Source organism: Labrus bergylta, chromosome 5, assembly GCF_963930695.1.
Source record: "Labrus bergylta chromosome 5, fLabBer1.1, whole genome shotgun sequence".
Taxonomy (NCBI): domain Eukaryota; kingdom Metazoa; phylum Chordata; class Actinopteri; order Labriformes; family Labridae; genus Labrus; species Labrus bergylta.
This window is the reverse complement of record NC_089199.1, coordinates 26,834,786-27,123,143: the sequence shown is the minus strand read 5'-3', so window position 1 is coordinate 27,123,143 and position 288,358 is coordinate 26,834,786. Positions and strand designations below refer to the sequence as shown.

General features: G+C 40.2%; 2 protein-coding genes across 10 annotated transcripts; one reads left to right on the top strand and one right to left on the bottom strand.

Annotated features, from left to right (window-relative positions):
* Nucleotides 1-16,027: 16,027 nt before the first annotated feature.
* cldn19 (claudin 19) lies at nucleotides 16,028-31,536 on the top strand. 2 transcript variants are annotated; one of them, XM_020632722.3, is made up of 5 exons: nucleotides 16,028-16,770; nucleotides 23,228-23,392; nucleotides 23,708-23,792; nucleotides 26,837-26,983; nucleotides 30,000-31,536. In XM_020632722.3, exons 1-5 carry the CDS (start codon nucleotides 16,548-16,550, stop codon nucleotides 30,034-30,036), a joined length of 657 nt encoding a protein of 218 aa, XP_020488378.1. In that variant the 5' UTR covers nucleotides 16,028-16,547; the 3' UTR covers nucleotides 30,037-31,536. The 2 variants fall into 2 exon arrangements, with proteins under 2 accessions (XP_020488378.1, XP_020488377.1); XM_020632721.3 differs by having other exon boundaries at nucleotides 16,030-16,770; nucleotides 30,572-31,536.
* A 63,485-nt stretch (nucleotides 31,537-95,021) lies between these two features.
* Nucleotides 95,022-220,625, bottom strand: epha8 (eph receptor A8). Of its 8 annotated transcripts, none has more exons than XM_029277109.2 (20): nucleotides 220,084-220,625; nucleotides 185,311-185,375; nucleotides 162,182-162,235; nucleotides 159,734-159,877; nucleotides 159,391-159,540; nucleotides 154,721-155,036; nucleotides 127,437-127,592; nucleotides 126,784-127,224; nucleotides 122,779-122,903; nucleotides 117,523-117,700; nucleotides 114,682-114,814; nucleotides 112,719-112,786; nucleotides 112,269-112,394; nucleotides 109,572-109,757; nucleotides 108,042-108,103; nucleotides 106,596-106,823; nucleotides 101,092-101,241; nucleotides 100,814-101,004; nucleotides 99,770-99,928; nucleotides 95,022-98,470 (listed from the first exon to the last, which is right to left on the bottom strand). In XM_029277109.2, the coding sequence occupies exons 1-20, from the start codon at nucleotides 220,169-220,171 to the stop codon at nucleotides 98,356-98,358; spliced, it is 3,135 nt and encodes a 1,044-aa protein (XP_029132942.1). In that variant the 5' UTR covers nucleotides 220,172-220,625; the 3' UTR covers nucleotides 95,022-98,355. The 8 variants fall into 8 exon arrangements, with proteins under 8 accessions (XP_029132942.1, XP_029132944.1, XP_029132945.1 ...); XM_029277111.2 differs by having other exon boundaries at nucleotides 106,614-106,823; XM_029277112.2 differs by having other exon boundaries at nucleotides 114,718-114,814.
* Nucleotides 220,626-288,358: the final 67,733 nt, after the last annotated feature.

The window sequence follows — 288,358 nt, the reverse complement described above, 5'->3', positions numbered from 1 at the left end:
CTGTATATTTGTGGGCTGTTGTTAAAACGCAACATCTTGTTTTTCCTTTACTGTAAGTGTCAATGTTTAAACATGAATAAGAAAAAATTGATCACAAAAAAAATGTTCCAGACTGACATTTTAAAATAATTTAACATGGCAGCAAAATAGTTCGATCTGTCTTCAGCTATTATTCTAACACATAAAATAAATCTGAGGATGCAAGGACACCGTACTGACAAGGCATTTGGGGCAAATTTGTAAAAATAAACAAACTATTTGGTGATTTTACTCGTATTGGAGTATTACTTTGTAGTTGAACTGAAAGGCCTCTTTAAACTGTGAGTAATTTGCAGTAATTTGTGAATGATTATAAATCCCCTGTTGCGTTAGTGATGGGCCTGTACAGTTTGGTTTCCGCATCAAGTACACACAAGATGTTACTCAACAGTGCATTTGTTTTTAAAGTTCTGTTTCTGGCACTGTATTAGTGTCGATGTTTGCTCAGCGCTGTGTGGCGGACCTAATGGACCTAAATAAACAAGCACTAACATCTGAATGACATTTTTATTGGCCCTCATAAAACAGGATGTAAAAATAAGGATTTTCTACGAATTCCATGCAATCTATCGTTATCTCACAAATGCACAGTTTCAGTGTGAGTGAAAGCAGAGGTCCATCTGTTAGTGTGTGCATGCTCGTGCTGCAAGGTTAGTGCTTGAGAAGGCATCAGCTGCTCTTTTGGGAACAAGATCACTGTGCCGGGGGGTATTTCAGAGAAGTTAAACTTATATGTTTAACTATATATAGATATATGTTGATATATCGCTCCACTCCTTCAAGGCAACTACATTCCCTTTCCTACCTGTACCTTCCTCTACAAATCTCTGGCTTAAAGCCCAACGGCTGCTGCCCAGCACCCATAAGCCCCCTCAGGGAACAGCAGTGATTCTTGGAGGCCCTTTTGTCCCTTCAAATGAAGACATCTCAGCTGGTTGTTCACTGAAGGCAGACCGGGCTCACTGCCATCCACAGAGACAGATGGGAGATTACAGTTGGTGGGGGGGAGTAGAAGAAGATTTGGAAAGTTGGGAAATATTTTTTGCATGAGAACAAACAAAATAATATAGTATAAAAAAAAAAAAGGCTCCTGTATGTGACAAAAAGGCAAATGGTTGGTGGGAACGCCAGCAAAAGGGGAAGTGAGAGAGACGGAGAGGGGGGGGAGGGGGGATTCTCCTTCACGAGACAGCATGAACTTGACAAATTTTTGGAATAGCAGCCAATAAAAAGGTGGCAAAGAGTGTGAGAAAGGTTTTGTAGACACTAGTATCTAAACAGTTGGAGAGCGCTCTCAGACAGTGTTAACATGTTGTCACATTTATCCATGAGATGTATCTCTGTCCCGGGTTGTCGTTCAGATAAGTTTAGCATTGTTTTTCTTTCTAGTAAAGGCTTCTCAGCTGCCTAGAATATTTCAATTTCATGGCTGGATTGCGTTTTTCACCCTGCAGCATTCCAGATATCTGTTAATCTTATAAACATATGCACATTTTTTTCCTGCTTTGTCAGCATTCTAAAAAGTTAGACTATGTTATGTTTTTTTGAGGGATTTCTCAAAGTTTCACATTGCTACAACTCAATATTTGTATTGGATGGTTCCCACTAGAGTGTTAACCCTTTGAGTGCACGTCGAGCACATAAGACAGTCTCTGACTAAGGATTGGTGGGAAAACGTGTCAGTTTCCGGCAGAGGTCACGCATTTGAACTCAAGCAGTGCAGAATTCTACCTACTTCTCTGGTATAATGTGGATAGAAGGAGAGTTGAGATCAGAAGAAAGAGAGAGGGATTTAGAGACTCAAGATGCTGATGGGGCCCTTTTCATTAGTAAACAAAAAAATAACAGAAGCCATGTTCACACATGCACAAAAGTTCTTAAAATGTCCTGAAATCTTCAGGAGGAGCTGCATGTGTGAACACAAACAGCCTAAATTTCAGGCCAATTTTATCTATATTTTTTTATTCCTGCTCCATGCAGTATGGATCGGATGCGTGCTTTCAGGAAATTAATTGTATTTTAACTCCCAGAATGCATTGCGAAATTAAACGTAAATCGTCACTTCACGTGCGCCTCCAAATCAAAACAAACGAGCGTGGATTAATTGAATCAATTTTTAATGTAGAGTTAAAGTCCCGACTGAACTCACTACTTTTAATTAACAACAGAAAATATAACAAATGTCTGCATTATTATAAAACCTTTCCCCCCTCTATTTAAAGAATGATTTCACTATTTAAATGCGTCTTTATTGTTTATTTTATATTCTGTATATTACTGTCTTTCATTTGTTCTTTCCTTTATGAAGGCTACTGTATGTTATTTAGTTATATAATCTGTCTTTTACTTGATTTACATTGTGATATTGTTTTTTGTTTACCTGACTGTATATGTGCATTACTCTTCTTGAATAAAGATAAACAAAAAACCCCCCAAAAAAACAGGTGAATTGCGACCGGTTCGGGTAACGTAAATGACGCCACTTCCTTACTGAATGAATCAGAAGAAGTAGGAACAAATATCTGCCTACTGTGCGCGCCTACTGAATAGTAGGTACTAACAGTATACAGCACGGATAGTAGGTACTGCATACTGAAAGATTGAGTATGTACTTGGTAATTCGGATACAGCCAAGAAGTCAGAGTGAGCGGATGTGTGAATGCAGCAGCTAATATTCAGGAAAATTCACTGTGAGCTGGTAACCAGTCGATCTTTGTGCATTTAATAAAACTGCTTCATGAAATGTTCTGCTAACCTGCATGATCTTCCCCACTCTACCATTTATACTGTGAATATGTTGAATTACACATGGCATTAATATGAAGACAAAAACTGTCATCCTAGTGTCAGACGTTGGATCAATCAGCCATCTTGATGAAACCTTTTTACATCACGTCTTGAGTGCATGTTTGAAAAGTTCATCTATTCAACACATTTTATACCTTCATTATGTCCTGCAGCGTTGAACTTAATCTATATGGGATTTTTTTCCAAAAAGATTAAAAGAAAAAGATTGATTTTACTCACTCAAGACGAACTTTGACCTCTTAAACCCTAAGTCAACATCTACATCATTATCTAAAAGGTTACTGTCTAACATACAGGGAAGTTTTGTTAACATGCTTACACGACTCTTGAGCGTCAAGTCATGCTTACACTCATTTTGTGAGATAATTGTGAGGTAAGAGCTGAAGGCATTGTCGGGAAAAGATGGGGAGTGTGTGGAGGTGGTGGAGGTTTTGAGGGGCAGAGGGCTGCAGCCGATCAGGGTCGAGGGGCTGTCGAGTGTTTGGTTAAGGCCAGATGGCAGGAGAATGGCGTCTGTAGCCCCTGGTCTGTGTGCTGCGTAGCGAGGGCTGGAAGGAATGCTTGTCTTTTCTTTGCTTTCTCTCAGTGAGTGGAGACTCAGAGGACTGCAGTATAACAGTGGATTAAGTCCCACATTCCCTTTTTAATCTCTCTATAGTCACCCTTAGCTGTTCACCCTCAAGCCTCGGCTTCTCTACCTCCCACTGCCTGTCTGTTGATGTTGGGCTCACATACAGTATACACACACACACACACACACACACACACACACACACACACACACACTCACACTATGACCAGACATGGACAAAATCCCATCACTCAAGTGAATGTATCACAGATTTTACTGAAGGACACCTCAAGAAATATTTGCCAACGTTTTCACCTACAGTCACTGTGTTTGTACGGAGCTGATATTGTACATTTTTTTTTGATAACACATGGACATATTTTATGATTTGTTAAAAAAAGGCATGTCATGAAGTTGAATGGCACAAAGAAAACAAGGACGGATAAAAAAAATAAAAATAAACCGCTTCTTCTTCTTGTTTTTGGGGATTAATTCATGAGTATATTGTGTTTTTAATAACTCAAAACCAGGTAGACAGCATCTGAAAAAGGAGGCATTAGCAACATACAGTGGCCTAAGACTGAAGATAAATATTGAGTATTAAGCTAGCATGCTAATGCTCATTGTTGATTTTAGCTGAGTTGAAAAAATGACACTATGATTATATAAAACAAGTTTTTTGTTGAGAAGTATTCAGCGGTTCTTGTTAACTATAGTTCAAGAATGTTTTTAAGATGGTAAAGAAGCGGTGAGGTGAGAAACCTCAGGTTTGTCAAGAAGCTAGCAGAGCAACACAGAAACTTCAAATAGGTAAGGTTATACAAACATGTTTGAACATTTATCTTTAAACATTACAATGAGGCCCCAGAATGACAACAGAAATACACAAGTTTCCTGATTTCACATTGAGTTTTCTCATACTGTATGCTCCTCCTCACCAGCTGTCAACCCAGATGTGAACGTTTTTGCAAGCTCAACATCATAGTGGTTCGTCTGGTTTTTAAAACAATTTGACTTGGGACTTTGGAAAATCCGAAGCCTGAAATGACGCTCCATCATTACGCAAACCTTTGTGCTTTTAACCTGAATTAAAGAACTCTGTCATATTGCTGTTCCAGTGTCATTGTATTGCAGAAGCAAAAGAGGTGCAACATGTAAATGCCACAAGCTTTGCATACAAACACGTGTTGCGTTGCTCTGCCATTTACACAGATGTGATTTTGCTCCAATAGAATATCTTCAACCACCTGATACTGTAGTTTTTACACAGGTGGAGATGTTCGAACACCCAGTGGAAAAGTGGCAAAAGATGAAAGGTTAATTGTAAGAAAAATGTATTTCTCTGATGCAAGCTAATTTTAATACACATTTAATTCGGTCTTGCAATCAAAAGCAGCTAGACAAAATGGTGATTAAGGCTAGCTGCTCATTTAGACTGCTCAGTGGTGTTTGAGGTTATTGCTAATGTCATGCATGATAAAGTGCTACCAAGAAAATGATTACGAAGGTTTAATGAGTGGGCTACCATGTTCTTGGTCTACAAAACAATGGCTACTTTGCATTAACATTAAGACCTTACTTAACACTACTTACAGGTATTTTTAGTAACAAATAAAAGCACTGGATAAACTGAACTACTGACCTGGACGAAAAGGTAAGTAAGCAAATGATAACTTATCATCTTGATGAAGGGATAAATCGGTTAAATGTCACAGTTATTGGGGTAGAGTAATAGAAACAACTTTGATTCTCTATCCTGTACTTTCAGCTAGATTCATTTCTAGGTTAATCTATTATTACATTGTGCCCTGGAAACATGGTGACACATAAAAAGCAGAATCCTGATTTAGCTAACAGAGCAACACATTTAGCTATCACTCAAAACAAGCTACAAAAGATTCTGCTTCTTGGGGGGGGGGGCTCTCTAAGAATTTAAGTATCAGGTTATTTTGGAGGTGAAACGTTTCCTTGAAAAACGTACATGCATGACAGTGACCGTCTCATTTATCACATATGTTGGTTATTATTGGGCGAAAAAAACACATTTTATAAACCTGAATAGTTAAGGCTCTTTAATCTTAGTTAAAGTCAGGTAAATGTAACACGTAGGTAGGAGCAGTCGGGGGAAATGCTGAAGTTTCACTGTTCCTCTACATTATGATTAAACATAACCGATGAGCTGTAATGACCTCGTCATTGTTATGAATTAAACATCTGATGTGAATGCATGCCTGCTTTAGTTTAAAGTAAGAACTTATGCTTTGCTAATGTTGTCCTGTCCTTCAACAAAATATTCGACATATCTTGCAAATACATGGTATTGTGTTAAAGCTATATTACAGTCCTGTATTTCATTTCATCGAAATTTAGTCCTATGTTATTGCAATAAAAAGCTGGCATTGACATCCTGTAGTGATGCCCAGAATGTGCTCCAAAATCAATCTGTATGTGACTTGTGAGCCAAACATAATGCTAAGAGGAAACTGTACTGTTACAGAGGAACTCAGGGGCCCCACTCCAGACCAGGGGACCCTGTGAAATGCAGTTATTGTCCTGAGCTCTGGGTTAACCCTGGACTTCAATAAAGCTCTTTCTGGCTTAAGATAAATGCACACTAATAAGAGACACCCTCCCCTCGACTTAAAAAAAAGGGTTCCTGCTTTCCTTTCTGTTCCCCCTCTCTTTCCCCTCCCTTTCCCCCCCTCCAGGTCCCCGATAGTGCTTCCAGGAATTCAGGGCACCGGATAGAGCCTGAACAAACAGGTGCAAGAGGTTTGGTTCCGGCAACTGCATGCGACAAGGAGAGGCGAGTTATAAGGTGCCAAGAGGTAAGGGGCAGGAAGGGAATGACGGAAGAAGAAACAGACAAAACATAGGCTGGATAATTCATGATTGTTGTGTTGGTAAAGAGGAGGAGACTGGCAGATGACAGAGCCAAATTAAAGAGAATTGAAAAAGTAACTAAGCATATTCAAGACAATGGCTGTTTTTTTTAAATGTGCTGTTAAAGTCCCCATGAAATGAAAAATGCATTTTCCTGGTTTTAATCCAGCATCCTGTGTCAAAAGTTATATATGTTTATATATGTTTCAATAAAGTATCATCTGATCTCAAAGTAACTGTATTGTCTTTTCCTATAAAACGTTTCAAATGTCTGACGGCTCATCTTGCACTTAGAAGCGTATTCATTTTAGTACTAAGAAGTTTTGTAGAAGCTAGCGATCCAATCAAATTCATCCCAATGTTTTGTCCTTCCTTCTGTCTTGTGATTGGTTCTATTTCGTTTCAGTAGGAAATATATCAGGACACAGCAGTTAGATACTCCCGAAGTTCTGTTTCATTGAGACTTTAACATTTCCAATCTCACCCTGGTCATGAATAAAGGAAGAAGACAACTTAGATCGATCATGTCTATAATCTATATGAAGCTTTAACCGTCATGTCTATAATAGTTACACACTAGAGAAGAAGACAAATCCGAACTGAAGCTTCACTTAGGCCTACTTGATGTTTCTGGAGTGATTTTGTGGTTTTTCTTTTGAATTACAGAAACTCCATCTCATTAACATAGAGACCTGGAGATGCTGCTGAAAGATACTTGAAAAAGCACATAACTGGACCTCGAGTTAAGCTTTACTACAGCAGCCAATCAGAGTGACTCCTCTCACCAACACTGATTCAACATGTCGAATCGGTCGAAAAAAGGCAGACGGGTGCCGACAGGTAGCGACAGAGCTGGACACACCGCAAAAACTAAGGCGACGACCGCTCACCATCCGTCCTAGTTGGACCGACGGCCGACGATCACCTTGGTGTGTCAGTGCCTTTATCCTAAACCACTACGTTTAACAAATGCTATGTCATGGTTGAACACATTTCTATGAACATACATATTCCATCAGCTGTGAATCTTTCAAAAGACAATACAACTAAAAAACTTAAATGATGATCTTTTGCAGATTAATTTGAGACCAAGCTCTGAACATAATTTACCACAGTTTCCATGGTTACCATGTTAGCAGGTTAAAAGAGAGCCGGCTTTGTCACACTTAAAGTCTTCTTCAGGCTAAACATATCAGGCTTATTGATTAATCTTGCTTCAGAAAACTCTTCTGGTTACTGACAGGCTGATTGCCTATTGAGAAATCCCATTGACCCAACATCTTTTCAATTTAGGCAAATCATTGCAGATCAAATGATGATGTTGTTGTCACTTTACTTTTTCCATTACTCATTTTTCTTCCAAGATATAGTCTACAATCATACATACATTTTTCCAGGGATTAAAGTTTCATTCCTGCTGGCGTCAACCAGCTGCCTACAGAAGGGCTACAGTTTACACTATAAAAGTAAAAGGGAGTAAAACAGATGAAAAGGTCATAAAGGACAAAGGAAAAGAAAGAGAACAAATGGAAGAGGTGAAGGAGGGAAAGCCTGCTAGGGCTAATTAGAGTGATAATAGGGGGCCAGAGCATGCGAGCAATTGAAGGGGTTGACATGCCAGGGAGAGTGGTACATCTAGAAGAAGGAAAAGGCGGGTTGAGAGGGATGAGAGCGTTGGGAACAAGACCTGGGCCTTCCTTTCACACATAAGGGGAATGCTGGGTAATGGAGGGTGGCTCATTCTGCGGACTCAAAGTCACCCGAGCAAACCGTCAAATTGTCCTGTGGACCTCAGGTCAACCTCTGAAAGAATACATTTATTTTCTAAGTAAAACAAGCGGTCTGTGTATGTCTACCACACAACTACTCATGCAGTCACACGGGCGAAGTGTATAATCAGCTTGTGTCCCCTCACGTCGATTTCAGTTACAGTAGGTCTATAGTGGTGGAAACCCCTGGGAGGTCCTGTGTCGTTGGGAACTCTCGCCTCTAGTTAGCCACTACATGACTACGGTCTTTGATCAGCTCAGCTGACTCTTAAGCTGAGCTTAGTGCGGCAGGGGTCTGGAAAATCTGGGGAGAGGGAGAGAGGTAAGAGGTGGGGAGAGGCGATGGAGAAAGGGAGTAACTGATGGCGCCCACTGAACCATGTATCCTGTAGGAGAAGGAAGAAATGGATAGAAAAGTGATTGGTGGAAGGTTTCAAACAGATGGACGGGAGGGTCTTCTTCCATTCCACCTCAGGCATTCACATGCTTCATAACGACCATCACCAGAGGCCTCTGACCTAACAAACGAACTGAAGCCAGGCATGAAAGAAAGGTCAACGTTGTGAGTTTAGGAAACAGTGGGATGAAAAGAATTCGAAGAAAGCACAGCCTCCTTTAGGCTTTACAACATGCATGGAAGTGCTGCTCTTACAGTACTTTTAGGATTCAAGTATCCAAAATGACAATCGCGGCAATTAGGACACCAGCCAAAAACAATTACCTTGCCAAACATCGACACATCAACAACTTTCCTCCTCAACATTCTTAATGTGTTGGTTTTGTTACAGCACTTGATGTTGCCCTGTCTACGGGAAAGATGTCCTATTCCGCCTTATAATGAGCAGGTTCTTTAAGAACACTTGAAGCCCGACAAAAATGAACTCTCCTCAGGGCACAGCCATACATCATTCATCTCTATGCAGAGTTAGCTTTAAGCTTCTTTCAGACACCACCTTCTCCTAGTTAAGAACATTAACAGAAAAGGCTGATTTGAGAATGACAAAATGGGAGTACTGCTAATTACAATTACCTTCCAGGGTCATGACTGCATTCAAATATTCTTTATTTTACATCAAAGTGAACCACCTGCCTGTTGTGTTACATAATTCTCGTCCAATACTGTTTACATGTCCACATGTCTCTCATGGTTACCCTGACAACACAGGCTAATCTGATAAGCCTGATGTCTTCACGGGTATGAGACTGTGTTAACCACATTTTCTGGTTTCCTGTTTGGAAGAGTCATTTCAAAGACAGAACATTTTAGATAAGAGAAGGGGTGGATCTAAACTGTCATTGGTAGGGAAGCCTAGACAATCAGTGCCAGAGTTTTGGGTGTAAATCAGACAAAGAGAGCAGGAAGTCTTTTTGTAAACTCTGTCTATAATTGCACCTGGTTGACCACACTTATTTCAAGCTGTGAGCAGTGAAAAAAGAGTTAAAGATGCATGGCACATACAAACATTTACCCAACCTGCCTCAGGTGGTAACAGGTCCGCCAAAACCACCAAAGAAATAACCCCTATAAAAAATGACATTATGGTTTGTGGATTATCCAGAGTAATGGCTAAATAACATCTGGAATTTAATTTAGGTAACCATAGTAAAATGAGATATTTTGGAAAAAAGATCATATGCTACATATAAAAATACAGCAAGTCGCCAGTGGGCCTTCCTTACCTTGACTTTTGAACCCTTTCTTCACCCCTGTTGTTTAAATCAGTGTTATCCTATATATTTATTCAAAATTACAATTATAAAATTTCAGGCATTTATGCATGGGCTAGTCGTGGCTTTCATTCCCACACGGTGCACGCACGATAACACCATAAAGGTGAAGCTCGTTCTGAAGCGCTTCAGTTCTGTGTTTTGATCCGTGCTGGACCGAGACCTGCTGCCTTTTTTCACTCGTTCACTCGTGAGCTTTCTCCAGCCCGCTGCAGACTGCAGCTGACAGGTATCCAGCGCTGTGGGCTTTTGGCAGTAGTAGTTTTGATGGTTCATGCTATTCTGTGTTATCCCAACAACACATACACAGCAGCTCAGACGAGCTGAATGAAAAGTGACGATCAGGGATTGTGCTGCCGCCGTAACGCGTTTCAACACGTCGCAACTGCGAATGCGTGCCTTTCTTCTGTGATAGGGTGCGTTTAATTGTTCAGGGATGCTCGATTTAACAACACTTGACCACGGACGAACGACCTCGGGAGACGAACCTTATATGGAGTGGAAGGAAATCAGAACAAAAATTGACAATGTGTATAGAAATATATATTTTTAATGGTTAAGGTGCAATCTTTATCAGGCAAATGGGAAAATTGACAACTTTCAAAAACATGTTTTCTGTTGTGCTGGTGGCGAAATGGTCAGTGCGCACGTCCCATGTATGGAGGTTATAATCTTCCAAGGGGGCAGCCCAGGTTCAAATCCAGCCTGTGGCTCCTTTTCTGCATGTCTTTCCCCACTCTATATCCCTGATTTCCGACTCTATCCAATGTCCTATCTCTCCATTAAAGGCACAAAAAGCCCCCCAAAAATGTTTTCTTTCATTCAAAGAATCTTAATTTAAAATCTTCAGTGTTCTTCTGTCTTTGACTTTTCAGAACACTAGACACCAAAAGAACAGATTTTTGAGCAAAATAAACATAAACATAAACTTAAACATAAGCCTATCTCAGTAAGGCTGTTTTTGGAAAATCTTTTAAGTGTTCTGTTTTGGTGGATGGAAAAATCCATCATTTAGCACATTGTAGGAAATATTTGAAGAGATTTTGCTCATAAAAATTATGATCTTTTTGTGTCAAATGTTCTGAAAAGTCAAAGACAGAAGAAAACTGTTCAGATGTTAAATATGCTTTGAATAATAAAAAAAAAAACAAGTTAACAAGTTTTCTTCTACTCCATACGGTATCCTTAAATATTGAAGTATTTTTTTAAGGAGGCCTGAAGCCAAGGAGAGTTTACCAATATGCAGAGATGGAGGTTGTGTTAGTAGTACCGGCAATAATTTTAAACTACTTTCACCCCTGGCGAGATATATCTTGAGAGCAATCCTTGGTTGGCCGAGGGAAAGGAGGACGTATTTTTCAGCAGCATTTGAAGGAGTCTTGAATTTTGACAGCTTTCTCCTCACCCTCCAAAGGATGCAGCCTCTTACAGTAATTGGGGCAAAGTGGGCCTTTCTCAAACTACTCCCCACTCACTTCCACTCCGTTTGTGAGCTCGCGTGGAGGGTCCTCCACACTAAGTGCAGTCCAAAACCTGGGAGTGTGGAGTGAGAGTGGGTTATTAAACCCTCTAACAGCAAGTCTGCACTGATGCTGTCTTATTAAACAGGTGTTACACCTTTTCATTGTTCATCATGGAAGACGCTCGGTACACGCTCGGTACACTTTTAAAGGAGATAAGAATATAAGTATCATACAAATGTTTATATCAAAGGGTTAACATTGTAATCAGGATCTAATTAATTATCTATTAGTCTTGAAAACAGTATTTATATACTGTGGAGTGTTTAATGTTCACAGGGAATTATCTTATCAACATCAGATCAAAATGATAAGTTTAAAAAATGGAAAGAGAGATTTGAGAAAGGCCCAGTGTGTGTGCATGTGTCTGTCACCTTGTTTGCAGGTGTTTGCAGGTGTTGCTGGGTTTCATCTAATCTCTATAATCAAGCCTCTTCATACCGGTAACTCTGTCATCTCCATACAACCAGGTTGTAAACTCAGTTGCTGTGGATCCAGATATATCGGTAAACGTTGCCATTCTGCATTGAGTTCCTTTTCCCCCTCTCTTATTGCAGCCTTCTGTTCTGCCCGAGTTCCTGCCTGCCCCCTGCTCTGCCTTGGTTCCAACATCCCTTGGAGCTCTCTCTCTCTGGACCTACTCACTTGGCTCCAAGACCAATTGGAGGTCTTTCCCTGGAAACTTTCCACTGGTTTCCCTAACCATCCCCACCTGCAGTTTAGCAACTTCCATACCAATAATCCGGACATCATTTCTGCATCCTCAAAATATTCTGAAACCAGATATCTCAGCAGGCAGTGGGAGAAAAAGTTTTTTTTTTTTTTTTTTTGCTGTGGTTTGTGCTCATAGCCATACTAATGTGCCACTCCGATGTGATGCAATAAAAGATGCACCATCATTTTTTTGTACTATCAACTTGGGTTCACATTGTAAAGCCCTTACTGCAAACTGGTAGGCTTGAATAGCATACTTGCAGGCTATCAGATGCATCAGTTCAATAAAAGTCCCCCGGTCTAAAACTAAAAACTATCTCCTGTGTAGCAGAAAAACAAACAGAATCTATGAGACTCCGAGGATTTTTAAAATTGAATTCACCTTTCCTTTGTAAATGCCAATGCCCTGCCCCCATTGTTCATTCAAAACCATTTAAAAAAAAAAACAAATCTGACTCAGAGTGGGGACCACTGTTTTTGGTGCTTGGCCAAACAACATAGTTTAAAGGCCCTGACACGCCAAGCAGAGGGCAAAGAAGTAGTGGCGACGAAGGCTGCCTGTGCTGCGGTGCACAATGCCTTTTGTCTTGGCCAAAAAGTTGCACTAGAACACACCGCAAAGACTACAGCCGACGGCCAACCACCACATATGTTTCGCGCATGTGTGAGAGGCAATAACTCTACATGCCAGAAGGTGGCGGTAGTCTGTAATCGTCATTTCAAAAAGGTGAAACCGTAAGAGGACGAGGAAGAACGCAAATAAATAAATCGTTGTTGTGATACGAGAAGACAATTCTCTCACCGCTGTCACATAACACTCGTAATATAGATACTTCTAATAGAGAATAATGTCTGATAAAAAGTTGAAAATGGCACTGCCGTTGTCAGCCCTTGGTCTTTTATTAGTGGAACAAGAATAGAAGAGGCGCTTCCATATTTCTTCTCGTGCACTGGCTCTCCTGTTTCGCTTAGCTGAACAGCCAATCAGAGAGATTACTACCCCCAAACCACACCAGCGACTGCTCACTCCGATTCAATATGGGGAAATGATCAAAAAAAGGTCAACTGTGGCAGACTGGTAGCGACAGAGCTGGACACACCGCAAAAACTAGGGCGATGACGGCCGGCGGTCTCTTTGGTGTGTCAGGGCCTTAAGTCGTTTCCTGCAACAGTCACGACCTAAGGTGGTTTCAAAGTGGGGACTCGAGGCTGGATACGAGTACGCTTGACCCCAAAGTTTGGTTCATTTGATCAGTGTGAAGACAAATGTACATAATTGTACCGTACTCCGGTACTGTGCCCGAGTCCGCTTGAAGAAGTGGTCTTGCGCTCGATTCCAGGTGTTCCTCGAGTACGGTCCGTGAGAGATGTGAATGCAACCTCTATTTAACCTGTACTGGATTTTCAGCATGAAGAGTGTTCTGTTTTCCATTTGTACTCCAAGTTGTATTGACCAATCAGGTATCGGCACGCTTGTGTCTAAGCAGTAGAATCTGTAGAACCCATGTTGAGCAAAAAACAGGCAGAAAGTATCCGCGATAATAACCTGCTAGCGATAATGATTTACCAGCTCCCACTGACAGTATTCTGATGGTGATTCATTTATCTCTATAATCAGATAGCTTCAAGAGTAAAGCTAACAATCTGTTCTAGATTAAAAATGTAATACTTGAGCCACAAATCTGCTGCTTTGTGTCACTAAGCCAATCAGCTTTTAGATCCCAACTACCTGTAATGCAACGGAAAGGATCGATCCAACCTCGATTCAACAAACAAACATTTTAAAAGCTGTTCACTCCTCTTGATGACAAACCTGACAATCTGAAATCTTTACAAATCTGGAAAATGGTGTTTTGTTTTTTCGGCCAACTCCTGTAACTTCAAGTAAATGGTTTTCTTTTTACAATAATGGGTAAAATCTACAATTTCCAATAATTTATTTTGGTGGCTGGCGACCGCTGGGGGGTCCAGACCCCCACTTTGAGAACCATTGCTCTATAGCACACAATGATAGATAATAATTGCTGATGGCTTCAAAGATTGGTCCAGACTCTAATGCCTTGAAACAGCAAATAAAAAAAACAGAACTTCTTGTTCATTGCAGAACATGTAAGGCCCAGCCTTTATTTCTATATTTCTGTTTGAAAACGCCTTTATGTCTCTTTCTTTGTCAAACACTCCTAAAGGTCAACTGTTTCATGCTATGTTAGAGGTACCATTATGTCATTGGGCTCACTGAAACTGTCTAAAAGTACAGGGAATAAAACAGTTGGGATGAGTGACAATTCACAAATCAAGAAATGTCATGAACTTAAGAAACCTATTCAACCAAATAAAATTAAATAAAATTCCTTTTCCAATTGCATGCCAGATCAAAAACTATTTAATGAGTATTAAGGCGTTGACACACAGTGAGAGTTTGACATTTAAGTTTCTCCATTGAGTTCCACACTTACAAAGCCATAACCTCACCAACTGTAATGTGTTGTTATGATTCAAAGTCAGAAAGACCTCCAAAGCCTCAAAGACGCCCCCACCGCTCCACCCACCACACTGGACCTAAGCACTTGTTTTGCTTCTCTTTCATCTCTTCTCGCCTCTCGGGCTCAGCTGACCCCTTTACTCCGACCAAAACTCACCCCATATGTCAAACCCCTCATTAGACACAGAAAACCTGTACACACAAGGTTTGAGCACACACGTACAAACACCCTGAATATTAAAATCTGTAAGACCAGAGCAGATGAAAGGCTTTGAGGATAACAAACCAGGAATGGTTTGAATCATGGGTTCACCTCTAAGTGAGATTCTTTCTATCCATATACGTGTGCAAATGTGTGTGTGTGATGAAGGGAGTTCACAGACATGCTTGGTGCCAGATAAGTGAGGTCACATGCATGTTCACATGCTCCTGTTGTTCTAATGGTAGAAAAAGTTCAAGTTCAGGGTTGAAGGAAACACAATGGCAATCAAAAGGAATCAGCTATGAGAAAACCAAAAGTGGAGAGAGATTATGTCAAAGCAGAATAATTTCACCACCAACACACCCAACTTTTCCAAATGTGTTTTACTTATTTCTAACTATTCCTGATGCTGAGGTGGATGAGTAATCTTTTTTTTCCAAATCTTAGTCAGTTGAAGAAAAGCTGGAGAGTGCATGCAAGAACATGGATGTGATGTAGAAAGGCTGGCCATATGTGTGTGAGTGTGTTTGTGTCTGTGCAGGGTGGGGGTGAGACATGTCTCTTACAGATGTGAGAAAACGGCCATGTCCCCGAGAGCGAGTGTGTCCACAGCCTAATTGGCCGAATAGAATTATTGAGTTAGTCGGTGGATTGAAGCTAATTTAATGAGTGGAGTTGAAGCGGAGCTGATAGGATGTGCGACTGTGGGAAAACAGGTTTCTGCGCTCTCCACACACTCACAAAGGACTGGAGTGTGTCTGCGCTTACAGGATGTACAGTGGGGGGAACTCTTACTCGCTCTGTCTCTTTCTCTCTCCCTCCATTGGTCGGGGTTGCCATGGTGACCGGGGAGGCTTGCCTCGGCGGCCCATAATTTCCAGAGAGTCTGTCTGGATGTGACATGTCCTTTTCAGCCGGCATTGTTTGGATGCTGATTTACGCGTGTTTGTTGCACTTTACCACCACCTCCTCCACACCTCCAGCAGCGGCTGCAAACTTTAGAGGATCAAGGAACACAACACCTGCTAAAACAGCATGATGACGTTTTGGGAAGAGTTTGATTTGAATGAATAAGATGCAACGATGAATTTATTATTTCAACTTCATTATTTAATGAAGTTGCTACATCTTTTTGCCTTTTCTTTGCCTCCCTGTTTAAAACAGTAATTATTCTCTCAACCAGAGCTGCCCTCTTCCCTCCCAGTAGGCGTTCCTACAATCCTGAGGAGTCCAATCACAGACCAACCTCTTACTCCATCCCTCTGTGGTCATCCTGTTAAGGACTTTTTGTATTCACATGCTTTTTTTTTTCTTTTTTTCCCTGCTACCCCTCATTGAGCCACTTGAGCCTAGAGCAGATGGAAAGATTGTAGAGGGAGGAAAGTAAGCAAGCGGCAGAGATAGAAAGAACTGGCAGGAGCCATGCAGAGAGTGAGGCAGCCCAGCGACAATGCTTGGTGAACTGAATCACTGAACATCAGAAAGTCATTTTTTTACTCCATTTCAGCCCACTAAGAGACCAAGGAATCAGACAGGACAGCCTTGAGCGGACACATCAACTCACCGTCCCAGCCAAGGACGTGGAAAGCAAAGGAAAGAAGGAGTTAGAGACAAGGAGAAAGAGGGGAGTTCTACAGATGACAGTGAAAGCAGAGAGGTAGACGGAGGTGATCAGAGGGACCAGATAGTGAAGAGAAAGTGACAGGATTGCTACAGGTGTGTCCGCAAAGACTGCTCAAAGGAAGGGGTGACACGCCAGTCGACAGAGCGAAAGCTGTTGCAAGTCAAGCAGGGAGTAAAAAGAGCAAAGGGAAGTCAGAGCTAGATAAGGATGGCCAACTCAGGTCTCCAGTTGTTGGGTTATTTCCTGGCTTTGGGCGGCTGGATCGGCATCATCTCCACCACCGCCTTGCCCCAGTGGAAGCAATCGTCATACGCCGGAGATGCCATCATCACTGCCGTGGGTCTGTACGAGGGGCTGTGGATGAGCTGTGCCTCGCAGAGTACAGGACAGGTGCAGTGCAAGATCTTTGACTCCATGCTCTCGTTGGACAGTGAGTACGATGTTTGACTTTGGCTTAACCTGACTTGTAGTGGCTGTTTCTCATATCTCGCCTTTGAAGACTGTGAACTGATGCAATTGAACGCTACTTGGTTAAACTGGTGAAGAACTTCCAAATGGATTTTTATTAGAATATTATCAATTTGCTTGTTTTATCATTTTTTATTAATAAGTAACATTTTTAAACAGACAAAATATGCAAGATGTTAATGGGGCACTGTGTTGGAAGAAGACTTTCATCTGATAATTAATTTGATAATTCAGGAAAACTTTTGAATTAAACTCAGGCAAAAACTGCCTGTCAGGCATCACCAGGGAATTTATTTTCCCCCCTGGTAATTCTTCTTTTGAACGCACACTACTTCAGATTTTATTGCTGCTCTCATTAGATTTTATTAGTAGTCATGTTTTACATTAAGCATTTCTATATGAGCTGTCATTGGCCAAGATGACTAAAGAAAGATTTACTGGAAACTTCTCTCTTCCCTTTGTCCTTCTAAGTTGCCATGAATAAAAATAAAAAAAATCCATGGAGCTCTAATATAAATCACAGCAGTTATTACAGTTGGCCCATTCATTTGGCCACACTTATAAATCAGCAGCAGACGCAAAACAAGCTCTCACTATCTGGGACGGATTATTTTCAGGAGCTGTAAATCTCCCATATAATGCTGCTTCTTAAAATTTTAATGAAGTTCAATTAAAACTCGAGAACAAAATGAAATGTAAAATGTGAGGAGTGGGAGGGGGTCAGGAATGTGGGGTTCAGACATAAATTAGCTCAGAATATGAGCCTCCTGTCATCTCTAATCTGTAAGTAGGACCCAGTGACTCATAATTAATGACACACAGATTATAGGAATCCATCCATCTACTGTCTGCTTGAATCACCCTATTAGTGATTCTAATGACGGACTAAAAGGGGGGTGGGCATCGGTCAGAAGACATTTTCTTGAAAGCCTTATTGAAGACCTTAAACACGTCTGTTTTTCTCCCTTGTTTGATCATGTTTTGGTACACTAGCCATTAGAGCAACAGTTTACAAACATTTGGGTGTCTTGTGAGTCATTATATCAAAACATTTTCTGAGGCCTTCTGTCTGTGTGACGGGTGCCCGAGCTGATCTCCCATCTCCTTTGGTTAGTTGCAGCAATAAGAACAGCGTATTGTCCTGGCGGATGAATAGAGGCTGTTAGGAGAAGAAAAGGGCAGTGTTGAGCCAAACACCAGAGATATTCCCAGAATGCGCTCCGTCTTCCCCACACGCGCACATTGTTCCATTTGTTCATTAACACACCCAGTGAATACAGATTTAGACAGAAGACAAACATTGAAGAAAAAAAACCCCTTAACTACATGCACATCTGAATGAACACTGAACTGGAAAATCATGACCAAACATTCTCAGGTTCATTCAGGTGGTTTCCCAGACAGATTAGGAAATGGAGCAGATCAGCATCCAATCATGTGTCTGGGGTTCACAGAAGGCACCGCAGGTCTGGGTCTTGATTAAACACCCCTCAGGTGTTGGTTTGATCCAGCCATGAGACTGATGTGAGTTATGAAGGAACTCTTCTCCCTGGTTACGTTTCACAGCAGGATTCAGCATGTGATGGTGGGTTGAATTGTTCACCAGACTGTGCTGCGCCTTTCTGATGTGGCGTAGCAAGCGTAGCGGAAGCTGCAGGTTAACTGACCATCGTGCTCAAGAAGGAGCTGATGATCGGGATCATTCACGGTCGAGCAGGTTGGCTGTTATTATCACAGGAGTGGATGGTGGTGCTGAAAGGACAGCTCTTCAGAAGTACAAAAAATCTGAGCATGATATTAAAGACACATCGCCCCCGACAACACCCTTCATTAACTTAAGTGTTGTGTGCCTTGCAGACGACTTAATGCCCAGTCTGCGTTAACATTCATGTTGAAGATAAATTCTGCTAACCAAAGCTTGACATGAGGACACACATTTTACTTTATTGAGTGTTTTGAAATGTCTTTATCTAAATTAGACAGTACATCTCATTTCACCACAACTTACAAGTAACATTTGCTTGTCCCACTGGTAGACGTTTTTACTCAATAGAAGCAATTCAGGCCATATGTTTTGCTTTGTATATCTTGAAAAAGGATGTTTTTCTGGACTTTGTAGGGGAATGTGGCTTATAATAAGTGAAATTAGATATTTTGTACTAGAAATTAGATAAATAGACTTGATGTGATTTGTTTTGTTGTGTAGATGAGCTCAGTAAATGAGAGACCATTTGCTACTAGTAAAAAAGTACAAAATAAAATGTCGCTTTTAGCGTCTGTAACTACCATAGTAGTGATTAATAGTAAGGTCCACACAAGTTTACAAGTATCCAGTGGAAATGTACCATGCGTTCAAAACTGAAAAAGTTATAAAAAGCATATAGGCAGAAGTGAAAAAAATCAAAAGCACTTGAACTACAGGACAATGGGAGTTTTAATACAACTAAATCAAATATAATTAACCAGTAATCCATCACTATACAACACCATTGCCCATTGATTTAACTTTTAAGAATCCAGCAAGTATAGATATGTGCCCTATAATTATTTCAAAAGCCAGAAACAAACCATGTGTAGTACGCCTCACATTAATGTCTGACTTTACTTCACAGTAATACAAAGCTCAAAGCTCATTGGTGCTTACTAAAGACATACATCTTTGAAAAATCACTAACAGTCTTTTTAAAAGACGATCTGTTTTTTCCACACACATCACACAAATAATCAATTGCTTTGGACCAATCTCATGTGTGATTTAAATACATTTGGTGGGCCAGTGATTATTTGTGCAACAGGACAGTGTGGTGAGGATATTTGAAAATGAACTGCTGTGTTATTGGTAATGACCAAACATGCTACTATATGTAAAAATGAGACTCATTGATGAGTTTTTCAATCGTTTTAGAAGAACAAAGGAGCTCTTTGGCTCAGACAAAGAATAAACATCACACTATCATTTAAGTTTGGATCAATCCATCGCTGGTTTCTGCCTCTAAATGGGATTTGTTGATGTTATAGAACATTACAATCTTTATCTTTTAACATTGAAAAAGTATATGAATTGAAGAGGTTCAGTTAGGCCAAAATGGTCCTCAATTGTGTTAAGTGAATGGTTCCCATCCAAATTGAATAGTGCTGTAATGTGCGATGATGAACAATATCAACATCTACCTGAAAAATACCTCTTTGTCTTGTCTGTTTCAGTTTATAACTTTTAGAGGTTAGTATTGACCAGTTAGGATAATCGATTAGGACAAATTGAATGTCCACATTGGCAGAGTATACATGCATGCATGGTTCTGTAGTGAGTGGGCAAACACAAATTACGTACGACAGAGTCACAAGTGACCTCACAATGGGACCTTACAGTGCCTACACACACACCAGCTAGCACACACACTCATTGAAAGCTTGTGGCTGGCACCACCAACCTTGGCACTGGAAAGAGAGGCGAGCCCTCCCACACCTCCCTCCTATCCCTCCTCTTAACCTCTCCTTCACCCCAAAGGCCCCTGGACACCCATACTGGTTTGTCACTGATTGAAACTGGTGAGAGTGGTGTCACTATGCAATGGGACAAACACCCGTACACGCTAAGAAGAAAAGAGAAACCCCCCCCCCAAGTGGATGAAAGAGAAGGAAATCAAACCTCTCTCTGTTCAGACACTCCATCAAAAGGAGCTCTGGAGCCATAAATCAGACTTCAAACATGTTGTACCCTCTTTCCTCCATCATAAGTCCCCTCAGATCGGCTTCTGAAGTTCTACTTCACTGCCACACCATGAATGATGGTGTGTGTATTTCTGTCACAATGACAAACGATGACTTTAGGAGTACTGCTAAGGCTGTTGTTCAACAGCTCCCCTTGAAGTGATCTTCTTTTTCTTCTAACACTTTGGCACAAGAGATACCTCCATGAAGAGTCACGACAATTAAAAAAGGCCTTTTCAGAATTCCATTGAATCTTCGGCTAGTGTATTTTAATATTACTGTGAATCCTTGAGACAGCAGTTTGACAAAAGAAATCATGTTAGTGGACCCTATTTAAAGCTCAGACGTAGAACTTTCTGATTGTGTTGATTTTGGCGCCCCCTGTGGACAAACCTGTACCTTATCTCTTTTTTTTTATATGGTCCTGTAGATGTGTAAATTTCATCGTCCATTTTTTTAACTGTCAAATATATCATTTATTGTGAATCTTTGCCATGGAAAATGTAAATAATAAGAAGGTTGTTTTTGCAACTTACTGTCAATTATTTGTTCGACACCAATCCCATGGAAGCATTTTCAGGCTTAAAAAACTACCATATAACAATTATAAATCTTTATGCCGATGGGCTTGTTTGCTTCAGGAAATCACTTTTAATTCCAGTCTGTTTCATAACCAGCTAAAACCACCTTCTGTCAAACTAATCTAGTTAATGTGAAAGTAAGTAACCCTGACCTTAAAAAATGTACATGCAAAAATGTTTTACATTGATTCCCTTCCTGCTCTTTATTAAGAGTAATGAAGAAAACCATCTGTTGTTGAAATATCAAAGAAAAAGTTGCTATTATTTTCTGTTGTATGCTGATAAGCTCTATGCATTTAAGTGTAATGCCAAAGCTCAGTCTTGACTATGATATAAATACCATTAGAAAAGTCACTAAACATCATTAAGTTGTTTGAAATTTAATAATTTGGCTAAATGATGAAATGGTGTGGTGCAATTAGATAAAGAAACAATCAAAAGAAGATATGTATGAGGGCTTCAGGATTGTCATACTTTCATTGTAGAAAAGTCAAGATGTTCTTGATTTATTGATGAATGAACCAAGCTGATACTTAACGTTAAGCATTGAAGCTGGAGCAGATGCTGTGTTGTCTTATCAATGTGTAAGCTGGTTAAAACAGAGAAACTGTTTAAAAATCAATTTGTCGATAATAAAGGTATAACAGCCGGTGTTTATTAAAGATGCTAGCAAAGGATGAAAAAATGACTTTAAGCTTCAAACAATACAGTAACAACTTCACATGACATCAGGAATAAACAAATATATCTATTGCGATGTTATCTTCTCAGGTCTCTAGTTAACCATGTGTCTAAGCTACATGGGAGGCGGCACGCTCATTTTCATGGGACATCAAGGTGATATAGTTTAGTTTAAATATGTATTTGGATGTATGACCCCAAGTATGAAAAATGAGATCATTTACTGGCTAAACTGAAGACTGAGATAGAGGGTTAAGGGCTAACTAGTATCCAAACCCATTGTTAACTATTCATGTGAATTAAGAACATTAGTTGCAACCCCCCCCCCCCCCCCAAAAAAAAAGAAGGAAGTGGAAGTAGTAAAACAGTTACTGGCTTTGTGGCTCTGGAGAAAAAGTCAATAGGGAGGGAATCTTGGATTTGTCAAATCAATCTGTTGTATCTCTTTTTTTCTGTGGCTTTGATTCAATTTGTATTTTCTCTCTTCATGCTCAAACACTGGATCACGCTTTAAGTCATTATTATTTGAAGTTAATGTCTGAGACCTTGTGTGTGAGGAACTTTGATATATTGACTTTAATTACCATATTTGTCAGCTTTGTCACATATCAGACTCAGGTTATTGGAGTTTGCATGTTTACCGCCGCTGCTGGGATTTCGACAATCCCCTCGGTTTTTGTAAATAAGACGCTCTCCATCAGTATTTTGACAGTGTTATTAAGCGCTTAGCACTGCTTTCGCTTCAATACAGTTGTGAGCGGCTGCGTTTGAGGCAGTAATGTCTGATCGCTGTGGCGACGGCCCCGTGAAAACAATCTTGCTTTGTGACAAAGCCACACTAATCCCACTGTGTGAAGCATGTAAAGCAGGCCCTCCTACAGCTGCTCAGTGTGAGAGAGAGACTTCTGTGTTTCATCCATGTCTCTCCCACCTACAGTTATTGCCTGTGTGCAGATATTGTGCATCTGCACATATGTGTTTGTGTAAATATGTTCCTCCCACTGAGTTATGTGATCTGACGCCTGCGTGTGGGCAGCACATTAGATTTTTGAAAAGGCAAAAACCACAGTGGAATGATGTGGTGACGATTTAAAGGATCGTTTAAGGTCAAAGAGTTTGGCCAAGAGGGTCACCTATTGAAATTTAAAAGAGAGGAAAACATCCTGCTGAAAAGTAGGACAGTGGTGGACTCGCCCTAATGAGCTTTTAGCCACAAATACATGTGGTCGCCCATCAATCCTTCATGCTGTGACGCTTTATTTTCGTAATGGTCATTTTGTTTCTAGAAATGTTTTCTTTATACTAAGTGATTGACTAAAGCACTATTTGTTTTCTTATCCTCCCTTTTCCCCCTTATTTCCTCTTTCCTTCCTTTGTATCACTATCATCCATCATTCTGTGCTCCCCTCTGTGCTCCCTGCCTCCTGTCTCCTTTTCTTTATCTAGTCCACATCCAGACATGTCGGGCACTCATGGTAGTGTCAGTACTGCTGGGCTTTATCGGGATCATCGTCAGCGTGGTGGGCATGAAGTGCACTAAGGTGGGAGATAACAACCCAACTACCAAAACCCGCATTGCTGTCACTGGAGGGGCTCTCTTTGTTCTCGCAGGTAGGTTTTCTGTTGCGCTGTGTCAGTTTGAAACCAAAGATAAACAGCTGTAATTCTCTAAAGCAGTGCATTAAGCAAGAGTGGTCTGGAATTTTTCCTAGCCTGAGTCTCTCACCGGGGGTCTTTTCAGTAATTAGAGTCCCTGCTGTAAACAGGAAGTGGTCATTTTAGAGGCATTAGCCGCTGACCTCAGATATAAACCACAAGACCCAGAGGAGAGAAATTAACAGAGGAAGGATTTATCTTATTCATTTGTGTGTTGTTTTAGCTATAAGTAATGTAACACACTTTAACTTATTCTGTCTCTCTCGACAGGGCTATGTACACTGGTTTCTGTGTCCTGGTATGGCACTCAGGTGTCCTACCAGTTCTTCAACCCAAATACACCGCCCAACGCCAGGTATGTAACCGAAGTGCTGAACAACTCTAACCTTTAACACTTTCTATGGATCTAACTCGGAGAGAGAGTTTATGTGTAACCTCCTTTATAGTGACTTGTGTAAAATCCAAATATTGTTGCCAATCAAATGTCATTACAAACATTGCTGTCAATATTTGAGATCAACAGTAAAAATGGAAGTTTCGATAATTTTGACGTTTTTTTTTTTTTTTTAGCATTGGAGCCCCTTTAATGACTGATGTTAAATTTGACACAATCAGCTTATTCAGCTTTGTCTGTGAAACAATATGATCACCTGTACAATCTAATCCAATACAGCAGCTCTATAAATTCTACATTTACGAAGCTTCTATATTTTTTGTCAAATAGTCAAAAAGGTGATGATTCTACTTCATCTTTAAAGAAGTCATTGAAGTCATTGTGGGTGGTGTACTGGAACACATTACATTAACAAGTGTTTTTAATGTAAATGGTAAACAGATTTGAGCTTGTATAGCGCTTTTCTATTCAATTCAATTCAATTCAATTCAATTTATTTTGTATTGCGTCAACTCATAACAAGTGTTATCTCGAGACACTTTACAAAAAGCAGGTAAAATACCTTACTCTTTGTCTGTTAACATTACAAAAGAGCAGGTAAAAAGACCTTACTTATTGCTATATTACAAAGACCCGGCCTATCCATCATGAGCACGTCTAGGCTGCTGACTACCCAAAGCGCTTTTACACAGCAGGTCACACCGACACATTCACAAACTGATGACAGAGGCTGCTACGTAAAGTGTCCATCAGTGTTAGCGATTTCCATTCTACACATTTATACACAGCTGACGATGCAGCAGGACACAATTAGGGGTTAAATGTCGTGCCCAAGGACACATAGGAAATTGGCTGTGGAGCTGGGGATCATACCCCCAAACCTGGATGAGAGACGACCGACTTTACCACTAAGCCACAGCCGCCTCTTATCACCATTCTGACCATATCGACAGAAAGCTTTGCACAAGTTGAGCTTTTGTATTTGATTGTATTGGATTGCACGTCATAATGTTTTGGCTCATCAGTGTATGCCAAAGTGTCTTTTACATTGGCAGAGTATTCAGTCGACTGAAAACGTGTTAGTTCGGTTTGAGGCATAAAAATCCAAATATTCAAATTGTATCTAGAGAAACGAAAGTATAAAGCACATTGGATAAATAACCCATTTTAAAAGTTCTTCCTCATGTCACTTATTATGCATATAACAAGCTGTGTGACTGTTGTGCAGCTGAGCGATGAATTCATGTTGAGAAGAGGATGTGCAAAAGACGAGAAGAGAAACTGATAGAGAGGAAAGACATCTGTCTCCATGCTTATCTGTTGAGTGTTTACATAATGGCAATGCAATGATTCAACAACTCTGGCCCCATGTTATACAATACTGTTATATCACTGTACTATATTATACTAATGACATTCAGTCATTTCCCTCAGTCATTATGCATGCTTTACATTAGTTAGAATAGATGTGAGGCTTGTACTCAACAGTGATCCATGCTTAAGAGTCTGTGTCAGTCAACAGTGCTCATGACCCCATTTTCAGAGCGTTTCTCATCAGCACCTATTGTTGCTATGTTACGAAAACTAACTTCTACTTTCATCAGTAGTGGCCGATATTAGCAGCAGCTCTGGACCTGGAAATTGTAACATCAAACAGTCGAGTCAGATTAGTTTTTCCTCCACCAATGTTGTTTAAAAAAGCTGATTAGTGATGTTTCAGTCGCAAAAAAGCCTCCTCTGTTTAATGAACGACGGAAGCTGGCTCCTGTTTTTAGCTTGTTTTCCTTTTTCGCCTTTTTTGTTATTATTTAATACAAAACGGAATAAAACAATGACCGTTTTTTAACACCACTCGCCCACAGGCACACCTAGTGCTCAGTGGTATAACATTAATGTTTATATCAAACATCATGTAAAATAGTTTTATTCAAGGAATAGTACGGTTTGGTATAACTAGATTGAAAAATGTCAAGAAAATACATTCATACATCTCAATCATAGGTGAAAACATTGCTAAAGTTGGATGATTTAGTAAGGACAAAATGGTAATAAATGAAGAGCCATTTGGAAAATGAAAGCCGGCTGGTATTACTGAGCTGAAATAAAATGTCCCTGCCCCTCTTTATTATGATTGGTCGGTAAGGAAAAAGATTACATTGAGTGCAGCGGCAAAAAATACAGGACATTTCTGCACCCAGGATGTTGAGTGCTTTACTACATTATTGGTTCTGTTTTTTGTTGGTGCTGCCAGCGAAAAGACCTTCATTCTGTGATTAATCACCTTAATTGTGGTGATTGATGATGAACTAAAGCGTCTAAGATTGCTTAATTGTCGGTGATAACCATCACTGCTTTAACTGCTACCAATTACTCAACTGAACAAGTGGTTAGCTTAGCTCAAATGGTTACTACTACTTATATTAAGTCGGTTGATCAACATATACAGCTTCAGTTGCTATAAAAAAAACTTGCCAAGGAGAAGCACAGAAAATTATTCATTATCCATATGGCTTGGTTTATCTGCTTAAAGTTCCTTATTAAAGCTGCTAATCATGCAAAGCGTAAGTTTTCAACAATATCTAAATGATGGCTGTCATTCATAGAACAACTGCTAATGTTTCCTTATTATGGCTAATGAATATGGCTAGCTTAAACTAGTATTTTTTTTCCAGTGTGCAGCCCTCAATACCTAAAACCAACCCCAAAGAAAAGGTTCCTTTTATAGCATTAGTTGGGGATGCTTTTGCTTTCCATCAGACATTGACCTTCTGAAAATTAGCAAATGCAGAAATGTTGTGGGAGAAATCTCATGACAGTTTCATTGGCTCTTTTAAAAGTCAGGTTTGTTTGGGAATCAGAGAGGTTGCTCTCGATCCTTCTTTACCTTCTTTTATAACTTTTCTCGTATCTTGGTTCTTGGAATTACACAAATGATGTGAAAGCAGTAAAACAGCCGACACTGTATGTATCATCCTAAAAGCGTTTCCCTTCTCTTTCTTCCACAGGTATGAGTTCGGCTCGGCCCTGTTTGTAGGCTGGGCAGCAGCCAGTCTGACGGTTCTGGGCGGCTCCTTGCTGTGCTGCTCGTGCTCTAAAGAAGAGATGCGAGGGCAGCAATATTACCGCCAATCACAGCCTTCCACAACCAGGGAGTACGTCTAAACCCACCCACCCCTTCAATTAGCCTCCCAAACAGAGAGCATAGGACACATTTGGCACTACTGCCCCTCTTCTTCTTAGTATTATAACTGTAAAAAAAATAATAATCATGCAATCATGTAGGTACTCACTTACTGGCATGTACAAACACAGGTGCTCATACAGTACATACAGTATAACACATTACCCAGTACTGGGACTTTGCAAATATTATTAATGAAAGGAAAAGTATAACAAGTATCAGAGAAGATACAAGGAAAGACTGGACATTGGAGCTAGAAATACTGATATAGTACCACTGAACTTTCGTTAGCATGTCCTCTGCTTCCTGGTTGGCGCTTCAATCTGTGGTTTGCCTTCATATTGCTCTGTGTGTATTCACACTCCACTGGTGCAGTTCAGTTGTGTCAAGCAGGAGCCCCAATCACTGCTCAGAAAAACTTGGGAAAGTTACAAAGCGGCTCCTCTGCAGTTGTGGGAGAAACAGAGGCTGGCCTGTACAATCTCACCTGAGAAAACAGCAGCGATTGCAGAGGACACTGATTTCACCTGCTCAGACTCAAAGCATATAGCTGCAGCTTAACAGAGAGCAATACGGACTCAGGATAGAGGAACCTTTGCAATAAGTTTTACTCTGGTGCAAGTGCAAGTATCTAGTTTGTTGTATTTACGCTGACGTTATGACGAAAACATGTTTTTAATCTAAAGCTAAGCAAGATGTGGAGTAATTAAAACTAAGAAGACAAAATACAGACTTTACTCAGAAAGACTACCCGGTTGTTGCCTGAATTTCTGAAAGAGATTTTGATGAGGAACTGCTAAATACTTAAAGTCTTAAAAAATAAAACTATTACCAATGCAGAATTCTGGTAAAAAATAAAATAAAAAACCTATTGGAAAGAGACCATAGCTTGATGAATACAGCTAACGTGGGTCAAGAGTTTAAGAGTTGCATTGTGTGTATTGCCACATTAGAAATAAACAGATTGTCATACGGCAAATTAACTAATTGATAAATATATGAATTACACCAATTATTTTCTACAGCCTCCATCGTAATGTTTTTTTCTTTCTTTTTTTTACAACTTATATATTCATCATGACTTCTCATTATTTCAGTCTGACAGAAGCAGACAGCCGGTGATCGAACACTTTCATAAGGTAGAAGAGTTTAAAAAATGTGAGTTTGTGTGAGAGAGAACACAACCTTGAAGCAGAAAGCCAGAATTAACTGAGTAAAAAAAACATAACCAGCTTTTTAAACCCAATTTCCTTAACTACAACTTAAGCTTTGGCAATCCAGCTTACTCAAAGACAGCTCCGGGGTGCTTTCAGTGTCCTGTGTAATTAAGACTTCAGGCAGCCATTTGATAATCGCCGAGGAACGTCCTCACTTTAAAAGGACCTAGTCTTGATATAGTCCTGAATCATACAAGAATTAGGCCTACTCATTGAGAGCTGCACATCATACACACAGTCTGCACTGCAGGAGTGGAGGTGAACTGCTGGTTAAAAGATGTGTATTGAGTTTGTCCTTATTATGAACACTGTCAATGATCATTTCAACACTTTACACTTGGACAACGTGAAGGTTCTCACTAACACACATAACTGTTCTCCATTTACTAACACCATCATTCTACGTTGATTTCATTATCTCTTGTACAAACACATGAGTGACAAATATTTAAGCTATTTCATCGACTTCTCACACAGGTCTGATCATCATAAGCTATAGAACAGGAGTGCGATATTTAACATTACTTTAAAAGTGGACCATAAGCTAATCATGTCATATCTAACTCCACTGCAATAGAATTAACTACTTTTTTTTTTTTTTTTTTTTTTACAAATATAGACTACTACATGTATTACAATAGACACAACCAACTTTTTAAAAACCTTCCCATCATAAGAGCCTTTAAAACTCAACAGCAGGCCTAAATTGGCTCTTGAGTTCCCCCTTCATGCTCCCACGTCACGGCCCCTGTATTTGTGTTTTTTTCAAAAGAGCTTCTCCATCACTGTTCAAGATAATGAAGCCATTAATGCGTCTTAGAATCGCCCCCAGTCCCCCCGTTTCCGGGTCATACAGCCTCTCTTCTTGGTAGACACTTGTTTGTGGAGTGCTCTGTTATTCTCAGATTGGGGGTGGGGTTGTGCGTCTATAGGAAAGTCCGTGTGCCCTTTAAATAAAGGCGGATGTCAGACGTCACTGGTCTGTCAGTAGCAGCTGTGCTTTGAATAGCAAAGGCTCAACAACACGCCTGATGGAATGACCTGGTCAGATATGTCCAAAGAAAAGAAAATGGAAAAAGTACGGAAGCCCTGAGCGAACATGCATCCAAATTATTTATACTTGGGATTTTCAGTGATAAAAATAGATTGCAGTCGTTTTCTGAAGATCTTGTGAAGTGAAGTCAATATCATGGGAAACCAAGCGAGATAGGGAAATAAACAAGTTGAGATATCGAGAAAGCAGCCAGTAAGTCATTATCACTAAAAAGAAAAAGGGAGTATAATAAAATGTATGGATGCGTGTCCTCTTTGGGCTTCAGTATAAAATACTTTTTGAGGTATTATCATATTTTACTGTTTTGCTTGAACCCAGATCTTTTCTAAAATGAGTTTTGATGTGATAGTTAGCATGTAGCATAGCTTGTCAATGGGTTTTTTCAAGCAAACCAAAAAAGGTCTCAACCAATGAGATCAAACTAATCCTTAAATATATTTTAGAAACCATCAATTAGCTTAAGTTAAGCATTGTTTGTATTTATTTGAAGTAATCTAGAGATTACCGCTGGCCAACATGTAGCAGCACCATCCACGCTCTCTCACTGACTTTCTGCTCACGTCTTCATCGTCATACTCATCGTTCATCTGTTCCTCCTTTCTAACACTTCAAAGCTGTTTGTGAGAATCTGAGAGGTCTTGATGTGTCTCTTATTTTCCCCTCGCGTCCTCTAATCCTGTTCTTCTCTGACTGTCTTCTTCTCTCCTCTAATTCAGGGCAGAGTTGTTGAGTGAAACTAGTTTCCCTGACTGATCAGCCCCCGCCTTTTTATCGAGGACTGTTCCGACCACTGTCTTCCCCCCCCTTCTTTCCTGTTACCTCTTAGACCCCTAAATTTGGACCTCTTGTAGCAGAATTTCCCCCCTCTCCTCATTACTACAGATGCACCTTATCAGTTTTAGTGGGAAACTAGATGAATTGTCTTCTCCCATTTTCCCCCTACTTTCTGAGCCTTTTTTCTGTAAATATGGACTCTTTAAGGATACATGATCTGACCTTTAAACTCAGAGATAAGGTGACCGCCTCCATTTCAAACCTGTCAACCCTCTGCTACACCACCCACAAGCCGGCTCTGTTCATTCACTGGTCGAAAGTTAACAATTTCTTGAAACCCTTTGTGGTTTTGTTGCGCTGATTTATGAGTTCACTTATATCCTATGACCTCTGGGTTTTGATTTTTCTTGAGTTTTTATGTGTGTGTGTGTAAATGTCTCTTCTGCGGTTTGTTTTGTTTGCTGTGACTGTACTTTGACTGAAACATGTCTTTTTTTTCCCTTTTGAATTGCAGACCAAATGTTAAAAGTACCCCACCAGAGAAAAGGGAGCAGTACTTGTAGTTTGGGAGAGTCTTCTGGCCTTACCATGGTTTAGATTCTGTCAACAGGCAAAAAAAAAACCCTCTCACAGAGGAATTCAAAACAGACAAACAGACACCATTAATGAAAGACGTAATGCACAGCAACCATACAACATGAATTAAACTGTTTTTCAATGTTCAATTTGTTTGGGTGTTTGAGAAATAGTCTCGGCGGTTTGACAAAGATCAGATTCTGTCTTGTCTGTTTTGTTGACTTTGGGAGAGACATTCATTCAGGGTATGTTTTCTATAACATTGTTAAAATGCCCGGGTGTATATACCACCTTATTCTTTTCTTCTTCTTTTTTTTTTTTTACTACATATATAATGTTTTACTACAGTGCCTTATAACACATGTTTGTGCACATGTTTGTTTTTGACTTCAAGGATTCTTTATCCCATCCCGTCTGAGGGATGTGTGTCTATAGTTCCTCTGCCAGCATTTCTGGATGGCTTTTTCTATTGTTGGAATTCTGAAACTGAATGTGAAGCTACTCTACAGTACCACTTATGAAACAACGAACACATACACATGCTAGATCTTCAGCATATAGTGCCTTATGCCACTGTTTGTGAGACGCTGTGTGCCTGCTTCAATGTAGCCTGGATTGAGGATATACCCAGTAGATTTTGTTTTTGTAATGTGCTGATTATGATTTGGTGTGAATGACAGAGTCGTTGTCTTATCGGCTCTGAGGATGTACTGTACTGTGCCGTCTCCTGTACTAAAGAGCACCAGTTAGCTGAGTGTTCAAAAGCCCTTCTGATGCCTGCATTTATTTACCATGCCATTCCTTTCTCTAATATTTACCTCCTTGATGTTGTGTATCATCTCATTTACAGTATACCCCTGTCTGTTTCTTTTAGAATAAAGTAAACAGAGACATAAAAATAAATGTGATCAGACTGAGTCATTGCTTTTTTTTTTTTTTTTTGTTATTTTCCTAACTTTCTTGCCCTTGCCTGACTTCGTGCGCACTCCTCCCACTCGTTCCTCCTTTCCAGCTCAAATACTTCTTTTGCACCCTGTTGTTCAATAATTGCAGACGTGGAATTCCACTTCTGCTCCACTGGTCTGTGGCACATTCTCTACGGTGGGCTCACAAAGTTAACACCGCCGCTACGACTGACAACAACACTTCAATTTGTTTTTTTTTTCTCTTGTTGAGACTCTTTGTTTATTTGTTAATTAGAAGCTCGCGTGTTAAACCTCTTTGGAGGGTAGCTGCATTTTGGGAGCAGAGACTTTACATCCCAGCTGATGAACCTGAAGCAAAACCTAATTTTATACTGTGAAATGTTTAGTGAAAGGATAGGTTAAGATAATACGCCTTACATGTAGTCCAACATGTTTAAACAGACTTTGAGGGTTAAAAATGACTGGACTGTTTTTCTTTAATTTGACGCTTCAGCAGTCTGAGTTTGATAAATCAAGTCTTTCAGTGCAAACAGTGTCAGTGTTTTTTTAAGGGGGAGAAACGGACAGTATTTGAGTTTGCATACGGTGTAGAAATAAAGCAGTTTGAGTGAAAAAAAGTCACAGTGAAGACACCGGTGATGTGAACGCAGTGTGGGTGTGAAATCTCACATACACCTGACATGTACCGATGCACCTACACCACCTATGACGATACAGTCTGTTCAACCAATCTGATGTGCAGCTTTGACACCCTGTATGACTATCATGAAAAAAAGAAAAGCGACATTTGCTCCAGCTGTATGAACCATATACAGACTAATATTAAAGAAACTGTGATTTATGCTCAACCATAAAACTGACATCCAAAGAAAAACACATACATCAGCATCTTTCTCCTCCACATTTTCCTGCTAATCTCAAGCTATGCAAGTGATATTTTTATCCCTCTTATCAGACATAAACTTCTACAGATATGGAATGTAGAGCTGCAGAGACGATCACAGCGCAGATCCACTGTTACGGTGAGTGAATGAAGTTGACACACAGAGCAGAGGTTATTAAGATAATTATGCCGATTAACTGAAGTTTGCGGCAGAAACCGAATCATTATAGTAAACACGGGAATGTGTTTTCCTCCCCATAATGATTGATGATGTGTAAACATGCATTTGATTGGATGCGCACTGTGGTAATATAGGAATGCGAGACTGGAATCTACTATTATTGCTAAGCCGTAAACATTACTACAACAACATAACATGTTTACATGGGGATGCTCGTTCATACTGTGGAGGAAATGAGGGGGCAGAGATGAAGACTTTTTTAACTTATTGAACTGGAGCTTGATTTAAACAACTCCTCCAAAGAGCGGATGAACATAACGCATGCTGAATGTAAGGAGAAACATTGGAAACACTGTTGATACATATTAATTTAGGAGAACATCAAAGTCCCTGGCAACCCAAAATATTATGTTATGTAGCCTACATAATGTGTTTTAAAGTATTAGAAAATTGTTTCACTCCAGTTTTTTAAATCTTATTCCGTATCAAAGTCCTTTAACTTTCCTCGTCATTAAGTTTGGATTGGGCTTTTTTAAGCTTGAATATTTATATTAAAATGACACAATTATTCTGCTTACAAATCATAAGAACACTGGCAGCAATTTACATCAGTTGTGAGGATCTCCAGGGAGTTATTTATTGATGAGAGGGATCCAGTTAGCTGCAGATGCTAATGCCGGAAGTTGATTATATATTTTCTGTAGTAGTTTTTTTTTTTTGTGTGTTGCTGAAATTCATATATATATATATATATATATATATATATATATATATATATAAAACAAATTTTATACAGTTCTTAAAACGTGTCTTTTCACTTTGATTTAAGTGAATGCTTGAAAAGACTAAAGCATTAACAGAATGAACAGGAAATAAGTTTGCTGAAATAAAAACATCATATTGAAGATTTGTAAAAAATAAAAAGTCAAGATTTGTCAGGTCTGTCCTTAAGAGGAGAAGAAAACTACTTTTAAAAAGTTTGTTTGTTGAATGGAGGTCAGATTGATCATTGTTGCTCTATAATCGGTTGTCACCTGCATCTTAAATATATCTGCTATGTGTGTCATTTTCACAGATCATGTTACACCTGTTTGTTGCTGTCCACAAGGACTGTTTTTCCTGCGTACATATAAGGCTGTCGACATGTAATTGCCCGACACAGCTCAGCACAAATGTTCTAAAAATGAAACAAGAACACTTGTTAGAAATCCAGATCTCACTGAACAGATTCTAAATTAATGTGTAGAATCTGTTAATAGAGATGGACTGACTGAGAGAGACACTCTCCTAAGCTGAGGTAGGAGTAAACTTCCCTGAGCCTGACTCAACCTAACTCAAGTGTTATTTTCAGCGTCCCTGGATTAATCTGTTGGAAAGGTCTAAAAAATAGGGAAGTCAGCACATTATGTCTTCCTTTGAACAAGTCTTGAAACCATTCAAACTTTCTACTTGTGTTTTTCCTGCATCTCTCTCTCTGATGGATTTATTAGAAAGTCAGTCAGTGGGAAGAAAAGAAGGGAGCTGCTGTTTGAAAAGAACCTCAGCCTTCATTTCTCAGGTTCTTAGAAATATATTTGTGAACTGCATTCGATCTTTGCTACAGGTTTTATCTATTTATCTCTCTCTCTCTCTCTCTCTCTCTAAAGCCGTTTTCACATATGCTCCTCACAGCGGGGGACTATCCCTGTCAGAGGGGGAGGGGGGATCGGGGGATTTCCTGAGGTAAAATGTGTTGTAAAAAAACGACGGGGAAGTAGCGGCCGAAGCAACAGAGTCTGCTACCCAACGTTATAATGAGAATATTTGCCTTTATATCAATGCTATGTGTAATTCAATGGAATGAAAACATCCACAAAAGAGAGGAGAACAACATACTGACGAACAGAAAACAGAATGCAGACGTTTATTTACGCGCACAGAGATTGTAGTGATCGCGTGCAGACACTTTCAGCAGTCACTGTAGAAACCCAGAGTAAAAATTTGTAACAGAGCATCTTTAAACTCAATATGTAAGGTCTGTTTATTGTTGCATTATAAAGCTTACTTAGGATGTAAAGTAGTTGGAATTGAATTATACAATGTGGGTGTGAATGTAAATCTAGGAGAGGGAGGGAAACAGCTGATTCATGCTAAATCAACACAAAACAACAAAACACCCCCAAGAGCCTTCATGCCGCTGCTACACTTCCCCTTGCAAAATCGGCAGAAAACATTTCATTTGACATTGTGGTTCATGATCTAGATATCTAAAGATAACTCAGTTTTGCATCCTTAGTCGTATAGAGGATTTAAAAGTTGTCCCTCTGATGACATACAGCCTCTCAGTAGCTGAACAGTTCATGGGTTTATTTCAATGGCTAATATACATGATCTTATATTTTATCCACTTTGGTCTTGTGTGCATCACAGCTGCAACACACACACTTTTTCAACCAAGACACAGATATGAGTCAGAAGTTCAACATCACAACAGTTGCTGCCTGAAGTTCAAATAACAACAAACTCCATCATGTGGAAATGTGTCTAAACCACAGAATGATATGAATCTGAAGTAGTCGCCCTTTTGAGCACAAACCACAAACCAAACAAACTGCTTCTGGCAGGATTTGATTAAGACTGAGCGTGAAGAGCTGCAGTGAAGACCTCCACACAGACAGAGGGCAGCAGACACCTGCAGCAGCCTGACCCGCGTCTGCATGCAGGGGGGATCCATGTCCCACGCCTGTTATCTTATTGTTTTCTTATTGGGCAAATCCCTACACTACAGTTAATCCATTTAGTTTATTATTCTTTAATTAGTTTGAACATTTAAATCAATGATATGGAAGCAAGATACAGTATTTCCAAATTGTTTTTTTTATATTATTTTGGGAATAACCGAAATATCTTGATATTTATTAAAATAAATTGACATTTAAGTTGAGATCCTTTTAATTTACTTGATTTTTTCAGGTCAATATTGCCAACGCTACTGACCTGTATTTCAAAGGCAAATATCATCTTTTTTCTATCCCTCGTCTTCTAGTTTTCTGACTACTCAAAGCGCTTTTACAACGCCGGTCACACCTACCCATTCCCACCTGATCACACACTGAAGGTGGAGGATGTAGTGAGACCATCAGAAGTAACTAATCCCATTCATACACATAAACCCTAAACCACCGACGAAGCAGCGGGAGCAAATTGGGGCTAAGTGTCTTGCCCTAGGACACATTGGACATTTAGCTGCAGGAGATGGGTATTGAACCCCTACACCTCCAGGTTAGGAGACAACCGACTACCAACTGAGCCACAGCTGCCCACCATGACTACAACTGTACAAACAGGGCGAGTCACTGAACAGATAAATATATAGATTTTACACATAATGAATTGATACACCGTAAACAAATCTAAATTCTGTAATGTAGTAAAAACATGTCCTTCCCATCCAGCTGCAATATTAGAATACTGCATATACATCATCATTACCTATTATACGTTTTAATTATATCACAGCATATTTTAATATGGCCTGTCACTGACCCTTAATAAATACTGCTTTATTTTGGGAACGATATGCACGAGTGAACATGTTGAGTAGCAGAAAGCTGCTGCGCTGTACTGAGGCTCACAGATTGTGCCTTTAAATAAAGTTAACTGTGATATTTGTTGGATGGAAACATACCATCTCCACAGGGGATGTAGCTACTGTTTTACCTGGCAGATGCTCCATGTAAGATACAGATACATCTTATGTCTTCAGGGCCGGGGAGCTGTCAAGAACACGCTCCCCCTCACTTAGGAGAACTCAGACCTGCTGAGGTGAGCTGATCTTCAGTGCTTTGCTCGACCATGAGACACAGTGTGTATGTGATGTTTAAAAAGCCTGATCATTAAAACTACATATGATTCATGTCCATTTAGACTGTTTGTGGTAAGATAGGGGTGTTTGAAAATAAGAGAAAATATCGAGAAGCCTTCTAAGCGCATGTCGAAGCTCAGAGTTTACCCACCAGTGTGTCACTGCAGTCAGATAAACTACACAGTAGTGCAGCCTAGTGGTTGCTCTACATGCTTTCTACATACAAGGATTAGCGGTGAGTGCAGATGAGAAGTTGAGTGTGTACGTGCATGCAGACATGTTACCCTCCAACAGTCCTTTCCAGCAGCAGCGATTAGCAGCAGAAGGCTTGTCAGCGCTATCAGCAGCCCCAGGACCTGAGTCTGTCCTCTGATCATCCTGTCCTCTAGTCAGCTGCTGGAAAAATTACCAAATACTTCCATCATTAAAAGATCAGAAGTGACGGTGCAAAAAAAAAAAAAAGCCTCCTGAACAAATGCAGCTGGTATGGAAGGAGAGAAGCAGCTGTATTTCTAATATGATTATTTTAAAAAGGAGTTAATGACCCGTATGACACAAGTCAGAACAAATCGAAAAAGAAGTCTTCACATCGGGCCTCTTACGTCAGAGTGCATGTTCAACAATGTAAAACCAAAGCATTGCAAGTCCATTCAAAAGTGGGTGTTTATTCTGGACAAAAATAACTCCTGTATACAGCTGGAAATAAAGATTTTTACTTTAATAGAAAACGTTAAGTTCCTTAAGACGTCTTGTAAATCTGTATTTCTAAAATCACTGCAATGACAGCATGCCTCTGTATTAAAATATTTGTAAGAATTGATAAGTCATCGTGTGCGTAGTATTTGTTTTAGTTAAAGCATGCTGGGAAGAAGGTAGGTTTCACTTTTCAAGCCCAACACAGTTCCAGCAGATGGTCTGGTCCTGCTCGAGGTTTCTGCCTCTTAAAAGGACATTTTTTTTGTTGCCACTGTTACTTTGCTAAATTATTCTTAATGTTGGGTCTTAGATAATAAAACTAGAGTAAGGTAATTTTACCTGCTCTTTAGTGTCCTGAGATAACAACTGTTTTGAATATGTGGCTACACAAATAAAGATTGATTGAAAACAACAGTTCAGCATGTTGGGAAATATGTGCATAGTTATGTGGAGGGGCAAACAGAACACAGATCATTTGTGCTGTACTAAATAGGAACCCAATTTGGCCAATGATTCCTCTGAAGCTTTCAAACTAAGTCAGTATAATTTGCTTGTTTCATCCGGGTATTGGTAGACACATTTCTGCATTAGAAGGGTGTATCCAGTTTGCTGCAGTATTTCCTAGCTTGGACCACCAGGAACCGTGCAGAAACTAAACCGAATTTGCACATTCCAGTGTTCCAGCTGTTTCCCTTTGCTGTGAGGTCTTTGTGCTAAGCTAAGCTAAGCTAAGCTATCTGGCTGCCAGCGTTAGCATCATGCTGAAAAAAAAAAGACCTGAAAGCATTATTGATCCTACCATAACATTTTGAGCAAGGAAAGTGTCCAATGTGTATAAAAGATGATCCTGGCATGTCTTTGATTATAAGATGGTGACTGTGCTTTCAACAAACGCTTCAAACAAAAATGTTTTCAAAGAGCTGACATTATCTTTTAATGAGAACAATTTCTTCCACACTTTAAAATGTTCTCCCTGTGTGTTAAAACAACCTTTCTTTACATATCTCTAAAAGATAATCACAGAAGTAATCCTGCAGCTGTCACGAGGGTAATGAACACTACTGTGGAACTATGGTAAAAAATAATAAAAAAAACATTTCCCACTTAAATGTTTTTCTTTTTTCAAGGCACTAACTTTCAAAGTGGCTCTGCTCATTTCCAAAAGAAGGAACATGGGAGAAATTTGGAGCGGAGGCACAGCGTGAGAGTGTGTCCACGAGTGTGTGTGTGTGTGTGTGTGTGTGTGTGTGTCTTTGCCCTTGATCATGCTCAAAGTAAGAAGTGGCGTTGGCCTTTTTAAAGAAAAGGTTTTGGCAAAGAGCTTAAATTAAGAGTCTAAACACATTAACCACGCATGACCTTCATAACTGCACAATGACTTTCTGTTTTTATCCTCTAAGAAATTTTTAACCCGTCTAAACTTTGACTGGAAAAATAAAAATCTTCCCCTCAGAGAGAGAAAAAAGAAAACCTGCCTCTTGTATTTGAACACTTTGTTTGCACAGATGTGTCGGGCATATTGGTGTTGAGGTGAAAGGAGGAAAAGTGTGAGCAAAGAGACAGACACACAGAGCGCCATATTGAGACGTTCACATCTCATGGATTACTGAGTGTGTGACACTGTTGGCTGCCTGTGAGCTGCTGCTGCTGCCAGGCTGAAGAGGGCAGTGTTCGCCTGCATACTGCATAAACGCATCACTCTGAGGTTTTGAGTTGTTCGGAAAAAAAAAAAGAGAAAAAGGAAAATGCTCTTATCCATAATTACTTTCAGTGATGTATACTGAACCCAGAAAGCTCTCTGCATATTAATATGAAACATTAATAGGTTTCACAATAATTAAAAGTGAAAAATAATAATTTACAAAGATTAGTTCAGGACTTATAAATAAATGTGCTTTAATAAAAAATAGAGGGATGTGGTTGCGAGCGTTTCTGCTGGGCCAGTCATTAGTAATGAAACACGGTGCGTCACAGAGCTAAGTTATTCATCTGTGTGTGTGTTTGTGTGTGTAATCAGAGAGTTCTTCTCAGCTGCATCAGTGTGAATATGAGTTTAATTGTGTGTTTTGGTGAATATAGGCATCCGTTGGCATGTTGTTTTGTGTCTATGTGCTTGCATGAGCTCCTATCTCTGCATGTGTGCGTCATTTAGTGTCGGTTGTTTTTATTCACGCCTCTATCTATGTGAATCCTGCCAATAATTTCAGGTCTCACAACCTCCCAATCTTCTCTCTGAATTACTCTGCTCCATCTCCTAACAATGTGGCTTAAAGCTTCATAATCACCTATTGATTCCTCATCATCATTACCACAGTTAGGGTTGTATGTGTAGCCTGATCTGCATGGGGTGCTGAGGCGGAGAACTGCACGGGACAATCGCACTCTCTGCCTTTGATTTCGAACAAGGTCACAGGAATCGATCTCTTTTGATCGGAGACTCGCTGGGGAGAAACAACCATTCCCAACATGCACGGCTGCCTGGAGAGTACACAGTCTGAAGCCTCTCCACATCAGACACATGCATGCAGCCAGTGTCTGCTGGTAAAAGACTGCGAATGAAAAGAAGACTGCACATCTGTGTTCCAACATGCACAGTGTGTGTTTCATATCTACACACTACAAATACATTTTGGCTAGTGAATAGTCAAAAATATCTCATCACACTGATTAAAAGCCACATTCAGCTGACAAGTCTAGAATAACATCTTATTACAAGACAGAGCAAAGAATAAGGCCTGCTTGTAATATGTAAAAAAAAAAATTATATACCTCATTGAATTGTTGAGTATCTTGAAATGCGATGAAAGACTCATTTAGACTTTTCAACACTGTTAATAAGTTCATTTACTGGCTGCATTGGCAGATATTTTTTTACTTATTACAAGTCATTCAGGCCTTAGTTTTTGCTTGATATATCTGGAAATAAGCCGTTATCTGGAATTGCCTAGTGAATGTTGTTTAATATTATAAATGCAATTAGATCTTTTTGCATTGAAAATAGACAACGTGCTTGGATTTTAAATTTTGCATTGCATATATCCTTTTATGGTCACTTTGAAGTTAAGGTCTAAGTTTTTTTTCTTCATGTTACATACTAAAAACTCACTGTGCAATATTTATATTTTAAAGCTGTTATTCTGTTTACCAATTTAAGGATTTATTTGATCCTTTCTTTCCTTTTTGTGTGCTACTGCTGCTCTGTGTTTTTTTGCATTATGTGTTGAAAAAAAATGCCACTGGCCACCGTGGCATACACAAAACCTGTTTTTGAGTTTTTTAATACGATTGTAGTGACATTATAATATTTTATAATATTATAACTGGAGGGTAAAAACTGAATATTATGTGTGCTGCGCTTTCAGCTCCATCACTTGGCATTAGAAAATGTTCAAATACATATGTAGAATAATCTAAATGACCAACAGGCTACCCCGTGCACAGCCTACACACCGTCCTCAGGTACACACCGTTGCAGGAACATACCATGAAAAATAAATCAAAACTCGGTGGCACACTGAAAATAACTTTTTTGTATTTGATTATGAGCTAACAGCGCGTTTCGCCTGTAGCTTCCTCAGGTTCGCCCAACACATATAATGATGTCAACATGCAGTAAAAAGGAGAATCCTCTGACAGACAACGGTCACAAACAGATCATTATTATTTCTGTTAAAGTTTTACTACTTTTTTAATTTATATTGGATTAAATGAGCTTTTTTTCCCACTAAATATTATCCTAACTCTAAAAAGTCAAGGTCAATCTATCGACTTCTTTCTTTTTTCCTGTAGAGCATCACGCCCCTGCTGCTCGTTGTTAAGGAGAACCAGAGGTGAAACTCTTTGAGTGACATTAAAGCTCTTTGTATCCAGCAGCTTCATCAAAACATGCAGACAAAGCTGACAGTAAAACCTAACGTCTTTCACCGTCTCCTCTCCCATCAGCCTCCGAGACACAGACAATTAGAAGATTCAGACGAGTGTGAAGTAATGAAGTCCTTCAAAGTTTCACAATGCAGACAGCGATGTGTTTGTGTGTGTGTGTGTGTGTGTGTGTGTGTGTGTGTGTGTGTGCTGCTTGAGGCTGTGTTGCCTTGGGCAGCATCACAAATAAAGACATCTCTGCATCTGTTCTGTTGTCTCTCTGATCTTTGAAGTCTTTCCATTGAGAGACAGCATCAGTGGAAATGCATGCTTGTTTTTCATACTCCTGTTTTGAGACTTTCCAGAGTCTAGTTCTCTCGTTTCTACATGGCTAAAGGCAGATCTGTGCTCACCATGCCTCACTGCACCTATACAACCCAAAACAGCCCGAGGATTTGGGAATAATTATCTAAAATTGCCTCCACTTGTCGTGCTGGACCACAGAAGAGGTCTTTTTTTTTTTTCTATTCCACCGAAAATTTCACACAACAGCTTGAAAATAAAGCTTTTATTTTTTTTTCTCTCACAACTGTTACCTGCTGCCAAACTTTGAGTGATGCCGGGAAGTTGGCTGAACTCTGGACTGCGTTTTCATTTCTTCCTTCAGGTTTGCTGTAGCAGTCGGGCTGACTCGGACAACTCCATCATAAAATTAACTGCGCACAAGTGATTACTTCCAGCCGCAATCACCGGAATCAAACTTTGGCAGGCATTCATGCACAGATGCACACACAAACACACACAAACACACACACACACATACACACAAACACATAAATACAAGAGAAATACAAACACAGTTGAACCCACACTAAGTCAGAGTTCCAGTTAAAAGTGTGTTTGGGAGATCTCCACAGCTGCAGGCCCGGCAGCTGACAGCTGGAGAGATGTGTGATAGAGAGTGTTTGTCAGTGTGTGTGTGTGTGTGTGTGTGTGTGTGTGTGTGTGTGTGTGTGTGATGTGTGCGCATGATAAGCTGTGAGTGATTATCATTGTTGTTGTATTGCAGTTTATCACACCACAGGAGAACGGTTACACTCACCTGGCCATGTTTTCCCTGGAAGCATCATCATTCAGATATGCACACACACTCACACTCACTCACACTAAACTTAATCTAATCTGTGTGTTTTCTCTCTTCTGCAATAATACGACGGCCTAATTGGCTCTGACAACTTGGCCAACTCAATTCCAGCCAGTCTCGTCCAGAATGCCTCTCTATGTCTCTAATTAGGTCCAATCAGCCGGAGTGATATTTATCGATTCACCTCATCTCTCTTTCTCACACTCACTCACACTCTCACACACACACACACACCGTCTCTCCTTCGCAGCGGCTTCCCTTCAGCGTTCCTGCGTTGCTTTCTGAAGGAGACTGTGTTCCTCCTTTCTTTGGCTAATTTTAGTATGAGTAAAATAATTATGATTGATGCAGGTGCCTCTCTGTTCCTTCAAAGCCTTTTAAATAGATAAAACGTCCCCCACCTTAAAAAAAAAAAAAAAAAAAAAAAAAACCCACGAAGCTAATTAGCTTGTGAGGATGAGCGAGGAGAGAGGCCTTATCGAGCCGTTATCAGCTCGCCTGCCCCGCAGCTTTAAACATCATATTAGATATCTTAATCGTTCATTCTGACAGGGGCGTCAGGGACAAACTTTCTCATTTTCCCGTCCAATTGATGTGCTCTATTTTCCCCCCTTTGGTTCCTAACTTGTTTTTTTTTTTTTTTTGTCCTTTTCCTTTTTCTTTTTTTTTAAAGACAGCCGTCAGCTACGTGTTGGGAATGTTTGATGCTTTAATTCATCTAAACAACCTTTTAGCCTCGCTCCGAATGTAATGCTATGATTGAGAGTCTGAGCTAAGTCGACGCGTGTGTCATTTCGGGAGTATTGACGTGCCAACCTCACTGCCTAAGACATGTCTGCAATGACATTGGAGCTGATGGTTATTTCTCTAAGACTGTGATGGGATAGTTTCCAGTTACAGACAAAAGCAAAGGTTAGAAGAGATTGTCTGCACATACAGCTTCAAAATGCAGCACCATGATATGATCAGGGGAGCCGCACAACTAAATCACTGCGGCACTTATGATGGAAGTATTGTTAGTTTATAAGTCATTAGATAAAGAGTGAAACGCTTCCATTTAATAAACAAATATTCTAAACAAAAATCTTAATTTGTTTTGACAAACAGGGTCAGATTATGTCAGAGATATTATTCATAATGTAAGAAAAACAACACTTTCCTCAGATAAGTTTTTTGTACTTTTATTTTCATTTTACTTAACTTTAACTTATTTGTCCTTCAAATAAGGACGCCGTTTATTTTCTTTTTTCTTTTATGAAATGCTAATGTAAACCTCAAGGTCCATCATGTTCATTATAAATGTTAATTACTGTTTTCAATCATTCTTTTTGTGCGCAAATAAACAGTTTCCAAGCTGCGTTGATTTCTTAGATTTTATAAATTGTAAAGTGTCTTGAGATAACATTTATTATGAGTTGGCGTTATACATATAGAGATTGATTGAATATATATTTATGATTTATATTTACATTTCTACAAAAGTAAATAAGAGGTTGTTTTTACTTATATATAATATTTTTCTGTTCTAATAGGAATAAAACATTGATTTAAAATGGCAGTGAATTTATATCTTATTTTGGTAGTTTCAGACTTTGCTGCAACAACACAACAAAACTAAAAGCTGCACAAATCATTTTCCTAATACAATAAATGAATCACACATACAGTATACATGCACATGTTGAAGGGGATTACCTTTGACTGATAAAATAATGAGTATTTGATTGTCTCTCAGCTCATTGATCATGGACAGTTATAAGTAGTGTGCTCACCTTGATCAGGGCAGGATGAACTTCTGATGAAAAGTTGTTTCCTTGATCAAATTGATGGTTATTGAATGGGTAAGTTCAAAATACATATAGGGACGCTTAAAAATCGGAAACATCAGCATCTCTGCCGTGATTTTTAAATCCTGACAGGTTGTGTAGGTCACCTGTAAACCTCAATCTAATTATTAAAGGCTAATACAACACGGTTTTCTGTAATCTTTATCACAAAGCAGCAGGATGCTGTCATCACTTTCTCCACATCGGAAGACTCCAACCTGTCTGCTTTCACTCTTACTCGCTCTTTCATAGTGAGGTGAGTGAACAGTAGTTCTCAGCGAGGCTTCGTGACCTCTACATAACCCTGATTTAAGACAGAATGATGCTTTCTGATCTCTGCGGCTCTACCCAAACGTGCCTCTCCCTGTCTGTATCAATGTCTCTCTCCCCCACTCCCTCCCTCTCTCTCTCTCTCCTCTCTGTTCTGTGCAGAGTGTGTACAGGCTGGCTGTTTGTGTACCTGCAAACTGACAGACTCTGCTTTGATCAGGTCCGAGCCCCGGGGGCAACACACCGCTGGCCCTCCTCTCTAGTCGTCTGTGCATAGACACACTCACACACACACACACACACACACACACACACACACACACACACACAGACACACACAGACACGCTCATCATTCACATACACTCATTCATGCGCACATCACAGAGGCAGAGCGAGGTGATGTGCGAGAGATAGCGGGAGAAAGAGGGAGAGAGCGAAAAGTCTTTGATGTGCTTCAACATTTTCTGTGTTCATGTTTCAAACAGCAGCCGTGAAAGAGGAGCAGGCTCAGAGAAGATTGGATGACGGCAGATTGACCCTTCAAACCTGGCCTATCTTAACAGGGGGTGATGGGAAAAAAAAACATAGGGGCGGGAATGTCGTCTGGTTTCCCCTCGACTTCCAGATCTGGCCCCTGCTAACCCCTCCAACTGACAGACATCTTCTGCCTGAGCACCCTGCTAGGTGATTAGCAGTTTTCCCGTTACCCTGCTGGTCTGTGTGTGTGTGTGTGTGTGAGTGTGTGATGTGACCGAGGAGCTGGTACTCGTAGAGATTTTTAAAGTGCCGAAATTGGCTGCTCAGATGCTCCAGCCATGACCCCTCTCCGAGCAGATGGCGTTCAAGTAGTTAGACCGCGGGTGGATGGAGCGGAGGTTGAAGGCGTGGTCGGTACAATGAAGTGTTTGGTTACCTCACTTCTCCTCTCGAATCCTTTTAGGACGGACATGGAAGACTGCGTTAAGTGATTTTTATTTGGGCGATTAAACTGTCTATTCAGTGAACAAGCTCAATTCGACCCCTGCTGTGCCACAGACATGAAATTATGGAGGTTAGGGATGTCACTTTTCCTATAGCAGATCTTCTCCCTCCATCATCTTGAAATATCTGCTCACCATCCCTTCATCCACTCTCTATCCGCGGCATCAGCCTGGAGTTGTAGACGTGTCATTTATTCCCCAACTGACGTCTCACTGATGTAAAAAATGATTTTGTGTCCAGGTAAACGCTTCATAATCAAGACGCAGACGCCGTAGGGGAAATTAAGTCCCCCTGGACGGTTTTCTCCCGGCTGGTGAAACACTTGAAAGGTCCAATCAGAAATAACGATCCCCAGCGCTGCATTGAGCGTACAAGACGAAGATTGTGCGTTTTCTATCTTGCTTGCTCCCAGGTTGCAGGTTATTAACTGACGACACAGGGTGATGAGAAATGAAATGTAGCTGTAGTTTTTTCCACATTGGATTTAGGTCAGGATATCTACACGAATAAGAACGTTCTGGTAGGAGACGGGCTTTGGTGCTAGAGGGGGGGAAGCAGGGAGGTAAGGCCCAGAGAACATCGGATTTATTTTTTTTATTTATTTTTTTACATTTTTTCCTGCTCAGCAAATCATCGCAGCCTGAAGCCAGATGGGACAGAGCCAGTGCATTCTGCAGAGAAAAAGCAGGTGTCTACTGTATGACTCACACTAAATAACACACTCCCATCCCTCTTGCTCACAATTACACTCTATTTGTGTGTGCTGCTCACAATTAGAAAAAGGAAAGGAGGAGGGGTTGCTTTTCAACAGCCAAGCTTCTCCAGGTGCAATACAACGACTGATTGTCTCGGCTGACCTGCTGGACGGCGGTCAAATCGGCTATTGTTCTATTGAGGGCTGTATTCAGTCCTGGCTGTTGCAGTTTCATGTCAGATCTGCAGGTTTCATTTTAGTCTCGATGGTTAATATGTACAGGGGACGTGTGGCCACAATGTAATAGCTGTATTTTGTTTTATTGTGTGGCAAAACTCACATTCTGCAGCAATGGCTGCCTGTGTTAAAAAAGTGTAACCATGCTCTAAGGCTAACAAAGCCAATGCTTACATGCTGTTGTCAAGGTCTATAGCCAGTTTGCATAATTACATTTCTTACACATGTTCCGAAAAATACCATCTTCTTTCTTAATCATGTTTCTTGTGTTACATGAAAAGAGTACGCAGTATAGTACCTCCATTTTACTAACTACAAATAACACAGACTCATACATCCACATACTCACACAGTCAACATACGAGGTTGTCAAACCAAACTAACAATATCAATACCATCATTTTGATCTTTAATGGAGCCGAAAAGTCATCTACATGACCTTCTTAGATATGTTGGACTATCAATAAAACAATCCTCAAGCTCTCTGCGCTTTATTTTCGATGATGGAGCATCCAAACTCTTTGTCCACTTATATTATACTTGAATCTTACCAAAGTCTAGATGTTGTGTTTGTATTGATTTTCACTTTAATTTCAATACAAACAAAAAATGGTTTCCCCACCCTTCATGAGCTAGAGCGACTACTAATGATCATCTGCTGTTACACAGGTGCTGTGTGTGTTTTTTTTTCGAGTTATGTAGATGCTGCAGAGACATGTGCATTCATCTTTTTTGGGTCACTTATCAGGTTTTTAGGTATAAGGACAGACAGCAGGGAGGCATGGCACAGTTACAGTTGGTTGTTAAGATACCTGGGTTGCATCCATCTGCCACATTAAAGCCTGTTCATCACAAAGGAAAAAGGAAGGCTATATGCGTTATGTCAGCATAATACTCATATGTTATGTCATCAACACCATTAAAAATGAAAATAGTTGTTCAACATGGACCAAGGTGTATTCTAATGATGTATTCTGAATACACTTTGTTTTTATTAGGGCTTAGGCCTGTCACTTCCAATTAAAAAAAAATAAAAACTTAGACCATATGTAAAACATGACACAGTATGTTCAGACATTGGGTGGGCTAAATGTAAAATGACTGCCAACAGGAGAGATTTCCAAAGGCTTTGAAATCGTAGTAATATGAGCATTAAAGCAACAGCCTGTTGACAATCCGAAATGGTAGTTATTTTTTAATATTACTCGCAAGAAGTTCAAGTCTTTCAACTTGATTGGGATCGAATGCAGGTCTCTTTTATTCACCTGCTCACGAGAACACCCGTTCAGATCGAATAGAGGTTCGGGGTACACACACTTAAGCCCCGATTCCACCCAGCGGTCAGGTTTGCTTCAGTACAGTTTGGTATGGTTTGGAGTGGTAAATCCTGCTTACGTCTCCACAGCCAGGCGGCCCATTACACAGCACTTAATCACAGTGGCGCGACATAGTGTAGACAGACAATAAATTCAACAAAGAAGAAGATGTAATGTGACACAGTTAACAAAACCCAATGATTACGGTCTGCATCTCCGAGGTCGTCCATGGGGCGGTGCTACTCGCTGACAATAGTTGCAAAAAAAACAAAACAGTCTTGAAATCACTCCACAGGATTAAATCCACAGGATATTTAAACATTGTGAGTTTTGTATTACCACAGTAACACAGGAAGTGAAGATTCTTTCAGCCAATCAACAGACTGCAGTGTGTCTAGCTCCAACCTTTAGGGTCGGATCATTATGCTTGGCACCCCAACAGTAGGGTATAATAAAATGGTAGGGTACGGATCAGTTATTTTGGTACCAATCCCAACTTTTGACAGACGAAAACTGTACTGTAACCAGACTGAACCTGACTGCTTGGTGGAAGTGGGGCTATAGTTGCGAGCCAGCTTGGAGGGTTTCAGGTATCTCACACACCCTGTGTCTCCATCTAAGCAGTGTGTTGCTGTCTACAGAAAGAGAAGTCTCCCTCATTTAAGTTTGCATCACCTGAATCGTGCCCCTGTTGCTTTTGCCACAACATTACTGTCTTAATCAGTTGAGGTCAGGAGCGCGTGCAATGTTGAAGTTATGCTGAGAGCGCCCTCTGCTGAAGCAAACTGCAAACTACTTCAGACAGCCTGATGCGCTGATAGACCGTACATTTTAAATTTGAACGGCTCATTACAGTTTGAGAGTGACTTTCTCCCTCAGGTTCGAATTTCAATTTACAAAGTGACATCTCAGGGCTGCAAAACGATTACAGCTTATATTTGCGATTAATTGCCTGAATAATAGTTAATCATGATTAATCTTTTTCTCATATTTGAAATTGAACTGTTTGTGGGGATTTTATTTTAAGTTTTTGTAACTTCTTAAGCTGAGGGTACTTAACTTCCTGACTGAATATAAACCTGCTTTCATTTTGAAAAAATCAGGAACTTCCAGTAGAACAATAGTAATTAGTAAAGTAAATGAAAACAGCTAAAAGGAATAATAAACAAGTTAAATGTTTGATGTGATAAAGTGGATACTACTACTGAGCTGTTTGAGATTTTTTTTAAAGTGAAATGAGCCATTCAAAGGCACAGAGGTGTCGTTATTTTTTAACACTGCGCCTGCGGGGAGAGGCTACGGAGGCTAACCTGTGGTGCGCATAAACGACAAATTAGCATTTGATTAAAATAATTTATGCATTAAATTCAGAAAATCGCATCCTGATCTGCCCAACAATTGCTTTTTCTGTGTGTTGATATTTTGGATCAGGTTTGATAGAATTCCTGCTTCAATTGGAGGTGTAATATAATAGTTTGTAACTGAAAAAAACATCTTATAGAAAATGCTAAAACTTCACTGTCAATGCACACGAAGGAGTGGAAAACAAAGTGATATTTGGGAAGAGAAAAACATTTTCATTTGTTCTGCCCTCTGTCTTTTTTCCTGGGTCTGTGTCTGACTGTAAGGCACTTTGGGAACTTGGTGCAAAAAGGAGGATAACAGGATACAAATGAAATCATCTCTACATTATTATGCAAACCTGCTGTCAAAGTTCCCTAAAGATAACACGATAACTATAGCAAAGTAATCTTATTAGTTAAATTGTGTGATCCCACAGCAGCAGAGTTGCAGCTTTTCATGCATAATAAGAACAGCATTGATTGATGTGCTATAATCGCACAATCTCTGTAATCTAGAGTTGCACATGTTCTGTTTACTGGGTGAATCTGGACTTTGTTGGTTGATAGTATCCCTTCAGGTGGTCCAGACTTCATTACTAACAGGGAGTCCATCTGCAAACAGCAAAAGTCCCCTCATATTACCCTCATACATGGCCTGTGTGTTTCAAAATGAGACTGGAGACTGTGAGAAAAGATATGTGGTTGCTTTAAGATTATCTCTGTCTACAAGATGCATGTGAATGTTCCAGTTTGTCATTTCTATGATTTAAAGTTCACGGCTGAAAAAGAGGCTGATGGCCTTTTGAGCTTGAGCAAAAACACAAAACAGCTGTGAGTGTGCGACTTTCCGTTGCTCTTTTGTTTTGGGGACTGCAATTAACCTAAGAGAAAAAAAACCTCTTTACTTTAAATCATGTAAATGAGTGAGACCATGGAATAGAGGCTTGGAGATTTCTCTCACAACATCTGGCTTTAAGGCGCCAGCTAAGGGACGTCACGTCCTTTTCGGGGGTCAGAGGTGAAGTTATTGAAGTGGAAATCAATGGCAGATTCCCAGGTGGCCTTAAGAGGACTAGAAAGGAAAGGTACATTTCAAACAAATAAATAGCAGCATTTTCAAGGTGCCCTCAACACTTCACAGCTGTGGATTGATCTCGCTGGTTTAACCCAAAGGAGGCGGCAGAGAATGGGAGAAGCAAGGAGAGCCCGACTCTGACTCGCTCTCTTTTATGTAATTGCTACTTTTTCACCTTGTTGCTGACACGCTTCTTCTCTGTGTTAGTGCCAGCCAGGCTGGGACTGCAGTCAGTCCAGACTTACAGGCGGCCACTGAAGGGTAATCTACTTCACACACAGCCTAGGCCAATGTACACTTTAAAACAGTCACGTCAAACAAGTCTTTGAATTTCTTTTTTTTTTTTTAAGTTCAATTAGTGTGGACAACTTTCTGATGAAAAGTGATAGGCAGCTGAGGCTCACATTTTATCAACGCAAGAGGCCTTAGAGGGAATAGATGTCACAGTCTTGAACGAGCGCAAAAAGGAAATCGCAACTGTGCTTCAATTTGTTTTTTAAAGCAGGGAGAACGGGAGAACTGTGAAAATGAAGTAACGATGAACAGTAGGGATGTAGCAATAATCAAAACCTCACGATACAATGATATCCCGACAACAAGTCCATGGTAAAATATTTATTGAGATTTATTTTTTTTAATTGAGAAATGACGAGAAATGGGAAAAAAGTATTTTCTAAAAACAATGATAGGACGTTGAAACTGGGGATTAGACGGGTCAAATGACCTAAAAGAGAACAATTGCATGAGCTTGACCTTTTAAAACAAAATAATAATAATAATAATAATAGATTTGATATATATAGCGCTTTTCTAAATACTCAAAGACGCTTCAAACAAGTCATACTCACAGTATAACATTTAACGTTTTTTCTCCCTGACCATCCAGGAGGTGTTATATGACCCTCAGAAGGTCAGGGAGTGAGTCAAAGTATTTATTGAATTCAAAGAACGATCTACACAGAATTTAGAGCTGTTTTGTAAAAAGAGCACAAACACTAAAATAAGCTGAATAGGATGAATCCATGCAATTTCTGTGCATATTTCTTTGCTGAGAGCAGGCTGTGATGTCTGTCTCAGAAGGTCATCTGATCGCAGATACAGCAGTGTCCAACTAGCCGAGAGAGCTAACAACAGAAATTACGCTATTTCAGTAAAATGTTTACAAAAATCCTCACGGATTGCCTTTGTTTTTTTGGGGGGGTTGGATCAGGGCAGTCTCTGAAAATACATTGATCTTTACACTGATCTTCTCAATGGGATAGAAAAGCCCCCGGATGTCACAGAAACACAGAGCAGAAAGCTGCTGATCTCGTCACTTCAAACCATTCTGTTTTTAGAATATATTGTAAAGAAGACAATATTCATGTCGTATAAGACAGCTTTGACCTCAGAGCCGATGGAGCAGCCACAATTTCAATATGGTCTCCTTGTTCCTCCTTCCCACTGATGCTGGTGTCCGCCATTTTTGCTGAACTAAGGCAGTTAAGAGCGCACAGGATGATTGTGTCTGTAGTTACAAAACTTTTTGTTTCAAACCGTCACAGATCCTTGACGGTATTGAGACGCTTTTGTTTGCAAATTTACGTTACCATTAAATCCCTAATGAACAGTATTTTATATGTCATTGTTGTTGTTTCAAACACATCATTCAAGCAGTGATTTCTGCTTTCCTTGTCATAGTACCTTTCTGGGGTTTGGATTTTGTCTACCAAATAAAAAAGGCCTAACCCAGACCAAACTGAGTTTCTTTGGGTTTATTCTTGGCTACATCCCCGATAAAGTGCAGTGTTTGAAAATGATCCAATCCCACCCCTGCCAACCCTTCCATTTGCATTTGGGTACCATTTTCTCAGATTCTCAGATTGCTCCTGGAAGCCGATCTGTGATCTGTGGTGTTATCTCCCTTGGGTGCATGCATCTATATCAGTTTAATACCAGGCCACCGACCTGGGAGACCTCTCTGGGTGACATCTCCTCGGACAGATAAATATCAGGAAGAAAAAAAGAACCTGCCTCAAATATCCGCTCTGACTCCAATGGACGGAGCAAGCTCCAGTCCCTTTAAATTGTTTTTTGTAGTAATCTGTGCCCTTGCCTGAAGCGAGCCCAGACAGAGGGGGGTTTGTGTGGATAGGTTTGATTATGGCTATCAGTAACCCTAAACACTGTCCTCAGCCAAGGTGACAAGCCTTCAAGCGTCCCCTATTTGTATGAATGACACTCCCCCGAAAAAGTGCCTACCAGATTGCCACAGCCATGACAAAAGGGTTGAAGATTCAGTATCCTAGCATTAAGGTGAGACGGCTATTTGTTTGGTCGAGAAGGCTCCAGTCCTACAGTTCCCTGGAAGGTTTCCTCTGTTGTCTGATTTTTTTTACTGTTTTCCTGTGTGTTCATAGTTCATAGTTAAGTCATGTTTAAAGCCATTTTAAAATCATAAAATGAAAGAAAAAGGAGATTCATATTCAGTAAAATTCACTTACAGTAGTAGTTTAGAAGCAGACATTTGATAAAGCAATTGATATTAATCTCACGTTAGCGTTTAAAATACAGGATGGGGCCATAACAAACTACAGTAGATGGTAACTGGGCAAGCAGACAACCTGATTTTGTCCTGGTGCATGTCAACACTTAAAGTACCTCAACTTGATACTGATACAAACGATTTATGTTCTTTTACTTAGGTAAGATTTACATGAAAGACTTTTATATTATTATTATACCCTGACTAATGTTTTAGCATGGAAGACTTTAAGATTAAATCTACCACGATAATAAACATAATTCATCTTTGTAAAGAGATCTTAAACTCATCATTTAACGACTCTTGATAACCTTGCAGGAGTCATGGCTGGACCAGCCAACTGTCAATAATCGAACGAACTGACCAGCCTTGCCCCTGCTTAGTGGACCTGTCATAAGGAACAAGTTTGTTTATTATAAATATTATATCGCTCCTTGTTTCAATCATTCCACTAGGAAAATGTCCAGTATTTCAGATTTTCAGTCCATCCCTGAGAGTTTCACATATTTCTATGAGACTTCTTTGTTCTTATGAATGTCCAACTCAAAAAGTCAATTAGCTTGAGAAATACGAGCAAAAACACCTCTGAGTGTTTATCTGGCGACGGAAATGGAAGCATGCTGAACTCAAGCAACCAATGGGACCATGTGTCCACTTCTTATATGCAGTCTATAAGGCTAAAAAGTATACGTGGAACCACAGCTAGAGTCTGACTGACTCTTTTTGAAGTTGACTTAAATGTATTTTACTTTAGTGGTTAGTGGGTTTCAGAACTTTTATTGGATTTGATTCCCCAATATCATTTGACCCCGCAGCTGATCCTGTCAAAGGTATATTTCATTACAGAACAGAAGACAGATTCAGGCCTACAATATTGGAACAATATTGGACTGTTATTGAAACTCAGACATCATCCAGGCACTTCACAGGTCATCTGATGGGGGTCCCTTCACTGACCACAGCTAGTATTAACCACTTGTAGTTTGTCGTAATTATGTTTCTATCAGGTGTCTGAGCATAGAAATTAGTCCAGTGTGACAAGAGTCAGATCTTTTTTCTGCAGTCAAAGTAAAACCTGGCTGATAGCATGCCTCCCTCTCCACCACTGTCAGATTCTGTATCAGGGTCCTATCAAAAGGATCTAAATTATGTAGCGGCGCTGGTTGCGCGGTGGTTGGAGCGCGCGCCCTGTGTGTGGAGGCTGTGGTCCTCCGGGCGAGCGGCCTGGGTTCGAACCCGACCTGTGGCTCCTTTCCTGCATGCCATTCCGCTCTCTCTCTCTCTCTCTCCCTGGTTTCCGACTCTGTTCGCTATCCTGTCTCTCTAGTGGAGGCACAAAAAGCCAAAAAAATAAATCTTTAAAAAAAAAGGCTCTAATTTTGATTTTCTGCAAATACATAAAGTAATTAAACCTATAGAGTTAAAGCTGTATAATCTATGTGCGTTTGGATTTTATATTTCCATATCTGAAACTAAATGAACACAGAAAGAGAATATTAAAGGAAGCAGGAGGAGTATGAGTGTCAAATGGCCTTCAAATCAGCATTAAAGGAAGCCCAATATAATATATAATGAGAGTTTATTCATACTTTATTTAATTTTTTTTTTTTTTTACAGAACTCAAGAAAACAAAAAGACTGCCAAGCAGCTTTCCAGGGATTGAAAAATTAAATTGTGATATTTCCAATAAATTAGCAATAGATGTAGATGTTACAGTACCACACAGCAGCACTCTATTTGACAGCCATACACTGTGGAGGGTTATGAGTCTCAGCAGGGTTGTTTAGACAAGTATAATGCCCCATTAGCAGGAGCTTTAGTTTCATTATGCTCCAACAGATGAAGCGACTCAACACCTTGAGCCTAATGTTAGTGTTTTCTGAGTACAAACGCTGAGACGATCATAGAGCTTCCTTCCAAAAACACTGAGCTTTACATCCTCCCTTTCGACTCACTTTGTACACAGACTGTCCTCTGAATCAAAGCAGTTACATGAATATGAAAAGGATTCTCTCCACCTGTTCATCCATGCATTGTAGTCATTGGGAACCATGATACATTTTTATAAGCTTGCAAATAGTGTTGTTGCTTATCTGCTGCTTATTTTAAATAAGATTGGTTTCACTGAATGACACAGATATTGTTATTGTCACATCGTGGACAAATACAAGAGGAGGACCCACATGCAGAAAAACCAAACCTATATGTAATGAACAAAAAGACCAAAAGGCAAAATCAGGCTTACCCCTTTAAAGTCCAACTTGAAATAGAAAAGACAAGGCGCCACCAGGGAACAAATACTACATACCACAGGAGCAAGGAACACGGGCAGGAAGTCGTAACACGTACACAGGCGGGTTAGAGAAATGAACTGACACAGAAAAGACGACACACAGAGATACACCAGAGGGGAAAACAGACAAAGGTGAGACTAGTGACACAGGTGAAGAAAATGGAGGGAAAACAGACAAAGGGAGGAAGAGAAACACTGAAGAGAAGAACTACAAAATAAAACAGGAAACACTAAAGGCACACAGAGAACTCCAGAATATAACAGTAACAATACAAAGAGGACATTGAGAAACACGAGGAGAAGAAATGACAAAATAAAACAGGAAAGAAAATCAATCAATCTATATTTTTATAACCCCAATTCATGGCCAAATGTTATCTCAAGGCACTTTACAAAAAGAGAAGTTCTAGACCGTACTCTTTGTTATATTAATAACAATATGAAGTGTCAAGAGCTCTGATTGGCCTGGAAACTTTGGGCAGTTTGAACTGAGCACTGCAAAGTAGCTCAAGACTCAGTTTTCCTATGAGTTGAGGACTGATCAGGTTCCTTGACAACTTCTCTTTAATGTCTGAGATTGTTGTTTTGATAAATTTCACGTTCTATAAATGTTGAATGGTGGTTTTAGTGAAAGGCAGGAGCTCTTGTTTATTTTCTCCAGATACACTTTTTAAGAGTTTGGTTGAAATTGTCCTGTCCTGACAGAAATTAATAATTAATGAGCTCTGAAAAAGGAACAAAGAAAATCCATCATCTGTTGTAGTTGTAAGCGTGTAAAAACTGACCAATGTCTTCCACGAGGTACCAATCTGATAAACCAATCACGCGCCTCCCTGTCTCCCTTCTCGCTCTCTACCCCTTGCGTGCACTAGCCCACACTTGTTAGTGCATGCTAGTGAGGGGCGTGGCTTTTGAGGGTGGGTGCAGACGAAGCACTGAGGGAATGCTACTTTCAAAATCATGCTAGTTTTCAAAAATTACCAACCCTGCCTTTAAGTTTAGGCAACTACCACATTTGGTTTAGGTGAGGGATTGTGGTGCAAACTCTTACGATAAGAGTGCTATAAGTTTAGCTTTGCACTGAATTCATAAAGAATGGAACTGACCAATTTCCAGGGTGTTAAGTGCAGATCACTTTGCCAGGAGAGTCTGTTTCCATGAGGGGGGAGTTCATTAAAGTTTCATAAAAGAGAACAGCCCTCTACTGCAGCTTCCTCTCCATTTTGCTCTATTGAGTAGCTAAGAGGAGTAGAAAACAACTCCGTGCTTCAGATCTGTGAGAGACTCAAAAACAAATGGTAAGTGGTTGTTGCCAGGCTGTAGATCCTGCGTGCCAGAGACTATTTGCATAAAATTGAACCTTTCACAACCTTCACTCAATGTGAGCACAGTTTGTGAGTATTGCCAGGCAGTGCCAGCATTTTTTTTTTTTTTTTCAAAAAGGTTCATCAGCTAAAAATGATTGCGTTCTGTCATGTTTCCAGACTTTCGTTTATATATCTGTGGAAATGGTCTAAAAAGATCACTGCTTTGAGGTTTGTGGAAAACATTAATTCTGCCAGTGAATAAAACTTTTAATTGTAATGACCCTAGGGCCTTTCCTGTGGTTTCATCCTCTCACAAACTTAAGTATGAATGGAAGGTGATTTAGGCTATTCTTCATTTTTAGCCACAACCTTCCTGTGTATTTTTATAGCCCGATACATTTCTATGTTACTGTATCTATCCATTAAAAAGTATTGAAGGTTTAATTTCATATTCCAAGGATGAGTGTCATTAACTATATTTTTAAATTGACTCGTGGGTGATTTGGAGAGGACCTTCGGGTGAATGACATAACACATCTTCTCATAGCTTTTGGCTTGTGTGAGCATAATTAGTGCAAGTACTCAAAACTCTGGTGCGGATCCAAGAACTGAACTCTGGTCTGCTTGAAAATGGGGGTCTCTGTTCAATTCCAAGTGCAAAGGTGTGAACGCGATCCAATCCATATAGGGAAGTGAACCAAAAGGCAAACAAATTTGACTTTTTCTACTGATCCCTATAATGCAGCCTGTCTTTTTCTGTTCATCTTTATACTTGAAGTTTAAAAAAAAAATAAAAAATGAACAGTACAGAGAGTAAATATGCATACTGGTACATTTCTTGAATGCTCATTGAACACTTGGGTCAGTTACATTTTAAGAATTATATTGGACCCGTATTGTGTACAGCGTGCTGAACCTATATGTGGTCCCCAGAGAGAGCGCATCACTTTTGAGTTTCACAAACTATCATTGAAGTTTGGTGAGGCCGAGCTGCAGCTCTGCGGAGGTCAGTTGTCCACTCTCTCACCCTCCAGCCTTTTCCACTGGTCACACTCAAAAAGTCCCCTGCAGTACCCGTCCCAATCCCTATTCAACCCGTGGTTACTCCCCACTCCTGTCAGCAATAAGGTATGGATCCTGTGGAGCAGTAATGTTATGCTACAATATGGCAGCTTGCTGGATGAACTCTCCATCACCCCGGTGTGCTTTAAGGTGTGTCTGCATGCCTTCGCCTCATCTCCGTCCCTCACTCTGAGGAGACTTTGAATTAGTCTAATTATCATCGCCTGTGTCACGGAAACATGAAGAGGAAGGTATCATCCCCAGGAGGCCTTCTTAGATTTAATGCCATACGTGTGTGTGTGTGTGTGTGTGTGTGTGTGTGTGTTTATGTTAATATGGGTGCGCCTGTGTATCTTTTATGAATTGCCACAGCTGTGTTAGACAGCTGCTAGAGGGGCTGTATTCAGCGCAGGCACCTCCCCTTTCGTCGCTGCTGAAAACATGCCGCTCTTCCCGTACACAAACAATTACAGGCACAGTCTATCGCACACACTCAGGGCTTCACATAATTACAGAGTTCAGCGCTTACATTTAAGAATATATGCAAATTCATTCTGATCACCCTCAAGACGAGTTGAGAGGATGATGGCAGCCGGTGTTTGAGCACATTCAAGTTTATGTGTGTGTGAGTGTGTGTGTGTGTTTTCTTGTTGATATAGGCTGACACTATGAAGACCATTAGCCTTGGGATATGTTTCTGACAGGACATGAAGGGAGTGCAACAGTGGGGAGAAAAAAAAAAACCCTTCCCTTGTAGCATTTGTGTAACATCAGCTGTAGGCGATGGTGGCTGCTGTGCGTCAACACCAAAGGAGTGTTTCTCTCCCGGCTGTGATCTGTACGCTGCAGACTCAGCACATTGTTCGTCTGTCATCTTGAAAAGTTCATAATGTTTACCGTTCGAACTGCCAGATCTGCTCACACTGGACCTCTTATGAATGATCGAAAGGGATACATCTCTCCCCTGTGGTGGACTTTTGGAGCGCTCTCGGGCTACATAGTTGTGCTGAACCACCTCGCCGCCTCTGACATTACACATCGGCAGCTCGATTCCACCCTGTGAATGGTGATTACAGAGCAAAGAAATAACAAATAACAGCAGAAAACACTGAGAAATAACTCTAGTTTAATGAGGCAAATACGACAAGTTCAAAAGTACATTTTTTAGACCTTAATGTTCAAAATCAAGGAATCACGTGGCATCGATACATGAAGCACTGGCTTTAACTTAAATTAAATAAAAACGTTATATCAATTAATGTTTGGACGAAAATGTATTAATAGGGCTGCCTGTAGGTCATATATGATTTCATTGCAAAAATACTACAATTTATTTTGTGTAATTACAGAATAAGGAACTTAGCGAAAAGGGCCATACCACTATATGAGCCTAGTATAATGTTTTGGGGGGTTTGATGAAGAAGAAAGAGCGTCCACTGATTGGCAGTACAGTCCCCTGCTCACATGGTCTGCATGTCAGAGCCAAGGGCAACACTAAATCCAAAGTTGCTCTGTAAGGTAAGGCATTTGTTACGGTTCGGTGTGTGAAACAACGAGTTGAGGTGGACGCAAGTGCAAGAAGAACTGAAAGTCTTTAATAAACAAAAAGGCAAACAAAACTACTTCCAAGATTCAACAAAACACACACGGATCAAAAACAGGCAGCCACAGAGGAGCACGAGCAAAAACTGACAGACCAAGGAACGACATGCAAACTACATACCACAACATGCAACAATGAACTGACACAGAAAGGACGATACACAGAGACTAAATAGACACAGGGGTAATCAAACACAGGTGAGACTAACAAGACACAGGTGAGGACAATCAGGGCAATCACACAGACAGGAATACAAGAAACACAGAGGACAACTACAAACTAAATCCTGAAACACTAAACACTGAAAAACCAAACGAGAAAAAGACCAAACCATAACAGCATTTGGTGTTTGAATGTCTCGGCTGGTTTTTATTGCAAAGTCATTTGTATCTGTATATTTGAAGCTGCAAAATCCAGGAATAAAAAAACAAAGCCAGTGTGGAAGAGGTCAAAACTGCAGTTCCTCAAAAGGCCACTCAAGGCTGTCCATCCCCTTTATACATCATCTTCAGTAACTTACTTTGCAACACAATTAATCCCAATTACTTCAGTCTGGTACAAAAAAAATACTATTGATCTCTAAAGCGCATTTTCTGTTTGTGACAATACAGGTGAGAAATGTTAATTTGTGTCAATGGTATTAAGATTTGCAGTTTGGGGGCATAATCGCTTAGAGTGTCATACTAGCTGTCTGCTAGGTGTCACTTCTACTAATTCAAAAACCTTATTTAATTGTTTGTGATGGTGCCTCTTGGATAATTTTTTAATGCATTGGATTGGATTTTTGTGGGGTTTATTGTGCGAGCAGCAGACCGTTAAAGAAGTCTACATGTTGATATTAATCAAATCTTAGGACCAATTATCAGGCATTAATGTCTGCAGTCACTCAACCTAGCTTGTCCAATGCATGTCTAACAATGATTTACTTGTGAAGTAAACATGATTGCTGGCTTTTGACTGCAGAGGTGATGGTGGGCTGCAGAGATGAGAAGAATATTTTCAGTTACCTGCCTTGTGTAGTTCACCTGCGGTCTCTCCTACACGAGATGTGGCCAGCAAGTGCGTTACGCTCCTCAAGCTCACTTTAGCGTTTTTTTTTAATTCCAGGAAATAAACTGAATTCAGCAACCCCCTTTAATAGAATCTCTATGTTGGAGAAACGTTAAGATCAACTTAACTTAATAGCCAGCTAGTGTATTAGCCTCAGGCGCAGACTGTATTGCTTCTCTTCAGGGATAATCTATTGTCCAAACAAGGTCTCCAAAAAACCCAGAATAGCGATAACCAAAATTCAACACTTACTTCAAGGCTTCAAAATGGCAGTATAAGGACTGATATTTAATAACGCCTGACAGCCTTTGTTTTAATTACCTTGTCAACTATGTACAACCTTTAATTGTTTTTACAATACCTCTGTGAGTAGAGATGAATTTGACTTGAAAGCTTTAGTTCAACCCTTGCAGCAGACTGCTGCTGTAGTGATGGTTGCTGTGTTATTTAAACATACCCTGATGGGTGGGAGGTGATGACTCCCTGATGCTTTTCTCCACCCACAGCCCATTTTGATGCCCTGATGATTTCCTCTGTGGTGAATGCTAGAGGAGAGATGTGCTCCCTGCCATGATGCCAATTTCCAGGTGCTGCCTTGCTGTGGTAAATTACATAGCTGTGAATCATATCGGTATGTCTTGGAAATATGGACTTTTGCGAGATTGTTACTGAAATGAAATCTATTCAGGTTACCAGATTTCATGAAACAAATCTGTTTTCCAGGTTTAACATTAAAGGTGGATTGTACACAAGACTAACACAAGACTTATTTGTCTAACTCAACTATTCAAAGAACAATCTGGTATTTGTTCACAGCCTCTGTGTAATACAACCAGGGCTACACCCTTATATTCATAAGCACTAGCCCCATGGGGCCACCAAGCCCCTAAAGTCAGTGGCCAAATGTGTTTGATTGCACAAATGCAGCCTTCTAGTTAAAATGTAAAAAATTGGTTTGTTCAAAGACACGAAAGAAGAAGTCATATCTCATGAATTAGTAATTAAATTTAAAAAAGCCTAATAAACACAGCCTTCATCTTTTTTCATTAACCTCAAAATCAAATGTAATTGTTTAGTCTTTAATTTCATGTAATGACTGAACAATGCACAATTGCCTGAGTCCTCATACATCTCCTGAATGCTTGCAAAATATGTGTAAAATGTGCTAATTGAACTTATTAATCCAATCTGAAGCCTTCGAGTGAGGTCAGAGAGTACACGGGAAGTTGTTGTTATTCTCTACAAAAACTGAAAGCTGAATGCATGGCCGAAAAAAATAAATGTTTCACTTCAAAATGCCTTAAGGCTTCCAAAATATCAGCGGGCCACCCAGCGGTTGCTTTGAGAGAATTTCCTCTGCCCTTCTTCAGTTCATTTGCTGCTGCAGCAGTTCATTAGCCTTTGCAGGATTAGCCTTTGCTTACACGAACACAAAGGAGTCTGGATGTTTGTAGACTGATACATGCGATGGCAAATGCTCACAAAAACACAAAGATTTGTGGCTAATGTTTAATTTGCTGAAACTTTGTGGCCACCTGTGGACATTGGTCAGTGTTGAATCCTGACAACAAAAAGGTTTCAAGAGCGCCGCATAACAGAATTCTGGCCAATTAGCAACAGGTCCCTACACGTCCCCATCGATCAGCGTCATTCTCCCTCTTTCATACCGTCATCCTGAAGGACCATAACTACGATAGGGGTGATAGGGGTCAGAATACCTTTTTGCATTGAGGCTTACTTACCCTTAGGCATTAGATAAGATAAGATAAGATAAAATAATCCTTTATTTATCCCACAATGGGGAAATTTACATTGTTACAGCAGCAAAGAGCAAAGATTGCAGCTGGTCATGATACAGTCATTGCTCAGGGATGGTTGCATTTGGTTGACTGTTGAGTTCAGATATCTATATCTATTTTTGAATCTACATTTATTTTAAACGCCAACAGGGATGACTGGTGCTCCTGCTTTTAAACTATTAGTAAAATTACTTTAGTACTTAAGTAATAACTGCCCAGTCATCATGTTGTATTTTACTTGTAAAGCGTATGTGCTGCATGCATTAAAGGGATGGGTTGTTTTCAGACATCTGATGTACTCCATCTGCACTGAGGCTGATGGTGCGATATGTCCCTGTGCCTCGCAGTGTCTGGGTGTCTTCTCTTGGTGATTTTTTACTTTGCTGCTTTCAGAGGAGAACTTGTCTTTGGTGTAGAGTAATTTCACAATAATTGTAGAGGGACACTTGTAGAAAGCTTTGCTTAGGCTATCACTTTTCATTTCTACCTGAGAAGTTATTTTCTCCTTTGCAGACTCAAATATGTCTGATATTTACCTTTTCTAAAGAGATGAATGCTACCTACATCCCCCTTCCTTCAACTTATTTTAGAGATTCCTCCAGTGAAAGTACTGTAACCATCAAAATGTCAATGCAAGTGCCTGGATGTGCTTCTGGACAAAATGAGCTTTTGCAATTTGCTGATGACATTTTTCTTGCTGCTTTTCCTTCAAAAGTACACTGGACATTTGGCCAAAGAGTTAGGAAGGATTAAAAGGTTTCTCCAGCCAAATGTTGTTTGTATTTCCACTGATCTTAAGGCCCGTGATAATTAGGCAAGAGAGTCCTCCAAATGTAGCAAATACTCAGCTAATAAAAAAATGTTCAGCACAAACATTCCTACTCCCCAAAGTCTCTGTACTTTCAGAAAGTTCCATCCCATAGCATTGACTGAAGTCCCAGGGACTTCATTTAGGCCCTGGGCCCGGTGGTGGAAATGTCCTGGGTACGCCATAAAGCCCCCTGTTTGACCCTAAGAGATGGACCGGTTGGAGAAGGTAAGTCAGGTGCACGGTCATCTTTCTGTGGAGGATGCTGTAAAGATCAGTGAAGTGCTGAGCCGCCGGAGGGCGTCTCAGGTGCCTGAAGAATGTCAGCCCCAATTAAGTAGAGTTCCTTTTGTCTGTGGTTCTCATTTCCCATTAATCCTTTGGAAACTATTTAATCCATTTAATCCATTCACACTAATCCTGTCCACTGTTTTTAACTGATGGACCAAACACGAAAAACGACCTCATCTCCATTAGTTATGAAGGAGACCATCTTATTTCCTTAATCCTGCAGTCAAATCTGAAGATTTCAACTGAAGGTCAGTAAGCAGAAGGGTCATTGAACCCAAACTGTGATACAGTGCTCCTAACAATTAGTTTACATACATTATGTTTCCTGTATATTACAGAAGTGATGTGATTTCACAAAGAGTTGTACTGTAGCCAGATTTACCTTTACAATGTACAGTAAGAAATGTTTTCGCTCTTTTGAGATTTGACCAAAAAAAAAGTGATTAATAGAAAGGTTTAATTTAGTGTCAGCTGCATGTTGAACCTTAACTCACAATCTACATTTAAAATACTAGTTCAGAATCATTTGGGTTGTCAGAGTCTAAAGAGGTAGAGAGATTTTTATTAAACACAAAAATGTTTTCTTAAATTCTTTCTTTTGACAGCAGTAGTATTTCATCAACTCAGAGCATTATTGGAAGATTAGTTTCAAGCACTTCAAGCTCAGACTTCCTCGTCTGGGACTCAGAGAGGCTCCAAGTCATGGAACATGAATCAGTAAGAAACATTAAGACAAGTTGCACAGAACAGCTGTGGTACTGTGTTAGTGTCAGTTCTCTAATGGATATGCCGATCAACAACCCATAAAGACACACACACGCGCACACACACGCACGCATGCACGCACGCACGCACGCACGCACGCACGCACGCACACACACGCACACACACACACACACACTGTACTGACTGAAACACGATCGTTAGTAGATGTTAAAACAGTCAGCTGAGTGAAATTAAGTTGGATATAAAAGCCGTTTGTAAACACACACACACACACACACACACACACACACACACACACACACACACACACACACACACACACACACACACACACACACACACAGTACTACTCTTACAGATTTTTTACATTCATCCGACTAAGTGGAATAATCCAAGTTGTGCTTTCTATCATGTATTTGTGTGTTACTGAAGAGACCTCTTTAGGGTTAGGTCATGCCATCACATGCAATCATCCAGTTATTCACCAGTCCCCTGCTGTCATTACACAGTGATTTAGAGCCCCCCCCCCCCCCCCCCCCCATAACCCCTCTGCACCCAACTATTATTACTCCTCTTTATTCAGTTCAGCTCAATCCGTACTCCTATACAGTAACAGGGGTCATATGTCCTACCTGTGACTCACTTTGTCACTCAATGCATTTCTTTTTAATTTCCAAAGTGAACAAATCAGATTTCCACGCAGGCACCCAAAGTAGGAGAGTGTATCCTATTCAGTAAGAAAAACTGTAACATAGGGCTGAGTATTTCCCTTAACCTCACGATAGGATATGTATCACATTACAGAGGCCATGACACGATATGTTTCTTGATAAACATTTTGGATAGTGACCATGTCGTCCATAAAATTCATTCAAACAGCTTTTCTTTAATGTTGAGAATAACAGCAGGCATCATTATAATGAACCAACAACTTAAAACACTTTAAATTCCATCATAACGCTTTTGTTTGGACATGAAATCTTAAAAACTTACCAATCAGAATCCAAACACAATGTTTTTAAAGGCTTTATATGTGATTTTTCACACTTAAATGTAATATAAATCAAGTATGTCCTCTGAAAATAACTCTGTGAGTCATGACTGTCTACAATGAGAAACACCCGAGTCCCACTGTCAGTGATGTTTTCAGAGTTTTCAGAGTCCGATCTTCAGTTTGTTTACATCGCCCGGACAGCCGGCCGGCTCATCCCCTCGCGTTCAAAAGTTGTTTAATTGAGGGACTAGAGAAAAGAAGAATAACATACTGTACTCACTGCTTAACTGTGTTTCTAGATCACGCTCATTTCAGCTAAATTTACATGCAGTGTGAAGATACCAGCATAATAAAGAACAATGCACCGCAAGTTGTTTTGGTTTCATGCTGGTACTCAAGGGCGACATCTGCTGGATCAAAAAAATCACTTTAAGACAAACTATTACTGGTGTGATGAGTTATCAGTTATTGTTACAGTTAAATTATAGTAAATGATAAGTACTGTATCAAATTAAAATTGACGACTTACAAACAGAATGTGTCCAAAGATCTGAACACACTGGTGGGTCTTTATGTCCCAGAATCCATGTTCAGGAGTTTTTTTTCTTCACACATGACTAAAAACGTACATGTGGGAGGATTAGATCATAGACATGATGCCTTCACCTGCTGAAGAATTTTTATTCTTCAGCACGTCCAAGTTTTGAGGCACCAGGCCTATTGCGGTGAATCAGAAACTTTTAGAACAAAAGTCTCAAGTTTTGTATACGAGGCATATAGCTGCCATACCACCTACAGTATATGTCTGGCATTTTGTGATCCATCTCACTGTCTGCTGGTGAAAGGTGGGAGGGGAATTGGGAAAACTCAGACAGGAGGTGAGATGAGATTTTAGAAGCTGCATGTCCACGTTGACCGTGTGTTTTTTTATTCCGGTCTCACACTGTCTATTGTTTGAGTGGCAATATACTCAATTTGGTCCACTTTACTTATGTTTCACACAGACGTACACACAGACGCCACTCCCACCCACGCGTCGACGCTGGCGCACACACATACAGATGAGGCCGAGTCTCCTTTCCCTGCCTCCTCTCAAAGCCCTTGGCGCTGCTTGTTTACCCTTCACTGTGACAGCTGTGTGTGTGTGTGTGTGTGTGTGTGTGTGTGTGTGTGTGCGTGTGTGTGTTTGTGTGTCGATCTGAGGAAGGAGATATTGCGTGTCAAGTGCTCTCCAGGGCTAAACTATCATTTCTGAGTGTTATCACACCATCCAACTTCCCAGGGGCTGGCTGTCTTTCTCTCTGTCTCTCTATAATACACACACTCTCTCTCTCTGTCTGTCTCTTACACACACACACACGCACACGCACACAAACACACACACACACACACACACACGCACGCACACACACACACGCACACACACAGACAGGAGGAGCCCCAGACACTGTTAGCCCAGCGAGGCGTGCAGTCAGAGGGAGAGGAAGAGACTGGAGTAACTTGACCAGTTGGTGAGCACAAAAACACACACACACACACGCACGCACACACACACACACACACACTTTCTTAGACTGGAAAATCAGTCATGCAACGGTCCCATTCAGACACAGTGCTCAAAACCTGCGACTACTCCACAGAGTTTAACTGTCAGACCACTAAAGTAAGGACAACTAATGTAAAGTTTTCACATTATACATTATAAATAGTAATAAGCTGAGGTCCTCTATAGTTCATAATCCATATCGGAGAGTTCAGCTCCAGTTGTGAAGGGAGATACTGACACTGATGCATTCAAATTTAATCGGTCTTTTTTTTTTTTCTCCCTCATGCCACTGACTGGTATTCGACACAAAAGTCCTTATCATTTCTTACGGCCATCCCTGACACGCTGAAGGACAACACACATCAAATGTGTTTCATGTGCATCAAAGACGCTCTCCTCCCAAGAAACAAAGACAGCATAAGTGGACCAGCAAATTCCTCACAAAGCATGTGGGGGGATTTAATTGGAGTGAAGAGGAGGTAGTTAAAAAAAAACATTTTAGAGCTATAAAGGAATGGATGGAAGAGTTAAATAAAATACATTACTCCAACAGTGGAAACCAAAGTTTGTTTCACATTTCATACTCAGTCTTCAGTAGTTGAATTCACCAAGATCATTCTCCTACTTTTACAGACTGTATCTTTGACCCTGAAGACAAAAGTCTTCTTTTGCTCAAACTTCAATTATGATCCTGAATGGTGACAAGTAACCATATTTTATGTAAGCTTGAAGACAAGTCATTGTTTTTATGCTCGCTATCATGGGTTGATGATGTCATCAGGATACAACTAATCACAGCACTGTTTTCATTCTTCACAGAAACACTACTTTCACAAATTTGCTTTCTGACTCTACATTTTTATAGCTGCTGTATCCTGAAGGTACTGCACGACCATTACCTACCCATGCAGGTTAGTGATGTGTCGTTCGTGAACAATTCGTTCAAAACGAACGAATCATCTGGGTGAACGAACTGAACTGAATCACTTACTGAAAAGAGTCGTTCATTTCTCAACTTCAGTTGCGCTCTCCTCTCTCCCGTCTCGTGTCTCTCTCTCTTTAGACTGTAAGAGTCGTTCAAAGCCCGCCCTCCCTCTCTCTTTCATGTCAGTGATACGTACTGACTGAACCAACAGGACGGAGTCGGTCGGGAGCTCTGTGTCGCTAAAGCCCGCCCCTACTTCTCCCTCTTATGTCTCCAAAATTGAGGAAGTAGAAAATATATTATTTAACATTTAGGTGTCACGAAAATGTTTGTGCTTTTTATATCTGCTGTCAGTTTACAAACGGCTTTTATATCCAACTTAATTTCACTCACTGTTTTAACATCTACTAACGATCGTGTTTCAGTCAGTACAGTGTGTGTGTGTGTGTGTGTGTGAGACTGAGGCTGGTGACTCGCAGTCTCGCTCGTTCACGTTCAGTCAGTGTTTCGTTCGCTGAACGTGCTGAGAGGAAGAGAGTGACTCGGAGCTCCCGTTCAGTACGTTCAGTAAATGAATGACTGACTGAGAGGGAGAGAGAGGCTCATAAAGTAGCCTAGGCCAATTTCTTTTTTTAAATATTATTATTTTTTAAATGTTTTTTTTGCCCTGCGTACATAATTTAAAATATAACTGTTCTGGCATAGAATATATTCGTTGCCATGCATATTTCCTCAGTGACAGTCAGTGAGTGATTTGTGTACTGAACTTACTGAACAGAACGGTCGGGGAAAATAAATGTGATTGTTTTAGCAGCTTTCAGTTTGCAAACTGTAGCTTTATCCAACTAAATTCTCAGCTCACTGGCTTATTATTCACCACCGGCTGTTCTCAGTACGATCGCGAGCAGAACTAAACGTTCGGCCGTGTTTCAGCTTATTAAATTCTGATTCACAGACAGAGCTGCAGAGAAGTACTGAACGATTCAGTGAACGAATCTTTTGAACGAATCACTTTATTCTGATTCTACTGATTCAGTACACTGAAAAGAACTGCTTTTCCCATCACTAATGCAGGTGATTTCACTTTTTTCGTCTGATACCTTTCCACAGCAACAACTTTGATTGACATTTTCCTTACGCCCCATTAAGGTTTGTTGTGACTAAACTGGGGTGGGAAAAATCATTCTATACATTTTTACTGGTACAATTAGTGACCCTATGTTGTCAGAATCATTCCACCACAATAACTGAATACATCTGTGTGGGCATGCACGGCTTTAAAGTAATGTAACAGGAATGTTAATATCCCTCTCTTAACTAAATGTATAAGGGGCTTCTAAAGTACTAATCACATAGGTTTGGTATTATCTGGGAGCTCTGGTAATTTGGCAATTACCCTCAAACATACATTTCTCTTTTTTAAGATAGCTGTGCAACATCATTAAACAAATGAACGATCTCCCCTCGCACTCCTCAGAGCATGAGATTGCACCCATCCAAAACTAAAAGTGCAATCATCATCGACTGGAAAAAGGTGCAGAAGAGCCCATGCAGACTTTCACATCAACACCGACCCAAATGACTGAGATGCTCTAGAGCGCCACAGGAATGAGTCCTAAAACCCGGAAGTAAAAGTCAAAGGGGATTTTGAATGAGTTTGTGGTTAGACGCCTGAAATAAGGTCTGTGGTTAACACAAGCTTAAGAGATGTTGGCGTTTTGTTAGACCACATAAACTACGTTAGGTAATAATTTTGAAGTTTTTACGTGTCTTTAAAAAGGCGGTTGCTAACAAGCGGCTAAATGTGACTACAGTGGTTGTCGGGGACATTAAACGTCATCACACCGGACACAGAGGGCGGGAACTCTCTCACTAGTCGGAGATGTCTCCTGTAGGTTTAATCTTTAGGTTAAGGTGAATACTAGGTTAGTAAACAATTTATTAAGCTACGCGGATTAGTTTATCGGAGATCGTCTGAAGCATAACGCTAGTGACGTCCCAATCACCCGACCATGGTGTATTTTGCTTTCAGTTCGCGTTAGCTTTTTACTTCTGTCGGCCGCATTAACGCTTCAAACATCATAAAAATGGTTTTGATCTTTGAAGATACGTGCGTTTGCCACAAATCTTATTTTCTGCAATGATCCAAAATCCAATGCAAAAATCCCATAGGCGAATTCTCGTTAGACGCCATGGCGATGCTACTTCCGGGTTGGCCTACAAAAATACGTCACATGGTTTGTTCTCTATTACCAGAGGACTCCTGTGTTGGCAGAAATTTGGAAGGTAATTTGCACTGGGATTTTTACTTTACAGATGACATGAGGTCGATTCACACAGGATTAAAAATGATAACACCCTCTGCAATTATTATAAATGATCAGATGGCTCCAGATAAAGCTAATTCTGAGTGAATAGGAATCTTAGAATGCTTACTTTTGTTAGGCTATTACTTTGCTTTACTGAAGATAGAAGAAGGTGTACCAAGAGAGTGATTAATGATTAATTAATTTAAACCCATTTTCCCCTTTGATGTAAATCTGATTAGTGTAATGGCTATACTGGTCAGTGAAATAATGATTGAATTAAAATGTATAATTGATATTCTCAGTTGAGCATTCAGCCTCCCCTAAGACCAAGAGACCAACGCTTGAAAAATGGCTTCATTCCATCGATGCAAACAAATTTATAATTTCTGACCCTTGAATTCCAGCCTTTCAAGCAGCTCTTTGGCCTCACCATCTGTTGTAATGTTACATCACCATCGGATGATAGCACGCACATTATTTGTGTCTCCAGTAAACAGAAAAGCTGAAGCCCAAGCCAACAGGCAAAAAGGACGAAAGTATTTCTGAATAAAAAAAGTTAGTAGTCCAACAGCCTGCTTATCTTCCTGTGGTAAGAAGGTCAAATGCTGCTCTCAACAGTCCTTATAGACTTTTTGTTTTTCCGATCCTGCCATGTTGGTAGGCTTGATGAGTTTGCCCTTTGCATGTCTGAAACTTTCACATACAATGAGTCATCTGTGGCATGCAGGAGAGGAGTTATGCAAACACACACGCAAGGATTGAGACGCTCATACAAAGTTAATATTTCAGCATATACAGTCATGGTGCATGTTGACGAATCTCTTTAGAAAGATATTGTTGCTGGTTGCAGAATATGACCCAGGCATTCTGCTCGGTCTCGGACTGCTGCTGAGAGGCACAGATGCCACTGTTTGTCTAAGGCCTGTGCACGGTTATGTGTGTTTGTTTGCAATCGCTCAGTGGTGCGGCAGATGCCTCTTGTTAGAGACGTCCTTGAAATTTGTCCCTGACTGCCAATTAGCGCTGCCTTATTTGGCCACTGCAATGCCGCCCCAATTAGCATCAAACCAATACCTGTTACAAACTGCCATGAACCTGCCACACCTCTGCTCCCCCACTTAAGGCATCCAGACCCTGGGTCATCTCTGTTAAATGGCTGTCACCAAGCATTTAATTATACTGCTGCTACGGCTAATGGGATGGCAGATATTCTTGGTCAAATTAAATGGGATGTGTTCTTTGTTTTTGTACAAATAACAAATAGCACAATAGCAGGTGTGTGAGATCATTCATCAATCCCCTCTGTGTCTCAGACCGCACTGCTCCCATTTTGAGGAAATACATGATGCATCCAAGAGATTTTAAAAAGTGACACTGATTGCCCCAAAGGAGCGAAAGGGGAAACAGACTTGAAGTGACAAAATGAAACTTGTCCTTGGTGTGCAGAAAAATGATTTACAGATGTAAGTTAAGTTGCACGCTGTAGCGGGGGTTGGCAGGTTTGGAAGAATCTGAAAAAAGGAGGCTGCGCGGTGTTGCAGTGGTAAGTGCTGTTGCCTCACTGCAACAAGTTTCCTAGTTTGAATCCCCATCGGACAGGAGCCTGTGTGAAGTTTTCATGTTCTCCCCGTGCATGCAAGGGTTCCAGCTCCAGCTTCCTCTCGCAGTCCAAAAACCTGCTCGTTAGTTTAATTTGATTTATTTGTATTTGTCAGCCCTGTGACTGTCTGCCGACCAGTCCAGGGTGTGCCCTTCCTCTCAACCAATCACATCTGGGAACGGGATATATAGTATAGATAATGGCTGGATGAGAAGGTAGGCTGAAAAAATCCAACAACAAAAAAAACCTATTAAAGTCACTCATCCAAAACACTACCTCAGTAAGTCTGTTAGAGGAGCGCAGTGCATCATAGTTATCAATCTACCTTCCTCTGCCACCTTTAAATAATAAAATATGGTTATGGCTAAATGATAAGTGACCTACAGTATGATCCAAATCTTCAAGATGTTTAATTTTCAGGCTGCTAGCACGGAGATAGGGACAGATTTCATGTATCAACTAGGATTTTGAATACCTTTAGTTTTCAAAAAGGGGAGGATAATTCTGTTTGTAGTTGGGGGGACAAACAGCAGACTATGTGTACTTAAGTATTCATCTTGTGAGTCATTGACCAGCTTCTAGCAATATTACCATGAAACCAGATCTAAGCAATTAAATCACTGATTTAAAACCCTCAGAATAAATACACATTAATGACCACAGATGTCACGTTGTGAATTGGGCTCTGTGTTTATATGAGCCTCGAATGTAATTAGAAAATGTCTAAATTACTGGAATCTATGATACTATAATGTAGTCATCTTTCATTCTTTTCTATTTAATGTGCTAATCTGCTTGTTTATTTATATAAGTGAATGAGTGTGTGAACAGTTTGTCACAGTCTGAGTGTTAAGTTGCTTCATTCACCCCCCCTCTGTGCAGGGAATATATTTCATTCATGAACACTTTCTTTTCTCTTCTGGTGAAAATCATGCTTCAGTCACGGAATGACTCATCCACACACACACACACACACACACACACACACACACACACACACACACACACACACTCTCTCTCACACGTTATAGCATTTTTAATTGATGAAGAAATGAAAGGCTGAGGAAAAAGCTGAGAAAGGTCGAAGTTGTGGAAGAGGTGTGTGGTGAGACGGGATCATCCATGTGTCAGGATGAGCCTCTCTCTCTTTCTGTGTGTGTGTGTGTGTGTGTGTGTGTGTGTGTGTGTGTGTGTGTGTGTGTGTGTGTGTGTGTGCGCGCTTAAATCGGTCATTAACCCTGTGCCCCCCCCTGAGGCAGGCTTCCATGTCATGATGTCGTGTTTTAGAGGTAGGCACACAAATGATACACACATACACACACTGGTCTGGGTCTGTGCTTGCGTGCAGCACTCTTAAACCAAGCATCAACCCAGATTAGACTGGCTTCCATGTCGTGTCTGGTAGTTCAAACAGCACACACACACACACACACACACACAGTCACATAGTCCAAAAAATATTGATGCATGAAGTAGCTTTAAACTGGAGGATAGAAGAGTACTCTTCAGCCCCCCAGTTCAGTTTGTAGACTTCGACAGTCCATGAATAAACACCCAGTCCTGAAAATGAACACTTAGTTAAAATATATTATATATCCATTGACATTTCAGGAACATGCTATTTAACGGCACAAGACCCCCCAAAAAAGGTTTTTCATTATTTCTGATTTGATTTTACTTATATTCTTTTTTGCATCATTTTAGAAGAATCAAGGTCTTCCTTTGTGTTTGAGATGTTGATCTCCATGGGATGCACCAGGCAGAATGAAGGCAATGTATGATTTATTTCACAACTTTAAACAGTCTTTATGAGATAATAACAGAAACCAACTTTGACTGTACGTGCTTATCCAGTTATTTTGACTGAAACTGTTCTGTAAATCTTCACTTGTATTTTAATTGTTTGTTTTATTGTCTTTTTTCCAAAGAACACTCTAAATGATCCAGAAAGGTACTTGGTGACACATGATTTAAGATGTGAAAAATGAAGCTCTAGCGTAAGTTCAGTAAGGAAGCCTATATAACTGCCTTCACGATCAGATCTTTCTCATTCATCTTTCTTTTCTTGCACGCTTACTCCCTTTTCCGCTGTCATTCTTGAGCTGTCATCTTCTGGGGGCTGTCATTGGTTAATCAGCTGTCTCATCAGCAGTACTCATCTAACCAATGGCATGGTGTTCCGCCCTTATTTTCAACCTGTCCTCGTACTGCTCCCCTTTTAAATATGATTCTTTCTCTCCCTTAGTCCCTTCATGCTGATGTTTTGTGCGCCCCTCCACCTCCCCAACACCGCCATCTCGCAGACTCCTCATCATCCATCATTTCTCATCCCATCTGGTCTCATCAAGTCATCAGCTTCACCACCACCAGCGTCTGGACTCCATGGGGGGGGGGATCTATTCTGACGTTGCTCAGAATTGTCATTCTACACATCGCCCACCCCATAGAGTCCAAGCGCCAAAAATGATTTCTGCTAAGGAACATTTCCATATTTAATAAATAATTGTCTTTATTGTCCCTCATGATTGAACTGAGTTTTTGGGTAGCTGGTAAAAAACACAATTAATATTTAGCTTGACTTACAGTGTATGGAGGAAAGTGTGTTCAAACTCATGAAAAGCTGAAACATAAAAACAGTTGATCAAAGTGAGACATCATCAGCCTTATTAAAGCAAGTGATTACCAATCAGCCGGCACACCTGGTGTCTCTTAAAAGTATAATCCTGACTGTGTTTCAACAATGAAGCGCATTGGAAGCATTACTTTAGCAGCTCAGCGGCTTCAATCCTACATATCTGTAAAAAGACAAATTCTTCTACAGTACTGTAGCACCTCATCGTGTATGTGTCAGTCCACTACCTTAAAGTCCAAACTGCTCCAATGGTTAAACATCTGCTCAAAGATAGTAGGCCAACAAATGCAGAGACTTTATGAATCAGCCTATACGATAAAAACATGTTAAGGCATCGCCTCTGATCCTAACCACGCTCTGAACACAGAATAAGAACTATTTCAATCAAACCGGAGATACAGAGTCCCTCGTTTAAATAAGGTCAGACTGACACACTCATTTGTTCACCGGTAAATACTAAAATTGCTGAATCCCAGATCAAAGCACGTTTAAGGCCTCTCAATATTTGTTTGGGGGTTTGAATGCTCTGAAAAATGTTTGTATCTTGTCTTAACTTTCTATGTTGCAAATGGCACAGCTGTGATGCAAGACCATTTTCAGAACATGTCTGACAATAAAGTTAAATCAAATCAAATCCTCTCTCTACAAAGTTATAGGTCTGGATTTCTGTTTCTGGAGTTGAAATAAAGTTTTACCTCTTCAAAATTGGATTCCACCTTCCTGCTTCTGAGCAATCCTTCAAGAGCCCCCCCTGGCTTCACTCAAATGTTCAGCTGTAATGTCGAGCATTGAAAATAATTCATCATGAGGTATTCTACTTTACCTGACTCTCGTTATGACACAACCACCTATGGCAACCGTTCACTTGGAGGGTGTTGTCTGATGCGGTGCCATCCAAAACTCCTTTGAATAGAGTGATGGTGGTTTAATAGTTGATAGTCTGAAATGGGGTTGTACATTATCTACTACAGGGTCCCTCTTTAAGAATGAACCCAGGAAAAACAGGAATAAAGCAGTGAATGGAGTTGTTACACCGATCCCCGTATTAAATTGATATGGAGAACATGTTGGTCCCGTTAGAGATGGTAACATATTATAATGCTGCTCTGTGTTTACCTGGGTCTGGCCTTTGTTTGGGTGCTGAGCAGGCAGTGTAAAGTGTGTTTCTCAGAGGACATGCCTCCCGCTGGTGGAAAAATGCTTGATATGACCATGAAGTTGTGTAACAATTATTCACAAAGAAACTAAATGTAAAACAGGGGAAATGCAGTGAATCCTCTGTTCTTCATCTTTTACTGACCCTTTTCTCATAACAAATAGGGTGATACATTACTCACATAAAAATCTTCATTAGTGCAGCTTTAGTTTGTTCTGTAAAGACCTTCTTCACCTTCGACCCGTTTCTAGCTTTGAACAAGACCACACAGAGGTTAAAGTCAGTACAGAGACACGGCATCGTTAAGTCAGCAGTTTCATCACTAACATGTATCGGCCCATGTTGGTTGAACTCTGGCGTTCGGCTGTGTTGTTCGAGGAAAGCAGGAATCCTGCTGATGTTGGTCATTTTTATTTTGGGAGCGATTAGTCTCTTAATTTGCATATTGGTAGCGCCTGATCTCCCCGGCACTCGTTCATTCATCCATATGCAATACATCTGGAGAGGAATAATTTTCCAGCTTTAGCTTCAGGCTGGTAGAAAAGAAACACAACACCTCAAGAATGGTGTGGCGCTTGTGTTTAATGTATGAATTATATGCATGAAGCCTTTTTTTTTTTTTTTTTTACAGTCGATTTGAATTCCAAATTACCTCAAGGATATGAAAGGAGAGGGTCAACAAGGGTTGTGCTTTAAAAAAAAAGAAAGGCTTTAATGTGTTTCTTATTGATCTCCTGGGGTTCATTGGGGGAAGAGAAGGTTAAGAAAATACACATGATCAAACAGATCATGTGATCAACAGATGACTCGATAGGCTGCTGCAGTTCGTTATCCAGATCATTAGACAAAGTGGAGCCCAAGTTTGAAAAAGTAAAAATAAAACTATGGGAGGAAAATGCTGGATATCCTAATCATTTTACATTCCACTCTTCTTTTTATAACCTTTTCTGTCCTCCTTCAGTGATTGCTTCTTCTTCTGACAATGACAGTAATCCAACTCTTAGGAGGGTCCACCTTTGATCCAGTGTCTATCATGCTTTGGGTATTTGACTGCAGCTTAGTCCTTTCCTCATAATGAAACACAGCAGAGATTTATATGCAGAGCATAATATGGAGAATTGTTTTCACATTGATGACTGCTGAATACCATTCTGAGTTCAGTTCCAGTAAAATAATACTTTACAGCAATACTTTAGGAAGAAACTTTATTCATTGAATCAGTCCAGATGTCAAGGTTGTTGGAAAACAAGGAGAGGTGGACCCAAGTGCAGAATAACAAAAGACTATTTAATTAAAACAAAAAGGCAACCAAAACTTACAATGAAAATTTCCAAACTGAAAAATCCCAAAAAGGATCAAAACAGGAAGCCACGAGGAATCAATAGGGAGCACGAGGAAAACTAACATCTGACACTAACATACACATAAGACAACGACCTGACACAGAGGGGAAGAAACACAGAGGGTGCGTTTGAATTGTCAATTTTGCTTAGGAAGGTTCCTAACTGAGTGGAATGACCTGGAAGCATTTAAGTGGCGGCCATCATAAGAGCCGTTTGAATTCTCTAAAAGTTAAGGAAAGGTGGGTCAGTGCTTCCTTTATAACCTCCTTTAGCATAGGATACACTGGATACACATAATAGGTCCCATATTATGCTTTTTCTGGTTTTATATGCTCTTTAGTGTGTTTTCCAAGTGTCCTGTGCATGTTTAGAAACATCTATGTGCAAAAATTCAAAGTCCGCGGAAACGCGGCTTCTCCTACGTCCTCCTGTTAGCTGTAGCATTAGCCGCATGTAACGCTCGGTTCTAGCCCCCCTCGATAAAAATGTGTCAGTGCGACGTCATTGTCAGTGTGAGATCACTGATCTAAGCCCATTGGCTCGTTGTGGCAAGCCCAGCAGCTCATGTTGACATTTCCAAGAAGCGTGCTGAGCAACTGACCAATAACGACAGAGCAGATCGGCAGACCAATCAGAGCAGACTTGGCCCACGTGGGGTCTAACAGTGTGGGCTCAACAGAGTGTAGCTGACGGACTCAGAGCGTAGAGGGAGCAAGGAGGAGCAGTACATGAAAACAGACACTTTTTTCAGACTTTAGCTATTGTGAACGTACAAAAGTATCTACATAGATTAAATATACAAACCCCAAAAAGGGCAGAATATGGGCTCTTTAAAGCGAGTCGCACATCCGACCGTTCACGAACATTAACTATGACCGTTAAGTGACACAGATCATGTAAGGGATAAAAGATAAGAGACATTTTTATCCAAATGATGTTTTATTGAACATATTTCATTCATTCACTGCTTTGTGCAGTTGTACATTTGTATGATTAAAACATTATGTGTAGGCTATATCCTGCATAAATGTAACAATTAATTTCATACAATCATATTTATGTTGATGTTGATTTCTGAGTGGACAGGAAGCTGATGGTTTCACTTTTCTTACTTGTAGCCCGGTGGTCTATATTGCTTTTATATCAATCCCAACCTTGTGGTGATTAGGATTATTTCACCGGTAAGAAGGCACAGGGGAAAGTTTTTTAGATGTGCTTTTAGTAGTCCATTTTCGGAACATTGTAGTTTCAACACGGCAGACCCACGTCATTAACCTCCACCGGCCCGTCGTATTTAACGACGTCGCCTTGTGGAAAATGCGGTTGGATTGTCAGAGCAACGCGATCGCCTTTTCCTACATCCTTTATGAATTCTCCTAACATCTTTCCTTAACCTCATGACGTTTTCCTCGGGGTTAAGGTAAAGCGGATAGTGAAAGGAGATAGGAGGGACAATTCAAATCCACCCAGAGACTAAATAGACACGGGGTAAGGTGAGACTAACAAGACACAGGTGAGGACAATCAGGGCAATCACACTGGGAAACACACAGAAGCAGGAATAAAATACAAGAAACTACAAACTAAAGCTGTTTTCGAAACCACATACTATACTACTAGTACATACTTATTTGGCCAAAATGCAGTATGCAGTATGCAGTATGCGAACAACTGCGAGATCCGCAGTATGCCAAAAATACCAGGATGTCATACTGATTCGGGAAAATTGTACAGTATGCATCGGGCCAGTCTACCTCGCATACTGTTTCCCACAATGCAAAGTGCCAGGTCAGAGATCAAAATGCCGGAGCGCAGCTGTTTGAACTCGTCGGTGGCGGTGACTGAATATCTTGCCACATTATGAACCAATAACAAATATGACATGTTCATATATTTATATGTCATACTACCTCGGATTTTCCTGCTTTGTAGACTGTACAGTGCATGTGCCACAGCTGGACAAGCAGCTGCAATTACAGGGTCCTTGGCTTGCTCTATTACTACATATTATTCACAGCTGAGTAAAACCAGTTTAACCGGGGCCAAGCATACTGCAAAATAACCGACGACTGGCAGTCATACTACATACAACTGTTGAACTCAGTATGCAGTATACAGTATATACTGCATACTGATTTAGATAGTAGTATGTAGTATGCGGTTTCGAAAACAGCCTTAGTCATGAAACCCTGAAGACACAGAACTCAAGAATGTAACAAAAACACTAGAACATAAAGAAACACAAGAGTACGAAGTTACAAAATAACACATGAAACACTAAACTATGAAACATTAGGACAAAAACACACAAGGGACACAATAAGAAAAACAAGGTTAATGTAACAACGGGTATCGACTGAGGGCCTTAAAATAATTAAAATATGTTTAACTTTAGAGCCCTTCAGGTCTGATATTCTAGATGGAGTTAGCAAGTGTTGCTTTTCATTGTCACTCATCTCTTTTTCTGCTGGGATTTCAAGATTTTTATATAAAAACAAAGCTGCTCCAACATAAACTTTGTTTGTTTGTTTGTTTGGTTAATACTCTGCTCAGAGAGTTAATGGAGGTAGAGAAGAAGCTGGTATATCACGCTGTTGTTGAGTTAACCAGGGAAGCAAACTCATGATGTAGCTACGATACACACAGCTAATGATGTTATTTTAACGACAGGGCAAATTTGACATTTTATAAATGGCTACTTTCTTCATTACCTTATGTTGCTAGCTGTAAATAATCAGGACAGTAAGTACTCTCATGGATATGAATTAAAAGACAAATATTGTCTTCTAACTCTACGTTTCAGAATACTACTTGATAGAATAAAGGAATCAATCAATAAATACATCATTATTTGTAGAGCACGACTTCATACAAATGTTATCTCAATAAACTTGAAGAGCAGGTAAAGACGATACACTTTTACAAAGACCCCAACGTTGATCAATCATGAGCGCTGAGCAACAGTTAGCAAAGTTACAGTGGAAAGAAAACCCCAGTGCTTTTAACAGGCAGAAATCCTGGTCAAAACCAGACTCACCATGAACAGCCATCTGACAAAACTGTGTTGGCCTTCAGAAATGGAAAAGAGGGGGATGCAGGAAGAAGGATGGGGAAGAACAGGGGGGGTCCATAGCAACAGGCCGTCCCCACCAACGATCCAGAGGAACCTATGAAACAAAAGAGCTCAGGAGCTTCCAGGAGAGTGGTTAGAAACTTACATATTACATGAAGATTTACAGATAGAGAGAGAGAGAGAGAGAGAGAGAGAGAGAGAGAGAGAGAGAGAGAGAGAGAGAGAGACCTATAGCAGCATAACTAGGAGCTGGTCCATGCCCTAAATATAAGCTTTATCAAAAAGGAAAGTTTTAAGTTCTTAAAAAGGATTTCTACTCTGGCCAGCCAGTTATATAAAAGATAGATTGTTTATTTTAGTAAGATGGGGTTTTCTGTATGAATTAGGATTGAAGTCACCATGCATTGTGTTTTTCTTTGGCAAAACCTTTTAGGGAATAAATAAATAAATAAAATCTGTTATATTATGTAATTTGTGAAATTGTTGATATATTCTGGCCATAAAAAAAATCCTAAAGTCAAGTTTTCTTGAAGAAAAAAAACATGTGTTGCTGTAGACGTTTCCTATGATTCGAGGATCTCCCCCTCAAAGTTCCTATAGTGATGAAAAAAGAACTAAAAGAAAAAAATATATATTTCACTGTCTGTCTGTTTGTTTGCCATGTAAAGATTTAATTATGTGTTTTTAAAAAGGAACTGAATGCTGAAAAAAAAAAAAAACATCAGCATGTTGAAGTGGATGTGTTGCTGTTTAAACTGTGGGCCTTTTTTAAAAAAGATATGTGAGTCAATCAATGAGAGTGTGAAAGAAAATGACTTCAATCTAATGGATGAACAGCTTAGAGGAGCCGCTGCTGGATAACAGTGTTTGAGCTCGCTCTAATACGGCAGTTCACCCTATAATAACCATTTACACAGAGGAGGCCATTTTCTGTTATTCCCCTAAATTACCCGAGTCTATACCAGTTTATTGATGTACTGTATCTCCCCGGTGCTCGCACTCCGTGTGCCTGGCATACACTGCTTTACCTGGCGTGTTTCCTCTCCTCACTCTCTTCTCACACGGCAGCAGGGGGGAGGGGGGGGGGGCGTCACATGCTGTGAACACAAAGATCTCTGGTTAAACTGGGACATTACACTCTGCCACGCTAGGCACACACACGTGCACACACACACACACACACACACACACACACACACACACACACACACACATGCTACAGAGACATGCTGATACACATTCAAACATACGTACACTTGCATGCAAGCTTGCATACATGACATGTCTAATGCTGAAACAGGCACACAATCGGTTTCCACACGATTCTTCTAGTTACTGTCTGCCTGTCTCCAGATGAAACACAGCTGGCTGCCAATTTTGTCTGATATTTTTATTAAAACTTAGTGTATAATTCTTTACATATGTGTCTGCATATTGTTTTTTTCTTTTTACAGCTCTACTGCATGAGAAACCATTTCTTCTGCTGTGGCACAAACAGCTCATGATTTCACTGTTTTTCTTTTCTTTGTTATCGTCTCTAAAGCTTCTGCTCCTGTCAAAGACACATCAAGTTACAGATTACACAGATTAAAATCCAATGTAAGACCCCCTCTTCAAAATTAGTGTGACCTATTTTGAATACCAACGAGTTGTTTGTGTTTTAAAAATTTGGTTAAGAATATAATTTGCACGGATCAAAAATCTTTGAGTAGTTAATTGAAGTAGAAGTACAAGAGCATTAAGTGCCTTTTTTTCATTTAAATATACTTTATCAGCTGAGTATGTTTTTGTTACACTTTGTCATGACTCAGGATTTAATGTTTACATTAAAACATCACGACTTTGTAAACCATCTTCACATACCTGTCATGACAGATCGGGAATTCTCATAATTATAAACAAATATTTGAATCAAAGTTATCATACATTTAATTTATGAGTTATCATTCATTAACTCTTGTTACTTTAGTTTTCTTTCTCACACAACTTAAAAAATCTCAGATCATGTCCGACACACACTGAATCGGAGGTCTGCAGTTTCTTTTGCCCTTTATTTTTCTTATTGCTTGATCTCAGACTTTAAAGATTAAGTATTTATCTTGACGGTTTAACGTTTACATTTCTCATAACCAATTATTTGCCCTTACTATTTTAGAGAATGAATTCACTGTTTGACTCCAGCTTTCCCTTTTCTTATTGCACTCACACGTCTCAAGAAAAACAAACCCAGTGTCTCATATACATGCAACTCTTGCACAACACACTACAAATGAGCACTTTCCTCTTCTGTTCTAAATATGAAACATGCCATTCAGTTCACTTCTGACCTAGAAATCTTAATAAACTCATCTGTGTATTAATTAGCCTCATGCACTCTTGCTGAGATCTTGCGTTTCACATTTGCATTCATTTTTTTTTCCCCTTCTCTGAACTCTTCCCATATCCTCTCCTCACCCTTCCTGTCCCCCCCCCACTGGAAAGAGTAAGTTTAGTCAGGGCGACATGCCTTTGGCACCGCTTGAAAATCAGGTTTCCCATTAAGCCTTGGAAAGTTGAATCTGGGGGCACGATGTGTGTGCGTATGTGCGGCTGTGGACTTTGTATTTTGGAGCTTCTTGGCGGAGCGAACCAGTTTAGCGCCAGTAGCCTTTGAGCTGCTGTTTAACATATTGCCCGCAGTCAAACGTGAAGTGCTCCTGTCTAGTAGAAATAAATGTTTGCTATATATGAAACATAACATCTTTGCTGTCAATTGGCTAAAATGGCCAGGACAAATAAAAAACAGGGTGTCATGGGTTAAAAAAAAGATCATGGATTTGATAATAAACACTCCAAACGTCCTTTATTTCTTTTGTATAATCTTCAGCCGTAATAAATCTGAATCAACATCATTTAAAGGGTGAATTCAGGCAAAGCAGCTATTTATCTTCACACAGAAGGTATTCAGATTTAACATTTCACCCTGTAGCAGTTCGAGCTGATAAATGCTGTTATCAGTTCCTCCTCATCCAGCCTTTTAAGTCTCTGCCGTGTTGAAATGACTGCGAGCGCTGGCGGTGGAAGATGACATATTGTGGAATGACAGACAAGAGCAAGCCGTCTTCTCAATCCATCTCCCAGCTTTTCATTGCAATATTACGTCCCGGTTTATTGCATCGATTTTTGTTGCAGCTTAATCTTTCTGCAGGGTTGTGCCAAACTCCTCGTGTGTTTGAAGGTGTTTTCCGCTTCTTGTGTGCCTTCTACAATCCCAAAAGCAATCCCCGGTAACCTTTTCCACAAAAAATGCAAAAGGAAGGTTGCATCAGTGCAGCTCTCTGGACGTTTTGTATACTTCCCCTCTCACGTTTGCCGGACATTTTTGTCTTTCATTCGGCAAAACAACTTTGAAAGTCACCTCTTGTCTTTTTTATTTTCTTTCTGTTGGCTTTGGGCATCTGAACTTCCCATCACACTAAGCGTGCTGTCAAGTTGGATTAGTCCATGAAGTTTAACTTGTGGGTATTTTTTTTATTCCAGGAAAGGCACTCTAGGCTTATGTCTGACAAATAAACCTTGCTGAGTTGCGAGTTCAAAGTTTATCCATTTATTTTCTGCAGGCCGTTTCGCCCCCCTCCCGATTATTTCTCCTGAGTCCAAAGTTTTCTGCTGCAGCTTAACGATACACGTGTGGCATCATCAATAGCAGGGATACAGGGAGAGAAGGAGGATGAAGAAAGAGAGGGGTGACTGGGAGGTCGGCTCCTGCTCTGCCTTTTACGGCGGGGAGGAAAAGGAGAATGATCCGGAAGCACAAGTTTAAAAAAAAAAAAAAAAATGACAAAGGAGCAGTTGTTAAACAAAATCGAGGCGATCGTGAGAACAGAGCGAGATTTGATGTTGGAGTAAATGCCAGGAGGTTTGATTTTCATGGAGCTTTGCTACATGCTTAATGTTTACTCCTGAAAGAGCATTGTTCAGTGAATTGCTTCACAGTTCTGGACCTCATAACAACACATGTACAACAAAACAAGAGAAAGTGTCCACAGCAATGCTGGCAGTTCTGTGAGGCTGTGTTTTAAGGGAGAGGCTAACACCAGTAAGATACTGAGTTGACTTTATAACTTGCAAATGGAGGTCCTAAACCTTTGTTTAGTGTATTGCAAACATTTTCCAGTCAGATCAAATCACAAAGAGCGGCTGAGGCTGATGGGAGCGTCATGTTATGAATGTATTGTTACTGTAGTTTTGCAACTTAAATTTTGACTTCATATACAGTATGGAAACATGACAAGTTGAGGATGTTTTTTATGATTCTTCCTGAGAGAAAACAAACATCTGAACCTAATCCTTATGCGAATCTATGTCGCCTACTACTTGTAAAGATTTACCATTTAAATATACAAAGGGCAACCTCGCGATGCATTCAATTAAAAAAAAATTCCAGGGCATCACCCATCATTCAGATTCATTCTCATGTTGCCATAAGTCAGTAAGTATCCTACGATTGTCAGGACATCAGAGGGTTGGATATATATGTGCATGCAGTGAAGTTCATTTTATTCTATCAGAGAAAAAGTCTGAGGTAAGATGAAAGTTAGCTCCAGCATGTAAAGAATGTGATTTATCGCTGACGTTTTGACTCTGATGTCAAACTGAACCTGAAACGACTGTCTATCCCCGATCTGAAAGCAGCTTTGGACGGCCGACTTGGGGATGAAATTGTACGTAATGCAAAACACTTTTTAACCTAGTTTAAGGATTTGTGCATCTTCTGTGCCAGAAGAGGGCAACAGACGCTAACAAGATGTGATGGTAGTGAGTGAAAGAGAGGATGAGAGCTGTTATCAGAGAAGGAGAAATCCTCAGTCAGTACTAGAGCAGACACACTGCTTAAGTTATTTCTTCCAGTTCGAGCGTGCATGTATGTATTTCTCCAGCCATTCTCCAATCTGACACCAACCTGCTCCCTCTACCTTCAGCTTTCCTACCATTTTCTCTTATCACTCCTGAACTTTTCCTTTCCTTTTCTCCTTCTCTTCGACTCGTCTCCTGTCTCCTTCCCTCCTCCTCTCTGATTCAGCAGTGCCCCTTTGGCTGTGTCGCAGGAAGGGGAGTTTATCATCATCATTATCACCTCATGTTAATTCCAGAGCCTTATCTTCCTAAATAAAGTGTGTGCTTTTGTCTCTTTGTGCTGACATCCTCAGGCTGCTCTTGAATGTAACTTGTTTCTATCTTGCTCCACTTAGCATCGAAATGAACCACTTTTTGGGGGGACTAGTGCTAGCGTATAGCTTGCATCAGCTTGGTGCAAGCTAATAGGGGTATCAGCAGTTGCCTGCATCTGAGAACATCAAAGCAAGCAATTCCCTCTGAACACAAAATCTGAGTGCACACAGCGGGCACGCATGCACAAACACACACGTACACACACACACAGACTTGTGCACAGACGGGTGCATTCAGCGGGCATGAGGGAAGGGGTATAGCTTGTTTTCACACTGCATTTCCATATATGTTAATAGCATTCTTGTTATTGTGCAGAAACAGCCGGCGGTGTGATGAAGTGATGAGCTGTCCTGACTGCAGGGGAAGGAGGAAAGACAGGGTGCAGAAAACAGTCTGTGTTGTTATTACTGCACACAGACTGTACACACATACACAAAAAAAGAGGATACACATACACACAATTGATTTCCCGCCATTGTCCGTGTTAGTGCTGATATGAATGATGTGTTTGATGTGGAGCACGTTGAGGCGGATCATTGATGTTTCTGCTAACACCACATGATTACCCGGGAACGGCTTCATTTGATGGCGCTTCTGAAAAACCTGCATGGGAACTGGGTCATGAAATTTCCGACGTTCAAACAATCATACTCCAAAGCTGGATGAGTGAGTTTTTTTTCTTTTGGAACAAGCACAGCTTTTGACCGGCTAACTGATCCACTATCAGCTGTGACTGGAGCGATCGCTGCTCCTTTATCTGCACGCCGGCGTGACAAACAAAACACATTAGGGCTATCAAAGTCCTGTAATCATGTTTGGTTAAGAAGCTTTTTCTTTTCTTTTTTATTTGCCCCATTTGTTGAATAATTTGATTTTCTTGGTGAGTGGCCGCCGGAATAATTCATAATGAATTATGTTTGTGATTTATTCTTTTATTATCTAACCTCTTTCATGTCATGAAACAAACGCATCAAACAGATAGAGGTTAATATCTTTTACATGTATGTTTTCTGGAAATAGAGACCCACTCTCTTCGTTATTTTTCATAGACCTCGTCTTCTCCGGTCGTAGGAAGCTGGAGCTGCTATTTAGGAGAAAAAAAATGTGATGCTTAAGGATTCTAATATCTCTCGCTGCCATCCCCAAAGTTTTGAATTATTTGATATAATATGCGGTAATAAGTACCACTGTGCATTCTTAGCGTGTGGAGACTCTTCAAACATTTAAGTGCAAATTGCTATGTGCTGTAAGTGAGAGAGTAGCTATGAGTTATTTCATTTCGATCATTAGCTTCTTCAGTTGAAGGGCAGGGGCAAAGTTCACCTAAAGTTCACCTAAATCTGATGAAATCTTTACACAGCCTACAGCCTTGCTGCCCTCCTGTCTCCATCCACTATCTAATCCAAATTTAGCTCCTCCTGACTTTTTCTTGAATGCTATTATGAATTATTGATACAGAAACGTGAGAATTCATGGACTCCCAGGATTCTCAAGTTTCATCTCCGATATATTGCTCGCAGTCAAGTGCAGAGTTTGTTTTCTCTGTATTTTTTCAGGCTTTTTTTTTTTTTTTTTTGGTACATTCCAGTCTGACAGCAAAGACTTAAAAAAAAAAAAAAAGACGTCTGTGTGTGTTGGTGAAAACTGATGTAAGGTGTGGTTGTGTGTGGTCATCTCAGATAATGAAAATGTGTTACCAACTTTGTACTTGTTTAGCCACACAAGACATAGCTGAAGAAGACATAGCTAAGAGCATGTCATCTCATCATGGCTGAGATAGAGCATGTATGAGGAACAACATTTTTTTTTACAAAGCTGAGATCAGGACTGTAGGTCTAAAGTGTGATTTTCTCACCTCCTTGTAATTTATTTATAATGCGTTACCTGCGTATCTAAGTTAGACTATCTAACTGTGTCTCAGTGTGCGTGCATCTGGTTTTACTGCTATTACTATTTTCAGTGCATTATTGTGTTCAGACTTCCAACAATAGCAAACTGCAGTTAATTATCAATAAGCCAGTGTATTTTTTCACATTTAAAAAGGGTTCACTAAAGGATCTTAAAGTCAAGAATTATTTTTTTTTAATTTCTTAAAAACTGAATTTTATTCTATTGTTGCAAAAAATGTATCAGGAGGCATTTGAGGTCAAATCTAATGATAAAACTCAGGCTCATTGAGATGGAAAGTGATTAAAAAGCAGCCAGCTGTTTGTCATTGTAATTACCGGTGAGTGCAACAACAGCCATGTTAGAGATGCTGATGCAGGTAAAAAGATAGCGTACAGGAATAACTTCATGTTACCTTCAACTTCACAGGCTTAACTTCATGGCAGTGCACAAGCAGAAATCTACAAATAGCGACCCTGCAGATCTTGGGGCGGCTGTGCTCAGTGGTAGAGTCAGTCGTCTCTTTACCAGAATGTCGGGGGTTCCTGCAGCCACGTGTCCGATGTGTCTTTTGGCAAGACACTTAACCCCGATGTGCTGCTACTGCTGCTCCGTCGACAGTGTATGAATGTGGATGAATGGGATTAGTTAATACTGATGGCCACTTGACATAGCAGCTTCTGCCCTCAGGGTGTGAATGTGTAGGTGTGACCTGTGCTTTAAGTAGTCAGAAGACTAGAAAAGCAATTATCTTGTGGTTTTCTCACACATTGAGCACAGTAGACTGGTGAGGTGAATTACTGTGAGGGAAATGTATCATGCAGGTTGTGCTTCTGTTGTTAGGACAGAGCTTAGCTGAAAGGAAAAGCCAGGGGAACTGACTTCATTGCTTAAAACCCTGACATAAGTTGTATGAAGTTATAAGATAGTTTTTGGGAGAATTTCTGGTCCCACTCCCACTCCAACTGAGCTGTTTGGTTATCGGATGTAGGTGTTACCCATGATGTCTCCATGTGATTGGGAGAAGACCCTGAACATGCTGGAGGGCGCAGACTGTACTCCAGCTGACCTGGAAACGCCTCAGGATCCCTCAGGAGGAGCTGGAGGCTGTGGGACTGTGGAGAGGTCTGGACTGCACTGATTAGGCTGCACACATTGGATGGATGGATGGGATTTTCTGTATTGTGGAATCAACCTGCTAATACAACAATGAATAATCATCACTTTATTAAGTTGCTAACACTTTACTTTTCAACAACATAAGCGTGTATTGCAAGGTGAAGCAGTAGATTGCAAATCAGCTGACATTGCTACCTGTGCAATAAAATGGTTTCTCATTGAAATAACCCAAAAGACCTGATACAAGATATGAACTTAGGTTTGACCTTGGACTAAATAAAACTTAGCCGAGGCCTTTAATGGCGAAGCGGAATACACCGAGGAGTGCCTTGGGGTGCTACCACTACTCCCCTTGAGTGCCACACAGAATATATTGCAGCAAAACTGGTGCATATGTTCTTTAAGGCTATGATGAGGTGGAGTGACTTCAACTTGTTGCTTAGCCTTCAAAAACAATTTTGAGCTTTTGCTTATGTGACAGAATAACAACTAATTCACAACAAACAGTTAAGAAGATCATGCACATACTCACCACCTCTGATAAGGGCCATGACAAGGAACGCTCGGCGAGAATAAAGGCGAACCAGGAGACATGGTAAGTATTAGGGCCATGTGATCTAAAACAGAAAGGGATCTTACTAATGTAGACATTTTAAGAAGATGCAGATTATAAGTCAAGGCAGGAGCAAAAGGTCAAAGGTGTCTTATTTTACCTGGCCCTGATTAGGGGGATCAATGGAGGTCACAAGTACGGGGGCTGAATTCTGATTTCACATTGCCTTTCAGCGTTGCAGAAGCCCATAGCACACCATGTGTAACTAGCAGAAACTTCACACCTACACACACACACAAGCAGCACAGTTCTGCCCTGCGCTCTGGCCTTTTAAAGCGATCCTGTCCCACTACCTCCGATGCCTGAGTAAATATCCTACCTTGAACTGGCAATGTAAAAGGGGCTTCACAGTCTTGTATCCAGCCACTTGATGAATTAAACTTTGAAACGTGGACACAGCTCTACCTCTCCAGATGTCCTCTCTGTTCACAAGCTGACCCTTAAAATGTCTGCATTTGTGGGTTTTTTTTTTGGAAAGTGTATATTGTGATAAAAGCTACAAGTAGCATCCTGCAAGTAGGATCCTGGTTCGATACCCCTCTTGGACAGGACCTTACTGTGTAGAGTTTGCATGTTCTCCCCCTGCATACTTCACCCTCCACCGACAGTCCAAAGACATTCCCTATAGGTTAATTGGTGACTCTAAAACTGAGTGTGAAAGTGTTTCTGTCTCTATATGTCAGCCCTGTGATTGACTGGCAACCAGTTCACGGTGTACCACACCTCTCAACCAATCACAGCTGGCGTGAGCTCTAGCCCCCCGTGACCCCAAACGGGATAAGTGGTATATGGATGGATGGATAGCACAGCCATGATAGCTACTGACCCAAAACTGATTTTATTTTTTTTGGGGGGGAAAACCAAAAATAATGAGTTGAAGGATACTTAAACTAACTAAGAGCCCAGAGGAGATGGGTGATCATTCTCTGTGGATTAATCAAAACAAGCTACCCCTCTCACATTACAGCATCATTAGTTAATATGAAGGTGATTTTTGCAGCTTTAATTTTCGCATGAATGCAGCTTTTTTATTTTGTGAATATAGCAGAGCACTGCCCTTCTAAAGTTTGCCAAGGTCTTTGATGAGAGCAGATCTTTACATCTTCTCCTCGTTACTCCTCCATGACATGAGCACAGCCCAAACAGCTCAGCAGGGTTCTCCCTTTTTTTTTTTTTTAAACTGATTTAAAAATTAGGCTAGTATCAGTGGGACTGTCAAGAGTTTATTCTCTGTGTTAGGGATTCTGCAGCTTCTGTTTTATTGATTACCTACATTGACTGCTGTTCTTTATAGCTCAATTTAAGGCTTGTGCTGCTGAGGCAAAATGAATAATGTAATCAAACCAAATGACTAGATAGATGGATAGATGGAAAGATAGATAGCACACAAACAAATATGATGATGGTATAAACCATCCGTAGGATATAAATTGTTAATGATTTATGAAGCTTTCCAGGAAAAAAAAAAGCTTACAGTAAAGGCATTTTTAAATTAAGTGATATTTTTTCCACTTTATCATAAGAGGTCAAATCTACGGAAGCCCATAGGGGACATACTGTACATCCATACAATCTATATGTTCCACTTTTTCCAGAATTAACGAGTACCCTTTGTTTAGTTTTTTTTAAGATCTCAACTTATCTATCTCTGTATCTCGGGATAACAAAGCTGGTTTTCTCGTGATAATGACTGAATTTCTCCAGATCTCCAAAAAAACCATCTGAAATGAATTTGTTATCAGCTGGAAAACAGGGTTAAATATGTCCACTTAGGGCCTCCGTACCACCTGCTGACATGCAGAATGACAATCTTAAGCTGTGGTGGTTTTAACTACTTAATGACTCCGTCTTAGCTGAAGTTGTGACGCAGCCTTAAACTGCCACACGGACAGGTGGTGTGTGTCCACTGAGAGAGAGGAATACTGTACAGCAGCAGAGTCTGATTCAAATCTTTCTGTCAATATAACAACTTCATGCCCGAACAAACACATGAATAATTGCACTGATGCAGTCTTAAATCTGTTACCATATGGCAAACATTTACACAGTCATTACTATTCATTTGTTGGCATGCATAGCGTTATTTGGTAAACACTTATGATGACACTTAGCGCTGACACGATGCTGCTGCCGTGGTGAACAACAGATTCAACACTTTGTTTTCTTTTCTCTCCTCTCGTGTTGAAACTAAACGTTGACCTGACCACCAGCTCTGTGACGCAGCAACACGTCCAAAGCACTCAGCACAATGTCCACTCTGAGGTTTACGTATCCTCTGAATGTATATATTTATTTTGTCTTTGTCAGTCTGTGTGTACCTCATGAATTATAAATGACTTATTTACAAAGCAGCACCATTAAGTCATGAATATGTGCACAAAATAATAGTGTTGACTCGATACGGTGCAGAGGAAACATATTGTTAGATTCACTGCTCAAAGAGTCGCTGAGAAGTCTGATCCTCCCATTACCCCGTCAAAATAAAACCATATACAGTATGATATTGTTGTTACTGTAATTAAACAATAATGTCTTAATAATATAATAACAATAAACATGAATTATGACTTACATTCTCCACTATTGAATACATTAAGTTAACAGTAAGTATAAAGAAATAGTTAAAAGAATAAATTAAACTAAATTATTCCACTTTATTTGTTTACACTTTTTGCATAAAGTATCTGTCCTTGCACAATTTGTCACATAGTTAAACAAATGTTTCTTTCTTAGCTTGTAATCTTGCAAAACTCTTATGATACATTGGTGTAAATATAACTTTTTATGTTTTATTCCCCTATGCATCTGCATTTCAGAATGTTTTTGTAATTATATATACTGCTTCTGCTCTGAGACAGTACTGTTGTGATAAATATTTGCCAAACAGTTTCTACCCTGTATCTCTAGATGTTAACCAATAACGTAAAGTTTCAATGAACAGCCTGAGCTGTTTTTCAGTTCAGTCTATGAAGTGAGTCTGCCTTTAATTGGGACAGGCAGCAACATGAGACGGACCTTTAATTATTTTAAAACAAATATCAAACATGGAAGAGAGACTCTAAAATTGTAAATTTACACAAGAAATAATATTTTACTGTGAACAAAGTTGGATATCAATAAACAAATAAAATTACAAATCAAGAATCAAAAGATTTTGCTTTTCAGACAGCACGCTCACCTGCTGTGCGGCTGGTACACACACGAGCGTCAGATGTTAAAGTTAATCTTTATTTTGTGTCTTTCAGTTAATCTTTAATTATTGTGTCTTTCTGTTTTTATTTTTTAAAACTAATTAACACTAAATTAACAGTGGCCTCTAACTGAAGCCTGCCTTTGTTTTAAAAAACATGCAGCTACACGAGGCTAGTAAAGGGTCTTAAATATTATTAGAAGTTTTACAGAATTTAAATTTCTAAATAAACTGAAGAATTTAACTTTCTTTTGAAGGTGTTAAGACTTCCCTTCAAAAAGTACACTTTGCCCTAAATAAGCAGAAAAAGATTATTTGAAGATGTCATGTTTAAGTCTCTTGTTTCATGATACATTTTGTGTTCAGTCATCAGTAACAACTTTTTTTTTTGTAACAAATTCCTAACTTAAATTAAATGTTACATCTCAAATATTTTCTTCTGAGAGATCACAGTTGTGCTGGGGATCTTGTCATAAGGACACGCTGACAAAGATCTGTTCAAACAACATTTATAACCAACAGTATTAATTAAAATGTGAACTGTCCAAAATCATGCAAACCTGAAATAATGACTTTAAAAACTGCATTTCCCCGATTAAAGCAGATATGTAGGAAAGCTTCCAGTGTCCAGCTAAAAAGTCTGCTGTGTTAAAGTGTCAGGATGGGGCTGAATAGAGACATACTGTAGTGAATCAAGCTAAAAAAAGACTCTCTATTACCTCATTCGACTTTTCCAGACTTTGTCAAGCTGCCACAGTTTGATTAGAAACAAAAATAAAAGGTGAGAAAGATTATCTGAATCTATTTAGAGAAAAACACAGCAAGACAGTTTTCAAATGTGTCCTCTACATATGACCTTATTTTAAAGTAACGATTAATTAAGGAGCTTTTTTATTGAAACATGTATCGTGTGTGTGTTGTAAAAGGGAGGGTGAATATCCCATTGCTATGACAGGCTGTTAAATAGGAACACACGCTGTTTCCTCACAGCGTGAAATGTGTCAAGTCTTCAAAACAGTCGGTGTGAAGCTTAAATGTGGAAATCAAAGTATTTGAGGAGACTACTTATTGTCAGTTTCAGATTTGACTTGACATAAAATATTTACTTTAAAAAAAACTTGCTATCCTTCTGCTGGTGCTCAGCTCTCCTCGTGCACTCTGCTGTCACAACGGTACTTTTACTTGTTTGATGCCTTTGTTAAACAAACGCCTCCTTGTAAAAAACCGAGCAGACATCTGGTTATACATGACTTAAAAATCTGCTTCATTCTTTTCTCCTACCTTGATTTCACACATCGTTTTTTGGTTTACGCAACAAATAGAGCAACACAAATATAAAAAACACACCTCAAGTTGACTGAGGCCTAATCCCTGATCACATGATTTTCTTTTTTTTTGCCAGAGAGGAAGCCTCTATCTCACTCCCCAGAAGTCATTTTATTTCCTTGACGAGGATTTCCGACCAGTCTTCAGGATGTTAAATACACATAATGCTTGGCTTTAACGTTATTGCACCTTTTTTTTTTAAACAAGCACGGTGGCATCAAGTTGAACCGAGAGCTTTGGGCTTATTAAACAGTTTGCTTTTTTAAATAAAGAGTTCCCTTCCTCTTAGAGCGTGAAAATCACATTTCAGGTAGAACAGTGACAGGTCAATCCAATAAACTGCAGGTGCTGATGGATTTGCACACCTCTTTTTTTTTGCCATTGTATCAAATAAAATGCCTTAAAATAGTGGAACTGGAAGATGTTTTTTTGTTTTGTTTGGGGAAAAACCCCCTCAGAGAAGTGTAAAAATAATAAAGAAGAAAACTAAAGAGTACCTATAGCAGCAGCCAGAGTGAGCTGACAAGGCGTCCCCCCAGAGACGGCTTCTCGCTCAGCGCTCGCCGATTGTTTACTTGATGAAATATAGTCATGGAATTACAACACTGCCAGCTATACACATGCATTGTTCCAAGGTTGTTCACAAAGACTCCATTATTATAGATTCACACATCGATTTGAAAGCCGCTAAATGAATTTGTATTGTTGCTACTTGACGATAGAAGCAAATGTTGACAATAAAGTGCTTAAATGTTTAAATCCATCTGCATTGTCTGCCGCTCCCTCATGATGTGGACCTGCTGTAAGGCGATAAGAAACCGCTCTTGTCGCGATCAGCTTTGAGCTCAGTTTGCAGTCGACCACGGGGTGTCAGGAGGAGGAGAGGACACGGACAGCGCCGAGGAGAGGAGGGTAAACAGTTGCAGATACAGAGCTCTATTGCCGCCGCTCTCACTGAAGTCAATCAGGGGACAGTGGAGATGGTCGGTGGTGATGGGGACGGGATTCTGCGGCGTCATGGGGACATGGCCGCGGCTGATAATTGGGCGTGGGACTCGGTGGCTACACAGCAACACGGCCTTAGTAATGAGATTAATGATGTTGTGTTAGGTCTTGTTTCACCAAGGAGAGGATTATCTCCTAACATCCCTCCTAAGGTGAAGGAAAGGACAATTACTCAGACACAGATTCATCAGAGCCATTCGCTATTCAGGCTGAGCTCGAAATGATGTTTCAGAGCCGGGTCAGGGCTCATTCCCACAGAAAAAAAAAAAGCAATTTACTCAAAAACTCAGCGACGAGCATTAAGGAAGTCAAAGTCAATTGTTTTCAACCTGAGAGTAGCAGAGTGAGTGTTATGGTGCTGCAAAGTTCACACTGACTCCTGATCAAACACCGCAGGGTGAATATAAAAATGCTTCTTCTCGTATGTGAGCGACCACGGCGAGTAATGACAGTTGTCTTTGTCAGAGATGACTCCTAGATTAATTTTGTTGAGCTCTGCCCTCTCTGAACACAGGAAAAAAATATTCATTACAAAAGGATCTTCGGGCCATCTGAGGCGGCTGCTCAAATGACGCACCACTTCTCAAGTGAATCTCGGTATGATTGCTTCCAGACTACATGCTGATGTCTTTCATGTTTGTTAAGATGAATCCGAAGAAATCCAAGGAAGGGAAGTTAAGTGTATTGAGAGGGTGGAAGCAGTTTATTTAAGGCCCTGCACTCCTTTCACTGGTTAAAGCTTCCTCCTGTTCCACTCGTTTTTTTTCCTGCAAAATTAAAGTTTGTGTCACTTTCGTGGGGGAACATTCAGCAGGAACATCAACAGAAAGCTGAAGAATGACGCAAATGAAGCAATGTTTTCTGAATCACGCAGAGAGAAGGCAATATTAGTATTCATTTTGTATTCACTCTGTTTTTTCACACAAACAGAGTAAGTTCAATATTCACTCCCTTTTTAAAAAAAACATATGAAGCCTAGCTTGTTTGCTGCTTTAGGGCCTGGCAGCGCCCACAACATAGCGCTTCTCACCAGCGCTCGTTGTTGCTAGGTTACTAAAGGTAACTACTGCTTCCCTTGGTGTTGTAGTTATTCTTTTAGATGAGCAGTCGTGTCCTGGCATCAGCAGCAGCTCTACGCTTGGAAATGATTCCCTCGAAAAGCCGAGTCACACTAGCGTCTCCTCCGCCATGTTGTTGACAAAACTGATATCGGAAGTCCCTCGTCTTCTTGATTCTGATTTGTCGGTGAGCGAGAAGTGACATTCTTCTTCGGACTGAGAGCGCTGTGGACGCAGCGCCGAAACAACAGCTTGAGGACACTTCAGCACTTAAGGACTGTGAGCGCTGAAAACGTTGAACTACAGTACATTGGTTTTGTATTTAATAAGGGGTGCTGCCAACGCAAATAATTCTGAATGTGGACACAGGCCATTATATCTGACATTAAATCCCAGCTAGGTTATTTTGATCACTGATCTGCGGGTACTGCCCAGTTGATGAGAATGGATCCAGGAAACCAAACCACTGAGCCAACAGGATGACATTTGTATGTGGGTTTTTCTCTAACACATTACATTTAGTTATTTGACTCACCGGTGCAACTTCAAACCAACGTGATCAAGTCGTGCATTTAACTCCCATCAAGTTTAAAGTTTGCATAAATTAAATGTTGGGTAACATCAGCTCTGAATCTTTTTAGAAACAGACAGAAAATCACTGTTGCAGTCACACACAGACAAACGTTCCTTTATTGTGTAATTATGGACAGTTTGCACATTTATCATTAGCAACAAGGATGATTCATCAACTGTAATAAAACCTCTCAGAGTTGTATTATTTGGAAAACAAACAAGAATGAATAAATAATGACATGTGAATAAATCCGGTTGTTTTTTTTTCTTCCTTCCAGTGACTGAACTTGCCGTATACATTATAAATCAATTCATCTAGCAAAAACATATGCTAACTTTATAAAATATGGGTTTTCAGTTCAAGTCCAGTGTCTTTAAAAGCATCCTAAAGAAAACAAAGAAATCTTTGAAACCAGCAGTGAAATGCCACTATGATACATATTCAAGAGATATCATGAGGTTCTTCTCTAATAAAAACTGACATCAATCATCTAGAGGAAAACCTACCGAGGTGCACAAGAAAAGACATTCTCTTGATGGCACAGAGGGGGGAGAAATCAGGGCTGGTTACGTACTTTTCAGAGCGTTTAGATATAAACATTCTACTTACATGTTCTTCTTCACTTTTCACCAAAACTGAGGCAAACGGTGCCATCACATTTAATCAGAAGTAACACTTTATTTTACAGTCTGCGTAGCTTATTTGTACTTTGTATTCCCAGGAGGCTCCCCGGGGATGTTTAGAAATATTGCACATGAATGGAATAAGCGCTGATGTCGTTCCCATAACATCCACCGCACTAAACAAGCTTCTGCACCGGTTTGTTCATAAATGCCAAGAGTAGGAAGGCTTTCAGGTGTAACACACCTTCCCAGCATTACATTAGGCCAATTAGAAGAGCTGGTGGAAAGCGCAGCTCGGGGATAGTGGACGAGCAACCCTAATGAACGTCTCATTTTGGTTGAAACTTAAAAAGCACATTATAGTTATATTTAATAATTCAGGATTTCTTAGGATTAACATCTAATGGAACTTTGAGGAAGTATAACATTTTGGATAACAGGTTAAGTCATGGGCTACATTATAAAAAGAAATCATGATCTGTTAAATTTTAACAAGTTTTTCTGGGCATGTTTATCACAACAAGTATTAGTTTCAGCTAACAGTTGTTGCTAAGTGGGTCGGTTGCAGCCATGTCGTACGCTTCAGATAATCATTTCTAACAGGCATTGTTTAGCAATGAAACAGAACTTCAGGTCATTGATGTTCTGTCCAAAAACGTATCGACTGGTTTGAGATTGAGATATTTTAGCAGCCGTTAGCCAACAAACCTTCTGCTCAGCTAATGAACCTGCTGTATGCTACATTTAGCTTACACTCTACATCATGTAGTTAGTTAGCGAGTTAGCATATACTTGGCTGTTAATAGCAGCTGCTTTGCTTGATGAACTTGTGTTAGCTACCATGCTAACAAAGAAAAAAAGATAAACTTATATTAATTTAGGTAATGAAATATTTACATTCTCGATGGTTTGGAGATTTCAAATGCACTTCAAGAATGCCTCAAAATACAAAATTAATACGTTATTCGGAAAGTGAAAGTAATTCAGGAAAAAACTGTAGGCTAGCACATTTTGGGGTATGTTGTAATGTATCAAGGAACAATGTTGTTTTCCTTCTTTATGCGTTTATTCTATTTCTGGTAGTTTCAGGTGAATTTGAATTCATTTGACGGAATAATTAAAGCTCAGTGTTTACTGGTGTTCAAGCTTTTTTTCTTTACCATTGCTAAGTTTCCTCAGATTGTGATGTAACTGTAACAGTTTGCATGTAACTTGAGTCCCATGATGATAAGCAGTCAGGTATACTAAGTGATACGCTAATCCTGTGGTTCCCAGCCTTTTACCTTAGAGCCCCCCCTATGAAGGGCTAGCGATACTATGCTGTCAAAAAGTAACCTACACTTTAATTCTTTTCACTGATTTATTCAGAATAGGCAACACACATCTTCTACCGAAAGACCTTTGCATAAACTTCCTAGCATGTCTTTTTTTTTTTTTTTTTAAATCATAATTTTAATTAATATGTGCAAATCTAATTTTAACAGAGCTTCGCGCCCCCTCTGAGATCTCTGGTGCTCCCCTAGGGGGGCCCAGACCCCATGCTGGGAACCAATGCACTAATCACTTTAGATTCATTCTTAAAGTCAACTTTAAACCTTACACTCATTTAGGTTTGCTTTGCTAGAAGTGTACTGAATAAATCAAATATATTTTCTATATTTCAAAAAGATGTTAATTGCATTAAAAGAAGCATTGCATATGAAATAAATGTTAAAACATGAATGTCCAAATATATTAGAAATGCACCAGATGCAGGAGCTATTAAAATATCTTAAATCATATTTTGTATTCCCTTTCAAATGTATTTGTATAATTTAAATATATTTTTGTTTTCAGTTTATTGTCACTGCAGAACAGAAATATTGGAAAGAAATCTCATGAGCAAGCTACTAATAAATATTAGATATCTCTGACTCATTTTAGTTTTTATACTGTTAATAATGTTTAAAACTAATTCTCTAACGGACCGACATTGTGGCTCCAGTTGTGGCTGAGAGGAGATTTGTGACACAACAGGAAAGCCTCTCAAATACAGAGAGATTGTAGAATAAAGTGCACTGTAACTGAATCATACACATCTTCCAAAGTACAGTAGTTGTGCGCCGCGCGGCTTCAAACTGGGCAGAGGGCTCCACGGCTCTCCTACAGGAAAATTCATCAAGGTTGGGCGCTGCGGAGAAATGTGCCTGTTATTGGTATTAATAGCCTTGGGTGAAATAGGTCTTCTCCACTGTGGAGATGATCTGGCAACTCAGGTGAGCCCTATCTCACTTTTCTCCACTTTGAGACACAGACTCGAGCCTCGGTGTGGGCATCGCTGTCCTCGAGCGTTTGCTGCAGGAAAGGCAGCGTGTGTCTTCAGAACATTTGAAAACAACCCCCCATCCCCAGCCACCACATCACACTTGATATTGCTCGTTCACTAAATCATATTTCTCTGATAAATTCATGATTGATAAATTATCTTCTCTTTGTAGGCAATAAAATGAAAATAATTTGTGGTAATTAAGGCAGTCTTTCCATGTACAAACGAGACAATTGAACTCAGAAAATGTAACCAGATAGGAAAAGAATTGAAAGGTTGGACTTGTCCCATTGAAGTCGTGTTTGCCTTCTCCAAAGTTTATTGTACCTTTCAAGTTTTGCTCTCCAATTTCTTGAGGAAAAAACGTCTTGTAAAGTTCCCATATATTCACTTTTCCTGTTAAACAGATCATCTTAAAATCCCACAGAGTCCCTCTAGACCTTACAGAAGCCTTGGTTTTAGATTTCAGCAGATAGAAACCTCAGATGTGGAGTTATACGTGCACCGATGGCACGCTCTTGTTGAGTACCTGCGCCCTCATCAGCTGAACGCTGGTCATGATCTTCTTCTGGTGGCCCATCAGCGTCACCCCGAGCCTCTGGATGTCCCTGAAATTGAAAATAAGGATCAATCTGTGTGGAACATGCGCAAATTCTCAAATAAAGGCCGAGCTCTCATTCACCTCAACAGTAGAGAGGACAAGCCCGGAAAGATTATATACAAAATTAAAACATCGATTAAGACAGCCCATCTCTGTGGCAATGTGTGGGAGAGACCCCTGTTAATATAATAACTAATGAGCGCTGTGCTGGAGCTGTGTCAACATATCAGAATGTCTTTACTGTAGCTATTTAAATAGTTTTTATAGAGTTACAATTTTGCACAGAAGAAAAAAAGAAAGAGAAGAAAGAGAGGAAAAAACATGATTCCATAATTTCAATATTTCTACGCAGGTAATTTCTCCCTGGGGTTAATGGTAGCATTGACTACCAAGTTAATAATGACATTTTATTCTGTTTTTAATAAACTTGCTAGAATATGAAATTTGACATAATGCAGACAATACCAGATATTTATTCAACTGAAATGCAATAAGTCGGTCTTAACAAAAAATAAACGGCAAATTGGTGCATAAAAATACACCAGCATACAATAAATGACGAGTTTGACATTCAAAATGTACCTTGGGAGGACCCCCACATCCACCCAGAGCTTGTACAAACTTTTTAATTAATACAATCAAAGTCACCTAAAACTAAGTCACCCCCCCCCGACACACACACACACACACACACACACACACACACACACACACACACACACACACACACACACACACACACACACACACACACACACACACACACACACACACACACACACACACACACACACACACACACACACACACACACACACACACACACACACACACAGTCATTTGTTGTTTTTCAGAATATCGGCTTTTATTGTGGGCACAACTCACAATATACTGCAAACAGATAAAGAGAGGAGGTCATGTGGTGTGAGATGATTATTGAAAGCCAAATGAATTAAGTAGATCATTTTAACGATCTGACCGGAGGGTGTAAAGTCTGCGTATCTGATGTCAGTAGAAGTGGCTGCTTACATGTAGCTGTGGAGGAGGTAGTTAAAGTAAATGAGTGGCTCAGAGACACAATAGTAAACAAACCGATTTTTGTCTCAATTCTAAGATTTAATGTAGTAGTATAATTACCCGAGTGTTTAAATGCGTACTTCAGTGTAACATTTAAAATGTTTAAGTTCCCTAGCTAGTAATTGCTCACCCTACAGGGTCTTAAAGCTGGTGGAGCCCTTGAGCTCACTTCTGTCAACAGCTAAGAGTTCACATCTTGATCTCACCCTCCATTACGGTCAATACTTACCCTTGGTTCATGCTTATGACATGTCCCAGAGTGTGGTACCCCCCTGCTGCAAAGTGGTCCTTATAACGGCTCATCTTTATGGTGTCCAGCCACTCGTTTACTGAGTTACAGCTACTGAAGTCTGGGATAGCTCTCTCCATCAGTGGGGGACTGCTTAGACTGCGGCCGATAGAGAGACAGATGGCCGTGGATACAGAAGAGGGAGAGAGGAAGATGAATGGGAAGACAGAGAGATTAGTCGGAGAGAGTCCGAAACAGCAAAAGAGTCAAAAAGTGAGCAAGAAGCAGAGCGACTGGGGGAATGGGGGAGGGGGGGGGGTGTCTTTGAAATGCGTTAGTAGCTGAGGCAGAAAATCAATAGTGGTTAAAATGATAGAGAAGAGGGGGCTGCTGTGGTAGCAGGGCTGCTGCTTTGGGTAGATTAATACGGGGAGAAATCCTTCACATTCCTCCTATACCTGCTACTTCTCTCACCTCGCGCACAGAAGCACAGTGTCATGCACCACTGACTCTGTAAGACCTGCGATCTGAGCAGAGCAATTTACACAGGTCCATCCTCAGCTCGGGTGTCCTTTCAAACCTGCTCCTGGATTCACTGCGGATCAATGTCAATATCGCAGCTGGGCTTTTACTTAACGCACAGCGCGTCTATCAGAGATGAGCTTATCGGAAAAACGAACGCGACTGCTCCCTACATCTGCCAGAGAACTTTGAGGGAAACTTTAGGCTGCTACTTTATCCCACTGCGCGCATGTTTGAAAGCAGCTGGATTTGATTGGATTTAGTCTGCCTCCCACACCAGGACAGTTACTTAGGAGCCTAACAGTCTGTCAACGTATATTGTCCGGGAGATCATCTTCTCAGCCCCTCGCAGGCGGTGTCTAGCTTTGATTTGCAGCCTAATCCGCTAATCACATGAACCAATATTTGATTAAATGTTGGCCAACTGTCACGCCAAATTAAATCAAAAGAGTCCTCGGCATGTGACACAATGCACCCATGTTGCCTTTCAGCGAGTAAAGATCTATTCAGAGGCCCACCCACCTGCAGAGTGTGTCCATAGACTTCAGGTTCTCTGGGTTGCGGATTAGCTTGTCAAGAACAGTGACTATCTGGCAGAAGCGCGGCCTCTCGTTACGATCCTTCTGCCAGCAGTCCAGCATGAGTGTGTGTAGAGCACCAGGGCAGCCCATAGGAGCAGGCAGCCTGTAGCCCTCCTCCACCGATTTGATCACCTGCACATGGGAAGCAAAATGTGAGTGTGCATGATGAGGAATAAAAATAACATTTCAGGTAATGTATCAACGACAAATATTGCTCACATCTCTGTTTGTGAGGTTCCAGTATGGCCGCTCCCCGTAGGACATCACCTCCCACATGACCACGCCGTAGCTCCACACATCGCTGGAGGACGAGAACTTTCTGTAGGTGATCGCTTCCGGGGCCGTCCAGCGGATTGGAATTTTCCCGCCCTGTCAGGATCATAAGGAGGAATGGCCAGGATGATTAACAGGTTTTAAGCCATGTTTGGAGGGCATTTCGAGGTTTGAGTATTAGACCCACAATTACAGTTTTCATGGTAAATCAATTCGAATTGTATGGTTTATGTTGCCAAAAATACTTTTGTATCTAAACCCTGACACATCTAATTCATTGTCACAGAGCTTTGTTTGTGTCCCAAACTTTTCAAAACACATCTGAGTCACATTGTTGCAGTCAGTGATCTTTTCCTTTATTATAAAGCCACATTACAATGAAACACACACTGTTTATTTTGACTCTATGCACCAAGAAATGTTAACTCTAACACCAATCCACAGCTGAAGAGAGTTCTCACCAAATGCACTAGTTCTCCTATTTTTCACAAGACTAAAGCGACTTAGAGCTGAGAATTTTTTGTGGGGATAGTTGTTCTTTTTCTGTAATTTCTTTTTTTGAGAATAAAAAGAAGATCAAATATTGCTTGTCCTTGCCTTTGAAGACTGTTGGGGAGTATTCAAAAGATATGAAACTCTTTGGCTTCTACATGTAGGAGGAAGACAGACTGAAGGAAGGCACTTAACCTGCAACTGTTTAAAGCCTTACTGTGTGACTTTCAGAGCAGATTTTCAGATCAAGAGGCTCTCTTTAGACACCGCTCCTTCATCCCTCAGCCCCCTCATCCCCTCATGTCTCCACACTTCCCCTCACCCTCCTTTCCTGCTCCACTAGAAGTGTTCTGTTAGGCAGAGACAGCAGCAGACAATTATAAACATTGGTTTTTACGATTTGTCTTTTTAGGCCATAGAAAGTATTTTCTTCTGTTTTGTGTGCTCAAACAGGCGAGACATGACAAAGGGCAGTAACCCCTCCCCAAAGTGGATGACACTCCCACAGCTAGGTGTTTGATCTGCCCTCTGAGGGCACGGTCACACTGGCAATCCGTACCGTGCCGTACTCAAGCACGATTGGCCCCCCACTGTGCCATTCCCACACTGGCCGGCACGGCCCGCGGTCACACTGCACAGCACTAACCGTGCCTAAGCACAATTACCACTTGTACATAAAGTTGTAATACAACACATGCATGCTATGATGAAGCTTGCTCAGTTTACAAACAGGCAGACTCTCTCTCTCTCTCTCAAAAAAAAAAAGGGACGCGCAGTCAAGTCCGCGTCTGCACATCGGAGAACAACACAGAGAGCATGACAGCTACTTTACTGACTTTGTGACTTATTTTGAGTTACTTTAAGTAAATAAAAAAAAAAACGTGCGGTCGAGTTCGCGTCTGAAGTGTGCCAAAGCCAAGGAAGTGTACTGTGCCTGAGCACGGCACGGAGCGGTCACACTGGACAAACTAACTGGACTTTAGGATTGAAGCGTGCTTGGGCACGGTACGGATTGCCAGTGTGGCCACGCCCTGAGTCTGCCTTCTCATCAGAAAGAATAGGGCTTGGAGCGAGAAAGCCCCAGTGACATCACCTTCCAGTGAGGGGGCGTGGTCAGACACAGCTCATTTGCATTTAAAGCTACAGACACAGAAACAGCCTGTTCTGAGAATGGCTGAAATAGAGGGGTTTATAGACATTAAATACAGGATCAGAGTGGATTCAGAACAAGAAACTTCACAGACATGTTTTGGGGAGCTCTGAGAATTGTTTAAACTTGTTGAAAAGGAGGAGAATATGTGATCTTTAATTGAAGTACTTGTATAATAATAATAATAATAATAATAATAATAACTTAGATTTATATAGCGCCTTTCACGAAACGTATGTAGTAAATGTATCCTGACAGCGAAAAGTCTAACACACTGGAAATGAAAACGAGCGACTCAGGGTACAATAGTGTACAAACTGATTTCATCAGAAGATAGAGATCGACTGTGGTTAAATGACCACAGGGTCATTAAATTGCTTAGCAGAGCTCCTAAAAGCATGTGTTACAGGAAAGGTCTAAATGGACTTGCAATAGCGGGCCAATATGTGATCTACTTACATTATGTGCATATAAAACTGACACTTCATTAGGCTGAAAAATGGAAACATCACATCTTAAACAAGCAACGCGCTCCCTTTGGGTTCTTTTAAACATCTGAAGGTTACTCAGAGAAGCCCATTAGAAACACTTAACGTCCTGCTGAACATTCAAAGCAGCCATCTGATCTGCTAGAATTCTCCAACCTTAACTTATGATCTTAATACTGCAGGTTCTTCAAAGTGACTTTGCAGCCAGATTCCACATAATAGGCAGCTTTATTCACTTCATTTAGATTTCCCCGGCAGTAATGTGAGCTGTATTAATCTTCGGCCACTATCAGGCATTAATTCCTGATGTGCTGTAATGATGCTATATAGAGTTTGTAATGTCATCCGTGATCCAGAGAGATGCTGCATGTAATCACCTTGCTTTCTGTGATCTGATAGCGGTGCTTTAACCGACTGTAACAGACAAATGTGTCAAAGGCGGATTTCCATCTGTGTGCGGTGAGCTGATAGCATTTGACTGTGCGAGGAGCCACCTTTGCCTTTTCTTTTAGTTGAGATTTAAACGTTTTTTTCCCGTCAGGCTGCAAGGTTTAATATTGGACTGTTCTCTCCTAAAGGACTCTGCTCTTACTTTCATGTAGCTTTGATTGTATTTGTATTGCTTTTACAGTCGTGTTTGTCTCGATGATACTCTCCTGAACAGATTTCAATGGAGCTGCCTCATTAAACATTTATATAAGAATTCCAAATACATTTTTACCTGTCAGTTAACGTCATCAAATATCAAGCCATGGATCTTCAAAAAATTAAATGTAATGGCTGTAATAACGTTCAGCAGGAAAAAAAAAAAAGCTCAACTCGCCATTTCATTTCTTTTCTTTATTATTCAGCAAATCTCAGAAGGATTTGTGGATATCTGCAATTACATCACTTCTCCAAACCAAAGCTGCCTACTTATGTCTTGCTGCAGGTGCTTGTTAATAACTACAGCTCAGTGTGCGTTTGAGTGAGAGGTCTATCTTCACACCTTATTCTAACATAGCTCTCCTCATCTCTCTTCCTGCTTCTCTGATCAGCTGGACTTCACATGTATTTCAGTTTAAACCAGCGCGATTCTGCTGAGCTCTCCTTCAGTCAATCATAATGCTGCTGTCAAACTTTAAATATGTCGTTCTTCAACCCTCCTTTGGCCCGTTTAACTCTGGGTTTATCACATCTCGTGTCTGAGCTGATCCTTTTCAGAAATCCACACCTCACCTCAGGGTTCTTCCTGCATTTAAAACACCGCCAACGGATGGCGTCAAAGTCTGAAGGGTGTTTTTAAAAACGCAGTGGTTCAAGTACAGCACCTGGTTAGTTGGTCATTTCAAACTGCAATTAGGTTTGTGTTCTTTTCTGCTACGCTGCGAGGCATGCCTTACAAAAATGTCCATGTGAATGGTAACCAGTGTTGGGAATAACGCACTACTAATTAACACGCTACTGCTACACCACTATTTGTGGTAACTAGTAGCATTTAGCTACTTTTCAACTTCAACAGTGCTGTTACAATTAGTAACGTTTAAAAAGCACTCATTACTCGTTGATTTACGTAAAATATCGGAAAACATCACAAGGCTAAGGTTTAATGACATCGTTTCAGCGAGCGAGGTTATGCTAACATGCTAAGCACAGTCAGCGCACACACACACACATGCTGATGATCCTTCAGGCTTCAGCTTTCTGTGTCGGAAATACTGACATCATTTTTTCATCATGACAAGAATCTAGCGGTGAGTAGTCTGTGTGCAGGATGGAAAACTTTGTCCACCGCTAAGGAGAGTCATTCTATTCCCACAAAGCATCGAGCTAAACAACGACACACTTCTACTAAGCTAGCTGTCAGAGAGCCACGTGCTGTAGACACCAGAGACCCAAGCCACGACTCCACAGACTGATAGACAGATATGTTGTGGACGACATGCTTCATATAAACTGTTGAGTCAGTTGTATTCAGATAACTTATTAGCAGAATTAACTTACCTACATATTGAAAATGACTCCAGTGTTATATGAAATTAGATGTGCAAGTTGTTCCTTCTCACATTGCCACAGTAACACTAGATAACGTTTACATCATTTTAGTACTCAAACAAAAAAAGTGATGCCAAAGTAACTAATATTAACTAATGTGATGTGTAACTAATTATTAGTGTTGTAGTACTCCAAATCCATCTTGGTTTCAAGACCGATGTCGAGACCACTTTTTGAAGGTCTTTGTCTTTCCTCTGAATCACAAACATTTTTCCTTGGTCTGTTCTCCATCCCAAACTGGGCAGACTCTTGATTTGAAAACAACACCGGTCAAGACCACCACTCACAGACTATTTCCACGTCATAACTGTGATTAGAAGGGAAAAAAAACACCTTTCAAAACTTAAGAATAATTTCAAATAATTTCTAATTAGATTTTTAACCCCTGGTTATGGACGAAACCTTCCCGGGGTTACGGTCTAAGTGACTGACATGTTCCCAGCACATAAGATGATGATTTCTCAGTGATATGGTCTTGGTCTTGTCTCGGTCTCGATCCCTGAATGTCTTGGTCTTGTCTTGGTCTCGGAGTGCTCTGGTCTCGGTTATGTCTTGGTCTTGGTTAGTGTGGTCTTGACTACGTCACTAAATAACTTTTAGTTACTAACCCAACACTGATGAAAACACTTTAAATCTGCTAGAATGTGACATTTGAAATCCACACAGTACCATTTTTGTTTTTTGCTGTGTTTTGTCACTATTTAATGTTTTTTAATTTCTTGATTTGTAGTCGCTGTAACGCACTTTTAATTGTATGGTAAGGTGCTATATCAAGCAGAGTATTTTCTGGCACAACTTCACCAAGGTGCATGAAGAGAGAAAGGCTTGAAGAGGTCAAGAGGCTTGTGGCCTTCATCAGGGTCATCCAGCCACAAGCCGAAACGTGTCAGTCTAATTTGTTAATAAAGTTGATCTTTCAACACTAAGTGTTGTTGGAGCTTTTTGACATCTTCGAGGTGCTATATCAATAAGGCTTCTTTGATTGATTGATTATCTACATGAAATTATTTTCTTTTTACAAAAATAAAGATAAACTATTTTTGCCAGATTGGTGCACAGAAATACACCAGAGTACAAGAATGACAGTGTTTGATGCTCAAAATGTACTTCACGTGGAGAAGTTTCTTCATCACGATTCTTTAAAAGGGGTGTGCAGATGTTAAATAGCTGAATTGTCAGTCCTTACTTCCTGTGATCGCTTCTCTTTAATGCTACTATTTCCTTGAAAGATCTGTGCATGTGTATCGAATTGCATGTGTGTGTGTGTGCGCTTCGTTAATGCTTGCCTCAATGTGAAAACTCACACTGGTGGTGTATGCGGCGTCGGGGTCATCCTCCAGTACCCGGGACAGGCCGAAGTCAGACACCTTACACACCAGGTTGCTGTTGACCAGGATGTTCCGGGCAGCCAGGTCTCTGTGGATGTAGCCCAGGTCAGACAGGTAGGTCATACCAGCTGCAATGCCACGCAGCAAGCCCACCAGCTGGATGATGGTGAACTGGCCATCGTGTCTCTGCAAGGAGGAAGAGAAGGAAGGGGAAAGAAATTCAGGAAGGAGGAAGCAGAATGAGAGAGAGAGATTTATGTGGAGATAAAAAATCATGATGGCATAGGAGCAGAAAAGACGAGGAGAGTGATAGCAGGAGAGATTTTAATCAAGATAGAGAAGAGAGTGAAGATAAGAGAATAAAACATGACAGGGAATTTGCCTTTTAGTAATAATTCACATTCATATACGCAAATACGGGAGCTGGTTGACATTGTCTATGAAGTACAATGTTAAATCAACTCATCTTGTTAAAGAAACTTTGATATCTGCTCAAAACACTGCTGCTGTTCTCGTGGCAAAAAAATGATATTCAAGAAGCCATGTGATGTGATGTGACGTCTTTCTATTCCAATATTCAATAACAAATACAAAGATTGTAATATTTACAAATATGCTAAATAATTACACCTTCATGATGAGATGGGAAATAAAAAGATTGTGGAGCCTCATACAGCTTTTAGAGAAATGCACTAAATTATCCAGAGAAATGAAACATTTTACATGAAAACTGTTGAAACATTTCTAAGAAGTTAAAAACTTCTGACACAAAGGCTTGGTTACAGAGAAATCTATGCACTCCTTAAGGCACGGGAATTTCAGTTATGCTTTTCGGTTGCTTTACAGCGACATAACTTTTTGAGGCTTAAACCTAAGTGAGAATTCTGTCGTCAATAAAAGTTGTACGCACTATGTCAACAAAGGCTGTTGACATAGTAAGTAAGGTCTTTTACCTGCTTTTTGTAAAGTGTCTTGAGATAACACTTGTTATGAGTTGACGCTATACAAAAATAAATTGAATTGAAATTGAATTGAAAGGCTGACCCAAGCGATCACAGTTTAGCTCAGCTACACTACAAATGATAATAAAACAACAAAGTGCAACATGTGGAGTTTGTTGATCTATCCCTATCTATCATGTTTTTATTAATGAGGGCCTAAATGTGCCAACAATAAAGATAGGCAAATTTTTGTTCTCAAAATTATAATTTCAATATATGTTTTTTATTCAATCTTCAACGAAAGAGACAGAAATCTCTCAAGATTTTAGAATTAGAACTGGAATTGATCAAATCTAAATATATTGTTTTCAAAGGACAGGGATAAAAATAAAAAGGAAAGAAAAAGTTGAACAAAATAAAACAAACAGTTACCTTCACTGCTTATAAACATGTAAAATCTCACCCTGAGGAAGGAGTCCAGAGAGCCGTTCTCCATGTACTCCGTGATGATCATCACTGGTTTACCTGAGGAGACAAACAAGGTCTTTGAGGATCCTTCTGAGCTCAACATGTTTGGTTGCAGCACTAATTAAAAACAGTCTTCTATTCATGTGTATGGTAGCTTCTGATTTAAAAATCATGCACAGCTTGTTTCAAAAAACAAATATAATTCAGCTCTGTATTTGGGTGTTTGTTTTTTTTGTTTTTGGTTAACATTTTCAAAACATTTTAGTTTTAATAAAAAATAAAATCCCAGATAGAAAACTTGACTTTCAGCCAAGGACACAGAATTGAAGAAAAACGAGTACTTAAGACGAAAACTGCAAAATTAGACGTGAGCAGGAATCCACTCAGCTAACAAAGCTGTGTCTACTTTCCACCCTGCATGCTCCTTCTGAGCAGGAGGTGAATACATGTGGTAGGATCATGAAAGGTGCACTGTGGAGTTTTGGTAGAGAAATGTGAAAGTTGTAGAAGAGGACAGATTGTGTAGTATATAATGATAATAATAATTCATCCTTTATTAATCCACACCGGGGAAATTCAGTTTTTATATGTCCATAAACTGAATACGCAAACTGTCCTCAGAGGAAAAGTTGGACCCTGTAACTGTTTGAAGATAAAATGCTACACGAGAAGTTATGATGGAGGGCCGCAACAGTGACACCGTAACACTCCTGTTAGCATTTTAGCTCCAAACAGTGTTCAGGGAGCCATTTTTTCTAGTTTGTGTATTCAGATCAGAAAATAAAGCATAGAATTGTTTCACTTCTCCAACTTTCACCACCAAATTCTGGGTTAATTGTTTTGCCAAAGGACACGTCAGACATGTTGCATGGTTACGTCGTCATCTGTCACCACTACCCACATTATATAGTTAATGACATTCATGTTGAAACACTCTACAGCGTTTTCATGATCACTGGGTGAACTGACCCTTGGATGCACTTTGTTCGAGAAATGAACTTTAAAGATTTTGAAAAGCAACGTCACATTTACACAAAGGAGAGATGTGTTGGATGGTTTAGGATTTAAAGGAAGCGAAGGTTCATTTAATTGTTTCCAGTATTACCATTCCAATAGGGATCATTTTAATGTTCAGCCTCATTGTTATCTTCAATCTCCAAGTAAAAAATACTACAAGTTACAGTGGTCCCATTTGAAGGCTTAAAAATGGGCACATTTTAAGCCATCTTTTTTATCAGTTCCATTCTTTAATACACCTTTACTGCTAAAGTCTTCAGCCCGAGTCCATCACATGATCACGATGGCTTAACTCAGTAAAATGTTAAGTGATAGATTAACTAAGTCGAGCTCTTTTCAGACTTTTTTTCTATTTTCAAAAGTTGTTACAACATTAACCCAAGTCCTTTCTTTAGCTTATGCTGTTAGTGATTATTACTCTGCTCATTCCAGATTTTCTGTCAGAACTGATCATTTGTTGTCCTGAACATATCTTTACATTAACGTATCGTTTTAAAAAGCTTCATACTCTGGGTCACCACTCCCTCCAGGCGGATGACGTTGGGGTGGTCAAACTGGGCCATGATTGACGCCTCAGCCAGGAAGTCCCTCTTCTGTTTCTCCGTGTATCCTGCCTTCAGGGTCTTCAGGGCCACTGGGATGTCTCGCTTCCCCGGAAGTCTCATACGACCGTAACAAACTTCCCCAAACTCCCCTGAAATACACAACCAGGAGACATGAGAATGATTTTTACCTCAGAGGAACACATGCTGTCTTAAACACTAAAACATTTTGATGTTAATTTGAAATGTGATCACTTTATTGAGATAAACATGTAAGCATATGACTTTGACTCTTTCAAAATGTATGAATCCTTAATTATATGATTTCATTTAAATTATAAAACACAAAAGAGTATTTCTACTTTAAATAGTCATGACATTTAGATTGAATGTATTCATTATAGATGAAGTATCAAATGAATGTTTGCACATCGGCGTTGCTTAGAAACATATATTTATTGTTTTATACTTTTGAAAGTATAAACGCTTTAAGCCAAAACCACCAGATGCTTCGTTTTAGAGAGACAACTGAGAGGAGAATACATTCTTTCTTATTTAAACTTTTAACCTGATGATTTGAGGAATGAACAGATATTTTTGGTTACTCAAGTTCATTTGAGCTGCAGTTGAGTGATTCTGTGTTTTTATAGTGATGGTCTCATTGACTCTTCACACAGTTACATGCAGGGTATACATGTTGGTATATGTGTCTCCTTACAGGTCCATAAAGGTTTTTAACAAAGCATTGAAATACATATTTGCAATGTCTTTTAAAGTTCACATATCCCGTGGAACATAAATGAATTTATATATAAATCTGATCTCATTTGATCATGCATCTGCAGGCTCTGTATTTGAATGAACTAATAAATATTCACATTTATTTAAATACGACTTCATGTCTAGGTTTCATCCTTCTGACACTTTTGCAAATTACAGATCCATTTATTCGTAGGTTCTGAATGGATAATTGAAATTATAGTTAATTAAATATGAACAGTCAGAATGACTGCTTTGAGCAATCAAGTGTTTCATTTACAATCATTAAAGTATAAACTTTAATCCACTGTATTCAACATACTACGCTGCATCCCAACTATATTTTAAGACCAACTACTTCACGAGAACTAATGTTAAAGGAAGAATGTGCGACATTTTACACATAAATACAGCGTGACTGTTTTTACTGTGTTAACATGGACGGGATGGCCGGCTCCTCCCTTTGTGTATAAAAGCTTTTTAAGTCAAGGACTAGAGAAAAGAAGAAAAACATACTTACTGCTTATTTAGATGTCATGTAAGGGTTTTGAGATCATAGTCATTCTGTGTCAATTTATGTGCAATGTGAAGCTACGAGCTAACTAAAGTGTGCTAACATTAGCCTGCTAAGACTACAATGCAGGCCACAGGCGATTGCAGCTTGAGCAAAGGACAATTTTGTAAAACTCCTCCATGCGAGGAGGTGTGTCGCTGGAGGAGAGCGGAGGTTTATATTATGGAGGAGGTGCAGCCAGTTTGGTTTTTGTTCTATGCTGGTGCTCAAGGGCGACCTCTACTGGATCAAAAAGTTGCACATTCTTCCTTTAAGGCAGTGGTGTCAAAACTTATTTTCTTGCGGGCCAAAGTTGTCGTGTTAGAATCACTCGCAGGCCACAGGTTTTGTTTTTTAAAATATAGTTGAAAAAATAGTAAGGCTTTGTAGATCAGAATCAAAAGGCTCGCTAAAGAAACCCTTTAATAAAAGGAAATCAAATATTTTGATTTCTTCGTTCTACTTTATTAGTTTTTTTCTCAGAATCAAACCTGTAACGTGGTTCATTTTTTTTTGGGAAAGCTTTCTGCATTTAGCTCAGATCATTAAATGGTTAAACAACAATCCGCTTGTTTGCAAAAACTGTGCATACGTTTTTTTTTTCATTTCAGTTCACAAAACAAAATGTGTAAAATTGTAAAAGCTGTAGATTTAAAAAAAACAACAACATACAAGTTACTGAACCTTTTCTATTTTAGGAATATTGTTCAGCCCTTGTTAACATGAAAAATAAAAATAAGATAATGTCAATCTTTGGCTTCGGGCCAAAATCTTTGAAGTCACATGCCGCAAAAAAATCCCCTCAAGGACCGCAAATGGCCCTCGGGCCGCACTTTGGACACCCCTGCTTTAACGTAATGTCCTAACTCATATAGAGAAAAACAATTAAAGGCTACCAGTCGGAATTTTTATGCAAATCTGAGCTGATCATCCAATGTCCATTTTGTCATCAGCGCTTATCTTTAGTTTAGAAGAACTTTTCTACGTCGATTGCTGTAATTTTATACTTTCCATTACGGTGTGAGTCTGCAGGGTTTATAACAAGCACAGTGTATAGCGGAGCTGACACACCGTTAGTATTCCCTCCCTGTCTGAGGAGCTTTGATTGACAGCCCCACGCAACGCTCTGATTCCGCTCTGCCATCCTCCTCTCTGCTGCACACCACAGCTTTTACACCGGCCAATGATTTTAAGTTAGCTCAGCCAATGATTCTTACTGTGTGTGTGTGTGTGTGTGTGTGTGTGTGTGTGTGTGTGTGTGTGTGTGTGTGTGTGTGTGTGTGTGTGTGTGTGTGTGTGTGTGTGTGTGTGTTTGTGTGTGCTGTGATAGTGTGTGAGTTCATGGTTTTACCTGAACCAATGATTTTCTCTATTTTGATCCTGGAAGCTTCAATTTCTCGGGCAAACTCGTGCACCGCCTGGCAGGGGTCCTCGTATGTGTGCGGGTCGATATAGAACCTCGTGTCGGGGAATGACACTAAGATAAACAACATTAGCATTTGGTCACATATCGGAGAATGAGCGCAACATCGCATCTGAGCCCCTGTCACTGGTGTGTGCGGAGGGGAAACTTGATGAAAAGGGAAGAAATGACTTGCAGAAAGGAGCAGACAGAGAGAGGGGGAGAATGAACAGCATGCGAGGGAATAAAGCCTGTGTGCTCCTGTAATCACTCAGCGCGTGATGAAAATTGTTTGCTCTAAGGATGAACTTTATTACATGGGGATGAAAATGCGACCTCTTTGCAAGGAATGCGATCTAATCTATTACTGGTAATAATTCGGGAATGGGCCAAACATACCGTGACCGTTCTGGTAATGCATCTTCTCCTCGTCAGAGTCCTGGAAAGCTTTGCTGTAGCCACAGTGTCTGTACAAACCACACGCATACACACACAAGAGGACACACACACACACACACACACACACACATAAACATACAGTGGGATGAATACAGGACAATCATGAAACATTTGTGCTATCAGACTCTAACCACAGCTTATAATTAATAAATCAATAATTGTTCAAGAGAAATGATTAACTTCAGCAGAGCTATTCATCACTTAGTGATGCTTAGTTATTAATGAAGAACAACCAGTCAACCTGTTCCCCCCGCTAATGAGCTTTTACATTGTTAACAAGGTAGAGGGGAGAGAGGGCAGAGAATGCTTAAAGGGTCAATGCTGGCACGTTACACTCCATACTTACAATTTAAAGAATAGAAAACAGTATTCATGTGAGGGAGGAACAATAAACATGTCTCAGGAGGGGACTTAGGAGAGACAGGGCAACACATTCAAAGCCTTCTATTAAACAGAGATTAAAATACTGGCAGCCTGCCTCACTGTCTTTATGAATCCAGAGCTTCTGAGCCAGTCATTCAAATGACTTCACTCCCACTGAGCTGGGGTTAAGTTCACTGACTTCTGCCTCTATTTCAATGTCTTGCATAAGTGTATTGTTACTGCTTATTTAACCTTTGACATTCTTTTTTTATGTTACTTAAAAACACTCAGTTCCTTCATGAAGAGAATTGGTGTGGAAATAACAGATCTATGATTTGATTTGAGGTAAGAATCTTCAATAACTGGATAAAAAACACTGGCGGCCCTTTTGAGTTCCAATTCAATTCAGACAGTATTCATACAAAGTGTCTTCATACTGCCTCCCATCAGTGTCTGGGTCAGTGTCACCTTGTCTGTGTCAAGTTTTGATTTAAAATGTATAGGGGGAATAAAAACACAGTTTTGGCCTTCATAAAAATCTTTAGTTTTCATTTTGATTGATTAATTTGATTTATTTCACAGCTGCACATTTATAGAAATTTTGAAAGCTGGCAATGCTTTTAAGATGTCTACAACCTTCAGAAGTTGGTTTCTTTCAACACAAATCACTGACTTATTCAAACTCCCAGAGACTTAGGTAGAAAGCTTATCTGCAGTTCAGGTATATAAGTACGATAGTCTCTGGTGTTTGTGGGTGTTTATTTATCTGTGAGGAGGTTATCAACCCATAACTCTCTTTTTTTTGGATTCTCCATCTCAGTATGGTTACATAAACATGATTTTGTCCGGATAATATTTTTTCTCATCCTTCAATGTTTTCTGTTATTGCTCCTCAAACAGATTGTAATGAAACAAAATGAAAAAAATGCATTGAAGTAGGAATTAATTAAGTGCAATGAAATTAATTATTCGGTGCAGTACTACAGAGATGTTAGCTGAAGACATCAAACGGGAGGAAGGGGGGGCTGATGGGATAATTGGGAACATTTGGCTCGCAATCTACTGGACATGAATCAACATAATTAACTTCAATATGAGGTGGAAATTACGAGTTAGGAAATTAGCTTGTTATTAAGACAGTGAGGAGACGTTACGGGTTGAGGAGGCGGGATAAGCTAAAGCATTAGCTTTAAAACAAAAAAAAATCCTTTCTACTCACAGTCTTTATTACTGATAGAAAAGCATGCACACTATTTGTGTGCTTAGACATTTTAAACATTTCATGATGACAAGGGGCACTAAAGGTATTTTATATTCTGAAAAGACAGGCTTAAGTGAGATCCTTCTCCGTTTCTGGAGAAAAAATGTTAGCTTTCCTTTAAAGCCTCTCTCAGATTACAGCCTACTTTCATTTGACTTGCAGGCAATACTACATGTGGGAGAAGCAGGGAGGAAAAAACAGTGCACACGGGGCTTTGATCACAGGCAACATTACACAAGAGAGATACGGTAGAGTAGTGTAAGAAAGTGTTCCACACACAGCAGCGATGGGTAGTGTGGTAAAGTGTAGCCTTGCCGTTTCCTGCAGATTATGATGGCCAGAAAGGTGACCAGGCAGGATACCAGGGCCATGCAGATCCAGATTATGGACATGGTGTTGTAGCGCAGAGGAGCTGAGAACACACAAAATAACAAAACACACACAGTGTAAGGAAAAGGTGGCGCCGACAGTGGAGAGTTTGCAGTTTACACCGACACACACACACACACGCGCTGACACCGTCTGGCAAACACAAGCGGCAGGTGGAGTGTTCTTGCTCAAACAAGATAAACAAGAATCTGGAGCTTCATTAAAGAGCTCTGCGCTTTTTTTAATTGCTTCCTGTTTGCGTTTGAAAGTTTGTCAGTGGCATTAGAGGTAGGAAATATTCAGCGTATGTTGTCATCTAGTTAGAAAGACTTAACGCTGCTGTCCAAACCTGTGATTGATCCTCTACCATTCAATACACTTTTATATTCAAAAACTCCTGGACGTGTGAGACGCTATGTATGAGGAAAAAAAAATCTTACAAGGAATCTGCCACTGTCAACATTTTAAAACCTGTTCTCTCTTCCACAGTCAGTTTGTCGTTTCAGTGCGATCGCTGCGACCCTCCTCCGCCTCAGTCACATCCATTCCAGCTCAGCAGAGTTCAGATAAAGACTCAGACACTCCTCATCCCATCCTCTATTCTCCTATCACCACCACCACCAGGTTCTAGACTCCATAAGGGGGCACCCTATCCTGCTGCTGGCCTCGCTACCCCTCTGAGTGCATGAAGTCATCATGACGGAGTCTAATCGGCAAAGACTTTGCATATTTATCTTTCCTAAATGTTTTAAATAAATAATTGCAAACTCTTACTTCAGACTTTCCTGGTGACTTGATAGTGTACTAACCTGTTTGTTATTTTAAAGAGTAGCACATAGCCTAACAAATATGTTTGAATTAAACTACTTTTATGACCCTCAGTGAATTCAGATTTCTGCAGAAATTAAAGACAAATATATAAAATCCAATAACTTAAAAGTATGAAATTACAATTTAAAAATGACGGCAGTGACTGTAACTGTTTCTGATGGGATGAGGGACTTCATTGCCTAAACCGTGAACAGTGACATTCAACCTGGTGCTGATACTGAAATGTACACATGTTTCTCATGATATTGTCCTTTTGTCATTACTATCAAATATCAAATGTAACGCTTTTTAAAATTCACCAAATTCCAAGAAAATGGCTTAACATTTTTAACTAGTATTTTTTGTTTACCTTAAACAGCTAGTTGAGGGTCAAACCTGCGCCTAACCACCCAGCACACTAAAACTTTTTATTTTATTTTCTGCCCACTGATGAACTTAAGCCACCACATTCCTCACATGTCCTCCACCTCCAGATATTTCCCCTCGAGGCTTTTTGGGATAGTTGTTCTGCAAGTACAGTTCAGCTATTAGCATCACAGGTTCCTCCAGGGAAGGACTAGGGATTGAACACCTCACTGTGTATTAGGATCCCTGCCTCAGGGCTGTGTTTAAGCCCTCTTCAGGGCTGCATGTACCAAAACTCACTGTAGCCACTTTCAGCACCAGTAAGAAATGACAGGATTACATATTGTATCGGATATGATTGCAAGAGACAAATAACTTGATGACTGACTGAATGATTAAAAGATGAGAAGTTCTAAATTCAAAACATGTTTCAGTGAAGATTAAAGTATGTGTACTTCATGCATTGATGCTCTTTATATGTTAAATAAAGAGTCAATAGCTTTTCCTAATAACTAAATATAATATTTAAAAAAAGTAATGCTATTAAACATCTGTGAGGATTAACTAAATAAAAATATGTCACTATCTTTTTGTGGATAATGATGAGTTTCACTATGTAAGCTACAGCTTTTCCTCCTGATGGCAAATGGCCATCACCTAAGGACCATTAACATCTGCTAAAAATGTCCTGAAAAGCTATCCAAATATTGTAAAGTTAATTCAGTCTTCTTGAAAATGATGGGACTGCCATTTCTTCCTTCAAATGAACATGAATATGAGGTTACCTCCAAAAATGTACTACAGATGGAATAAAAGTCAGTATTGTAGGTTAACTCCACCGTGTTTGCTGAAAGCAGACGAGGAAAAAGGCTACCCAGACTGTTTTTCATAAACTTTAGGACGTATCGATTAGTCAGCATGTAGGCTAGTGGGATTTGTGCCGTCCTCTTGCTTCCAGTGTGAAAATGAATCAGTATCAAGAGGAGGAGAGTCGGGGTCCAGTGAGCAGCGGAATGAAAGGAGACTATTAGTCAAAGAAACAGCACTGGGACTCCAACCAGGCGGGAGGTTTAGCTTTGCAGACCTAGAGTCTGTTCTGCACGCTATCTGCCAAATCCCCTATTAGGAGAGAAAAATGTTCTAATAAAAGGTTGTTTTTTTGTTGTTGTTATTCCTAACTTTGAGAGTTGTACTTGCCTCAGGTGGACAGACCCGTGAAGACTTCCACCCGACCCCGGCTCTGTGTACAGCTGTTTGAAGCTGGGATACGCTGCAGTTCAGCTGACAGGGGTGACCCTCTAACAAAGTGCAGATCAATGAAAACAGAGGGATGGACTCAGGCGGTTACCGGCCTCTCTGACACCCAGGACTCTTTAGCCCTTGACCCATGCCTGTGCAGCCTGGCCTGGCTTTGAGAAACTCTCTGTGCCAAATCCTTTAACACATCAAACCATTTTTTAACTGGACTTTTTCCAGTGTGTAACAGAACATACAGCTGCTAGAGGGTGGGAGGGAGGTTTTGAGCAGCTGCCTTCTTCCTGTTTCTGTGTTTCTTGTAGAGCATCACAAACTCACCTGCTTTCCCAGTCTGGATCTCCACGTTCTGGCTGAAGCGTCCACAGCCAGCTGATGTTCTGGCTCGGACCTGGAAGATGTACTTAGTGCCCGGCTTCAGCCCTGACACACGGGCACTGGTATTTTTAGACTTCAGAGTGGAGTAACTTTGCTCTTCATTGTCCTGTAAAGGAGACAGCTGTAGTGAAGATAACGTTTAAGAGGACTTTCTGGACAGTTTATGAGCTCTGAAAACAAAAGCTCTGCAGACACCTTATAGGAAGGGGTTTGTAATCAAGCATGTGATGTAGACTGATGTAGAGTGGTATATTTCACAACACGAAAACATGAACAAATACGTCGGATGGTGTAAAGTTTTTTATTGGTTACATTTAAATCTGCAATCAACTGTCACAGATTTGGACACATGGGAGCAGAAACAAGTTGTTTAAACCGGCTGTGGGTCAGTTGGTAGAGTCGGTCGTCTCTCAACCGGAAGGTCGAGGGTTCAATCCCCAGCTCCTGCAGCAACATGTCCGATGTGTCCTTGGGCAAGACACTTAACCCTGAATTGCTCCCACTGCTTCGTGTATGAATGTGTGTGAATGGGATTAGTTATTCATGATGGTCACTCCAGTACACTCCAGAAACCCTCAATCATTTGAGGGTTTGATTATTGATGTCTACCTGGTCTGTACAAGTCTAATATTCACTCTCTTATAGCTGCTTTGAGATAGTTTGAAGAAACGATACGGCTCACTATACTTATTGCTTATTTGTCTCTCTGTCTTTTTTCTGAAAACAAATGCTTTCAGTGGTTAAAAACAAAGATATAAAAACATTGTAAGTGTGAGCAAACAGCGCAACTCACTGAGGGGAGTTTGAGTTTGGTTGGAGACGGTTCTTCATAGTTCAATCACGATCAGAAACACCTTTTTAAATTTCCTCTTCTCACGTTGTCATTTCTTTAATTTATTGATAAAGCCGACTTGAAGAGAAGAAACATAATGCATTGAACAGATATGCATATGGTTGAACAGGAGAATAATATTAACTAGTTAGCTGTGAGGGATCTGCTGGTTACACTTAGATTTTAATGAATCAGAGTGTATTTGTGCTTTTCAGAGATTACTGCAGATAAATGAACAGGACAGCTTGATGACATTTATCTTGTGATTTTCCACTGGATAGAGTACCTTGATGTGTCAGCGGGGGTTAAATTAGGACAGTGTCTGTCAGAGCTGAGCACCGCCTCATGAATACGTCCATGGTTGCCAACTCTCACAGAGTGGTGCAGGACACCTGCTCTCAGGCTCTAACGCCAAACAAACAAACTGCACGCCAAATAACAGCGTGCCTCAAAGCAGCTCCTTCATAAGAAACATCATTTAATAAGATCAGGTAGACACTAACTTTGGTTAACCAATTAGGGGTCTGTCATGTCATTAAATGTAAGCTGGAGTTTTCCATTAAATTTAAAATGTGTCTGCACTTCAACAGAATCAGACTCTAACAGCAGCCCTGTGTTTCTGTACAGATGTGGTAAGTACAAAGTTTTAAGATTGAAAGTGAATTTATTTGGAGTAGAGCGAATATTCCTCGGCTGCATCAAAGCTGTAAAACTTTTTTTTTTTTTTTCAGAAAAGGTCAAAACACCTTTTTAAAAATCAAATATTTTATCCTGTTATGTCATCTGATGAATACATGGAGTTTAAAAAAAATTGCAATTAAATTTGTTACCATACAATACTGAGTTCACTATAAAATGTAATCAGTAATATGATAACTTGATTTTAATTACCTGACAATAAATATAACAACATATCCCTTTTACTTACTTTTCTATATAAAACAAGAAATGTTTTTACATTTTGATGTTGTATAGATACTAATAACACAATGCATATTTTGCTTTATAAAATGTGATATTGATAATATTTAGCAAAAACATTTTGAAACTTTTGTTAAAACTAATTGAGTTAAAAAAAATATATTTTCTTTTGTAGCCTGTGTTTCTCCCACTGAAGCACATACAAGTTTTAAAAGACAAATGATTTTCTCAACTTTGTAAATGGTACAACAGACTTGAGCTTTTATATCATTTTTTGTAATATTCAGACTCAAAGCACTTTTCCACCGCACCAACTCATTCACACACTGAATTCAGAGGCTGCTCTGTAAAGTGTCCATCAGTAATAACTAATCCATCCACTCACATTCACACGCCGCTGAAAAAGCAGCAGGAGCAATTCAGGGTTAAGTGTCTTACCCAATGACACATTGACATGTCGCTGCAGGAGCTGGGGATCAAACCCCCCGACCTTCTGGATGAGAGCAGCAGACTACCACTGATCCACAGTGGACGGGTTGTGTCACCTTCATTCAGGTTCTTAAAAAGTTGGGTCATTACAACTGACTCTTACATGTCAATAATTAGTCCAAATTCTAAAAACACCAGCGCACAGAGTAATCTCTAATATGTAGTCATCTCTATGCCACTCGTTCAGACAAGTAGAGTTTCAGTACTGCTCCCCAGTGTATGTTATTAATATGTTTTAGTGCGTGGAGATGTTTTACATGCTGCATCATATTGGTTTTCCAATTTGTGGCGTTTATAAGACTCTTGCAATATTTGCACTCTTATTGACTTGTTAGCTGAACTTCACATCTACTCTCCTGCTTTGAAACAAGACTCATTGTCTTCTTTGACGTCAAACAAGAGAAGCCCAAAGTAGATAGCGCCCTCTGCTGGTTAAAATACACAGTATTGCAAAATCTATTTTATTAAATCGATTTAAATTGTCAGTATATGCACCTACTGTATTTTTAATTGTATTGTGAGGTTTTGTTACATCCTAGTTGCATAATATTTATATACTGTTATAATGTTCAGTAGTCACATTGCAGCGTGCAGGATGATAATCATTCAGATGATCTGTGAACAGACATGTATTCAATGCAAGGACATGAGTTTTATTGCTAAGAAATTAGTCATTGAACCAAAAGTCTGCAAGTTAGCAGCATTGGGTGATTTATAATAGTATACAAAGTATTATTTTATTGTCTTCACACTTTTATTTCCTCATATTTGTCACCTTCACAAAAACATGTTTAAAGGTGCACTATGTCGATTTGGAATTGAAATTTTAAAGTTGGAGAAGTGAAACACTTCTATGCTATATATTCTGAAATAAATACACAAACTTTAGTCAAAGGAAAAAATGGCTCCCTGAACTCTGTTTGGAGCTAAAAATCTACCAGGAGAGTTACTGTTTCACTGTTGCGGGATCACCACCATAACTTCTCGTTTAGCATTTTATCTTTAAACAGTGTTCCAGGGATCTAATTTTCCTCTGAGGACAGTTTGTGTATGGAATTGTGAACATTTACCACAGAATCTGTACACTTCTCCAACTTTCACATTTATCTACCAAAACTCAAAAGGTGCACCTTTACCTTGACCCTTAACGTTTTCCCAGTTCTCTGTGGTTGTGGTCATGCAGATTGTCTAGTTTTTAAGACGAGGGATCTCCCTTCTGTCTTCCACACACACATCTTATCATCTGATATCTAGTCTGTTTTTTCATTCAGCTTGTCCCTTTACATTTTGCTTTAGAGCTGTAGCGAGTAATGGATTCCAGCTTTGGGGGGGTAATTGAAATACTTAACATAATCCAGAAATCAGAGGTAATATTTCCATCACTTAAGTGCTTGTAGCTTTATATTTGTGCTTCACCAGTTACTGCCAGGATTTTATTCCTCACTTCATGATGCTTGATGTATTACAATAATCTAATCTGATAAACACTTGCGTCATCAAATTCAATTTTTACAACATCATTTTACAAACAAAGCTGTGCCAAGTGTCTTCAGTCATTTGAAGAAACATCAATGGATGGGAAAGGGCAGATTGTGCTGGATCTTAAATTATCATAAATGAATAAAACGGGTCTGCCAGTCAAACGTAATTGGCAGGTAACTACCTGAGATATCTTTTGATCTGATTCTATCAGCCAGAACGCTGACAGGCACTGTGAGGAGTGTTGGTCTTATTTTCTCGCTTCCTCTCAGATTAAAGATTCATTTATGTTACATCATTTGTTAGAAAGTAAATTCTCGAGCTTACTATGCCTAACTGGCATTGATTTTTTTATAAGCCTCCAGTCATTAAAAATGGGATGCATTTGTTGTTTTTAAGGATATGTCTCTATCTGAAGTCTTGATTAATAATGAAGTTCATTTTCCTCTTCTCGTTTTGTTATCATCCACATTCTGCAGCATATTCACAAACAGCGATTCTTTCCAAGTGTGGAGGTAAAGTAAGTTCAGCACTAATAAGAAGTGCAAGGTGCATATAAACAGCAGAAAAAGTGAATCATTCATGTGTCCTTAGAAAGGATAAGAGCCTAATTATGAAGAAGTGCAAGGTGCAGAAGTAAGAGCCTTTTTGTGTCTTTATTATCATCCTCAGCTATAGTGTGCTGCTGCAGCGACTGCCAGCCTCGCTGTGACTCATGGTTGTTTAGTACAGTAGTAGAGAAGCCTTAGGATAGCACATTGCTGACTTGTCCACTTGAAATCCCCCACAGACGTCCCCCCACCCCAGGCGAGGCCAGATTAAGACACCAGTGCGAGAGACGAGCTAATCCTTCAGCACTCCCCACACCATCCTGCTTGTTGGGCTATGAGACTGCCTGTTCCCCGTCTGCTTCCTCTGCAATTAGCTGATTTCTATCGTCACATACAACTACACGTGCACATTCACACACACACACACACACACACACACACACACACACACACACACACACACACACACACACACACAGCAGCAATTAGCTCATCACGAGGCTTATTCGCTCGCCAGCCGCTCGCTGTCACTGTCACTTTTGCTAAGTTGGAATCTACACCGACTCATCCTCCTCATTGCTCTCCCTCTCTCGACCCCCATTTCCTTTCAATTAGCCGAGCTGCCAGCAGGATCTTTTTCTTGGATTAAGTTATCCAGAGTCTATCCAACCGCCACTGCTCTGCATTTAAAGTTATCTCAGCTCCGTTTAGTCGCAGCCTTTTTGAAGACAATGTTCTCAGGTAGAGTGGAGACCATGACACTGCTCTTCCTCTCAAAAGCTGTCTGAACAGTTTCCTGTAAGCCGTTTGTAGGTAAATACACTCAATGTGTTGATAAGTCCTTAGTACGAGTTTATCTATATTTTGAGGTATGTGCTTTTTAAATGTAGTTATGGAGCGGTACAGTGAAAGCAGATGGTGAAGTACCTTCTCATAGTACTTGATGTCGTACTCCAGAATCACTCCGTTTGGCTGGTGGGGTTCATGCCACATCAGAATCACACTGTCTTGACTGGTGTTCTCCTGACGGATCGCCATGACCTCCGAGGGAGCTGCACAAGAAACAGGAGAGATTACTGCTTTGTCAGCTCCAAATGTGTTGATGAATAAACTCCACATGTAAGAGAGTCAGTCATGTTAACACTTCATGAAACGTGGTGTTGATAGCTACATCTGCTGGAGCAGACTTCATGCCGTCTCTGAAAAGATGTGAACATTCTGACAGACGAGATAGCCATGTGGTTACAATCCAGACAAACCTAGCCTCAATCGTCCAGGCAGCATTTGTTTTCAGTGCATTCAGATGATAACAAATGATCATTCACGATTGCAGTTAATATTTGGTTACAGCGAGGCAGAAGAAATGTTTCAGTTTGAGAAAAGATTTAGGTTATGGACGAACCACTTCCTCCAAGACTTTCGCTTGCTATCTTAACATCAGGACACCAAATACAAAATCTGCATAGCCACAAGTTCATTCACCCTTTAGCATTCTTTCTCTCCCCTAGTGATTTCTCTGCAGAAATTGTGACTATCTGAGGACCATTTTCAAGAAAAAGAGAGAGAACGTCCACTGATCAATCACAGATGGTATTGTTCTCGAGAAAGGATAATAAGATAACCACACCAGATGCAATTTAAGTCCTTCCAGATTTACTTATATACGTATATATATATTTGAATTCGGCCTTTGAACACCAAAATCTGATTAGTTCATCTTTTAATCCATGAAGTTTGTGCCAGATTTTGAGGGTATTCCCTCCAGGTGTTCCTGTGATTTCACTTTCAAAAAAATAGGACAGAATAATGGACAGGAAAGTGATTTTCCAAGACGTTATTAAATTGAAATGACGTTGACCTCTGATAGAAAATGCCATCAGGTCATGATTTCATCCCACGAGATGATGACAAAGTGACAAAGTCAGAACATTTTATCTTGATTAATGATAAAAACCCACCACGAGTCCTTCCATTTGAATAACTTTCTAAAGGGGTTCCTCAGACATCAGACTCAAAAGAATGGAAGGTACAGACAGCTCACCTGAAATAAACACAATGCCTGCAGCCAGAGTTGTCCCTGTGTGCCTAAAAAATGAAACACAGGCTTCTTGAATACTAGTAGAGGAACCCATTGTGACTGATACACAGAGCAGTGTACAAAATACAGAGCTCAGCTACAGTTTCTGTTCTGTAGGATGATGACCACATTGATCTCTTGTCAGTGCAACATGTTTAGTTTTATTCATCAGAATGACCACTGACATCTCTCCAGTTCTACTCTATTGTTTATTTGGCTCGATCACGGTGGTTGGACTTTGATGGCAGACCACATTAGGAGGCACTTTCGTTTATTCTTTTAACACCACAACCTCAAATTCAGACACTAGTCCAGTGGATTTAAACCACTGGAAACTTTTCTACATTAAAATAAATGAGTGCTGGCTGCAGGAAGGACAGATGAAAAAAATTGAAATCGTCTTTTCAACATTTGACAGCATATTTATAGATCATACATCATTTATATTTGATTTCAGGTATGACTTAATAGAGTCAAACAACCAATGGCAGATCACTCTGCATATCCGGTCCCTATTGTTTTAGTTTTTTAGGGACAGTATGGAGAGAAAAGTCTCAGAGCTGGACACAAGTTCTGTTTGCTGACAATTGCAACTTCTCTAGCAAGTCCTTATGGAAGCAAAGCTTTTGTGCACCAACCTGTTTTCCATAATCAGCAGAACATTTCATTGAGACAGCACATTTCTTTCAAAGTTACATGTTTTGACACCTTTGCTAAATTTGACAGTAAGAGTGAGAAAGCGCTGTGGTCGGTTTCAGAGTTGAAATGAGGCGGCTGCAAGTCAGCCACCAAAAAAAAATTATATTTCAAATGTATTTTTATTTTGGATAACTCAGGTTAACGGTAACAAGCAGAAATCTTGAGCAGAACCAGACTCATGTTGAACAGCCATCTACTGCAACTGTGAAGGGCTTGATTCAGCAGAGCAATAACATAAACAATTAAAATTGTGAAAGCTTATAGTATAAGCTTAAACAACAAAGTATGATAGCAGTCCGATCACTCTAATATTAACATTAGAACCTTTGCAGACAATAATAATAATTAAATCAGTAGCTTATAGCATACAGATCGATCCAATTTTTTAATTGGACGGCATATAATTAGACTGCTTTAAAATACCTGTTGGGTCTAACCAGGTAAATTCTTGATACGTAGAATTAGCCCATCATGCCTTGTTTTCCATGATGCCTTATGCAGGATAACAAAGTCTATTCACCTGGTTGAATATAGTTTACACGTAGGTACTTACATTTTGTGATGTTAATGTCATGCTTCAGAGGATGTTGTTTTATGCAGATAAATCTCAGTTTGTGTGACTCTGTTGTTTCCCATGATGACTGCAGATGTCCTTGCAGTTGACATAAAAGCATACGTTGGCTCTAAACGCCATGAAGTGTAGCAAGATTAAAATAAAATAAAAATGTTGAGCCATCATTTTAGATACCTCAATATGAGACATGTACCACACATAAAACCTTAAATAACCACGATGGCCAGGTACTGATAAATGCTGATGAAATCTTTAAGATAGTAAGAACTTTTGATTTTAAACGACACTCGGGGAGGACCTCTTGCGGCCCGCCTTGCAGTAACCTCGAGGCCCACCAGGGGGCCACAGCCCAAGCTTTAAGAAGTTCTGCTCTACTGTGTTTTACAAACATGAATTCAGTGGAAATGTTTCACTCTTCAACATTATCATTCTGATATTCTGTTGAGCCTGACAAGAATAAAATAAGGCCCTTGCAATGAATCTCTTTCATTTTGATCACTAATGACTTCTGAACACCGGTTTCATTACTTGTAAGGAATATTCTCAGAGCCGGAGGTCTGCGATTGGAGTAGTAAACCAGACGAGACAGCTGGTGCTACGCTTGGCCTGAAAACCACTGCATGATACTGTATGTCTGACAATGATGCTATGAGAGCATGACAGTGACGCTGCAGCCAAGAAGCAAAACAATGAGCTGAAACTCTTCACAGAGCTCCATAAAGCTGAGGACAGCTGTACCTAGGTGAACAAATGTCTGTAGGCTCATCACTTTGAGAGACCTCTTTCACATCGTCACAACATAAAAAAAAAAAAAAAAAATGGTACAGCTTCTTTTTGCTTTCACTAGAAGTGTAACACCTAGAACTGTACAAACAGTCTTCAGTTATAAATGGACATGTGAATAAAAGGTAAATCGTTTAATTGCAATTTAAGAGCCAGAATAAATCCAGTTTACCAAAGCACACTTTCTTAATAGTGATTAGCTGTCCTGTTTTACTGATGCCATCTTAAAACAAAATGTTTGTTGTTTTTTTAGAATCTTTTTGGGGCTATTATTTGCATTCATTTAATAGGACAGCCGAAGAGAGACAGGAAATGTTGGGAGGAGAGAGTTGGGGTTGATATGTAGCAGAGGCGTGAGTTCGGATTCTTACCCACAGCCGCTGGGACGAGGACTATAGCCTCTGCAAATGGCGCGCGTGACAGAACCGCTAGGCTATCTGGCGCCCCTGTTGTTTTTGAGTTTGTTTATTTCTGTGTTTCCTTAGTAGACATAAAAGTGAAGAGGAACTTGTGGATATATATTGGCCTTTTTTTTTGGAGCATATACAGTTTACATATATACAGTAGCCAAATGCGATAGACATGAAAACAAGATTTCTTCATGAAAAAAAAAGTGTTTTCATTGTTTGGCTAGAAACTTGTGTTAAGGTGACAATCGTTCAACCCATTTGAATTGAAGTAGTAAACAGATATTCTGATTTAAAAGGAAAATTCAGTTTTTCTGGTAAAAACTGCTTACGTATGCAATGCAGCACAGCCTTCAAGATGAGTAATTGTCCATCACTGTTCTGAACCCTACCTGCCTGGTTTGTTGTGATGTTGGCCACGGCGTAAAGCGACGGCTCATTGCTCAGGTGTGTCACCGCGTTCATGGCCAGGATACGGAAGGAGTAGTTGGTGTGAGCCACCAGATTGAGCACCGTCACCCACGGCTCTGTCAGGCCTGTCTGCCGGGGAACGAATCGAACAGCTGCAGTTCCTGTACGCTCCACCAATCCTCCTCCACCTCCTCCTCCTCCTCCTCCCCCGACCCCTATACTCGCTCCAGTTTTCCCCCCACCGGAGCCTCCGGGGTAGGATGAGCAGTCCTCGCAGAGCCCTCCTTCCCCTGAGCATTTCTGACACAACACGCCGTACTGCAGGTCGCTGCGACCGCCGGTATCCAGAGGGCGATCCCACTCTAGATTTACAGACGTCCCATTGACTGAGGAGATGACGCTGACTGGAGCAGATGGAGGGCCTGGAGAACAGAAAGACGGAGGTTTCGGTTCATTCACACGTTTGATCGCTGTCGGGAAAAAAGTAAATTGCATTTCTTAAGGCACAGATAGCTTTTGCACAACGTTCCATAGCTGCTGTATGTTATCGGTGTATGCGAATGACTTTGAACTACTTGGAGATGTTCCTGCCTGAGGGATTAGTTGATCTTGTGTACCGTGTGTTTGCGCTTACGGGAGCAAGGAGCTGCTGCTGGGTCATCCGCTGCTCGATAGTAGTTGGAGTCGCAGGGGCAGGAGAGGGCAGCTCTGGTCTCTGAGTGGCTGTGTTGAGGACATTTACCACACAGGCCGTCTCCCGCCACCGGTTTATAGAAGCCCACCTCACATGCTGCACAGATAGAGAGAGAGAGAGAGAGAGGGGGGGGGGGGGGGGAGATAATAAATAGAGTAAATAGAGAACTTGTGAGAAAGGGCTCTGCACTGCCATAATCACTGAGGCCATGATAAAAATGAGAGCGTGCAGCCAGAGAGGCATGAATCACACTCCTATAGCAAGCTGTGCATATTATCACTGCTTCAACTTTTTTTAAACTGTGTCATCTTCTCCAAAGCATTCATTTTAGGACATGTCCCCCCCCCCTCCTCCTCCTCTTGCCCCCCTCCTCCAAATCTATGTATAATTACAGGCCTTGTAGCCGTAGAGACCATGGAGCAGGGGAGATGAAAGTCATACTTCTTTCTGCTCAGATTTGGGCTGAAAAGGCTCTGCACTGTTGATACTCCCAGTGGGACTCTCCGAATCCAGACCCTGTTTCAACCTTATTCAACTCCTCTGATACATATTCACTTTTAACTCTGCACTGATTAATAATGGAGGGAGCTCTGATAAATATATTCTCTTTCCGAGCAGTTAATAGGCTGCTGCTATGTTAAATGGGGCAGGGGTAAACCTCGCACACACTCGTATGAAGAGCAGCAGCAAGACACAGCTTGTGCTCTTCCTTGCAGGGTAATTTATGTTTCTGTAGAATGCTGAGTGTTAGTTTACAGATGTTCTGTTTTTCCAACCTTTCTTTTTTAAGTTGATAGAAGACCGTTTGAGGTGCTTAGACTTCAAAGGGGCTGAAAGGAGCATGGAATTGGATAACCAACACGGGTGAAATGCTCACAAAGAGAACATTTAGGATGTACTCTGGATTAGCGGCTGAGACATTTTTAGATGCGATTGAAAAGGAATAAAAACCTTCCTTAGCTTGTACCTGAAAAGTACACGTGAAAACGTCTACGACGGTTTGACAAAAACACACAAAGACACACACACACACACACACACACACACACACACACACACACACACTGGATGCGCAATTCAACCATGTGATTAGAGTTTATGACATCCTGAATTGGCTTAATTCATAAGCCGCCTTTTTATTTTCAGACTACCCGAAAGGAACTCTTTTTTTCTTAATTGTCATGTGACTATTACCTCATAAAGTGTGTTTATGTTCACACCATCCTTGAAAGATCTTCTGAATGGAAAAGTTTTATCTGAATCAACCGGCACAAAAAGCCCTCGTTGGCTTCTGTTAGGTGAGCGTGTTTCTTTTGTAAATGTCCGATGATGAAATCGTGAAACAGACTGTGGATTATCTTAGATTCATTCGGCCGAGGTCAGACAACAGCAACAGAGTGTGAATAGCTGACAAACTTTTTTATGTTAAGGAGTCTTGCTTATATTCTGTTAGTGGGCACAGCCTACAAATTCCTTTCTATTTGGGAATGCTTCTAAAAAGACTAAAAAAAATAAATCAACAAAATCTCTCGAAAAGGGAACAATACACCAAGATAACGCGGCTGGCGAGCGATTCACTCTTGCATGTACACGCCTCAATCGGACCCAAACTGAACAAGGTGTTCTGCACATGCACCAGAGTGTCTGCACTGGGCTTTAAACTTTTTTTTGTTTGTTTTTGTTTTACTAAAATACATTCTTTTAACCTCCGCAAACAAAAAGATAGATCAATAAGTGGCTCTTACAGATAACTGTAAGAAAAACTAATGGGTGGAGATGCTGGAAACCACAACAGAAAAACTTGGAGCAGCCCTTCTCCGTGTGCTGCTCTCTCTTCTTCAGATGATGTTGGTTTTCAGTAATTCATCTTTTTATTCAAACTGTATCAAGTGTAATTCATAGTGACTTTGAGCTTGTGACTTATATATTAGCATCTTAAACTCAGTGCAGACCTGAAGTGATTTCAGAATGAGGACAAACTGGGAAACGTGGAGTCGAGCAGGGTGAGCCAGTCGATACAAGGTGAGGAAGCAGCTTGCAGAAAAGGATTAGCAGCTTAGATTTCCTCCACTGTGTTTACCAAAGAATGGATATACAGACGTCGAGATGACATGCCTACTATTCTAGAGGGACTAGCCGTGTTTGCGTTGCACATTTGGACAAAGACAATGTCAAGACTTTTACACAGAAGTCCATCTGCTAAAAGATGAAACCCGATTGTGCAGTTCAAACATATCCAGAAAAAAAAACCGAAATCTTACATGGCACTTCCCAAGATGATCATTTTTACATTGCTGAAATTATTAACGTCGTCTTCAAATGTTACTTTTTTATAATGGTAGATGCTATTCTGTATTTCATCCAGCTATCATATCATCATACCACATGCTTAACGTTTAGTATCTGCTCATGTGTTCATCTTTAACCACATCCATCACCAGGAAATTAAGCCGCTGCTATTTATATGTCACAAAGCTGAAGCTTTCCTGCTGTAACACCGGAGAATGGACTTGCAAAATATGCTACACAAAACATAAAACAACCCACACATGCACCTGCACAAGCGCTGATCATGTTAAACACAGAGCAGATGTTCAGATAGCTACATGCAGACACACACATTCTCACTGTCGGCTGCGTATCATAGTGGACAAAGACACTGGGGCAGATAAAGCCTTCCTCTTTCACTGTCAGGACACCCATGAGAGCCAAAAAGAAACTATTCCTATTTGCAATATTTATCCCAGACTGTTTTCTCTCCCTCCTTTTTATCCCGTTAATACCTCCATCTCTTGATGTTTCTTGTGATGCCCCCCCGAGTTGAAAAGCAGGTCACGATAAACATCAGGACAGCTCGTTCATCGAGGAGAGAGGCAGTGAGCGCTTTGATGAAACTGACAGATTCACACACACACACGTACACAAACGTGCAAAGGTTATGATAATGTAAAAAAAAAAAACAACGCACACATGGGATGTCTGATGCAGCCACAGTAACCACAAGCAACATCACAACACACACACAGGTAAGAATGCAAAGAGAAGGCTGTCCGTGTTGGGAGCAGCTGATAGCCTTTCACTTCACTAAAAATAAGATGATAGGGAAAAATGATGTTGCTACACAAGGAAGTCAATCACAGCCAGCATTTTTAATTTATTTCAACACATAAAATGAATTCTTCTTTTTCATTTTACACATAAACATCAGTTTAGGCATCACCCACGGTGGTACCAAGCTAGGAAAACAGCTATAAATGTCTTCTGCAGCCTAAGTGAAGAAATATGATAAAATAAAGTCATGAGTGGCATTTTTTGGAGATGTAGGATCCAGGCAATGTGAGACAGGAGCTTATGAGTGGCTTTGATTCGTTTTTTAAGACACATTTCATGACACAGATATCCATCAACTCAATGATAGCTTTGGCCTTACAAGGTTTCGGGCTGACTGATGGCAGGTTGAACCACTTTCAACCTCTGGAATGCTGATTTTTACACGTTTGACATCCTGGCCATGAAAGATGTAAAGCCACTGAGTAATGATGTGCCGTCATGCCATTTAGATTCAAGCTGGAAAAATGTCTATTTGCTTTTATTGCAAATGTGATTTACAGAGCTGTAACAATGAGAGATCCTGCATTTTTGCAACAACTTTTGTAATGATTTGTAGAGTGGCCTTGTGTCAAACTGTTGTTTGGAGTTCTAGTTTAAGAAGGTGCATCACAGGCATGATTCAAACTAGAAATGTTGTTGTGTTTTGTATAGCGAGGCATTAAATAGGTGACCAATGTTACATTTGTGCTCCATGGAACTTATTTAAAGGAGCAATATGTAAGAAAAACTGCATGTTACAAATTTTGGTGTAGCAGTTAAATATATAACTCTGGAGTGCTGTCCTAATTGTTTTTCTAGTTCAATCATTTTTCAGGATTCCGCACCAAGTTGTTTTGCGTTGAAAGGGATTTGAGCATGTTTTTGTCTATCACTTTTTTAAAGGAGCAATATGCAAGATATCTCCTGGATTAAATCAGACATTAAGGAAACATGCTGTGTTAAAGTGCTGGCTTCTCCGACAACAACGAAGCAGAGAGTATGTCCTCCTTCCAAGTTTAGATTCTGGTGCAAAGTAGTTTGTATTTGTTTGGACTAGAAAAGTGGGCGGCACCCCCTAACAGCCGTTTTGGACGCTCCTCAATTTACCTGGCAAACTGGAAACCAACTGGTGTTGCAGCGATGGAAGCGGGCAAGCAAACTAGTTTAAGATATAACTGATTTTATCCAACCTAAAAAGCATCTGCATGGGGCTCCATGACCAGAAAAGTGGTCAAACTAGGGTAAATATTGAAGATGCTTTTGAAAAATGTACAGAAGTTAGAGCGCGGAAAGGGTTCAAGACCAATGTAGAGCTGGCTAAACACTGAAGCTTCAGTGTCCGGGGACATGGCAACCTGCGTGCACATCGTCTCGAGAGCTCTCTCAAATGTTTTGAAAGTGGACTGCAGTACCTATTTTGAACATTAGGTGTCAGAGTTACATAATGCTCCTTTAATTGATCCGGAGGTTTTTCCATTTGTTACACTGATGTTGAGAAGTAATGGTGGACAAAAAAAGTTACAACATGCTTGAGAAAATCTAAACAACAAACATCCCCTTCAGTAAAACGAATGGCCGATGTTCCTTTTGTGTTTAATATTGAGCAAACATTATGAATTTATTAAGAAATAAGCATTTTATAATTTCTTACATGTTGGGGATACAGGGTGGAACGTTTGTCAATTTCACCGTCACAGCTTTCCAGTGTCCTATTGTTAAAGCTGTCATTGGTGTTTTGAAGTTTTTACCCTGAGAGGTCGGCCTTTATGACGGAAATTTGATTAGGTTAATTATCTTACCACTCAAACATCTTTACACTTCATGCCAACATTTACCCAGACACACAAATTCATAGTGTGATGGCGTTTTCATGGCGCCAACCTGCTCAACTGAATCATATATATAGTAGCACACACCCTCACACTGATATCTAATCATTAGGGTGAAAATTTGAGCTTTAGTATCTCGTTCAACCATGGTACAAAAAATAAAATTCTCTTGAGAAACATATAACAGCTAAATAGTAAAAAAAATAAAACAATATGATAACTCTACTTGTAAAAACTATTTTGTTTCTGATTATTTATCCCATTTTACAGGGTAACCATTAAAAGTGTAGCGTATATGATGCTAAGAAATATGCCAAGAAAACTTTCAGGGCAGTAAGGGATATGAAATGTGTAATTGACAATGTACAGAAAAACATCATGGGAATGGAGAAGGTATTGGTGGTGTCACAAACACATTTTTCTCTCTTTGGTTGCACTTCTTTAGGTGAACTGTTTACAGATTCTGTAAGTTGGTAAATGTGTGTGTCTCATGCACGCGTGCGTTCACGCTGTTTGTGTGTTGCCCGGCGTGTCAGTAGCTGTCAATGCAGTGCGCTGGCTACAGGAGAATTTGCATTACAATGAATCTTAATAGCCGTGTGCGGCATTGTGTGCTGACCTTGATTTATTCCCTGTATAAGTGGGTAAATAAATACATTGGAAAAAAAGGGGAGCTGGAGAAAGCACATCATCTTCCCACGCGTGAGGAGACTGAGGGAGGAGAGGGGAGGCGCCGAGGGGGAGCAGGGTCTTAAGTGCAAACTGGGATGGCTGGGAAAAGCTCACAGTTTGCTCCCTCTTCTTGCTCAGAGTCGAATTTGCTTCAAGGATGAATTAGAGTGAATCTAGAAATCAACAAAAAGATTTAACAATGACTGCATTTGTTCATTAAAGACACACGTAAGAGCTTGAAAAAAACAAATCTATCTCTGAGTAGACAGTTAAAATGTGCCAAGCAACATTTGGACACGGCTGCCGTGGAAAGTCCCTTTAAAATGTTAAAGGGCTTAAAGGTGGAATTAAAATGGAGATGAATTATATTGAAGATGCAAAACCATCAGCGGTGCCAGAATGAAGGCTGAGCTGAAATCCATTAACGACTGGTGATGGTCATATTCCCATCAATTAACCCTCCTCCAGCATTGTGTCATTTCCTCATCACATCGCAGTGGAGGTCATGTTATTCTGCTCTGTTTTCTTTTGCTTACCTCAAGACTGTGTTCTACTAGTTGCTGCTGCTGTTTAGACGTGTTTGAATGCTCTTAAAGTGTACACAGAGACATCAGGCAGCTTCTTGCTTTTCTTTTGCTCCTGAAAGTCAAGAGAATATTTTCTTAATGCATTCTACAAAAATGTTGTTTATATTACTGAAACTAATATAGCAAATAGGGCTGTCAAACACTTACATTTTTTTATTACGAATAGATGATAAATTGTAATAGTTAGTCATGATTAACCACATTTTTAATCGCATGAGATAAATTCCATCATTTCGCATTTAAAAATATAACCTGTCAGACTTCCAGTTTGGATTTTTGTACTGTCTTAAGCTCAGAGTAATTTATTTGCTGTTTAAAATCAACCCTGTTTTTATTTTGAAATAAAGTAAAGACCCTCTGGTAGATCAAAGGTTACGACATTAACTTATCCACAGAATAAAGAACTTGTTACTGATCAAAAACTAATTGAAAACCGTTTAAAGGAACATCCAAAATGAAGACGTAAAAAGGTTTGATGTCATAGAGTGGATATAACTTTTGACTCCTCAGCTGGGCTGAGAGTTTTTAAAAGTGAAATTTGACATTCAGAGATGGTAAATGGTAAATGGACTTCAGCTTGTATAGAGGTTTTTAGTCTTCTGATTACTCAAAGTGCTTTCACACCACATGTCACACACTGATGGTAGAGGTTGTTATGTAAGAAATCCATCAGAAGTAACTAATCACATTCATACACATTCATATGATGATGCAGATGAAGCAGAGGGAGCAATTTGAGGTTAAGTGTCTTGCCCAAGGACACATCGGACATGTTGCTGCTGGAGCTGGCGATTGAACCCCATAACTTTCGGTTGAGAGACGCGACTCTACCCACTGAGCCACAGCTGCCCCCAGGTGGGGTTGTTCTTTTCCATCACAGTGGCTACAGTGAGACTCTGCAGAGGTTTATCAACGGTGCACCAAAAGGAACAAAAAAGCATGGGATTAATCGGGACTAAAAACAAGTAACTTAATTATTATCGCGATTAATAACTTAATTCTGACAGCCTGTATACACATTTTATATAAATTTTATACATGGCAATCAAAAACCGTACAAAAAAGTACAGTAGATATTTAGTTGTTACAGGAAATAAAAATACTTCACTGTAAGAATTCAATCTTAACTTCGAAATGACAGATCCTATTCTTCTGCAGGAACATTAGTGTTAGACAATTGTGCCTTTTTGACTTCCCATGACAGATTCTCTCTTTAACAATAATCTTATGTCAACTACAGCATGAAAAGGGAATGATTGGGGTGACAGCAAATAAAATAAACATCTGAAATATTGAAGATTTGAATTTGCCTCAATTAAAGAAAATCCAACAAAGAAACAACACAATTGTCAAGTACGTTTTATCTTTCTCCCCCTCCAAAAAAGTTAAAAGAAACCCCTGAATGATTGTCTTTTTAAATATGTTTTTATTAACAGTAAATATATTTCATGAAGGAAATACTTTAATACGACAATGTGTATTTTATTGAACTTTTCTGCATTTCATTTGTTTTGGATTTAACCTTTAAAATCCTCATTACTTAAATTAGGTTACAAATAATAATTCTACAAACCTGTCTGCCATGCAAGACAATAAACATCTTGGGCTTTTCATAAAATCCACAATAGTGACCAACAGGTACATAAAGGAGGAAACGTCTTACTTAATTATAATGAGAATTGGTATTGAATCCCTAAGAATGTTCTGTGTCTGCTGTTAGAGCAGCTACTGTAACACCACTTGAAAGCTAAAAAATCATGAGACAAGAGGTCAAGTTTAAGTCAAGACCACCAGACCAGAGCGAGTACAAGATAATACAAATATGACAGAACTAAACACCAAGCACGACCAGCTTATGAGAGACAAAAAAAAAAAAGCATAATCTGAAGGTTTTTTGTATTTTTGCAGCCTTCGCTTTTAACAAATTTGTTTATCTATATTTGTTAAGAATTATTGTGCTTCGGAAAAGGAAATAAGAAATCTTTTACCTACTGGAAACAATTTGAAGATCTCTTGTGCCTCCTTAATCGGTAACATCTAGTAGATAAGTAATGAAAATGCAGTAAATGTATCTAAAACTATTCTGTCAACAGCATGTGCTTCAAGGACATATACAGTCATGATGTCCTAGACCTCCTGCAGCCTTGACCTTGAAAGGAAGCGAACACGCTCCTAAATCCTTTGTGAAAGTTTGCCAAACACTCCTTAGCTGGTTCCCAGGGGAGCGCATGAATCCGCTAACGAGCCGCTGAGGCTGTCTGAGTGATGGATGAACGTGTCGGTGAGATCAGCTGTGGAAATGGGACACTCACCATCCACACAGACCCTCCTGCTCGTTCATATGCTACCAGCTGGATTGTCCCACCGTCTCAAACCCTTGTACCCTGTAAATGGTGGTTCGCCCTTCCACTTTGAGTTAGGCCTGATTCAGTCAGTGGCCTGTCCAGGTGCATGGAGATAAATGACCTTGGGTTAAGACTGGATTGGGCTGCTTAGGGAGGATAGTGTAGTTGTTTCAGCTCGTTTGTATCTGGTTCAGATGACAGCATAGGAACTAAACACGATTATTATTGAAGGAAAAGCAGTTATTTTTAATACTGAAGTGTCTGGTGGCATGGTGGGAAATAAGAGCGAAGAAACAAGGGCATGGTCCAGTTGGTTGGTTTGTTGTTTAGTTTGGGATTACTTCTGAGTCATGCTAGATATCCCCATTAAAAGACGATTCTTAGAAAAATATTTCTTTCAATAACGATTGTAAGAAAGACAGAGCTGCCCCCCCCCCACCTTCTGCATTGTTTCAAAAAAAAAAAAAAAATTAAAATGTATTTTGGGACTTTTGCCTTTATTGGACAGGAAACTGGATAGCGCAGGAAACTGGGGAGAGAGAGAGAGTGGGGAATGACATGCGGGAAAGAAGCCACAGGAATCAAGCCCAGGCCGTCCGCTTGAGGACTATAGCCTCCTTACATGGGACCTAACCGCTAGGCCATTGGCATCCCCCCCTTTCTGTATTGTTAACCTAATTTTAAAATACATCTGACTGACTGTAAGCCTCTTAGCTCTTACGTTGTAACGCCTGTTCAGGTGACTGATTAACAGCTGAGCATTAAGGGTAACAAAACACAAAGTAGACAAATTCTTGTGATTCTTTTTAGTTTATCTGCCAAAGATTGACACCGTTTTGAACGCAGGTGTGGAAGAATGAAAACCATTGGATTGAGTTGTAAAATGTTTTGTTAAATATGTTAATGTTACAGCTGAGTAGCTCCCTAGTTTGGAGTATTAAGGGAGCAGGGCACTTCACGCACGGTGGATGTTTGATTATCTGCTCGTTAAACAGGAAAAGATGCAGCACAGGATTCAACAAAGCTGTAAAGAGGACAGAAACACTGCAGACCTCATTGTGCTTTATTCTCAGTCTGAAGCTTAGCATTTGGTTACCTCTGCCTGGTTATCACTCAGAGTCAACATGAAAACATGCTGACATTCACTACTTGGAGCTACACACTCATCTTTATTTTAATAAAACAGATTTGATATCTTTTTGCACCAAACTCTGAAGGTCTTGTGAGCATGTGAACGGTTTGTTTTGGCTCTAAATATCCTTTTTATTGCAGAAAACAAAACAACAAAATAATTGAGTTACCTGCTCGGCACCAACTGATAGAAAGAGCCAGAGTTAGCGGCTAACTTGTAAACACCATGAAGCTTTTGATAGATAAAGTATTAATGGAATAAACAAAATAGAACTAGAAAGTTTTGTTTACATTAAACCTACATCCATGATGCCTTCTGGGAGACGCTACAGGTTTATTAGGTTTTTACCCAGGCGCCATTAAGGAACTGGACTCTGTAAAGAACCAGGACTGTGATCAACTATAGGTCAAAGTACAATAATCATGATCTATTTATTTTTATTAACTTATCTTATTACTGTTGTTCTGTGTAAATGTTTGCAATTTTAAAACCGTTATTTTTATTTTCTATTTCTTGTTAGAGAAAAGATGCACTGCATTGATGTATACATGTGCAATGACAATACACTATTATTTCCTATTCCATAAGTAAATGTACTTATATTGAAGGTTTATTTGCCCTTTGTTTGTTTAACAAAGTTTTACTGGCTAGGTGATAACATGTCGCTGGTGTGTTAATGTTTTTCACTGCCCTCAGGTGGAAAATTAATCAATGAATGAATATATTTAATACCAGATAAAGGTTTAATTAGATTAACTATCAACAAAGAATGTAGTGTATAAAAATAGTGAAGTTCAAAATGATCCCTTTTGGCTATTAATGTTTTGATTAAACAATCTTCATGGTACCGATTCTCCATCTGTTAAAATGTGGGTGTGCCTATAGAACATTGATCTGAGTTTAACTAAGTTAAATAACAAGCATGCATCAATGTCTTCTCTACATACACATCCCTGCCTCCCCTTGCCTCCATGTTCGCCTCCCTGCTGGGTTCAAATCAATCCCATCAATGAAGCCATCACAAAGGAAACATTAACGTGGTGTTTTCCTGTGAAAAAGCCCTGGTAATTACAAATCAAACGAGACAAATACATCCTGGTTAATGAGCATTAAACGGATGTTAATTATCCGATTGAATGGCTGTCACCATTAAACTATGTCTGACTGAGGGAGTGGGAGGCAAAGGGGAGGAGGGAGGTTTGCGGGGAGAGGGGCGAGGGGGATGGCAGCTCAAAAAAAGACTGGCTTTCTGAAAGGCATATCAGCGGCAGATTGAGGAGATCAGACAGTGTGAAGCGCGTGTGTCGGAAATGGAAGAGAGAGGGGAAAAGCGTGGGGAGAGGCAGCAGGGGAGAGAAGCAACGGGGCGGGGGAGGAAGGGACGCTAAAACTTTCTCTCTTTTTTTTCGACATTAGCAATTTGCTCCGATGCATCAGAGGGGAAATTAATCAACTGTTTTTGATTATTTATATATTTGAAAAGGACAAAGTGTGTGAGGAAAGATACTGCGGAGAGGCAGGAGTCACACTGTGCTAATATGGTCACAGCTGGTCTGCCAGGCAGCTCCAGTCATAACATATCCGTCTCCAGCATCCAAAAAAAAGAGGAAAGTTCAGACACTTAACATTCAAAACAAGGTACAAGTCCTCTCTGATTCATCAGGCAGCTCACATAACGAGGAGGGAGTCTACATTTGGATTAGGAAGAACAGACAGAACAACTTTAGAACTCATGTTTCGGGATAAGTGAGTGTATTTAAGCAGAACTTTGGTCGAATAAAAAATGCTGTCAGGACAAAAGGACACAGATAACCGAATCAAAATTACAGTTATGGGACATCTAGACAAACAACAAATGCTTAGGCGAAAGACATCAGTCCAAACTGTTCAACAAGTTAAAAGAAAGTAGCAGTTTTTCACCGCTCCAGATATCTCATGATCGAAAGTCACGAAAGACCCGTTTCAACAAATCGGTCCGGTTCAGTTTGATTCGGTACAGTACGCATTTATTAGCGTTTCCACTGTCAAAAGTTGGGAATGGTACCAAAACAACTGCTCCGTACCGTCTACAGGTGGGGGACTCGAGTCAGTCTAGTAGCATATTTTGAGGACTTGAGACTTGCTTGACTGACTGATATTAAAAGACTCGACTTGACCAGTTTTCGAGAAGCGAGGAGTTACTTCTTTTTAAGGGGGGGAACATGATTGGGTGATAAAGTGCAAAAAAGTAGGACGGTACTACCCCATAAAGGACGGAGCTAGACACTGCAGTCTCTTGATTGGTCGAAAGAATCTTCACTTCCTGTGTTGCAGCGGTAATAAAAATGCACCATTTTTAAATATCCTTCAGATTTGGAAAGAGTAATTTGAAGGCTGTTTTGGGGGGTTTTTTGCCTTGGAGACGCAGACCTTCCTAGGTATCATTTATCTTTGATTACTGTGTCACATTCTTGTGGCTCAGTTAGTAGATTTGTCTTCCTTCAACTGGAAGGTCCGGGGTTTGATCCCCAGCTCCTGCAGCAACATGTCTGATGTGTCCTTGGGCAAGACACTTAACGCAGTGTTCTAAGTGAAGCCTGACTGTTCTTCATCCAGATGTGCAGCCCAAAATTGATTTTGTTTTCTTAAAGGCTTTATATGCGATTTTTTGATCCAGCAGGTGTCGCCCTTGAGCACCAGCATGAAACCAAAACAACTCGCGCTGCATCGTTGTGTTAGCATGCTAATGCTAGCGATCTTTATTACGCTCGTATCTTCACACTGCATGTAAATTTACCTGAAATGGCCGTGATCTAGAAACGTACGCAGTGAGTACAGTATGTTATTCTTCCTTTCTCTAGTCCCTCAATGAAACAACTTTTATAAGCGAGGCTGTCCGGGCGATGTAAACAAAGTGAAGATAGGACTCTGAAAACTCTGAAAACATCACAGACAGCGGGACTCGAGTGTTACACCCATTGTAGACAGTCATGACTCACAGAGTTATTTTCACTTCAACTACAGATAGGCCGGGGAATTGTATTGTGAAGAACTTGTCGGAAATAGAATGTGTTTATCATCGAAGGAACGCAGCTTTAGTGGAGGTACACTTATTAGTGGTGATTCTCGATGACGATGTGTCGGGAGTCAACTGTGTTTGAGTGTTAGAGTTTTTTCTTGGAGTTAAGAAAGCGAGGCATCAGTTTAAACACACCTTTAGCTGTAATGAAGATGCTAATCTGTGCTGCGGTCGGCTAAAGAGACACTGAGTCAAGCCGTTTCAGCCTGCAGTGGAGCACTGTGGTCTGAGCGTGCAGGACCAACTGACTCTGCTCATAAAGTTAGCAAGCACAGGAGCGGGACTCAGTTTACATTGTTTTCTGTCACAAATCTCTCTGATAGCCTACGTTACTTTCATTACACACCACTGTGGCCGATAGGTAAAACAAACTCACTCAACGCTGTGCTAAACAACCGCAAAAGCACCGCTAAATTCACGTAACTTCAGAGGCTGTAACAGTGTATGTCCTAGGACCATGTTATCAACTATCCAAAGTGGTTTTGAATTGCCAACAGCCTGATCCAGACTGCATAAGGCTACACTGGCAGAGGGAGAAACAGGGGAGGTACTCTGTTATTATGGCTCACAATATAGTAGAGGCTTTATGCCAATGTACTGTGTTGTGAACTTTAATTATAGCCATCTGTAAAAGAGCACAAACACACAAAGCAGCATTTACTAGAACAAAATATTTATATTTGTCGGCTCGGAAATAAGAGCCAATTAAATGTGAAACTGAAATGTTTGCAGATTGGATCCGAGAGCATTTTGAGTCTTTGTAGGAAATGACAAAGTATGTCCTGGTAATATTTCAATCATTTTAATTATTCCAAAAAAGTGAAACTTTGACTTAAAGTTACCCCCCCTTTAAACAATGTCACATCATGTCCCCCTATGTTAAATGTCAACATCATTACAATTCATAACGCACACACACGCACACACACCCACACACATCCACATCTATACAAACTCTGCTCCCGTCATTGGAGGCCTGGAGGAGGGAGAAGTAAATGACAGCGCCCTGCGTGCACATCAGTTTAACTCAACAAGAAGTCGGGGCAGAAAATCATTTGAAGAAGTCCCGCAGTCCCTTCAGACGGAGGCTGCCAGCTTCTCAGTGATCTGCTATCATGTTGCCTGTCTCTTTACTGTCAGCACTAATAGCTCTTAGACACTGGACTGGGACGAGGGTGGCTACAATGGGCCAAGGGTGGCACACACTCAATCAATAATTCACCCAGCAGCGCTCGGCCTTTTGTGTGTGTGTTTTCATTCCTGCATTAAGCATTCATATGGGCTGCACATAAGAGGATTTGTTTGTGAGAGTGTGTCTTTGTGTAGCTGGAGACACTGGTATGCAAGTGTGTGCATGTGTGAGAGTGTGTGTGCGTATATCTGCAGAGTTGCTTTGTGTACTGATGTGTAGCCCTATGCACCTGCGGTGGAGATAGGGCTTCGGCCAATCACAACAGAGATTGGATGGAAGTTTGAGTGACACAATAGTGCCGTGTCTGGCTGAGATACGATTCATTCTGTTATCGCCCGCTCTCTTCCACACACACACACACACGTGCACACACACACTTCCTCAATCATGATTGCTTAACAGTATTAAAATGTTTTATTATACCATCTTTTTCCATCCACTGTTTCTTTTCCTCTTCTTCTCTAATCACTCCTTTCCCCTCTCTTGATTTGTACCCCTTGATTTCCTCCTCTATCCTTCCATTCCCCCTTTTTCCCCCCTCTTCTCTCTACTGTCCTTGATTTCCTTCTTACACTATTATTTTCTTTCTTCCCCCATTAACTTTTGAGCTTCATCCTCTGCTCTCTTTTTTTTTCACCATTTCTTCCTCTCACTTTCTCCCTCCTTTCCACTCATTCTCCTTCACTTTCATCCCCCATCCTATCCTCCCTGTTTTTGTTTCCTTCCTCCTGTATATTTCCTTTCATTTTCATTTTTCCTCCTTACGCTTCTCTCCCCTTTTCCCACAACCTTTTATTCCTTTGCTCATTTCACCTCCACTTTTTTTTCTCTACTTATCTCTCTTTCATCCCTTATCCTCTATTGCCTCCTCTCCACACTGACCAATAAAAATCCTCGGTCATCCCCCAACAAGGAACAACCAGACACACAAAAAGACTAATTAGTCTTGGCACAGCAACAACAAATCCCTCAGCACTGACGCTCACACATTCTAACAAACACATGTACACCACTTACACATCTAATGAGACACACACACACACACACTGGCGCAGCAACACACACGTTCCCAACGCCTCGTTTCCCAATGCGCAGCATGCAGACACTGCAGCTGTGATGGCTGATGTTTTGTGCTTTTGTAAAGTTTTTGTTTGGCCACATTAGTATGGTTGACATCGCTCTCTGGCAGAAACTGCTCTATGTTTGTCTGCGTATACAGTATAAAGATGATTGGGTGTTCATCAGTGAGGGAAACCTGCAGAGTCCTAATTCAGCTTATTGAGATGTTTCTATTAGCTGCTTGTCATGCCCTGCCAGCAGGTGACCAGTGGAGGGACAAAGAGGGACAGTGTGAGAAATGTTACCTTTATGCTGAGAGGTGGGTTAGACATTAATATAATATCTAAAAATGTAACACTTCCATTGAAACTGTTATCAAATTAAAAAACAATGCTTTACCACAGGTTGATTTGATTTGCATACACACTGCATTGTGCATATCTCAACAGAGGCAGGTGCAAGCACATCTGGTCGCTGCTTTTGTACATCCACAGAATCTTTTTTTTTAAGCAATTTCTGCACTTCCCGAGTCCGGAAAATGACCAGAGCCACAGTCTGTTGACCTGTATGATTGTGAATGCTACACATCTGTTGGGCTATGTTTTGGTTTCCAGAGGATTGTATCCATAGATCAACATTTCTCTTTATGAAAATGACATTTCTTGTAATTCTCACATGCAGTGTGTCGCTTCAAGTCGTATTGTCCTCCGTGCACAATTAAATAATTGTAAAAACTCTGGCAAATGTTGCTAATAACTTTCTGGGGTTTGCCCTTTCAGGAGCTTCACCAAAGAGTTAACACTTTCCCAGACTTTGTGGTAGCTGCATCTCCTTTCTTTGTTGTAGCTTCCCTCAAAAGTGCCTTGTTTTGTGACAGCGGGGCATAATAAGCACTGAGGATGGTGAATAGTTTGGCGAGCCCTTGACCCCACGTGTGCACTGATTTATAGATATCTGAAGCAGGCTATGGTGATAGCCCTCTCTTGCTTTTTAACAAATAAAAGTCAAGTTAAGAAAGATGACAGTCCAGCACTTTTCAAAAATCGGGCCAATCAAAAGCGGGACATCATCTCAATAAACGAGACACGGGACAAGCGATGAAATGCCAAAATGTGAATCCCAAAGTGTTAAGTCAAATGTGGGTAGGCATGTGTGTTTGTGCACACCAGCCAGCCACCCAAGGCTGTTAGTGTGGGTGGGTTTCTGGAGCCTCTGTGTCATTTGCCTCCAGTGTTGTTGATCAGCGGTTGTTTACAAACCACCAGGAGGATGGAACTAATTTGAACACGGCGTATTCCCCCGTCTCTCCCCCTCTGGAGACCGTTTCAATTTGAGCTCCTTATACGTTCTCGATAGCGGCCCGCCACAAGTTGATTCTGACAGCAATTATGAATATCGTGTTCCACTCAAGTGGTCGTGAGCCGGCGAATAATGAAGTTCTCACCAAATCATCTGTTTCCCAAATCACTTAACAACATCTTCATTAGGAACTTTACAGCCCGGAGGAAATCATAGCAGCACTCCGCTGAAAGATGCAAAAAATACACAATATTCAGCACATGACAAAGAATTCCATTTTTTGTCATACTCTTAAATCAGAGCTGTCTACAGAGAGGGTCGCATGGTAGTTTGAGATGTTTAAGCAGAAGCTACATTTTTAACACGTAAATCATTTGCACTTGTATGATTTTAGTTGCAATGACTTCATTTAAACAATTTTTTTTTTTTTAAACACAGACTTTCAAACAGATTCAATCTACTCTTTAAATTTAATCTAAATTCTTTTAAATGCTTTCAAATCAACTGAAAACTTTTAAATCCTGAACAATAAAGAGATACTTAAAGAGAAAAGCAGTTCTTTTCAGTGTACTGAATCAGTAGAATCAGTTCAGTAAAGTGATTCGTTCAAAAGATTCGTTCACCGAATCGTTCAGTACTTCTCTGCAGCTCTGTCTGTGAATCAGAATTTAATAAGCTGAAACACGACCACAGCCGGTGGTGAATAATAAACCAATGAGCTGAGAATTTAGTTGGATAAAGCTACAGTTTGCAAACTGAAAGCTGCTAAAACAATCACATTTATTTTCCCCGACCGTTCTGTTCAGTACGTTCAGTACACAAATCACTCACTGACTGTTTGACTGAGAGGAAGAGAGTTCAGTGAACGAACTGAACGAGAGCTCCTACATGAATCACTGACTGACTGAGAGGAAGAGCTCCGCCTCCGAGTCAGTTCGTTTAGTGAACAAAACACTGACTGAACGTGAACGAGCGAGACTGCGAGTCACCAGCCTCAGTCTCACACACACACACACACACACACACACTGTCCTGACTGAAACACGATCGTTAGTGGATGTTAAAACAGTCAGCTGAGTGAAATTAAAGAGCTCATATTCTGCCCTTTTTCGGGTTTGTATATTTAATCTATGTACCTACTTTTGTACGTTCACAATAGATAAAGTCTGAAAAAAGTGTCTGTTTTCATGTACTGCTCCTCCTTGCTCCCTCTACGCTCTGAGTCCGTCAGCTACACTCTGTTGAGCCCACACTGTTAGACCCCACGTGGGCCAAGTCTGCTCTGATTGGTCTGCTGATCCGCTCTGTCGTTATTGGTCAGTTGCTCAGCACGGTTCTCGGAAATGTCCCGCCTTTTTTACCATATTTGGAATGCAGCCACTGGCTCTGTCCGAGGGGAGCATAAACATTAGCAACTTAGCACTACTGTGCTACCGCAGGCTACGGCATATCGAGGGCGTGCTACAGAAGTTAACGGGCGTGCAACATGAGCTGCAGGGCTTGCCACAACGAGCCAATGGGCTTAGATCAGTGATCTCACACTGACGATGACGTCGGACTGCCAACTTTTTATCGAGGAGGGCTAGAACCGAACGTTACGGACGTAGGAGAAGCCGCGTTTCTGCAGACTTTGAATTTTTGCACATAGATGTTCCTAAACTCGACTCTTACGGTCTGGAGAGAGAGACACGAGACGGGAGAGAGGAGAGCGCAACTGAAGTTGAGAAATGAACGACTCTTTTCAGTAAGTGATTCAGTTCAGTTCGTTCACCCAGATGATTCGCTCGTTTTGAACGAATCGTTCACGAACTACACATCACCATAACACATTGAATACACTTCAGCTTAAGTTTCTCTTTTTGCTTACAACTAAACATCTTAAATGATTTAACTTTATCAGCAAATTTTATAATACACTACAGATGTGAAAAACACATTAGTAGACATTTTGCCTAGTTGCAGTTTTTGCATCTTCATTTTTTTCACTTGAGTACTTCAAACGTTGTCACATGTTGTGAATCTTTTTGATTTATCAGATAATGATGAAATGCCAGTGAATAGTGAAAATAATTCCTATCACAGTTTCCAAGAAGTCAGGTGATAATAACAAATTACTTTTCCTAAGACCAACTATCAAAATGTTCCATTTTCCAATGACAAGAAAAGGTTGTTTTTTTTTTGCAGTAATGAAGACAATTTGGGTTTGGTGTATTATCCTCGGAAAAAAGTCCCTTATTTTGACTTTGTTTTTTTTAACTGTGTGAAAGGAGAGGGAGAGGATAACAGCGGTGAAATCCAGATTTAAAGAAAACTGCACGCTATGCCAGAGAAATCTACAAAACCCATAATGCAATGTGCTATGGGATACAGTGGAGTTTAAAGACTGCTGGATGGAAAGGAAAATGTCAACAGACTCAAGCATGACGAGGCAGAAATCTCAACAAGGGCTGCGATGAATCATGATCTGATCACCATGGGCGCCAATGTTCAGTTTAATGTGAGTAATAACAGCTAGGTTAACTCATTTTATCCTGGCCTGAGTTAAATGTCTCAATATATCAGCTTTAACTGTATATTTTAACTGGCTATTTGTTTAGGGAAAGCAATCAAATAATGTTTAAATCAATCAAATAATTTCTAAATCAATTGTATTGTTTAAAATCATTACTTTCAAAAGTAAGTCGTCGAGTTATGAGCGAGATAATATATAGTAAACCAGTTGTTAACATGTAAGTTGTGTTTATTGTTCAAGCCTTGTCAAAGGAGAATTTCTGTCTCTGTTGGGACAGACAATAAAGTCCATCTATATCTATCAATCTAACATGAGGGAACCCTGAAATATCTTCACGTCAGGCTCCTTCTGTACGGGTTCCTTTCCCCGATAACCACCTGCACACTATACATTATCCTATATGTATATAAGCAGGTCATTACACTGGTCTAACCCCCGATTCCACAGATGAGTGTCAGCTGTTTTCACCTGTGTGGACCTTTGGGACAAAGGGCCAATGAGAGGGCTTCACCCTGTCAGTGAAGAGCTCAGTCTCTGAAGCTTCAGCAATCTCTGGGCGAGTGTGTTTGTAGGTGCTAGCATGAGTGCGTGCGTGCGTGCGTGCTCGTCTGTAAGTGTGTGTGTGTGTGTGTGTGTGTGTGTGTGTCTGTCTTGCATACCTGCATTATATGAAAAATTATGAAAGATACCAAAAGTGAGGAGGAGTGACAGCAGAGGTAAGTGCTGACAGGCTGAGAAAGGACAAAGCTCCTGTGTGTGTGCGTGTGTGTGTGTGTGTGTGTGTGTGTGTGTGTGTGTGTGTGTGTGTGTGTGTGTGTGTGTGTGTGTGTGTGTGTGTGTGTGTGTGCGTGTGATTGTGATCAAAATACATTTATAATAGAGCAATATTAAATCCTGCATGTCGCCTGCTGCCTTCTTTCTCTGATATTTCTCTCTATATTGGTGCCACATTGACAGATAATGATCACATTATGTGCCGAGATGTCACACCTTCTTCTCTTCTGACGCCTCACCTCCTTCATTTTACTTTGTTTTATAATCTCTGTCTCTCGGTCTTTGAATTTTTGAGTCTTCTCACCTTTGCCTGTATTCATGCGATCTGATTTTTATTGTGTCCCAACCTCTTTCTTTCCTCTTAAAGCCTTCCTCCTCTTTTCTCAGACAGAGAGGAGTTTTTGCTTACATGAGAGTCAAAGAGGCTCTGAGCAATCCCACAAACCCTCAGAGACCGGAGGAGCCAATAAATGCTGTCTGCTTAAGAGGGAGAAGTGATGAATTACACCTAAACACAAACATACCCATCCAGTTATATAACACACATTATTTTAATCAGTATGACAGGAACTCCCCTCCAGTCTTAGATCAGCAGAATGTGATTATGATCTATAATAAAGTTACAAGTAAAGTCATCATCTTAGACAGATATCTGAAATAAATACCTCCACACAAAAACTAACAAAACTTCCATTGTTTCACATCTGTAAAATTTCCTGAGGCAATACAGATGTTGAAATATTGCATATCATTTTAATATTTCATACACATTAGTTGGTCTTGGTCGTTTCATGATATCAGAAAAAATGTTCTTTCTAATGTTGAGATGAAGATTTCAGCTTTTCATTCCTGTCCCTAAATGTGCCATTCAACCAGAATAAAAGAAAACAAAGATAAAGGCAATGTTCAATAGAGCATAAGATAATCCTTTCAGATTCAAATGTTATCAGACACTAGATATAGCCCGCATGTTTTCTACAGGCAGTTCTGACTGACATAACTATTACCTAAATCTCCTTATTTGCTCTTGTCAGGATTTTATCGGTACAAAGGGACAAAAATACAAATCTTGAACCCTAATAATCTCAGATGATAAACATGTGGATCTGCGAGCATGGATCTGTAAGAATTATAAAAAAAACAAAGTTGGATCAAACCTCTTCAATTAACAATAAGCTTTGCAAACTGACTTTTGTCCCAAAACTAAATGCAGCAATTCGCAAATAAGCTCCACATTGTTATGCATGATCAATAGTGTCATTAGTTTTCCCTGGTACCTTTTTTTTTACTACAGTGTGTAAAAATGTATAAGAAATGTACAACAAATTAAAGCCATACCAGTACTGACCATAGTAACACATGTTATGCTAAAAACAGTCGCTCAGTCTGTAGGGACTTGGGTTGGGAACCGGAGGGTCGCCAGCTCAAATCCTGGTGCAGACCAAAAATATGGCAGTTGTCTGGTAGCTGGAGAGGTGCCAGGTCACTTCCCGAGTACTGCCGAGGTGCCCTTGAGAAAGCCACTGAACCCCCATAAGCTCTGGCGCGCTCCCTGTGTAGCAGTGCGTAGCAGCTCCCTCTGACATCTCTGCATGTCCACAGGTCCTGTTTGCGCATGTGTGTGATTTGGGCCTATGAGAAGCTCTCAATAACAGAGTGTAAACCAGAATTTTTCTCAGGGATTAATAAAGTATTTAAAACAAAAGACAGATTAATATGGTTTCATATTCAATTTTAAATTAAAGTGGCTTGGCTTAATAAACTAGTGTACTTGATATCTGATTCTGGATAACTTTTACATGATAGGCACGTTAGAATAATAGAGTCCCACCTTTGAAAACTTCATACAGGGGTCAATGTCATTAGAGATTTGATATAGAATATATATGTGATACTGTCAGAGAGTGAAATGATGATTTTAACCTCTATTAAACAGTACTTCCAGGGGAGAACTGCTGCATGTGAAAGTGATAAGTGTATATGTTTTACATAAAAAAAAAATTAAAAAAATCCACTTGCAGTGTGAACTTAACATAGTAGAGAGATCCTGTTCAGGGCTGTCAAGTGATTCACTTTTTAAATCACTACTAATCGCTGAAATTCAATAACTAGTGTAGTAAAAAAAAAAAAAAAAAAAATGAATGCATTGCTTTCTGACCTAAATCACATCACGATTAATGTGTTAAAGCTGACAGCTCTAATTGTGTTATTTCCAAACTTGACCATTTATCACGCAAACTATCAGAGTCACAGTTCAGTTCACAGAGCAGGAGGAGGGGCTGTGGCCCATTGACTGAGCAGAGGAGTGAGCTAACCCACATGTGCGAGTACACACTACCCCCTTTCCCTTGTAAGAGTGTGTATGTGTGTGTGCGTGTGTGTCTCAGGCTTGGATAGGCCGGCTGAGCTGAGTAGATGCGACCAGACTAAGTGTGTGTGTCTCATATCAGTGTGTCCTCAATCGCTCTCACTGTATGGGGCACTTTAGCCCATTCTTCACAGGCACCAGGAGGCACGCATACAGTACACAGTCACACACTCACACAGTACTAACACACACTACACATACTACACAGACACACACACACAGTACACACACTCCACACCTGCACAACTATACACACACACACACACACACTAACACACCCACAGACTTAGTGTTTTGATATAAACTCAAGTAGACGAGGGGTCCAGTCAACCACTCCACCAGTCTTCTTCTCTCTTTTTTCCTTCGCCTTTCATTGCCTCCCTCCCTGTGACACTTTTAACGGCATGTCACGCAACCCTGCGCTCACACACACACATGCACACACACACACACATGCACACCATGTCGTGCTCTCAGCCAAAGCTCTGCACCTTTGTCAGGGGAGAACCACTTAAGCACGCTCATATACACACACATATTCACGCACATTCATGTCTTATTTTCTACTCTCTCTCTCTCTCTCTCCCCTCTCTCTCTCTCCGCACACACACAGACACACACACACACACACACACACACACACACACAAGCCTGCACCACTTAAGCCGTCTTCCTTTCACCATCTCGTGCCCTCCACTCCCTCTCTGTGTCTTGTCTGGTCTCGTGTGTGCGTGACTTTGTGCTGGCTTTGGCGAGGGTGAGTTAGCACGGCGACCCAGTTTGGTGCCAGAAGAGACAAGACGTCAGCGGAGGATATATTGAAGAGCTTTTTTTTTTTTTTCTTCTATTGCAAATCCACTTTCTACTCTGGCGTCATGATGTAATGGTAAATAAAACACGGGGTGAAAACATATCCTCCAGCTGAGGATTATTATTAAAAAAAAAAGGATTTCTATTCCAAGACATTTTTATGCTTTTATTTAAGCCTCTGTAAAGATGCAATCCCCAGAACCTCAGATAACTTTCAAATGTGTGTTACAGCTTTACACAAAAATGTCCTTAAAATCAGTTCCATAAACGTAACATGACTGCAGGTGATTTTTGCCATCCTCTTCTTTGCTTTCTTTATGGGCTCTGTTTTGCATATCTGTGCTGATGCTAATTGCCTGCAACTAATTATAGAAAGTCTGAGTGGCCCTCTGACCAGGCACACACACGCGCACGCGCTCACACACAAACACACACACACTCCACCACCCACGCATTAAATACATTTTGAAGAGAAGCTCACACTGCGTTGTACCAAGTGGATCTCTGCTGCTGCCCTCAGATTGGTTAAGACACAACAGATATTCGAGAAAGCCAGAGAGAGAGAGAGAGAGGCAGAGAGAAAGTGTGTGTGTGTGTGTGTGTGTAGGTGTGTCTGCATGTTGGGAGGAGGGAGGATGCAAGCAAACCACTGTTGCGTGTCTCGTTCGGCTCGTTTAGCTGACAAACTGCTTTTAGCGTTTAATTATCCATCGCTCTGTGATTAATAGGTTTTAATTACCGTAACCCATGGCAACCTCAAATATGCACAGGTCTCCACATGAGGTCAGCTGATCAAAACCCCGTGAAAAAAAAACAAAAAAAAGATAAAAAACAAACAGAATGTGGTGTCAAAAAACAAAAGAGGATGGAGAATCTTTTGTATGTCATCATCATCATTCATCAGGGTGAAACAAGGGAAGAAACTTCAGACACATGTGGGATTTCTCAGCATTTACATGCACTAGACGGCGGTCTTGGTCAACATCTAAAAAGCTTTTGGCCAGACCTTGAACTTATTTACTTGATCCACAGTCATGACTTCAAACAGACTTCTTGATTCACTAGAAACATTCAAATCTTTCTAAAGTCATGTGTTACTTTTAAATTGAAGAGACATCTCTGCTGATGCTCAGCTCTGAGGAATCCCTGAGATAGTTCAATAAATCGGCAACTGTGATGGTTATGCGTCTTTGTTGAGAACATTTTTCTCCACGTGGAAAAAAAGGGTCAGATTTGAAAAATTTTAATCAATTGAGTCAATTGAGGATTCAGTACTTTTTTTTCAGTACATCCTTCAGATCTATTCCTATCCAGAATAGATCCATCTTCGGTCACATTCATACCTGTTAATGTGCTTCATATTCAGTCAGTATGAAAGAAAAATGTTATTATGCTGCTTTTAACTTCTGGACCGGTAAGTGTTCACCGGGGATTTCAGCATCACCAAGATGTGCAAATATAAGGTCCTCATAGATTTAAGGCCCAATTCTGACTCTGACATTAGAAATGAATTTATAGGGGGTTCAATAATACATATTGTTGTATCATAACCTTTATTTGCTTTACTATCTTTTTTATTGCTAAATGTAGAAAGATGTTTTAAAAACCCAACCTGAGACAAAATCAGCTTCGTTTCCTCTGCATGCTTCCAGTTCAGTACAGAATCAAACACAGACATTTACTTCTGGTCTACAGAGCATTAAACGCTACAGCACCTCAGTACCTTTCTGACCTGCTCACTGATACAGCCCAATCTGATCCCTCGGATCAGCAGGTATGGCTCTGCTGAATTTACCCAAAGTCAAAACTAAATCAGGTGAAAGTGCATTTAGTCACCATTGTTCCGATCTGTGGAACAAACTGCCTGATGACTTGAGCTCTGTAGAAACTTTAAAGATCAGATATTGTCGTCCTTTTCAAAAAGTTTAAATAAGTCTCAGAGCTCCCCAAAACATGTGAAGTTTCTCGCTCAAAATCCACTCTAATCCTGTATTTTATCATGCCTATCAACTCCTCTATTTCAGCCCTGATCAGAACAGGCTGTTTCTGTGTCTATAGCTTTAAAACCAACTGAGCTGTGTCTGACCACGCCCCTCTTTGGAAGGGGATGTGGCTTGGGCTTCCTCACTCCATGCCCAAATGCAGGCAGACTTAGTGGGCAGAACAAACTCCTCGCTGTGGGTGTGTCACCCACCTGGGGGAGGGGTTACTGCCCTTTGTGATGTCATGAAGGGAAAATCTCCAAACGGCCTGTTTGAGCACACATTTTCTGAAAAGTGGAACAGGAAAAAGACGGAGAGGATGGAGTTTTATCATAATTGGGGGGGGGGGGGGGTTGTAGAAAGACCAGGGACACAGGTTAGTCTTTGAAAAACTTTATGAAGTGTATTATATGTGACCTTTAAGTTCCCTTAAGAACGGTCTTAAAACATCACTTTTCTCTTGTGCCTTAGTTTGTATTGTGTTTGGGTTTTGTCTCCTGTAAAGGACGTTGAGTTTACATTTGTATGAAATGTGCTATACAAATAAAATTGTATTGCATTTTTGAAGACTTTTAAATTTAAGAGTGCACACTTATGTGTGTATAAATGTCAGCACATAAAAAATGAAGCTCATTATACTATGAATTAAGTATAAACCACTTCCTCATAACGTCTTGTTCAACAACATGGTTTATGACATTGACAGAGACAGACAGTCGCCCTGCTAAAGACCCTTAGTGTTAACAACTTAATGAGGTGACGAGACACATTGTAACTGTTAAGCTGATAAAGAATATGATGATCCGGGTTTTAATATGCAATCAGACCAAGTTGGACTGAGGCCTGCTCCAGTCTGGTCGACTTGCTGCAGAGAGCTGAGAGATGACTCATACAGTCTGTGGGGTTTGGGGCATTTTCTGTCTCTTTCAATAGTGGACTGAAGAAAGATGACCGGGGGTGTGAGGGGAGGAGGGATGGCTATTAATTCAATTGTGTTAAACAAATAAGTCTCTGCCTGTAATAATCATTAACAATATTCAAATGTGTGATCAGGACGGTTTGAATCATGAAGAGGATGTCTAGTCGTAAAACTGCTGTTTCCAACAAAGACTCAGTGAAGCTCTCTTATCTCAGATAACTTTCCAGTCTTTGGTTTTGTTTCATTTCATGTTTTCATTACTCTTGTGTGCATACTTCATCTCCCCTGGCATGTATTTAATTCTTATTTCTTTAAAAAAAAAACCTGAGGACAGCCTGGCTGAAGTTAACCTCACTCTCTTAAGGTTCACTAACTTCCAGCGTTCTCTGGAGATATGACAGTTTGTGTTACCCTCATCTCTGAATCCACCATTTCATCTTCATTTAGTCGTTTCCCTTGCAGCAGAGATTAGCAAGGCCAGCTGTGCTTACCAAATGTCTGATTTTATTTTGGTTGAGGAAGACTGGAGAATTCATTCTCAGCTAAAGTAAGGCCCATGTGAAATCACACACGGGGATACCATTTCTACGCAGTGTCTGAGAACAAAGGCGTGATGATGGCAGAACTTCATTACGGCTCTCTTACAGATTCACTATCTGTGAAGGGCAAATGATATTTAACCTGAAATGGATTCACTTAGTATGTTGAACAGCTTTATTTTAGAAAATAATTTAAAATCAAAGAATTTACTTTAACGAAGTTCCGTTGTTACGGCCCTGGTGTCAGCATGATTTGACTTCTGGGAGTGCATGCTCAGCATCCCAGCTTTGAAAAAGGCTTCCACATGAAGAGTGGCGTTCTGAGTGGCAGCTTGACTTCTCTCCTTGGATTCCAAATAATTGCTTTTTTTCTGATTTTGAAATTAGTAAACTTTGCTTGGAGATTTAGAGTTTGATTTTTGGTTTTAGTCAACTGTGGTTCTGGGTAAATCTGTAGTTTGAAGCAGTAGGGCTGATCTTCTTTTACACACATTTATCTCCTGTGTTTGGTTAAAGGTCACTTATTATCCTCCTTTTCAACCAGTTTCAATAATTCTTATAATAAAAACATGTCAGTGAAGTTTTTGCCAAAAATCCACTCCTGCCTTTAAACCCCTCTATTTCAGCCCTGCACAGATAAGGCCGTTTTTAAGTGAGCTGTTATCGCCTTTGCTGGTTAAGTAAGGGAGTTAGGTTTAGTTATTGTTATTTGGTTTAATTTGTTTTTATCCCGGGAAGGTCGTATTATAATAAGGAATAGTTATGAGCTCATTTAGCTTAACTTGTTGGTATTGCTCTTTTTATTTGCAATTAATAATTTTTAGCAGCATTTGGTCTGAAGACCGGAGAGGGAACAATTCTCTTTCTTAATTTGTTGCACCCTAGACGGGTACGTAAAACCTGCAAAAGCTTGAACTTGAGTATGATATTGTGGTTCTTTGGTTCTAACCAGCAACCACACGTGCAGAAAAAAACCCACCAAACTGGATAACAAAACGGAGCTCATTAAAACAGCACCACACAACTAAGGCAAGAAAAGTAACCTGAGTGAACTTACCCACGCAAGAGTCCCTGTGTTCCTCAAATCCTGCAGAACAAACACACCTCCCGATGGGCACCAGCCACTCCCCCTCAGCGCTGCAGTACATCTTGGGTGTGTCCCTCTCCTCTGCGTGATCCACACACTGTCCCCTCACCTCCACCAGAGAGGACGAGTCTGCTCCTGTCACCACATCAGTGAACACGGCCAGGTTTCGGCTCACACCCACACAGCGTTTGTAGTACACCCGCACAGAGGTGAGGGCGATGCAGGCTCCGATGTCCTGGAAGGCCAGGTAGAAGCCTCGCCTGCTCAGAGGGCCGACACCTCGCACCTGAAAGGAGAAGAGGAGGTTTGATATTCCCATCACAGATACTTCAGTGAATGTCGGGCTGCTTTTGAAAATGACAACAATTGCAGAGTAGGCTGCGTCATTAATAAAAGTGTACTTTTTAGATTTTTCCTTACTTTCAGGGTTTTTTTGTGAGCATGTTTCGTTCGTTTACATTCAAATGTTCAGTTTTCAAAGTGCTTTGAGTAGTCAGAAGACTAAAAAAGCGCTTTAAAAGCTCAAGTCCATTTACCATTTACCATAAGGGCAGTTGTTGTATCACTGAATGCAGTGCTCTCTTTGCAACATGATACACCTACACATCCACACACTGATAGCAGAGGTTGCTATGTAAAGTGTCCATCAGAGAGCAGAGGGAGCAACTTGGGGTTAAGTGTCTTGCTCAGGGACACACCGGACATGAGGCTGCAGGAGCTGGGAATTGAACCTCAGACCTTCCGGTTGAGAGATGATTGACCACTGACCACTGACCAGTGAGCCACAGCCGCCCCTAAAAAAAAACATAAATGCACTTGTGCATTTATTTTGATAGTTACTGTACAGTGTTTCCCCTCGGTTTACAGCGTTGGGGGGGTGGGGACAAGCCGACATGCCGACACAGCGACACAAACACTTGAAGGAATCTTGGTGTTCATGTGTTACTTTTAATGACAGCTGTCCTTTTCTATCGGAAAGGTATCCTTAAATAACTTCTTTCCCTGATTACCGACTCTATACATCCTATCTCTACAATAAAGACACAAAAAGCCCAACAATAAATCTTAAAAAAAAAAAAAAACATACATTACAAACAACACTATAACATCCTGCAAACACACTGAACATCTGTGCCTTTGATTTGACTTACTGGACAACTTACGAGAGTTTTCAAAGTTGTCTTTTTGAAAAACTCTCCAGTTCTCTAACTAGTTCATACTAAAAGCTCAAAGTGTGGTTATTGCAACAACTCGTGAACAAAGCAGGATGAACAGTGTGAACACAGCCTTAATGTAATCTCTTAACTGGTGTCTGCTGTTGTGCTCTGGCAGCAGTCATTAATCAACTGCTCCGCTTTCAACAACAACCCGGGAAACTTTAATATGCCTGTTTTTCATAAAATATCATCATATCACAGCTGAGTATCTTGTTAACACCCAGGAGCTGATTCAAAACACGATTTCACAAGTTTGTTTTGGAAACACAAGAACATCTAAGGACCTTGTTTTAACAGAAAACTTTGACTCTACCAATGGAGCCACAGCTGGACTAAAGGCCTGTCTAAAAGAGGTATTGGATATAGGTATTGGAGGAACTATAGTCGTATCAGTACACCAGTATCAGCGACCCCAGTAGCTCTATTTTAATGGCTGGTTTTGAAGTGAAACGTTAAATGAGTCTGTGGTTGAGTTAGTGTTCACACCGACATCATGGAAATATAACATTTCACCATTGACAAGAAATGTGCTGATCTTTGGTGAGTGTTTCCTGAATGTTTGAATACTGATTCTCACTCTTCACACGCTTGATTTTGTATTCATTCAAGATGTGAAAAACAAGCCGTATGCTGATGTACAGATTGCAAACATCTAGTTTGTTTTCCGGCCTTTAAAGGAGCCGTCTCTGCATGCTGAAACATCATCGCTGCTGCTCGATTAGTAGATTTGTTTACAGACTGACTCAACGGATTGAATGGATTTTGCAGAGTCAAACTAACTCATAAAGCTCCTGATGAACGCTGTGTGCTAATTAGACAGTTAATTATGAATCGTGAGCTTACATGGGCCATTCTTTTTGGGTTAGAATGGGGACTGTTTTGTTGCTATTTAATGTAAATGCCAGAAATTAAACATGTTGTATAGTCTCAATCAACAGTTACTATTCGACTCGCCTCAGGCATTTTCTCCACCCTGCACTGTGTGATAACAGTTTGTGTTATATGCACACATTGTATGGTTTCAGCTATGTTGAATGCATTTTTTTTTTTGTGATTCACTGTTCTTAAAGTGGCAATACTTGTTGGATGGAAAACATAACAAGAATAGGCTGCCACCAGGGTTCTCCAAGTTATATTGAAGACCATCTTAATACTGTTTAGAGTTTATTTAAAGGCCAACTGTATGGCCAAACTGGAAACAGTATAACAAATATAAATGGAAATGAGGAACACAAAGACAAGGAAAACCGACCTGAAACAGTTCTTAAAGAGGACTGTTCTGTTGGTTTTGCTTGTTTTCTTGTGTTGTTTGTGTCTCTTTTATTTAGTGTTTTTGTGTTTTAAAGGCCCATCTAGGGACGGTCATTGCAAATTAGGCTTTAAATGCTGTAGTGTTGGTTTACTTGCTCCATGCTTGTCCTGATACAAATAAACATGAAACTATAATAAAAGTGCACATCAGAATAAAAAGAATGGATAACAAGAAGGTTACATCATAAGGAGTATATTTAGAAACTGGCTGCAGAACAATGCACAAAGTACAGACCTAAAAAAGTAACTCAGCTCCCCCGACAAGATCAAACTGGTGGAAGAGCATCATTAGCAGAAGTGGCTGGTAGACCAGTTTCAGTGTTTCCCCTAGGTTTACAGCGTTGGGTGGGGGGACATGCCGACACGCCGACACAAGCACTTGAAGGAATCTTGGTGTTCATGCGTTACTTTTAATGACAGCTGTCCTTTTCCATCGGAAAGGTATCCTTAAATGACTTCTTCCCCTGATTTCCGACTCTATCCACTATCCTATCCCTACAATAAAGCCACAAAAAGCCCAACAATAAATCTTTAAGTTAAGAAGTTTTAATTCAATACTTTTCAAAGCGTTGTATTTCAGCCCTGTATGTATTAGTATTAACTCCCGCTCTCTGTAACAGTTCAGTGTAGCACACATGAAAATCTCAGCTCACAGGAACTGTTTCATGTCTGGCTCTGAATCATTTTATAAGAAATATCATCTCTTGGTGCAGTACAGAGGGAAAATAACAGAGTTTGCGTAAATGGACATCTGCTGGAAGTAAATTACAGAACCTTTTCCAAAAATGTAGCTTTATTTAGCTGCTTTGGAATATTTGTGTGTTCACACTCAATGGGCTTCAGGACTGGAGCCATCGAATGGGGAGGAGAAACTGTAAGTATTGAGAGACAGAGAACATCCTCGTTTAAGTTCTTCTCCTGGGAGCTCTAAACTGATTAAAAAAAACAAAAAACATTTATCCTTAAAAAAAAGCCTCGATGAGATTATAACTCAACAAAACTTCCTACTTCCAACACATTCTGTGTGGTTGCCTTGTTTAAAAGTGAAAGTATACAATGTATCTGCTCATTCAACCCAAACAGACTTTCATACTTTAACTAATTGTTCAACAGTTGAACTTAAAACATAAATAACTCCAAAGCAGCTTAGTTAAAGATGTAATATGTCAAATTTATGCAGTAAAACATTTAAAAACATTTAAAATGGACTTAACCTACATTATATATTTTGTTGTTGAGAACTTAAGACTACCATAAATATTTCCAACAGTTATCAAAGCCAGAGAAATCCATAACAGACACGACATGTTTATCGTTGCCATGGAAACACTGGATGTAACATCAAAGACCGCTGCATAAGGAAGCGGGAGCTGCTACTGAAAGCTGCCGTACTGTTTCTGTATGTGCTGTTGTGACACAGACTTCATTTAAATGATACTCGGCTACATCGTCAGTAAACATGTTCTCTTCCTCAGGCGTGTTTCGCACATTCGTCTGGACTGAGGTCAACTCGGAGTTCGTTTTCATCGACTGGAGGTCGAGTAGTCGAGAGAATCTTTCCCAGCCTCAACGTCATCTCTTGTTCTTATTTTGATTGAGCGCCAGAATTTACATGCTTTGGGTTTAAGAACCTTTTGTAGCATTGTTTAAAGTTTAACATTTGGCACTTCAGTACAAACAAAATTAAAAAAAAGACTGGGTTGAAAGTTTAATGGTGAAGCAATTTAAGATGGTGTAATTGAATTACACCATATCTTCATATTTGCAGCTATGTAATCAATAAAAGAGAAGCTCCACTAGTTAGTTTCTGATTTGAACCTGTTATCAATATCAAACTCTTTTCTGAACTGAGCCTGGCTGTTTGTTGTCTTCTACAGATCTGCAGAAGTGAGCACAATAAGCCTGTGAGTGACGAGGCAGGAAGAGGCTCTCAGGGGCTCTGCGGGGCTGGGGATGTTTCCAACTTGTCTTGAACTCCTGTGGAGGAGTACGTGCTTAGAATTGGAACGGACTCACAATCCAAAGTGAAATATTTCTTCAAAGTGTCTGGACTGCCATTTACCTTATTATATTAATCAGATGTCATTCCCTCGTTCAGCGTTTTCATTTTACCTCAGTGTTCAGTTTAAGCCGTCGGACTCCCAGGTCCACCCCGGTGAAGCTCTCATCAGCAGCGATGGTGTCAATCTTAATGAACTGGTTCTCCCGTATGGATGAGCCCACCGCTCTGTCAGACTCGTAGTAGTACATGTTGAAGGTTTCCTAAAGAACAGATAGGTTGTGTTATTTACCCTGTATGTGTGTTCATTGTGTTTCAACATGTATATACAGACTAATACACAACAGAAGTTACTTAATGTGATTTAAGAACTCTGTTTTACAGCGTGAACGTCTTCCACACATGTATATTCCTCTGCTGGCTTCCCCACCCTCTCCTCTGTGTTTGGCTGGTTACCTTGCAGGTGCCCAGTACTCCAGGCATACTGTTGCAGTCCCTCAGGGTGAACTTGACCTCGATGTAGATCCTCCTCGCTCCCTCTCGAGGGATCCAGACCGTCCTCAGCCAGTTGTTCTGGCTGGGGCTCATCACATTACAGACCTGGTTCAGAGTAAGTGTTATCATCAGCGACTGTAGCAGCAACGTACATCATCCATCAGCAACTATTACAGCGTGTTAAAGAAGCTGTGTGGCTTTCAGCAGTCAGTAGTAGCTCTTCACAACGACTTATTTGTATTCAGAAGAAAAAGCATAGGCTGACATAAAGATGAACCTGAACTCAGAGGGGTGGAAATGTGTTGCTCAAAAATCCTTCAGTGTTTCCTGGTGTGTGCCATTTATCAATTTACCAAATTGTCCCAGCATCACTAAAAGTTAAAAGCAGTGTAAGTGGAGATACTGTCTGCTGACTTCATTTAATTAACATGAATATCTCTATCTCTGTCCTTATCTCTACGTAACTTCCTATCTGATGGTAGAATTCTCCACACATCATCTGTTAACACTGGTTGAAGTTACATTCACCGAAGTTACATGCGGTAAACTGATGTAATGTCTGTATTTTAGAGATTTGCTGTTTTTCAGATTGTGACTGGGGTTTATATCCTACAATTAAATACGAGCACTTTTGTGTCTTTATTTTATGGGCTTTTATAGGTCAGCGGATTTAAGTGTGACTCAGCATTTTAATGTTTCATTCTAGATAAAAAGTCACACTTTAATGAGTTTGTTCTCTCACCAGATTTGTTGGAGAAAACTTCATAATGCCATTTAAATCTTCAGATTGTTGAATAAAAGTAAGAGTATCCAATTCCCAATTATTTCCATGATTCATTTTTGTGGTGGTTTATCCATTAATGACTGTTTGGTCTACAAAGTCAAAAATGGTAAATTGTCAATCACAGGAGAAACATTCAGCATTGGAAAAGCTTTTTAAGCATGTGGTTTTCTAGCTTACAACCATTCATCAGATCTAAGAGCAGAGCAGTCTCAACCATGAATTGGACACATGATAAATCTTCTCTTAGTTTGGAAATGTTTGTAAAAGTTAAACGTTAAAGCTCTCTTAGATAAACTTTGTAATAACTGTTCAAATTTCCTGTGATAAATATGATTTATAAGTCAGCGTTCTTTAGAGGTTGCCCGATATAATAACACAGTCCATGCACGGCCTGGGTGGACTGAATCTCTTTCTAGGATAAATACAGTCTTCTGAGTCTAAGTCTATAACGGAGGTCCAGAAAGTGGAAGTGCAGCTGAAAGTCTTTGCATTTAAAGTTAATTTTGGTATCACTGATGAACTTTTAAAAACCATTCAGAAACGCCTTTCTCCTTCTTTTTAAACTGTCTTTCTTTGATTTGACTGACATGAATGATTTTCTTTAAATGCTGAACATGGATGGAGGGATGGATCAACACAGTTGGACCTCATGGACCAAAGAACAAAATACGCCTCTCATGTTTCTGTAATGTTGTTTCTATTGTCTTAGCAACTATTTCTCTAGAGACAAAGTCTGTCTTATAAATAATAGTATAGATATTCTAAATATGATCACATTTGGGATGGGGTGTTTTACGAGTGGGCTACACATGAGTGCTGTCACAGTTCTGCTTAACTCCCTGCTTTCCTCCCTCTTTCATTAATCAATGAGGGATGATTCTCTGTGAGTGTATTTTAGCTTTTTTAAATCTCTACCTTTACTGTTTGTTCTGAGGAAGACGCTTACGTGTTTTGTGCGCTCCAGTACTTTCTCTGGATCCTGTCTGAAAGAAGAAGTCCACTGAATTCTATTTTGACTGATTCATTATTTTTCCTTTATTGTAAAGCACTTTTAACTGTGTAGATAGAAGAGTAGGTTAAAGTGGAGTACTGTTTTGTCAGGTCCATGATTCATTGTTTATGTGCCCAAACAAACTGAGAAAGATGGTCTTAACATAATGTTATCCCAGACAAGAGCAAATCCAAAGAAAGAATCATCAGACAGAGACCAAATGCACATGTAACCTTTGAGTCAGCATGAGATCAGGTTTTTTAATTAACGTTAACGTGAACCAGGCTGCAGAAAACAGGTTTCACACTGTTTCCTTAAGAACGAGAAAGACATCTGAAACAAACTCTTATTGCCATACAGTTGGTACCACAACAGATAAATACATTAAGTTGCTGAGGTTGTTGGATTACAGCTTTTTCATTATTTAATGAAAATTCTCAGGATATGATTTTTTTTACAAATACAATATAAACTTCTATTACTTTAACCCAATTCATGTTTTGAAAAAACATTTAAATACATTGGGGAAATAACCCACCCAGCAGTGACCAAATGTATTTATTTATACATTATCATATAGGAGTTAATTTAAATAAAACATCCACCCGCTCCACACACTGAAAACACTACATACCTGGTACGTGTGGATAGGACTGAAGTACTCATCCATCTCATTAATGGCATCCCACTGTGCGGAGAGACAAAGAGAAAAAAAATGTTCCCGGGGTCAGTCACACGTTCACACGGTTTCAGATTCATAAGCAGCAAATCATTCAGCTTCTGTCTATATTTCCCTCATGATGGTCCGTGCCTTCGTGGCTCCCTAACCGCATCGGAGGATTATTAGCTTTGACTTCAAATGAAACATGTGACGATTCCTGTCACACATGCAGCAGTCATGTTAGTGTGGACGGTATGAGATGTGCTATATATGGATCTCTCTGAAGATATAGTGTGATTTAAGTTTCCAGATGATTGGTGGTGATTTCAAACCTCGTTGTCTTTATCGCTCGGTTGGAGTTTGACTGTCAAAAGCAAGCAGAAGAAAGTTTGTTTTGGCATGAGGCCCTACACTTTGTGATTCTGTGTCAAAGCATTATTTTATATTCTCCATAATTACTGTTAAACTGGGATTCATTCTGGTTTTAAAAATGCTGATAGCTCCCCCCCCCTGGAGTCCTGATGAGAATTGGCTTCCATGTGCTCTACATTTTAGCATGTTGGAATTCAATTAGTGTAATTCCAACAGGGCACATTTCCCCCTTAATGAGATGCCCCTCATGTATGTGATTGGACTTACACTGTTTACTGAAGGCCGTCAGCAGCCAATAATAGAATCACAACAGGGACCACTAAGTAAATTGTGTTAGCATTTCTAACTGCGTTGATGTGCATTACACCTCCCTGCCTGCACCAAGTTTGTCTGTACATCTACCGAACTTAATTAAAAGCAGCAGTCTGATCTGCTCCTCTGAGTGTACTGTGAGATATGAAAAAAAACAAAAAAAAAACTGTACTGTATGGACAGATCAGGAGCTCAGAAAATGCTTAGATTTCATGTAGTAGGATGCACTGGAAGATTTCTGTTAAAACTCTGATTTATTCCATCAAATCAGTTTGCAGGTAGAGGCATAGTTTTCACAGTGTATGACAAGGTGGGTGGGTGGATGCACAACAATACAACATAAAGATCTGTACAGAGTAATGATACAGGGTTTGCAGAGACATTAAATTGGGAGATAATTTAGTGTCTTTGCAGTCATTTTACATTTCTTTAGTAATTTTAAACTTCCCATTAAAAATGTGTTTCATGTCCTTCATCCTTATCACATGAATAATCACTCCCTTAATTAGCCATGTGCCGCGTTACATAACCTCAGCACTGAGCAGGAAGAAGTGTAGTCAGAACAAAGGAAGTAGGTCCATCATATGTATGTAGACTATGTTAGTCAAAATAAATGTAGACATGCCCATCCTGATAAGTCAGGGTCTAGTTTCCACCCTCTAGTACACAATGCTGGTGCAGAAAAAGTCACTGAACACATACCGACTCATCTGAACTGTTTTCAGAAACACAAAGCATAATGAGGAGAGAGTCCCAAAAACAGGGTCTGAAACTGAATCGAAATGAATTCTTATAATCCAGTTGAAGTGTGGTACTATCTGCACAGACTCTGGCGTCTGTCTTTTTTTACTGGAAGGTTTTTTTGCCAATTTGTGAATTTGAACGGCTGTTCATCTGTGTTTGTGTTTCTGAGTATGCGCCTCAGTAGATGTATGTCTGACTGGACACAGACACATAAAAGCATATGTATATAAAGAGCGCTGCACACAAACAAATCTAACTCCGTCTGCCGAGCTGTAGGTCTTTCTTTTACCTCCTTATTTACACCACTGCTGCTCTCTCTCTCTCTTGCTTCTGGTAGCTTTAGGATCAAGGAACCAGCCTACTCACCAGAGACATCTACAGGCGGAGGGATCGTTGTAATTACAAGAATTTAAGAAGAATAAAAATATATTTTTATTTCATTTAATGTACCGAACGGGGGACGGGGGGAACAATGTAGCACAGTGAAAACGAATACCATGATACTTTGCTGGATTGATTGTTTTTGCACGACCCTCACATTCACACAGGTGTGCAGTACATTTAAAGAAACTCACCAGAGCTCAGACATTATTATAACTGCAGGGATTTGATGACATTCAGAGAGCATCTTTCTATTTTTTCTACTTTTTAGTAATAAATAACTTAAACACCCCTTTGAGAAAGTCATTGTGCCATTTGGGTTTGGATTTTATAATTGTTGAGGGGGGGGGGCTAAGTCAGCATTTAACCAAAGCTCCCAAAATGACTAATACTGTCCCTGTGTGTCATAAGATATCAGGCCAATAAATGAACGTTTACTCATTTCCTGGAAAAAAAAACAATACTAAAAATACCATCTCAGCGGAAATAAACAAATCCTGTGACTCACTCAGTATCAAACTGTATGCCTTTCTACTCCTCATCCAAGAGAAGATAAATTCTCCTGGCCTCTCTCCTTCAGAGGAGCCATAGTGAGGATTTACAGGTGAGTTTTTAAAATAAATATTCATAAGATTCAAACCTGGGGCTTTCTTATATCATCGTCATGATGAACTTTAGCCTTCAACAATACTCTGTAGCTATGCTGAACTGATTTTTAAGTGTCAGCACAGTCAATTTGTATGCATACAAGAATGGAGATACGCATGTGTGTTTAACCCCAGTATTACCCATGATCCTCCTTGGCTGTGGATACTTGTGCAAACGGCGGAGTAATTGAAAGGGAAAGTGTCGACCCCGGAAAGCTTTGGGACGCCCCTAGCTGAACTCAGCCCCCCTGATAAGACATCCAGGCTTTACACAGAAGCCCTCCAACTCATCTCCTGAGCCCCGAGTCCCCCTGCTCCCCCCCCCCTTCGCCCCACTAACACACACTCCCCAAGGCGACACCAGCCAAAAAACCAGTGGGATAATTATGATGTGAAAGTCTCACCCATCTCACCCTTTTCCTCCCGTCTTCATCCTCTAATCTTTATCAGCTAAATTGAATCCGTCCTTGAACTTGTGAAGACCTCGGCTAATTAGCGGGGTGTATAACCTCTCTATCTTCCTCATTATTCCCGTCTTGCCATAGCTGCACTCTTAACCCCTCCTTTTTTTTTTTCTTTGCTTGGGAAATCTGAGATTTTTCCTAAATGTAATTTCCTCCAGAAGTGGAAAACCACAGCAGCTGAAGTCAGATTGCTAGGAAGTAGCAATAAGGCCCAATGGGAGGTGATGAAATTTGGCCAAGAACAGTAGTTAAGTCATGTAAATAGAGGAAATCTTCTGCTCTTCCACACCAACCACACAAAAGAAAGAAATCAGAGAGTCTGTAATGAGTGCAGATCTTTTAGGAGAGAGATTGTGTCATGTTGACCACTGAAAGCATGCGCTCCAACCAAGCCGCAACCTCCAGACTTGAAAAATGAAGCCAATGTGGAAGTGCAAAATCCTAAAGTTTGGAGAGTGTCCACCTGAGGCTGGCTCCACGAACACCAGAAGTCACATACACATAACTGGCAAAAAAGCTGTTTTTACAGCATCAATGAACATGTTTACAGCTTGGTACAAAAAACCAAATAGGTCAGTAATTAGTTATTGTCATTACTGGCACACACTGTACATATGTATATATTTTTTTAAACAGCTCTGTTTCAATTTTGAAAACAACACCTGTTATCCATCAGGTGCTAGCTGACATGATTGGCAGGTCGGCGCGATGTAACGGTGCTTCAAGAGGATTAAACCCCGCCTCAGCTCCAGCTCTCAGCCTGACGTTAGGTTGACTTAAAGTTAGGCTGAGACAGCATAATAATAACCACCCCACTGTTGATGACATCCTCACCCACACTCTGCTTTCTAAGCTGTAGAATAAGCAGCTTCCACAGTACTCATACTTTAAATATAAATAAACTATTGTTCATCCTTGCCCTATGGCCCATTCATTACTTATTTTTTAATTTATACAATATATCGTTTTTCTTTTTTGCTTACACTTGCTTTGTTGTTTTCTTTTTCTCCTCTCTCTTACAAAACAAAGCCCAAAAAATGCAATCTATCACCAAAATGTGCCCCAAACACTCTTTGGATTTAATGAACTGCCTTTGTGTGAGCATAACAAACATTATTTCTATTTCACAAAAATAATGACAATATTTATGTTTGTTTTATCATGAGTTTACACTTATGTTAAGATCTATGTTAAGATTTTTTATCTGCCTTTGAACACCGTCCATCATTTTAAATCACAATTTCATTTAAGTCACAAAAACAAAGTTTCTGCACCATAACATGAAAAAATATTAAAACATATAGTACAGTGCTTCATAATAGCCAAATGATGATGCATGTGTGTGTGTGTTATTAGTGTGTGTGTGTGTTATTAGTGTGTGTGTGTGTGTGTGTTCTGGCCTAGAGATATGCGTGGGGCAGACGGACACACAGAGAGTAAAGTACAACAGCGAGACAGAACGGGTGAGGGAGAGGAATTAATTGGCTGTAAATTGCACATCTGTTTCCTGCCTGTCAACTCATCAGGTGTCATCAGGAGAAATCAAACATGGCACACAGAGAGCAAAAGCGTTCCCTCTCACACAGAATTAATACGTGCACGCAATGTGAATACGATACAAAATATACAACAGGTACACCAAAGTGTATGAAAATAAAATGTCTATCAACTCTCTTTATGGTATTCATGTCACACTGGATGTTTGAATCTTGCTGTATACATTTCAAAAGGTGAAAAAAAGACAGAAAACTCAAAACTTAGAAGGTTAAGTACGGTGAAATCCGTCTGGAGTCAGGACTAGAGTGGTTTCCTGAGGTAAGACAGGACGTAAAAAAACAACATGGAAGTAGCGGACCGGGCAACATAGTCCGCTATACAATACTATAATGAGAATATTTGACTTTAGTTCAGCTGAATCACTGAATCAACAGAAGAGCTGAGAACAACATACTGATGAACAGAAAACGTAATGCAGCTGTTTAATTACATGCACAGAGATTGTAGCGGTCGCATGCAGACACTCTATGCACCGTGCAACAGCCACAGTATAAACATAACTCCCCCTCCCATTGGCATGTGCTGAATTCACTGGAGAATACTCTGCTGCGTTCTCATATCAGCTCACTCGGAATTGCTGCGGAAAAAATACTAGGGGTCTGGCAGGAGAAACTCCAGTTGAAGTCAGAGCAAAATTCTGTCTTTTTGCGTTCCACATACAGCTCCTTCAGCAAATATCAGGAGTTTTTTCAAAGTGTGAAAGACCTACAGTATATTTAACCCATGTCAACTTGTTTACTTCCATCCTTTATCCTGCTGGTTTCAGCTGCAGCAGTCTGAGATGACAGCTGTAGATGCTGCATTTTAGTTTAACTTGATTTTCAATGCTGATGTGCTTGTTGGCTGGCTGTCATATTTCTTTCAAAAAACCTTAATAGATAATCAATGTATGGTCAACAGGGTAACCCGTGCACAGGCCTAAACACGCTCCCTGGTGCTCACGGTTGCAGGATCAAATCGTGAAAAAAACAGAAGTCTGTGGCACACTAAAAAATAATTTTACTATATTTTTATTGTGAGCGAACAACGCGTTTCACCAGTAGCTTCTTCAGGTTCGCCCAGACAGTCAACATATGTTTGGGCATGCGTGACTTGATTTCAAACCAATGACTTGGCTCGAGATATAATGTTACGTTGTAGGACCAATGAGACTCGATAGCAGTATCAATGAGCTCAGCTGTTATTGATTTCTGGGTTTTGAAAATAAAGAACTGGGTTAGTTTTGACCTTTATCCTTTCAGTGTTAATCCTTTTCAACTTCAACTAAAGTCTCACACATATGGCATAGCTGGTTCTCCAATATAATTGTTTCATCCCAAACATTATCCTATGTAGTCTAATTTACTTGACTGCTATTACAATGCTTTTTTATCCTTGCTGTTGACCACAGAGCGGTAAGTAACAGTGGCTGGTGTGAAGCATACGTCGGTGTTGTGAAAGAGCAGAGCAAGTGATCCTGCAGTGAACCGAGGAGAAAGACAGAAAAACATGGTTGATAAGAGAGAGTGGACGATAAGCTGTGTGTTGTTCCAGTGTACTAAACTTGAGCTTGTGTTGTTGTGACTCACTCTTACTTCAGTCCGCTGATCGCCCCAGAGCGCCCCGAGTGATCTGATATTACGACTGCTATCATCGCTATCTTTATTACATAAGACAAAAACAAAAGCTGTAAATTCAGCCTGTAGATATTTTTTTCTTCTCATGCACGACTTATTGTGTTTGCAATCCAGAGATTATTTGGACAACGGGACAAAAATCTGCGGCACTTCTGACTCTTCGTAGCAGTTAGAAAACATCTTGACTTCTCAGATTCTCTTCACTCCCCTTCTCCCATTAATCTGTATTATTTCATTTATCCTGTTAAGTGTTTTTATTTAGACAAAGACGATGCAATATGAGTAGCTTGAAGATCACAAAAGCTGTTTCTCAGAATGAAAGTGTGTTCGTGCAGATGCTTTGAAAGTTTGAGTCTTGTGGCCTTCCCTGGTACGAAGCCCTGCAGCATGAAATCCATTTCAGTCTATTCACAACTCATGATATGAAAGAATGTGGATGCCTTAAAGATTTAGAGAGAATGAAAGATTGATTAGCAAATATAGAGAGAAGACTGGTTGAAAAGAGATGATTATGTGCTGCTGGTGTGAGAGACAATAGAGAGGGAGATGCCTGTTTAAAGCTCCATTCATCATTGTTGTTCCAGAGGAAGCTGAAGGCAGCTGCGGGTAGAAACACAGATTCTTGCAGCGAGTCTGCTGTGCTGATTTCCTGCTTTATTTTCACATTCACAGCACGTTAAATTTCTCACAAAACTAGCCCAAGTCCTTGAGGCCAAACAAACAAGACGTAGTAGTTGCATTTACTGAGATTAAAAGTTAGACATACTTATCGTTGTTATTAATGTCCTCCACTGTCCTATTCGTCCTCTAAGGCGGGGCACACACTGTACACATCAGGACAGACATCCAGAAAAGCCACAGCTCAAGTGAAAAACAAAAAGGTACCACACTGAGCCAGAGGCGGAAACAGTTCAGACACAGCTCAGAGAAGTGCATTAAGTTAAATAAAGTGATGTGCAGTAGGTCAAATAAAAAGTAATAACACATGATCAAGCTGCGGCCTGGCACACACTGAAAGATTTTAAAAATCTTCAAATGTGAGAGACTACACATGACGATAAATCATGACAGATTAACAGTTCATTTCTTGCACGCTAACCGACTCATTCACCAACCTTTTTTCTAGTATTGTTTTATTGTGGTGGGGGTGGGCGGTGCATGTGTATCTAGAACTATTATAGTTTTGGGTTTTTTGATCCTTTAACCACTTGTTTTTATTTCTTTTACTGCGCTTACCTTCCCATTGCTTTTTATTTGCTTTTATCTCTTTTAGTTTCTTACATCTTTTTAAATCTTTGGTCCTCTTGGTCTCAGCTCATGTTGTTGGGTTCTTGTGTTCCTGGGTTCTTATGATGGTTCTTATGCTGGTTGGGTTATATATGTCTGGTTGTGTATCGTGCACTTTGGGTTCTTTTCTGTTGAATTGTTTTTAATTATTTTTGGTATTTTGCATCTGTTATATTCTTACTGTTGTTAATGTTTTTCTGTGTTTGGTTTAGTTTGCTTTGTTCTTGCTGTTTGTCAAAGCACTTTGTAAACCTGTGTTTTTAAAAGGTGCTATATAAATAAAGTTATTATAGAACTGACTTATTTGTTCTTGGCTTTTACATTTAAAAAAACAAATGAATTTAACAACAAAAGGTCGTCTTGGGCTGCAGCATGTTATAGTTCCGACTTGTGAAAATAAATTACACAAAACAAAATCTGCGTTAAATGGAGAATAGGCAGCTGTGTCTTAAATGATGCCTTTGTGCCATTTAACAGTCTTGCAACCACTAGTTGTTTCTCCAAACACATTTTTAAGAGACTTGAATTGCTCTCTAGGATAACACTGGCTGGCAACATTTTGTCAGTTCAACAAAGTCTTGGGCACAGACAGAAGACAGGCAGATGGTAGGAGACGTGTGTTCAGGTTAAGGCTGAGAAAAAAAAACAAAGGATGAGGTTAAGGAAGTCTTTTAAGACTGAGGAAAACAAGTCCTGCAATGTAACTCATTGAGAGGGGACTTTTTCAGAAGTTACTTCATAAAGTTCTCCTTAGTAGAGTTACAAATGAGACTAACTAGGTCTGTGTAATACTTTTAACCTGAGCTCTTGTTAAGCAGATGGAGCTGAGTTGGAAGGCAGAGATTTTGATTTACCACTTGATCTACATCCAACCTCTTATCTGTGGTCATGAGCTACAGGTACATATCTCCACAGGGGGCATCAGGACTAACCACCATGACCCAGCCAAAGATAAATAGCAGAAAATAGTTGGCTGGTGGATGGCTGGAACACAGCCTGCAAAATATGCAAATACTATGGTGTGAAAAACAAGCATCAGAGCTTTTTCTTAACTTTTCTCAACTATGTTGCTTTCCCCAAGTAATAAAAATTGCTCAGCTTTTTTATTTTTTTTTATTTCGGGAAGAAAATCGCTGGCTTTGCACTCGGGAGCGATTGGATGAAGAGCTTGTGCGCTGAGAATAAAAGCGCTGCACGCGGTTTAGTCTCTATGACAACAGTCTATTGATAGCAGCCACAATATGACTGTAACTGCTCCAGCTTAAGAAACAGAGGTTGCTCGCCCTCGTACTCTGGATGATGAGCTTAATAATAACGACGGCCCGCTATCCCGGCTCCGATCAGACACAGGGCAAGGAGGATGTGGGTACACAACACAAATACAGGGAATATTATATTCTGAAAGAGCACCGTGGACGTCAACAGTGCCTTTCTGAAAAAGTTGGAAGATTTTCAGAGCGGCCGCACAAAAAAAAAAAAAAAAAGAGAGTGCTCGGAAAGAAGGATGCTGGGCACTGCATGTTTCTCGCCTCACTGGAAACAATTTTTAGAAACAATCTGGCATTTGGGGGGAAAAAAACGCCAGGAGGACTCAGGCCCTTATGGACGTGCATCATTTTAACCATGTAGCTGATAAAGGCTATTAGATGTGATTAAAGTGGGTCTTAAAGCATAGAGCTAAGGTTAAAAAAATGTACTTAACCTTTGAGGTTAACTTTTTTTCGCGATACAGAGAATTGGAAAAAGTGTAATGATTGAAGACATTACACCAACTGAGCCTCAAGTCAAAAGACCAATCTCTACTACCCCTGATTTCACTACACTCTCTAATGAGCACAGTGCCAAACACCTGAATGCTCCTGTTAAAGCTGGTTAGTAGACCTTCAACTGGATTTGTTTGTCAAAAACAAACAAAGTATCAAACAATATTATTCAATCAAATTAAAGAATGATCAAAATGCTGCTTTTCTGCACATACTTTAAAAAAAAAATCAAATAATAATCAGTCCAACCTTCAAGGACATTTTATGACCTGATGACGGAATAATCCAAAAGTCCATGACTATCAATTTCCTCGCTGTCCTTCTCTTGCCTTAAAGGATGCAGAAGCTGCTGACCAGACACACATTCGAGGATGAGAGGCGTTAGAAGACAAGACAAGACAAAGCTGGAGTCTGGTTCTTCTTTGAAAGATCTCATTTCAGATTAGTTTGTTTGATGGAGGTTTCTTTAGAACTCATAGACAGAAAAAGAATGACAGAGAGCGGGGATGATGAAGATAGAGAGTCAGTGGGGTGGGATTGCTGTGAACCACAGTGTGTGTGTGTGTGTGTGTGTGTGTGTGTGTTTTCACTCTGGCATTTCCAGGCTTAATGCTGGGCTCTATGTGAAGTAACAGGTCTGCATATTAACTCAGTGGAAATATCAGGCTCTGCCCAGCACCTTTCTCCCTCTCATACTATCAGCCACACAACCAGCGCAGACTTAATAACTTTGCATGTGTGTTTGTGCGTGTGTTCATGTGTCTGTGTGGGTCTGTACTCTCTTTGACAGCGATAACCTTTCTGGAATAGAAGTGTTAATTGCACTGGTCTGGGATCAGTGGGGGAGACGGTGTAATTGCTATCTATTCTGGGATACAATTTTTAACAGGACAGCCTGTGTGTGTGTGTGTGTGTGTGTGTGTGCAAAAAGAGGCAAACACGTTAACAAAGGGGCTTCAAAAGAAAATGTTTTACCTCATACACAAGTCCTACAAAAGAGTTTTTTCCTCCTGTGCGTGTTGGATAGGGGGACTGGTGTCATCATTGAAGCTTTTCAGCCAAATATTCACTGTGGCAGCAATTACAGCAGAGTGCAGCTTTAGTGTCTGGCCCCTGTTTACCTCCTTTGGCCTCATGCATTGTCAGCTGGGAACATTTGGGTTATTTGGGAGGTTTTTTTATTTTTTATGTAATTTTGGGTCCAAAATTAAATATTTTTTCGTATTATCCACCTGCTCCAACGGAAAATGATGGCAAAGAAATAGAGATACATGTATCTGAGACCCCATTTGCACCCGGAAAATTTGATCTGTATCTGGACATGTCCTGATAAGGAAACACGCACAATAATGCAGGGTGTAAATCCATCTCGATCAGCCTGTGATGACATCTGTCTGACCTAATCTAGAGGAAGTCTGCCTCAAATTGTGGTTTGATATTATGTAGGTGTAATTGCTTTCTGTAACAGATGCCTGCATCTACTAAACAGCTGGGACCCCTGATCACAGGAGATCAGGTCTCCAAGACAATGAAGAGGATGCATAAAAACAGGTATTAATCGAAATGCATGAACATATTGTTTGTTACATGGATAACGAGACTTTGTAAGTAACATAATAACAGGTTTAAATGTGATGTACAAATGAGCTACCAATGAGCTAAGGGCCAATTTCTAATTTCTTCCAGATACTGTTTTTTTTTTTTCAATTTAAATGTTCTCTAATGTGTTACATTAGACCAGATCACGATATGTCACAGATCAAATAATCAGATAATGAAATTGAGAAAATATAAAAAATAATCTGCTCACAAACTACCCACTTCATATAAGTGGAAAGGGGGGCATGCATTTACTGTGCACTGTATCTTCAGTGTTTGGATATAATGCAGTTCATAGACTATGTAGGCTGTGGGGTAGGCTAACGTTACAATCATAAAGTTAGCGATTGTTCATAAATTCAAACACAATGAGTGAAAGGAGGGAAGTCAAACCGACCATTTGACCAAATCACGTGCGTTCCCGACCATAAAGACTTCCGTGCAGATCATGGACTGTGTTCCTTTGCACTCAAAGTAAACAGGTGCATGTGATGGCTAGCGTTCCTGTGTGTGTGTGTGTGTGTGTGTGTGTGTGTGTGTGTGTGTGTGTGTGTGTGTGTGTGTGTGTGTGTGTGTGTGTGTGTGTGTGTGTGTGTGTGTGTCACCATGCCCCTACGTCGCTTTCACATGCAGACAGAGGAGAAGAGCAGGAGTAAAATGCTGCAGCTACAGCAAATGTACAAAAAAAAATTAAGCAAAATGAACTTTAATAGGTCTGAAATAAGTAGATTTTTAAATACATAACACCCACATTTAGGCCAATTCCATGATATTTTGCATTGAAGAGCCGATTCAATTTTCATTGTCAAATTCTGTCCGTGTTTTCCACATTGTGGAAAATCATAGAGGCGTACAATTATTCTCCAATAATTAGGATAATTTCAATTAATAACATTTCGGATCTTATCTTCATAGTCTTGCTTCTAATTTATCTCTAAATTTCGGCTCACATTTTAAGATATGGAAGCTATTTTAAGATATGGAAGCACGCCTGCGCTGTTACAGCACAGTTGGACAGAGCAAACAAATGTGTCACCCTTGTGAGAGGCAGTAAAATATTCCCAATGTGTCCATGGCTGTCACCCACTGTAAGCTGGAATAGGCTGTAGCTCATTTAAACTCTGCAAAAAAAAAAGTAGGTATTGAAAATAGCTGGATCAAAGTAGCTCCTGATCTTTTTCAAACGAAAGCTGCATAAGAACCTATACCTACAGTATGGTAGTGGAAGCAGCAGCCTATATAACTCCACCAGCCTTCGAGAAGCTGCAGGGAGAGTTGACTCCACACTTGAGGCCCATTTCAGATCATTTCATTCCAAGCAGATCATTCCTGCTGTGCCTGTTACAGCCCATAGCAGAATAGAGCTGTCCGTCAAACTGTCGAGGCTGAGGTGGTCTGTCAGCCTCAAATCTCTCATTCAAACACCTGGGCAGTTTCTTCTCCCAGGTCTGCAGTGCTGATCAGGGAATGCAAACCTGGATCAGGTAAGTTTCAACCGCCTTTAGGAAAGCTCTGGCTCAAGATCTCTGAAATAAAGATGGCCCATCTGCATGCTGAGGCTACTATCTTCCCACCTGCCTGCATCCACACGTACTCCTCTGCTGCTACAGATGCCACAGTGAGCCCCTCCAGTGATCCAGCGCCTGCAGCAAATCCTCGCTTAACTTGGCATGTTTATTAAGTGAGATGGTTCCACAGAGCAGCTGCAGAGGTGTATTTCCACCTCCATCAGCCAGAAGCAGCTGTGCTGTGTCGGCCATGCTGCCGTCTCATGGGGGCTTATATGGCCAATTACACCACCATGGACGGTCATAAGAAGGGCAACAGGGGAAGTTCAAGAACTAGCCAAAGGTGTGTTAAGGAAGTCTGTATTAGTCCTGTGTGATGGTGCTGCTGATCACAGCAGAAAGGCACCAAGAGAAGTTTTAGAAAAGTAAAGTTTACAGTCACTGAACAGACTGAATAACATTTTTTTTAATTTTTCACTCTTACATGAAGCAAAATTCAGTGAAATAAAGTGTAAGGTCACACAAAGACACTGTTCTTTATTTTGGCAATCCCTCTGTTTCAATGTTTTTTCATTGTTTTCATACCAATTGTTACATGACTTTCTCTTCTCTAGGACAGCAGACGTGTGAATAAAGGAGACAGAAAACAATCAGTGGTAAACATGACGTTATATAAAAATTCTTTAGAATGCACCTTTAAGAAAAAGCTAAAGACCCAGCTCTTTCATGAATACCTACTAACTTAATGATGATGGTCTCCATATTATTGATGATGATGATGGTTGTGACGATTGTTTTTGTTTGATAACGACGACTTATAAGATGGTTTCTATACTGATTAGAGCTCTCAAGAACTGCCCTCAATGTTGTGCTTTGCCTCTGGTCACTTCCTGTCAGCACCTGTGTGTCCAATCAGACTCAAAGCTGATCGTTTGCTCTTACTGACATTGTTCCCTTTTTTTCTAGATCCTTGCTTGTGTTGAAGTTACTCTCTGATGTACATCGCTTTGGATAAAAGTGTCTGCTAAGTGAATTGTAGAATGGCTTTTGGTCTTTTGTAATTTTTTACTAATATTAATAAAAGATCATTTGTGGATTCATAACAGATTTCAATCATGTGGTTTTTACCACAGTTGATAGTCAGTTGCTAATTTGAGTCTATCATTAGCTCGCTAATGCTCGTTATCGCATCATCGTCTGTTGCTCTGCTTCACTAACTGCTAAATTCCAGATGTGTGTTCAGTCCGAGTCTGCAGCAGCTTTCACTGACTCCGTTGTGCTTCGTCTCAGCTCCGGCAGTACGGATCCCTCTGCAGCAGATCTGTAGGCTTCTATTATCGCCTTACGCTGGAGCAAGGCGCATCAATTTAGCCCACAGCAGATCAAGCAGGACAGGAAGTCAGACACCGAGACAACATTAAAACATCCGGTTCGTTTATAGGATGAATCACTCGGTTTGACGGTTGGGAACAATGACCTCATGTGTGTTTTTAACAGTTTTATACCACATACACCGTATTATCTAGCACTGCCGCTCCCAATTTTGTAATTACCGCGGGAACTCGGTGGTCCCGGGACTCCAGCTGTCAGGCGGAGCTGCTCTGTGCTGCGCTCTGAGAACGCAGCCTGTGGGGGGAACGCGGGCGAGGGAGTACGGAGGCATAACGGAGCGTAGCTGACACACGTAACACACACACACACACACACACACACACACACACACACACACACACACACACACACATCTCTTCTCCCTCCTGCTTGTATTTAACAGACATGTTAGACGCAGAGGAAGATATGCCCTCATGGGTTTTATGTGACCACCAGCCCGACACAAACATTTTCTTTCTGTTTTGTCACATTAACGAAACCAAAAATTAAGTGGCGTCAGAATTTTTAAAAAATAAACGTCTCATCTTTGTTACAGAAAAATGGTTGTTGACAAACATTGCTAGTCATATTTTTCATCCCAGCATTGGAAGACACTAAAGAAGGTAGAAACATATGAAAGTGTGTGTGTGTGTGTGTGTGTGTGTGTGTGTGTGTGTGTGTGTGTGTGTGTGTGTGTGTGTGTGTGTGTGTGTGTGTCTGAGAAAGTGAGAGACAGAGAAGATGAGAAAGTAACAGGGAGTTGTGAGAAATAGTTAGTAATGGCAACAGACTTTGGGCTTTTGACACTTCAGCTCATCACTTTCTCATCCACATCATGGATTCCTCAGCCCACGTTAATCATCTGACACACACACACACACACACACACACACAGACACACACACACTGTACTGTCAGCAGTATCGATTGTGGTGTGCCCGGTGGATGAACCTGTCATGGCCAACATAGATCGGACTGGAGGATAATGAAGTCTTCCTGCCCTAACTGACAAGCTCCAAGAGAAGAGAGAGCGGGAGAGCAGAGGGGAGAGAGAGAGGTAGTGCGTGTGTGTGTGTGTGTGTGTGTGTGTGTCAGGGAGAGAGCGAGTAAGAGAGAGAAAAACGGGGAGAGATGCTCCTGGGACAGCCCACGGGCGTCCTAACCACTGCTTGAATAAATTGGATGGAAAAAAGCCCCTCGAGCAGGAGACGTGATCTGTCATGATGTCATCTAAACGAGACTCGCATAGAGGGAGAGGGCAGGGTGCTAATAAAGACCTAACCCTCACACACACACACACACGCACATACGCATTATCGATTGAACGGAGAGTGTCAGCTGACAATCTTCTATTTTCCTGGAAATATTTTAATCCAGCTGCAAGATCGCTATTAAAAAAAAAAAAAGAGCACGGGCATGGAGGGTTGTTTTCTCCAGCTCAAAGTGGGATATTTATTCCACTAAAGCCTTGTCTGCAATGTGTCGGAGGCAGAATGGTGGGGCAAACTCGTTCTTACCCTGATGCACCGCCAGAGTTAACAGAGGGATAACGCAGGGAGAGGGTGGAACAGCGCTGTGTGTTTGTGTGTGTGTGTTTGTGTGTGTAAGCGGAGTCATTGCCGTAACCCAATGTGAAACCACACACTGGGACACTCATTTTACGCAGTGTGTTAGCAGTGTGTTAGCACAAAGGCATCATGACAGCGGAACCTAGTTATGCCCCGTGTCCACCTCGTGTTTTTTCCGTGCAGAAAAGCGCTGGCTGTACGCTCGGGAGTGTCTGCATGAAGCGTTTGTGCGCCAAGAAGAAAAGCGCTGCACTGTATAACTGACCCGGCTCTGTTACTTTTTACTGCATTTTATATATTTTAGATGTTTTTTTTTAACCCATCAGACTTGGAGCAAACAGGATGTGAGTACAAGAAACGATCCGTAGGAGGCTAAAATACAGCAAATATCATACATTTTGAAAAGAGCGGCCGTGACGTCAACAGCAACCTTTCTGAGAAGTTGAAAGATTTTCGACTCGACCGCTCGGCAGCAGCCGCACAAAAACGGCAGAGGGCTTGTAAAAATAAAAAATAAAAAAAAAGACGCTGGGCTTTTCATCCAGGCGGATGGTTTCTGCTGTGAACGCTCTCTACTCGTTGAAAACAACTGAAGAAAAAGACGCTCGCCATGTGAGGAAAAAAAAGCGCTAGGTGGACACGGAGCCTTTACTGCACTGCTGCAGAATCTCATTCTGTGAAGGTCTTATAAAACATCAAACAGAGAAATCCCTCTTCTCCATCTTTAAACATACTGTACAGAATGCCTAAAATAAATAGATGACATCCAGGGAGAAGCAGAAAATAAAGAATAACAGAATAAAAAACAGGCGTTCTGATCTGCAGAGAGGAAACGTCTGTCCCCGACCCTCGTCCCTCTGAAACATTCAGGAAACTACACCCTGATGGTTTTAATCCATCTTCCTCCAGCGTACACTTGACACTGATCCCTCTTGTATCCCCTTTAGGCAACCTCTTTATCCATTTCTCCTCCTCTCCCGCTCTCACCTTTACCTTACTCACTTGCTCATTGTGACATGTGTCCCCTCCTGAACAACATTTCAGTGTAAAAAAAAAAAAAAAACATATTGAAGCTGCAGGATAAAAGCAGAGCGGCATTTTTGCCAAGATTTTGTTATGTAACGGTAAATTCCACATGATATCACAGAATGAAAACACAGTGTGACTGAATACCGCGTCCCCCCCCTCAGCACCAAACAACAGCAGTCCTGAGTGATATAATCGTCAGGTGACAGGCTGAGAAAATACAACTGCTGCCAAAGCAAAAGATTCCTAAGAGCATCAAAGAGCTGCTGCTGCTGCTGCTGCTGCTGCTGCTGCTGCTGCCCCGAGCACAGGCCAGCTGAAAAAAAAAACTGATGTGGCTAGCATGGCACATTCATAACACTGATTTCTGTCAGGATGGCAAAAAAATGACCTTATACATGTGCTGTGTGTGTGAAGGTGTGCGTGTCACTGTGAGCGAGAGCAAGAGTGCGAGAGAGTTAGAAACTGTCAAAACATCCATTTATCAAAGAACCCCATGAGGTCCAAGCAATGTTTTTCTCTCTATTTCACACATGTTAACTCACACTAGCACACACACACACACACACACACACACAAAAACACATATTCAGAAGTAACATCAGAAACTAGGGATGTTAATGATTAATCCTTAATCGATTAATCACCATTAAGAATTAAACCAATTAAAAATGTATTACTATTGTATACCTAAAGAGGCTGTCCCTCAACTTTGCAACTCAGAAAAAACGACTGTTTTTACTTATGAAGGAAGAAGTGGTGCTGAGAAAAGTGAGGCAAGAAATAAGCTTCGATGAATAGACTGCGCTCGCGACTCACCCCTGATCTAAATCAAAAACGACTTGGCCTTAATCTGTTTATATTATGATGAGTGGAGTCGTTTATGTGCTCACAACTCACTCCTGACATTTGAAACCCAATCAGAAACATCGTCATTTGTCTAAAAAAGAAGAAAAAAAAGGCTCAGATTTTCCATCCACACACGGTGCTCAGAAACTGGTTGAATGTTTTGAGTTCCTGGTATCTGTGATAGTTTCTCATGTCCACACAGGCTGTGAAGAAATCCTGTGTTTTATGTTTTATCAGCTCGTTGTTTGGTTTTGGTCCACAAGTTTACTCTCTCTCATAACTTGAATCAACTTTGTTTCCAGCAGGATATTTTTTTTTTTCACCAATAAATACATAAAGACCGTAAATAAATAAATATTTCATATTCTACCTCCTCAGCTTGGAGATGTTGGCAGCCATACGCTTTGGGCCCAGAATTAAACTCCAGACAATGTCCCAATGAGTTGCTCTTTCATACACGTAGTGCACAACAGGAAATTATCCATGTCAGATGCTTTCTTACCAAATAGAAATATAGACTGTAGTTGCACTTAGAGGTGCAGGAGGAGGAGCACTACACTGCACTGGTGACTGCTTTTGCATCACAACTGACCGATGAATTTCAAAATATCTGCATCATCAATGAAAGAGTGTAACATCCTTATACAAGCAAGAAAACCAAAGAATAGATTGTTAGACTAAAAGCAGCATCCTCAGCCCCGCACCCCATCGCTTAGAAATCTGCAGACAAATTATGAAAGCTGTTCAAGACGAGAACATTTTTAGGACACGCCTGTTAGTTTATTTAAACTGATTTAGACAACTGTATTTCCATGGTTTCAGTGCAAATGTGAACGGGCCAATAGTTAAGCAACAGTCATAGTGGAGCATTTTTCCACTAACAAGACTTTTTTCTGCCCTAAATAGGTTGAAGATTAGCCTTTACAGTATCTGTGTGATAGAAAAGTCCTTGCACTGTGACTTTTAAATGTGCCTACTTTGTTTATATTGCCTTGATAGGAGCGTACGTGGCTCAGTTGGTAGAGTCGTCGTTTCTCAACAGCAAGATTGGGGGTTCGATCCCCAGCTCCTGCAGCAACATGTCCGATGTGTCCTTGGGCAAGACACTTAATTGCTCCTTCTGCTTCGTCAGCGGTGTATGAATGTGCATGAATTGGACTAGTTAATTGTGATAGTCTCACTAGCAACCTCTGCCATCAGTGTGTGAATGTGTAGGTGGACTTGCAGAGTATAAGTGCTTTGAATAGTAAGAAGACAAGAAAAGCGCTATACAAGCTCAATTCCATTTACCATTTTTAAATAAAATGAATCTACTAAAACTACACAGCAGCAGTCTGGTTTTGCCAAATGAAATGGGTATGTGTGAATGATAAATGCCGTTGTTGGGTTCTGCAAACAGACCTACATTTGACTATCAGGATGCATCTCTCCTGGTTAAGGGATTTACTGTATCTATCCTTTATAAAGTACATTTCCTGTCAGTAAAATATAAAACACAAGATTTAAGTTATAAGACATCGGTAACTTTCAGATAATTATTTTTAGTCAGAATTGCAGAAATGCAGTAAAAGCAGAAGCAGGCCTGCAGCCTGCAGTCAAATGCTGCCACTGCTCTGATAGCTTTGCTGAAGAATCATTTTGAATGCATCATTATCAAGCTGAAAACATACCCAGCCGACAGCGGCACTTACTGCTCCCAGTAAATCAAACCTCCCACATAACGGACAGCAGCTCTTTTGGGACTTAGTATGTACAAACTGAGCTCTATGGACAGAACGCTATGTATGCAGATAAATGAGTTGGAATACACAGTCTCATAGTCACATTGTTTACTATCTAGATTCTGTGTGTGGGTAGTAATCTATTACTGGTTGAGCTGTATGGTATTCTGTGTGACTGTATAATGGCAGATGTATTACATGCTGCCACGCTGATCTCAGGCAGCTTGGAGACACTATTCAGACTTCTCGATTGCATTTTCTCTCAAGCCCTTTTTTTATTTAATCTTACATACACATTTTTACAGTGTTTTTAGTTTGTGTTTAATGAGTACAGCAGCTCAAAACAGTAAATTATTAATATGACACAAAAAGATGCAGTTTAGGTTCTGTTGGCAGAAAAACAATAACGTAATGTTAGCTGGATATGTTGTGTTTGACAACTCTTCCAAAAGACAGGATTGAGTGATTTTAGTCATATCATCAAAGTAAAACCTTCATTGTTACAAATGTAGTGTTTAAATACATCTGCCTTTCAGAAACATCAAGGAACTACTTTTAAAAAATACCTTTCATTTACGGTGTATTTTCTAGATCTCTGATTTAATTTTGTGGTCATTATTTGCATTTCCTGATGCAAGAATGTCTGTATCAAATCTATGTATATGTCAGTGTGTGTGTGTGTGTGTGTGTGTGTGTGTGTGTGTGTTTTCATACACTTATTTATGCCTGCATTCCTTCACTTTCATTCAGATAATATCTTCAGTCAGATACAGTTTGTTAAAGAGTGAAGATTTCCTTTGCCGACTTGTTTTATGAGGCTTATAACGTAAAGTTCACTATGATTTTTGTCCCTTTGCACACATTAACAATCAGTGCGAGTTATATAAAAAGGCTGAAAATAGACGAGTCTTTCATTCTGATAGAAAAATACAAACATTCATGTGGCTGTAGCAACAATATGAGAAAATGTGATTTACTAATCACAAGAGTAGAGGCACTTAAAGAAAGGCGATGTAAATCTGTTGGTGCGAGATGTCAAGATTTGATTTTGGGGGGAAAAAAGTAAAAAGTTAAGAAAAAAGCTTTTTCAAAAGAATAAAGAATCTGAAGCTTGATTGATATTCCCTTGAATGCAGAAAGAAAAAAACTTCATTTAGGGAAGTAAGTCAAAATGGAATGATCTGCTTTCAAGAAAGAAGCCTTCACTTCACATTGTTTGCTTTTATATTAACAACAAAAAAATATATTATATTTGATGTAACATTGAAAAGAAATAATGAAGGAACTTAGAATAAAAAAACATAAATGTATGTACTTAGCTTCGCTGTTATAGTAGTTTAACTTATTTTGCGCAGAAGTAGAAAAAGTAATTCTGACAGGAAGTGAAACAGATTTTACAAATCCTGAGACACTTCATCCCTCGATCTAAAAGATACAAAGTGCAGCCCTCCAACCAAAAGAGCAAACGTCTAACTACAGCTTTGACTTTTGCTGCTTGTTGATGATGGAGGTGCCAGGACAATGTAACTCCCATGAAAAGTCTAAAAAAAGTTTTTGGTGTAGACAAAGAATGAATAAAAACAAGATTTTAAAAACAAAGTAACAAGATAGCTAACATGAACCGCCATCGACCCCCTCCCAAGGACAAGTAGTTCATTTTTCCTCTGTAAACATGCCGTTGAGCCAATTCAAATCAGCAATCAGAGAGGAAAAAACCGTCTGATGAGAACAGAACAACAGCTTGTTTCACCTTCTCCTCACATCCTTTCTATTCAGCACCAGATGTACATGTTGTATAACATCCACGTAACTCCACAAAGTTGGGCTCCAGCTCTGAATTCATCCAGTCAAACATTTCATGTGCATGAGCTCAGAGCGAGGAAACGTCTCTCATCAAGTTAAGATTGAAAATGTCTGGCATACTGAATCAATTAGATGAAGCGGCGCAGGCTCAGTTATTACAATCTAGATGTTATAACACTGCTGTCAAAATGAAGGAGATTCACTCTTCACGCTGGTTTTACACAGAACACTCAAAACTCTAATCCAATTCTTCCAGCTCTTTTCTCAGGACTTGAAAGACAATCCATCTGTTCCTCCTGGCCGACGTTCAATCACAGCGCCTTCTGTTGTGTGGGCCGGAGGTGAGTTAAATGTTTCTACTGCATCTCTGACAGCAAGGGGACTCTGGGACATGGTGGCATCTTGCTGCTATAAAGATCACGGCTGGAGTCCTAATTCATCACCCCAGGCATCATCAGGTGGCATTACAATATGCTAATGCAGCGACGATGTGGCCTCGCCTCGCTGTCACCTTTCTCCTCTCTCTTTCATCCCTCTCCGTCTCCCTCCACCCTCTCCTACGCCTTCTCCCCTTGGGGGTGAGCCCACCAGGGGGGCTTGGTGTGATTTGCACCTTTCTGGGGCGGGGGCTGAATGTGATGTCTTAGTCGATGTTGGAATCAGTGTCGTTTAGAAGTGTTGACAATCTCTGGGGCTGAGGTGAGGGGGAGTTTTCACAGAGCGAACACCACTTAACTTTTATTTGATGATCCTCGTTGTCCTGTCTTGAGGGATTACTTCTACCTTCATTTAAATGTTTTATATGACCATGGAAAGCATTAGACATTTCATCTGGAATGTATCTAGATTACTCAGGACAGATGTCTGTAGGGCAACCGAGGAATAGACAAATATAATGCACCTGTGTTAAAAAATGTGATTTTTTTTATTGTTTCAATAATGATTGACACTTTGTAACTTTGTTTTGTACAAATAGTGAACTGAAACAATTTCATTTGTTTGAATAGGGGTGTCAAGTATTAGTGGAGGTGGGGGGGGGGGGGGGGGGGGGTAAAGTGCCTTTTATGTTTGAAATAAAACAGTCTGTAATATGAGCATCATTTCAATGTCAGTATCTTTATTACCCAGCCCAGCATCTTAGGACAAACGGCTGACAAAGACAAGTCTGATATCTATCTGTATCGAGTTACAACGCCGCTGATTCCACAAAACACGTTTTCTGCAGTGTTGAACGTTTAACTTATGCACACCGTTCATTTCGAAGATTTGTGTGCTTATGCAGTGGCTTCACATGCACTCACATGAGAGACAGACAAAACAACAAACGGAAAACGCTCCTTAAGGGACTGCATCTTCAGTTTTGACCCGGCACAGCCCTGTTTAACAAAGCCTCTGTAATATGAGAGGGACTGAAGCATGCCGTGAGATGAAGTGAAGAATAGAAAAACTGTAGACTATCATCACACGCAAAGGCTGTCTAATTCTTGCAAAACAAATGCCAACTCTACGCGAGATGGGGGTTAAAGTAAGACAAACTTTTGAAACAATACACATTATAAAACCATCATTTTGTGAGCATTTCTTTGTTAATGCCTGCACAGGGTTGGAATAAAAAACCTTTAAAAGACAAATGGACTGTCTCACCTTTTTAAGGCAGATTTTTAAATGCTAATTAAGTGCTGTTATCATTAAGTTTTGCATCGCAATAAAGTAAGAATGTACGACTACTGCAACCCCGATGTTGAGTGAGATTGGATATGAGACAGGCATCACTCCTGTCCCACAAAAAAACATTTTTTATTTCCAATGCACATCGTCCGCAGCTCACATTCATGCCAAACCATGTGGGGGGGGGGGGGGATCCATACAGACCACAGATTGACTGATCCGTCGCATAATTAGCAATGTGGTCATGTTGAAAAAAATGTTATGCTGTTAAAAACAACGAGGAGATCTAAACTCCAGATAAAGGTAACTGTCAAATGGTGTGCACACTCACACACACCACAGGCGTATGGCTGCGTGGTAGTGGTGTGGAGTCTCTGCTGCGTTGTGCTGACAGGCAAGCAGAAAAAACATTTCACGCCGTGCGTCCTTGCCAAACATGCTCCCAGATGGACTGACTGCACTTTATCCAGCTTCACCCACTCTCTCTCAACACAGGGACCCCAGCAGGCTAGGAATAGGTCGGGAATCAAACTATTTTTTTTTTTTCTTTTTATGGTAAATGTGAAACAAATGTGAACAGTTAACTGTTTGATCAAGTAAAAAAAAAAATGCCCCAGGAGTGTGATGCTGAAGATGTGGATGGATTGAATTTGTGAGTGTGGCAGGTACTGTTCTGATTTCAAAGAAAGAACGCACTGTTATCCTGTAATGTCAGCTGTACAAAACAGATCAAACAGAATAAGCTAAACTTCAAAAAAAAATCCCAGCATCACGTCTTCAGATGGGATCAAAAAAGGAGTATATCTTTTATATGCACTTTTTCCTCGATGCACTTGTTGTTCTTACCCCATGTGATGGATACGTTAGCCAGCCCCAGTCTCCCGTGTACGTGGTCGTGTCCAGGAGACTCACTGCAGAGGAAGAAGAAGAAAACAAAAACAGAGGAGGTCAGCGATGAACTTTAAATGATTGTTTGTCCCCTTCCTCCCCCATCCATCCTGTCCTTTATCACCATCCTCCTCAGAGAGCAGTGGCACCCGACAGCGTCTCACATACACACACACAGACACACACACACACACCTGTCAGACTGGTGTGACTGATGAGGCGGGACGGTTGTCACGGCAACTCTGAGCCAGGTGTCACAGCATGTGATGTCACCTTGACCTGCCTCACCCTCAGAGCTTGGACCTCAGCGGTCCACGTTGAGAATAGAACAGGAAACAAACTATTTCCTAAACAGTGCAGAGTCTCGTCTCAAGAAAGCCAATAAAATATTGATTCAAAATGAAGGTTTAAAATCAAAGTCACCTGCAGGTCAGACAACAACAACCCAGGCATGGCTTTACTTCTTTTTTTTTTTTAATAGATATTTTGGACATTTATGCCTTTACTGGATAGGACAGCTGAAGACGGACAGAGAATGTTGGGAGGAGAGAGGAGGGGAGGACATGCAGCAAAGGGCAGAGGCCAGGAATACAGCCTCTGCACATGGGGCACTGGACAAAACCACTAGGCTATGTGGCGCCCCGGCTTTACTCTTTCAAAGTTTTAAACAACAGCTGTGTGTACAGTTTCAATGTACACATTTTAGCTTTGCTTGAGATTGCAGTAAAAAAAAGGAAAAGACAGGGATACCTGTAGCACAGGTGGACAGGTAGATTTAACAGCAAAACAGATCCAATAGAGCTCAGCACGGGCGATTAAAATGATCTTTATGGGGCGCTGGTGGCGCAGTGGCAGTGCACGCGCCCCATGTATGGAGGCTATAGTCTTCCAGGCGGGCGGCCCGGGTTCAAATCCGGCCTGTGGCTCCTTTCCCACATGTCATTCCCTGATTTCCGACTCTATCCACTGTCCTATCTCTCAATTAAAAAGGCACAAAAAGCCCCCAAAAAATAATCTTTAATAAGTTGAAGGCAAGATTCATGTTTAGAGAAACACTAGTTGCAGTGATATCCATGGCAGCTGCCCATTGGGACTAACTAGTTTACTGAACGGACTGAAATGAGATGAAGACAGGAGAGAAAATAAACACTCTTTTCCACTTGAAAAGTCGTGTATTGAGCACAAATCTTTTGTCAAAAGATTTTAAAATCCCATAGACGCCCCGTGCCTCTATTGAAGCTGCCTGTAAAAAAATATGCATCTTTGAGCACTTTTGATATCTTGCCACTGACTTTGTTTGCAATCCAAAATTTCACTTGATATTCTGTCTGAACACACCTTAAGATCTGAGTGGCAGGATATTACAAGCAGGAAGGATGGACTGATGGGGGAAAAAGTGGATGAAGAATGTAGTGAACCACTAATTCTACCCTCTGGGGCTGTCCATATCTTGTGCTGTAGCAGGTGTGTGTGTCTCTCCCCTTCAACACTTCCAGCTAATATAATCTCTGCCCCAGGGCTGCTTGTCAAGCACCCAAGTGATGTTCCTCACATTAGAATGAGTTTAACAAAACACTTCACACTTCTTAGCTCTCCGTCTCTCATCCTTCATCTTTCTGTCTGACACTTGCTCTCTTCCCGTCTCTTCTGCATGTTAAAGCTACAATATGCAACTGTTTTGCCTTGAAGCAGGCGGTGAACTGTGAGGCCTGGCCTCAGCTGGCCAAGTTCATGTCTGCATACTTACTATTCATACTGATGAGTTTTCAGATATACAATTGGAGACTAAACTAAAGCAGAATGGTTACTTAGAAATGTTGCAAAATGAAGATTCAAGAAGTATTTTCTGAAAAGAAACTGTGTTATTTTTTATAGATCTGTATATCACATTTTTTGGGGGGTTGCAGTAATCGATTATTTTAGTAATTAACTATTTTATCGACTATTTTTTGGAGTAAAATAATAAATTATTAATGCAGAAGGAAACTCTGCTCTCAGCCACTCCACACATGGAGGTCGGTGCTCTCAGAGACTTGAGATGTACAACAAAATAACCTTAAACCTTAGTCCTTTGCACCTTTATTAAACTCCTCTTTCAAATAAGATACTTTTTTATTAAATGAACAACATTTTCTCAAGTGCAATAAACAAAATATATTTTTACTATACTTAACTAATAGGGCGAAAAAAAAAAGAGTGTAAAATGTTGCACATGCTTCCGTTAAGAGTGGACCGCATGCATAGACTGGATGTCTTCAGTTGAGGTGCTTCAGATTTATCAAAGTGCATATTGAGGTAGGCTAATTCCACTGTCCTATAGATATACTGCACCGTCATATTTTAGTTTCAACATGTAGTGATCCCACACTGGACATGTTCTGTTGTTCCTCCAGGAGTGTCTGTTCTTTTAGCCTCTGGCTATTTCTGCTTTCTCTTCCTCTATGTTTTCTAGTCCCTGCCTCGCATCCATGTCACAGTAAAAGCATGAGCAAGCCCAAAGTGCCACAGAAACAACCATCTGTTCAAAGCACAGTGTGCTCTACGGTAAAGTTGACCACGTTTAAACAAGGCGTGGAGGCAAATAATTTGCCCGGAGGCTTTTTAGTGATGGAGGCACTCGAGCGAGTTATTCATTGAATTGTTTCAGCACAGGCAGCAGTACATTTTAACTGTTACCGACAGAAATGCTGAACAATTACAAAACTGTAATTGATTTGTAGATGTTGTATTCCCCTGGTAAATAAACTTTACCTTTTTAAGTCCTGATACAATTTGAAGAAAGACACGAAGAGGAAAGAAGAAGAAAGAAGACCGACAGAAACTTCATCTAATAAAGAGACACCAACACAGTTTCCCTGAAAAGAAACATCCCAGTGATGAGCAGAGGTACACTAACCCAGGTGTCATCACTTCGCTCTGATTAAACCTCCTCACTGGAATGTGAGAGCACACATCTGCGTGATTCTCTTGGAGCGGCATTTTAGCCACATGTAATTATTAGAAATTCATCAATCCATCCATCCATTATCTTGGCTGGAGCCGGTCACAGCTGTCATTGGGCGAGAGGTGGGGTACACCCTGCACTGTTCGCCAATCAATCACAGCGCTGACATATAGAGACAGACAACCAGGCCACACTTACATTCACACCTAAGGGCAATTTAGAGTCACCAACTGACTTCACAAATATGTCTTTGGACTGTGTGAGGAAGCCGGAGTACCCGGAGAGAACCCACTCATGCACAGGGAGAACATGCAAACTCCAGACAGAGAAACACCTGTCCAACAGGGTTTTAAACCAGGGACCTCCTTGCTGTACCACCATGCAGCCCATTAGAAATACAGAAAAGTAGACAATCCTATCTTCTCAGAAGATGGGTTATGTGATGGCAAGAAACCCCCTATTACTGAGCTACACAACCAGTAAACATCAATATCAAGCATCATTGTTTGGAAAAGTAAAGCCACCTGAAAATATCCAATTCGTTTGTTTCTGTTCTCTGTGGTCTCCATCACATCCTGAGAAAACATACTGTATGCTTTGGTAGCTGCTAAAGAATCTGCTGTCCGAGTTAACAAGTTGTTCATTTTGTTTGTGTGATGTTTGATAGACCCACTGGGTCTGGTGGACTAACCACTGCAGAACTAGCTGCCAATGCTGTGGTCATTCAGTGTGAATCAATTAATTATCAACAAATTACTTTATATGTAGTTAAAGTTTGGTGACTTTACAAACTCCTAGCATAGCTTTTCCCATCTTCATCCTTAAAAAAAAAGATGTACATAATTAGCTAGAATAATTGAAGCCCCTGTGTGGGCTGACAAGGCTTTAACACAAATGATGTTGGGGAAAAAAATCACTGATTTTGCAGATCAGTTTATTAAAAATATACTGGGCAGTCTGGCTCTTTGGTGGCTCCAAATAGCAGGCGTCAGCCATTCTGAAAATAATGAACCTCAATAGCAAGAACTCTCACAGCCTTGGGAAGTTTTTTTTTTCCAAAAGTGTAGAAGCAAGAGCTCTATTCTCATGCTGGTTGGAAGAGAGTTTAGTGTTTAACATGGAAGTGTTCATTTGTCACTTCCTGTGGGTCAAAAAGTTCCCAAATTCACAGAAGACAAATAGTTTGAGTTTAAAGGATGCTAATGGGGATAGAGCGCTTGTGTCTGCTGCTGCTCCACTTCATGATTAAGGTTTATAGGACGGGTGTATTTTTCCATGCACATATTGCCAAGTGGAGCCACATGATCTTGGTAATTCTCTGTGAAAAGACTGTTGCTTTCCTCACAAACACACACACAATCACGTGTTGCAATTAGCCGGTGTGTCACTCCTCCTAATTTGAGCACTGGGCCGCTGCGGAGGCCAGTGGGTCAGAACACATAGACAGATGGCGGTGCCACCATCCTCTCATCCCTCCATCCATTCCTCCCCCATCTAGCAGCCTTCTCTCTGCCTCTCTCTCCCTGAGGGCGCCGGCATCCCGCCGTCTCGTATTGATGATGCGACGGCCTCTCGCACTCTATCCAAGGTCGCAAATGGATGCCGCCAATTACACTCCTCTGAGTGCTCTTCATTGGGCCACCGAAGTGACATAATGAAAGCACCGTACTGGGCGCAAGCAGATTTAATAATTCTTCAACATACCGGGGGAATTTTGCTCTGCTATACCGTTATTATTAAAAGGACTAAAAAAGGACAAATATATTCCCTCCCTGAACCTGGAAACATGTGAAGGCTGTGTGTTATCGCCCAAGAAGAGTGTGTGTGAAGACCCACAAGGCGTTCCCAGTGGTATTAATTTAATATCCACTCAAATGAGAAATCCCTCTGTCTTTGAAGGTGGTGGGAGTCATTTATCTCATTTGCTCTGGCTGTCTGAATTATGACTTGTAAACAGGCGATAGGGTTCAGTGGAAAATCTGGTGCCTTGCTTTAATGTGACAAGAACTGTGCAAATAAAACAGAGGACAGCCAGTAATTAGCACTTTTCTTTCTCTAAGCACTTCTGCTCATCCTAATTGAAGGAAAACTGAAGTGAAAGCATGCTTCTAGGGCTGGGGAACATATCAGAAAAACGAGATCTCGATATATATGTTCCTGTATCGATCAATATGGAGATGTACCACTGGATATCGTTTATTTACAAAGCGTTAATATCACATTTTTAAAAGTAAATAACTGGTAAAACATGATTTTTAAAATGACTTCACTTTCCAAATAAAAAAAAGAGCTAGGATGCTATTCCAACAGTTTGTACATGGGGCTGACTTTTGTCTTGTTTGTGAGGATTCCTTAACTTTTTCTTTCAGAAGGTCTTAAACTGGAGACAATTTAAACGTACAATATGCCGAATTGTATGACAATGTTTATAGTAAAATATCTAAATTAATTGAAAACGGACTAAACCTATGTTATGATTTTTGTTTTGTTGAGTACTAACATTACCTAAAATATTTTCCAACAGTTATCAAAGCCAAAGAAATCCGTAATTTTAAAGTTATAACGGGACGTGTCTTGTCGTAGTGGCCGCCATGACAGACTGAATGTTTATCGTTGCCGTGGCAACACCAGATCTTATGTCAAAGACCCTTACACAAGGAAGAGAAATTGCAACTGAAAGCTGCTTGAAAAAAAAAACGCCACGTAAATTATACTTGGATACATCGTCGGTAAACATATTCTCTTTTAAGGTCAGTTTCGCCCGTTCATCTTCACCACGGTCAACGGGAGTTCGGTTTCATGGGGGGGGGGAGTAGATTGAGAGCCCCCTGGTGGCGGAATCTACATTTGGTATCTTTAACATCAGGGTCTGAAAAACAAATGGACCCTGTAATTACAACAGTAAGATACCAAGTAAAGCAGATGAAAATGTGTTTCTCCTACGCTCTTTGACAACTCCACTGGATTCATCTGACAGCAGTTAACCTTTTTGTAATTGCTATAGACGTCAATTCATTGCGAGCCCCTCTTGAGAATATAATTGACTCGCTCAAATTGTTTCTACTTCATCCCCTCATTTATGTTTAGACTTTTTACAAACACATTTTTATTCAAGACAGCAAACTAATAATAAAAAAGTACTTTACATTACAGCTAGACTGAAGCGTGCCTTGTTTTTACACCACTGACTGACCTTCATGAAGTCTTGAACAGAAGTAGCTGAAAGGTCAGAGGGTTCTACAGCTTAAACAAACAAAAAAAAACAAGAATAATAATAAAGATTCTGCAGCACTGACAAGGGTTAAAGCCTTTGTTTGGAAGTGGAGGCGGGTGCGGTGACCAAGTGCTGCTCCTCCGGGACTCCTGGCCTGAAATTGAGTTTGTTCCTGTTTCACAGCTTCCTGTTCATAACAGAAACACAAACCACCAATACGAGCCCTCCACGCTTCCCCACAACAACACCACCACCACCACCACCTCCACCAGTTTTTCTTCTCTCACCCTCTCTCCCTGCACTCCTCCACATCTTGGAGAGCAGCACCAAATGAAAAAGTGTGTCTGTCGACTTGAGAGCTTGTTTTAGCTCGCTCAGAGACTCGCCACATATTTCCCAGGGCAGTGGTCAACTTTCCTCCTCCATTACTTTTTCCCCTCCCAGCACTCAATCTGGCCAGTAGGTTAGCGGGTGTGTGGACGCCTGCGGCCTTGGCATTCATGTCCCGGACATGTATCAAATCAGCCCGGCCCGCCAATGCTGTTGAAATGCAGTGACGCGCATACACACACACACACACAAACACACTCTATATGTGCCTATCAGTGGTCATTGCAGGCTGAAAGAGGTGGTGTGTGTGTGCGTGTCTGAAGTCAACATGGAAGAATTATGGGCTGTCTTGGAGGAAGTGGAGTTTGCCTGCAGCACTTGCGGTGTCTCCAAACAACAACAATGTTGCCTTTAATAAAAAATAGGCACACACATGCACATATAGAGGGGAGACTATAGGAAAAATGACACAATATAGCTGCAGACGCTCAAAACCTCATTTCCACCCCAAAAGACACGGCCATACATTTCAAAGGAAAAGTGCAGCTATTATTCTACACCAAGAGTCTAAATACACACAAACACACACACACACAGAAAACATACAACCTTAAACACCGATGGAAGACAACATGTGAAAGCAATCAAAAATGTGCATTGTACCGTTGTTTTGGAAAAAGATCACACAATGTACACACCCTCAGAAACCTGCACAAATGCAGACAAACTGACGGCGTACATATACAGTACATTTACAAACACACAGACACACACACACACCGACACGTTGATGGCACAGCTCTTGGGCCAGACAGGGACTCTGACAGCTGTGTAATTATCTCATCAACACCTCCCTTCTCTAACAAGCCTCTCCTTCTCTTCTCTCTCTTCTCGCCGCCTGTAAAGCTCCTCATCAGCGCTGCGACCAGAGGAGGCGATAAAAGCCTTCACAGAGATGAGAGGAGCTCCACCAAAACACAAAACCCTCTCTCTCGCACTCCAATTTTCACACACATATGCTCAAAGACTCACAGCCATCTTTTATTCCTTACTCGTGTCGTCCTGCATTTGCTCCGCAGTCCTTATACCAAATCCCCACTTGCCAATTATGAAGCCGGCATAAATTACTAGCTCTCAAAAAAAAAAAAAAAACAACGTTGGGCCTTTTTTCAACCAAGACAGCAACAAACCAAGACTTCACAACTTCAAATATTTGTTTTCATCACCACTCTTCTCCTCGCCAATGCAAATTTATATTTTTACACAAATTGTTTGAGCAAGTGTGCTGAACTAAATTGCACATTCTGAAATGAAAAAAGGTTGACTAGAATCACAGTAAAGGCATTCAGTGACTTCTTGGATATGCAGATTGTTGATTGAAAATGTATTTTTAATTTTGTGCATGTGAGAAATAGAATAGAGAGAAGTAAAGAGGCTGTGGTTCAAGTGATTGCTGCACAAAAGGACACTCAAGTGCACGAGCATAGTGGCGCTGAAAGCTCCTTTCAAGCATTTTCAGATCAAACCCACACAGTCACAACGGGGAAAACAGGATTCCTCTGACAGAAGTGCTTCATAATAAACTTTTTAAACTTTTATTTTTGGCAACAAGGAAGTCACTGAGTAAAAGATTGAAATAATGATGTCTTTTCAGTGGTGGAATATTCCTGGTCAAAGTCAGGAATAAAGAAATAGGTGAGGAAAGATTTTACAACTTTAAAGTGGAACACACAAGGTCACATTATTATATTAATCAAATATTTCTTTTATAGGGATCTCCCTTGATTCAAATCTAAACTCTCAGACTGAATCACAGTAGTTTCTCCAATATATTTAAAATTCAAAAAATGTGGGCATTACTTTGTACAGGGAATCTATACTTCTAAATGTTTTAGGCTCCAAACTTCAAGTCAAAGTGACTCAAGTATTTCCTACAGGGCTGAATGTTTTTCAGCATCGCACTTAACGTTTGCCTCTCTGTTACTAATGCAACGTTCACAAATCTGTCACAAAAAATTAGGAAAAATTATCAATAAAACATCAAGTCTGCTTTAAATTGTGGCTCAGTTGGTAGAGTCAGTCGTCTCTCAACCACTGAAGGTCAAGGGTTAGATGCCCAGCTCCTACAGCTACATTTCCGATGTGTCCTTGGGCAAGACACTTAACCCCGAGTTGCTCCCGCTGTTTCGTCGGCAGTGTAGGAATTTGTATGAATGGGATTAGTTACTTCTGATGGTCACTTTACATACCAACCTCAGCCATCAGTGTGTGAATGTGTAGGTGTGACATGAGGTGTAAAAGCGCTTTACAAGATCAAGTCCATTTCTCATCCATCCAGAGGAATGTCTTTTGAACTGTATATCCTCAGGTTCACCACAAACCTTACAACTGTTTTCAGTCTTGAAGTTTGTAAGGATATAACACCCATGACACCCAATGACGCAGACATATCAGGTCATGTTAAATAGTGACTCTGGCCCATCTGCTGAGGCCAATCTTCTCAAATGTTCCTTTTATGCATCAATTTACATGAACTCTTCCCACAAACCTGATCACAGTTCTGTTCAGGCTTTACCACAGAGTAGACTAAAACACATTTCAAAGTGTTAGCTGATTTATTTATTTTTCTTCTGATTGCTGTATCTGTGATAATATAGAGGAGCAAAACAGATACATTGAAAATTTAACAACATGCTTTCATTGTTGTTTCCCTGACTTAAGTGAAAGTCACTGAAAACTATTCTAAACTGACTTTAGGAGAATTTGCTCGTCCAGTAATCCCTGTCATTCTACAAAACAGGGAACAGAAATGTCTGTGAGTGTGGCTTTCTCAAGGACGAATGGGCTGCAAAAACACATGGGAGCAAAACTCAAGCTGGGATCATACCCAACACACAACATATTTGTGTTGCTGCAACTGCTGTCTCACAACCTGACATATGTCGCAACACATTATGCCAGGTTTTTTATTTTTAGTCAGTGATCAGATTTCATCTTTTCATGAAGTGAAAACAGTGACACCATAATTAATAACAATTTATATATATATTATTAACATTGCTATGTATACTAAAAGCTTCTCTCTTCAGTTTGATTATTTTTATTGGTCTTAATAAAACCTTTTTTAAAAATCACTGTTGATGGAGAACATGAAACGTTGCTGAAAGTTAGAGTAGTGGACCAGAAGAAGTTTTTTTGTCAGACGACTTTTGCCTCGATTGAAAACATTCAAGATGAAATGTTTAGGAACACATTCATTAAAATATTTGAAGTCACGTGTCATTTGTTATTTGTATTTACTTGCATGTTTTTGCCTGTGCTGGAGTTACCTTTGCATTAGCCTCAGTGAAGTTGAGGGAGAAACGTGGGGACAGCTTTACCTTCAAACACACACACACTCGCACACACAGCCCCCACAAACACACACACACTCGCAAACACAGCCCCCACAAACACACAAACACACACACACTCGCAAACACAGCCCCCACAAACACACAAACACACACACACACACACTAAAGCCTTTTGGATCTCTTTTCATTGCCAACGTACCCCTTCATCGGTGCCCTCATTTCTCTGCTTTCTCAGCCATCCGCGTCAGTCGTCCTGTCCTTTTTCTCCCCAGCAGAAGGTAAACTGGCTCATTGACTGAAAGTGAACTTGCTGATAAAATACTAAATCATGCTGAGGATAGCCTTATAGGATGTTAGGATTTATTGAAATGTATTTAAAAAGGAATAATATGTAGAATTTTATGAAAATGTTTACATTGAAATATCTAAATTAATGAAAAATTGACTGAGCCTATGTTATATATATGTTATTGAGTACTTACATTACCGCAAATATTTCCAACAGCTATCAAAGCCAGAGAAATCTGTCAACACTCCCATGATTCCCCACCAGCCTCGATGTCATATCCTGTTATTGATTGAGAGCCCCGAGGCGGCGGATTTTACATACTGTGCGATTTAAGAGCTTTCAAATTCTAAATAAGTCAAATAAAAATGTAAAAATTAATTTAGAAAACAATCTATTTTAAAATACACTATTCCTTGAGTTAAGATCATCACTCTGCCATCTCTACACCCGTCTCCCCTCAGGCCACAGATACAGATCTCTCACTTTCCGGACTAATCGAGCCATGTCAAGCTTTGCTCCCACATCCATCAGGCTCATGAACAAATGATCTAAGACCACTCATTTAACCACTCATAACAATTATTTATGATGCTTTTAATAGAGCCACTTGTATGTGTGTGTTTCTGCTGTTGTTTTTGTGTTTAGCTGTATGCGCACTGATGCTCTTTTACACAAATGAAGTTCCTAATGGATAAATAAAGTATTTATATATATTTAAATATGAGAAGAAGTCACCTGACAATAATGAATTCTTCTTTTCAAATTTGATCAAGGTGATCAAGGATAGCCAAGCAGTTATGTTGTGTACACCGTGTACAGAGGCTATACTCCTCACGCAGCAGCCTTGGGTTCAAATCCAAACGTGGCCCTTTGCAGCATGTCATCCCCCACTCTCTCCTCCCAGCCTCTCCTTTCCTGTCTCTCTTCAGCTGACCTACACAATAAAAAGGCAAAAATGCAGCAAAAACAACTTGAAAAAAGAAAAAAAGATAGGACACTTGATGGAATCAGAACCTGGGGAGAGAGAGAGGGGAAGAACATGCGGGAAAGGAGTCACAGGTCAGATTTGAACCAGAGCTGCCCTCTCTGGAAGACTAAAGCCTCTGTGGGCACGTCCACTAACCGCTAAGCTACCGGCACACCAGAGCATTATAATTTTTAAGATGAGAGTTAAGTGGACACTAAGACACTTAAATATATTGACTAAACTAAGGAATGCTGAACAGAATGAAATCTCTAGATGCAAACTAATATTCAAACTAACTTAATTTAAGTATCACAGTCAGTACATTAGGAGCTGATTCTGACTGGAGTGTAAATGTAACTTCAGCTGCTGCTACCATCCGTCAGAGAGCTCCACTTTCTCATCAGTGTTTGGTATTCAATCAGATACACACTGTGTGCGAGTGAGCGAGTGAGCGAGTGAGTGAGCGAGTGAGTGAGTGAGTGAGAGAGAGATGCCCTGAGACATTTTTTCACACCCACCCCCCTCTCATCACTAATGACTCAGCATGACAGTTATTCTAATAACATTGTCTTGAACATCGTACGGAAGAGACGACTTTGATGGAGCAGATTGAATATATACACCTGCATGTCATCGTCATGTATCCCGACAAACGTGTAATGATGCCAGGCATTACTTTTAATCAGCAACATGATCATCTTATCAACACAATCATACTGAGCAGGTTTAGACCGAAGACAAGGCTCTAATAGTTTAACCTGCCACGTTTGTCAGATAAGGTGGCAGAGTCCTTGAGATTGGATGAAGGCAGCTTGTTACACTTGGTTGAGAGTGTAGACGGGGGATTTAATTAATAGTTGTAGCAGAATGAAATTACATTCTTGGCGCTGTCTTGAATTACAAAAAAAATGATGTCAAACTAATTTTGTAGTTCCTCTTCTCCTCAGCCACACGTTGCCGATTCCCACTAAAGAGACAAATCTTCAACCAAAAAATAATGTGTTATATATCATTGACATTAAAAAGGTCAGTCATTCAACATGCATTCATCTCAGCAACGGAAAAGTGCAATTATTCAGGATTAATCACACATTTTTGTGAAATTGTTGTTTAAAATATATTTCTAAATGAATGCAGTAAAACAGGTAGAAATATAAAAGGCTGCATCATTTCAACAGCCCTCTTCAGACTGCCGATTCAAGCCTCAAGATTTACACCCCTGTGATGTTTCACCTTCAATCTGAATGTCACAGAACGATCAAATGTCCCTCCTCGTCTTCGGAGGCGTTACAGAGGCAAGACAAGATTCAGCAGAGCCAGCAAGGAAGTGCAGCGCTCTGTGTGTGTGTGAGTGTGTGTGTGTGTGTACATGTCTGACTGTGGACTAGGACACCAGTCAATATTACGCGGTCGCAGAATCAATATGAATGTACAAAGATGTGATGACGGCTGAGTTTGGTTACACGACTTTTACTAAAAAAAAACAGCCTGAAAAGGGCTAATAACTGCATTTTCTACAATTCATTATGCAGATGATTTTATCCAAAGCGACGTACATCAGAGAGTAAATACAACAAAAGCAAGGATCTAGAAATTGTGGAAACAACGTCAGTAAGTGGAAACGAACCCGCCAAGTCTGATCGGATACAGAGGTAACACACAGAGGCAAAGCACAACATCGACGGCTGTTCTTCAGAGTTCTAATCAGCATCAAAAGCATCCTAAAATCATCCTTATCAAACAAAACCTACCCCACAACAAAGCACATCAACATTAAAACACTAAACAGAAATATTTGTCAACACCAAGTTCAATGTAATGTTGTACACGTTGTCATCTTTACAGTGGTTAGCTGTTTCATTAAGCCTCGTCGCAGTCCATCCTAAAATTGTCAACAGTTTCAATTCCTCCATTCTCTTCCACACATGCTTTAAAAGTGACACAATATCCGTTATTTCTACGTTCAATACTGCCGAAAAGAAAAGTACAAAAGTTATGGAAACAAAAACAGGTACATTCAGATTTTCAACACAAAGCTACTTCAAGCGAGAGAGAGAGAGAGAGAGAGAGAGAACTCAGTGGAGAGTCGACAGAGCGAGCATCACTAATGTCAACAAAGCAGACAGAAAAATAAGATGTTATTTTCTGATCGCTTCACAGCTGTAAAGAAGCTAGAAACATGTCGACAGCGCCGCACACGTACAGGAAGGTTCAGGTTTAACAGCTGCTAATGTCGCGCTCCTTCCTGTGTGTGTGTGTGTGTGTGTGTGTGTGTGTGTGTGTCTCTCTGTTCCGCCCTCAGTCACACCCACTACACTGCTAAAAGTTTCACCATGCCAACATTTTGTTAAGCACATTAATCATCTCATGAAGATGCACAGGATACGTTAGTGTGTTGCAGACAGAGAGCAGATAGAAAGCAGCTGGTCCCTCTGTATTGTGTAAAGACATTAAGACTGTTTAGACTGTGAGCTTCACGTCACTACACAAATGCTGACGCTCATTAAAATGCCCTAAATAACAAAATTAGAAAATACAGACAGGGCGCAGAATCACAGCGTACACGTCATCTGGATTATTAATAATTCAGAGGAAATATTTGAATTGGGGGTGTACATTATTTTCTGGACGACCTTATTCAGTTTGCCTTTCATTCAGTGACCTTTCCTATCGAGGCATCTAGGTATCAGCATTGCTTGATTTTGACTGTTATCGCATCAAAGTTCAGGTATCCTCTGTGTCCAACATACTCTCATCTTATATAAAAAGGTCCAGATTTCATTGTGGTTCAGTCATTGGTGTTACTCTTCCATGCTGACATCTTTTCATCTTTGCTTTAAGTGTTGACACTCTTTCTGTCTTACTTTGTAGCTGTGTGATCTCAGTATTTGTTGCAGCAGTGGCCTATTTTCCCCACAGGGATCATTAAAACTTCATCTTGTTACCTCTACACCTACGCTCACCTTCTTCCCTCCCTCCCTCCCTCCTCCTCCTCCTCCTCCTCCTCCTCGTCTCATCTTTCTCCAAACTCTCCCTGAAGTTTTTCTCCCCAGAGGCTTTTCTTTTCCTCCCTGCGTCTTCACTGTGGTGTAAGCATTTTGTCCTTGGTGCCGAGAAAGCAGAACAGACGGATGGAGGGAGACGAGTGCTGTGAGACTTATTATGACTCTGATGGAGACCTTCCCTTAAAATACACTTTGTGTTCAACCTTTCATCTTCTCCTTCTCAACTCTTCTGTTTGTTTGGTTAGTGTGGAGAGTGCAGAGACGTCAGAGGTTTTAAGTGATAAAATAAAGCTCAAAACAACTCAAAACACGCAAGGACACACCAAGCACACACAAACACGCACGGATGGATGCACGTCAGGGAATAACCATAAAAACCAGAACCATGTATCTGCATGTGTTGAGACGTTTCACTTTGGATCGATGTTTCTACATTTCAGGGATGATATGATTCTGATGAAAGATGTGCGTGTCTAACAAAATACAAAAAAAAGCAAATGAAGGGCGCTGGTGGATGAGTGGTTAGTCTGCGCTCCCCATGTAAAGAGGCTGTAGTCCTTGAAGCGGACGGCCCGGGTTCAAATCCAACCTGTGGCTATTTTCCCGCATGTCACTCTCTCTCCCTGCCTCTTTCCACTGTCCTGTCTCTTCAATAAAAGGCACAAAATATATTTTAAAAATAAATTAAAGCAAATAAAAACTACCAAGTGAAAACCATTGGTTTACATTTTTAATGTAAATTTGGTAGAAAGACCTGATTTTATATTATATTAAAAGAAATCAAGCAGGAAAACATACAGACTTAATGAAAAGTAGCTCCACTTCAAAAAACTACCAAAGTTAAATGCAATTTATTTTTGAAAGCATCAAATAAAATCTAACAGTGAAAAAGAACAAATAACTAGTATTTTAGTCATTTTTATAAAAATTAAAAAAATTAGATAAAATTATACTGTTATGATAACTCAGTATTGTGTGTTTATGTTGTCTTAAATACTACGGGATTTTTAAACTTACTCAAAATAAAAGCTTAAAAAAAGGTGTGTCTTTCATCTCACTTGAGCTTAGCTTAGCTTAGCTCTACTGATATCAGGTGACACCCTAAAGCTGCTTTTTCCTCTGGAGAAGGAGCTGTGGTCCCCTCCATTGTTTGCTAACTAATATTGTGTTAAAAAGGAACAACACCTGAGTTCTGATGAAAACTGGGGAAACAAAGCATACAGAAACATTCATTTCCAAAAGTGTGTCTGCTGTCTATTAGGGATGCAGCAAATAACCGGTTTCACTATTACTCACACTTTAAAACATCACGCTTATTTAAAAGGAAAAGTTTTCTTTCTTTGCTGTTGTTTTTGTTTTTCCTTACAATTTAGAAATTAAGAAATAAGGAAAGAGAGAGTGGAGCAGTCAAACATCAAAGGGTCGGGGCCGGGAGTTAAACCTGCAACTGATGCATCGTTGGAGTATCGCCTTTGATCGGGTGTCTTCTCTACCCACTGAGCTAAACCGGCTCCAGATACACTTTCTGTTCTCACTCTCTAAAAAAGAGGCCAGCACGTAATTCTTGGTGCAACCTGCACGGAACAAAAACAGTGTGACACCTGTGGTGCAGCAGCTTAATGTGCCGTGCCTGTGCAGAGCCATGGCGGCTACGTTACAATGGCTTTACTATGGCAGGGGAACCAAGCAGGGAAGCTTTGTATGCAGCTAAGAATCCAGAGAAGTCGGCAGTGTGCGGCCGCATTTGAGATTAACCCAACAATGACCAGAGAGTTATTCAAGACGAAGGATCAACTATCGGCGAAAACCTGCCTGAAAGGGTCAAACACATCAAACGTATGCAGCATCTGCAGAATCAATAAATAAATTTAAAAAACACACAGAGTGGGACAGGAAATACATTTTCACTTGCAATCACTGGAGTAGCAGTGAAAGTTGGGTTTTCAGTGCAACGCTATCAAACAGCAGAAACGCTGCATGAAGTCTATGAAGGTCAAAAAGTCGTCTTACAGGCTTCAGTTAGTGATTGTTTAACGTTCCTCCGCTCTGTGTGAAGTACACGCTATGCATTTTAGTTTAATATACCAGGTGTCTAACTCTAACGCAGCATCAGGAGCAAGTAGACCTTTATTATTTTACCATCAGAATGGATTAAATTAAATCAGTTATGTGCATGAGAGACTTTCCAAATGTGTTTCTATCATTTCGACTAACACTAAATAATAATAATTTTCCAAACGTTCTAAGGCCAAATGTAAGATTAGATTATTTATTAAAAATAGATTATTAAACAATTGGCATGGATGACAGTTGATAACAATAGCTTTTCTGTTTATTACTTGTATTAGTAAAAAAAAAAAATCCCCTGGAGGATTAAAAAAAAAAATTATATATTAATAATAATACTAAAAATAAAAGAGAGTTAGAGAGCGTTAAAGAGAGAGAGAGAAAGAGAGCGAGATGTGCACTGCATGAAGGCAAGGCAGTGGTACATTTTCATCTGTATTAACAGATAAAGTTTTTCACTCATGAGTATGCCAGCATGAGTAACTTGTCTCAGACAAAAAAAATGAGAGGAGGCTCGCTTATTATAAAGATTATAAGGTTCTCTGCAGAATAGACCAAAACCTGCGGAGAGCCATGCTGACCTCATGGAGCGTAAGTTTGACACCACGATGGAGCGGGCTGCTGCAGGCCAGCGTCACAGCCAGCACATGTTGCACACAAACCGGCTTTTTGATTCATTTATTTTATATAATTTTTAGGTTTCAATGTTTTTCCTGATGACCTACGTGTCATTTCTCGGGCTGTTTTCATGAGAAGTGAAGTTCTCTGCACTGGTTAACATGTTAGCCTGTGTGCGTATATATTTGTAATCCCAACTCTTGCTCTATGTTTTCACACAAAACAAATCAGTCTGAGTGTTTTCAAAGTGAGACTGTGGGAGTTGAGAATATTTAAGTGCCCAAAGATCAGTGACGTGGCTTGGTGCCATCGGTCAGATATCTGATTTGTAAAATATGTCAACCGATACTAGAACAGGAATAATATATGATGTATTAACTTCGGAATTCAGAAAAATGTACATCAAGTGTATCTGTTTGTAGTCATTAAACATGGCCTCTGTGTTTCATGCTAAAATATGGGTCGGGGTAATAACTTATAAAGTACCTGCGAACATTGCCATGGAGGTTTTGGTATTGTTTGATATTCATAATAGAATCCAACAACCTCACTACAGACTTCTGTATTGTATTTGACTTAACCAAAGGATCCGTATACTTTTCCTGTCAGTGGTTTTAAAAAACAGTTATACACAAATGTCACATTGCTGTCACACTGCAGCGTCCACGGCTGTGATTGACCTGGAAAAGCCTGCGAAATAACATCGAGTCTGACATTTAATGTGAACGTATATGGTATAAAACACTTTCTAGGACAAGACGACCACCAATGGTCGACATCACACGCGGCAGAGCTCCCCCTAGAGACTCCAGCAGACCAAGGACGAGGATTCAAGACTTGATTTGTTAGCTTTACTGAACTGTTTGTGGCATTATCACAAAGTAATAGGACTTGATACTTTGTTGATGAAATCGTTACCTGGCTCATACATTTTTGATGCGTTGATTTTTTTCCAGATCGATGCTTTAGGAGACAACAAGCACGGCACAGAATTCTAATATGTTTGAGTTTACTTGTGTATCGTAATTATTAGACAAACTAACAAACTCATGCAGATATTGATGATGTTGTATATGTGTGTCACACCTTTAATGATAGCCCATGTGTCTGATAAATATCAAACTCTTTATTCAACCATAGCAACAAGACAGGGATGCTGTATATGACTTAATAAAAAACATAGAAATACAATAATAGTTCTTGCTCTGAATGGATCAGCACGTTTCTGCAACCTAAGATTCATTAACACCTGGAGTCAACAGGACATCGCCATCATCTCTGCCTCAGCATCCAAAATTATTTTTGAGAAGAAGCATGGAATGTGCACCACAAAAACATTTTCCATAAAATCAGCACAAAATGCACAAGGAGAAGCACTTTTTCCAACAAAAAACAAAACAGTAAAATATACTGTAAACATGTCCCAGTTTACTCCCTATTCCGAAATAACATGATTGGGTCAAAAAGAGTGCCTGCTCCTCGGCTGGAGTTCTGTCGAAAATCATTCAGTGCCTGTCTAACAAGGCACAATCCCTCATATCTTATTTTAGCAGGTGCTCCCAGAATGGGGCATGGGACCATGCTTTGTATTTCCCTGCAAGGCATCATGTTTGCTGCATGATGGAGGGTGGAGGATGCTCAGGGCCACTGAGACTCCTCCTTTCCCAAGGGAGAGGAGTGAATAGCAGGCTATACTGCTGCCCAGGCCTGCCTGGCATCCCCTGGGAAAGCATCCAGAGGGGTAAAGACGTAGCAGCGGAGAGGCACGCAGAGCTATTTATAGAGCAGGTAAAGAGGAGAGGTGAGGAGAAAATGAGAGGAAGAGGGGGTTGGAAAACAAGAAGAGGAGAAACAGAAGAGTTTGAGAGCAGATGACAGAGTGTGATTTCAGCGTCCTCGGAGATCTGGGTTTGACGCTGACTGCAACAGCTGCTGAACAGAATCGAGCCCCCTGACTTTTAGCATGGCCTGCTGGTGCAGAGGCTAAGAAAGTATGCCTGAACTTATTGATTTATGGAGGAGAGAGTTCAAGCAAAGGTCAGCAGGGCTGAAGTAAAATAGAGCAAGATTCGAGTGGAGAGAATACGTGTCAAGACGACGGAGATATTTTATCAATACAGACTGAACTTTATGCCCAAAGATCTTTGGGATGTTTCTATACGGGCCAAGTTCTGCATGTGCTTTCCTCTTTAATAAGTAAAATCATTTTTATTCTTTATTTATTTTCCCACTCTCTGGCTTCTCCACCCTGCAGGCCCCTATGCTGTCAGCTCCTTTCAGCCCATGTGCTGCATGTATGTCTCTATTTCACTCTGATGCCCTTTAATCATTTTCATCATTTCAGTGAGCTGACATTTCACATAAAGAGCTCTTACCATCCCTGGCTTATGCTTAATGATGAATGGGGATAATTACTGTCAGTCAGTGTGTCTAAGGTGCCACAGTCACGTCAGTGTTCCTGCTCTGAAGTGTGCGCTTCAAGAAACAGAAGAGTCTGCAACATCCAAAGCTACGTGAGATAATAAAGTACACCCAATATTATAGCATACGTGGTCATGACTCCATTAAATGAATAACCTTGAATAAAATCAAATGAGTGGTACATCAGTGATGTCAATTATTAAAGCAGTGGCTGACAGACACAGTCATGTCATTTATCCTTGAATATGACAGATAATATGGAGCAGTGGGTCTTCCTTTGGATAGTTAACTCAGCACCCCTGAGGAGTGTGTGAGGGCCGCCTCGCTGTTCAGCTGCAGCTCGAATCATCCAGTGTCCTCACAGACATTATGTTAGCTGCAGCACTGCCGGGAGCTGCTGCTTCAAGGCTCTGTTTCTTTACATTGCCAGAAAGAAATACTAATGTTTGATCTCGTATCATACATTTCAATCCTGTTAAGACTGATAACTGAAATGGATAACGTTTTTTTATTTTTTTTATGTCATGGCTGTGACTACTGTGCGCTACAAATTAGTGTTGTAGTACTCAAAATCGGTCGGTCTTGAGACTACTTTTTGAAGGTCTCGGTCTTGTCTCGGAATCAAAAGCATTTTTACCCGGTCTTGTCTCCGTCTCAGACTGGGCGGACTTACGGTTTTAAATTAAGACCAGTCAAGACCACCACTGATCGGCTATTTCACATCATGACTGTGATTAGACGGGAAACGCCCCTTTCAAAAAGAACAAATATTTTATTTGAATTAATAATTTGACTTTTTAATCCCCCGGTTGCGGCCGCTACCTTCCTGCTGTTACAGTCTAAGAGCGTGGTCACACTGGCAATGTTGTCCCGTACCGAGCTTAAGCACGATTTTGCTGGACTTCAAGGGTGAAGCATGCTTAGGCAGGGTACAGATTGCCAGTGTGACCGCGCCCTATGTGAGTGACACGCATGCTGCGCACAAGCTCCTGATATGTCATTGATATTTACGGTCTTCGTCTTGTCCCGGTCTAGCCCTACCTTGGTCTTGGTCTGGACTCGATCCCTAAATGTCTTGGTCTTGTCTCGGTCTCGGAGCACTATGGTCCTGGGAATGTCTTGGACTTTGTTAGGGTGGCCTTGACGACAACACTACTACAAATATGGACACTGAAGCTTTAGTGGTGGGTGTGTATTATTATCAATCAATCTATCTCAATGTATTAGTCTTTATTTGCATAGCGCCAATTCAACAAATGTTATCTAGACAAAAGAGCAGGTAGAAACCTTACTCTCTGTTATTATTATGGACTGATATGGATACAATTATTTTAATATCATGGCTGTTACATTTTCTACTAATATGGACACAGAGGCTTTAGTGATAGGTGTGGATTATTATGGCTATCAATTCATAATTTTCTGTCTACATCGCAAAAAAAATACAATTTGAAGCTAAAGCAAGGCTCCAATCCTGAAGGCTTTTTGGCGCTGCTCACGCTGTAGGTGTGGCTGCTCTAACCTGTAAACATGCACGAGATGAAAAGAAAAGCCAAAGGTTCAGTGAGCAACGAGCACTTCTCAGGTGTGCTGACCTGATCAGCTGGTGGGTGAGGTAATAAGCACAGCATCACCCCGCACAATGGCAGGTTTTTTTTGTTTTTTTACAATAAAGCTTGCAAGCACGGGGAACAACAAAAACAGGAATAGTTTGACAAAGAAATTACAGATTCCTCCGAGGAGCTACGCCTTATATGTCACTTATAAAATACAAACTGTTAGAGATGTGTCGGCCGTTATCACAATCCATGTACAGTCAGAAGAGTAACCACAGGTATAAACCCATGATAGATGATTGTACTAAAACACACTTTCCTCCAGTTTAAAATCACATTTTCTAGAATCTGCAGTGCCTTGCTGAAATGCTTTGCATTAATAGAATTATATGTTTTTCAGCAGGAATGAATGGTCTTGTTAATAAGCGCAGTCAGGATAAAGGGAGTGGGTAAGCAAAGAGAACGATCAGACAGAGCTGTTGTTGCAGCGAGGGCTGCTTGCAGGCACTGAGCTTTCTGCACACTGCTTTTCAATAACAGTGCTCTGAAAGCCTTGAGGAGAAAAAACTTCAACTCTTTGGCTTCATTCGCTTCATTTTCTAATAATAAAATGGACAATTTGATATATTTTTACTCTCTTTAAGGATCTCATGGACAGAAACATATATATGCTCTCCAGTGTGAAGCTTATCGTCACAGAATCTCAACTGAAAAGTTGACCGTCAATATGTTTGGAGATGTTTATTGACTCGTAAGCTAACAAATAGTTGACTTACTAAGGTTACTATTGGCTAACCAACAAAGAAAGACACTCAACTGTACCTCAAAGCAAAACGATGATGATTACCGAATAAAAATAAAACTTTTGTTTTTTTTTAAAGCCTTCTATTAAAAAAATATTTGGCACATGCACTAAGCCTCCTCTCTCACCAGGAACTGAGAAATAGAAAGTGCAATTATTTAATCAGTTCAAATTTGTAAAATGCCTAGTGTCTACCTTTTTATTTTTAAAATGTAAATTATCTATATGAATCAAATCATTAAGAAACAGAAACGAAATATAGTATTCAGCAGTTTAAACAAATGTAATTCACTTTTTATTTTTAACTCCATCCATCCTTCCATAATCTATTCTGATTATCCTGCCCGGTGTCGCGTGGGGGCTGTGGCTGATCCCAGCTTGTCATTGGGCGAGAGGTGGCCTAAACCCTGGACTGGTCGCCAGTCAATCACAGGGCTGACATATAGAGACAGACAACCAGCCACACTCACATTCACACCTACGGGCAATTTATTGTCACCAATGAACCTAACAAGTATCTCTTTGGACTGAGGAAGGAAGCCTAACGACCTGGAGGGAACCCACGCATTCACGGGGAGAAGAGACAAACGCCACAGAGGAAGACACCTGCCCTGCCGGGGACGAGTACCAGGAACCTTGTGAGTTAAACCAGTGCAGCGCTTTCTTTTTTAAACCACTCTACTTAAACTACTCCAAGCCTGGCTTTAGCACAAATTCCACAATTGTCAATCACAATGTGTTTTATTTGATTCTGTATAAAATACTTCTGATCATACTTAATCCTTCTGATAGGGCTGTAGTCAACGATTCTTTTAGTAATCCAGTAATCTAATTCTGACCTGATAGATCGAGTCATCGGTCAGCCTTTTTTTCATTAAATCACTTACTTTATTCAAGAGCAATAGTAATATATATATAATATATACAATAATATGATATACAATAGAGGACATTTTTTCAATCTCTTAAATTAATAACTAACTTAGTTTCCCTTTTTGGAAAAAAACTTGTTTTCGGGCCTTTTTTACATACTTTTTAAAAAATTATTATTATTAATGGGTTTTTTTTATTGACGCTTATCTCAACTTTTGCTGTAATTTTGCCTTTACTGCTGTAACAATATTCATCTGCTGTGGAACACATTTTACTCAACTTCAACAAAACTACAACTTTTTAACAGTTACTTTTTGTTAATAATAACTTTTGTTAAAAAGCGTAAATAAATGATGAGCCTTTTTGTGAATGCACACAAACTTCCTGCATAAGTCAGAGATGTGCCACCCGAGACAATAAAGTCTGGATTCGCCCCTGCTCAGTTCACTAACACGCTTTCAAGCATGTCATGTTGGGCCAGAAGCAGGAGGACAGAGGGCTCTGTTGATGGACAGAGGGGGCAACGACAGGGGGACAAGGACTCAACTTTTATCAGGTCAAAGTCAGACTACTTCTCAAGGAGTACAATCTTTCCTTCATTGACCTCTTCCACTGTGACTGATGCTGCCGCTGAGAGAGTCATTGTCTGATTTCAAAGATGTATAAACAGTTCTTACTGAGACATATAAACGTAAAAAACACAGAACAGAAAAAGCAGAAGACGGATCTGAAAGTACTCTGATGGCCCATACATTGTATTAAAAGCACAACCTGACCACGGGCCATCAACAGACCATGCAGCGAGCCACTCTCTCTCTCTCTCATTGAGAGTCTATTTAGCTCGCCCGACAATGAGCTCTCTCCATCCCTCCGTTTAAATATAAACCAATAATAATCCATACAGATCATCAAAAGGAGAGAACTTTCTTAAACAGAATAATTATCTCTCTGTTATGAAAAATGGTTATATTGGTCTCCACCATCCACTGAAATTAGCACTATAAGAGCAGCGAGTACGTCTATTAAGATATTAAAAGTCAGCAGGGGAATTAAGCCGTCTCTGTAACGTTAATGTTCAGAGAAAGGCAATACAATATGGTATACCAGATGGAAACAGTTAGTTAATCAGAACTTCTTCAGGCTCAGCCAAATTCATATGCTGGTGCTGCGTCTGAGACAAACCATAAAGGAAAATGTGTCAGTCAGTGTGAGTGTGTCAAAAACTCTAACCAAGAGCAGAGCAGAGCAGAGACGTTGATGCTCCGCTGAAATAAAACGAGAGCACATAAATGAGCCGACGTAAATTCTATATAAAAAGCTTTTTGTGCCTTTTGACAGTGGGCTGGATAGTAGTCCGGATTTAAACGATTGCTTACAGGATATTTAGAAATTGAAGTATTAATGTTCTAGTCTGTGTGTGTGTGTGTGTGTGTATGTGTGTGTGTGTGTAGTCCAGTCGGAGTAAAATCCTGACACTGCGTCTCTGAATGAGCGCGTCATGCAGCCAACAGCTGTCTATGCAGCGACACCACAACATGACGCACGACTCTCCGTGTTAATAACCACGACTTCATTAATCCGCCTGAATATAAAAAGATCAGCAATGAAAACTGAGGTGTATGACTCAATATCAAAAGATAACATTCCAGAAATAATGTGATGACACGCCGCAGCATCACTGTGTTTGTTCCCCCCCCCGCCCGCCCCCGACAGAATGATGTGTCGAAAGCGTGGAAAGTTGCACTGCAGACCTTACTCTAGATTTTCCCTCTCTGTCATCACAAATAAGCAAAGTCCCCCGACACGCAGGGATGCACAAGCTTTGTTGTTAATCTAGTTTGAGTGTGAGTAGATGAATGAGTTTAGCTTCATGCATTTAAAAGAGCGGGTATGAAGAGAAGACAGCGGAGAACAGAGGAGAAGAAAAGTGTGTTTGGACTCGCTGCTTTGGATTTTTTTTTTTCTTTTTGTGGCTTTGTTGCTATCGAGTCATTCCATTAAAAATCCCTGGAAGCGTAGTCTGCGAGATCTCCACCTCGATAGTTAATATGTCTGATGAATAATTATTGGATGATAATTATTTATTTATTCTGCATGAGAGGCTTTTTCTCAGCTGTGGGTATTTTTCTGGCATTATTTCTTCACATCCACATTTTATGGGGCCTAACATACAGTATATATGCCTAACCAGACTTTGAGTGTTAGCCAGCGGTAGTGGTGCTAAAAGAGAATAATGAAAAGGTATAATAAAAAATATTCATCGGAGCAGAAATAGATAACATAAATTACTTGTAATATGGCTTGCTAGTCTTGGAGACAGTGCAGTAAATGAAAAGTAACAACAGGAAGATTTCTCTCCGAACGCCTACCTTTTGCAGCCTTTTGTGACTTTTTTTTTTTTTTACTTCTAGAGATTATATCACTGCTGAATTTAAAAGTGCTCTTAGTGTCTCACCCTGTGCTCCCAATGTGTCTGAGGGTAATGATGGATTTGCTGAGAGAAAAAAAAAAGCAATAGTACACTGTTAAGTCAGGAGATCAGAACAGGCATACGGTGTTTTATTGGCTTTACTTACAACACTAACAGTCCTGTCCTCCAAACAAGGAGAGACTATTATTATTAACACCCTTTTTCGACACTAAATGCGACGGTTACTTCAGCGGCAGGTAACTCACAGGCCAGGTGCTGATGCAAGACACTGAAATAGACTTTTACAAACCTTTTGCCCGAATAGCCTTCATTTTATATCCACACTTTCTCCTCTTCCCTCTCTCTGTCTCCCAATCTCTGTGTGTAAATTAAACATTATAAATGCTTCCATTACCTCGAGACTAATGCTTCACATATTTCAGGCGTTAATATCGTCCACACAGAGATACTCCGTTCGAGGGAGTGCTTGTCTGAGTGTGTGTGTGTGTGTGAGCACATGAAGACGTAAATGGATGCATGTGCTCGGTGCACCTGTGTCCTGTGTACTTTTGCGTCCGGATTTCTGTAAGAAGAGAAATTAGTTATTTGGCTTCACCACCTTCCCTTTCCGTGTATTAATTAAATCAGGCCTGTGATGTATGGACAGATTACTGGGTGTAAAACGCATTATTTCCTCATGGAAGCAGGCCCCAGGAGAGATCCATCAACCTGCATCACGCTCGGTTTGGAGCTCACTACATCATAAGTAAGCACACAGCTTACCTGCTGCCACAGAAGGGGAAATCAGCTATCCTCCTGTACGCTATTCAAATTCAAAACTGTCTCGAACAGATAAATGAGAAGTCGTTTTTCAAATGGAAAAATCTTCTAATTACTTTGACCTAACAAGGACTACTTCTGTAGTCCCCCTGAGCAATTTGTTTTGCTATGTTTTTTCATTTTTTTCTGTAAGCATTCAGCATCCCACTTGTGCACCCTGGATACCTGACATTAAACAGTGTGTCACAACCCTGCCACCAGAGGGGGTTAGGGCAGGGCCAACCCAGCCAGGAGCCAAAACCTGCAAGAAGTCTGTCTCAGTGCGTTAAAAAAAATCCCCCACCTCGGTGTATGTCAGGGTAGTCTCCTCGTTTCCACAGATATGCATTCATGCATATATACGTAAGTCAAAACTCCATTCTCTGTTTGTCATTAAAAATAAGAAGCGCTGGCTGAAGTAGGACTTTTTATCTATCAGACGGTCATTTATGATCATTTCAACCTTTATGATGTATGCAAACACCGTAGACTACTGTTCATACAACAAACCTTCACACCATATTTAGTAAAGGGGTGTTTGATTACTTTGGCATTTAACCTATAATTTGTAAAAGATTACTTTTTTTGAAAAGTAAAAAAAAAATAAGCAAATGTATTCTAATCTGAGCTCCTTCTAAAATTTTGAGCAGAAAAATGTAAAGTAAAAAAAGTTGTTATTTCACAAATTAATATACAAGATGTTGGTATGGCAATCAAAAAATCTGTTAACACTTAAATGCATTAAAAGTTTCAAAATACTCTAAAAAGTATTTCATGTGATAAATGAAAGGATCAGAAAGGTGCTGCAGTGAATCAGACACACCACCGATGCATGATGGGAGTCTCTTTGAACTGCTCTGATGTACACAGCTGCAGAACCAGTGTGTGGTGAGCATTAAAAAAAAAATGTGTCTTTTACATCTTTCACATTATTCCACAAAGTCGTAACAATCCTGGAATCAAATATTTTTATTCCATTAGTTTTTATGACACACAGTCTTTTTTGCCAAGACAAGCAGCGCACAGATTTAATAGGCGATAGGTGTATTTAATAACACACTTTTAAAAGCTATTTTTTTCCTTCTGAAATGTTTTTTTCCCTTATACATCGGTGCAAGCAATACACAGGTGGAAAATGCAGACACACACGCTATCATTACGACAAGTGCAGCCGCCACCATACCCCTCTACCCCGCAACCTGACACGATTGAAAATTCATCCCCATTCATTGTGATCGCAAGCTGTGCTGGGATACACTGCCACACAGAGGAGGCTCGCTGTGCGACTTTTTAAACTTCTTTCCTCCGTGTCAAGGTCATAAAAATGTATTTAAAGCAAACGGTGGTATATTGTTCCAGGAAAAAAAAAAACCTTTTTGATTGAAAGACTGAATGTTAAAGTGAAGAAGTGACCAGTGGGGTCGGGCATCGTGACTCGCAGGCCGTTGGTACTGCATCACTTTCACTGCAGGCTGAGAGCAGTACAGCTACCGTACTGTAGCTAGTAGGAGTGCAAGATCCACAAAGCGAAAACAGACGGAACTAAAAGAGCGACACAGCTGCAGAGAAACTGCACGTTGCAGACATCGCTGAACACAATAGGAATCATCATGCAGGAAGAATATTTAAACCTTCTTTCTAAGAGACCCCCCCAATCAACACCCCACCCCTCTTAAATACTGGTGCGACTTATATTCCTAATTTTACGGTATGTGACAACCCTGCAGATGCACATGAATTGCCCTGCTCTTGCAGACTATGTGGCTGGTCTGACTAGTTACTGTGGAAAAGGAAATAAAAGCACAAGTTACGCTGACGCACTGAGCATGGATAGCTTTGCCGTTGCTAATAATTTATTTCAACCATGACCAGGTCATTTACAATCCTCTACCCTTGCGTACTTCTAACTGCATAAACCTTACCTAAACTTAAATACATGTGCCACATCACAATCAAATGTGTAAATTTTATATACTTTAGGAGGGACTAACAATCAAAGTTGTCCTTCAACGAGGACGTCAGATGAGAAAATAGTTATCTTTTGAAATAGCTGAAAAACAAGCTTCCTATTGGTTTAGAGGACTTGTTGATAGCTTCACACTCTCAGCGTGTTGCTGTGTGAGCCTTTGTGACTGAGGAAACACTACACAAAGTGAGCTGAGCACAAACTCTGAGTCTGACCTTATTAACTGGATGGTTCTTTGTCGCGGCAGCTATTGGAACAGGTTGGCAGGTTTGCCAGCGTTTATCAGAGCATATTAGACCTTCGCTGGGCTTCTATTAGACTTAATGAACATTTAAATCCTTTAATGGATTGAAGGGAATTGACTGCGGCAAATTATCAGCTAGTCACTCTCCGCCGGTGTTGATAAAGAGGCCCGCCGATAGAACTTGAAGAGACGCATGTAAGATAGCCGCCTTCTCCTTTTTCATCTCACTTTGTTCCCTCCCTGTGACCGTCTTGCACTCTCCTCTTTCTCTCCTTCTCTCTCTCTCTTTACTTGTGTTGCATGTCCCTCTAACACACAGCCTCCTTTGTTTCTTACGCACGCTGTGTTCCTCTTGTCTTTGACATAGCAGAGGAGACTGTTGCTGCAGAGCTCGATCTCAGTCATTCATCAGTCCCCATGAAGGGAACATCATAGAGATCTCACTCCAGGAGGGATGTGCTAACACAACCACAACAGCAGCCCATTACAGAGCTGTCAAGCATCGCCTGCAACCTTTTCTCCCCGTCTCTCACTCTCTTACTTTATCCTAAGCCATTCCAGTGAGGAATCCTCAACCCCACATGCCAGCGGAGCAGGGGAACATAAATTATCCAGCGATACAGCTGCAATCACAGAGCATAGCGGAGCCGGCCCAGAGGCAGCTGAACTCTGGCCATCCCAGCATCAGGTCCCGCTAATGGCTGCAAAGGGCTCAAGAGAGGCCCCTGCTTCATGAGGCCTCGTCTGTTTCTGGCTTCAGATCAGGAGGACTGGCAGACCCGATTGTATTGATCTGGAAGCTCCCATATTCCTGCCGACAGCAGGCTAACAAGGCTGATGTCTCAATAAAGACCCAAGCCTTAGGGAGAGAAGAGGGAGCAGCCGACAGCAACCTGTGTTAAAACAAACTAGCAGACAGAGGCAGGGAAAGTTCACATCCTCACTGGTAATCTAATGCGTTCACTCAACGCTGCACATACAGGCTCTCCCCCTTAGGATGACACTGAGAAGTGTTAGTATTGAGCTGTAACTTGGAGTAGGTCATGAGCCAAGGAAAAACACCATTTCAAGAATTACTGACATGACTGGCTGGGAGAGGATTCGCTTTTATTGCTGTTAAGCGATACTTTAAAGTTAATTGCTGTCTTTTACTTGCAAAGCGCAATAAAAAAAAAAAAACTCATGTTTTAGGAATTTTTTTCAAGGTGAAATCATGACTAATATCAGGCTCTGAAGTAAAAAAAAAAAAAAAAAAAAAGGAAAACCCATGTAGACTCTTTCTAAAGCCAGACGTATCGCTGAATGCTCTTCTATCTATTATTGACCGGGAACTGACAGCACTAAGTGATGGAGCAAAACAAACAAAGGAAGCAGGTGTGCGTGTGAAAGAAGACGAGCACTGACAGATGATGAGGCTCGTGATCTATTTTTAATAGTGAGACTTCAGGATAGAGTCTGGCCCTTCTGTGTGGCGAGAAGGTGGAAACAAGTCAATAAAAGGCGTTGGGAGCTGAAATATGAGACGCTGTGTAGGAAAACATTATTCCTCGTCAGCCAAGTCTGCCGGTGCGTCCAAGACACTGAGGACTGCACACTTGAGCAAATGCTGTGCTTATTACAATGACTGAAATGTTTCTCTTCCCTCCAAGCTATCAATTACGACAAGTTCTCGTGCTTTTCCTCTCCTGATTGTGTTACTAAACATGCAGGAGGTAGTCTATTGACTGAGAAGAGATCAATATAATACAAACCGCAGCATCTTAGCCAACTGCAGCGGTAATCAAAATCAAAAAGCTGTGCTGTCTTTTTTTCACAAGCCAAAATGTGCTCTCTGTTTTATTGCACAAAGAGAAAAACTGCAGATCCCAGCTGTCTGTTCCCTTTCAACTTCTCCCTCTTCATTTCCTGTTTTCCCTGCGATTTAGTTGCTTCTAAATGACGTGTTCAAATCTGAAATTAATGGGAAAAAAGGGATCTTTGTTGCTATTAATCGCTCCCTTCCTAGATGTCTTTTTTTTTTTTTCTTTCCCCAGTTGGTCCTCCTGCAGCAGAGGTATGTGGTAATAATCATCCACCTACAGTTTGCTCATTAGCAGCAGGTCCTGCTCTCTGCATGAGGCTTTTCATGTTCCGCAGCGCTAACAACAACCTGAAGGAACGCGCTCTATTCTCGCTGGGAGTGTGACGGTGTGAGACAGTGTGCAGGAGTTGAATCAGGGACAGTGCTCGCAGACACGAGGGGTGCTCAGGGAAACCACCACCTCCATACAGTCCAATGAGTCAGTCCACAACAAAACAGGGAGCTGCTAGGAACAGAAAGGTTGGGCTTCATTTTGTTTTTCTCTGTGCGTGTTTGTGCCACACTGTTTCACCTGAAATACTGATAACAAGCATTTTATACCAATGACTATAATGCGGCCATTTCCATCCCTGAAAATAACAGAGTGCGTTTCCCCTTAGATTTGTTTCCTTGAAAACACCACCTACACCCCCGATGGCTCCTGTCTGTGAGAACCTTTACTGCTGTGTTGATGTTGTGAGTTTGTTTATCCGTCTGACTTAAAAAGAAAAATTAAGTTCAAGGTCGCGTGTCATTCATGTCATTTATAAGATTTTGCTCTCAGCAAGAAAAGTGTCTGTTTTTTTATTTCTGCTGGTTTGTTTTTTTTTAAAGGCGCTTTACTCTGATATTTCAGAAAATAACAACTTCAAGTCCCAAATTGTTTAAAAAACAATAATAATAGGATAGCGCGAAACAAAGAAATGTGCCAAAATTACTAATAAATAGATTTTTTGGCACCGGTGGACGAGTGGCTAGTTCGCGCGCACCGTGTACAGAGGCTGAAGTCTTCGAAGCGGGCGGCCCGGGTCCGAATCCGACCTGTGCCATGTCATACCCCTCTCTCTCTCTCTCGCCCGAATTTTAAACTCTATACAGTAATAATAATAATAATAATAATAATAATAATAATAATAATAGATTTTTACTGATTTACTAACATAACTACAATAAAGGGAAAAAAGTTCAAAAAGAATGCACCCTTTAAAAAACTCTGTTGGCTGTTGCTCTGAATAAGGAAACAGACTAATAGGCATTTTACTATTGTCTTAAAGATAAAAGTGACTTAAAGATTTATGTAAGTAACATAAACCAGTAACACTGCCATAGAAAATTGAATGTCATAAAATCCTATTTACATTTTATTTTTCTGATGATTGAAACTGCTAATAGAAATTGACTTACAATAACTGAATTCACATTCTGAGTGTAACACTAAACATTTTTAATTTTCATGCATTGCCTCACTCATTCACTAGAAAAGTCATACTATTTTATTCTTGTACAAAGTAATTTATCATTACGGGAACAAGGCTAAAGGAAGGGGAGGGGAATAGAAAGAGATGTGAGTGAAAGGTCGTTTGGGGTTTATATGAATTTAAAAAAAATTCTAGGTTCAAAATCAGACAAAAAACAAACCTTTACATTATCCGAATAGTGTTATTTTACAAAAATAGTAAACTTATTTAACGCGTTATTTTAACATTTTTATTTACTAATAAAGTAAAAACAATAAAAATATCCACCTATACCGTGTGACGCTAAAGTAATGAGGATGCCCGTTTAAAAAAAACTTTCATAAACAAAGTTTTGCATCTGCTCTTATAACAGCTCTGTCCTCCCCTGCAAGTGAAATCACTGTAAGCTGAGGAGGCGTTCCTCCGCTTCATCCCTGCTGGTCTGTCTCAGATTCAAGCCTCTTCAAAAAAGAAACAAAAAAAAAAGCTGCCGTTTGATTCTGTAATCATTACGCTGTCTCCATATTACATGTGATCGACTGAGGTTATATGAAAAGGTCCAAAATATCAAGACTACTATTTCTTTAGTCTCGTTCTCTCCCCTTATCCTTTGTACATTTGGTGTAGACGTACACGCACACACATACACTCACACACACACACACACATACACAGTCACAAATGGCGTCTCAACACAAACAAATTAGTGAGAGGGTTTTTCGGACACAGTTTTTTGTTTTGACAGTAATACTTGTATAAATTAGAAGAGGGCGAAGTTTGTATCTGCACATGATGGAAACAACGATAAACGTGAACCACTGGAAAATAAAAAAATGGCTGGCCATGGGTTCGCTCATTTTTTAAATATACGTCTGCCTCGGTCTTCTCTCGAGTCTCGTGTGTGTGTGTGTGTGTGTGTGTGTGTGTGTGTGTGTGTGAGCAGATACCTGTTTTCCCAGCAATTTAATTTGCAGCTCTCCAGTCATTCCAAAGGTTATCTCCCCATGTACATGTAATATTTGCAATTGCCCCCGAGTCGGATCTCGGCAGAACCAAAGCAGAGAAGAGAAAAGTAATTTCTCAGCGCTATCATTTTTTTAAACACAATCAGTCATCTTTTTAGGCGTCAACTATTTGCTTGGGCTTAATTACAATGTTCCACTTTCTAAACAGGATGGAAGACGAGCGCTTACTTTCATGTAGAGTGTATGAAAATTGATTAGCGATTTAAATGTTTATTGAGATTAATTAGTATTTGGGTTAAAAGTAGAATAACATTTTTCTTGTTATCACAACTCTGTGGTGACTTTTGTGGTTGAGCCAGAACATTTTTCTAGGAATCCCAAGTAAATTAAATTATGCGTAATCAGACACATTGATCACGACGTTAAAACGCTGAGTTTGACATTCAGAGTTTTGTAAAGCCGCACAGTTTTCATCCTATGATTAATAACAAAGATCTGCACAGGCCCACAAGTTTATTAAAGCTCTATGAGCACTACACCCTGTTTAGAGTCCTTAGCCTGCAGCAATTCGAAGGGGTCCAATTAACAACTAATGAAAATGCTCTGTTGTGTTTATCATTAGTAGATTAAACAATACATTTTCGAGTACTAGTGCCAAATGATAGTCAAACCGCTATTTTGGGGGGGGGGGGGGGGGGGGTTCCGACCATGCAAACACGTAATTTACTTAAAGGTAACAGTCTGGGTTCAAAACACACAGATTTTAAAGAGATGACCGATATCTGCATCATCCCTCATTTGATTTCAGCCAAAGAACTTGGTTGCAAGTCACCTCCCTCTCCCGCCATGTTACCTTTTATTCGTAGAAGTACAACAAAAAAAAATGTCTGCTATAACCAGCGTGTGTATATCACCATTTAGATCATTTAGGTGTCAAGAAGTGCCTCGCAATGTGGATCAGAGTCATGTAAATAACCTTTAATGTACACATATGTATTTGCTATATATGGCAAAAAGTAAGCATTTACTGATTAAATAACATGGGCACGATTTGTACAGGAGACATCTGTAGTTGTTTCAATTCGAGCAGGAAATTGTAAGTCTTGAGCGAGCGAGCAACCGATAGCACGGCAATCCCTCATGTAGTGCAGTGAGTGGAAACACATTCAGACCTGCACGCACACAAGGATAGTTAAAGAGGTTCGGGATTGCACTGGAATAAAGTGCATCTTACACTTTATTTATCTAATCATGCTGAATCGCTAATCAGCAAAGGGCAGCAACCACCACGGGAGAGGTTGAATGAATTTGAATGGTAAACAAGAGGGAGTGTGAAAGACGAGGACGCTTGACATGGAAGTCAATACGTGAAATTACGGTCAAACAGGAGCGGCGGCAAGGAAATAAAACCTGACACCCAAATTACACAGGATGCAAAAGTGCTTGCCGCTGTGGTAATACGCACACCGCGGACATCTTGATCAGACTGCCTGTTCGCCCACCGCCGGTCTGTCGGTCTGTCTGTGTATGGCGACCCCTAGCTTCCTGCTCTGTCTGACCCAAGGCGGCTCGACTTTCCCATCCCGACTTTACACAGCTTAATACAGGATAAGTGGCTGCCACAGCTGAGGTGATCCCCCTGAACCAAAGCACTGATCCTTTTTTTTTTCCCCCCCATTTTTCTCTTCCTCTTCTTCTGCTGCTGCTTTTTCCCCCCGCAGAGGTAAGCTGAATTTTGCTGTCAGGGCCAAGAAGGCCCTAACAGTTGAATCGCTGCTGTCACTCAGCCTCCAGAGACCAGACCTATGTCAAGGACCCTGTCACACAGGCATACAGACACACACACACACACACACACACGCATATACACGCATATACATAACGAAAGGCACTAAGGGACTTTTTGGTGTGTGTGTTGCATTAGTTGAACAAGTGACAACAACAGTTTTTCCATCTTTGTGTGGAAAGATGAAGGACAGGAGGATAGAAGTAAACAAACCCAAGCTGGGATTAAGGGAGCAAAGTGCTGTGTGTGTGTGTGTGTGTGTGTGTGTGTGTGTGTGTGTGTGTGTGTGTGTGTGTGTGTGTGTGTGTGTGTGTGTGTGTGTGAGACAAGACACACACGCACAAAAACATGCACGTCACAAGTGAGATTCATAAAGATGTTTACCTCAGATTACATACAGGATGGGAACAGCATAACAAACACACTCCAACACACACTTTCACGTCACCACCTTACCCCCACAGCACACACATGCGCTGTTACCGCGGCTGACACGCAACCCGCGCTAACATGAGCAATGTCAAAACGAGTTCACGCACAAACACACAGATACAACCGTACTGCCCCGAGTTGTTGTGCAAAGCAAACTTTGATGTCATGGCCCGAGTAATGCACACTAAAACACCACCTTTTTTTTTTTTTTTTTTGGGAGTCACATGCTGGCTCATTGTCAGTTTCTTATCCAGGGTCTCCCACATGTATGAAGTTAATCCCCGCTGTCAGAGAACATGCATGGTTTAACTGTCCATCTATAAAAGGGGTCCACACACACTCCCCCCCCCCCAAACATACACACTCTTACCTTCATTGCTGTTACTTCCTGCGGTGCCAACAGCTTGTAGTGATATAGTCCACAGCAGCATCGCAGCCAGCCCCGGATCTGAAGCCATGGTGTTCTCCCTCACACCCTGCCAGTCTCCCTCTGCCTCTCTCCCCCTCTCTCCTCTCTTACACCCTCACTCTCCCTCTCTGCCGCTCGCTGCCTCTCTCTCTCTCTCCGCTTCCTCTCCTCCTTCTTCTTCTGAGTCCCAGGGTTGAATCGAGCGCGAGAGCCGGCGCTGAAGAGAGTGTGTGTGCGTGTGTGTGTGTGTAAGGAGAGTGTGTGTGAGTGTGAGGGCTGCGAGCTCATTGGGTTGGAGTTGGAGGCTGCCTCTGTGGCTCGCTTCAGTCTGCCGGCTCCCTTACACACACATACACATTCATACATACACTTTCCGTAGGCAGCCGGAGGGGGGGAGGGACATGCGTGTCAGTCAAAGTCTCACCAGCCAATTAGAGCGCGGGATCAGCCGGCGTTGCTCGTTAGATGCCCTCCACATTGCCACACCCTCCTGTACTACCTGCCTGGCCAACTCACACTTTCTGTTTATCTCTCTGGGTCATGAGCCACCACACAGCATCCTCCCCTCTCTCTCTCTCTCTCTCTCTCTCTCTCTCTGTTATTTACACTCATTTGTCATTGGCTCGCTTCTCCCACACACACTCTCACCTACCCAGTGGCGAATATCTGACTGATGGGATGAACTGAAAACAGCAGAATGTCTGCAAGGCTCAAGGACAACGATCAGTTATCGATCACCTGTATTGTTTTCATAAAGCTATTATCATCATCTGTAAGTCCAGGTGCAGCTGAGTGCGTCCTCACATGATTCTGTATGAACGCCTGTTATTCAAGCGCTGTGATCATGTATTGATTCATGTAATGGTGAGGAACTCTGCAAATGTGTCAGATCACAGCACCTGTCCTGATCAATTGTTGGCATGCAAACACACACGCACACACACATTTTCACAACACTGCAAAGTGACCTGAGCTGAAGGGGGAATCACATCACAAGTGTATAATGAGAATAAAGAGATTTTATTCTATTCTAAATCTGAAAGGAAAAAAATGTTTTGTCATTGTGTACATCAATTAAAGAAAAAACGAATCATACTGTTTGCAAGGACCGAACAATCCAACTTCAGAGCCCTTTAGTATTAAATCTCTTTCTGTCAGCTGCTGTTTCCAAGTTCAGCGAAGAGCTTTGAACTTTAATAATAATTCATTCTGTAGTAATAGAATTAATTTGAACGGCTGCTACTATTTGTTTTAAGCACAGACAATACTAACCCTCCTAATATATTATGTCTTTTAACCAAGTTAGTATATTACTCAAGTTTGTTATTATTACTCCAACAGAAAATGATACTAAAACTCATACTAATAAAGGAGTTAAGTATAAAAAGTGGTCTTTGTGCTTCCATGACAACCGCTGCTACTATCCTTAGTACTTCTAACATCAGATAAAGGAGTTCATTATATATCTTTAATTTCACAACTACCAGTTCTCCAACGTCTGCCAACTTTTCTATAAATAATAATACAAATAGTTCAAATGTTTTTTGTTTTAAAATGTTACTCATGTTATATATTATTATATAACATGTATGAAGTTGTTTGAAATGTCTGCCCACTAACTAAACTGAGACTGTCCACGCTGACACTACTTCCACAACGACTTCACATTTAAAACTACTTCTGGTTATAATAATAATACAAATGTTAAATATTATTAATTGCAGCAGTAGTTTAATGCCATGTCATAGTTATTTATGATAAGAAATTCTACTTATTATCTACGATGTGTTAAAGAACTTTGTAGGATTATAGTGAGCAGAGCGCCCGGCTGCCGTCGCTTCTAATATCACACGTACTGTCTAACACTAATACAGAAACCATTACTTCTAAAAGTCAGTATTATATAACAAAACATGTTTATGTTACTTTTAAAAGTATATACAAAAATAAAATAAAAATAATAATTATAATTTTAACAATAACATATATTTTTTTTTATAAATGTTATTATTAATATAATTAGTAGTCGTATATTTCTATGTTATGTTGTTGTTGTTTATGATCAAATGATTATACTTATATGTTAAAGTACTTTGTAGGGTTATTTGTGTTATAGTAAAGCTGTGTGCACGGCTGCTCTCCATTCTAATATTACACGAACTGACCAACACTGACACTGTGACTACGACTTCTCAAACTCAATGATATAAAAAAAACATGTTCATGATACTCAAAGTTAAACAATAACAACAAATTAACATTTTAATTATTTATTTTTTTTCCTGGTAATTGTTTTGATACTATACACTTCCCTAATTTCCAAGGCTTTTTAATTAAATAAAACAGGTTATGGTTATTCTGTTTTCTTTGCCTTACAATGATTTATTATTTATTTACCTAGCATCTTTGAACTGTGGCCAGCTGCACCCCGCGAGTTAAAGTTGTGGTCTAATGTGCACAGGTCACAGCCCCTCCATGCTCTGATGTCTGCCAGCTCTGCTGCCGTGCTGTTTCCCAACATACAAACTGTACAGCCTGTAAGCCCAGGGACATGGAGGCACAACACCGTCACCGCTCCACTGCCATCACGACACGACTTCTGCTGCTGCTGCTGCTAAACCATCACTGTTGGGACCGCTTGATTTGCCAAGGGGGGGGAAAAAGAAAAGAGTTCTACTAATCCCACAAAATATTTAAGACTACAAGTGAGGAATGTCTCCGAGTATTAAGTGTGTGCATACATGCAGCTGGCCTACTAAGCGTAGGAGACGGAGGGTTAGTTGAGATGAGTGACCAGGCCAAATTGAGGCAGCGCTGCGCCTGCCAAACCCCGTCCTCCACCCCCCTGAGGCCTGCAGACACAGGGGGTTCTGTGTGGGCTCATAATGCTTCCTCCACAGCATGTATAGGGGAGCCTTGTGCCTACGTGCAATGTCTCAATAAAGCATGGAGCAAGGCAGACAAACACAAAGGTGCAGAGGGTTACGCATCATATACAGGCAAAACGTTGTTATCCTCTGTATCTGTGCAGTGTGTGTTCATGTGTGAGGCTCCATAGCTTTACCACTAGGCTGCACTGTCAGTCTGCCTGTCTAATAGGCTGCACGCCTGTGAGGACATCAACACTGTCATCTTCACCCTGACGCTTCGATCTTTCAAGTGCAGAGAAGGAGAGAACGCTCTGTGAACCCCTTAACACAACACACAAAAAAATCAAAAAAAAAAAATCACTGATTTCTGTCAATGTCTCTGATGGAAACGCATGAGCGGAGGGATTTAGAGAAGAAAGAAAAAGGATGTTTTGTGGGGCTTACACACAGAGAAATGAAATCTATATTTATCCTATACAAGCATAACATGAAGAATATTTGGAGAAAAAAAACCTAAACGTACAAGCCTGGAGCAACTCACCATTAAATGTTTTAAAAAATGCTTGCTCTGTTTTTACACCCAAACATGATTTTTTTTTTTATTGTATTGTATTAAAGAAGCTAAATAAGATCTATACCCCCAGAAAAATCTAACTGGCTGCCGTCTCAGCCACCTTTCACATCTCTGGTAATTGATTTTCTATGCCGAGACACTTCAGTGTGACATCTTAGTCACACTGTTGTGTCTGGCTACGGGAGATTGTAGAAAATTTCCACATTCAAAATACAATGTTGAAGAGAGTGTGAATGAAACGGTTTTACTCTGAGGCACAGGTATATGAAAATAATTCAACACAGAAAGAGAACATGAATATAAATGTGAACAAAAGAGGGATAATACCGATATTGTGGGGTCATTTTGTCCTTTTACCATAAATGAAGCAGTGTGACAGATGTGTTGTTTTAGACATAGACATAGACTGACACACACACACATACACACACACACATACACACAACCTCATTAAAATGGCTCCCCATGTAGCTCACTGTTCCCACAGTGAGTCTTTGGGAGGTCTTGTTTTTGTGTACTCATAAAGTATATGCATCCACCATAATGAGAAAATGTTCTAACCACTCTATTGCCGAGGCAACAATGCGGGGAGTCCCCTAAATACGTCTATGAATGTGTGTGTGTGTGTGTGTGTGTGAGCATCTCGTGACAAGAATCAAAATAAGTCCACCTGGGTTTATCTCGGGGGTCTGTGGGCAGCAGTTGGCCTTAAAACCTTAAGGTGTTTGTAAACGTGACTGTGTGTGTAGGTGGGTGTGAGCGTGGGTGTGTGTGTGTGTGTGTGTGTATGAGTGTGAGCGAGCAGATGGTGGGGGTCAGTGCGTGCCTACTGTTGTGGTGCTTCTTGGTGTGTGTTGTCTAAATATAGCTCAGTAGTGAGAGAGCTGCTCAGAGCGCAGTCACCGACGCTGTCGTCGCTCTCACCTAAATTCTTTGATCAGTTCAGCTCACCTCAACATGATCAAGCCGCTTCAAAGAACGGGGATTCTTTTCAGGAATTTTAATTTCAACTGAAGACTAACTTGCCACAGAATGATAACAATAGATTAAATATGTCCTTTCAACTGTTATTATCACAAATTAAAAATCATATTTCTTAATAGAAAAGCACACACCTCCTGACATTTTGTTCTTTTTTCATTCTTTATAATTCTCTAGTATTTCCCACGCACAGACAACACTCAGGCGGCCGTCCAGGTATGTTCATGGCCGCTTAAGTAAATTTGCAACCTTTTTTGTTTTTATCAGTTAAACAGCTGCATGCATGGCTGCTGATTGACATCAATCACGTAAATGAATTGATTGAGGTGGAACGTCTCATGTTTTGACTGAAGCTTCTTGCGCTGTCGTTTTAATAGTTTTCTGCAGCTGCTTGCTGCCGCTGATGTTCTGCACTCGTAGTTTCAGATCATCAATACGATGCCGGTCATACCGCTCTTCACCATTAAGCACGGATCCCCTCGTGATCGAGTGAAACATTTCAAAACACTAATAATGATAACCAAGCGCCTTAACATACTGCTGATGAATATTGTCAGAAGAGCAGAAAGGCACACAAAAGACAAAGCTACAGAATGAGAATCAACTTCCAGTAAGTCAAGATTTTCAACATGAATAATTCTGATGTGATTTAAGTGACCCTCTGTTCACTGCATCTAAAAACTTTGATTAGTTTTCTATTTTACTCACTTATTAAGGTGTCGCTTAAAATCCACATTTTTACTTTTGTGCAGAGCTTATAGAGGGCTGCAGGGATGACGATTTTTTTTTTAAGGCCAACCTGGAAGTTAGCATTGCGCGGGGTTCCATCGACAGAAGCCCAAGGTTTTTGTTGATGGAACCAGTGCGATGATAACTTCTATGGTTTTTGGATTAGTGCAGTAAATACGCTCTGTGGTGGGAAAAAAGAGTTTGAAACGCGCATGTTTTGTTCATCAAGATAATCTGAACACTACTTTCATAATTTCTGAAGCATAAACACAACTGGCAAAAGCTAATGTTAGGCAATAACGGTACTACACCACGGTCGACTGACTTCAACGTCACCACCGACACTCTTTGATGAAACCTAATGTTACCGACAAATTCTGTAGTCCAAGGATAGCCAGTTTATAGCAAGCGCCTTTTTGTAAGACATTCAAACCTTCAAAATGTTAAAGTGGGGCACTTCCAGATGTATTTTATGTCGTAAAAAATAGTTTTCTTTTTTCAAACATTGGCGTCACCTCTGCTGGCCATCAGAATAAATGCATATATAAAAAACTTCAAATGTGGCTTCACTGTTGAAACCAAGACGCTATAGCTACTTCCTATATGAAGTGTATGACTTTTACTTTTGGGGGGGGGGGCTCTGAAGTCATTGTAGAAGCCATTCTTGTGTTTTTGATTATCATCTCGCTCTTAAAAGAGTGCTGAAGAGGTAGCCTTGTTTTTCCAAAAAAAAAGGTGATCCAAATGAAATTGGTTTCTCTTTCTACTACATTAAATTCCCCCACTAAGAGAACCTTTGTTTTGTTTTTTGCAATTACAAATTCAGCCAGCCGAACATGAGGGAAGATTACATGAAAGCAAAGACTCTCCCATAATCTTCCTCTCATCTGGAGGACTATTTAATCAGACTCTTCTACCTCACAGCCCACCCCGATGTCCTGACACTCAGCTGCTTAGCTACAGACAAAAAAAAAAAAAAGGCAACCAATTTGCTCGCCCTTTAAAGACCTTTTTAGCATCTTCTTGTTTTTGCTTGTCAGCCCCCAAATCTCTGCTCCCCCCTTAACAGAGAGGTCAGCGAACTCTTTTTTTTTGGATGCTGTAGCTTACACAGCTAAGGGTCAGAGGTGTTGTACTTCACAGGTGCCTCGCAGACACAAGCGTTTTGACTCGGGTCATGTCATAATAGGCTAAAAAAAAAAAAAAGTGTGTTGAAAACTAACAGGGCTGATAGGACTTAACACAAAAGAGCTTGATCAGATATAGCAGATGGTGGAGAATAATACAAAGTTATTAGACACATTTTTCATTTACACTTTTTCATTTTATAGACTGAGGAATCAAGAACCATTTTCACTTAGGCACTCTTGAAAATTTCTGAACAATTTCAGACAGGCTGCCCTTGAAATCTTCGGGAAGACTGGGGTTGGGGTCTCAGGAGACTATCATTTTTGCATTTACACCATTATGTGTAGTTTGACATATTTAGTATGTCAACAACAGAAGGAACAATACATTTCTGGCAAACAGAATACATAATGAAGACGTTTCATTATCACACGGTCTCACGGTAGTCACAAGGGATGAAGGTCCTCAGCCCCTTCCAAGTGTATGTCACTGGCATTAGTCTGCCTTCTTTTCACTGAGACTATAAACCATACACCAGGAATGTGTATGAATTGATTTTTTTTATAAATAAAGAAATAGCTCTGAAATTTAAAAAAGCATTTCACTACCCCTTGCTGTTCCTTTAAAATGTGCCTAAAACTCCAAAAAACACTCCCAACAAACCCGGGCAGTCAGAACTTAACCAGAAACTGTGACAAAAAAAACCTTGGTACATATTGAACCATGGGCAGACTGTATCACTACCACACATCCAGAAGATCAGCATCATACACCTGTGAGCTAAAGTTACTCTGTGATTGCAGGTCTGTTGTTGTGAGGTCAGCTGCTCCCATCACGTTTGAAAAACTTGCATAAAAAGTCTGAGCTGTGCCTTATAGTGACACTAAACTATAAGTCACAGCTGAGAGTAACCCCCACAAAGCAAAGTTGTCATCTAGAGCTTGAAACACTTCACCTAATTAACATAGACTGATGACACCCTAGGGCCCCTTCACCCAGCACATGGAAGGACCCCCCCCCCCCCCCCTTGCCACACATGGGCCATGCCCCACGTTTGAATTTATGCATCAACACAATGTATTAACACACATCACCAACTTTAGGAGAATTACTGTTTTAAAACCTTAAACTGCAATCACTGGCCTGAACATGAAACACTGTTTGTCACACACAGCATGACATCAGAACAGTCTGACATAAATAGTGGACATATGGACATACACAGACCACACACTTAAAGGCAGCACACACCTACGTACACACTGATATAGTACAAACAAAACAAGTGTGCATCTGCTGTGCTCAGAATATCAAGAAAGTCACAACTAAGCTGCGTGTTCTCCGCTTGTTTGTTTGTTTGTGTTGTATTTGTGAGCTTCTGTGTTTTGCACTGAGATGCTGCTCCATCCTGACAGAAAGCCTTCAGTCTCAAATCAAGGCAAATTTCCATCCAATATCAAATTAAACCATTTTAATATGGAGCCAACACATGGTGTAACAACACAGTGACTCTTCCACAAATGATCTGGTATTTTCTCTAATCTTCTTTTTTCCTTCAGTCACAGACTGTGCTGTGACTGCTGTATACAGCCAGAGATAACACCCATTTTTTTTTGTATGATACAGAGACACAGAATGCAGACTTTCTTTCAAACAGCAGATAAACCTTTAAAATGATATTGTAGATTTTTTTCTCATGCAGACATGTTCTACACATGTGCACTGAAAACATGACTGTTGGGATTAATTCAAACCTGTGCACTGTTTGCCTAAGCATTAACAACAACAACAACAAAGGATGGGTTTTCTTTTGATTAATCATCACTCAAATGATATATTAAACGTATTACGCTATATGATTTTGATGTAAGGGTTGTAAGGGTATAAACCAAGCAGCAACCTCCAGTGTTGAAAAATGAAGCCAATGCAGTGTGAGAGGATCAAAAAACTGCAGCTCGTCGAGTGTAAACAACAAAAAACGTTCATACATAGCTTTAATCTGTGTTCCCACACGAACCGCCAAGCGGAAGCACACCTCAGGGTGGAGGAAGGCTGCGGAGCTTTTAGTTAGTAACTTGGAAAAAAGTTCAAACATAAACTGTGCAGATTACTAGTTCATCGAGCCCTGTCGGTTTGGACAGTTGCATATAACCGGGATGGAGTTCTTTTTAAGGACTTACTCTTAAGTTTCGTTTTCATTTTCAGCGATGAAAGGGGAGGGGGAGACGCGTCTTTGTGGGAGCATAACCTGCAGCATGATAGAATGAACACCCTCCCTTCCCATGCCCACAATAATGGACAAGGAGACGTTGACAAGACGAGAATAGTGTGCCGACGTTGATCAGCCGACATCGGTTTGACGCTGGCAACACATCCAACTTATTAAAGCACTTGAAAAGGCACAACACGAACGTAAACATCACTGCAACTAGGAAAAAACAGACAGCCTTTTGCTAGTAATGCTGAACAGGCCAAAGCTATAACAAATGCCATTGAAGTTCTTATATCAACAGACGGAAATATTAATAGTTCTGCAATGAAACTATACTGTCCTAGATGTGATTAGGTTTATTATGTGCTCAAAGGGCATTCAAAAAAAACTGTTGGCTTGATAAACTAAAAGGTGTCACTGTAATTAAAAAGAAATATCTTTACATATAGGCTATATTAATTACTTCATTTCATTCTAAAATACTTTATTTCATTCATATCTTCTATTTATTGGAGACTCTTTTGGTTGAAGAATGAAGCCTAAGTTTATTATTTATTTTTTTTTTTACAATGTTTAATTTAAAATGTTATTAAAAAGTAACCTGAGCAGGTGTACAAGTCTGAACTGTCGATGCTGCACTTAGCCCAATGTGGAAAAGGGAAATTAAGTGTTCCTAATAAAGAAAAAAAAAGTGTTGCATCAGTTCCCTTTACTGGACCGAAAATGTACCGAACCGAAGCTTCAAAACTTGGAACCGTACCGTTACACCCCTAGAACTGAGTAAATCATACTTGTCCGTCTCTAAAAGTAAAAAGGGTCTCAGTGCTTTGCTTCATTGCAGTAATGAATTATAACTGTGCGTGTGTGTTTTATCAATCAAATCCTCTTCTTGCCATGTCAGGTTTCACTGGGGAGCACAGGACTACAGGTAACCCTACATGCACTCCCGACACACTTTTGAAAAGAACACGGGCAGATGGCGAGCTGTCTTGTTCAACAAATTCGTGCTTTCTTTCGGCTCGAAAGGCTTTTACTAGCAGCAAGGAACGTGAATGCTAATTATTATCTCTTCATAGGATTTTTAAATCGTATCTTCCAAAATTGATTCCTTGAGAAAATCATCCATCCATCCATTTTCTTCCGCTTATCCGAGGTCGGATCGCGGTGGCAGCAGGCGCAGTAAGTCAACCCAGACTTCTCTCTCCCCAGCAACACTTTGCAGCTCCTCCTGGGGGATTCCGAGGCGTTCCCAGGCTAGACGGGACATATAATCCCTCCAGCATATTCTGGTGTTGCCCCGGGGACTCCTCCCATTTGGGCGTGCCTGGAAAACCTCTGAAGGGAGGCATCCAGGAGACATCCTTAACAGATGCCCAAACCACCTCACCTCAGCTCTACTCCCAAGTTCCCCCCGAATGTCTGAGCTCCTCTAAGGCTGAGCCCAGCCACCCTCCGGAGGAAGATCATTTCAGCCGCTTGTATCCGCGATCTTATTCTTTCGGTCATTTAGCTCATGACCATAGGTGAGGGTTAGAACAAAGGTCGACCAGTAAATCTAGAGCTTTGCCTTCAGGCTCAGCTCCCTGTTAACCACAACGGTCCGGCACAACGCCTGCATTACTGCTGACACCAAGCCAATCCGTCTGTCGATCTCATGTTCCATCCTAACGTCACTCGTGAACAAGACCCTGAACTCCTTCATTTGGGGCAAAGACTCACTCCCCACCCAGAGGGAGTAATCCACTGTTCGGCAGAGAACCATAGAGCCTCGGATCTGCAAAAAGCACAGATGAGATTTTGAGGTCCCCGAACTGGAAACCCTCCTCTCCCCTCGGCTGCTCCTTGAGATCCTGTCTATGAAAAATCACAAAAAGGACCGTTGACTAGGGGCAACCCTGGCGAAGGCCATAACGCACTGGGAACGTGTCTGAATTTGTGCCGAGGATGCAGACACAGCTTCCACTTCGGTCATACAGGGACCGGATGTACCAAGAGCCCCGGGACCCTATATTCCCGCAGTACCTCCACATGTCAGGTCAAAAGCCTTCTCCAAATCCACAAAACACATTTAGACTAGATGAGCAAATTCCCATGCCCCCCCCCCAGGACCCAAGGAACCTTTCTGAAGAAATGGAGGTCTGCTGGATTTAACCAGACTAGATTTTAACCAAACACAATCCAACTGTAGGCAGTCAGAACTGCCTGTGTAGCCAACCTTCAGGACCAGTGAAAACACGTTTACACACAGCAAAGCAAATCTGCAGAGATCAGTTCTCTCACACATGAAACGTCTCACACTCTGTTTAGTATATTATGCTTTGAGTAATGAGCGTTGATTATTCAGTCTAATTTATCTGCACATGTTCCTGATTGCTCCAGCACTTTAATTAGTGTCCTCCAAACCTATTTAGCCTTCTGCTTTTGTTTTGCAAAGAATGACATCCCACAACAGCCTCTATTCTGTTAAAACCTGCTCCCATATGAGATCCTTCGAGATCACCTGCGCCAAGTCTGACATGGTCACTTTAACAGTCAGTGTTTGCCTTATATGCATCTAGTATCTAACCCTCCGCTGATGGGCTCCAGCTTATATCCTTAGAAACTAACATTATATGACATTATATGACATTATATGATATGAAATATCGTTTTGAAATAAATCATTCATTTTCTTTGGTAGATTTCTGACTCCTCTTGTCTTTTGCCATTAACCACGACACAGGTTATGACAAAATGTTGGTAGATAATTTTGTCCTATAAATGGTAATATTTCTTTTAAATATATATATATATTTTTTTTAATTGCACTGCAACTAAAACATTGTTCCCCTTCACCTCTGGTGCTACAACTCCAACCTAGAGGAAACACTGATGGTAGAACATAAAAAGCCTGTCTCCTTTCACATCAGACACATTAAATGTCTATAAGGACTATATAATGCTAATATTATGCTCTTCATTGGGAAACATCTGAACAGTCGGTCAGAAGGCTTTTTTTTTTTTTTTTTTTTTTTTTAATTAAGCCACTGGTTATCCCTGCAGTATAGGTAAATAAATATGTCACTAATGTTCAAGATCAGAAACAGTTATACAGGACAAAGAACCCAAATGCAAATCAGGCTGTTGGGAAAGGCAAGGTTCAAAACATGGAAACCAAAAATTGAGGAAAGGAGCAAATTGGAACACTGGCCCCTTATTGGAAATGAAAATAAATCCTTTTTAATCTGTTTGATGAACTTCAGGAACTGGTTTGTATGGACTCTAAAATCCACTTTTCCATTGATATAGTTTTATACTAGGGATGTTCCAAACACAATTAACAATGTAGATTACACAAAAATATAAATTCAGCATCCGTGGGTAAACTATGTCAAATTGGTTTACAGAGTGTGGCTAACATTATCAGTTCTATCTTCAGCTCACGGTCCATGCTCTGCATGAGTGGTTATATGCCAGTTTAACTTGGCACAGCCTGCATACAACTGTATCTCCATTTTCTGGATCAAAAAACATCCAAACGGCCATCGTCCACTGAACTGGTTTAAATCTGGGTGGTAGAGCATTATGGAAGTATGGCAGAACCATTAACTATAGCTACAGCCCAAGTGTGTAATCCACGTTGACTGGCATAGTGGGCCTAAATTAATAATCCCCCCCCCATCCCTTTTTTCATACCATCAATTCAACAATGGTTCTGTGTTGGCAAACCAAAACCAAGTGAAGATCTAATACGCCTTAAATATAAAATGTAATGACTACTCTATTGTATATTGACCAGTATGTGCCTTTGTTTTTTCTTTTTCTTTTTCTCCAGGGAAGCCAAGAGCAGCAGGGACCGTGGGAGGATCTTAACCAGGAACATCATCAATAATGAGGTTACACTTTGTTTATGTGAGTGTGTACATGAGACACTGTTTTATCACGTTTCCATGTGTTTGTGTCTGTGTTCCTCTAGAAAAACACAAAGTGTGTGTGTGTGTGTGTGTGTGTGTGAAGGGAGGGGAGCTTTCAGGGGTCAGTGTTGTTGTTGTGCTAATACAATTTAGTCCTAATTAGCAGACTGCCTCTAAGCCTCTAGTGTCCTCTCACAATACACAACACTCCCTAACAATCAATTTCCATGAAAACAACAATTAGGCTCGAAAGTACAACATGATGACCCAAAGTCTTTTCCGTTGTTGTGCCTTTTGGGTTATTTCTCCTGTTTTATGTTTTCATGAACATGAAATTTCAGCACAAGAATAACGTCCCAAAAGACAAATGGCCAAAAGTGATGAGTTGTCTTGTATCTTGTCTCCATGAAAGCTTGTCTGGACTTATTTAGAAACCCCAAGAGTGGAAGCGACTGACAGGGACTGCTCCGCTGAGACTCTGTCAGACAGTGTGTGTGTGTGTGTGTTTTGAGTGTTGTTCTGTAGCAATATATGTGTGCAACTGAGTGTTACGGATCTTCTGTGTAACCCATGCTGTATCATAAATACAGCAGGAAAAATAAAATCAAGACTGAGAGATGGGTTATCACACCCAAAAACAGTGTAAATGCATCATGAAATTTGCCCTTGTAAAATTGATCAGTTTTGTTTAATTATTAAAAAGGCATGATGACAAAAAGTTTCAAAACTTTTCAACCAAATGTACATAATCACAATAAACATCTTTGCATCATGATGTATCAAGGGGGGTCTCAGGTGGCTAGACAGACGTAAAAAGAGACGCTGTGGAATTTCAAGATGGCAAACAAAGCGACGGAGTCCAAATCCATAAAAACACATTTTTCATCTTCAGTCAATTATACGTGTACCGTTAAATCAGATGTGTAAGACGTCATTTTTTTCATCTATAAAGCTGGCTGCATCATATAAACCAATGAAACTAATATACAAATGAAAAATCCTGATAAATGTACGGTTATGACTGTACTGTAAGTGCAGCAATCGTCATCACCAACTGCACTTGACCTAACGGGATTGAAAATTTGCTCCCATTCATTGCGTATTGCAAGCCGTGTTGGGATAAAGGGCGACACAGACCAGACGGGCAGCGCCACTTTTTAAAAATCTTTTCTCCCGCAATAGGTCATAAACACGCATTTAAAGAAAACGTTGATATATTGGTCCAACCCCTAAAACTCCTTTGATTGAAAGACTCCTAAAGACTTCTAAATTAAACCCACAGCCCAGCGGAGGAGAAAGTCTGAAAACACATGGAAAACATGTGCACAGAATCTGCAAGTTGTGGACTGAAATCACACAGGATGCCAGTTTAGATCTCTCTCTCTCTTGGAGACCCTCAAAAAGAGACTACATCTTATATAGCGACTTGTGTACCAGATTTTACAAAAATTTAACATATTCAAAACAAACAAGTGTATAAAAAACTACTGGCGAGCAAAATATTTGAGAAAACAACTTATGAGTGAAAACAATATATCTGCAAAGTTTCAAAAACCTGAGTTGAGTTTTTGTTTTAGATTCAGTCAAGCCTTACCTGTCCAGAAGCTGCTCTTTGTTCCTTTAACACCTGTTCTCTATGACCTCATCAGCCCTGTGACCTGCTGCTGCCTCCACAGCTGCAATGCATCAGCTAATTAGCTTCTCTGTATAAGGGGATGTACATGATGTGAATATGCTCACTTCCACCTCAGTGCCATCCTTTGATCAAATAACAAGTTACATTTGTTGAAATAGGTTTTTACAAATTAACTTATCACATGTTTAAAAACGTTTCTGCTGTAAGGATTAAGACTATTTTGAATGAACTGTTGGATGTTGCACTTGAAGAAAATATCAGTCCTACGTCAAATATTTGGCAAAAAATATTTTGGCCAGTGAAATGTTTTGGCTCCCAAGCCATTGGCTGATGAATCAAATCGTTAATTTTAGACCCTGACTGTAAACCTGTACTGTACTTGTGTAAAGAATATGGATGACAGACCCTCTTTGCTGCCCACGGAAAATATTAGTCCTGTGTCACCTTGTCACATTTTATACTGGATAAGGTAAGCCACAGGTGATTAACTGAAACACTGATACACCCTCTCCTGCCTTTAGCTCCTGCTGTAGTGCTCTCTCTTTTATCCATTTGCTTTTGTGCCCTTGAGAGAGAGAGAGAGAGAGAGAGAGAGAGAGAGAGAGAGAGAGAGAGAGAGAGAGAGAGAGAGAGAGAGAGAGAGAGAGAGAGAGAGAGAGAGAGAGAGAGAGAGAGAGAGAGAGAGAGAGAGAGAGAGAGAGAGAGACACACTTAGCCAGTTTAAAGATATATCAAATTGACCCTCAGTACAAAAATATAAGGTCAAATAGTGTAAAGAACTAAACTGTAATGCATTTTGACAAGAGGTTATGCATATTATGCATCCCATTTAACATAAAAAACATGAAACCTGGCAGCAGAATTAATGTTAAAAACAGGGCTAGCTGTTCAATGCCCTTGTAAAAGAAGCAACACTTACACCTGTATAGGTCAAGCTGCAATTATCACAAAGGCCAGTAGGTGGCTTAGCCCCTAAACTTTTTTATTAATTCATTGAGTTGGAGACGATCAGAGCAACACACAGAGGCCCTTGGTGTTTTTAATTTGATGCACAGATTATAATGAGAAGAGAGCTTTTAAAATAACTTGCACTGTACCAGTGAGTGTACTCCAGATGCACCCTTGTTAAACGTTTTTTTTTAATTTATTTGTTTCTTTTCCAGAGTTCTCTACTGTGTTTATTTTGATGCACCCAACATGAATTTAACCAACTAATTTGCATCAAACAAACATATTAAAGTATATTAAATGCTGTCTTAATGAACTGAGCACTTTAAAGTACAATTCTTCATAGTCTGTTTTTTTTTTCCTTTTAAAGTATTGTAAATATTAAACAAGATATTTTCTAGTTCATTTATCAAAGTTCCCAGCTATAAGGTAAAGTTCGCACACAATTGGCTAACATTTCCTACAAGTTCTGATGATTAAATGCACATAGTTTGTCTGCAAATCTTTCAAGAAGAAGAAGAAAGGACAAGAAGCAAGCATGGCAACCACTGACGAGTCCATCCCCCTCACTGTGGATGTTTTTGATATTTGTGAGACTACAACAATAACCCTCTTCCTACAGTCACATTGACCGTGCTGCTCAGAGGACGAAATGGGCCTGTAACAGTTTTTGAAGCCAGGGAAGCCATTTAGAATAACGTCATACAGTGGTCCACTTCGGAGTTTGAGCACGGTTGCGTTCACATCTCCCGCCGATCCTACGCGAGTACACATCAATCGTGCCTGAGACCACCTCTTCAAGCGGACGGTACATTTGTGTTTAAACTGATCAAATGAAGCGAACCTTGGGGGTCAAGGGTTCACAGATCCATGTCCCTAAAACCACCCTTAGTTGTTACATGATAACAAAGTATGAAAGTTGTTGAAGAAAATATGCTCAGGATGTTCAATGCCTCAGATCACAACACATTTTTTTCTATAACATGTTTTCCATAACGTTCCTACAATGTGACATGTAAACAAAAGGAATAACTTTTTGCCCGCGACATTCTGAGGATGCTTACATTTTCAGAACAGAGCAGCACGGTGGTGAAGTGGATAGTGCTGCCGCCTCAAAACAACAAGATTTACAAGCTAAATTCAAACAGGGCCTTTCTCTGTGGAGTTTGCATCTTCTGTCACTCGCCGAATGACAGCTGTGATCTCCTCCACCACACACACACACACACACACACACACAACGTTGAAGAGGACATGGTAGAGATAATGGATGGATGGATCACCAGACATTTCTAGACTGTTTTTAAAGAACATTATCCTAGAAAATTCTTGAAACTTAAAGAAAACTTCCCCATGAAGACGCTTTGAGACCATTCTTGGTCTTTATAACAACAAAATTCAAGCTGGGTTTGAAGTTCACAAATAATATTTATAGATCAGTAAGAGTAATATTTACCTGTTGTACCACATCAACAACACCAGAGAAGCTGATGTTCAAAGTAACCATTGTGCACAGCTGGTGCTGTTCATAACACGTGTGTCATTATTCATCACATACAAGTATCTGAACAGTATGAAAGGAGATACATTTTATAAATAAATAAATAAATAAATAACGATCATTTTCTTAATGTCAAATCAGACTTCAGATTTGACTCTCCCTCCCATTCTTTGGAAACGTCACATACACACTTTTCACAACATTGTGATGGCTGTGGATCAGTGGTAGAGTGGGTCGTCTCTCAACCGAAAGATTGAGGGTTCAATCCCCAGAACCTGCAGTCAATGTCAAAATGTCCTCAGGACACTGAAATCCAAACTGCTCCCGCTGCTGCATCAAGCTTGTGAATGTGAAAATGTGACCTGCGGTGTAAAAAGAAGACTGGGAAGGGACTATGCAAGCTCAAATGTATTTACCATTGACTTACATTCATTACTTTATTGTAAACTGCAATTCTTAACTCTATAAATATCTGTTTCATTTTGTAGTTATGTGTAGAGCTGGTTTTTAAGTATCGTGTGATTAGGTCATCTATTGAAGGCATCATAACAACAAGCTGCTCATCAGTCCAAATTAGTCTTTGTTTATTTTGTGTTTATATTTAATGTACTTTTTGTACATGAAGAGTACACTTCAAAAAGAGTCACATTCCTTGTGTGCGAGAATACCTGCTCAATAAAGCTGATTATTCCAAACAAATACACTTTTTACTGAACTAGTTTTTCACTACTTTTGTGCAAAATCAAGAAGGACAAAGCTTACAGTTTATATAGAAAAATCAAACTATAACTGAGGAGCCATTTGTTATTTTTAATGTACTGTTACTGAAGGAATACTGCACAGTGGAGGACCACCATGGTGAGGAAAGCCTCTTTGAATACAACAACCGCCTGTATTGAGTGCAGGCACCTCCTCCTGTCATCTCCACACACATCTACGTGCTCATTTACACTTCTAAAGGAAGCCTACCTCAAAGAGGTCCAGTACCTCTTCTATGTATATGTGCATATATCAGTGTGCAAATTAGCATCGGCCACTCAACAAATGCAGGTAAAAAAATCACATTTGGCATGTGAAAAAAATGAGATCATGCGCCATTGGTGTACTTGTATTCGAAGTGGACGATTACATTTCGTTTTGAAATGACTGCACCTCGCTGGTGTGGCCGTTCAAATAATAGTGTCGCGCTACTTTGATTGAACCTCTCTGTCCACAATTTAATTGATCACTCCTTTTTTATTTACAAGTCCAATTCATCAAACGACCTGTTTTTTGGAAATCTGTGTTCACGCTGGACACAGGACACAGGTGACCTTGTGGTTAGTTCCCATGGACTGCACTCAAAACATATATATTTTTTTTTTTTTAAAGAAGGAAAATCAGTGTTGAAATACTATGCTACATTAAAATCACAATAATAGCCCAATTAATATTTAAAAGTTAAAATTATTATAAATTATACAAATTAAATTAAAGGTAGGCTGGTCATTGAGTAGAATGGGCCATTTCAAAATGATAGCGTTCCAATCACTAGATCGTAGTTATTGATGCATAACTGTATAAATCATTTGTAGAAGCTTCTAATGGTCGAGCTTATTTGAACTATTTTATACGTGTGCCTTTAATTGTTAAATACATCATAGCTTATTAGTTTAATAATTTTTGATATATTTATCCTACACTTCAAAGTTGCTAACCCGAGACGTTTAATCCATTAACAAAAAGAATCATGTGCAGTGGATCAAGCGTCAAAAATAGAAATTGCAATAGACAAAAATTACCTCTGACTTTGACAAGAGGTTATGCATTTTCTGCAGCCCATTAAACTGAATTTATTCAGCCATTTATCATACGTATTCAGAATGATAATATAAACTTCTCCAATTTTTTTTAAATCCAGAAATACAGTACATACCGTAAAATCCATGACATAAGCACAAAAGATGCAGTGCAGTCTGTTTTGGGGGGCCAGAAAGAAAAAAGGTTTAAACTGTCTTCTTGTGTGATGATTTCTATTGTGTTCAGCGAGGTCCACAAAGTTTCTGTGCAGCCGTTTTGCTCTTTTATTTCCGTCTGTTTTCACTTCGCTCTCATACTAGCTACAGTACGGTAGTTGAGCTCTCTGCCTTTGAAGGATCAACATACATGTGTATAACTATCTCTACAGATGGAACACAGACCTAAGAAAGATATTGGCTGATATATATCGGTATCAGATTTTTTTTCTCTTCCCAATATCGATATCAGTATGGGGCCCAAAAATCCAATATCAGCCGGGCCCTACTGGTATATTGGTGGCACCAGCCGACTTTCTAGATGAAAAAATAGATATCAAAAGTCTTATACACCGGATTTTATGTTTAAGTATACTGCAATATCTTCAATATTATACTGTCAATTTAGACTCAATATCATAGAACTAGTATTTGGTTTTTATTTACCATTATTTAGTTTGTGTCTGGTCAAAAATAGTTTCACTTATAAACATTTTTGTCTTACCTGCCATTGACAAATAGACCAAAAAGATAATTTTAGATCCTGACATATGTGACAATAATTAGACAAAGTTATGTCTTCACACCTGTGAGGTTACTTTTACAAGATGGAAGTAGGTATGTTGATTAATTTGAAATTTTCTATGATTCTTCCCTTTTCATTTCAGACCTACAATTAATATGGGACGAATCCTGCAGCTGATAAACTGTGACGACCATGCTGTCTGTGTGATCTATCAGATCTGAGGCAGCAGGGAACACGCACACACACACGCACGCACACACACACACACTCCTTTGCTTGAATAAAGGAGGACTGAAATAGATCTTCAGGTACGGTGCAACTAATTGTAAAGACAACAGGGTTGTCCTCTTTCAATGCTAATCTGCGTCTGAGGATCTCTTTATCCATGACAGACCTTCTCAGAGGAGAGGCTTATAAAAAAAAAGTGAGAGAGACACCATCAGGGGAAGAGGAGGAGGAGAAGGGAGTGAAGAGAGGTAAACAAGGACTGTCATCAAACAACTCGAGAATTCGTTGTCACTTTGAGATGGAGAAAACACATCTCTGGCAGAGAGAGGATGGAGGTGTGTGTTTGTGTCAGCATCTCTGCATTAGGGGCTTGTATGTGTATCTGCAAGTCTGAATGTATCTTTGTGCCAGTAATTTAAAAGGAAGGAACTGTGGGAAGCCGTGGGAGGTTACTAGGAGAGATGCATCATGGGAGGTAGGGTCAAATAGAGTTCAATGTTGAGCGAGTTGACCCAGAAGTATTGTCAGGGATAACAAACACACACGCACACACTCTCACAGAATAATAGCTGAGTCCAAATTTTAGCATCTTGGGGGCATAATGCAATGGGTGCCTTAGAGCACTGCCTAAAACCCTTAAACACAAAACACACACGCACACACAAACAACAGCTACACTTGATGAGCTTATCTCGTCTAAATGCAGCCTATTCATTTGTTTGCCAAGGGAGGAGATAAAGCAGAGGGACAAAGCACACCAGACACTGTAAATCCATTTATGCGAGAGGAGAAAGTGTCTGTGTGTATCTGTGTGAGTGTGTGTTTGTGAGCGTGCCTAAGCATCTTTGTTACTGGCCCCTGCCCATCAGCATGAAGTTATCAGCTCACTGTTCAATGTCAAGTATTTTGCTTAATAACACATATGAGGCTGGAGTACATTTGACATGAGCATGATGGTGCTGATTTTGAATCACTCATAATCCAATCATCGCAGTTCTGTGGCAAAAAACTGAACAGGAGTTCTTGCTAGTATTTTGCAAAATCTCAAGCGTGACTGTACAAAACGTATTCAACATCCGACCGTTAATGTACATCTAAGATAAGAGTGAATTGTATTCCTGTGTGGGTGGAATCACTTCTAAAGATCCAAAACCAAAGTGTAGGCGTCATGCCTGATGTTCACCTCTGTGTACAAACATACGGTGCCTGATGAGCCTGACAGAGTTTGTGTGGATGATTTAATAATGTCTATAAAAAAACAACTGCTCATGTTAATCATCTTTCTGCTGCTAGAAAAAAAAAAGCGGTCGGTCCGGGTAATGCATCTTGAGAGCAATATGATGGCTTTGTCATTAATTTCAGGAAGTTCATTGTTAATAGTACAAAAGCTGATGTTTCATATAGAATGTGTCCAGGGCTACTGACTTAAACTGTAGTCCTGTTAATGTAATTCATGGCCAATAGCGGCAGCACTGAGCATACTGTGACTGACCAGCAGTCACATCAGGTGAAATGTAGACCATTAGTGTCTATCCCCAACCGGATGTAAACGAGCACATTGACAGGATAGCATCACGTAGGAGCAGTGTGATTTGTCAGATTTGTTTTTCTAGAAAATTAAGAAAATCTACCGGAGCAACTGTAAGCACATGAAGCAAAGGCATGTGGATGGTAACCTGCAAGGAGGACCAAGTTTCACACCCGTCAAACTAAGTTACATTATTTACTAGAGGTGGGAGGAAAAAAAATCGATTCATGTCAAAATCGATTTTCTTATCTTTTGAGATTTTAAATAAATTAATAACTTCCAAAAATCTTTTTTTTATTTTAGGCTAATCAGTCACTCCCTGTTAAGTGCTAAGGCTAGCTCTTTAAGTAGAACGCCAACTGGAGCAGCAATAACTTCAGCCAGTGTCACAGATGACGGGAGTAGATCCTGAAGTACTAATTCAAAAATAGACTTTGAATCCATGGATCAGAAACCAGAATCATTTTGAATCGAAAATAGATTCTGCATCGAATCTTGAGACACCCAAAGACTCCCAGCCCTATTATTTACCCACAGACAATTTTAAATACAAATATTTTCTTTGTGTTTTCTGACCTTTTGACTAATCGGTTAGTCTGAATATAAATTTCCTCTTAACCGACTAGAAAAATAATCCATAGTTAAAACACCAACCAAACGACATAATATGCTGAATATTATTTGGTCTGCTAACTGTATATTTTTATACCATTATTATCCAACTCAACCTTCTGAAAAAAATTCAGACTGGAGGGACAAGTAATATTTCTGCATCTAAAGAAAAAGTCAACTAGTTCTCCAAATGTTTGTGCAGTGTAAAACAGATGAGAAACGGCATCTGATATTTTGGATGACCTACATTGACATTAAACTGTTGAGAGTTAGGGACAGCAACCTGATGGTATTTTTTTTAAATTTAACCAAAAACCTACCTCTGTCTCTTCTTGTAGAGTAAGTTGAGACTCATGCGTGTCCATATCCTGTTTGACATCAAAGCATGAGGTTTGTCCTACTGGAGTTCTCAGTTTATTGTGGGCTGCATCCACGACTTGATGACATCCTTCCATGAAAAGAAGAAATAAGGAAACAATTTTAGAAAACATTTATAAAAATAGTTTTTAAAAATTTGCAAGATAGCTTTACTGTGTTAAATTTAAATTTCACAGAGCTTTTACCTCCTGTGTGTTTAATGTAAACACAAGGTATTTTGGTTTAATAAATGAACAGTCTTTCAATCAATCAACCACTGCTGGATTTAAAGGTTTTAGAGAGTGAATGGTGTTTTTTGTTTTTCAACCATATTGCTATCTGTGAGCAAGCAGCCATACTTGAATAAACTCACTGCATGGAGAATTGTGTTCTTAAAATAGGTTTTACTTTCATTAAGCTTAAAAAGACAAAGCGACAAAGCACCAGTGGTACAGAGAATGGGTCTGCATCCATAATCACTCCTCAAAGAGAGAGTGGCTTTGGAAAATAGTTTGGAGAATCAGGTGAGAAATTACAAATTGCACATTTCCAACACTTCAAAGGTGAAGTTATCCATGACCATGATAATGCACACTCATAAGTAATGGCCGTGTTACATGCTCATCATTTACAGCTTTATACCATTGTTCAGGTCAGGTACTGTCTGAAAGAGGAAAGACATTTTGAAAGACTGTTTATATAAATAAATATGTTATATTTTTTAAACTTTAAGGAGTAATCTAGGGCTAGGAAATATGGCTAAAATAAATTCTCAGATTTTTTTTAAATCTAAAAATTATATGAATGACTAAAACAAGTCTTGCTTTTATTTTATCAGTAAAATTTTACAAAAGCAAACTGAATCACCCCTGGAGGATTGGTTAAAAGTGCACTATGCAGTTTCAGCATACAGCAAAAAGTTAAAGATGAGGCAGAACAACAATGAGGTGGCTCATACCTGGGGCCAGTAAACGGGTGTGTGTGTGTGTGTGGGGGGGGGGGGTGAACTAGGGGAGCCCAAGGGGAGTGGGGGAGTAAAATAAAGAGAAATCTAGAATAAAATAATTTATGTCCCAGCCTTAGAGTAATCTATAACAGAATACGTTTTAAACTAGTAAGCAGTATTTAGTAAATGATATTGTAGTATTGAGTGAAGTAGCTCTACTGCACATTCATACAGTATAATAAGGGATTGTGTAGTACACTGTCAATCAACTGAGTGATGGAAAATAAATTGTGAGTGGCAAAACTAATACAAATATGTAAAGCACAGCTAGTTGAAAATGTCTAAGTAAATCTGAATCCTGGGCTCTCATTTATCAGCAGTGCAGACACACGGATCTGTGCGTAATGAGCGCGTAGGAACATTCCCACCAAAACAGTGGAGTTTATCAACTTCTACTTAGACATGTGTGAAAAATACAAGCACAGCTCTGACCATATGCTCATAATCTAGTCAATAATAAATCAGTAAAAAGAAAGCATTAGAAATTTCACAGCATGCATTATTCAATTACAAAATCCATGTATATTCCGAGTTTTATTTAATTTAAAAACCATCAATTAGTAATTTTCCTAAATTGGTGTCCAAACCTTTAAAAGAAAGGAGGGACAAGCTTTTGAAATATTATAACATGGCTCTTTTTGCATTATTAGAAGATTTGGCAAACCAAGTGGAGCATGTTTCAACAAAGCACGCTGATCTGTTTGGTCCAGCTTATTCAGCTGGTAGAGCGTCACTGCTTGATTAGTTTCCCAAACATAGCTTTGCCATCAATAATACTGAAATTGTGTTGTCCAAGTTTGAAAATTGTGTGGTATTCTGTTATCCTCCAGTTGCAAATACTTCTTACTTTTGTGCTGTCGTGGTTTTTTTTTAATTCATTTTATTTATTTGCACTTCTTTTAATATCAAACGTCATCTTCTTGATTTCTTAAAGTCTTTTTTCCTCAGTCCAACCGAATTTAATCATTTGTCAACTTCTCCCATGCAATGTTTTCTTTTGTTAGTAACTCCTCTACTTAGTGAACAAACAAGTCATTTATTTGTTTCACCCTGTGAGAGTTACTTATCTTATTATTTTACAGAGGTATTTTTCAACCTCATTCTAGTTCCACTTCGGTCACAAAGCTCCTTTGCTCCTTTTGCCTTTATTCTGGGCAGTTAAATATATTCACATGGTTTTTAAATAAGTGTGCTGTTACAAAATATGGTTCATTGGAAGTGTGCAATGTACATACGCCCACCGTTGTTTGTTTGACAAATACAGATTTTTTTGTAATAATGGAATTCTAAATTAAATTTGATAGACAGAATTAAGAACATTTTTTACACTGTAAAAAATAAGGGCCCTGTGATTTACAGACCAGACTCTGAGAAATGTGAGAGGCTGTGCTTTACACACACAAAAAAAAAAAAAAACACAGGCACCGCCCAGTGTTAGGGTCCATTACTTTCTTCCTTAAAGATAACATACAGCGGGTAAATAATGTATGACCATTGTATGTCAACATTCCCTACTCATGCACTCTGTACACCCTTTGTTACTTCTCAAAGTGCAGCTATAGTTATAAGTCATGTCTGGACCTTCTTTTACAGCCTTACCTCGGAGCAGGCAGTGACCAACAGCTTTTTAAATACATCAGCCTTCTCGTCATGAACAATTGAAAGGTGTCTTGGTGATGTAAAGTGTCTTATTGCTGCATGTCAAAAACTCAAAATGTTTCAATTCCATTGGAATCTTGAAAGTATTTACCAAACATTGCATATTTACAGTATTTATTATTGCACATGTAAAAACTCAAATGAGAGGTACCTACATCATCATATTTTGCAATGAGGAGCGACTGACCACGCTCTTTTGAACCGGGTGGAAATATAAGCGTTAAACATAACGGTCTCTCATTTTTTCCCTTCCTCAAGCTGCCTTTAAGCTCAAATATAAGAAACGGTCAGCTAAGCAGACATAACTTTGTCTCCAAGATAACAATTATCTTTGTAGGTTTAGTCAAGGCCAACAGAAGCTTCAACTTTGTCCCACATGAACATGTAACTGCGTTGCGCAGTGCATATATATATATATGTATGTGTGTGTGTGTGTGTGTGTGTTTGTGTATTGAGGAACAGTAGCGTAATGTTCACAAGCACACAGCTGCTAAGTGACAACAAAAGGCCTGTCACTGTGATTAATGATGAGGGAAGTGTCCCTGCGTGCTTCCTGTGTGCACTGTAGCTGCAGCTCTGAATGGAGCAGCTTGCACATGCAGGCAGGCGTGCATGTGCATGACTGTTGGTCTCTTTCTGTCCTTTTCCACAAAATACTACCTCCACTTATCTCCGACCTTGCAAACTATTGCCAGCTTTTCTTCTCTCCTGCAGGGCCCGCTCAACAAGCATGATGGATTTTTTCATGGTTCAAAGCAAGAAGTGGAGGACTAAAATGAGGACGACAAGATGCCTTGACTTGGAGAAAAGACAAAAGGTCTAAGTGATGACGGACTAGCATTAAATAAAATATTTACCAAGGTGCCTAAAAGACTACAGGGCTCTGACTTTTAGCCATTACGTTGTTTTTCTGCTTCCTCCAAGTCAGGAAGAGTGGGAGGCTCTTGTGTTCTCGTGTTTGTGAGGTAAGAGAGACTGGAAGAATAAGAGGGAGAGCAGTTTATTGATAAACGTTTCTGATTCTCCCATCAGGAAGCAAGCACCAATCCCAGCTGGGGTAAAATCACATCATCCATGGGTGCTAAACTGACGGCTCAACTCCATAGAAAAATCCATACTTTAAGGTTTCAGGGATAAGGATGCACCACACAGCAGCGCACCACAGGAAGCAAAACTAAAGTATCAAAGTTTACACTTTGTTTATACTTTCCACATTTGTGCACACCAATCTTTATGCATCACTTTTGATATTTGAATAAAACAGGATAATTCAGGTTGATAATTACTTAAGTTTGAGATCTTTTTTTTTTTACGATTAGTTGGAAGGAACAAAATGACCTTTGGTGACGTCTTCCTGATCATCAGCACTGCATAGACCTACATGGAAAGCGGCCAATCATGATGCATTTTACAGTGTTTGAAATAAGGAAGTGCAATTCATGGAAAAGTAGTGGAAAAGAATCTCAAAGCAGTAATAAACTAGAGTAGATTTGAACTATGAGCAGCATTTTCACTGGTAATAATATTTATTAAGAATTAGCTATGGCAACATATCATTTTAATTTGAAGTCTTCAAGCCTGTGCACACTCACAGACATCCCACGTTATGCGCTTTCTTTTCTTTTTTGCCCGAATAGTGCTGTGCCGGATTGACATCTCCAGTACTTAACTGTTGATTTTATTGTACTTGCTGGGACAATCTACCCTGTAATCATTCATATTAGATCAGACTCAGGTGGAAAACACAAATCCCAGCCCTGTTCTACCAAAAGTCCACCTGAACAGAGGTCTAATTAGCCAGGGTCATTGAAAACACGTGCCTCACAAAAGGTAGTTTCATAATCCTGTATTGTCTACATAATTAAAGAAATGGGCTAATGAGACTGTTCTCCAGACAGATCAGCTGATGGATTAAGCATGGTAAGCCATGTTTTGTCACAAGCATTGCCTAGCAGAGCCAATCATGTGAGTGCATATTGAAGTGGTACACACATGTTAACCTTTGCAAAAGCATAATAACTATAGCGCAACCTCAAAACCAGGTTCAAATTGAAAATACATATCAGAAATGATGAACTTGAAAAAAATGATTACATTCATATTTAACTTTATCCTCAGGAAGAAATTATTATAACCAGGCTGATAATCAAAACTCAATAAGAACTGAATGTCAGAAAGAAAATACGACTTGTTTACATGTCCTTGAGTTTGGAAAAAACCCAAAAGGCCATTTTTCATAGATGCGTAGCTTTCACTCAAAAGGAGGATTTATCACGTCATGTTTTTGCTTCAACCATACTGACAATAAAGATCTCTGAATGGTCTTGGCATGCTTTAACTAAAGCACTAAACAACACAGCCCAGTGAATGAAGACAGACTCCTGAAGAGACACACTTGATGGTGCTCTTCAATAGAACACGGCATGCCGTCGGTCGTCAGGCACGGTAACAAGACTGCGGCACTGCTCGACGTCCTCTGGCTCCGAGATTGGAAAAAGTGTCCTCTCTCTCAATGCGGAGGACTACCACGGGGGGAAGTGAACTGTCTCATATTGTCCCTGATGGACTCATTATCCGAATAATGAATCTCTCCCACATGCACACACACAAACACATTCTCTCTCTTTTTTTACTTTTTCCCTCCCACTAACACACAAGCCTCATCTCTCCATTGTCTCTCTCGTGAGTACATCAAACAAAATTCGAGTGAGGCAAAAAGAAAAAAAAAAGGACAGTGAGACAGACGAGAGGAAAGTTTTTCCTTGACATGCTACTCCTGATTAAAGATAGTGGGCATTTTCTTCACCTGGTTGATTGCAGTCTGCTCCCTTTGAACAAAAAGAAACCTTGGTAAACTTTACCAACTCACACCGGGACAATTGGTTGAAAAGGCGGATATTTAAAATTCAGTAAGGTCCAGCATCTGCTTCTTTATGCAAATAAGCTTAATTAAAGTGGACTTTTTTTTAGATTATTACGAATGCACAGGCAGTGTTTGGCCAGCGTATCACCGCTGGCCACTGACTTTCACTTGGCAGAGTCCCCTTTGGACAGCATGTCCTAAAGAACACTCACACTCAATGGGAATGGGTCATGCAGGGGGGTGGGGTGGGGGGTGGGGGGGGCAGTGGTGCGACTGCACAAAATGGGCGCTGTTGTTCTGTTGACAGTTTGGCTGCCGTCAAAAACGCTGTTGGTGTGTGTGTTAGTCATTGTTGCCTAATGTTGATGTGTGTTATTGTGCTGAGCAGAAAAGAGCATGCTGATCAACACAACAGTGTCTCCGTCTCTTCTATGGCCCCTGCAAACACCAGGGACTCCAGCCACAATTAAAACAAACCAATTGCAATTATTAACCGTCTCTCCTCCTCCTCCTCCTCCTCCTCCTCCTCCTCCCGCTCCCTTTTCACTGTTTCTCCCCCCTCTCTCCCCTTTCCTTTTAAAAACGAGATAAAGCCAGCCCTGGGATGACTACAATCGTAGGCCTATCTACTTTCCAAAAAAGAAACACTGCATGCAGAAGAACAGGAAGGGCATGGAAGGGAGGAACTGAAATAGTAAAGACCTCAAACTTGAAGCCACCCAAAAAAGTATTTCTGTTAGCTTGAAGTTAATGTTGACACAGGTATATTACAATCTTTTGTATCAAGCATGCAGGCATACATGCATAAGCCTCATTTTCAGTTGTGGCAGAAGAAGTCAGAATTGTCGGATAAGGAATATCATTCTTTTAAAAATACTCTTTTACAAGATTTATACTAAATATGAAAAAAATACTCTTTTACAAGATTTATACTAAATATGAAATTATGAACATTGATTTACTGCCAATAAGATACATGAAGTGACATTCACATTACCAAAACCAAACCACTTTTAAACTCGTAAGTTGTTGGCAACCTAATGTAAAAAAAAATAAAAAAGATAGCAGGCTAATAGTTTGTCACCAGAAGCTTCACCATACAATAATGCAGGCATAGTTCATGCGCTTATACCCCCCCGAACAGTGACTGTCCAATTATAGCTTAGCTGCCGTATCTATAGGCACAGCACGCCTGTCAAGCTTTGGATTCCTCAACCAGCTGGAGCGGCATGCATGCATGGTAACTGTAGTAACAAGCCAAGCAGCATTTCATTACCTGACTGCATTCATTTACAGTTTATATCAAAAAAGCTCCATTCAGCACACACACACACACGTCTGTCTGGGGGCCAGTCCCAAAATCACTTTATCAGATTGAAGCATGGGGTCGTTGGCAGCTCTATCCTGTGCTTTAAAAGGTTTGCAGGGTTCATTCTATTGTCATTGGTTACCCAAGATATTTTGTTTTACTTGTTAGTGCTCATAATTACTGCCTTTTCTCCTGTGAAAGTATAACTTATTCTTGAAAAGGATGTAATGTCTATATCTCATCTCTGTGTTGCATAGTCAGTGATGCTTCTCTGCTGAATGAAACCAAACCAGGTTTTAAGGATAACTATAATAATAATCAAGTTATATGGTTTTCTGATTAATTATACGCGGACAATTCAAGAGCAATTCAGATAGTTATTTAGACATCTAACACGGCTCAACATCTCGTCCCTTTGCTGATGATTGTGCTTTTATTTGAGGGATAGGACAGTGGATCGAGTTGCAAATCAGGAAGACAGAAAGTGGGGAATGACATGCAGGGAAAGGAGCCACGGGTCGGAATTCGAACCTGGGCTGCCCGCCTGGAAGACCACAGCCTCCATACATGGGGCGCACGCACCAACCACCGCGCCAGCTGCGCCGCAAAATCTGGCCTTTATTTTGAAATTTACTATGAATTTATAGTTGAAACAGACAGACGCACTAACATGAGGTGTAGTATTCATCGATTAAATATACGTAGATAGACGTGGAACTAACAGGAAGGCACTCAATCACACATCAGCAATAATAAGTTTTAACATTATTAACGGATTAGGAAATGTAATAATCTTGGATTTTGCCCTGACATTATTTTATATCTTCACTCAAATGAAAACATAAAATAATGATCAGTAAAACAAAACCACTGATTTGGCTCAATATACCCTTTTTGACCTTTAAAGTCCATGTATGCAATTTTGATGTATTTATGTGCAAGGTATATTGTACAGTTGGCCCACATAGAGACTTTTGTTAAATGTAAAGAACAGGGTAGTTTAATCCATAACAATAAAATAGAATTTATTGACGGTCTGAGTTTTTTGTAAATCAGAAATCTTTAATTCTAGCGTTGTCTGATAAATAATCCAGGGATGTTAAAAATTGTGGGCTATCCTGTGTTTAACAGAATCAAAAATCAAATTCATGTGAGGTACCTCAAAATGGGAGTAAATCATTTCTAGCTAATCGACTCACATGTACATGCATGTACATGAAAGTGCATGTGTGTGAGAGTTGGTGTGTATGTGATGCTTTCCACAGGGTTTGCTCGGAGGGTGGGTGTTCCTAATCTTAGCTGGCGGCCTTCAGCTCTGTCGATCTCACACTGTTTAGGAGAGGCTTATCTAGAACTCCAGCTCCGATATAACACAGACACACTTCACAAACTCCACACACATCAAACACACATACACACCTTCACCTAGAGTTGCTACTCCCAACTCTGAAAAGAGAGTAGACACAGACAGAGGAAGGAGGGCAGGGCAGCGATGCATAGACAACGCCAGGCGAGATGTCATGCAAGAAATGTAGTGAGATCTTGAGACATGGGGGGGGAAAAAAAAAACTGCAAAAAGTAACAGCAGGGTGAAGTCAAACCCCAACGGAGGAGGCCCGACTCCCTGCTCCCCCCTATTGACTTGTCTACCCCCAAGTTTCTCTGCCTTTGGCCCTCCTCTTGCTCTGGTCCTCCTCTCCTCTTCTCTCCCTGACATGCTGTGTCTCTGTCCCGGGTCTTACCCAGATTAACCCCGTCTTCTTTGCCAGCCTCCTCCTCACTCTCGGTCCTCCCCCCCCCCCTTCATCCGCTCCTTGACCCATCCCTCAACCTCTTCCAGTTTTTTTTTTTTTGCCTCTCCTCTTATACTGTCACCCTGGAAAGCATTCAGGGTGGCTTATGCTATGCTGCCTGGCTGTCTTCGCTCACTAATGCATGTGTTCAGCGGATTAAAGGGAGAATGCGATGACTGCGCCATAAACCATTTCCATGGCTCTTGATCACAAAGTGTAGCTGACTCCTGACTACAGAGGCTGACAAAATACACAAATACTTGACACCCCCTTTACTAATTCAGCTTTTATTGATGAAGTACTTACAGAAATACAAATATACACACTCTAAATATACCAGGGTTTCTGTCCTGGCTCAGCGATTGAGCCTAGTTCATTAGTTCAGCTTACATAAGTATGCTAACGAGGCACTGATTTTATTGGCCTCATTACACCACAGGGAATTGGCCCGATAAAACAAGAGTTATGTAAGAGAAGAGAGGACCAGAGTTTAACATCTGCCCCTTTATGGCATTGTGCCCATCAGGAACCAATCAGCAGCACCAGACTGTCTTCATACTGATCGAGAGAGGGAGGTGTGGAGAGAGAGGCGCGCACACACACACCCTTGGCCAAATCCACATTTGGCAGCCCATGAATATGGGAGGATGTATGAGTGTCTGCGTGTGTTTGTGCGGTTTGTTTTTGTCTTCTTTATTTGCCTGCTTCTTTGCCAAATCTGAAATTTCATGGCAGGGGACTATCAGAGGTGATCCCGAGTGCAAAGCTGAATTATTTCTTTTTCTGTCTGATATAAGAGCCTTGGGATACAGTATGTGTGTTTGTGTGTTTGTGTGTTGGGGGGGGTGCCAGTGTTTTTTTTTGTATGTTCCTTTACACTGCAGTTTTCTCTCCTGAAAAAAATTTTTTGGTGATTTTTTTTTTCATTCTAGTGTATCTGAAAATGAAGACGTGTAACCTATGTAAGAAAGCGCTATCTGTTTCAATCCCAAGCTTTAACTTAGAAGAGCTGAATTAGTGGCCAGCTCAGAACTGCTCCCTTTTGTGCTGTGACAGTTATTATCACCTGATATTATCCCAGAGCTTTTGAGTAACTCAGGATAATGGAGAGATTCATTTAAATAACAGTAAATGACTTTGACTCCAACACTACAGTGAGCTGAATTTCATCAGAAACTCACCCTGCAGCTGAGAAAGTAATTACCCACAAAGATGAAGCTGTGGTTGATGATTTGCAATAAAGCACGCCACGTATTTCTGTACATAGAGCTAAGCTGTGAGGTCATGTAGACCTGTACTCTATAGAGAATATGAAGGCCTGAACATTTTTTAATAAGTGAAGTCCAAGGCAAATTTCTCACTGGGACAATAAAGTTCATCTTATCTTAAGTAAGGTTTTTCAAAATATGCTGAACTTATTGCTTTCAGAGATGGGACCGGTCCGATCTAATATCAGTATCGGGTCCGATATAAACAGAATTTATGTATCGGACTGATGGATGAAGGCATTCAGACCGAACAGCAATGCGCCCTTAAATTGTCAACACCAAGAAGTTCAGACGAGATGGAACAGCTCCTTTTATGTGATTAGTTTACGATCATGAATTTGAAAACCTTACAGTTGTTGCTGCTAACTGTTTGTATGTGATACCAGCACAATGCAATGCAATTCCTGGTTTACCACAGCTTTGTGAAGCCTTAAACATAATACCAACTACAACAAATGATGGGAAAAAAAAAATATCGGAATCGGTACATATGTGTCCGAATAGGATCAGAACTGAAAAAAAGTAGATTGGTGCATCTCTAATGTCTTTATCATGTGGACTTTAAAGGCCCTGACAGACCAGGGAGACCGTCGGCCGTTGGTCGCCCCCTTAGTTACCGTGGCCACTATGACTGCAGAGCTGATAGCCCTGCTAGAAAGGTAACCGGCTAACATCAGAGTGGAAGAGGGAGACTTATTCATGTGGTCATAATCATGCATTTACAGAAAACGGGGTTATATTGTTCCATAAATAAACCTTGTCGAGTGCTCTTCTGATTGAAAGATTCATATGTTGAAGTTAAAGAGTGACCAGCGGAGTCGGGCAGCGCAACTCGCAAGCCAGCCGGTCTGTGCTTCACAACTTTCACTGCAGGCTGAGTGCTCAACTACCGTACTGTAGCTAGGAGGAGTGCAAACTCCCGAAAGTGAAAACAAACGGAACTAAACGAGCGACACAGCTGCACAGAAACTGCTCGTTGTTGACGTTACTGAACACAATAGAATTCAAGGAAGACAGTTTAAATGTTTTTCCTCTCTAAGATACCTTCAAAAAACAAGGTGCGTCTAATACCGGTGCGACTTATATTCTGGATTTTACGGTAAATTAAACTCGCCTGCCGTTGTTGTGATATGTGGCCTGTAACAACCTCTGCATCTGTGTTTAAGTGCAGCATCCAAGAGAATCTTCAGCACAGCTGGAATCATAGTCACACCTAACTCCTAACTAAAAACAATGTAGATATGCTTATCCTCGATGATTAGGGTGCGCAATTTTGTTGTGTTATTTGAAACAGAAGTTGTAGGTGTCGGTAATAGAAAATGACATTATGAGAACAGGAAAGTTAACTATAGTAGGTCTGCAACCAGGTTATGAACTGTGACTGTGACCGCTACAACAACAGAAGTCTTTTTTTTGTTTGTTTGTTTTTCAACCGCGACACACCGTATACCACGGTAAAATGGCAAGACGGTATGGTATTATTAAAAAACGGATACCGCCCAAGCCTAGCTGCCAGTGCCATTTTCAACTGTTTACTGTTGACTGAGATCACTTCAAGCAGTATGCATGGAAATAATATGGGAAATGAATAATTATACTATTAAAACATTTTTTTTTTATAAAACCAACCGAGGTTCAGACCTCACTGACATCACTGCTTCCTTCTGTATCATGAAGTCGCCCAAACATAACTCCAGTTAAAAAAGTGTCACTTGCGATTCCATTATCACAACAGGTGAGCCTGCTGTGAGAAAGGTTTCTTTATTCATCTAAACTGAGAGAAAGCGGAATAACATTGGCAGCTACAATTAAAAAAAAAGCCATTAGATCTGCGTCGGCTGACTGCGGTGGGGTTGTGTCTGTCTCAGCATATTGTTCAGGATTCTTTCTATTGAAGTGGTTAAAAAGGTTTGTTGTGTTGCCATCCAAAGTGCAAACCTTATCTGTGAGGACTTTGCAAATAACAGTTTTTTTCCCCCCGCAAGTTTGGAAAAATCCGAAGCAGTTCCATAACAAAGATAGAGTTCTTTTAGGCACTAACTCTTAAGTTTCATCTACATTTTGAGCTATGAATCGCAGTCTGCTGTAAGGAAAATTGGAGGGGGATGACAAGTCAAAGAGACTATAGTTTGCTATGATTGGTTTTCTGTGTGTCTGTAGGGAAGGCAGGAGTGAATTGGGTGAGAAAAAAAAAACTCTGAAGAAAGAATGTGTACTGTAGCCCCATACTACGAGCTCTCTGCATTGGCAGATCATCGACACATTTGAATCCTTTATGATCTAAGATCGTCTTATCACACACCGCTAATGCAAAACATAGACACAATTAGATGCAGATTTTCAACAGATGTATTGCAAAATGTTTCAGTTTTCCCTCTCAGTGAATGCCTATCAGCACTGATGGGTGTGGAAGCAACCTTTCTACCTTTTCCATGCAATTTAATTATTTGTTTAATGGTGTGGGGGGGGGGGGGGGATCATAAGCTTTGTTCATTAGTACGCTTACAGCTGATGACTGTCATACTGAATACAGTGTAACAGACAATTGCCAGAGATGGACAAACAGCACTATACAGCTGAAACTGAACTCAAGTCATTTGTAAAAGGTCATCAAACTGGGCACTTTCAAATGTAAGGACAAATGTAAGTATTATTTAGTTTATACATTCCCTTTTTTGCTGTACCTTGGCCTTCATTAACTCCTAGGAAATTCTTGCTCTTAAACTACTAAATGCCCAAATCCAAGAGTCTCTCTCTCTCTCTCTCTCTCTCTCTCTCTCTCTCTCTCTCTCTCCCCACTTTGACAGATTTGCTGTCAGTGGCGGATGACTGTTGACAAACGAACATGAATATGATAATTGTCAAATTTTGTGTCTCAGTAAATAACATTACAGACCCTCAAGGCCTTCTTTAGAAGTTTAGTGTCACAAGATGACTTTCGCTGTGATTTAGCCACTGAACAATCAGTCAAATATTGATTGACTGATAAATTGATCATTTGTTCACCAGCTAGTTTCTTAATTAACTGCCTTGTGTGAAAACAACATGAAATAAGTTTTTCATGTGAAACCATGATGTTTGTGCAAACTACCCCAGTGTCACAGAAACTAACATCCTCATTCATGGACGTGAGCCGAGCAGCAGTTTCTGCTTTGCTCTCAAATCTTTTTGTTCAGCTTTCACTTTCAGCTGTTCCACATTTTCTGGTTTCTGCTCTCCACTCGCTCTTCTGTTTTCTTCACAGCACTGTGGTAAAAGCTCCCCGTCAGATGGGTTATACGACGTAAAAAGACATTTAGAGCCAGAATAAATGAATGGATGATGGAAAGACCTAAATATGAATGACTCACTTTGATGAAGTAGGTTTAGAAAACAGTTTAAACCTCAGTTAAATAGCAGCAGCTAGTGGGAGTCTGGATTTCCATGTTATAAGTCAGGAGCAGAGCATGCAGAAGAAAGCAATATACCGACAAATATATTGGCAGAATCTTTTCAATCAATTTGTCTGAGCGATCACACAAACATATCTTCAAAGAAAGTTACAATCCAAACCAAAACATCTTAACTGTCACACAGATGAAGTGCCCATGAGATGTTTTGAGATAAAAAACACACAAAATGCAAAAACCCTGCAGCGTTTAAATATGATCAGCCAAAGAGATGAAAATGAATATGCAACCAAGCACAGGATGAACGAGGGAAGGACCAATATTTTGGAGCGAGAGGAACCGCAGATCCCCAGAATTCAAAAACACTGCTCGATACTCCGCAGGAGGTCATGCTGCTCCTCTCCCGCTCTGCTTCAAAAACAACTAGAAACACTAGAAACAGGGCATCTGTGTTTTAATGAAATGTAGTTAAATATATCACAACTAACCATGAGAAACTACATTTAGAACATAAAGAGTTATATTCGTTTTGCAAAAGCATCTGATCTGTCCTCTTATACTAAAGGAGTTGACTTAAATGCTTCATATCTGCACATATTTAAGTGTCCATTGTTTTCTTTTAGCTTCTCTAAAATGTACAAATAATACCCGCTTCTGTTCAGTGAAAAGTAGTTGCAGCTAAATAGCCCAGGTCTGGTATTTGCTGACTGGTACAGTATAGCGGAGCTCTGGGGAACTGTCTCTTATTACAGAACAACAGTGACCTTTAAAGCATCCCATCAGGCACCCTGGGTGTTCTCGGTAAAACATCTGTTACTATAGCTCAAAGCCACACTGAGCAACCAGAGGCACAACTCGGTGTCCCGCTCTGCTCCATTCAGTTCTGCTCTGAAAATTTTCACACTTTCTTTCTCAAACTTTTTTTTTCAGGAAACTGCAAGATTTTGCATAATACATATCATAACAGGGGCCATACGCTTCTGTACTGTCTGCTTGACATGGATGGTTGGTATCTATTAAAAGCAGGGATTCGTCAATCAGTGTGTGTGTGTGTGTGTGTGTGTGTGTGTGTCCGCCCTTTCCAAGCACACAGCTGAGAAGCTTGATATTTCAGTATCGACTATACATCTTTGACAGTATGAAGCCAGTTTGTTCAGAGTGTAAAATCAGGATTATGGACCATGAGACTTTCGGCCCACTGGCCTCGCTGTGACTCTGTCCGCATACAGGACTGAACAAAAACAGGCTTTGTCCCCAAAACGCAATTTGGAACGGTGCTGTCAGACTCCCCCCCCCCCCCCCCCCCCCCTTTGACCACTGTGAGAGAGATCAAAACAATTGCACTGAGGCTTAGTGTCAAACACTGCAAGCAATTTCTACTCCAAATACAAAAGTGCTGTTTATGGAAAGTTCTGAAACTTCTGTGTCACACAGAGTTAGCACATTTGAGATGACTACAGAAGACAAAGGGGGATATTTATTACAACACTAAGTTAAACAATGAGTTTAAGATGAATTTGATAATAAAACAGCTTGGGTCTCATCGCTATAGTTATCATTTATACCAGTCATAATAACAGTAAAACATTCCCAACATTAACAGAAAGACAAACCTAAATGATTCAAGTATATGAGTAAGAGGTTAGTTTGTCTGTAAAGTGATTTTTTTTTCTTTCAGATTAGTTTGACTAACGTTGACTTTTGATTTAAAGTTTGTTCTTATGAATACCTGCAGTTTAACTGTATCTGTCTTATTTTTAACAACGTTGGGATGTTCCCAGTTCAAAGCACTTTACTTAATGTGTTAAGCTTTACCATGTTCAAGAGGTGGGAAAAAAAAAAACTGATTCATGTAAAAATCGATATTCTTATCTTCTGAGATTTTAATTGATTCCTAAGTTCCAAAAATCATCAAAAATAAAAAAGTGGCTAATCAGTCACTCCCTGCTAAGTGCTAATGCGAGCTCTTTAATTCAGTAGAATGTCAAATGTGCGGCAAAAAATTCAGCCAGTCTTAAAGATGACTTGAGTAGACCCTGAAGTATGTACTACTAAAAAAAAAAAAAAAAACGTTGAATCTGAAATCCAGAATCGTTTTGAATCGAAAACAGATTCTGAATCGAATCGTGACCCACAGAATCGAAATGGAATCGAATCGTGAGACACTCAAAGATTCCCAGCTCTAATGTTCAATAGAGGTAATATCCCAGTGTCGAGAAAATTAAACCAACGTAAGCCAGCACAAATAAAAGCTATGTTGTTATAGTACATAATTCTTCAACAATCCTTTGATCCCTTTGCTGTTTTTGCTCAGGTTTCACTTTGGTATTCGCTATTTGTATCCACAAGGAATCCAATGTTCCTGTTGTGTCTCTGAGCCATTAGTGGCCAAGTCATTATGTTTTCTGATTGTCCGTATGACCGATTCTCATGATGATATCTCAAGACGCCTGAAGTGATTTTCTACTCGGGCTGGGCAATTAATCGAAAATGAATCGAAACCAACATTCAGAACCTCTAATCGATGTATCTTGCCCATGTCGATTATTTCAATTATTTTCAGGGCAGAGTCACGAGGCGTTCGATCCGCGACATGGAAGCAATGTCCGTCGTTTGGACACATTTCGTCTTGAGGGAAGACGACAATGAATAAAAGGAAGTCAAATGTAATTTGCGGAAAAACTTAATTTCTACGTTAAAACTGAAATGTGTCGTTTTCAGTTCAAGTGATGCTTTGATTTCAGCTCAAAATATTCAATAAATAACCACAAAATAGTTCATCAAATGTGCACTCTTTCATGAGACAAAAAGTATCCCAGCTTTAATAGTTGAGTATATTTACAGTAGAGAGCATGTCGGTGAACTATGAGGGCAAAAACAAAAAACAAAATAATCGTTCATGAATCGTAATCGAGATCAAATGTTTAACTAATCGTGATATTGATTGGAGGTCATATCGCCCAGCCCTAATTTCTTCCAGTATTCCTAAATGTCTTATTGGAGTTAAGGACGGATCGATCCGTTACTCTGCTGTTAAACTGTGAAATGTTTTAAAACGTGAAAATTCAAGCACTGTGATGATTTTAAATTCTAATCGTTTTACTAACTTTCAAAAAAGCACGTACGTCTCATTATTCACATATGAAGAGTGTCAATTTTCCAGATCCTTTATGTTTGTTTATGATTTACATCCTGGCATTATTTTGACAAATTTGTACCACAATGAGGGATTTGAGGAATAGACAGTTTGGTTTACTGCTGACATTTTCTCCTAACTCCCTGAAGATATCCTAAGCGTATCTACAATAGCGATAAACGTAGAAGAACCTGAACAGACGTGCAGTCTAATAAAAAATGTATTGAAGGCCTGTGTGCGCAGCAATTTCTTTTTTTTGATTTAGTTGATGAAGTGCATTTCTTGGCATTTCTTGGAATTGGCAACAACAGCGAGTTACAAGAGTTAACAGGAAATCTTTTAGGTTTGGCTTTAGGTATTGAAATCTAGATTGAATCACTTTCTTTTTAATCATACAGCTTAGTTCTTAATAGTGACTCTTTCTCTCTCACAACACTTATTGACGTATCATCCTTCTCTCTTCCATTTGATGCAACTTCTTGAGTTGTCAACAAACATTCGCTGTCCTTGTAATCATTTTTGGCACATGCTACATCGCTATTCTTTCTTTTTCTGCAGCGTGCAAATGAAACTTCTTACACTGACCTAGCTCTTATTCCCCCTGCAATCTCCAGGACTTGCAATTATCAATCAAATGAAAAAAGAAGAAAAAAAAAAACTAAATGCCAGCAGGGAATACACACTCCACCAGGCAGATTTATCAGAGGTTGGCTGTTAATGAAGTCACACCAGGAAGACTGAGTGAAAAAAGTGACATGCATTTCAACTACAAGAATTCAAGTCTGGTATTATAATTGATGCCCTTGTGATTTGCTTTGATAATTGTTTTAATGTCGCCACAATTCTACTTAGGGAACCTTTTTTTTTTTTGTACTTAATTGTAAACATTTCCGTGCAGACGGGAAGCTAGTGTTCATGTTTCAGTGGGTTTGATGAAAAGACCAAAAAGACCTTGTCAGATCAGGACAGCCTCTGGCAGAGTTTCCTGTCTGGCACTGGTGGACTGGTAAAAGTGCTTTCAGCCTCCCAGTCACGGAATTTGTATGACTTCTACTTTCTACTGCATTTCTGTGATGGAGCATGTCCCCTGCATAACGCTACAGTCAGCATGTGTGCCTTACTACATTGTGATTTTGGGCTATTTCTGTGCTATGTTATGTGCTTGCATATATACTGCAGTTAGGTTAGTGTTTTTGAGACTGTATGTGTGTGTGTGTGTTTCTATGTGTGTATGGTGGTAGCGTGAGCAGGAGTGTATGTTTTCAGTGCTTCCGTGACTTGCCAGGAAGCCCCCCTGCTGTGCTGCTGAGTGCCTCCCCTTCAGACGCATTAAAATAAGATGAGTGTGTAGTCTGTGTGCCAGTGTGCTGCATTGTGTATATGTGTGTGTGTGTGTGTGAAAGTAGAGAGTGAAGTAGATAGTAAAAGAACAGAGAGAGTTAAAGCAGAGATTAAAGGATTGGAAACACACATCATTAGGCAATATCTGTGTGCGTAGTCAGACTGCACACATGCAAACATGCCTTTATATTTATGTGTGTGTGTGTGAGTGTGTGTGTGTGTGTTTGAGTCCCTGTGGGCCATTAAACTAAGATGAGTGCCATGTTGGATAGAAGAGAAGGAGAGATAGCGGAGGACGAGGGAGGAGGAGGGGGAGATGTGTACATGGTGGGTAATTGGCTCTTAAGTGCAGCACGCGTCTTTACCCAAGAGCCTCTGCTCCCGGCTCCTCATGGCTGCTGTTTGTTGGGCTGCAAAGTCCGTCCACTTATCTCCTCAGCCAGCAATCACTACCACCTTAAACACACACACTCTCTATCACTGACTTACATGTTTTCTTCTATTCTGTCTGGCTCGCCGTTCTTACTCCTACCTCCTGACTCCCCCCCCCCCCCCCCCGGCTCCCTAACACACATCAACACAAACACAGACACACAAACAACAGGCCAGCAAAAGCTGACTTTTGCATACTGTATGCACCTTGCATTTAAAATATGAATGAATATGGTCACGACAGCAGAATTTTAAACTTCAATATGATACTTCTTAAAATCAAGTGATATCAATACCTCGATACCACAGCACCAAATGGTCCTACTAGACCCCCCAATATTGGGCAGTGTCTTATTTTCAATTAGCAAAAATTGCAAACAAACTTCTGCACACTGTTTAAATTGAACAAAAACAATGGTAGCATTTCCGTACTGAAACAAGAGAGAGTGAATTCCTCTCCTACATAATGATAACGTTATGAAACAGATAGTGTCTCAAAGTTTCTGTACCTTTCAATACTCGTGATCATTACACTAACAAAGATTTGCATCCTTTGAAAACACATTCTATAAAAACAGGATTGGAGTACTGAGATTTTTTGACAACCTTTTAGGGAAAAAATATATATATTTATATCATGTTTATGAAAAGCGTCAAATATATCTCTACTCGACAGCCTCTCAAAGCTATTTAGTGTGGTCAATTTACTAATGAGAGACATTGACTGTTTAGTCTCTACCTAAATGCATTGGATATCGCAGGACATAACTGAGTGAAACGCTTGAAACGGCATTTGTTTTGACACACAGTATGCAGGAAAGAGAGCGGGTGGGACAAACCTCTGCATGTACCCGAAGAGAAGCGGTGCATGGGTGTGTATTTGAGAACTCATTGGAGTATACACAAATTGGTTGTTGTCAGACAATGTTTGTGTACACTTGCTGCCGTACTTAACACTGCCACCCTTCCACATAAGCACAGCTACTGAAAAAATCTGTACCAAATGTGAAGTGATTTTCTGATGGTATGACATTTTTGAACCTGAGAAGTGACACTGCACTGGGAAGTAGTGAAAACGTAGATCGAAGACAGAAGCCTTTGCAACATAAATCTAACACTGCCTGCTTATGACAATTTAGGTGAAACATTTGTCAATTTTTTGTACCTTAAGTACTTTAAAGTTCCATCATTGTCCAGATGTGGTAGCCTCTCTCCTATTCTTTCAAAATGTATTAAACTACAGCAACACTAAGTCAGTCATTGAGCTAGATGCTTTAATATAACTTCCATTCATACAACTTCATTAATGAAGGTCACCTGACAACCTAATCACAAAAGATGACTTATCTGCCCACAAGCGGCAGATTACGAAAAGAGTGGGTGGCACCTGGCGGCCTGGCCTCATTCCCGCTGGCTCTATGATATACCTGGCCGCCCTTTGGTGTTATGGATTTGAATCTGGTCCATGGCCTTTTTTCATATGTTGTCCCACTCCCTGTCTCCCATCTTTCCTGTCTCGCTCTGTCTAATGAAGCAGACGTATAATAAAACTGCTTCCTGGAGAAGTTTTTTTTTTAAAGAGAATTGAATGGACCTTTGCTCTATTCAAAAACAAAACTTCACATGCTCCCTAGATTTACACCATGTACCAAACGTGCAGTCACACACACACACACACACACACAAAAAAAACCACAAAAAGCAGATGGTAGTTCCTTGTTTCCAAATCCATGGCTCACCTGAGTATAGTATGTTAGGGTTTTCTTGAAAGCCTGAACTTTACTTTTGATTCAGCAGACACAAAGTGGTCTTAAACACTTAAAAAGTTTGTCCCCTAGGTGCCCCTAAATAACATCTGGCTAGCATGATCGCATTTGTTCCAACAACCAGGGGACCCTGAAAGCTGCAAACCCTCTTCAGCCTCTTCGTTCTGATGAGGAAAGTGTTGAATATAACTAACCAATTAAAATCCCCAAACTATCAGCCTATTACTTTAAAGAAACTGTGTTCCATGTTTTAGAATCGCACTTCGAAGCATGCAGCCTCAAATATGTCAGTTTGTGTTTTTATGTGTCTTCCGTGTCTTAGGGTTGTCAAACCTTTTTATTACAACATCATGACACATCAGAGGCATGAATGATTGAAGAGGAAAGCAAACGGCACATGCAAGACTAATTCAACCCATCTGAAAGTCCTATCATCCCTCTATCCCTTTCCATTTCCCAGTTGGTAATAAAAGCCCCAGACTCCCAACTTAAAGTATTCATGGAGAAGAGATAAGCCCTTCTGCTCTGACGGGGAAAAAAGAAAACTCCCGCAATGATAAACAGCTGCCGGAGAAAAAAAAATATTATTCCTCAACAGAGTGAGAGAAAAGGCTTATGTTTATGATTTCTGAAAACAACTGTATTTCTGACCTCTCCATAATCCCCAGAAAGTCTTTCAATTAGAGAATGGCTGAGATTCCTCCTATTACTGCGCGCCCTGCTCCCAAACAGACTGGGGAGAGAGGGAGATAATTGGCCAATAAAAATGTAAATAGGATGGTGGAGCAAACCAGCATGTGATTTGGAGCGGGGGGGGGGGGGGGAGAGAAGGGAGGGGTGGTTTTGGAATAATCCACTGTGACAGGTTGTGTTGGTTTTTTGAGTTACTAATTGGATGCTCACAGAGTTCTTTTCTGCGCAAATACAGTAATACCACACAGGCATGATTACTGATGGCAGCAAAACGTTATGGGAGGGGGGTCCAAAGCCAGGGCAGCTTCTATGGGATCCCCCAACCTGATCGCCACAATGATTATTTGGGAGACAGGTTAAAGTCTATAGAAAATAATAATTCAAAGAAGAGTTAGACCTGGAATCAATTTTATGATCTATGTAGTTTCAATAAGACGCACATGAATAAGGCCTGTAACTGTTTTTGTATTCTTGCTGAACTGTTACAGTTCAATGTCGTCATACGACAAATATGTCTTAGTGGAGAAAAAAGATAACATGGCACACATGGCAGTATTCACACCGTATGCTCACCACTATAACACAACAACAGAAGAAGAAGCAGACACTGCAAAATACACAAAGAAGAAGAATACTACACAGTAGCAAGATTGGTGTTTTGCATCTCTATGTTTGTTTAGCCAAGCTGTTGGGAGATATTTGAGTGTAATGATATCAAGTGTAAGATTACTATCTCTGCATCTAGAAAAGTCTCCATTCACTGGCCAGTACGTGCCCAAAGACGAATCTTGATTTTGATTGGTTATATTGTTTGGGTTTGCGTGCCTATCAAGTCAACATGCATTGCTCCAAGCAACCTGAAGTGTGCCAGGACTGCAGCCAGCTGACAACATCAAGGTGGAAGGCTATTTCATTAATGAACAGCCTTTCAGTATTGGAAAATGCAACAATGGTTTTCATCTGAAATTAGAACAGGGGTCTGACGCACCACCAGGAAGCGTCAAAAATATTTTTATTCTCAGGATTTGTTTAGCTCACTTCCCATGCAAGACATTTTTAGATTAATAGATTAATGTTCGGAAAATAGATAATAAAAAAATAAAAAAAACAGAAAAAAAAACAAGAGTTGGGAAACAATCAATTTTAAATCCATTATCTGTTTCAGGAATGCAAAATGTATTATTTTCTCAATTCATGAAGAGAAGATAGAGTAAAAGGGACAAATGCAAAATGGAAAAACCTTTCACAAAGACTGAAGGAAATTAGTTTTTTTTTCACTGTTTGGAGAAACGTCCCTCTGTCACCACAATGTCTAGGAACAACAAGCTTAGGGATTTAGTTTTGCATGCGTGTGTGTGTGTGTGTCTGTTCATGTACAAATGTATGTACACACACAGTATGTACAACTGTGTGTGCCGAGGCCTTTTTGGATTGGAAGAGTTCTTCATTAAGACATTGTGCTGACAAGGAGATTTTCCTGGTGTCTATTTACTCACAAAATCATTTACTATTGGTAGAATACACTGCTGAACTAACTTTAATCATTTATTATTTCATCACATTTTTATAAACTCCATGTCTCACAGATCTCCCAGCATGCCACTTTGATATGTTTCATCACTTTGGAGACGCAAATAAGCCGTCACACTTTGAAATAACAATGAAAGGGAGAGCATTAGACGGTTCTTTCTTTGAAAAACAATGAAATTTGTTCAGGGAAAGGGATCGCAGACAGCTATGTGATTCCCTCTCCTTTACAAAAGGCACTGAAATCCTCTAAAACTTCTGAAGAAATATCCTCAATCAGACTGAAGGAGCAGAAACTCACTTCTGTCTGATGCTACATTCACATTTATCGAGGAATAATCAGATCAGCAGATATCAAAACTGAAAACATATGATAACAGGCAGTCCTAAAACAAGCTGAGACAATCCCTCTCAACTATAAAGGACCATGAGATGGGAAAAAATAAATAAGACAGTGAAATAACAAATACAAACACTTGGCACCATGAGCTTTTGATGTAGTCACTCAAACAATCACCAAAGAACTTTTTGAAGTAACTTATTGTAACTCTGTTTTCTTAATTGCATTTAGTGCGCACTAAACACTGACATAGTAGTTAGGATGAAATAAAAAGCAATAGTCCACACACTATAGCCTTTCCACTGAACCTCTGGTCAGGATAGACTGCTGGGAATCAATCACTCAGACTGCCAGTGAAAGCTGACATGTTGTCTGCTGTTGGAAGACTGAGTTGACAGAAATTACTGCTTCTATGTTGCTGATGCTTAAGAGCACAGGTTGAAATGGAGTTGCACTTGGTTTAAATAAATGAATACAAAAAAAAAAAAAGACTGTTTAAATTTAGCGCAGTGCCAAAAAAAAAAAAAAAAAAAATCGATACAGCAAAGTATCACAATATTCTTTTTCATGATAATATAAAAATGTTCTCATCCCACATTGATACATTAAATATTACCCTTAAATTCCTGTTATCATGAAGACCTAGTAGATGTCGCGATTGGGCTCCTTAATCCTAAAAACAGCCACAAGCCACAAAGAGCCTTTCATTATTGTTTACAGCCTTTACTATCTATAAACAAATTACACCATTAAATCCACAAACATGCAAAATGGAGCTAGATTAAGTTTGCAGTGCACTTCATGCTGTGTGCCTGCACCGCCCTCCATCGGACACGGCCGTGACACAGACAGACCAGTTTGTAAAGTCCTTTTAACCTCTAATTGAGATGCGTAAGTTACGTTTATGATGGAGAACAAAGGAGACTGACAGCATGATCACAACATTTTTTATAGTCTCGACCTGCAGCGTGTTGGCTGTGTGCTCTATAGGCCACTGCACAACTCAAACACTGCAATATGATGGAAAAATGGGTTTTCTTTACCAACACTGTCTGCAGGTTGGTAATTAAAAACAAGAAAGTTCACAACTTCTGGTGCCTTGGGTTTATATTTTTGTTTCTTTGAGTATCATATGGAAGTTTAAAATACTGGTGAGCACAATTAAGTTATAATTGTTGGTGAGTAGCCTGTGTAATTTGGTTTGCAAAATGTGGCTAACATTAACAGTGCTAGTACCGCCAGCCGGTCTATGGTTACAGCCCTGGCTAGTGGGTAGTGAGCACATTTGACTGGCATTGTGGACCAACATAAAGATTATAAATAATTTGTTAATCCAACTAGTTATACAGGTGGCGATGTCTAGTGAGGGTGACATTGTTAACCATTTAGCAGACTAAACATGCACATCCCTGGTTCAGACTGCTGACTTTAATACCTAATAGGATCTTAAAGGGATACGTCACCCGTTGAAACGTGAATCTGTATTGACATTAGGTCATATATGTAGTTGAAATGGGAAATACATTTTGAAGTTGGTGCCTTCTTGGCCGAGAAAAGGCAGGAAGTGTCTTTTTGGCTCGTGGATGAAAGACAACAATTCCCAGAATGCACAGCACCGCAGGCAACTCCCACTGAAGCTAGGGTCCCAGTCCTCTAGTTACAGACATTTACTGCAACACATACGGCCGTTTACTCAACTGATTCCAAGATTTCTTCCAGAAGGAATTTGGCATCTTGGAAATTCCTCCTGGCAGAAAACAGACTCTATGTCTGTATTCATAGTCGGGGTGTACACGTGTACACATGTAACCGGTTAGTAAATCATAACCATTTAGGAAAAAATCAGTAAACGAAAACCGTTTTTTAAATTTTTAATTATTTTAAAATGTTTTAGAGACACGCATTCAATCATCTCTGATCAAAAATAACACATACTATTTATTTAGAGATGAATAAAGCTACAAATGTTCCACTTTGACAACGTTACTGCGCTCACAAATGCACGCGATAAATGTTGGATAACTGACCACCGGGCATTACATCACGTAACAAGTACGTTTCACTTTTGACTTGCGATGGCAGCCAAGACTACTCAGCGAAGTGCGGCTCCTCCACGCCGCACTCCTGAGGGTTGACTCTGGTTCCGTTCATTGTTTGGACGTGCCTGTACGGGTTCTGGCTTTCCATGTCGCCCTTTCGCAGCGACGGTAACCGGTCGACCTCAGATCAGACGAGACAACCCGCTGAATTTAAGCATATTACTAAGCGGAGTGTTAACCTTCCCGCTTCGCGTTCCAACCGTGGTCAGGGCGCACAGGGGAGACTTATTTATCTGCTCCAGAGCCGAAGTTGTAGTCCTCAACTTCAGGGCTGACCTCCGTCACTTCACTGGGGTGCAGCAAGGCGTAAACAGACACGGAGAGTCCGGCTTGTTATTTTAGGGTACCAGAGCTTGAACTGTACACTTGGACTCTGGTTTCTCCTGCTTATTCTGCTCCGGTCCCCGGCATCATAACGTACCTGTCGCGCACACTTGCCGAACACACACACTCGCCTAGTTCTCTCTCGTCATTCACAGACAGACATCCTGCTTGTATAACTTCTATGGCAAGTTTTCTGTGTTACTTATACAGCCTACTTTATAAAGCACAGTTGTATCTGTCTGACAACTTTGAGTGGCGGCAGTGATGCGGCGGAATCTTTCTGAAAAGCGGCCGCACCCTCCATTGGTTGTAACACGATTGCGGTCCACTTTTCTTTTTTTTTATTAATTAAAAAAAAACGGTTAAACGTGTACACAAAAAAAAAAATGACATCGTGTAACCGTTTACAATTTTTTGTAACCGTTCACACCCCTAGTCCATAGGCAAACAGCCAGAGCCCCAGCTCGAGCTGGCCCCGGCTCCTCGTCCTCACCGCCGCCTCGTCGCTATATTGCGGCTCGTAGAGATAGCCACGAACATCCGATTCCAAAACAAGACCTTTAAACTCCCCTTCATCCATATCAGTTTGAAGTTGAAACATACTTTGATCATACTTTTGTTCTTCTCAACTTTTTCCACAAGGCCTGTTAGCATAGCTTCCAAGCAATATGGCGGACGTTGAGTTTCGATTCTGGGAGTGAGGTCCCACCCCCTCCCATTGGGCGGGTTGAAAACATGAAGAACTAGTGATGTGGTTTCACCCCCTCTAACCAAAGCAGCCTCCGATGACGCAAAATGACGATCTTTGCGTCATCGGAGGCTCCTCTTAAGAAAAGAAATACGGAGCTTTCCCGTCTCAGGGGAAAATGAGGGCGGGATGCACGACCATTCAAAAATACTACCAGGTTTCTAATGATACCAAGCTTGATGCAAATGGGTCAAGAATCCCTTTAAATGTAAACAATTTAATATGTCTGCAACTGCATTGCCATTTTATTCCTGCACAAGAAAAAGATTTTGGCAAAATCTGACACCTAGGGCACGTATGGAATATTAAAAAGGGATGTGTGTTTCCAGTCAGGTGTAAGCCTGTTGTCTTGCTATGGGATGGAGATGTCAATCCCCTTTTGTGCCGCCGACTTTAAATGGCATCTGTCTGCAGCTAACCGCTTGCGGCTAGATTACTCTGAATCAAATAGCAGCGCGTGTACAGGAAAGCTTCAGAGGGTATACAGATTGTGGATGAATGATGGCCTTACATGAAGTCAAGTTTGACAAAGAAAGCATAAACACACGTGAATGCAGCCAAATAGAGAGTCCGAGGGGAGGATTAGCTGGCAGGACAGTGTTAATCTCTCCATCTTCTCCTCTGTCTGCCTTTTTTAGATCTTTCATTCAGCTGGTTCATCAGACCCCTGAGAAAAGACTAACCTCAGCCTGAACCCGCATCTCACCTCAAATATGACAGCTTACACTCCCCTCTCATCTCCCTGTTCCGCTCTGACTCTTGACACACACACACACACACACACTGTGGAAGACAGTCACACACACACACACTCATCTCAGTTTTTCATCTCAGCTCAACTCTCACATGCAGAGGAAAGTTTGCAACTTCTCTCTTCCCTTCTCACTCTGTCTCTATAGCACACACACACACACACCTCCCAGCAGGGGAGCTCAACTTTGGAGACAGTGAAAGGGAAGAGGAGATCGAACAGGGAAGAAAGGGCTGAAGAAATGTAAGATCTGTCACTGTGACCTTTGATGGTGACAAGTGTGAGAGTACTGCCATACAACTGCTGTCTTTATACTCCAGTCTCTTCCTCACATCCTCTCCGAAATATTTGAGATGAAGCGCAACTCGTGTTTGTTCAAAGCCGAGAAGTCAAATTTTTGAAGTCTTGTCAACTGGAGCAATTGATAGATTTTTTTAAAAAATGGTCGTATAGTTTCAGCAGGTTACTAAAGTCATTCATTTGATCATCTTTGATTGCTAGTAAACAAGACATAAAAATATGCCACACAGGATTGTTTATTCATCCGAGGAAATGTTGTGTTTTTGTTACATTTATGCGGTACCCTCTGATGACAGTACTTAGAAAACTCAACATTATATAGGTTTGAAACATCTGCTTTTCTGAAATATCACAACAAACAGGAATTATAGATGGCAGCTCATTGTCAGTTGTATTTATATGTAGCATTTTGGAGTCAATCCCTTCACATTTTTCTTTCAGTGGGCTGTTCCCTCTTATCTGTTGGTGTGCAGCTCAGATTGAGAGCTCAAAATAGTTCTAACAAAAAGCACTTAATGAGCGGCTTTCCCTGCCTGATCTGCTGTAATGTCTCTTACTATTTTCAGATCAAGCCTTTGTAACACCACATGCGCGCACACAAACACGCACACACTGACGCTCAGTAACTGACGCTCCAGTTTGTTGCCAATTAGTGCTTCTCTCAGTTACATCTTATTCCAGAGACCGTTTGCCAGGTTTTCTTACATCGCCTCTTTCTTTTCTCATTCCGGATGATTGTTTTGGTCACTGGTGATCTCAACAAAGCTCAAGTGAAGCCCACATAAAGACACAGAACATTCCAAAAAAAAAGGTGTGTTGTTTCACAATGACAGATAATATTGGAGATATTCCTCACCTAAAAATCAGTTGCATTGTTTGTTTTTGTAGAACTCTTAAAACAGTTTTATAAGCTGTCCTGATAATAGTTGTACAGTCTCCAGAGTCATCACAGTCCATATTGCAATCAGTGAATGAAGGGGCAGAGTGTGGATATTCTCTCTGGCAATAAGAACTAGCTTTTACACCAATGTAGTTAACGGCAAATAGAATTCAGCACTCATTCCCCCGAAAAGCCACAATTAAGCCTTTTATTAGCCAAACTAATTGTGAGGCTTCTTTTAACAAATTTTGCAGCAGCTGCCTTGAATTGTGCAAATGAGACAACATGTGACCCCAAAGTTTCTAAATCTGTCACAAAGGGGTAAATTGCCACCCTAACTGCAGTGCAGTAAATAATGCCTCTAGATAAGAACAATAACACATTCGGCTTAACAGCAAGCAGTGAAAGCAGCGCATCATTTTTAACCTACCAATCTTTTTTTTCCCTTTCTGCCGTTCGCGCGGGCGAGGACCAAGGGAGCTCGACAAGACGCTGACGAAACAGAATAGGAAACATTTTCTTGAGCGTCTCTTGCTTTTCTCAATCAACTGAGTATTAACAATATCAATAGCTGTGACTGAAATGCTGTGCTTTGGCTTTTGTTAACATAGACGCAAACACTTCTGCATCTCCACTTTCAAAATAAAATCAATAAATCTCACACTATACAAGGGGAAACTGAGATTCACAGAGCAGAGAAGTAAATATTTAACAGAGACAGTGTGGACAGCGAATATCTGATGCTGCATGATGAGACGCAGTAGCCTTGTGTCTGTTAGCACAAGCTGTAAGAGCCTGTGGAAACACTTTTTGTGGGTCGTTGATCATGATTAGTTTCATTATAAGCACGTTAAAAGAAAATGCCAAAATAAGTAAGCACCCCTATATATTTTTTCTAGTGTTTCTTTTGCAACTGTCATGCATATTTCTAGGCAGCGAAGTGGAACACTTTTCATCTGGTATATTTTTACCCTGTTTTGAAATTCTGTGCATGCTTTCCTGATCTCTCTCTCAGCCCTCCACACTCGCTCTGACATGCACATTCACATCTCCATCTCCACCTGCACTTCCTAACACACCTGCTTTTTCTGGTCTACCACTAAACCTAGACTCTCTGGGGCACACAAAGCGAGCCCGGAACTGGCCATAATGCCCCCGTTGTTATCCGCCTGCTGGCTCCAGAGCCTGGGAATAGATTCCATGCTTCCATTCCCCACTCGGCAACACTCATCCAGTCATACCTGCATGCAAGACAATCTCCTAAGAATGTCCAAGATTGTCAGAGGGGCTGTTGTTGTTTGCAGCTTTGTCTCGTGTGATTCCCAGACTGCTGCGAGCCCCAAGGCCAGACCAAAGGGAGTATTGCCTTGTCTTACAGAAAAGCAGAAATACATTTTTCTTTGTTTATGAGGAAATTCTCCTGCTCGGCTTACTTCTCTCCCCTCCTTTTTCTTTCAAAAAAGCAAAGCAATGAGTGAGAGTGAGCCGTCAAGAAAGGAGAGCAGAAATAGAGACGTAGTGGATATGATGGACATTGAAATCTACTGAGAGGGGGAAGGAGTGGAAAAGAAGAGGGTGGGGAGGGGGGGGGGTGTAAGAAAATATGGGGTGGAGGTGGGCAGTCAGTCTGAGATGGAGAGAGGGACGAATATAGAGCAGAGAAAAGACAGAGAGCGTAGATTTTGTCTCCCCATCAGGGTGCCGTCAGGTTTATAAATAACAGTAATCAATGGCTCAGCTGGCTCTGGCCTCTGCACTAATTGCTTCAAGTGCTTAAAAAAAAACAGCTTTTTATTTTTTACCAGGACAGCAAGGCTAGAGAGCTGCCTCTGTCCTTTTGTCATGTCCACAGCTTTTCCTGGTTTACAACAACTTCTTTTTGGACAGTGGTCATGACATTGCACTTAGTTCTGTGGTCGTTAGTACTGGTTAGTGAAAAAAATGACACTGGCCTTGAAAATGGTGCTTTTCAAGTCTTCTGACGACTCAAAACACTTTCACACCTACACATTCACACACTGATTGTAGTGGTGGCTACGTAGAGTGGCCATCAGAAGTAATTAATCCCATTCATACGCATTCATACACAGCCGACGAAGCAGAGGGAGCAATTCAGGTTTAAGTGTCTTGCCCAAGGACACATCGGACATGTTGCTGCAGGAGCTGGGGATCGAACCCCCAGCGTCCCGGTTGAGAGACAACGGATTCTACCAACTGAGCCAATTTTGATTAAAAAATATAATATTGAGTTGTTTATGAGATAGAATGGTTTATTGCTTGTGTTTGTTGAAAATACAGGAGATAATGAACTTGAAAAAAAATAAAATATTAAAAACAAATATAAAAAAAAAAAAAAAAAATCCCAATATTGCAATTGCAATATTGTTTAAAAAAAAAATCACAATTACATTATTTACTAAAATCGTTCAGCCTTAGTACCTGCTGCAACAAATGTGATTTAATGATTTTATCCTTTTAGGCCGGATAAGCAAAGACAGTCACTTTTTTTCAGGTGTTGTTCTTCATATATTCAGCCATCATGTATTTAATTCATAATTTATCTAACTAACACAAAAAAAAGGTGCTTACCAAATAGTTTGAGTCGTCCACCTCCAAGCACAGAGGAACAGTTTTGTGATAAACCAACAGGTGTTTTCAGAGTACATTGCAGTGGGACTTCTGGGTTTCATCCGGGTCACCTGGAGCGCGGACTAGCAACGCAAGCTTGAAGCTTCACTCAGTGACTGCCTTAATATTTAAACCCAAGTCCTTGAAGCGCAGACACATTTCGACTGCTGGTCATCTAACAAGCACAGTCACTTCTTAATATTATTTTTCTAGGCTACATTTCTTTGCCGTTTTTTTCCACTAAGTTTTCCTTCCAGTTTACTTGATGAGCTGGCTGGCTTGCAGTCTATGCTCCAGCCCCATAGCCAATCAGGAACCAGGAAAAGTGACATGACGTGAACAACCAATTAAACATTATAAAGCTGAACAAGACAGGTGGTCTCTAATTAACAACAAGTTAACAGGTGAAATACAAACAGTGTATTAAAGTGACAAAATGTATTTCTTATTTTGAATGGAATTAGTGAATAGGCTACTAAACAAAACATGTTGAATTTTAACAACAATGAATATAGTTTTAAAACTTACTGATTTCCATAAGCCCGCCCCTGTTCTGTTCAGTTTGTCTAGAAGTAGTTGATGCCTGTCTCTGATAATATCTATCATAATTTAAAAACCATATTTTAGGCAATTCTCAAGTTGCATCTCATGTATCCTGCATTTATTATGATTGTGTAAAGAGACAAGACAACAAAGGAAATAATGGATGACAAAGCCCCATTATGTGTCAGTGATTGATTGTGTGATGATTTGTTTGAAAATATAATATATCTTGTAACCGAGGACGACCACATCTGCTTCTGTGAATTTAACACAACCCCCGTGGAAATCAGTTACTAAAACAAAACTTGGAGATAACAACAGCATTAGCACTGTTGAAGAGGAGATACAGGCTAACAGAGTTCTGCTCCTTGACTTTAATGTCCTACTCCAGAGCAATCTCTCCCCAGGCCAACCGAACAACCAGATAAAAAATAAATACCCGTATCTAAAAATCTCTAAATATAAAAGAGCATTAGGTCAGAAAAATCTTCTAATTGAGAAAAAGTATTTCACTCTACTTACCTCCGCCTCCAAGTTTCTGAAGCATTAGAAGGGGTTAATGTGTTAAAACTGCATTAAGTACGCAATCTCTGTTATTTCCCTGAAATCCCTGTTTACATCCTCGACTGTTGGCATTTGGTATTCATTAATTTATTTTTTGGCATTTGGTATTCATTCATTTATTTGGTATTCATTAATTTACTGTTTTGACTATTTGTGCATATTCATTAATTCATGGTTTACATAGATGCACCTTCTTCTTAACAAACTTATTCTCCCTAACTTTTTTGTTTGTTGCTTATTTTCTTTTGAATATTCATTAGTGGTCTGCTCCCATATGTTCATACTTGTGTCCTACACAATATGTATTTCCATTCTTTAACCAAAGAAACTGGTTAAACAATGACGTGCAAGTTTTCACTTTCACCAGTCCTGTTTTTTGTTTTTTTTCAGATTGACCTACAAACAGACCTCCTCCTAATGGAGAAGACCATTTAATTAACAGTTTGAAAAGTAACAAGTGGCTGGCCAGTGTTGAACACATGTGAAAGTGAAGTGTGGTGACTGATGACTACTTACTAGTTGAAAACAAGCTGGCCTGATTTCCAATTTAAGAAATGTAGCTTGCTTTCTAGTCCAACATTAGATGCATTATCCAAATTAGGAGACATAAAAAATATGCACATGAAGCTGGCTATTGTATTAAAACAAATAATTGTGAACACATCAGCTTTATTTCCAGACATCGAAGACATAGCATGTATCATATACAGTGACAATAAGAAGGATTAATATCAAATAGAAGACACGTGAATGAGGCTGCAGAAAAAGGAATGAACCGCCTCTATGTGTAATGTGGTGCTCAAAGCCTGATAGACGGCTGACACAGCACCCAGTACAGTAGGTGCAGCTTGTGCAGCAGGCCATTACCCAAACGAGGACGTAGTGACATGTGAGGGGAATGCATCAGCATATCTGGCTTCTGCACAAACCTTTAGTTCCACTGTGGTTCTTTGTGGCAGCAAACACAGTGAGGCCAAGGATTAGTACGCTCATCAGTGCCCTCCTGACCCATGCTTCCCATTATAGCTTTGGACTTTCAACTAGCTCTATATCCGTGACTATCAGTGACTCTCACCAAGAAATGTTACTTTGCTGACTCTAGGATTATCTGGCTTGATAAGCAGTTTGCATAAGTCTAATAAGTAACATTCTTCAAATCAAGCACATTGATCTACTGTACAAAATGCATCAGCATGCAAGGCAAACCCCCCCCCATAATTTTGCCTTTGATGACAAGCTTTGAAAAATATCAGGAGATTTATTTCCCACATCAACAGCGAGTGGTTTAGTGCTTTCTCGTAATGTATGAGCAGAATTAATTATGCACTTAGACCTCTTGTTTCTAGCACTTATAAGTTGTTCCAAATAAGATGTTGGTCTAAATCCCTTACAGGAAAATGAGGAAAGTGATAACTCATCAGGTGATATCTGGCTCTGCAAGCATCTGAACAACTCTGACATTAAGTTGTTGTTGTTTTTTTTCCAACACCTTTCGCACAAACCATGTTCCAAGTAAGACTAGTGTGAACTCAGCAAATTCAATTTAGCTTCACACATACCTCCCAAAAGCGTTTGGGCCAGGGACTTGTCCTATATTCCATCTCTACTTGGCAGGTGTCCTCTGTCTTTGGGCTGACAAACACAACTCTGCAGAAGAACAGAAGTAAAGAGCCAAGTCTACTGCAGCATGTAGAATCACTCAAACCTCATGCCTTATTTCTTTAGAAGATAAAGCGGATTGTCCACTTCTCCAGAGGTACGCGTTTCGACCCACATGTTGGAGGGACCTTGGGCAAAACATTGAACCCATGCACCAATGCAACCTCACCCACGGCGATTAACACTTTGCCACCAATCTGGAACAATATTCAGTCGCAAAACATAGCTCTGTTGCATATCATATAACACCAGTTTTGTCAATAGAAAAACACAAAATTGTGTTTTTATTAGTTAGATTTAGGAACAGAAAGCTAAATGATAAAGCTACTGGACTTTGTTAACCCATATAATATGTAATATAAAGTTGCCATGCTTTGTAGTTTCCTTGTGATTTTCATGTCACTACCATGGCAACGACTAATCCAGGATGGAGTTGCAGCAATAAGAATTAAAGCAACATGGTGATAGCCTGTATGCTAAACTTCAGGCATCAAATCAGCAGTTCCGAACCACGGGGGGGAATTTAAAATACTTCAGCCATCTTACATTATATAGTCTATGGTTTGATGGTTTGATGCAAAAATATATAAATACTGCACTGTGACCTGTCAAGAAATCGGATTTTTTTAAAACTCTGAAAAATTACAAGTCATCTATTACAACAATCATAAGGGCAACAATAGAAGTAGAACAACTCACTGTACTAATGTAGAGTCATTAGTATTCATCAGGTGTTTGTGTGACCAGAGTCCCAGTCTTGCTCTGAAATAAAAAGCACCTCGTCTTTGAAATCCTCGCTTACACACCCTGTTTTCATATTTATCTGAGCTCCAAGGTCTACACGAGTGAGCCCCATGTAATGCTTGTGCCGATTGATTTCCTTCTGGCATCTGAAGGTGAGCGCTTACTTCCACAGTAAGCACCCGACAGTGCGATGGCTGCTTCTGTTCTGATCTGTCCTGCTGTCATGGATCAAATCAAAAATAAAACAAGGACTAAACCCATGGGACATCCTGAAGGCTTAGTGGGCTAAGCAACATCCCACGTCTCCTTTGTCTCTTTCTTTATTGTGTTTTCGGTGCAGTTTTGTGCTCTTGTTGTTGCTCCTCTTATTTCCCCACCCTCTTGACCTACCCTAACCCTTCTTTTCCTTTTTCACCCTCAGCCCATTTTTCTCTTCACCCCGTCTCTCCACAGAAACCACCGTTATTTTGTCCAGTGTCTCTTAAAGTTTGTCAGTATAAAAGTCATTTGGATACAAGTGAAAAGAAAAAACTTGGAGCTTTGAATTACTGCCATTATTATTATTATTTTCAGACATGTTTCTCTGCTATTTGCCCCCTCATTCCTTATGGTGTCAAATCAAGGACAGTTGGAATAAAAACAGTTTTTAATATGAGACCAACAAAGAACTGTAACCTTCCTGGATTGTTTTTTTTTTTTTTTTTGGAAACACTGGCAGATTTTCTCTAATCATCTCCAACCTCCTGTACTGCGAATAGTTTGACCAAATCACACACTTTGATGTTGGTAAGAAATCGTGCTTTCGATTTTCTGAAACGAGAACTTGGTCATGTATGAGTGTTTTTTCAGCGACCGTTTAACATCCAAAGTGTTGTCTTTCTCCGACGAGGCTTGCCAGTTTGGCTCATTCAGGGCTGTGTTTTGTGTGTATGTGCATGTGTTCATGCTGGCATAGCACTTAAACGAAGTGAAACCAACTGTGAAGAGATGACTTTGCATGCCAGGTAAGTGTGTTTGAGTTTACGTGTGTCTGCATGGTGGTTTGACAAGTTGCATGTTAACCTGAAGTGCTGCTAAGCAGTTTTTTCTTTGTATTGCAAGCCTTGTATCTTGTTGCATATTAAATACGAGCTAGACAGGTTCAAGGATTTAAGATGCTGAAACCAGCACTCCTCCTAAAAAAAAAAAAAAAAAGACCAAGGAGTTTTTTTTAGAATGATTAACGACTCTCTGGCAGTCTGCGTATCAGTCACAAAAATATGATAAAAACATGCAGATGGAAATGAAAATCTCTATTTTCCAACATTCAAGAATTTTAAACTGACTTATTTCCAGTTGGATGTTTATATCTTGTCTGCTACACTAAAGGGGGCAGGGGTGTTTGATTTGGTCAGTTGGTCAAGACACTTCGTCGGTGGGGATTAGTTACTTCTGATGGTCTCACTACATATAAACCACTTCCATCAGTGTGTGAGTGGGTAAGTGGGATATGCAGTGTAAAAGAGCTTTGAGTAGTCAGAAGACTAGAAAAGCGTTTTATAAGCTCAAGTCCATTTTCCATTTACCATTAATTATAGTTACAGTATAGGCCACAACATTTTTTTGTTTTGCAACACTTGATCTGCTTGGTTTGTGGCGGAGACGATGGCTTACAATATGATATTGTCAACATAGAAATTGAAATGGACACTTTCATTTGGAGATTTTTAAAATATTAATAAGAGTCAGTATCGGGGGACAGAACACTCAGTAGGTGTTCACGCACACTTACAATGAGCTACGATTATAGCTCGATTAGGCAACTCAACTTGAATACTATCCTTGTCCCAGTACACATGCACCATGTTATGATATGCCCCTTTTCAGCTAGTTAACATCGGACCTTCTCCCAGTTGACCTTGCTAACAAGTTAGCAACTAATTATTGCTAGTAGGAGCCAGTTAGACGTGTGCTGGTACGTGATTAGATTAATGAAACGGCTGTAAATCACTGACTGCATTATCAAACGTTCCTCAAAGTTTGTGAAGCGTTCACAGGAGAGATCGGTCTCAACTCAAGCATCAGTTACCTGTTTTCAGGTGATACATTTTACATAATCCACACTGGTCGGACCCTTCTGTGGTATGAAAATATAACATTGTGTGACATAAAAACAAACGTTGTTACTGTGCTGGAAAATAATGATGCAGAAATTAGTGAGGGATTTATTGCTTGTTGTTTAACACCCCAAAGAACACTTATCCCTTGTGTTAATTAGAGCTCAGAGGGATCATGTAGCAGAAAATGAACCCTCAATGATGAATTACTTTAGAAATATCTCTATCCGAAGACTGAAGCCAAGTCGTTTCATGTGGCCCTCCTTAGAGGCGGGAATGTTTATACAGAGGAAGTCAAATGAAAACCAAACTGTGCGGCCAAAGAGCCGGTGAACTGCGAGCCAAGGCAGATTTTGTTGGGATAAAAACAATTATCTGTGAAAAGATTAGAGAGGAGAATTAGCAGCGAGATGGCGCTTTTTATTCAGTGACATTAGCAACAACAAAGAAGGCTTGTGGCTGTTTATTTAGCATAATAAAGGCTGCGTAGAGTGAGCCAAATAATGTGGGCTGGCCAGACAAAAGCAGGCCATCACAACTCATTAGAGCCAGGAATAAGACACATTAGGAATTTAAAATGCGTGGTCATAAAGATGAAGGACAGAGAATGGTGATCTGGAATTAAATTATGTGTTTATTGATATAAAATTCAGATGTTTCCTCTGCACAATATACAACAAGACGATAAAAGGCCCACTCTGTATCCTACAAAAAGAGGCAGGCCGGCTGATTCCAGGCGCTATTATTTATGGCTTTTACCTCTGCTATAAATGGCTCGATGGTGTCTGCCCAAAATTAATGCCTCCACCTGTAGCCAGATACAAGAGGTCAGGAGGCTAATGTTAGCCAACGCTTGTATAGTTTGACACAGTAAATCTTTTCAAAAGAGATAAACGCCGCAGTATCTCTCAGCGCACTGACAAGCCCCCTTTGTCTCTGAGAATGTGAAAGTCTCATGAAAACTTTATTATTTATCTTCTCCTCTATTGCTTAAAATGGAGAGGAGGAAAGACAGGAACACAACACAGGAAAAAGGAAAGAGGGTTAGGGCCAAACTGCTGCAATAAAAGTGATGCATGAGACGTCAGTCAGTGATTGGCTCAATACATCACCCTCAAAACACAAGCGTGTGTGCACACACACTCACACACGCTGAGCGGCGCGGTGATATAGTCCTGTCTGCCTGTAGGCTAATAGATGCAAGATAAACTTTGCAAATTTAGGATGAAGCAATCCTTTATTGGAGTGTATTAGCTCCACCAGGATATCAACACACTCACATGCTCTCTCACACACACACACACACACACACACACACACACACACACACACACACACACAGAAAATAAAACAGAGGCAATATTGTGTGTTGAATATAACTTTTTTTAATGCTGGACGCACAGGAGCAATCAGGTTCAGAATAAGATGGTGGTAACTGAGATGACACCTGCTCTGATTGATCAGTCTGTCGGTGCTCACTGACGCCCCGATGCTTCACATGATGCCTGTGAACCTCTCCATCCACTGAAGTCTGGATGGCGAAAACAGCCTCAATACTGTAAAATAATAGATGACTTCTTCCTTTTCTTCATGCTCTTTGTTCACACTGAACTCCCAGACACACAAATCCTGTCAGTGCTTATAGAGATGGATTTTTGTATAATAGAAGAATAAAATATTCCATCTTGTTGTTATTTGGTCATATCTTTTACTTCTCCGTTCAGTGCATGCCAGAAGAAATGAAAAGTGTCTCGTTTTATTGACTCTTTGGGCCACAGAGGATGCTGATACTTGTTTTGTTCACTGATCACATTTCAGATTCAATGAATCAGATTTAATGAAACTTGGGAAATTATTTGATTCATTGTTGTATTTTCCTGCTGTTTTAAGGCCATATTTAATAAGCATATCTCATTGGACAAAAGTTTTTTTTTTTTTTTTGCCATTCTGAGTGCACTCAGGAGTGTCCTCTAACGCACTCGGCAAGAGGAGGGGAGCTCATGTGCGGTTGGGCGGTGGGGTTTCTACCAGATGACAAAACTCTTACTAACTGTTATTTTGGCTGTGGTTCAACTCTTACTGAGAGAACCTGTCGTACAAAAAAACAAAAAATCAAATATTGAAGCAGCTACAGAGCAGATGGTGGGGAGATAGTTTTGATGTGGATGTTAAGGTTGAGGTAAATTTACACTTACACTTACAAAATCAAATGAATGCATAGATTAAGTAAAGTTTGAAACTCGTCTATTTCTACTAAATCTCAATGCCTTTTCTTTTCACGTTTTAAAACGTCATTAAATGGATGTTTTTTTTCACCACTTCAGCTTTCCTTGTTCCTGTTCTAAATCTCACGTGCACAGTGTTTACACCTTGTTTCAGAGGCAGAGAAATTGACAGTCCCAAATTACATGACCTCAGAGAAGCCACTGGACAACATAATCAATTTGAGTTTTCTTCAATCACTTTTTTTTGCATAATCGTCTATCAAATTTGTGTGATGCATTGAGAGGGGAATTAAGACTTTAACACTGCGCACCTGTTGATAAATACAGCACACACGCGAGGCAGAAAGCATCATGCAAGAAACAAAAGCATTATATATAAATAATGATGAATACTAAGCAAAGGTCAAAGCATTATTTGAGCATTTGAGCATCAGGGTTCAGGCTCCAGATGATAGATGAATTGTTGGCCTGTGGATTACTGGACCTTGCACGGCTCCCTCATGTTGAGCAGTGATGTTGCCCAGATTGCAAAAGTGTTGACCTTTCAAAGCAAAAGTTGAAGTTTGTTACACGGTAAAGTAAAGCAAACTACTTCTGTTAAGTTGTTTATCTATGCAGATACCCATGAATGACGTAGTAATCTCTTTTACACAAGTACACAACATGTAGTGACATAAAGGTCAAAGAGGGGCCTTTAATGACTATACTTTGTGTATAGAAAGAAATAGAGAGAAGAGAGAAATCATGATACTACCTCAGCAATATTTTCTATATTTATTTTTTGAAACACACGACATTTTACACATCACCATATGTGGGAGATAAGGAGAAGGCCTCACTATTTCAACGACAATTAAATGAACAGAGCGTTGTACTCTCTGCTAAACTTGTGTCTGTTTGTAACTTTGGACCTCTCTCTGAAGTTTCCCCCTCTCTCTTCTGGACTTGTTCTTCAGAAAAAGGAATTTTGTATTTGTTGTATCTTTTAAGCCAGCTGATCAGTGCACTGCATGCGGAGGAACACAAATGAGTTGTGCTGAAGAAGTGTGAAAACAAAGAGGCTTGCTAGGGAAAAAGTATCAATATTCACCCCACGGTTGGTTTTTAACTTAAGGTTTTTTAACTTAAGGTTTTTTCTTAAATTAGGTAAATTACATGCAGCAAACGACCCTGTTTGACGTGGCTTCTGCACCTGCACTCCTGCCGGTTAGATTTCAGATGATCCGCTCTCTATCCTTTGAATTGGATAAATACTTGTATTCACTCCCTGAAAAAATCTTCGATGTTATTCTTTGAGTACGACTTGTTTCATTTACAAGTTCCAGCAAGTGCAATAGCTTTGTTTTATTCGTCATTTGACCTACCTCATCTCTTGTTTCAATGTCCAGACATCGCTTAAGAAATTGCTGTGAGGAGGATTTTCTGGGTGTGGGTGTGTGTGGGTGGGGTTGTTGTATCTGAGGGAGGGGGGGAGGAGTGGTGACTCAGGGAAGACACTTGAAGGCGCCCCTCCTGTTGGCCTTGCCCTTGACGCTGACAGTGCTGTGGCCCTTGCACTTGAAGATGTCAGATCCTCGTGTGTTGATGTGTGTGTGCGAGCAGCATCGCACGGATGGAGACACTTGGTTGGCAGTCACCATGACAGGGTCAACAAGAAGGGAGAGCACTGACACTGACATCACTCGACCTCTGATGACCGCTCTATCTCTCTACACGCACGCACACACACACACACACACACAAATTAACACACTCACAGATGCATGCTTCATGTTCAGACATATTCAGACAAAGTTACGCAGGTCCAGTTTGCTGATTAGAGGGGAAAGAATTTGGGATTTAGAAACACAGAATGGACACACACATTCAAAATCACATTCAAAGTTTGAGATGTCAGATGAGGACTTATTCTCTCTCTGTTAATGCCATGCAGGAGGGATATTTAAAGCAGCAAATCATCTCTCCTCGAACAAAATAATATTGCTGTTGCTATATAAAGGCTTAAATCATTTTAGGTAAATAGAACGAGTGTTCCCAGAGCGTGTGCTTTGATGATAATTATAACATCATCTGAGAAGGTACAGTTTGATCCCAGAGCAGTTTTGTTTGATGCAGGCACAATGTGCACACATTTCAGACGGGGAAATTAATTTAGAGGGGAAAAAAAGCGGTATATTTGGAGGCTTGAAATAACTTTTTGATCTTTGTGTTCTGATGAACTTACAGATATTACTTTGGGTTTGGTGAAAACTTCAGCTGCAAAACACTTCTTTTATTGTCAGGAGTTGATTTGCAAGATGATGAGTTAAGGTTAAAGGTCCAACTTTTTTTTTTTTTTTTAACATGATTTAATTCCACATATTTAAATTCTATTAAAGGCTATTTGTTTCAAGCCTTCCGCTTGGTTGCACAGGAGACTCCTGGAGGCTAAAGAGGTTTTCACGGGTCAGTGAGCTGCACCCGGTCGGCATACCTGAAAGGATGAAAGGCATTCAGAGATTTCTCTTTGATAGTGGATGGCGGCTTCAAACTTGTAATGTAAGGTAATACATTATAAAAGGTTTGATTTGATTTCGGTACATGTTGAAGCAGGATTATCACTTTTCTAGTCTTCTGACTACTCAAAGCACTTTAACGCCGCGTGTCATACCTACACATTCACACACTGATGGCTGAGGCTGCGTTGTAAAGTGACCATCAAAAGTAAATAATCGCCTTCATACTGCCATAAATCCATCAGGACACTATGTGATATGTTACCTGTTAAGTAGTGCTATTTGTGGTCGATTTCTTTTGTCACAACCAGTGGAGTCCCCCCCCACTGGTCATTAGAAAGAATGCAGGTATAAGGCACCTCTCCATCGAGCCTGTGTCTATTACGTAAAGAAAATACCATTTACAACAAGCACAAGCACACTTTCAGGAATCAGAAATTGGATATAACAATAATTCATATATGAAATTGAATCCGCAGTGTAATGTGCTTACATATCCGATCTGCAGTGGAGTAACATTGGTGTCCCATTGTGTAGTTTCTCATTGCTTCAGGCGTTGTGGAGGCACGGCGTGTAGACACACGAGGAGCTCCACATGCGCACACCATGAGCTTTTTTTAGATTGCAATTAGTCCCGTATTGAAGCTCTGCTGTCATTTTGTCTGAGTACATTCCACAACAGCTAGTCTGTGATTTCAAATGGCATTGCAGAACTGCAACGTGTAAACGAACAGCGGGAGCTCCACATACACACACACTCAGACATGCACACACACACACAGCACAGTTCCACCCTGCAGACTCAAACATTTCACATTGCTTATGACTCTGCACTGTTCTCATATACTGACCTGCCCGTCTTGAAGTTTTCCCGTCTCGTCCCTACTACCTCCGATGTCGCCACAGAGGCGGGATCGCTTTTGTGCACGAGCAAGTCATATGGCGCAGGTGAGAAACACCAGAGGTTAAAAGTAACATTTTAAGTACAGTAGAAACTGTAACGTGGTCTTAAAGCACCAACAGTCATCTTCATAATCGTGTCACATTAATGATTTTGAGTTATTTGGTCAAATATTTCATTATATTTGACTTTGTCAATATTGCCCGAGCTTAATGCTTCACATTCATCACGCTGTGTCCTTGCAGTCTCACTTTGACTGACTGAGCTCATGAAGAGCTTCTGAATACACCTGGTGTAACATTAAGTTGAAGAATAAGAATGGGCAGAATTTTAAAGGTGATAGATGGCACCTGTAAGAAGTCTCCCCTAACAGCCCTTACTCTGGAGCAGGGACAGACTCCATTATGGCGTATAGGTTGAAGTTATCATCATGGTTATCATTCTAGATGTTAATGGACTTTATATGGAGACAGAGACTGCAAAGACACTGAATGTCCTTCTCTTCCTTTTTAACCTTGACCTACCTATCGTGCTCCTGAGGTAACCACCAGCACAGTAATGTACACACACACACACACACACACACACACACACAGTAAAGATTAATCTGCAGAGGAGGTCATTTATAATTAGTTACACAGCACGACCGTAGTCCTGCTCCGCCACACACAATCAAAGACAACTCACAGCAAACAGCATCCTCTGCATGCACAATTGCAATCAGGCAATCAAGTTTTTAATAATGTATCTCCTACAGGGGGACAGAACACGACTGTGTAGCATGTTGGATAATAAGCAAACAGGATGGAAAAGCAACCCCTCATGCTCATATTTTCTAAGTTGTACTTTTTACAGTATATTCTGGCACCTAGCAGCAGCAGCAGCAGCAGCAGTGCTGTGTGTGGCTGTCAGAGAGCGGTGTGACAGCTCTATACCTGGATGTTAGCAGTGAGACAAGCTGGCACAGAAAGCTTGCAGAGAGCTGCAGGCTCATGCTCAACAAGCAGTCGAGACAGGAACTATGGACCTCTTTGTTCCTCCAAGCAGGTCTCTGAAAACTTTGGTTTCCCACACTGTGGATGAGACTGAGCTCTGGGGGGTTTTCTCAGAGAAAATGCTTACACCTGCTCCTACTCTGGACTCAGTTTCCCATTCTTTTAGATTTGCACACCTGGACATTTGGACAAGGTATACATTTCTAGATGAAGACATTTTAAATGGATGTTCTTTCTCTTCCACTACTTTGAAGGGGCCATAGACTGTATACATATGGATAACACGCCTCAATCTCCAACAGTTGTACAAAGATGAAGTCAAAACACACCTGTGACTGACGCTGACATATTGTGCATTTGGAACCAAAGTCTCCAAAGTACCAATCAGCTAACAGAGGCACATTACTATCAAACATCTAACTCACTGATACAACGACAAAGATCCCTCAGGTCACTAAGGTCCACAGCTGAATACATTTTTGTGGCGGTTTGAAGCAGATATTCACGGCTGTGTGTCAGTGTTTCAGTGTGTCCAGTGCACACAGCACCGCAGGAGCTGCATTAGTCAACAGAGCCTTTTTATAGCATCAAATAAAGAAGATGATTTGAAGACAAATCAGTGTGACAATAACTACGATGAAACTGGTTTGAGGAAAATGTATTTGGTGTATTTGGATTTGAGTGTTTGACCTATGCACCAACTGTTAACATAAAGGAGGCGGGGTTTATTACCTGTACTGCAGCCGGTCATTTGGAGGCGCTCTATCTTTTGGCTTCACTTAAGGCTAGGTGTTGTACTGTCCATTATTTATACAGTCTATGGGGACATAAACTGAGATGGGAAGAAGTACAAACACAGACCTGCATGAAAAAAGCAGAGTCATAAAAAGTGCAATTTATCACACTTTCAATACCATAAAAATCACAATACATGTAATCTTAACCCCTTTATCAGGATAAGTATGGTATTACTGGAATCTTGTCGATATATATACACTACATCTGAAAAGAAGACATGATAAAATAACACTGAATCAAAAAAATCTTTCGTATTGAAGGTCATTTCCTATATGTAATATAACCCACAATGTTCTCGCCTTCTGACTATACAGCTCAGTGTTCGCTGCAGTCTAAAGGGTTTGTACTGGCACTAAAAAGCAAAAAAATATAATGCTCCACAAAGCTCACTGAAATTGTACATTTACATTTAAAAAGACACATCAGCAAATGAAAACTGCTTTAAATATTTCTGTGACTGTCAAACAAACAGAATCCTACATTCATACTCTCTTCACACAGTGATTGGCCAGGTGAGCCAAGGTTTGAGCGTCAGCAGAACCCGAACGTTCCTCACTCTCAAGCTTTGTTGTTTCATTCCCACGGACATTTTTGCCATTTTTTTGTGTGTGTAAAAAACACGATATAAACAAATGAAGGAACGGGCTGCTGATCATTGTTATCATTGTTTTTGACAGCCGACTAGCCACGAGCGCAATTTATAACACCTTATTTTTTACCTTATGTGTGGTCTGGCAGTACTTCATTCACCCTTGTTTGTTGGATGCACACCCAGGCCTTTTACATCCACTGTTGCAGAGTCTCTAAACTATGTCAAGCCTGCACACAGCTTTTCATTTTAAAAAAAAAAGTAATTGCATATCATGAAAACATGAATTTCCCCTCTTGGGATCAGAAAAGGATTATCTTATCTTATCTTCAAAAAGACCTCCTCTTGCATGTCTTTGAGCTTACTTAAGCTCTATTGAAATACAGAACTCCTGCTCTGATTGGTCAAACTAGGCCCAGCTTATTCTATTAATATTCTCACTGAGGAGAAACACATGATTGTGTTTTTTTACTTTCTCATTTAAAAAAAAAGTTGAAAACCTCCACTCTGAAGATATTGTCCGGGGCTTGCCCTTTGTCGGTTGATTTAAAGGGCCAAAGTTGGCAGTTGAAATTGAAAACCTCAGACACTGTCAAGAAATGATTCTTCAAAATAAAACTAATAGGGCATGACCAGAACAAGTGTGTTAGACCTCCTGGGGATTGAGAACATCCATCTCACAAGAGCACAATGGTCTCCGGGTTTATTTGGGTCAATAGAGTTTGCAAAAGTGAACACCCCGAACTCCCCTTACTGGCAGTCGTTCCTCATGCATAGTCAATGTACTCCCCACAGACCCTTCAGGAGTTTCTACATCGTCCCATCACAAAAATAAGGAATAATATAGTTTGTTAGAATAAAACAAAATGGAAGTGATTGGGTTTGTCTTTATTGTGAAGAAAAATTAGTATGATCTTTTCCCTCCTTTTAAAAGCAATGTGGAAACAAAAGGGTGGTACAGATTTCAACACGGCAGAGTGTGACGACGACAGGACAAAAAATAAAAGATTAAATTGTGAGTACATATTTAGATTTACTGAGAAAAAATATGTTAGTGGAATCAATATCTGTTTGTTTTTGATGTTGTGTTGTTTACATGCATGTGGGAAGGTTTGCTTATGTTGGAGGAAAAGAGATTATATTAAAATGCATATACATGGCTTTGAGTCTGGGGGAGCTTAGCACGCACGCACACACACACACACACACTCAGGCTGCCCATGACGCATGATTATGTTCTTTAAGGGTGTCTCAGACTGAGTGTACGAGAAATGAATGAAGTTGTAAATAAAGTATTTTAAAGTTTGTGAAGCTCAGATATCAGCCTTTCTTTACATTAGACATGAGCTGTGTAGACTACAGAGCACTCGTCTGGTTCTACTTTCAGTTCAGCAGATCTTCTCTGTATTAATGCAGAGCATCCTCTCTGTGAACGTGTGACTGTCTTCCATTTTTAAGCTGGTATTTCACTAATCAGTCTGAGAAACATGATGTAGGAATAGAATGGATGTACAGGAAAAACTCTCCTATAGCCATTACCGACCTCTGACAATCAAGTGCTGCATTTTAGCTGCAAGTTGTCTTCATTTACATGTATAGGTTTGACTTTTTCCACACTATTTTCAGTATTTATTATCTGGAAATAAAACAAAATAATATCTGCGTGCACTAATTGTACTTCAGATTGTTTTGTATTCAACCTCATGTCTATGTTAAGCACGCATTGTCTGCGTTTTTAGAACGCGAAAGCAAATGAAATTATCACAAATGAATAATGACAAAATAAACTTGTTTTAAGTAAAACACTTGTTTTTTTTTCTTCTTCTGCTGCAGGACTCAGCATGCAGACAGGTAAAGGAGAGGGTGACTGATTTCCAGACAACTTCACATCCATCCAAGGACACACACATCCAGACTGTTATTGTACGCTTTGAGTGGTTGTTTTAGAAATGCTTCTCTGCCACGTTTAAATAGAAAAACTGTTTAAAAAAAAATAAAAGGAAGAACCAGACTCCTTATTTTACTTAGAAGGTTAAGTGTTAAACTAACTTTAAAAATCTTGTATTGAGTCAGTTTGAAACTTAGGTTGAGTAGCATGCTGTGGTCTCTTCAGAACAATTGAAGGAGGTAATTAAGTTTCATCCGGATGAATATCAGTGAGCGGCTGTACTTACTCTCAGCTTCTTGTTAGATGATTTAGTCAGAAGTCATAATTAGCATACTAAGATTTTTTTCTTTATCTTGGCGATCCCTTTGGACAAGTGGTACCACTTTTCTCTTCTCTGATCCTGTGCTCTATTGCCTCTGAAAAAATGTGTAGACAATTAAAAGACAAGCCCCTGAAATCTTCTTGAATACTTGTTCTGATGTGCACCCCAAGGCGGGAGACTTTACATGTAGAATGGGGAGGATGGGGTCTCAAGAGGCAGGAGCAACATTGTCCTACACTATGATGACAATTATTCCCTCTCTATCAGTGCTACATGTAATTTGACGTATTCAGAGTATCAACAAATGAGTGGTGGAGAACATACTTGAAAGATTATGAAACAGCTTTCTTGTGCGCACGGCGATTGCGCCGCTTGCGTGAAATAGGTGTAATCTAACTTTCCTGGTGAATTTTCCTGAATATTTCCTGCCGCTTTATCACATCAGAAC

What these genes read in the sequence shown, in the direction of transcription:
- cldn19 (XM_020632721.3), top strand. Translation starts at nt 16,548, where the DNA reads ATGGCCAACTCAGGTCTCCAGTTGTTGGGTTATTTCCTGGCTTTGGGC. An exon ending in AATACACCGCCCAACGCCAG is followed by an intron (nt 23,793 to 26,836) that starts GTATGTAACCGA and finishes TTTCTTCCACAG; the next exon opens with GTATGAGTTCGGCTCGGCCC. An exon ending in CAGCCTTCCACAACCAGGGA is followed by an intron (nt 26,984 to 30,571) that starts GTACGTCTAAAC and finishes TTTGAATTGCAG; the next exon opens with ACCAAATGTTAAAAGTACCC.
- epha8 (XM_029277109.2), bottom strand. Translation starts at nt 220,171, where the DNA reads ATGGCTTCAGATCCGGGGCTGGCTGCGATGCTGCTGTGGACTATATCA. An exon ending in CTCTGGACTCCTTCCTCAGG is followed by an intron (nt 106,824 to 108,041) that starts GTGAGATTTTAC and finishes TCCTCCTTGCAG; the next exon opens with AGACACGATGGCCAGTTCAC. An exon ending in TCTATGGACACACTCTGCAG is followed by an intron (nt 99,929 to 100,813) that starts GTGGGTGGGCCT and finishes TATCGGCCGCAG; the next exon opens with TCTAAGCAGTCCCCCACTGA.